A 288,358-nucleotide genomic window follows, 5' to 3' on the forward strand; every position below is an offset into this window, starting at 1 on the left:
CAGTACACACTACATATCTCCTCATAATAAGCAACAAGTACTTTAAAAACTTATGTTTTTTGTTATACACTCGATAAGTTTATCATTATTATCAGCGACTGTTGTGCAACCACTCAACACAGTCCGTCATCAATGTAATTTACGTCAATGATGACCTGAACTGGCTGGCAGGTACGTCCAGTCACTCTCAGGTGTTCCTGTCTTGGACTGTGTGTGTGTGTGTGTGTGTGTGTGTGTGTGTGTGTGTGTGTGTGTGTGTGTGTGTGTGTGTGTGTGTGTGTGTGTGTGTGTGTGTTTACTAGTTGTGTGTTTACTAGTTGTGTTTTTACGGGGGTTGAGCTTTGCTCTTTCGGCCCGCCTCTCAACTGTCAATCAACTGTTTACTACCTTTTTTTTTTTTTTTTTTTTTTTTTTCCCCACACCACACACACACACACACCCCAGGAAGCAGCCCGTGACAGCTGACTAACTCCCAGGTACCTATTTACTGCTAGGTAACAGGGGCACTTAGGGTGAAAGAAACTTTGCCCATTTGTTTCTGCCTCGTGCGGGAATCGAACCCGCGCCACAGAATTACGAGTCCTGCGCGCTATCCACCAGGCTACGAGGCCTCTCTCAATGTGTGTGTGTGTGTGTGTGTGTGTGTGTGTGTGTGTGTGTGTGTGTGTGTGTGTGTGTATATATATGTGTGTGTGTGTGTGTGTGTGTGTGTGTGTGTGTGTGTGTGTGTGTGTGTGTGTGTGTGTGTGTGTGTGTGTAATCACCTAGTTGTACTTACCTAGTTGTGTTTGCGGGGGTTGAGCTCTGGCTCTTTGGTCCCGCCTCTCAACCGTCAATCAACAGGTGTACAGATTCCTGAGCCTATCGGGCTCTGTCATATCTACATTTGAAACTGTGTATGGAGTCAGCCTCCACCACATCACTTCCTAATGCATTCCATTTGTCAACCACTCTGACACTAAAAAAGTTCTTTCTAATATCTCTGTGGCTCATTTGGGCACTCAGTTTCCACTTGTGTCCCCTTGTGCGTGTTCCCCTTGTGTTAAATAGACTGTCTTTATCTATCCTATCAATTCCCTTCAGAATCTTGAATGTGGTGATCATGTCCCCCCTAACTCTTCTGTCTTCCAGCGAAGTGAGGTTTAATTCCCGTAGTCTCTCCTCGTGGCTCATACCTCTCAGCTCGGGTACTAGTCTGGTGGCAAACCTTTGAACCTTTTCCAGTTTAGTCTTATCCTTGACTAGATATGGACTCCATGCTGGGGCTGCATACTCCAGGATTGGCCTGACATATGTGGTATACAAAGTGTGTGTGTGTGTGTGTGTGTGTGTGTGTGTGTGTGTGTGTGTGTGTGTGTGTGTGTGTGTGTGTGTGTGTGTGTGTGTGTGCGCCTGGCCCCATCACCGCTGACGGGCGCCAAGTCCGCTCACATCTGGTTTTCTTGTGACATCTCTGTGGCTCATCTGTGTTTACAGTTCTCTATTGTGTCCTCTCATTCTACTGTTCCTTAGTTTGATCATTGCTTCTATATCGACTTTGTCAATGCCCATTTATATATTGTACATCGTTATCATTTCTGCCCAATTCGGTCTTTCCTCTATTGTAGTGGGGTCAGTTCCCCTCAGTCTTTCTTCATTGTTCTGTTTCCCCTTAGCTCAAGAACACGCCTTATAGCATGTTTTCCGGGCACTTTTTTCTATTTTGCTTTGTTTCTTTAGGTAAGGGGTTCCATGCTGAGGCAGCATCCCGCTAAACACACACCGAAACTACGACGTTGGTACAACGTTCGAATAAGTTTTAACACCTCCTAACCAGTTACAACAACCAATATAGCAAGTTGTAACAACGTTCTAATACGTCATGAACACGTTAAGCCAAGATGTAACAACTTTATTACAAGTTGTAACAAGCGGAAAATAGAGACAGTTTCGGTTTGTGTTTCCAGGGCATGCTCAATAACAGATCACACAAAGGGTCTGTAAAGCGCTCGGAATGGATTTTTGTCCAAGTTGCTGAAGGATAACCGGACGTTAGCCAGTATGGAACATGCTGCCCTCGTTATCCTGCTGATGTGTGCCTCTGGTGTTAGATTTCCAGTGACGGTCTCACTCCATGCAGGTCGGCGTTCAATCCCCGACCGTCCAAGTTGTTGGAGCACCATTCCATTCCCCCCCCGTCCCATCCCAAATCCTTATCCTCACCCCTTCCTAGTGCTATATAGTCGTAATGGCTTGGCGCTTTCCCCTAATAGTTCTCTCTCTCTCTCTCCTAAGTCTCTCTCTTTGGCAGAAGTTGAAAGTTATCTTCCCATCACCCTGGTCTGTATATTTACAATTTTCTTGTTCCAACCCCTATCCCTTAACCTTGCATTTGTCAAGGTTTAAGTCTATAGTGACCATTTCTCAGACCATCTCTGGAGATTGTCTAGATTAGATTGTCAATCTCTGGAGAGTGTCTAGATTGATTTTCTTCATTAGTCTCGCATCCTCAGTAAACATGGATAAGAAACAGCTTACTGTCAGATGATTTATATATAGTAGGAATAGAATGCGCCCTACTACCGTCCCCTGAGGTACTCCACTCGCTACCTTTCTTCAGTGTGATAACTCTTAAATATGACTCTCTGGCTTCCTCCTGATAGGTACTCTTTCACCAATTTATTTCCTTTTTTTGCGATGCAGGAGTCAGCTTCTCGAGTTTATATATACGAGTTTCTTACGAGGAACTGTGTCAGAAAAATACAGTGTGCCCGGCCCTCGCTGTCTTGTTCGTTGTCAGCTCGTAGAGAGAACTCCAATAAGTTGGTCAAACAAGATTTTCCTTTGCTGAATCCATGTTGGTGTTTGGAAAGAAAATTTATATGTGGTAAATGATCGACGAGCCTTCTTTGGATTAGTTTCTAATACCTTATTGGGAAGATTTGTTAGTGTTACCGGTGTGTGTGTGTGTGTGTGTGTGTATGTGTGTGTGTGTGTGTGTGTGTGTGTGTGTGTGTCTGTGTGTGTGTGTGTGTGTGTGTGTGTGTGTGGACAACTAACTACCATGGTGGTTCTAAAGCTTTCATCGTAAACCAACTTATAACCAAGCATTTGAATGCTGTTTACGAAGATTTTATTTAATTATTTTCGTTAATGTCAATATTTTTTATACGATATTATTATTATTATTATTATTATTATTATTATTATTATTATTATTATTATAACGGCCTGATACTCGGGACAGACAGTCGACTTAAATACGAAAATATATTTAGATTCATTAATCAGAGTCGACAGTCACACCTGTATGTACCTAAGACAGTCTGGCCTTACTAGCAAGATCTTAATAACATTGCAACCTCAGATTTCCAGCAAACACGCACAATATAATATCCTTGTGCACTGTCTTCGACGTCACAACAGTTTGGCTTTCAGAAATTCTGTAGCTGTACTTCCTCAGTCACACGCTAATCACCCCCCATTCATTTGTTAATCACTGTAGTTTAGTGTACAAACGTTCTTTATATTCCAATGGGTCAAATAACTCCCGGATATAATTATACTGTAGATTGCTGCTTGACTGCTGCTTTGGTGACCTACAGGACGGGCTTATACCTCCCTCAATGATCCACCTGACCTGCTTGCTCAGCCCGCCAAACACACACCGAAACTTCGACGTTGGTACAACGTTCGAATATGATTTAACCCCTCCTAACCAGTTATAACAACCAATATAGCAAGTTGTAACAACGTTCAAATACGTCATAAACACGTTAAGCCAAGATGTAACAACTTTATTACAAGTTGTAACAAGCGGAAAATAGAGACAGTTTCGGTTTGTGTTTCCAGGGAGGCAACTTGAGTACGATTGGCTGCAAGTTTAAGCTTCTTTCTTTTGTTTTTAATATTTTTGCCTGGGCCTTCCTCCATGACACCTGTAATTCCGGATATTCATGTCAAGAGATGTGTATAATATTGTTAATGTCTCTCTTTATATCCAGAGGCGCGAGACTCACTTCTAGCTCTCAGTGGGGTGAGATGCGTCCTCACCTGGAGGTGTATTGTATTTAGCAGTTTCTCATCTTATATGTAATTTACTCATGTTATAACTAAACTTTAGCGTAAATGTAATATTGCCTTAGAGCGACTAGTTTGATGTATTGAGCTTGTTCAATTTGCTTCAGAATATATGAGCAGTACTTATGCTTTTTTCTGTCTTTCTTCCATGCCTTGCCACCACCAACCAACCAACCAACCAACTGTCCTACCACCTCTACCATCATCACTACCAACACCATCACCACCACCACCACTACTACTACCATTACCACCACTACCACAACCGCCGCTCAGCGAGGCGAGGTGTGTACGGGCCTGCATCTGTGTCCCCAGCTATCATCAATACTCTACCAGCTACCAAGATAAAGCGGGCAGCCCGTCCTTAGCTGGACCCTCCTTCAGCCCCTACCCTCCCCTCCTGTCTCCGCCCCCCACCTCTCTCTCTCTCTCTGTGTCTCTCTGTCTCTGTCTCTCTGTCTCTCTGTCTCTCTGTCTCTGTCTCTGTCTCTCTGTCTCTGTCTCTCTGTCTCTGTCTCTGTCTCTCTGTCTCTGTCTCTGTCTCTGTCTCTGTCTCTGTCTCTCTGTCTCTCTGTCTCTGTCTCTGTCTGTCTCTCTCTCTCTCTCTCTCTCTCTCTCTCTCTCTCTCTCTCTCTCTCTCTCTCTCTCTCTCTCTCTCTCTCTTAATATACCTAAAACTGACAGATTTACCTCCTCTCCTGTCAACTTATACCGTTTTATTTGTTCATTATTCATATAAATAATGTTCATCACTGTGTCCTCATCCCTCTTTGATTATTTCTTACTCTTCCTCTCCATTTTTCCTCCTTTATTGTGCTTTTCCATTCTTCCTAATTTATATCATATACATAACACAGCTATCACTGGCAATGAACCAATCAGAATGGTGACTGAGAAAAAGCGGGTTATGATTGGCTTGCTGCTATCTGGCTGTTGTTTACCTCTCAGTGCGGAGTCCAATGTAGAGTTTCAAAGTGTCTAGCTTAGCCTCTTGAGTCCTTATTGGTGACGGTGGGGGGTCCGTGGGGGGTCCTCGCGCAGGGGGCGAGGACTCCCCCGTCCTGACCAGACACCGGTGTCGCCGCTGAGGACTACGAGGGGGGCAATTGCTTCTATTTGTTGATAAAAGGTGTTTGTGGCGTCAATATTGTAGTGATGAGAATGCTTGAGAAATCTTTAAAATAGCTGCTGAATGGAAGTGCTTTTTATCTTGTGGTTTCTATATATCACGACTACCTTGGTGTAAGTTTGTCTCCATCATATTGGTTCCTACACAGGCTTCAAGTTGCTCTCAGGTAACCTACTATGGCAAACTGTCTAATTAAAGCTTAAACACTTAAATAAACTGTGGCTATTTACATTTACAACCTTACGAATAAATGGCCATAATTACTGGCCAAGGGAAAAAGAGGTATTTATGGCAAGGTGGTATGAGAGTAATGAAGGGTATCAGCAGACAGGTGTAGTGAATGTTTAGCGAGGCCCCGACACCATACACACGGGTGTAGTGTATGTGTAGTGGGGCTTATACCATACACACAGATGCTGAGGTCTGTGCCACACACAGGTAAGGTGTGGCAGGCCTGTGCCACACACAGGTAAGGTGTGGCAAGTCTCTACCACATACAGGTAAGGTGTGGCAGGCCTGCGTCACACACAGGTAAGGTGTGGCAGGTCTGCGTCACACACAGGTAAGGTGTGGCAGGTCTGCGTCACACACAGGTAAGGTGTGGCAGGATCTGCGTCACACACACAGGTAAGGTGTGGCAGACCTCTACCACACACAGGTGTGGCAAGTCTGCGTCACACACAGGTAAGGTGTGGCAGACCTCTACCACACACAGGTGTGGCAAGTCTGCGTCACACACAGGTAAGGTGTGGCAAGCCTCTACCACACACAGGTAAGGTGTGGCAGACCTCTACCACACACAGGTGTGGCAGACCTCTACCACACACAGGTGTGGCAGACCTCTACCACACACAGGTGTGGCAGGTCTGTGCCACACACAGGTAAGGTGTGGCAGACCAAACAGGTCCTATAATCACTTATCATTTAGTTGAGAACTTTTATCGCAATAAATACAGACCATTTTCATGACGGAATCACAGAGACATTAATGACTCGTCCACAAAATAGGACAAGAACATAACAAACTCATTAAAGCGAATTTTTGCTGAGAATATCTTGAGTGTGAGGGAAGGCTACTGAGTCTTCAGTTATATCGAAATCATTTGTGGTTCATTAGAACCTCAAATAGGCATAATCGTTTTCGCTGTCATTTCCAGAATTTGTATACAATGGCAATAGAGCACTGGAAACCTTCGATGTGGTCAAAGCAAAGTAAGAATACTTGCCAAACAGAAATGTTTAGCTTGAGAAGCGTAGTGTGTTGTGTTGGGCGTGCAGATAGACAGATATACTGAGGTGGTTGGGCTATGTTGCACGAGGGAGGAAGGGAGTTATCAGGGGGAAAAACGCCAAGCCATTGGGACTATAGAGCACTGGAAAAAGGGGTTCAGGATAAGGATTTGGGATGGGACGGGCCCTGGGATGGGAAAGGAATGGTGCACAACCACTTGTGGACGGTCGGGGATTGAACGCCGACCGACATGATGCGAGACCGTCGCTCTACCGTCCTGCCCCAAGTGAATGGGCCATGTTGAAGGAATGGATGATGATTGACAGGTGTCAAGTGTGTATTTAAGTGTCAAAGTAGCATGGGAGATGGACCTTGAAGGTGTGAACACACAGTACTCGCCCAGTTGTGCTTAGGAGAAGGTTGAGCTCTAGCTCTTTGGTCCCACACACAGCGTGTGTGAGAGGGAGCGAGGAGCGAGTGTAGACAACACTCACACGAGTACTCTTACATTAAAAAAAATCCGTAGGAGCCGAGATGAGGATTCGAACCTATGTGCAGGGTGTTCCCAGCCACACGCCCCAGATAACCACTGGTTCATATATAAAACCTTTTTATATGAACTATATAAATTATATAAATACAAAACCTTTTTGGGTTTATGCAAATTCAATAGTACAGATTTCTACTTTCTAATTAAGTTGCTCATTGATATATGTACTATGGTCCTGATGGTTACTATAACCACTACTACAACAGGAGAAGGACGGGCTGTGTTTGTACAATACAATATATAAATGTACTATGCTATATTAATAAATGTGTACAGTACTATATGTTTGTACATTTATAGTCGGGTTAGTTTACACAACATTACCGTAGATGATTTACCTGAGAGCAAGCCATAACAATAAGATAACGTGCAGTATCTGTAGATATATAAACTCTATACTTAATATCTACATTTAGAAGCTACATTTCTCGGTGATTTTAAGTTCATTACAAAAATAAAGTATAGCTTAGCATTAGAGCCGTGACAACAAACCACCACATTTAACATTACAAAAGTAGAATGATAATATAATTAATTAAGGATTAATATTATCTATATAATCATTCAATAAATTTATAAATTTTCACACAATTAGCTTTCTCAATTAACAGATCCTAGGGCTATCCCGGATCCAAATCCCTCCGAAGACACAGTTCATGCAACTGATTTGGCTTCAATAGAACTCAAAATAGCTGTCAGGAAGCCATTTCTTCGTGACAGTACAGCGAAACAAAGCAAGATAATTTTTATGATGAGAAAGAAATGCCTAATGATAAGGCGGCCTTGCAAGCAGCCAGGGGTCAGATTCACGAAGCAGTTACGCAAGCACTTACGAACCTGTACATCTTTTCTCAATCTTTGGCGGCTTTGTTTAAAATTATTAAACAATTAATGAGCTCCGAAGCACCAGGAGGCTGTTTATAACAATAACAACAGTTGATTGGCAAGTTTTCACGCTTGTAAACTGTTTAATAAATGTAACCAAAGCCGTCAAAGATTGAGGAAAGATGTACACGTTCGTAAGTACTTGCGTAACTGCTTCGTGAATCTGCCCCCAGAATACGCGAATCCAAGATGGCGTCTCAGGGATTGTAATTTTATAATACATAGGTTATTAAACATATATTTCTTTTATATATTTTCGTGCCAATATATCAACACTATATTTTGATAAATAGTTAAGGAAATAAAACAGTACCCACTGCGTTTTCAGTTTACTAAAACAATTACAGTAGTGGAGGGCATGAAATGCGCACGTCCACTGCGCAGGAAAAGTTGAGGTGTTTACAGGCGGGCGGTGACCGGCCAGTGCCACACCTGCCACCGTAGGAGCATGTCTCTCGCATCCGTGCTCGCCAGTCCCACCTAGAAAGGTAATATTTGCATCATAACAGGCCTGTCATTAATGTGTAGTTGAGGTGATAAAGACAACACTATTCGTGGGTAAGCAACTCAAACTGGCATGTTGACCAGACCACACACTAGAAGGTGAAGGGACGACGACGTTTCGGTCCGTCCTGGACCATTCTCAAGTCGAGAATGGTCCAAGACGGACCGAAACGTCGTCGTCCCTTCACCTTCCAGTGTGTGGTCTGGTCAACATAATTTAGCCACGTTATTGTGACTCATCGCCTGCACAAACTGGCATAATTGCTTTAAGTATAATATATGTATAAAGGACTATTGTCAGTTTTGTAACTTCAATAAACCCGTCAGATGTGAATAATAATTTCTAATGTTGTGAATGACTATTGTTACATTACAACAATGACTGACCTCTGTACGGCTTCGCTATTACGATAATAACGAACGCTATATTAACAAATATTTTAGTTTGAACAATTGGTGCGTAGAGCACGGCCAGAGAGACGGTTATGAATTGTCTCTTAAAGTTGTTATCCATCTGAGTAATGTTGTTAAATACAAATTATTAAAAAATACTAAGTTTGTCTGTCTCGCGTGATTGGTTGGCACTTTTAACCCCCAACCAATCATAAAAGTTCCTGGAAAAATTATGCGTGAAAGGGTGGGGCCAAGTTCAAGTATGTTTATTGACACAATAAAAAAAATACATCTCAAAGGGATAGAATAGCTTAGGCTATCTCTACACGGGGCTGATGTATGGACTCTCATAAGACCAGAAACAAGCGAAGAAACGCTATGCGCGCTAGTGGCTTTACGAGAATGTAAAATCATCATCATTGCTCTGTACTCTCTGAACAACCCGTCCTCTTAAAAATAACGTCACTTTTGGCTCGTATGCGCGCTATGGCCAAATTTGGACGTAATTTGAAATGAAATCGACTCACAAAAGTGACGTTCTGTTCCGTTTTCTATTTGAGTCGTCCGGCGTACGCGCAGAGGTTATAAGAGGACACTTTAAATTAACGTTTTTCATAACGTTTTGAAACTTTATGAGAATTTCCTGCCCACCTAACCTATCAGAAGACCCTTAACTTACTGTTGTTGAAAAAAAAAATCCCAAATTCATTTTCATATTTTTTTCAATTTCAAATTACGTCCAAATTCGGCCATACGGACAAACGGCCAAAAGCGACGTTCTTTTTAAGAGGACAGGTTGAGAGAACCCCTAATGTACCTTCGTGTTTATAAATAAAATAAAGAAGGGTAATTTACAATAATTGAAACTAATTCTGCAAGTAGTTGCTGATCTCCATGACAATGAACATATTCCCAATTACTCTCCTCATTGGTGGCACAAACTGCCCTCGAGGGGTTTGTACCCCTTGAGGTAATCGCTTCAAAACCATTACATATTTGGTGCTATTATCTATTCTCTATCCATGGTTAGGTTAGGTTATTAAAACTGTTATTCTCAGTTATGTGAGATACGAAATTCAAACTATTTGAGCATCTCCTAGAATTTAATAAAGAAAACGTTGGTTTCAAACCGTATCAAAGAGTTTACCATAGTTTTTTTTTATTTTAAACCGTCGATATGCAATGCAATAAAGTTGTAACTTGAATGTGCTATGTTAAGGACAAAGGTTCACTTGCCACTTTTCCACGTAGACAATTACTGAGACCGTAACATGCTTTCAGACCATCACAAATATCTAAATAAGTATCCAGGTGGTGTGAGAGTGAGGTTCGTGTCACGATGTAATCACTTTACCCTGAGGCGGGAGGCCACATGCATAGTGTTTTGATGTATAAACATGCTTTGTGTGTGCGTTCACTGGAAGAGCAGTCGCTGTTATAGACAGAAGAGGGGATACAGGTCGGTTCAGTGTTAGTCTGGTTATTGCTATGATATGTTTGATCACACTGATGCGAGTTATAAACAATTATTATTTGGGATAAGTTGAACTATAATGACAAAGTGATTTATACTTTTGTTTTCGCTAGTGTATTAAAATTGTAATTATTTTAAATGTAAATTGACTATATTGTATGTACCGACGAGCAATGTTTTATGATAATTTGTGTTAGTTAAGTATAATTTGCGTGTCTACACGGGTGTAGGCTGGTGACATAGTGATCCGGTACATAGCCTACAGTCTACACGGGTGTAGGCTGGAGACATAGTGATCCGGTACATAGCCTACAGTCTACACGGGTGTAGGCTGGTGACATAGTGATCCGGTACATAGCCTACAGTCTACACGGGTGTAGGCTGGTGACATAGTGATCCGGTACATAGCCTACAGTCTACACGGGTGTAGGCTGGAGACATAGTGATCCGGTACATAGCCTACAGTCTACACGGGTGTAGGCTGGAGACATAGTGATCCGGTACATAGCCTACAGTCTACACGGGTGTAGGCTGGGTGACATAGTGATCCGGTACATAGCCTACAGTCTACACGGGTGTAGGCTGGTGACATAGTGATCCGGTACATAGCCTACAGTCTACACGGGTGTAGGCTGGTGACATAGTGATCCGGTACATAGCCTACAGTCTACACGGGTGTAGGCTGGTGACATAGTGATCCGGTACATAGCCTACAGTCTACACGGGTGTAGGCTGGTGACATAGTGATCCGGTACATAGCCTACAGTCTACACGGGTGTAGGCTGGTGACATAGTGATCCGGTACATAAGCCTACAGTCTACACGGGTGTAGGCTGGTGACATAGTGATCCGGTACATAGCCTACAGTCTACACGGGTGTAGGCTGGTGACATAGTGATCCGGTACATAGCCTACAGTCTACACGGGTGTAGGCTGGTGACATAGTGATCCGGTACATAGCCTACAGTCTACACGGGTGTAGGCTGGTGACATAGTGATCCGGTACATAGCCTACAGTCTACACGGGTGTAGGCTGGTGACATAGTGATCCGGTACATAGCCTACAGTCTACACGGGTGTAGGCTGGAGACATAGTGATCCGGTACATAGCCTACAGTCTACACGGGTGTAGGCTGGAGACATAGTGATCCGGTACATAGCCTACAGTCTACACGGGTGTAGGCTGGAGACATAGTGATCCGGTACATAGCCTACAGTCTACACGGGTGTAGGCTGGAGACATAGTGATCCGGTACATAGCCTACAGTCTACACGGGTGTAGGCTGGTGACATAGTGATCCGGTACATAGCCTACAGTCTACACGGGTGTAGGCTGGAGACATAGTGATCCGGTACATAGCCTACAGTCTACACGGGTGTAGGCTGGGACATAGTGATCCGGTACATAGCCTACAGTCTACACGGGTGTAGGCTGGTGACATAGTGATCCGGTACATAGCCTACAGTCTACACGGGTGTAGGCTGGTGACATAGTGATCCGGTACATAGCCTACAGTCTACACGGGTGTAGGCTGGTGACATAGTGATCCGGTACATAGCCTACAGTCTACACGGGTGTAGGCTGGTGACATAGTGATCCGGTACATAGCCTACAGTCTACACGGGTGTAGGCTGGTGACATAGTGATCCGGTACATAGCCTACAGTCTACACGGGTGTAGGCTGGTGACATAGTGATCCGGTACATAGCCTACAGTCTACACGGGTGTAGGCTGGTGACATAGTGATCCGGTACATAGCCTACAGTCTACACGGGTGTAGGCTGGTGACATAGTGATCCGGTACATAGCCTACAGTCTACACGGGTGTAGGCTGGTGACATAGTGATCCGGTACATAGCCTACAGTCTACACGGGTGTAGGCTGGTGACATAGTGATCCGGTACATAGCCTACAGTCTACACGGGTGTAGGCTGGTGACATAGTGATCCGGTACATAGCCTACAGTCTACACGGGTGTAGGCTGGTGACATAGTGATCCGGTACATAGCCTACAGTCTACACGGGTGTAGGCTGGTGACATAGTGATCCGGTACATAGCCTACAGTCTACACGGGTGTAGGCTGGTGACATAGTGATCCGGTACATAGCCTACAGTCTACACGGGTGTAGGCTGGTGACATAGTGATCCGGTACATAGCCTACAGTCTACACGGGTGTAGGCTGGTGACATAGTGATCCGGTACATAGCCTACAGTCTACACGGGTGTAGGCTGGTGACATAGTGATCCGGTACATAGCCTACAGTCTACACGGGTGTAGGCTGGTGACATAGTGATCCGGTACATAGCCTACAGTCTACACGGGTGTAGGCTGGTGACATAGTGATCCGGTACATAGCCTACAGTCTACACGGGTGTAGGCTGGTGACATAGTGATCCGGTACATAGCCTACAGTCTACACGGGTGTAGGCTGGTGACATAGTGATCCGGTACATAGCCTACAGTCTACACGGGTGTAGGCTGGTGACATAGTGATCCGGTACATAGCCTACAGTCTACACGGGTGTAGGCTGGTGACATAGTGATCCGGTACATAGCCTACAGTCTACACGGGTGTAGGCTGGTGACATAGTGATCCGGTACATAGCCTACAGTCTACACGGGTGTAGGCTGGTGACATAGTGATCCGGTACATAGCCTACAGTCTACACGGGTGTAGGCTGGTGACATAGTGATCCGGTACATAGCCTACAGTCTACACGGGTGTAGGCTGGTGACATAGTGATCCGGTACATAGCCTACAGTCTACACGGGTGTAGGCTGGTGACATAGTGATCCGGTACATAGCCTACAGTCTACACGGGTGTAGGCTGGTGACATAGTGATCCGGTACATAGCCTACAGTCTACACGGGTGTAGGCTGGTGACATAGTGATCCGGTACATAGCCTACAGTCTACACGGGTGTAGGCTGGTGACATAGTGATCCGGTACATAGCCTACAGTCTACACGGGTGTAGGCTGGTGACATAGTGATCCGGTACATAGCCTACAGTCTACACGGGTGTAGGCTGGTGACATAGTGATCCGGTACATAGCCTACAGTCTACACGGGTGTAGGCTGGTGACATAGTGATCCGGTACATAGCCTACAGTCTACACGGGTGTAGGCTGGTGACATAGTGATCCGGTACATAGCCTACAGTCTACACGGGTGTAGGCTGGTGACATAGGATCCCGGTACATAGCCTACAGTCTACACGGGTGTAGGCTGGTGACATAGTGATCCGGTACATAGCCTACAGTCTACACGGGTGTAGGCTGGTGACATAGTGATCCGGTACATAGCCTACAGTCTACACGGGTGTAGGCTGGTGACATAGTGATCCGGTACATAGCCTACAGTCTACACGGGTGTAGGCTGGTGACATAGTGATCCGGTACATAGCCTACAGTCTACACGGGTGTAGGCTGGTGACATAGTGATCCGGTACATAGCCTACAGTCTACACGGGTGTAGGCTGGTGACATAGTGATCCGGTACATAGCCTACAGTCTACACGGGTGTAGGCTGGTGACATAGTGATCCGGTACATAGCCTACAGTCTACACGGGTGTAGGCTGGTGACATAGTGATCCGGTACATAGCCTACAGTCTACACGGGTGTAGGCTGGTGACATAGTGATCCGGTACATAGCCTACAGTCTACACGGGTGTAGGCTGGTGACATAGTGATCCGGTACATAGCCTACAGTCTACACGGGTGTAGGCTGGTGACATAGTGATCCGGTACATAGCCTACAGTCTACACGGGTGTAGGCTGGTGGACATAGTGATCCGGTACATAGCCTACAGTCTACACGGGTGTAGGCTGGTGACATAGTGATCCGGTACATAGCCTACAGTCTACACGGGTGTAGGCTGGTGACATAGTGATCCGGTACATAGCCTACAGTCTACACGGGTGTAGGCTGGTGACATAGTGATCCGGTACATAGCCTACAGTCTACACGGGTGTAGGCTGGTGGACATAGTGATCCGGTACATAGCCTACAGTCTACACGGGTGTAGGCTGGTGACATAGTGATCCGGTACATAGCCTACAGTCTACACGGGTGTAGGCTGGAGACATAGTGATCCGGTACATAGCCTACAGTCTACACGGGTGTAGGCTGGTGACATAGTGATCCGGTACATAGCCTACAGTCTACACGGGTGTAGGCTGGTGACATAGTGATCCGGTACATAGCCTACAGTCTACACGGGTGTAGGCTGGTGACATAGTGATCCGGTACATAGCCTACAGTCTACACGGGTGTAGGCTGGAGGACATAGTGATCCGGTACATAGCCTACAGTCTACACGGGTGTAGGCTGGAGACATAGTGATCCGGTACATAGCCTACAGTCTACACGGGTGTAGGCTGGTGACATAGTGATCCGGTACATAGCCTACAGTCTACACGGGTGTAGGCTGGAGACAGTGATCCGGTACATAGCCTACAGTCTACACGGGTGTAGGCTGGAGACATAGTGATCCGGTACATAGCCTACAGTCTACACGGGTGTAGGCTGGTGACATAGTGATCCGGTACATAGCCTACAGTCTACACGGGTGTAGGCTGGTGACATAGTGATCCGGTACATAGCCTACAGTCTACACGGGTGTAGGCTGGGTGACATAGTGATCCGGTACATAGCCTACAGTCTACACGGGTGTAGGCTGGTGACATAGTGATCCGGTACATAGCCTACAGTCTACACGGGTGTAGGCTGGTGACATAGTGATCCGGTACATAGCCTACAGTCTACACGGGTGTAGGCTGGTGACATAGTGATCCGGTACATAGCCTACAGGTCTACACGGGTGTAGGCTGGTGACATAGTGATCCGGTACATAGCCTACAGTCTACACGGGTGTAGGCTGGAGACATAGTGATCCGGTACATAGCCTACAGTCTACACGGGTGTAGGCTGGAGACATAGTGATCCGGTACATAGCCTACAGTCTACACGGGTGTAGGCTGGAGACATAGTGATCCCGGTACATAGCCTACAGTCTACACGGGTGTAGGCTGGAGACATAGTGATCCGGTACATAGCCTACAGTCTACACGGGTGTAGGCTGGTGGACATAGTGATCCGGTACATAGCCTACAGTCTACACGGGTGTAGGCTGGTGACATAGTGATCCGGTACATAGCCTACAGTCTACACGGGTGTAGGCTGGTGACATAGTGATCCGGTACATAGCCTACAGTCTACACGGGTGTAGGCTGGTGACATAGTGATCCGGTACATAGCCTACAGTCTACACGGGTGTAGGCTGGTGACATAGTGATCCGGTACATAGCCTACAGTCTACACGGGTGTAGGCTGGTGACATAGTGATCCGGTACATAGCCTACAGTCTACACGGGTGTAGGCTGGTGACATAGTGATCCGGTACATAGCCTACAGTCTACACGGGTGTAGGCTGGTGACATAGTGATCCGGTACATAGCCTACAGTCTACACGGGTGTAGGCTGGTGACATAGTGATCCGGTACATAGCCTACAGTCTACACGGGTGTAGGCTGGTGACATAGTGATCCGGTACATAGCCTACAGTCTACACGGGTGTAGGCTGGTGACATAGTGATCCGGTACATAGCCTACAGTCTACACGGGTGTAGGCTGGTGACATAGTGATCCGGTACATAGCCTACAGTCTACACGGGTGTAGGCTGGTGACATAGTGATCCGGTACATAGCCTACAGTCTACACGGGTGTAGGCTGGTGACATAGTGATCCGGTACATAGCCTACAGTCTACACGGGTGTAGGCTGGTGACATAGTGATCCGGTACATAGCCTACAGTCTACACGGGTGTAGGCTGGTGACATAGTGATCCGGTACATAGCCTACAGTCTACACGGGTGTAGGCTGGTGACATAGTGATCCGGTACATAGCCTACAGTCTACACGGGTGTAGGCTGGTGACATAGTGATCCGGTACATAGCCTACAGTCTACACGGGTGTAGGCTGGTGACATAGTGATCCGGTACATAGCCTACAGTCTACACGGGTGTAGGCTGGTGACATAGTGATCCGGTACATAGCCTACAGTCTACACGGGTGTAGGCTGGTGACATAGTGATCCGGTACATAGCCTACAGTCTACACGGGTGTAGGCTGGTGACATAGTGATCCGGTACATAGCCTACAGTCTACACGGGTGTAGGCTGGTGACATAGTGATCCGGTACATAGCCTACAGTCTACACGGGTGTAGGCTGGTGACATAGTGATCCGGTACATAGCCTACAGTCTACACGGGTGTAGGCTGGTGACATAGTGATCCGGTACATAGCCTACAGTCTACACGGGTGTAGGCTGGTGACATAGTGATCCGGTACATAGCCTACAGTCTACACGGGTGTAGGCTGGTGACATAGTGATCCGGTACATAGCCTACAGTCTACACGGGTGTAGGCTGGTGACATAGTGATCCGGTACATAGCCTACAGTCTACACGGGTGTAGGCTGGTGACATAGTGATCCGGTACATAGCCTACAGTCTACACGGGTGTAGGCTGGTGACATAGTGATCCGGTACATAGCCTACAGTCTACACGGGTGTAGGCTGGTGACATAGTGATCCGGTACATAGCCTACAGTCTACACGGGTGTAGGCTGGTGACATAGTGATCCGGTACATAGCCTACAGTCTACACGGGTGTAGGCTGGTGACATAGTGATCCGGTACATAGCCTACAGTCTACACGGGTGTAGGCTGGTGACATAGTGATCCGGTACATAGCCTACAGTCTACACGGGTGTAGGCTGGTGACATAGTGATCCGGTACATAGCCTACAGTCTACACGGGTGTAGGCTGGTGACATAGTGATCCGGTACATAGCCTACAGTCTACACGGGTGTAGGCTGGTGACATAGTGATCCGGTACATAGCCTACAGTCTACACGGGTGTAGGCTGGTGACATAGTGATCCGGTACATAGCCTACAGTCTACACGGGTGTAGGCTGGTGACATAGTGATCCGGTACATAGCCTACAGTCTACACGGGTGTAGGCTGGTGACATAGTGATCCGGTACATAGCCTACAGTCTACACGGGTGTAGGCTGGTGACATAGTGATCCGGTACATAGCCTACAGTCTACACGGGTGTAGGCTGGTGACATAGTGATCCGGTACATAGCCTACAGTCTACACGGGTGTAGGCTGGTGACATAGTGATCCGGTACATAGCCTACAGTCTACACGGGTGTAGGCTGGTGACATAGTGATCCGGTACATAGCCTACAGTCTACACGGGTGTAGGCTGGTGACATAGTGATCCGGTACATAGCCTACAGTCTACACGGGTGTAGGCTGGTGACATAGTGATCCGGTACATAGCCTACAGTCTACACGGGTGTAGGCTGGTGACATAGTGATCCGGTACATAGCCTACAGTCTACACGGGTGTAGGCTGGTGACATAGTGATCCGGTACATAGCCTACAGTCTACACGGGTGTAGGCTGGTGACATAGTGATCCGGTACATAGCCTACAGTCTACACGGGTGTAGGCTGGTGACATAGTGATCCGGTACATAGCCTACAGTCTACACGGGTGTAGGCTGGTGACATAGTGATCCGGTACATAGCCTACAGTCTACACGGGTGTAGGCTGGTGACATAGTGATCCGGTACATAGCCTACAGTCTACACGGGTGTAGGCTGGTGACATAGTGATCCGGTACATAGCCTACAGTCTACACGGGTGTAGGCTGGTGACATAGTGATCCGGTACATAGCCTACAGTCTACACGGGTGTAGGCTGGTGACATAGTGATCCGGTACATAGCCTACAGTCTACACGGGTGTAGGCTGGTGACATAGTGATCCGGTACATAGCCTACAGTCTACACGGGTGTAGGCTGGTGACATAGTGATCCGGTACATAGCCTACAGTCTACACGGGTGTAGGCTGGTGACATAGTGATCCGGTACATAGCCTACAGTCTACACGGGTGTAGGCTGGTGACATAGTGATCCGGTACATAGCCTACAGTCTACACGGGTGTAGGCTGGTGACATAGTGATCCGGTACATAGCCTACAGTCTACACGGGTGTAGGCTGGTGACATAGTGATCCGGTACATAGCCTACAGTCTACACGGGTGTAGGCTGGTGACATAGTGATCCGGTACATAGCCTACAGTCTACACGGGTGTAGGCTGGTGACATAGTGATCCGGTACATAGCCTACAGTCTACACGGGTGTAGGCTGGTGACATAGTGATCCGGTACATAGCCTACAGTCTACACGGGTGTAGGCTGGTGACATAGTGATCCGGTACATAGCCTACAGTCTACACGGGTGTAGGCTGGTGACATAGTGATCCGGTACATAGCCTACAGTCTACACGGGTGTAGGCTGGTGACATAGTGATCCGGTACATAGCCTACAGTCTACACGGGTGTAGGCTGGTGACATAGTGATCCGGTACATAGCCTACAGTCTACACGGTTGTAGGCTGGTGACATAGTGATCCGGTACATAGCCTACAGTCTACACGGGTGTAGGCTGGTGACATAGTGATCCGGTACATAGCCTACAGTCTACACGGTTGGTAGGCTGGTGACATAGTGATCCGGTACTAGCCTACAGTCTACACGGGTGTAGGCTGGTGACATAGTGATCCGGTACATAGCCTACAGTCTACACGGGTGTAGGCTGGGTGACATAGTGATCCGGTACATAGCCCTACAGTCTACACGGGTGTAGGCTGGTGACATAGTGATCCGGTACATAGCCTACAGTCTACACGGGTGTAGGCTGGTGACATAGTGATCCGGTACATAGCCTACAGTCTACACGGGTGTAGGCTGGTGACATAGTGATCCGGTACATAGCCTACAGTCTACACGGGTGTAGGCTGGTGACATAGTGATCCGGTACATAGCCTACAGTCTACACGGGTGTAGGCTGGTGACATAGTGATCCGGTACATAGCCTACAGTCTACACGGGTGTAGGCTGGTGACATAGTGATCCGGTACATAGCCTACAGTCTACACGGGTGTAGGCTGGTGACATAGTGATCCGGTACATAGCCTACAGTCTACACGGGTGTAGGCTGGTGACATAGTGATCCGGTACATAGCCTACAGTCTACACGGGTGTAGGCTGGTGACATAGTGATCCGGTACATAGCCTACAGTCTACACGGGTGTAGGCTGGAGACATAGTGATCCGGTACATAGCCTACAGTCTACACGGGTGTAGGCTGGTGACATAGTGATCCGGTACATAGCCTACAGTCTACACGGGTGTAGGCTGGTGACATAGTGATCCGGTACATAGCCTACAGTCTACACGGGTGTAGGCTGGAGACATAGTGATCCGGTACATAGCCTACAGTCTACACGGGTGTAGGCTGGTGACATAGTGATCCGGTACATAGCCTACAGTCTACACGGGTGTAGGCTGGTGACATAGTGATCCGGTACATAGCCTACAGTCTACACGGGTGTAGGCTGGTGACATAGTGATCCGGTACATAGCCTACAGTCTACACGGGTGTAGGCTGGTGACATAGTGATCCGGTACATAGCCTACAGTCTACACGGGTGTAGGCTGGTGACATAGTGATCCGGTACATAGCCTACAGTCTACACGGGTGTAGGCTGGTGACATAGTGATCCGGTACATAGCCTACAGTCTACACGGGTGTAGGCTGGTGACATAGTGATCCGGTACATAGCCTACATTTATATTTTACTTTCCCCATGAATGGGATTTATAAGAGTTGGGTCCTGTAGGTCTACGTCGTTGGCTCACATCTGAAATGAACATCTTTCCTTTCATTTGATGCACCTATTTACAAGAGAGTAAACATGTACAATGGAAATAGAGAAGGGGAATCTCGATATCCCAGTTACACGAGAGCTGTTATGGTTAACATATATAATAATAAAAGAACCTGAACTTGGCACAAGAAAATAGCTCTGACCCTCTTATGTAGCGCTGTTGTTAAAGATTCGCTACTTGGAACAAGCAGTTCTAAGTAGCACGGGCTATGGTGAGCCCGTAGGTACTTTATATAGTGCTGGTTTTACATACAGTTGCAAACTTTTACATAGATCTTATGGACGATATTGCATAATGGGTTATTAATGTGATTTTTTTAACGTCTGCTTTATAATAATGGATAATATTTCAAATGGATTTTTACAATCGTTAGTTGATGATCGACAATATTTCTTTGGTTTGATGGTAGACTTACTGTAACCTTATCCAACTCTGAAGGGCAATAAATGCCGGGCCAACCGGCATATTTAACCGAGTTCTTAACATAGTACCAGGCTGTGACTCGTACGTCAGGCTGCCAGCAGCCGCGTCCAACAGCCTGGTTGATCAGTCCGGCAGCCAGGAGGCCTGGTCGACGACCGGGCCGCGGGGACGCTAAGCCCCGGAAGCACCTCAAGGTAACCTCAAGGTAAGGTAGTTCATAATAAGAGTACACCTTAAGCGGGTACATGCACTTATGTGAAATATAGAATAAGATGTTCAAACTATATCAAGCAAAGTTAAGGACATTTCTATAATGTTATCAAATACCAATTCATAAAAAAAAAAAATCATACTTATTTTTATTATTTTTTCAACTTGACCAGCGAGTTTGGCAGTCGTATACGGCCTCGCCAGACGTCAGCCAGGCTGACCGCACCGGACCCAGGGTTTAGTGCCAGCCAGGCTGACGCAATAGACCCAGGGTTTAGTGCCAGCCAGGCTGACGCAATAGACCCAGGGTTTAGTGCCAGCCAGGCTGACGCAATAGACCCAGGGTTTAGTGCCAGCCAGGCTGACGCAATAGACCCAGGGTTTAGTGCCAGCTTCATAAAATCTATTACAATGGTGGCGAACCTGCGGCCTTTTATAGTACTCAACGTGGCCTTCAAAAACCATTTAATGAAACTTGATCGATAAATTTGTTTTTGACACATCTGAATGTATTCACAGCATGATGCAATGTTTATTGCTCATAATACAGTGAGCGGCCTTATACAATCTTCGCTAAGTACAATGTGGTTTTCGAAAGACTTCCCGCCTCCCTCATCTAGACCGTGTGTATGTGACCGTTCCCGTACCCACAACACAGCTTTATAAAGAAATGGCGATCTGCGAGGGGGTTTCCTTAAGGCGTCAATATATGGGTTTCTGTGAGATTGGGACATCGTGGAGGGAGGCCGGGCCCTCCCTGCCTAACCCAAGTTTACGTTTGTGAAGTTCCTGTATGTACATATTGAGAAGGAATGAATTATCAAGAGGAAATGCGGGGTCAGAGCAGATATACAGCGCTGAGCTACAGAATATTCGAGGTTTTGAATATTATTCAGGATGCCAGTACGAGAGCAGGAGGACATAAGAGATGTTAAAGGAGGCTTATTTACTGAGGATTGTTTAGAGAAACGAACGACTCTTAAGAAACAATTGGGAAAACAAAGTTTCCGATCATCCCGAAAATCTGGACATTCTAAGAGGTTCGCGATGCGTATCAAGAGTTCATTTTATAACTAAACAATTTAGTACAAAAGCGAACTTGATGATACTAGAAATCGGAATCCAGAAGCATTGAAACTTTAAAGAGAGAAGGAAAGTAGCCTAAGCTAACCTAATGAAGAGCTGAAAAGTGTTTGGTAGGCTTGAAGTGTTCCTAGGCTACCCCCCCCCCCCTGAATTAGTTTCGCCAATATTAGTAAGGCTACATTGACGGGGGGGAGGGGTTTGTTTCTGTTTTCTCGTCATTCAATATATTACGTTCTCAGATTTCCGATTTTATTCTTCTGTTCTGTACACAGTAATGACAAAAACATGACCCGTGCAACAGTTATGATTAGGGCAGAGCGTTAGGTACAGGACGACACTTCCGATGGACAGTTGCACATTGCATAGTGCCTTCACACAGCTGCATGCGGCCTCCCTCATAGTGCCTTCACACAGCTGCATGCGGCCTCCCTCATAGTGCCTTCACACAGCTGCATGCGGCCTCCCTCATAGTGCCTTCACACAGCTGCATGCGGCCTCCCTAATGTTGTGCAACGTTAACTTAAATATGAGAGTCGAGCAACATGAGTACATCAATATTAAAACTATTGGCATAGGGTCTGAAAGCTGAGTGGACAGCGCTTGGGATTCGAAGTCCCAGTTATAACCTAGCCTGTAGATCGAATCTAGAACCTAAGGTTCTAGGTTCGATCCCCGGTGGAGGCGGAAACAAATGGGCAGAGTTTCTTTCACCCTGATGCCCTGTTCACCTAGCAGTAAATAGGTACCTGGGAATTACAGCTGCCACGGGCTCCTTCCTGGGGGTGTGTAATAAAAAAGGAGGCCTGGTCGAGGATCGAGCCGCGGGGACGCTAAGCCCCGAAATCATCTTAAGATAACCTTTAAGATGGGTTAGCAATCTCGGTTCATGCTGAGACAAGCATCACTCGGGCCCTGTGAATGACGTTACACGCCTCTGACCACAAAGTTGTCTTTTCGAATCATACTTTTGAAATTATTAATTATTAAACTATCACAGTATTGAGATCACAAAACTACCACACAATTAACAAGAGAAATTGGAGGAAAAAAATCCAAAATATCACAATTTAAATAGCGATTTCCATATTCTACTGTATTCTGTAGAATACAGTAGAATATGGTACTGTATATTCAGGTACTGTATCCACATTCTGTTTGTGGTCAGTTTGACCTTACCTGTGTTTCATCATGAGGAAACATGCAATAATCACATTGTACAAAAAAAAAACTGATATATAAGGAACCAAGTTCAAGTATGTTTTATTGAGGCAAGAAAAATAAATACATCTCAAAGGGAGAGAGTAGCTTAGGCTATTTCTACCACCTCCCAGAATATAAGGAACCTTTTCTACGTTGTTGTTCAATGAGTCTTCTGTTCTGTCGTCAGAAGCTTGAGGGGTAGCCTGGATTAATCAGCCTCTGATGACACGGTCCATGTATCACGGACTCCACATAACAGAATACAGATTACTTTTCATTAAACCTTTACTCGGTACTGGTAATTGCGAAATAATAAATATCCAGCTCCAGATATCCCTGTTTTTTCGCTCTATTTTAGTCTATCCTGTAGACCCGGTGCTCTATTATACCAACTTCTCATCCCAGAGTAGTTGAACACATAGTTACTATGGATGATAGTACCCATAGCTTACTACTATATATAATATAGTAGTAAGCTATGGGTACTACTGTCTATAGTAAGCTATGGGTACTACCATCTATAGTAAGCTATGGGTACTACAAATATTGGAGACTAGAAGGCCTTATACTCATTCTTTAATTTTATTCTAGTAAAGTAATGCTGACATTATTTATTTAACTACAATTTTACACTGAAATAGAAATATGTGCTAAGTAAACATGTTATACATCCTAACCCAAATATACCCCGATAGGCCTTCATGCTGGATGTGGTTCAGTATGGCTCTCACAGAAGGGAGAGTAGTGTTATAATGGAATATGTATGGTAATATTAATGCCAGGGGGTGTGGTGGTGGAGTGTACTGTGTAATATATAGCCCAAGGAGTCTAGCATGCAGGTGTACTTTGGAAATAAAGTTCAGAGGGTATACTGTGCAATCATGGTGCAGGGAGTGTACCGTGAAACATTCACGTCTTGGCACCAGTGCCAGAGAGAGACCCCAGTACCTCTACGGAAGCCTCGACTCACTGTTGACCCTCCTAGGTATTGGAGTGAGTAGTAGAGTTCTTGTTGCACACACGTGTCCCACAGCTTGTTCAGGCTGCTAGTATCTGGCTTGTCGATCCCAAGTTGCAGCCGAGAACTGAAAGCCTGTGCCAGCACACTAACCAATCTTGGGGGTACTCTGATCATCCACCCAGTGACAGCCTTAATAATACTTACCTTAATAATACTCGAATTAGTGATCTTAATAATACTAGAATTAGTGACCTTAATATTAGAATTAGCCTTGTGTTCGACCACGGACTTGCAAGCGAGGCTGCGTACCCCCCTACTGGTCTTCCAGTATCTAAAGTGTCGAGTGGTTAACAAGTTTGTTCGGTAAACTTAACACTAATACATTCGAAGTTTTTTCAAGTAGGGTCATATAAATCTAACCAGAACCTAGAGGCATGCAACAGTACCTCTTGAATGGTGTACGTTACCTCACTTAACACTGCAAATGATCACCCAGTTACTAAATATTGCTTCCTAATCATTGCAGCAATTGCAAGGGACATGCATGGAGCTCTAATTAGATGCTTGTGTCATGCGATATCAATCGATAAATAGCGATGCTAATTGAACATCTACATAGAAGAATTGGCAATCTATGTGTGTGGTATATGGAATTACGTGTGACAACTGAAGTCAGGTATAGCGCACACCTCCAATCAAGCGAGTCGCTTCTACCTGTGATCGTTCTTCTAATCCCCCGCGAGATGCAGGTGTTTCGCTGGAAGAGCACCACTGGGTAATCTCCAGAGATTTACTTCCCGAGAGGTAAATCTCGCGAGGTTTGGGAGTACAGGAACTCCCAGAACCTCATCCAGTTATAATTAAACTTGGAATCACGAAGGTTGAAACAGAGTAAAGTACTATACTTACCAGGTTCGTTTACAATCCTCAATGCTCATTTTTTTTTTCAGCCACCGCAGGTGGTGTGGCCCTGAAGGATACCTTCACACCGCACATAGTGTCACTTGGAAAGGTGTCACTCAAGACGCTCTCTAGACATCGATTTGCAATCGCCTTGAGTGCCAACTCGACTCACTGAAGTCGTGTAGACACGTCAGTTTCCACAGTACCAGTAATTCCATGTGTTTGAGGCATAGTCTGACAGGATGTGGGAATGATTTAGCCCTACTGGCCCCCGTCAGGTACTTAGACCTACCTGCAGGCTACGAGCAATCGGGTTCTTGACGTCTTCCACACCAAAAGTCGTCAGATGACTGCCCACAATAATGTATTAAGAACTTGTTGGAATCTTGGATTCTTCTGGGAATGCCAGACCTTCAGATCACTACCCAGAGACACTAAGGCAAGAGCAAATCATTCTTAAAGGAAAGTTAACAACAATTTGCTGAAGGATAATCTCGATACATTGTAATCTGAAAAATCAAATGGTCAGTAGCATCAATAGATCATGGTTTACACAAATAAAATAGTCTTTGCTAGTCTGGTGACTGGAGCCTCGTTTCGTCAACTATTACATGAAAATCATAAAAGTCTTTGTACAACTCAAATTCACACAGTTTCTCTCTGGCCATTACGATTCCAATTTGGTACCTTAAGGCATGTATATTATACGAGCAAAAAATATATAACAGCACAAGAAACTTACCAAAATAGAAATAAATGTTAGTGTATCCTAATGCCAATTTCAACTGTCAATATTTCTCTACTACAAAGTAATTCTTACCCCTTCATTGCACCATCCACCAATATCCACCCTTTAGTCTTGTCTTAAATTATTAAATATATAATATGTACAATGGCTTGAACACTAAAGCCATAAAAATATGAACTTTTAACGTTCTGGGCAAATATTTCCTCAAAGATGGCTCCGTGTTGTTGTAACAAGTTTAGTCTATACCCAAAGCTTGTGAGATAGTTAGAACCCGCTTCTCAAGCTGAACTCGACGCATCTTTAATTATTTCTCAAAGTAATGTGATCTTTTTCATGAGAGTACATAATGACAATCGTACCACAAACTGCCTTGAATTCTTAATGTTTGACCGGCATTCATCCCGCAATTCCGGCGTGTTTCCTCTTGAGAGCTCGGTACATCTCTAGCCTCGGGTAAATCTCTTACGTCCTCTTAATTGTTGACATACTCTTTGACACCACTTGGATTCCTGGATCCTGCGGACTTCCCTCACACAGACCATAACCTGCTAATGAAGCGTAAGTAGCCTTAGGTCACTAATACGTTACCTGGGCTATAGACCTTACTCACGGACGCCGCCACCTTCTTGTGGTCCAATGTAAATTCCTGCAAATACCTTGGCACAACAACACTGTCTTTAACCTATTGCATAAATAGGCCAGTCCTCACTAGACTGTCTGCCGTAATGATTCTCACTGTCGCTAGGCTAGCACTTTTGCCCTGAACTAACGCTGTGCTCCACTTGCCGCCTCGTGCAGTACCTTTCCTGTCTTCAAGAGTCGTCTTCTAACCTTGTATTTGTTTTGTACATGGTCCAGAAAATACAAAATTCTTTGTTTTAGGAAGGCTGTGACTTGCAGCACTTTGGAGAGATTCAAGTTTTAAGTTTTGAAAGGGATGCCCAGAGAACATTTTCTCAAGCATCACTGATTGAGAAGATTTTGGCGCCTGGAGACAAAGACAAAGGTGCCGGAGACCAGGATGAGAAGGAAGTTGATTGGTTGCAGGTTGCTTGAAGCAACCAATCAACAAGTAACCCAGGGTTACGTCCTCAGTGAGAGCGATCTTCGTGGCCTCTGTGGCCTAGGCCTCTCTGTACTCTGAGAGTTAGTGACTGTGCTCTTGGATTTTTGTTATTAAATTGAACATTGTGAGGCAAACCAAGACTTTGAGAAATACTAAGGGCCTTAGTGTGAAGGCGAGAAACCAACAGAGTGTGAAACTGCTGGTTACAGACTTTCGTCAGTTGAACTCCCACCGTCGTTTTATCGTGTCGTAGCTCAGTCGATTAAGGCAGCGTCTGGGATGCTCTCGGACGCAGGTTCGAATCCTCGTCACGGCTCTTGTAGATTTGTTCATTTAACTCACCGCTTTTTCAGAACGCTATAGGAGACGGGTCCTCCAAGGAGACAAGATCAAGGCTTGGTCTGGGGCTCGTGTGTTTCAATCGGGGAACGTGCAACAGCTGGTCCCATTTAAACTATGACTTCACTAAAAAGTCCGACGAAAGAGTCTTATGAGACTAGCTCCTGGGCTCCCACTCACTGCTGGATATCGCCATAATCATACGGTTCAGCCTTTCTGTCATGGCATAACGCTGACGAGATCTGCCCAATAGGTGTGGAGCGCCAAACAACAGGTACAGAATCTTCGGAGTGAACAGTTAGTTCATCTTAGCCAATCCATTGCCCTTGCAAGACGGCTTGACCTTGCATAGTGCCGATTGGTTCCCAGTCGGCATCTTGGTCCGTTACCATGACAACGTCTTGTCCTCGGCTTCTAAAACTGTCCACGTCCCACCTCGGTGAGAACCTGTTCCCTGTAAGTTCCTCATACCTAAAATCTCTCCCCAAAAATTACAAAAAAAACACATTCGTACTAAGTTCGGCTAGGCTTGGCAAAAACGATTACATGAAAGAAAACGATGTTTACTGAACGAGAACTTTCATGCAGGAAGAGTCGCATGCTAGGCTAGGACAGGAGTCATGACGGTGGATAACGTGCCAGGTCGGCTGACATGAAGCGTGGAAATGGTGTTGAATCCACAAGATGGCGGCTTTACAAAGGCCTGGCGGTCGGAGGGCAACCCGTTCTCGCAAATTTAATAAGTCAATATTGACTTATTAAATATGTGCATAGGTGACATACTTAACATAATAGATACCCTTAAAAAGATTCATAGAAAACACCGACCTTACCTAACCTACTTAGTATATTAAGATAAGCATCTTATTGCTTCGTAATTACAATTATTACCTAACCTATAATAGGTATAGGTTAAGTAATAATTGTAATTACGAAGCAATAAGATGCTTATCTTAAGATACTAACAAGGTTAGGTAAGGTCGGTGTTTTCTATGAATCTTTTTAAGGGTATCTATTATGTTTAGTATATCACCTATGCACGTAGTTAATAAGTCAATATTGACTTTACGAATTTGCGAGAACGGGTTGCGGAGGGGTGGGGGTTGTCCGAATTTCGGTGATTCGTACACAACGTTGCAGTTAGGATTCTCGACACTACTGGTACCCACAACTTACGATGTTACTCACTCTCCCGTACACGGTCTAAACAGTTATCTTGATCCACATCATCACAGGAAAGGATTCTACGGATTCCTTTTAATTAAAGTGGTGGGTGTTGACGCACTGTGTAGCTGCCTCTCTGACGTCGTTGTTGACGTCCAAGAGCCTGACCACATTCTTGCCTTGGCGTACCAGTCAAAATGGCTGCCTGATCATCTCTTCAAATACTATGGTGTTCCTCGTCCAGGATTATCCACGAATTGACCAATATTATCCAGAGTGTGGCCACTCGTCCACACTCTGGAGTATCTGTTACCTAGCAGTAAAATAGGTACCTGGGTGTTAGTCAGCTGTCACGGGATGCTTCCTGGGGGTGGAGGCCTGGTCGAGGACCGGGCCGGGGGAAACTAAAAAGCCCCGAAATCATCTCAAGATAACCTCAAGATAAGATCTGTCCAACCCATTCTGACAGTATATCGTATTTTGATGTATAGTTTACCTAAGGCCAAAAAACTGATGCGCTAAACATCATAGTGGCTGGCGTGAAATAGACGTGTAGTCCCGTTTTCTGTTCGTGGGTCCTCGGTTAGGTGAGGTTCGAGCAATTTAGTACAACAGTTTAATGACGTTTGGAACGCTCGGGAGAAAGCGCTAGGCCGTCAGCTGTGAAAAAAAAACACTCTTAGAGGGGTCACTTCACTAGACTATCACGAAACAACCCTGGAAACACAAACCGAAACTGTCCCTATTTTCCGCTTGTTACAACTTGTAATAAAGTTGTTACATCTTGGCTTAACGTGTTTATGACGTATTAGAACGTTGTTACAACGTGCTATATTGGTTGTAATAACTGGTTAGGTGGTGGTAAAATTTCTTCGAACGTTGTAGCAACGTTGTAGTTTCGGTGTGTGTTTGGCGGGAACAAACTGTACGACAACTCGTCTTAGTGTACGTATACTGTACCAGTATAGTGCAGGACGTGTAGTGTAGTGCACTTTGCAAATATGGTGCTGGGAATACAGTGTGTCATATGTAAGTATAGTGCAGGGGGGGGGGGGGGAAACACGTGTGTGAAGTGAACAAGTGTAGCGCAGTGGGAGGGAGGGTTAGCGTGTGCCCTGTGCAGGTATGGTGTAGAAGTGAGAGGAGAGGTGGTCTGGGTACCTCACGCACTCTACCCCCACACACACACACACAAAGCATGGGGTCCCCCAGGCAAGCACGGCATCGCCCAGGCAAGCACGGGATCCCCCAGGCAAGCATAGGGTCCCCCAGGCAAGCACGGGGTCCCACATGCAAGCATAGGGTCCCCCAGGCAAGCACGGGGTCCCACATGCAAGCACGGGGTCCCCCAGGCAAGCACGGCATCGCCCAGGCAAGCACGGGATCCCCCAGGCAAGCATAGGGTCCCCCAGGCAAGCACGGGGTCCCACATGCAAGCACGGGGTCCCCCAGGCAAGCACGGCATCGCCCAGGCAAGCACGGGATCCCCCAGGCAAGCATAGGGTCCCCCAGGCAAGCATAGGGTCCCTCAGGCAAGCACGGCATCGACCAGGCAAGGATAGGGTTCTCCCAGGCAAGCATAGGGTCCCTCAGGCAAGCACGGCATCGCCCAGGCAAGGATAGGGTTCTCCCAGGCAAGCACGGGGTCCCCCAGGCAAGCACGGGGTCCCCCAGGCAAGCACGGGGTCCCCCAGGCAAGCACGGGGTCCCCCAGGCAAGCACGGGGTCCCCCAGGCAAGCACGGGGTCCCCCAGGCAAGCACGGGGTCCCCCAGGCAAGCACGGGGTCCCCCAGGCAAGCACGGGGTCCCCCAGGCAAGCACGGGGTCCCCCAGGCAAGCACGGGGTCCCCCAGGCAAGCACGGGGTCCCCCAGGCAAGCACGGGGTCCCCCAGGCAAGCACGGGGTCCCCCAGGCAAGCACGGGGTCCCCCAGGCAAGCACGGGGTCCCCCAGGCAAGCACGGGGTCCCCCAGGCAAGCACGGGGTCCCCCAGGCAAGCACGGGGACCCCCAGGCAAGCACGGGGTCCCCCAGGCAAGCACGGGGTCCCCCAGGCAAGCACGGGGTCCCCCAGGCAAGCACGGGGTCCCCCAGGCAAGCACGGGGTCCCCCAGGCAAGCACGGGGTCCCCCAGGCAAGCACGGGGTCCCCCAGGCAAGCACGGGGTCCCACATGCAAGCACGGGTTTCTACAGATCTATCAAACACGCGATTTCGTAATTAGAAAAAGCCTCGAATCAATCGCCTTTAATATTGCATGTTTTGCTACATGGTGCCAATGGTAAACCATGGTGTCATGGTGCCACTGGATCCCACACCTGTCACTGGATCCCACACCTACCAATGGACCACACACCTTACACCAGCCTACACATCTGACACAGGACAACAATTGATACTGAAATTGGATTCACACACGACTTGCTAATGGTCCAGGACCGACCGACATAGGTGTCGTTCTTTCATTTTTTGTTGTGTTGTTGGGTCATCAGATTTTCAGCCACGTTATTGTGACTCTTCGTCCGCATCTGACACTGGAAGAGACACCTGGCACAGGGCAACAGTTGATAGTGGATGACACACCTGGTAATTAAATATAAACTGGGCCCGTGACCACACAACTGGCAAGGGATCAAATCCATGGACCTTTGCCACATGTATTAGGCTACAACTGGATGTGAACTACAAACCTGGCACAATGCCACAATCGCCAGTGGAATACCTCCTCTAACACTAAACTACAACTTCCATTGAATTACACACCTGTTAATTGCCCCACAACTGGCACTAGACCACACACCTGAGACTGCAATACATACGGGACTGTGGCAAACAGCACAAAGTCTTGACTTTGTGGTGTTGGGTCTGAACCTGGTCCATCACTGAGGGGTCTGAACCTGGTCCATCACTGGGGGTCTGAACCTGGTCCATCACTGAGGGGTCTGAACCTGGTCCATCACTGGGGGTCTGAACCTGGTCCATCACTGAGGGGTCTGAACCTGGTCCATCACTGAGGGGTCTGAACCTGGTCCATCACTGAGGGGTCTGAACCTGGTCCATCACTGGGGGTCTGAACCTGGTCCGTCACTGAGGGGTCTGAACCTGGTCCATCACTGAGGGGTCTGAACCTGGTCCATCACTGGGGGTCTGAACCTGGTCCATCACTGGGGGTCTGAACCTGGTCCGTCACTGGGGGTCTGAACCTGGTCCGTCACTGAGGGGTCTGAACCTGGTCCGTCACTGAGGGGTCTGAACCTGGTCCATCACTGAGGGGTCTGAACCTGGTCCGTCACTGGGGGTCTGAACCTGGTCCATCACTGAGGGGTCTGAACCTGGTCCATCACTGAGGGGTCTGAACCTGGTCCGTCACTGGGGGTCTGAACCTGGTCCATCACTGAGGGGTCTGAACCTGGTCCATTACTGGGGGTCTGAACCTGGTCCATCACTGGGGGTCTGAACCTGGTCATCACTGGGGGTCTGAACCTGGTCCATCACTGAGGGGTCTGAACCTGGTCCATCATTGAGGGGTCTGAACCTGGTCCATCACTGAGGGGTCTGAACCTGGTCCGTCACTGAGGGGTCTGAACCTGGTCCGTCACTGAGGGGTCTGAACCTCGTCCATCACTGAGGGTCTGAACCTGGTCCATCACTGAGGGGTCTGAACCTGGTCCATCACTGAGGGGTCTGAACCTGGTCCATCACTGAGGGGTCTGAACCTGGTCCATCACTGAGGGGTCTGAACCTGGTCCGTCACTGAGGGGTCTGAACCTGGTCCATCACTGAGGGTCTGAACCTGGTCCATCACTGAGGGGTCTGAACCTGGTCCATCACTGAGGGGTCTGAACCTGGTCCGTCACTGAGGGGTCTGAACCTGGTCCGTCACTGGGGGTCTGAACCTGGTCCATCACTGAGGGGTCTGAACCTGGTCCGTCACTGGGGGTCTGAACCTGGTCCATCACTGAGGGGTCTGAACCTGGTCCGTCACTGGGGGTCTGAACCTGGTCCATCACTGAGGGGTCTGAACCTGGTCCGTCACTGGGGGTCTGAACCTGGTCCGTCACTGAGGGGTCTGAACCTGGTCCGTCACTGGGGGTCTGAACCTGGTCCATCACTGAGGGGTCTGAACCTGGTCCGTCACTGAGGGGTCTGAACCTGGTCCATCACTGAGGGGTCTGAACCTGGTCCGTCACTGAGGGGTCTGAACCTGGTCCGTCACTGAGGGGTCTGAACCTAGTCCGTCACTGAGGGGTCTGAACCTGGTCCGTCACTGAGGGGTCTGAACCTGGTCCATCACTGAGGGGTCTGAACCTGGTCCATCACTGAGGGGTGTGAACCTGGTCCACCACTGAGGGGTGTAGCTGAAAAAAGAGAAACTTTCGAGGCTCTTGTGAGGATTGTCAATACACTACGAACTACAGAGAACTATCCATGACTTTAAGGCAGTCCTTGAATACATACCTGGGGTATGGGGCGGGCTCATTGGGAGTGAGTTTCAGCAGTGGGAGATGCTGAAATCTTGGTGAGAATAAGCCGGAGGCCGTAGGCGTCCGGACAGCTGCTCTAGTGTCTGGCGTTATGTCCTCCCACCAAAGATCACACGTATAATGCTTTTTTTCATTTCCAAAATGATGTGCCTGAAATGTGCAATCAAATGGTTTGTTTTTATATATAATATCACACCAAAATGGCTTTCATTTTGGGTGTTTGAAGATGTCTTTAATTGTAAAGTTGCTGTGCAAGATGCAGTGTTAAAGTGCTTCCCAATCGTTATAATGTTGATGTTCTTGCAATTAATGTGTCATTGTACACGATGACAGTTTTATTACATAAATGATTGTGTTGACTAGTGTGGGAGATGTGAGCTAATGTGATTACTGACTTTAATTTGCACTGGAAGAGGTTCGGGCCAGCCACATAGAGGAACAAAAGGCATCCCTGCTGTCGTTCAGGGCTACAATAGAGCAGACTATGGCTACAATAGAGCAGACTATGGCTACAATAGAGCAGACTATGGCTACAATAGAGCAGACTATGGCTACAATAGAGCAGACTATGGCTACAATAGAGCAGACTATGGCTACAATAGAGCAGACTATGGCTACAATAGAGCAGACTATGGCTACAATAGAGCAGACTATGGCTACAATAGAGCAGACTATGGCTACAATAGAGCAGACTATGGCTACAATAGAGCAGACTATGGCTACAATAGAGCAGACTATGGCTACAATAGAGCAGACTGGCTACAATAGAGGTCTAGCAACACACGTCGCCAACTAGGAGTTAAAACCAGACACTATATACTTGCAGTGAACGGTAAAGAGCACTGTATATCACTGCTTTAAACTCGCCTTCCGTCCACTGTGTTCTCTCGAGCGTTCACAAATGTCACTAAACCCTTGTACTTAGTTGCCCTAACCTAACCTAACCCATGACCATAGAAAACGAGACATCACGTCACTGTTGCGAGCCTCTATGATACTTTTAGTGCATCTGTTCTTTGTCCTTAAGAAGGGGGTTTGATACGTCAAAAAAGCGATGTACTACTCAACAGGACGGGTTGCTCCATCACCGTCTTGAATGTAATGGGAAGGGTCAATTTCGGATACAGGTCAGGTCGTACACAAACCGGTTCGCCAACGGGTTTTTAAAACCTACATAACCCATACCCAAGCAACCCCAAACTAAACTAACCGAACCTAACCTTCAACCCATCCCAGCCTATCCTAACGATACATGCGGTTTTGACAATCGGGGAAAACTATTTTGTGTAAGATTCGACCTAACTTCTTAATTTCATAAGACGGGGATGATTGTAGTGAGTACTATCTTGAGGTTATCTTGAGATGATTTCGGGGCTTTAGTGTCCCCGCGGCCCGGTCCTCGACCAGGCCTCCACCCCCAGGAAGCAGCCCGTGACAGCTGACTAACTCCCAGGTACCTATTTACTGCTAGGTAACAGGGGCATTCAGGGTGAAAGAAACTTTGCCCATTTGTTTCTGCCTCGTGCGGGAATCGAACCCGCGCCACAGAATTACGAGTCCTGCGCGCTATCCACCAGGCTACCAGGCCCCTACTACTACTAATACTTTTTTTTGTTTCCTTTTTTTCATGTTCACTAAAGCAGGAATAATTTTCCATTTAAATATCTTTCTAGTTTCAATCTTTGTTTTTCAACGCCAAAAACTGAATTAACATTACATATCAATATTTTGTTTTATTTATCGTGTATTTTTAAGGACCCAGAGTGCAGGTCCGGACCCAGAGTGCAGGTCCGGACCCAGAGTGCAGGTCCGGACCCAGAGTGCAGGTCCGGACCCAGAGTGCAGGTCCGGACCCAGAGTGCAGGTCCGGACCCAGAGTGCAGGACTGGAAGGCATGTTTGCAATAGCAGTCACGGAAGTTTGCAACGCAGTCCAAACTGTGATATACGTATTGATATCTATGAAAGATGATGTATGTACGTGTTTGAGGTTGGGGGGCCAGGCGCTTAGGGCTAACCTCACCAAACTTTGCAAGATCTTTGACTAGGGACGTCTGTGAAGGAGAGGGACGTCTGTGAAGGAGAGGGACGCCTGTGAAGCAGAGTGGCGTCTGTTAAGGAAAGGGACGCCTGTGAAGCAGAGTGGCGTCTGTTAAGGAAAGGGACGTCTGTGAAGGAAAGGGACGTCTGTGAAGGAAAGGGACGTCTGTTAAGGAAAGGGACGTCTGTTAAGGAAAGGGACGTCTGTGAAGGGAGAGTTATATTGATGACATACAGGTGTGTGCGTCGCGTCCCTCTCCTACACAGTCATATGACAACAGAGGGACAGTCACACACACACACACAGCAGCAGGTCTCTTAGTGTTAATTCTTGGAAAGTTTGTCCAGATTGCCAGAAGCAGCGATCGCTCGAACACAGTAGCGCCCGGGGTCACGCCACACGGCTCCCCAAGTTAATACACTAATTCCTTACACACCTCGGAGGCGCAAGTGACGAATTATGACTATAATATGCGTGTATATGTGTGGTTCTGCCCATGGTACTATTGTGGGTTTACAGATTATATAATATAAATATGGGTATGTCTGTGTGCGACATATATTGGCATCACCCCCGTCACCGCCTTGAATGGGGGAGACCAAGCGATGGCTCCGGACACACCAGATACGCACCCAAGACCGCCCGAGCTTTCCACAAGAATTGGCATTTCGTATTGATATTAGAGGCCCGGGGACGACCGTATAGCCTCGGGGGACATGTGGTGGTTATCTTGAGGTTATCTTGAGTTGATTTCGGGGCTTTATAGTGTCCCCGCGGCCCGGTCCTTGACCAGGCCTCCACCCCCAGGAAGCAGCCCGTGACAGCTGACTAACACCCAGGTACCTATTTACTGCTAGATAACAGGGGTATTCAGGGTGAAAGAAACTTTGCCCATTTGTTTCTGCCTCGTGCGGGAATCGAACCCGCGCCACAGAATTAAGAGTCCTGCGCGCTATCCACCAGGCTACGAGGCCCCCTGTTAACGCATACTCACAAGGACTGTATACAAGGTTGAGCTTCACCTCTGACAAGTGAAGGCGCAGACAAGCGCCCTCATCACTCGGCCCAAAAAACAATGGCTGTGTGGTCTGGCGGTGAATGTGTGGCCGGGCAGGAGGTAGATGAGCATGCAGGAAGTAGATGAGCGTGCTGGAGGTAGATTCCTGTGTTACAGTTAAGGCAGACGGCGATCTATGAGAAAGTGAAGCCAATGAGGTTGTAGCGTGAGGCTGGTGGTGTGGGGTGAGTGCTCACCTATCGCTCTCAACGTGGAAGTGAAGATGGTGGTGGGTGGTGATGGCACTGCGGTAGTGGTATGGTTGAGTGGTGGATGATGCGTGGTGGATGATGCGTGGTGCTGGGTGTGGTGGTGGTGGTGCTGGGTGTGGTGGTGGTGGTGGTGGGTGTAGCGTGAGGCTGGTGGGTGTAGCGTGGTGCTGGGTGTGGTGGTGGTGGTGCTGGGTGTAGCGTGAGGCTGGTGGGTGTAGCGTGGTGCTGGGTGTGGTGGTGGTGGTGCTGGGTGTGGTGGTGGTGGTGCTGGGTGTGGTGGTGGTGGTGGTGGGTGTAGCGTGAGGCTGGTGGGTGTAGCGTGGTGCTGGGTGTGGTGGTGGTGGTGCTGGGTGTGGTGGTGGTGGTGCTGGGTGTGGTGGTGGTGGGTGTAGCGTGAGGCTGGTGGGTGTAGCGTGGTGCTGGGGTGTCATTAGCCTACGGTGCTCCCCCCGGGTCTACACTTGATGGATTGCTCTACGGTGGCTCTATACTTATGCATACTGTGCATGACTGTACAAGTGTAAGGTTTAATGTGCAGGGCTCAATAATGTGCAGGATGTGTAGGGCTCAATAATGTGCAGGATGTGTAGGGCTCAATAATATACAGGATGTGTAGGGTTCAATAATGTACAGAATGTGTAGGGCTCAATAATGTACAGAATGTGTAGGGCTCAATAATGTACAGGATGTGTAGGGCTCAATAATGTACAGGATGTGTAGGACTCAATAATGTACAGGATGTGTAGGGCTCAATAATGTACAGGATGTGTAGGGCTCAATAATGTACAGGATGTGTAGGGCTCAATAATGTGCAGGATGTGAAGGGCTCAATGTACAGGATGTGTAGGGCTCAATAATGTGCAGGATGTGTAGGACTCAATAATGTACAGGATGTGTAGGGCTCAATAATGTACAGAATGTGTAGGACTCAATAATGTACAGGATGTGTAGGGCTCAATAATGTACAGGATGTGTAGGGCTCAATAATGTACAGGATGTGTAGGGCTCAATAATGTGCAGGATGTGTAGGGCTCAATAATGTGCAGGATGTGTAGGGCTCAATGTACAGGATGTGTAGGGCTCAATAATGTGCAGGATGTGTAGGGCTCAATAATATACAGGATGTGTAGGGCTCAATAATGTACAGGATGTGTAGGGCTCAATAATGTACAGGATGTGTAGGGCTCAATAATGTACAGGATGTGTAGGGCTCAATAATGTACAGGATGTGTAGGGCTCAATAATGTACAGGATGTGTAGGGCTCAATAATGTACAGGATGTGTAGGGCTCAATAATGTACAGGATGTGTAGGGCTCAATAATGTACAGGATGTGTAGGGCTCAATAATGTGCAGGATGTGTAGGACTCAATAATGTGTTGGGCTCAATAATGTGCAGGATGTGTAGGACTCAATAATGTACAGGATGTGTAGGGCTCAATAATGTACAGGATGTGTAGGGCTCAATAATACACAGGATGTGTAGGGCTCAATAATGTACAGGATGTGTAGGACTCAATAATGTGTAGGGCTCAATAATGTGTAGGGCTCAATAATGTACAGGATGTGTAGGGCTCAATAATGTACAGGATGTGTAGGGCTCAATAATACACAGGATGTGTAGGGCTCAATAATGTACAGGATGTGTAAGGTACAGAGTGATGCTCTGAGGTACAGCGGGGCTCTGAAGTCCTCCTGGAGCATGAATACACAGTTGGAGCATAAAACTACAGAGGTACATTGAGGTGCAGGGATACGGTACATTGGGATACAGTGGTACAGGTGAGTCGTGAATGTGCAGGTGGTACATAGGTGTACAAATGATTCGTAAGGGTGCACGCGGAGCATGTGGGTGCACATGGAGCATGGGGTGAAGGTGGAACATGGAGGTGCAAGTGGAGCATGGTGGTGTAAGTGGAGCATGGCGGTGCAAGTGGAGTATGGCGGTGCAAGTGGAGCATGGTGGTACAAGTGGAGCATGGTGGTACAAGTGGAGCATGGTGGTACAAGTGGAGCATGGTGGTAAAAGTGGAGCATGGTGGTGCAAGTGGAGCATGGTGGTACAAGTGGAGCATGGTGGTACAAGTGGAGCATGGTGGTAAAAGTGGAGCATGGCGGTGCAAGTGGAGCATGAAGGGGTGGTGGAGCATGGCGGCACTAGTTGGGTATGTTGGATAAAAGAGGAGCATGGCTATACTATTGGAGCACATCGGTGCAAGTGGAGCATGAAGGTGCATGTGGAACATGCTGTTTACATGTGGAGCATGGTGATACATGTGGAGCATGGTGATACATGTAGAGCATGGTGATTCATATGAAGCATGGTGATACATGTGGAGCATGCTGTTTACATGTGGAGCATGCTGTTTACATGTGGAGCCTGGTGATACATGTGGAGCATGGTGATACATGTGGAGCATGATGATACATATGGAGCATGATGATACATATGGAGCATGATACGTGAGGAGCCTGGTGATACGTGAGGAGCCTGGTGATACATGTGGAGCATGGTGATACATACGGAGCATGGTGATACATGTGGAGCATGGTGATACATGTGGAGCATGGTGATAAATGTGGAGCATGGTGATACGTACGGAGCATGGTGATACATGTGGAGCATGGTGATACATGTGGAGCATGGTGATACATACGGAGCATGGTGATACATGTGGAGCATGGTGATACATGTGGAGCATGGTGATACATGTGGAGCATGGTGATACATGTGGAGCATGGTGATACATGTGGAGCATGGTGATACATATGGAGCATGGTGATACATGTGGAGCATGGTGATACATGAGGAGCATGATGATACATGTGGAGCATGGTGATACTTGTGGAGAATGGTGATACATGTGGAGCATGGAGATACATGTGGAGCATGGTGATACATGTGGAGCATGCTGTTTACATGTGGGGCATGGTGATACATGTGGAGCATGCTGTTTACATGTGGAGCATGGTGATACATGTGGTGCATGGTGATACATGTGGAACATGGTGAGGCATGGTGATACGTGGGGAGCATGGTGATACGTGAGGAGCATGGTGATACGTTAGGAGCATGGTGATACGTGAGGAGCATGGTGATACATGAGGAGCATGGTGATACGTGAGGAGCATGGTGATACATGAGGAGCATGATGATACATGTGGAGCATGATGATTCATGTGGAGCATGGTGATACGTGAGGAGCATGGTGATACATGTGGAGCCTGGTGATACATTTGGAGCATGGTAATACATGTGGAGCCTGGTGATACATGTGGAGCCTGGTGATACATGTGAGGCATGGTGATACATGTGGAGCATGGTGATACATGTGGAGCCTGGTGATACATGTGAGGCATGGTGATACATGTGGAGCATGATGATACATGAGGAGCATGGTGATACATGAGGAGCATGATGATACATGAGGGGCCTGGTGATACATGAGGAGCATGGTGATACATTTGGAGCCTGGTGATACATGTTGAGCCTGGTAATACATGTGGAGCATGGTGATACATTTGGAGCATGGTGATACGTGAGGAGCATGGTGATACATGAGAAGCATGGTGATACATGTGGAGCATGGTGATACGTGAGGAGCATGGTGATACATGAGGAGCATGGTGATACATGTGGAGCATGGTGATACATTTGGAGCCTGGTAATACATGTGGAGCCTGGTGATACATGTGGAGCATGGTGATACATGTGGAGCATGGTGATACATGTGGAGCATGGTGATACATGAGGAGCATGGTGATACGTGAGGAGCATGGTGATACATGAGGAGCATGGTGATACATGAGGAGCATGGTAATACATGTGGAGCATGGTGATACGTGAGGAGCATGGTGATACATGAGGGGCCTGGTGATACATGAGGAGCCTGGTAATACATGTGGAGCATGGTGATACATGTGGAGCATGGTGATACATGAGGAGCATGGTGATACGTGAGGAGCATGGTGATACATGAGGAGCATGGTGATACATGAGGAGCATGGTGATACGTGAGGAGCATGGTGATACATGAGGGGCCTGGTGATACATGAGGAGCCTGGTAATACATGTGGAGCATGGTGATACGTGAGGAGCATGGTGATACATGAGGGGCCTGGTGATACATGAGGAGCCTGGTAATACATGTGGAGCATGGTGATACATGTGGAGCATGGTGATACATGAGGAGCATGGTGATACGTGAGGAGCATGGTGATACATGAGGAGCATGGTGATACATGAGGAGCATGGTAATACATGTGGAGCATGGTGATACGTGAGGAGCATGGTGATACATGAGGGGCCTGGTGATACATGAGGAGCCTGGTAATACATGTGGAGCATGGTGATACATGTGGAGCATGATGATACATGTGGAGCATGGTGATACATGAGGAGCATGGTGATACATGTGGAGCATGATGATACATGTGGAGCATGGTGATACATGTGGAGCATGGTGATACATGTGGAGCATGGTGATACATGTGGAGCATGGTGATACATGTGGAGCATGATGATACATGTGAGGAGCATGGTAATACATGTGGAGCATGGCTGGCTGAGTGACACTACACAAGACAATCAACAGCCATATTTTCTTCCCTCTTGTTTAACTCTCTCTACTCTGATGCCTCTCTCCCCCCCCCCCCCCATCCTCCCCTCAAGCCTCGTGTCCATTTTCTCCTACTTGTTTTTAAAGTAAGAAGTTTACACTTGTAATATTCAAGGCTATTAACGTAATCGTCATTTTCTGAGTCAATTACAATTTTAAGAAAGCCTCTTTTTATATATATAAATTAAAGCACCATTCGAATCATAGCACTTGTTGATATAACAGTTGCGTTACTGAAATGCCTAGTAACTGCCACTTACTTGAATAGTGTTGAGTTAAAGTGGTGTTAGTGTTAAGAGGAGCAGCGTGAGCGAGGTTGGTTAATAATGAGACTGTGTGCTTGCAGCGCGGCTTCCCTCCTCGCCCTCCATCTTCACCTCTGACGAGTACCGGGCCTGGATGAGCCGGGCGCCCTCCACCAGCGCCATCTACGAGCGGATACGACAGTCACACGAGACCCTCCGCTCCCAGCGCGGCGGACTGCGGTTCACGTACAGCGCCGAGAACCTCACTGAGAAGACCAGAGAGGTAAGCGGTAGGCCATGCTGGTGGGGTGATGGGGGGAGGGAGGTGGTGGGGGTTGGTGATGGGGGGGGGTGATAGTGGTGGTGAGCAGTAATGCCGACCGCTGGGTCATGCTTGCACTCTATAGAGTGTATATACCTTGGGCCAGATTCACGAAAGCACTTACGCAAACACTTACGAACGTGTACATCTTTCCTCAATCTTTGACGGCTTTGGTTACATTTATTAAACAGTTTACAAGCATGAAAACTTCCCATTCAACTGTTGTTATTGTTATAAACAGCCTCCTGGTGCTTCGGAGCTCAGTAACTGTTTAATAATTGTAAACAAAGCCGCCAAAGATTGAGAAAAGATGTACACGTTCGTAAGTGTTTGCGTAAGTGCTTTCGTGAATCTGGCCCCTTGTCTTTTTACTGTAATGTATTTGGTAATACTGATGAACATGTTAAATAAAACCTTGTTATGATTCACTTCGGTTTAACAGTAAGCCACTTAACACACTCTAAACTAAAGGTGCGGGTTGTAGAAACACACTCCATATACAATTTTAAAAGGTGCATATTGGCGAGTTCATCTAGGTGAGTGCCTCTAGATGAGGGCATCTGGAAGAGTGTGTCTAGGTGCCTAGATCTAGGTGAGTGTACCGAGGCCCCGGATGAGCCAGGGAGATACACCCACTTCTCTGGCTGGCTTCATACAATGTTTCAAATGTGGATACGATTAGGGTTCAATTAAGCCAATAGATAGATATTATATGAGCGTTTAGGACGGGAGCTGCAGCCCAAGTCCCGCAAACGGAGCTAGGTCAGTGCACACACACACACGCACGCAAACGCACGCATTTATGCACGCATATACACACGTAAGTACAAACTCACGCACCCATTCATTCGCGTAAACACAGGTGGGACCAAAGAGCCAGAGCTCAACCACCCCAAGCACAACTAGGTGCGTACAGTTTTGTGTAATCATCTGTACTCACGTTACAGACGAGCTGTAAACTTGTACTAACTAATGAACACGTAACTGCTACATAAAGCAAGTCTTATAGATTGATGCTAATGAATGTTTATGTCTATAATGCCCCGAAACCCTTCTGTGTCTATATTTTCTAGATCTAGCAGCGTGGCTTCAAGCTCCCTGGGGCCAGATTCACGAAACAGTTACGCAAGCACTTACGAACCTGTACATCTTTCCTCAATGTTTGGCGGCTTTGTTTACAATTATTAAGCCGTTAATGAGCTCCGAAGCACCAGGAGGCTGTTTATAACAATAACAACAGTTGGTTGGGAAGTTTTCATGCTTGTAAACTGTTTAATAAATGTAACCAAAGCCGTCAAAGATTGAGGAAAGATGTACACGTTCGTAAGTACTTGCGTAACTGCTTCGTGAATCCTGGCCCCTGGCAATCTCGGGAATAATCACAGAGCAGAAGGCAAGTGAAACACAATACAAAATCAACATATCAGATCACTAGGTCAAGTAGTAAAGTTGTTACTTTACTAGGCTACGCACTTCATCCACTTTAGGGGGATTAAGTGCGTCGATCTCAATATTCAGTGTTACTTTTAATGTCGAATCACTCATAAACAAACATGTTAACTGGACGCCTGAATAAATTTCATTGACAACTTCAGTACTGAAAGAAGAACCGAAATAGTATATATACGTTTGCAATACAAGGAGTTAGATATGTTGTGTACATACAAAGTTGGGATCAAATTTATGAAGATCGGACAGTCTGGCGCCGCCTCACCTAAGAGCTGCCACGCACCTCACTCCGCTCTCAAGAGGTGTGTTCGTCACTCAAGATATCGTAAGGAGCCATTTTTTCTCAAGACTAAGTGAGAACGAGAGGGACAGAGGAGCTGGGATCATTGGCTGATGGTGTCTGGCGCGCTTTCCCCTCCTTAGAAGGCGAGAGGCGATCCGGTTAACTTATAGAATAAAACTCACAATCTTTCCAAAGATTTTGATGTATGTATCAATGTCCTGCTTAACCCCTCGACTGCGCCGGCCAACCAATGTTGTTTGAGAGTCGTCCGTTTTTGTTTTTAATTAGGCTATATTTTAATATTTTTAATGCTTTCATTACTCTTTGTGTTTTGAAATGAAAATAGTTTAGTTTGGAAACATTTTGACATTAACTTTACCAGAACATTTATAAAAACAACAAAAATATGTCCATAACAATTTCACTTTGAAGCTTTTTTGCCAAAAACAGATGTGCAGTGCAGGGGTTTAAAGAGTAAACAATACTTATATGGTTCAGTTACATATCAAATAGAGGGTATAATGTCGAGCTTAATGACCGACTGTAGCGTGTGTTGAGACTGTAGTACCGGTGATCCATTTTCTAACTTGTAGGTCAACAAGAACTTGTTATTGGACCTTAGAAGATTGAAGACGGGGGTGACTGTGTGAGAGAACTGTAGGCTCAGTCTGTGGAGGCGTCCTGTTATGCCGCGTATAACAGGACCATGGAACCTCGTGGGCTCTTGTTTTCCAAAGTGGGAAGGTGTCTGGGTTATTTTGTGTTAGCAGTAAAGTGAACAACTTTACATTGGTCGACCACATGGCCGAGGGAAGTCTCTTGTGAACTAAGTCACTTCTGGTAACGTTTTTAGACCTGCTATATTCAGACTCTCTAATACTCTATCTGCCGCTCAACAAATTCTTTCAAAGTGTGGTAACTACCGGATTATCAGTGAATGAATTCACACCTTGACCAGGCGTGAGCACCTGGTACACCTTGAGCATGCGTGAGCACCTGGTACACCTTGACCAGGCGTGTGCACCTGGTACACCTTGAGCAGGCGTGAGCATCTGGTACACCTTGACCAGGCGTGAGCACCTGGTACACCTTGAGCAGGCGTGAGCACCTGGTACACCTTGAGCAGGCGTGAGCACCTGGTACACCTTGACCAGGCGTGAGCACCTGGTACACCTTGAGCAGGCGTGAGCACCTGGTACACCTTGACCAGGCGTGAGCACCTGGTACACCTTGAGCAGGCGTGAGCACCTGGTACCCCTTGACCAGGCGTGAGCACCTGGTACACCTTGAGCAGGCGTGAGCACCTGGTACACCTTGAGCAGGCGTGAGCACCTGGTACCCCTTGACCAGGCGTGAGCACCTGGTACCCCTTGACCAGGCGTGAGCACCTGGTACACCTTGAGCAGGCGTGAGCACCTGGTACACCTTGAGCAGGCACACCAGAAGATCGTTGTATCACCTGGTACACTAGGCTCTGAGATGAAACATTTTTTTATTATTATTGTTACTATTTTTCTACCACAGACTTGGCCACACATTTACAATGCTGACCAGCATATATACATTTTCTTCTGTCCTCCGTGAAGAGCGTTAGATATCTGTTAAGCATATAGTTCAGTGATTGAACAATCAACCACAGAGGGTGACTGCAGTGCTTTTAAAATGCTAATCTAACTTCCATATACAGACTTACGTCTGTCCTACATAGTGTTCGAGGTGTCTTTTTACATAGTGTCGATAATGTGCGTTTACAAAGATGAAGGGCAGCAGTCTTAATACTAGATATCATCAATAGCGCCATATTCACAAAGTGCATTCTGCATCACTAGATCAGAAGCCCTCCTCTTTGGCCTCTCTTGTCAAGGGGTTTCTTCAGTTAGCACTTGACCAGGTCGAACTTGACGACACACTCCGTGCCAGTGATGTTGCCAGTCATGCTGTACTCTATAGCCAAAACATTCTTCATGTGATGGTTAAATTGTCGTCAAACTGTTCATCATACGATGAACAGTTTGATTAAAACCCCCGACTGTTCCTCGCGGGAACATACACCATTGGCATACACCAATCGTATTGGTGTATGCCTTTCCACTGGAGACTTTCAGCGCCGTGGAGAAGGGAGGGGACCTGCTGCATGGGTAACAGCTTCTTCCCCGAATCAACCTACCCTGGCTTTGTACCCTGGTGAGACCACTCCAGACCAGGCCGACGCCAGTACGCAAGTCTATAGTCTCATGAGACTGATGGATGCCTACTACTACTACTACTGTTCCTCGCGGTCATTGTCCTTCGACTGAATCTTTAGTGAATCAGATATCTTTGATATCGTTCGCCTTGTGCGCCTTTGTTATCGTATTGGTATCCTCAGTGGTATTTCGCGCCTTTTCCATATCCTGCAACTTTGGTGATGCTTCAGAGTCTCCTCTGCTTGACGCCTTTTTTTATTTTTTTGATAATTACTTAGATACAGACATTTTTTATTTTTTTGATAATTACTTAGATACAGACATTTTTTATATTTTTGATAATTACTTAGATACAGACATTTTTTATTTTTTTGATAATTACTTAGATACAGACATTCATCGTGTAATAGTTAAGGTTAATAGTCAGTATGCAATAGTCAATTCTAGTCAAACATCATTATGCTTTATAGAGCATAATTACAGGAAAGCAAAAGGTTTGGGTGCTAGAAAACATGGAAATGCTCATTCATTCTCACAATTAGGTCAATAATATAACTCAGTTTGGTTAACTATATAGCACAATTGTCAATGACACAATTGGGATACCTATATAGCACAACTGGGTCAAATATATAATAAAAATAGGTCAATTCGAGAAGAGGAATGAGTGGGCGTGCAGCAGGAAGCGTGACGCAAGCACGCACTCTGCTTCAAGGCATTCTTGTCAGTTGAAGCAGGAATCAGACTGGTGTATTCCTAACAGCTTTGCAACAATTTTGTAAATCCATTAATTTTGCTCCCGAGACAATCTCGCCAGGCTGTAGGAGCTGAGGAACCAGCGATGAACACGAGTCAAGTGTTCTCTGGCTCTTCACTTGTCGAATACACCAAATGTATAACAACATTCGAACTGCACAAGTTCGCCGAGTATCGTAAATTTGGCTCATTTTCGTAAACAACATCTTTCCACTGTCAGTACCACTTTTAATATGTTGACATTATTTTCTCAAGTGTGATTTGTTTCGTCTTGTTTGAATTAATTCGTGTCAACAACCTTTTCCTTTACGTCACATGAGCAATGAAATCTAGTCTGCAAGGCTATCCTGGAACCTGGAGCTAGCGATACCAAAGGCTATCCTGGAGCTAGCGATACCAAAGGCTATCCTGGAGCTAGCGACACCAAAGGCTATCCTGGAGTTAGCGATACCAAAGGCTATCCTGGAGCTAGCGACACCAAAGGCTATCCTGGAGCTAGCGTTACCAAAGGCTATCCTGGAGCTAGCGATACCAAAGGCTATCCTGGAGCTAGCGACACCAAAGGCTATCCTGGAGCTAGCGATACCAAAGGCTATCCTGGAGCTGGCGACACCAAAGGCTAATGTTAATGAGGACGGGCTGCAGCTTTCTTGGAAAATAAGTCTTCCAACAGACGGCGGCAGCAGCAATCGTTGTTATTGTTTACAAGAACGAATCCAAAGCCGGATTCACTGCCTCGAAGAGTCATCACTTGATGACTTTTCAGCTGTTATTGATGCCATGGCGTGCCACCCCCATCCCTCTCCCCTGCCTCGGGAGGGCGGGGGGAATTGGCCTCGCAGTGCCACATGTCCCCTGCCAATGTATATATATTTTATATATAATTTATTTGAAAATGTTAGACCACAGAAAGAAGGATTAAGACAGGGATTTCCTTAAGGAAGTTCCCGTCTTAATCCTTCCTTCGTGGTCTGATATTGTCACATTGTTCATCACGTGTTAATTTCCTCGTGATTTACATACACACACATTATATATATATATATATATATATATATATATATATATATATATATATATATATATATATATATATATATATATATATATATATATATATATATATGTCGTACCTAATAGCCAGAACGCACTTATCAGCCTACTATGCAAGGCCCGATTTGCCTAATAAGCCAAGTTTTCATGAATTAATGTTTTTTCGACTACCTAACCTACCTAACCTAACCTAACCTAACTTTTTCTGCTACCTAACCGAACCTAACCTATGAAGATAGGTTAGGTTAGGTTAGGTAGGGTTGGTTAGGTTCGGTCATATATCTACGTTAATTTTAACTCCATTAAAAAAAAATTGACCTCATACATAATGAAATGGGTAGCTTTATCATTTCATAAGAAAAAAATTAGAGAAAATATATTAATTCATGAAAACTTGGCTTATTAGGCAAATTGGGCCTTGCATAGTAGGCTGATAAGTGCGTTCTGGCTACTAGGTACGACATATATATATATATATATATATATATATATATATATATATATATATATATATATGACAATGTCAGACCACGGAGGAAAAATGAAACAGGAAATTTCCTTAAGTACTTTCGTATATTAAATACATCTTCAGAAGGTCCTTCTGAAGATGTATTTAATATACGAAAGTACTTAAGGAAATTTCCTGTTTCATTTTTCCTCCGTGGTCTGACATTGTCACATTCTTAATCACGTGTTTATTTTCGTGATATACACACACACATTATATATATATATATATATATATATATATATATATATATATATATATATATATATATATATATATATATATATATATATATATATATATATATATATATATATATTACATTACATTATATATATATATATACACATTATATATATATATATATATATATATATATATATATATATATATATATACATTACATTATATATATATATATACACATTATATATATATATATATATATATATATATATATATATATATATATGTGTGTGTGTATATCACGAAAATAAACACGTGATTAAGAATGTGACAATGTCAGACCACGGAGGAAAAATGAAACAGGAAATTTCCTTAAGTACTTTCGTATATTAAATACATCTTCAGAAGGACCTTCTGAAGATGTATTTAATATACGAAAGTACTTAAGGAAATTTCCTGTTTCATTTTTCCTCCGTGGTCTGACATTGTCACATTCTTAATCACGTGTTTATTTTCGTGATATACACACACACACACATATATATATATATATATATATATATATATATATATATATATATATATATATATATATATATATATATATATATATATGCAACAATGATCACAAAAACACTGATCCAAGTATGCAGAATAACCACATATGAAAAATAGAAAATGCTTAACGCGTTTTCGGCTAATTCGCCTTCATCAGAGCAAAGTAGAATGAGGATAAGATTGCTGATCAGACCTTTATATCCGCCTGGGCAGATCACCTAACCACCAAAAATAAGTGGAGGAAAGGAATTATAAGAAAGAAGGTAATTGCAGAAGGCCTATTGGCCCATACAAGGCAGCTCCTATTAATATCTCCAAGTGCCATACGTGTTTAAATGATTGCTATATTTAAACACGTATAACTCTTTCCTCACGTTTAAAACAGCATTCATACGCTATTCGTACAGCCCAGCAATCCAGTGCATTGTATTTACATTCCAGTTTATGTAATCATTCTATCGACTTCACAGGGGCAAAATGTATTGTTAAAAGTAAGGATTTTGTTGAACGAAACGTGATCGAGTCTGCTCTGATCAAACATTGTAACAACAGCCTTAATGTGAGCCCCGGTATGTACAAGTTGGATCCCTATTTAAGCCTCAATATAGCACGTCAAAACAATATAGCAATCATTTAAACACGTATGGCACTTGGAGATATTAATAGGAGCTGCCTTGTATGGGCCAATAGGCCTTCTGCAATTACCTTCTTTCTTATAATTCCTTTCCTCCACTTATTTTTGGTGGTTAGGTGATTTGCCCAGGCGGATATAAAGGTCTGATCAGCAATCTTATCCTCATTCTACTTTGCTCTGATGAAGGCGAATTAGCCGAAAACGCGTTAAGCATTTTCTATTTTTCATATGTGGTTATTCTACATATATATATATATATAATATATGTACATGATCAAGCATAAAATTAACTATTACACGAGATTAAACATTCAATGTTGACTGTGTTTAAAGCACAAACGATACGCCCAATACCCTGCTCCAGTGCCCAGTTACACTTTAGGTACTCGACAACACCTCCCCCCCCCCTAGTGCCCCCAGCAAACCCTCCTTGTACCCAGTACTACCCCTTCCCCCCCCCCTGTACCCATCAACACTCCCCAGTACCCAACCGCTGCTTCCTGTAACCAGTAAAACGCACTTTGTATTTGGTGACCCTTTCCCCTCGACCTCCTTCGACCCGTGTACCTAGTAACACCCCCTCTGTACTTAGCAATACCCCCTCTGCACCTAGCAACCCCCCCCCCCCCCCCTCTGAACCTAGCAACACCCCCTCTGCACCTAGTAACACCCGTCTGTACTTAGCAACACCCGTCTGTACCTAGCAACACCCTCTGTACCTATCAATTACTCTTGTCCCTAACAACCCCCCCCCCCCCCCGTGTAATCAGCAACACCTTCTGTACCCAGAAACATCCCCCGTGTGGTAACTGTATTTGGTCGTACTCCGGGTTGTTATAAATCCTTTTGTTTGTATGTGGTCATGTTAAACTTATCACATGAGCATCCCTCTGTAGCCAGCAAGGGCTCCATATACCCAGCAACACTGTCCTATACCCAGCCACACTTGCTCGTACCCAGCACCTCTTCCCAGCCACATCCACCGTGTCCCTAGCGACACGCCCTGTGCCCCAACACACCCCAGTAAGCCGCGGCTGTGTTGCAGGAGGCGCCGTACTACATGCAGCGGCTGCACCTGGGCGTGGGCGGCGTGGGCAGCGCGTCCCGGCAGCTGGGTAGGCTGGAGACGCCGTCCCGACGGGTGAGGGCGGCGCTGGAGGAGGCGCGGGGGGTGCCGCATCCGTCACCCACCCGCGGCAGACCCGCCCTCAGACTCATCGACATCAATCCTGCAGGTCAGCCCTTGGCTCCCTTCCTCTCCTCCTCCTCCTCCTCCTCCCCCAACACCATCCCCCCCACCGAGTCATTACTTTAATGTTACTTGCTTTACCCGGGAGGCGCTCGAGAGTTTTCCGACGGGCTGCTCTCCGCTCAGGCGGCCTAACTTGCTTTGCAAAATTGTTCCAAACACATTTTATAAATTTGAGAGACCGAACTTGCTATTATTTTTTTGGGGGGGGTGTTGGTCATTGGGAGCTGCCTCACAGAGGATATTTTGTAATCTACATTTGTTATTTTTCGTTGGGGGGGGGGGAATGTTTATGGTTTTGTGAAAGATGCCCTGACGAGGAAATAAACGTAACTTTTATCAAACTTATTATGAAGGCCCTAGAAATGTCTCGCTTGATCCAAATTTGTTTAAGGTTTATGATTTAATAGCTGCTTGTGTTCCTGGCCGGAGGCTGTAGTGCCGGCCTTCACAACAACTTGTAAACAAAGGCCACCTGTGTATATGACAACTGTACGAACCTCCGGCTCAAGTAGCTCACTCTTGCCTTCTCTAAATTAGCTGTAATTTAAACTTTTTATTTCGTCGGGGGGATGGGGGATTCCTCTTAACATTGAACCTATGACTATAATGCGGTTATAATTATAGGATATATGGGGATATTAACATCACTGGAAATAGAATAAATAGGATAAAAAGCCACACTTGTGTCTTAGTGAAATTTATGTAAGGAATTTACACCATGTAAGGAATTTGGTGTAAATTCCTTACATAAATTTCACATATACACAAGTGTGGGTTTTTTTTATCCTATGTTATTATGTCTGTGAGAAAACATTACGATTGATAACAAGTGGAAATATTAACCTAAATCATCAATCTTCAACCAGCCTCTCTGAAACGGTACTAATGGGTCCTTTGGACTAATGAGGCCTTAGAACTAATGGAGCCTTGGGGACTAATGGAGCCTTGTGAGTGACGGGACCCTTGGGACTAATAGGAGCTTGAAACAGAGAGCCGGTCACACAATCGCTGTAATAATAACCTACATAACAGTGTTCACACCGCAGAATGTGGCCGCATTACTCGTGCTGTCTAATGGCAAGCACGGCTCATACTCTGCTTTCCTGAAGTCAAGCCGCTTCTGTACCAGCCTGGGGCCAGATTCAGGAAAGCACTTACGCAAGCATTTACGAACGTGTACATCTTTCCTCAATCTTTGACGGCTTTGGTTACGTTTATTAAATAGTTTACAAGCATGAAAACTTGCCAATCAACTGTTGTTATTGTTATAAACAGCCTCCTGGTGCTTCGGAGCTCATTAACTGTTTAATAATTGTAAACAAAGCCGCCGAAGATTGAGAAAAGATGTACAGGTTCGTAAGTGCTTTCGTGAATCTGGCCCCTGCTTCCCGCGCCTGCGGCAGTCATTCACCGCGGTACCCTCAACACGCCTCCACCCACTACACGCCTCCACCCACCACACGCCTCCTCTACACTGGTACAATGGGACAAGATCAGCTGGAACACAAAAAGGAGCAACGGTTGCGAACTCAACGAGCCACAATGTAGGACTGAGCACGGGAGATGTTTTCTTTTTCACCACACAGGGTCATAAACCCCTGTTCCATGGGGGTTTATGTTTTATACTAACAAAAGTGGTATAAAACATACCATAACATACTTAAGAGTGGTGACACCACCGCCTCCACCTGACCAGCACCCGCAGTGCACTGACGTGAGGAGAGACCCGGAGAGCTGACCAACTCTCACGTCACCCAGGGAGGCTCTGACGCCAGCACCTTCCCAGACATAAAACGAGTCTACAAAAGACCTTCCCAGACATAAAACGAGTCTACTAAAGACCTTCCCAGACATAAAACTAGTCTACAAAAGACCTTCCCAGACATAAAACGAGTCTACTAAAGACCTTCCCAGACATAAAACTAGTCTACAAAAGACCTTCCCAGACATAAAACTAGTCTACAAAAGACCTTCCCAGACATAAAAACTAGTCTACAAAAGACCTTCCCAGACATAAAACGAGTCTACAAAAGACCTTCCCAGACTTAAAACGAGTCTACAAAAGACCTTCCCAGACATAAAACTAGTCTACAAAAGACCTTCCCAGACATAAAACTAGTCTACAAAAGACCTTCCCAGACTTAAAACGAGTCTACAAAAGACCTTCCCAGACTTAAAACGAGTCTACAAAAGACCTTCCCAGACTTAAAACGAGTCTACAAAAGACCTTCCCAGACTTAAAACTAGTCTACAAAAGACCTTCCCAGACTTAAAACTAGTCTACAAAAGACCTTCCCAGACATAAAAACTAGTCTACAAAAGACCTTCCCAGACATAAAACTAGTCTACAAAAGACCTTCCCAGACTTAAAACGAGTCTACAAAAGACCTTCCCAGACTTAAAACGAGTCTACAAAAGACCTTCCCAGACTTAAAACTAGTCTACAAAAGACCTTCCCAGACTTAAAACTAGTCTACAAAAGACCTTCCCAGACATAAAAACTAGTCTACAAAAGACCTTCCCAGACATAAAACTAGTCTACAAAAGACCTTCCCAGACTTAAAACGAGTCTACAAAAGACCTTCCCAGACTTAAAACGAGTCTACTAAAGACCTTCCCAGACTTAAAACGAGTCTACAAAAGACCTTCCCAGACTTAAAACGAGTCTACTAAAGACCTTCCCAGGCATAAAACGAGTCTACTAAAGACCTTCCCAGACATAAAACTAGTCTACAAAAGACCTTCCCAGACATAAAAACGAGTCTACAAAATTAAATGGCCCCTTTATGTCGAATATGATTACGAATTTGTATCAAATAACTTGTATACGTGACGGAGGGAAATGATGCTAAACTGAACACAAAGTCATTAGCAGAAAAATAACTATTAACATAAACATTGACAAACGATCTATTGGGATCACGTTGGTTTACCTGAATTGTACCTCAGGGCCGCCATCTCTTTAGTGCCCTTGGCGGGGGACAGGAAGCCGGCTCTCTTAGGTGTATACACTATCACTTGATAGCCTGGATCTCTGCCAGCTCTACACCGACGCCGATGTATGTGGTGATGGGCCTTCTTCACATACGTCTTCAACGCCGGTTCTTCTTCACGCACGTCTTCAACGCCGGTTCTTCTTCACGCACGTCTTCAACGCCGGTTCTTCTTCACGCACGTCTTCAACGCCGGTTCTTCTTCACATACGTCTTCAACGCCGGTTCTTCTTCACGCACGTCTTCAACGCCGGTTCTTCTTCACATACGTCTTCAACGCCGGTTCTTCTTCACGCACGTCTTCAACGCCGGTTCTTCTTCACATACGTCTTCAACGCCGGTTCTTCTTCACGCACGTCTTCAACGCCGGTTCTTCTTCACGCACGTCTTCAACGCCGGTTCTTCTTCACGCACGTCTTCAACGCCGGTTCTTCTTCACGCACGTCTTCAACGCCGGTTCTTCTTCACATACGTCTTCAACGCCGGTTCTTCTTCACGCACGTCTTCAACGCCGGTTCTTCTTCACGCACGTCTTCAACGCCGGTTCTTCTTCACGCACGTCTTCAACGCCGGTTCTTCTTCACGCACGTCTTCAACGCCGGCTCTTCTTCACATACGCCTTCAACGCCGGCTCTTCTTTACATACGTATCAAGATGTTCAGTGCCAAATATAGGCTCTAGGCTTTGTGAGGCTCTAGGATACTGCCGTGTATCCTAGAGTCTCAGAAACAAACCTTCTGACGCCAGGCAGACTGTGCCAGGCAGACTGTGCCAGGCAGACTGTGCCAGGCAGAGCCCTTCTTCTCAACTTTGATTCTCAATCGTCTTACAAAACTCAACTAATCAGCTGAGAGCTGATTAGGTGTATCTTAACTCTCTTACGTATCCTCAAGCCAACTTCTAATACCAGCTACGAACGTACCCCCCTCTTCCCCCCCCCCCTAATAATCTAATGCAAGTGATATATGAACTTCGATATATATATATATATATATATATATATATATATATATATATATATATATATATATATATATATATGCAATTGACGATCACAAAACACTGATCATTTTATGCGGAAAATCCACAGAGAAATATGAAATGAGGTGAACGTTTCGGCTTTGTTAAAGCCTTTGTCAACACCAGACTGACTAAGGAGAAGGGAGAAGGGGGGAAGATATATAGGCCGACACCTGACCACCCCATCCCAAGGGTTGGTCAGGTGTAAATAACCAAAACAGGTATAGCTTAGCTTAGAATGGTCAAAGAGGATTAAGCGGTCATTCTAAGCTAAGCTATACCTGTTTTGGTTATTTACACCTGACCAACCCTTGGGATGGGGTGGTCAGGTGTCGGCCTATATATCTTCCCCCCTTCTCCCTTCTCCTTAGTCAGTCTGGTGTTGACAAAGGCTTTAACAAAGCCGAAACGTTCACCTCATTTCATATTTCTCTGTGGATTTTCCGCATATATATATATATATATATATATATATATATATATATAGGCTTCGAACCTAAGCCCAGGATGTTCCCAGACGCGGCTTTAGTCTGGGACTAGTGCAGTTGACTTAGAGTTCGTCTGGGAACACCCAGCGCACAGGTTCGAACCCCCCAGCAAGCCCCTTGTGGATTTGTTCATTTAATATATCACGGTTATTGGGATTTATATGCGTAAAGCAGTAAATAGGTACCTTGGAGTTAGTCAGCTGTCACGGGCTATTTCCTGGGGGTGGAGGCCTGGTCGAGGACCGGGTCGCGGGGACACTAAAACCCCGAAATCATCTCAAGATAACCTCAAGATAGGTTACAAAAAAACACTCATAAATGAAAGCAATTATATTTTAGTAACAAGAGCTTGGCTGTCACTCGTCCTCAGACAGTGTTGGTCCGCAGGTGAAGACTACACTTCCCTGGCTGGTCGCTGCTAATAACAATAACAGTAATGTGTGTACAGTCGTAAGTGTAGCCCCGGCTACACTTACCACCCTTAAAGTTACTTCAGTGTAGTATGAGTATTTTGAGTCTTGATTAAGCTTTTCCAGTGTTTGTGTCACGCTGCTCAGAGAATGACAGGCCACACTGGCCTGGGTGTTGAGTGAGCTATTCCAGCCAGATGCACAGGTAGAAGTTACACCCCAGGCTGTGTAGGCGTGTTACACCCGGCTGTGTGGGCGTGTTACACCCGGCTGTGTGGGCGTGTTACACCCAGCTGTGTGGACGTGTTACACCCGGCTGTGTGGGCGTGTTACACCCGGCTGTGTGGGCGTGTTACACCCGGCTGTGTGGGCGTGTTACACCCGGCTGTGTGGGCGTGTTACACCCAGCTGTGTGGGCGTGTTACACCCAGCTGTGTGTTCGTGTTACACCCAGCTGTGTGGGCGTGTTACACCCGGCTGTGTGGGCGTGTTACACCCGGCTGTGTAGGCGTGTTACACCCGGCTGTGTGGACGTGTTACACCCGGCTGTGTGGGCGTGTTACACCCAGCTGTGTGGGCGTGTTACACCCAGCTGTGTGGGCGTGTTACACCCAGCTGTGTGGGCGTGTTACACCCAGCTGTGTGGGCGTGTTACACCCGGCTGTGTGGGCGTGTTACACCCAGCTGTGTGGACGTGTTACACCTGGCTGTGTGGACGTGTTACACCCGGCTGTGTGGGCGTGTTACACCCGGCTGTGTGGGCGTGTTACACCCGGCTGTGTGGGCGTGTTACACCCAGCTGTGTGGACGTGTTACACCCGGCTGTGTTGGCGTGTTACACCCGGCTGTGTGGGCGTGTTACACCCGGCTGTGTGGGCGTGTTACACCCAGCTGTGTGGACGTGTTACACCCGGCTGTGTGGGCGTGTTACACCCAGCTGTGTGGACGTGTTACACCCGGCTGTGTAGGCACGTTACACCCAGCTGTGTGGACGTGTTACACCCAGCTGTGTGGGCGTGTTACACCCAGCTGTGTGGGCGTGTTACACCCAGCTGTGTGGACGTGTTACACCCGGCTGTGTGGGCGTGTTACACCCGGCTGTGTGGACGTGTTACACCCCAGCTGTGTGGGCGTGTTACACCCAGCTGTGTGGGCGTGTTACACCCCAGCTGTGTGGGCGTGTTACACCCGGCTGTGTGGGCGTGTTACACCCGGCTGTGTGGACGTGTTACACCCAGCTGTGTGGGCGTGTTACACCCGGCTGTGTGGGCGTGTTACACCCAGCTGTGTGGGCGTGTTACACCCGGCTGTGTGGGCGTGTTACACCCAGCTGTGTGGGCGTGTTACACCCGGCTGTGTGGGCGTGTTACACCCAGCTGTGTGGGCGTGTTACACCCCAGCTGTGTGGGCGTGTTACACCCGGCTGTGTGGGCGTGTTACACCCGGCTGTGTGGACGTGTTACACCCAGCTGTGTGGGCGTGTTACACCCGGCTGTGTGGGCGTGTTACACCCAGCTGTGTGGGCGTGTTACACCCGGCTGTGTGGACGTGTTACACCCCAGCTGTGTGGACGTGTTACACCCAGCTGTGTGGGCGTGTTACACCCAGCTGTGTGGACGTGTTACACCCGGCTGTGTGGGCGTGTTACACCCAGCTGTGTGGACGTGTTACACCCGGCTGTGTGGGCGTGTTACACCCAGCTGTGTGGACGTGTTACACCCAGCTGTGTGGGCGTGTTACACCCGGCTGTGTGGACGTGTTACACCCAGCTGTGTGGGCGTGTTACACCCGGCTGTGTGGGCGTGTTACACCCGGCTGTGTGGGCGTGTTACACCCGGCTGTGTGGGCGTGTTACACCCAGCTGTGTGGACGTGTTACACCCAGCTGTGTGGGCGTGTTACACCCGGCTGTGTGGACGTGTTACACCCCAGCTGTGTGGGCGTGTTACACCCGGCTGTGTGGACGTGTTACACCCAGCTGTGTGGGCGTGTTACACCCGGCTGTGTGGGCGTGTTACACCCGGCTGTGTGGGCGTGTTACACCCAGCTGTGTGGACGTGTTACACCCAGCTGTGTGGGCGTGTTACACCCGGCTGTGTGGACGTGTTACACCCGGCTGTGTGGGCGTGTTACACCCAGCTGTGTGGGCGTGTTACACCCGGCTGTGTGGGCGTGTTACACCCGGCTGTGTGGGCGTGTTACACCCGGCTGTGTGGACGTGTTACACCCAGCTGTGTGGGCGTGTTACACCCAGCTGTGTGGGCGTGTTACACCCGGCTGTGTGGACGTGTTACACCCAGCTGTGTGGGCGTGTTACACCCGGCTGTGTGGGCGTGTTACACCCAGCTGTGTGGGCGTGTTACACCCAGCTGTGTGGACGTGTTACACCCAGCTGTGTGGACGTGTTACACCCAGCTGTGTGGACGTGTTACACCCGGCTGTGTGGACGTGTTACACCCGGCTGTGTGGACGTGTTACACCCGGCTGTGTGGGCGTGTTACACCCGGCTGTGTGGGTTGGGTTACACCCGGCTGTGTGGGCGTGTTACACCCGGCTGTGTGGGCGTGTTACACCCGGCTGTGTGGGCGTGTTACACCCTGCTGTGTGGGCGTGTTACACCCGGCTGTGTGGACGTGTTACACCCAGCTGTGTGGGCGTGTTACACCCGGCTGTGTGGGCGTGTTACACCCGGCTGTGTGGGCGTGTTACACCCAGCTGTGTGGGCGTGTTACACCCGGCTGTGTGGGCGTGTTACACCCGGCTGTGTGGACGTGTTACACCCGGCTGTGTGGGCGTGTTACACCCGGCTGTGTGGGCGTGTTACACCCAGCTGTGTGGGCGTGTTACACCCGGCTGTGTGGGCGTGTTACACCCGGCTGTGTGGACGTGTTACACCCGGCTGTGTGGGCGTGTTACACCCGGCTGTGTGGACGTGTTACACCCGGCTGTGTGGGCGTGTTACACCCGGCTGTGTGGGCGTGTTACACCCCAGCTGTGTGGGCGTGTTACACCCAGCTGTGTAGGCGTGTTACACCCCAGCTGTGTGGGCGTGTTACACCCCACTGTGTGGGCGTGTTACACCCGGCTGTGTGGGCGTGTTACACCCGGCTGTGTGGGTTGGGTTATGTGTTTTCAAGCACATTACCGTGTCTTCTCTATATAATGTTTGCCAAATGCACACGTATTGTAATTTTTGTTGATGCTTTGTGGATGAGAGCTGTTAGGGGCGTAGGTGCCAGTGACCATATTATCAGAAGGTAACACTCAGTCATCATTAAGAGAGTACTGTTTAGCGTAAGTTTTCGCTCTAATTCATGTTTGACCATAGAGGTAAATGTAAGTAAACTTTTAAGTGTATACACGAGGTATGGCGAGAGGTTTACTGTGAGGTAATATCATCTCTCCTTTTCAGAGTTCCTGAAGTACAAAGTAGGCGTGGGGAACATGGGCGGCGTGAGCGAGGGCGTGTCGGGGATGCTATGGGTGCACCTGTTGGCCGGCCGAGGCCTCAAGGCCGCCGGCCGCTCCGAGTTCCGGGACCTGTACTGCGTGCTGGAGTGCGACCGCGTGCACAAGGCCCGCACCGTCGTCAGAACCGGAGACCTCAACTTCGACTGGGACGAGACCTTCGATCTCGACCTTATAAATAACAAAGAATTAGACTTTTTAATATATTCGTGGGATCCACAATTTAGGCATAAACTATGTTATAAAGGTTCGGTACATCTAGTGAGTTTACTTAAGGAATCTCCGCTGCATCAGCTAGCACTAAAGATAGAGCCTCGGGGCACGTTATACCTCAAGCTACGCTACACTCCGCCTCGACAGGCCTTCCTACGGACACCCGGGGTGCGCAAGAACTCCCTTTTTGGGCTGGACCTGGACTCTGTGTCGAACCGTGAGAGTGGCGGCGGGACGGTGCCTCTAATTATCGCGCGCTGTGTGGCTGAAGTGGAGCGCCGTGGCCTAGACATCATAGGCCTCTACCGCCTCTGTGGCTCGGCCACCAAAAAACGCCTCCTCAGGGATGCTTTTGAGAGGAATCCCAGGCTAGTCGACCTCTCCTCTGACAACGTTCCTGACATTAATGTCATCACAGGTTAGTGAGAGCTTTGTGCACTAATGCCAAAAAAAATATTGCTCAAATTGTATTGTTACTGCTGACCAAAGCAATTATATATCTATATTGTATAAAACGCAGAGTTCAATAGTTTACGCAAGTCGTGGCACTCGTAGACTAGAGAATTCGTAGAATTCACTACGTAGACTCGTAGAATTCACTTAAACTACGGTAAACAAGCTACAATTAATTATATTTTCAACATGTGCTTCACAGCTGTAGTGTACCTTATTCCTCTCCTCAGCTGTACTCTTTACTTGTGCCTCACAGCTGTATTGTACATTGTACCTGCCTCTATCATACACCCCCTCACGTGTACCTGTACGTGTTGTACCTACCCCCCCTCGTAGCCTCGTAGGGGGCCTCGTAGCCTCGTAGGGGGCCTCGTAGCCTGGTGGATAGCGCGCAGGACTCGTAATTCTGTGGTGCGGGTTCGATTCCCGCACGAGGCAGAAACAAATTGGCAAAGTTTCTTTCACCCTGAATGCCCCTGTTACCTAGCAGTAAATAGGTACCTGGGTGTTAGTCAGCTGTCACGGGCTGCTTCCTGGGGTTGGAGGCCTGGTCAAGGACCGGGCCGCGGGGACACTAAAGCCCCGAAATCAACTCAAGATAACCCCCCTTCCCCCTACGATACTCCTCATACGTAGTGTGCTGTAAGTAAGCATGGACATGCTATACACTCATGCCCCGTGACGCACGTGTGGGTCACGAGGACTGATGAGGACTGATGAGTGTGACTTTCCCCCTGCTACAGGCATCTTGAAGGACTACCTCCGAGAGCTGCCGGAGCCGCTCTTCACAAAGTGTCTGTACCAGATGCTGGTGGACGCGCTCACCGTCATGCTGCCTGACGACCCTCAGGGCAACGCTAAGCTTATGTTCTCCATTCTCGACTGTCTCCCCAAGGTCAACAGGGTAAGTGGCTGTCTCCCCAAGGTCAACAGGGTAAGTGACTGTCTCCCCAAGGTCAACAGGGTAAGTGGCTGTCTCCCCAAGGTCAACAGGGTAAGTGGCTGTCTCCCCAAGGTCAACAGGGTAAGTGGCTGTCTCCCCAAGGTCAACAGGGTAAGTGGCTGTCTCCCCAAGGTCAACAGGGTAAGTGACTGTCTCCCCAAGGTCAACAGGGTAAGTGACTGTCTCCCCAAGGTCAACAGGGTAAGTGGCTGTCTCCCCTAAGTCTACAGGGTAAGTGACTGTCTCCCCTAAGTCTACAGGGTAAGTGGCTGTCTCCCCCAAGGTCTACAGGGTAAGTGACTGTCTCCCCAAGGTCAACAGGGTAAGTGGCTGTCTCCCCAAGGTCAACAGGGTAAGAGACTGTCTCCCCAAAGGTCAACAGGGTAAGTGACTGCCTCCCCAAAAGGTCAACAGGGTAAGTGACTGTCTCCCCAAGGTCAACAGGGTAAGTGACTGTCTCCCCCAAGGTCAACAGGGTAAGTGACTGTCTCCCCAAAGGTCAACAGGGTAAGTGGCTGTCTCCCCAAGGTCAACAGGGTAAGTGACTGTCTCCCCCAAGGTCAACAGGGTAAGTGGCTGTCTCCCCAAGGTCAACAGGGTAAGTGGCTGTCTCCCAAAGGTCAACAGGGTAAGTGGCTGTCTCCCAAAGGTCAACAGGGTAAGTGACTGTCTCCCCAAAGGTCAACAGGGTAAGTGACTGTCTCCCCAAAGGTCAACAGGGTAAGTGACTGTCTCTCCAAAGGTCAACAGGGTAAGTGGCTGTCTCCCCAAGGTCAACAGGGTAAGTGACTGTCTCCCCAAAGGTCAACAGGGTAAGTGACTGTCTCCCCAAAGGTCAACAGGTTAAGTGGCTGTCTCTCAAAGGTCAACAGGGTAAGTGACTGTCGTCGACGATCTCCCCAAGGTAGCAGTAGGATCTAATATTAATTTGCCTATCGTAACCGACGATAGTAACCGACTATCGTACCCCAAGGTAACTATCAAGGTAGTAAGGTAACTACCACCAGCATGCACTACTTACAGTGAACAAACTGTTGGGGGGGGGGTATAATTGTTTAAAATTTCTGATGTTAGATCATTTTGAATGGAATACACATTTCTTGATAAATATTTGGGATGGTTATATCTAAATCATATTACGTTAATATATATATATATATATATATATATATATATATATATATATATATATATATATATATATATATATATATATATATATATATATTAGTATATTTTGGTAGCAGTCTTTCCTGTAGACATATATTATTAAATATGACCGAAAAAGTAAGATTAATAATTCTAACACGAATTTTCTCAATCTTTCGTACATTACGCTTCACTGTTGGAGGTAAATCAAAAATCACTTCTCCAAAATTCATTTTTATTTCTAGTCTGACGCGACACAGGCGCGTTTCGTAAAACTTATTACATTTTCAAAGACTTCACAAATACACAACTGATTAGAACTTACGTATCTCTGCTATTATATCTACATTTGAGTGAGGTGGGAGGGATGATGTGGCATATAGTGACGTGGCATTAACACAAGACAGAACATGAGGGGATATTAATAGGGTATTAAAAGTATCAACACAAGACAGAACAGAAACAATGGGTATTGAATAGAAGTGTTTGTAGAAAGCCTATTGGTCCATATTTCTTGATGCTTCTATATTGGAGCGGAGTCTTGAGGTGGGTAGAATATAGTTGTGCAATAATTGGCTGTTGATTGCTGGTGTTGACTTCTTGATGTGTAGTGCCTCGCAAACGTCAAGCCGCCTGCTATCGCTGTATCTATCGATGATTTCTGTGTTGTTTACTAGGATTTCTCTGGCGATGGTTTGGTTATGGGAAGAGATTATATGTTCCTTAATGGAGCCCTGTTGCTTATGCATCGTTAAACGCCTGGAAAGAGATGTTGTTGTCTTGCCTATATACTGGGTTTTTTGGAGCTTACAATCCCCAAGTGGGCATTTGAAGGCATAGACGACGTTAGTCTCTTTTAAAGCGTTCTGTTTTGTGTCTGGAGAGTTTCTCATGAGTAGGCTGGCCGTTTTTCTGGTTTTATAGTAAATCGTCAGTTGTATCCTCTGATTTTTGTCTGTAGGGATAACGTTTCTATTAACAATATCTTTCAGGACCCTTTCCTCCGTTTTATGAGCTGTGGAAAAGAAGTTCCTGTAAAATAGTCTAATAGGGGGTATAGGTGTTGTGTTAGTTGTCTCTTCAGAGGTTGCATGGCTTTTCACTTTCCTTCTTATGATGTCTTCGATGAAACCATTGGAGAAGCCGTTATTGACTAGAACCTGCCTTACCCTACAGAGTTCTTCGTCGACTTGCTTCCATTCTGAGCTGTGGCTGAGAGCACGGTCGACGTATGCGTTAACAACACTCCTCTTGTACCTGTCAGGGCAGTCGCTGTTGGCATTTAGGCACATTCCTATGTTTGTTTCCTTAGTGTAGACTGCAGTGTGGAAACCTCCGCTCTTTTCCATGACTGTTACATCTAGAAAAGGCAGCTTCCCATCCTTTTCCGTCTCGTAAGTGAAACGCAGCACGGAACTCTGCTCAAATGCCTCCTTCAGCTCCTGCAGATGTCTGACATCAGGTACCTGTGTAAAAATGTCGTCAACATACCTGCAGTATATGGCCGGTTTCAAGTTCATGTCGACTAAGACTTTTTGCTCGATGGTACCCATGTAGAAGTTTGCAAACAGGACACCTAGGGGAGAACCCATGGCGACCCCATCTACTTGCTTATACATGTGCCCATCCGGGCTCAAGAAGGGTGCCTCTTTAGTACAAGCTTGGAGTAGTTTCCTCAGAATACTTTCTGGCATGTCAAGAGGCTTCTCCAATGGTTTCATCGAAGACATCATAAGAAGGAAAGTGAAAAGCCATGCAACCTCTGAAGAGACAACTAACACAACACCTATACCCCCTATTAGACTATTTTACAGGAACTTCTTTTCCACAGCTCATAAAACGGAGGAAAGGGTCCTGAAAGATATTGTTAATAGAAACGTTATCCCTACAGACAAAAATCAGAGGATACAACTGACGATTTACTATAAAACCAGAAAAACGGCCAGCCTACTCATGAGAAACTCTCCAGACACAAAACAGAACGCTTTAAAAGAGACTAACGTCGTCTATGCCTTCAAATGCCCACTTGGGGACTGTAAGCTCCAAAAAACCCAGTATATAGGCAAGACAACAACATCTCTTTCCAGGCGTTTAACGATGCATAAGCAACAGGGCTCCATTAAGGAACATATAATCTCTTCCCATAACCAAACCATCGCCAGAGAAATCCTAGTAAACAACACAGAAATCATCGATAGATACAGCGATAGCAGGCGGCTTGACGTTTGCGAGGCACTTCACATCAAGAAGTCAACACCAGCAATCAACAGCCAATTATTGCACAACTATATTCTACCCACCTCAAGACTCCGCTCCAATATAGAAGCATCAAGAAATATGGACCAATAGGCTTTCTACAAACACTTCTATTCAATACCCATTGTTTCTGTTCTGTCTTGTGTTGATACTTTTAATACCCTATTAATATCCCCTCATGTTCTGTCTTGTGTTAATGCCACGTCACTATATGCCACATCATCCCTCCCACCTCACTCAAATGTAGATATAATAGCAGAGATACGTAAGTTCTAATCAGTTGTGTATTTGTGAAGTCTTTGAAAATGTAATAAGTTTTACGAAACGCGCCTGTGTCGCGTCAGACTAGAAATAAAAATGAATTTTGGAGAAGTGATTTTTTATTTACCTCCAACAGTGAAGCGTAATGTACGAAAGATTGAGAAAATTCGTGTTAGAATTATTAATCTTACTTTTTCGGTCATATTTAATATATATATATATATATATATATATATATATATATATATATATATATATAATATATATACTGTATAATTCTAGACACAATGGGCGTAAATTCAACGTTATTAACGTTTATTAAAGGTTGATTGAACGTTACTCCAACGTTGAACGTTACATTTGTATATTGTGGCTAACTGGTTGAGTGTCTTGCGTAGGTGTCTTAAAAGCGATGGAATCAGTAGTAAGGAATGAGTACGTAACGCTTCCTCCTCCTCCTCAGATGACGTTGTTCCTGCTGATGGACCACCTGCGGCTGGTGGCCAGTCAGTCGGAGCGCAACAAGATGACCACCCAGAACTTGGCCATCTGCTTCGGGCCGGTGCTGATGCTTCAGAGCGAGGGGGAGGACCCCATGGACTTCCATCAGCCTATTAGTATTCTCAAGTTCCTCCTCGACCTCTGGCCGTCTAAGTCAGGTAATGTATCGTCATCAACACAGTTTGTAGCGGGAGTTTTTTCGGTACTAGGTTCGACTTCTCCGCTATTTGACAGACTACTGTTTTAGGAGGACAATTATTTAAATTTTATTTGACCATAATGACAATATCCCAAACATTAAATTTCCAGAGCTAAGTAATTTAGCTTCCCCAGTTCCTAAGACAGAACGTTGAAGGACTAGCAGAAGCTCACCTTACAAGTACAAGGGCCGTGACGAGGATTCGAACCTACATCCGAGAGCATCTCAGACGCTGCCTTAATCGACTGAGCTACGACATGGTCAATACTTCACTTCATGGTCAATTCACGTCAATACTACAATACTCATACTTCACCTTACAACTACTCCGTCCAGTAAACAATTACTTTCACTTTTCCAAATCTGACGGAGGTAGAGTCCTCAAAAGACATTTACACCAACAAGTCTTAACTCTAGGTGTCTATGTTAAGTCCGTGTCTATATGTTTATTTACAAAACTCATACTGTTTACTAAATATTACAAATAAAATAAGCAATATATTAACATTTCATTTTACTTTTAATAATTGTCTTGGGGTATTTGAACAAATATAAAAAAAATAAATTGTCATTTTACTGTTTACATTTTTTGCATCATATATTCACTTGCTTCAATATGGTACTACATGGTTTCCTCGGCTTGGTGCCTTCTTATGATAATTACCTACTTAAGTCAAAATAATGCCATTAATCTGGAATGAATTTGACGAGTGTGTGGGTAGTCTTAATTTAGATTTAGAAGAGTGTAGATGTTGTGTGAATTTTTGCAGGTTCTGTTACACTGTTTGTTCCAGACAGCTCGGGAAGCGGAAGCAGCGAATGCTCGGAGTGCGCGGCCTTCACATCTGGACTCGGGGAGGCGGAAGGTCGGGGGCCCCGGCAGCCGCATGACCACGCCCAGGACCACGCCCAGGACCACGCCCACCACCCAGTCCCCGGGCTCAGAGAGCGACTCCTCCCCGAATCCTCCTGTTAACCTCCGCTCCAAGCTAGTCTTGGGCGCCATGGCTACCACCACCGCCAGTGGGGAAGCTGGAGGCGGAGCAGCTAGCGGACCCTCCGCTCCGGGCTCCACCTCCACCACCTCCACCCCCACTTCTTCCATCACATCCCCGCCATCCACCACCGCCGCCCCCACCAACTCCCTGCCAGCCGGGGTGTCGGAGGCGGCGTCAACCCTCACTGCCACCCGCGGCCTCGACCCAGAGACAGAGACCGAGGAGGACAAGGACGAGGCCGGCACGGCATCCAGCTGAGGTCCTCAGTCTCCTAGCTAAGGCCTGGACGACAACCTCCTGGTCAGGAAACTAAAGTCCTGATGTCACTTCCTGAGATTGACGCCAGCCGAGGCACTGATGTCGTAGGTTTATATGTTGATATTGCTGTTAACCTGATGTCGTTCCTCAAGGGGCCGTGAACACCGTCCAGGGCCCTGCTGATGCTGGCTGCGGGCAAGTTGACATAGATAAGGCCCTGATATCTTTGCATAAGGCCTAATAGCACAAGTTGCAACCCGGAGGACATCAGCTGAAGCCCTCAACTCACCCTTGTTGTGGGCATGACATCACCAGCCCCTATACCTCTAGTGGCCGGATGCTGTTATGAACGCGTCAGGAAGTCCCCTGGGAAGCGAGGTTTCCCCTCACTTGAACCCCTGGAGGTGATGCAGGAGACCACGTGACTTGCCCCTGTGCACCTGGAGGTGAGGCAAGAGACCACGTGACGTGCCCTTGCACCCCTGGAGGTGAGGCAGGAGACCATGTGACGTGCCCCCTGTACCCCTCAGACTGTGGCTCAGTGCCGCCCTCGGCCCCAGCCTCAGGGTCGAGACCATTGCGGGACTTATGCAACTCGTGTTACAAATCACTGCCACGAACCTTTAGTTATTATATTATCTCTCTGTGGAGATGTCGAATTTTATCAGTAGGTAACTGCCAAGAGCTTGTAGCAAGTGGGAGTGTGGCAGCTTGTCGACCGTCTGGGCACCGCTGCCCTCTAGTCAGTGGGAGTGTGGCAGCTTGTCGACCTGTCTGGGCACCGCTGCCCTTTAGTCAGTGGGAGTGTGGCATCGTGTCGACTGTCTGGGCACCGCTGCCCTTTAGTCAGTGGGAGTGTGGCATCGTGTCGACTGTCTGGGCACAGCTGCCCTTTAGTCAGTGGGAGTGTGGCATCGTGTCGATCGTCTGGGCACCGCTGCCCCTAGTCAGTGGGAGTGTGGCATCGTGTCGACCGTCTGGGCACCGCTGCCCTCTAGTCAGTAGGAGTGTGGCATCGTGTCGACTGTCTGGGCACCGCTGCCCTCTAGTCAGTAGGGAGTGTGGCATTGTGTCGACCGTCTGGGCACCGCTGCCCATGCTACCCTCTAGTGGTGATGAGAGTATCGGCATGGCGGTGCTAACTACTTGCCAGATGGCTTCCATTTCCCTCACGCCCAACATTAGTATTTCATGCAGACTGTGAAGTCGATTGCCAGGCGTCGGTTACGCTACCAAAACGCTGTAGTCGTGCTGAGAGCTTGTCTCCACTGCTGTGATTCTTCCCGGTGACACTTATGGTTAGCCATGGTGATCATGGTTGTTGCTGGTTACTGGTGGTTGATACTGACACTGGTAGTCGCTACTGGTATTGGTGTTTGACACTGGTAATTGTGCTCATGTCTGGTACTTGAGCTAATGACTAGCGAAGGTTATATCTGGTGCTGGAGGACGACCTTGCTTCTGGTGTCTGGTACTGTAAGTCGTCCCTGGTCTTGATATCTGGTACTGTGGGCATTCTGATCTTAGTATCCGGAACTTTGGGGGTCCTCCCTGCTCCTAGTATCTGGTAGTTTGGGTCGTCCCCTGGTTCTGGTATCTTGTATCAGAGATTCTCCATATAGTGTTGATATCTAGCACTGGCGGTCGTCCCTGATACTTGTGTAAGGTACTGGGCGTCATCCCTGGTATCTGGTACTTGTGGTTATTACTGTTATTGGTGTCTTGCATTTAAAGCCCATCCTGGTTCAGGTGCCAAGTACTGGGAGGGGGGGGACACAAGTAGTTAAAGTGCTTAGTACTTGTGCATGGCAAGTCAGTCTTAGAGCTGGCTCCTACCTCACAAGATCGTCCCTGGCACCATTACAGGTACCTAGTACCGGAGGCCACCTCTTGCACTCGGAGGTCGTCCCTGGAGGCAGATACTACTAGTAGTAGTAGTAGAAGCAGAGTCTGGCACTGGTATGGCCGAATCAGTGGCACTGTTTCGCCAGAGCTACTGCCTGCCGGTGCGCGGGGGTGAAACCCCGACTGACTCGGTCGTCTCCTCAGACTGCATGCTGTGTGAGCGTTGGTGCTTTGTCTCTTCAACTGCCTTTCAGACGTGTGTGTGTGTGTGTGTGTGTGTGTGTGTGTGTGTGTGTGTGTGTGTGTGTGTGTGTGTGTGTGTGTGTGTGTGTGTGTGTGTGTGTGTGTGTGTGTTTTTCTGTCTCGCGAGGAAATAGTTGGATAATTCTGGGGGGGCAGGACGGTGCCATAGTCTCGAGAGAATGCTTGACGTTAACAGGGTCTTTAAAATTCTCTTGCTGTGCTGTCATTGTAACGATAAAGTAGTCTTTCAAGAAGCATTTCACCATTTTGTATTCCAGAAATTTAATACAGACATACAAGCTATTCTGAAACATATGCCTTCAATTTTTAAGCGTGTGTATGAGATAAGATACATATGTGATTTTATATATTATATAAGTATGTATATATATATATATATATATATATATATATATATATATATATATATATATATGTATATATATGTATATATATGTATATATATATATATATATAGTATAGTATATATATAATGTATATGTATGTATATATATATATATATATATATATATATATATATATATATATATATATATATATATATATATATATATATATATATATATTATATATATATATATATATATATATGTATAATGTATATGTATACAATATATGCGTGTGTATGTGAACACATATGGAACTAAATATAATTACATTGATTGCAAGTATTAAAAACACTGGAAATGAAAGTGTAGTTAAAGTACTAAGCTGGTTGCGATAGCAGGTGGCATGATGGTTATCGTCTTTGTCTTTTACATTAGAAGTGTCTGATAACACGCCGCAGGATATCAATACATCCTTCACACCATCTCTCTCTGGCGCTCTGTCTGTGTCTCTGTCTCTCTCTCTGTCTCTCTGTGTCTGTCTCTCTGTCTCTCTCTGTCTGTCTCTCTCTGTCTGTCTCTCTGTCTCTCTCTCTCTCTCCCTCTCCCTCTCCCTCTCTCTCTCTCTCTCTCTCTCTCTCTCTCTCTCTCTCTCTCTCTCTCTCTCTCTCTCTCTCATACGGCTGCTCTTGTATACTGCCATAGACGCATTCCTACACATGGTTACTGTGATATGATACACTAACGTAAACACGATCACCCCATGCGCTCACTGATTTATGTGCACACCCATCCCCCCACCAAGGTATACACGTGTACATTTCATTATCAGCACAAGCTCATGCTACTGTCAATACACACATACCTGATGCCTAACAAAACCCCACAAACAATATTGATTCCTGACTGTCGTCGCTAACGTTTAGACTGGCCATGATGAGATTCAATATATTGTTCAAATTTCAGTATTACGTGTACGGTAGAGCCCAGATTGTGGGAGCATGTTAGACCGTCGTAGGGTATGCCACGCTTGCCTCAAGCTAGCCACCACATCTCGACCAACAATCAACGCTTAACTTTGAAAAGCTTTAGGAAGAAAAACACAACACAATTGGCATCAAAAGTTACGCTAATGATCAAGAGGAATGAATACATTACGGTGGTGCGCATTCAGCTTAGATTCACAAAGCAGTTACACAAGTACTTACGAACCTGTACATATTTCCTCAATCTTTGACGGGACGGCTTTGTTTACATTAAACAGTTTACAAGCATGACAACTTGCCAATCAACTGTTGTTATTGTTATTAACAGCCTCCTGGTGCTTCGGAGCTCATTAACTGTTTAATAATTGTAAAAAAGGCCGCCAAAGATTGAGAAAAGATGTACAGGTTCGTAAGTGCTTCGTGAATCTGGCCCGGGCCTCGAGTCATCACGCACTTGCGTCCACTTATTGTACCAGTATATCTTTCTTCAGTCACGGCAGCTTTTTTTGTTTTGTTTTTTAAGATTATTCAACAGCTTAAGAGTTACGGCACTACGAGGTTTTGTATAACAATAATTACCTTGCACACCCAACCTACACGTCTGACTCCCAACCCACACATCTGCAAACAAAGAAAATTACGACGTTTCGGTCCGTCCTGGACCATTATCATGTATAATAACCTTGGGATGTCCTAGCTCGTAAACTGTTTAATACATACACAGTAAGCCCCTCCCCCCCCCCCCCAAGATCGAGGAAACATGTACAGGTTTCGTTAGTGAGAACGTAGAAGCCTAATGAATCCTTGCCTCAGCTCAATTGCGCGCTTCTTTTGAGAAATTTCAACCCGCCACAATTGTAGTGTCTGGTGTCAACATTTTCTCATTAACCCGCCAGGTCATCCCTCTCCCCACACGCCTCACCAGTCACTGACATTCAACCGGTTTTTCTCTCTCACTCCTCGAGTGTTGGTAGTCACATGTGATATTCCTACACGAAGCTGATCAAATCTTAACCCATGGCAAACGCTCAAGTGCTACGTCATGTATGACGCATTTAGTAAACATTCTTACGAGAGCGATTGCAAGTGGCGGGCACAGCTGAGACCATGTCAACACACTCCTCAAGCAACGCACCCTGACAGTGGTCAAGCTCCTTCCTCCATCTCCCTTGTTCTCTTCCCTTCATTCTTAATACCTATTAATATACAGAATTTGCTCTTTCAATATTCTGTCGTCTTATCGACGTTTCATGGCTAGTACCTTCTTACATTCTCTGGCTGTTCCTAGTGCTACTTTCTCCTTCAATATTTCACTGTTTTTCCCCTGGAAATAATGAGCTTCCTATGGTTTCCTCTACAGCTCCTCCTGTTGATACAAACTATGTAGAGTAATGAGCATTGCAAGGGCATTAACGAATGTGCCTCTGTGCTTATCCTTTATCACATAACTTTTGCTGCGATTTATCAGCCTAAATTAATATTAGAATAAGGCATCTCTGCTCTCCTTGTGAGTAGGAATGGACCTCGGTTAAGCTAGGTTCAATCTTGCCGTTCAAAACGCATTTGTTTTTAGCAATAAGGAGTAATTGGAGCCATGTTGGAAGAACGCACAAGATTACTGCACGGCAAGAACGGAACTCCGCAACTCGACTTGAGACAACCTTAAAAGGGAATTCTATGAGTTCTTCGTCAAGCGGACGTCGTCCCATTAAGAATACACAAACTCTTGACAGTCAACCGACACGATTAACTCCACTTTGATCTGGCTTTGTTATTTAAATAAGCACATTAAAATTTGCATTGGTGCCTAAGTGAAGCTTCTCATAGCGATGAAAAGTTTTGTGGTCAGGATAACTAAGATTGAATCAAGACGAGTGGCGGAGTCTGGTGGCCAGCACGTGTCCCCTCCCCGGCCTATCACTGACCAGTGTCTGTAGTCCTCGCACCCGTGGTAGTCTTGCATGTCTGGTACATGGGTCTCTCTTGTGGCGACGGCCATACTCACACGCATCGCAGGGACGACTGTCGATCTTCATATGAATGATTGTTGGTGTTTTTTAGAGTATAAACTGCTTAATATTATTAAACATATTGTAATAAATTGATCTGTGTCATCCTATGTATGAAATTTAGAGTCGCAGGTGATGGCCAGTTCTTAGTTGTTTGGTGAAATATGCGTAGAACTGAGAGGTGAATGTGAGAGGTGCGACAGGGTGGCCGAAACCGTCTAGATGCTTCAGAACGCACTTACTTGCCTGTTTGTGGTGTAAGGAAGTTATTGTTAATTCATATTGTGTATTCATCCATAGTGTAATACTAGAAGATGAGCAACTTGTTGTTAGCGGTGTGGCTAAGTTGTGAGATGACGAGACTTGGTTTTAGGTGTGAAATTGATGCTGTCAGATGTAAGCTGATGTTTGTGGCAACCGATGTAAGGCTGTCCTCGCCACCCACCTTACTTGCATGTAGGATGGAATGGCATCAGGGGGACGCTGAGTGAGGTTGGATGAGTGTGGTGTGAGTGAGGTTGTCCCTGCCCTATGCCTTAGAGAAAATGATATGGAGCGATGCTCCTTTCCCAGTGAGCTCCTTGCCCCTGCTGTTTATGGGCTGACATGGATTCTCGCAAATTTGCAAATGTGTTGCTTTCCCTGGAGGGTGAAACATGCTTGAATGTTTACTAATTTGTAAAGCTATATTTTTCCTCGGTTTCACTTCATTGAGACCATGGAGAGACGAGGTAAAGCTCACCATAATAAAAGATATCATTGCCATAAGGTATAAATCTGAGAACTACAAGAGGAACTACATTTAAGCAGTTAGTGTCCCTCCAGCGGTGAGGACGCCCCTCCTCCCCCCCTCTCCGTCGGTGCCCTTGCGTGTATAGTTCCCTTCTTGGCCTCCTGCAGCAGGAAGACTCCACTAGTGACGCCGGGGCGTAGAGGCGGGTCTTGTTCTGTTGTCTGTACATACGCACGACTCTTCACCATCTTGCGGCTAATTCTATGTATATGAAAGTGTTTAAAAGAATGGAGCTGTTGTTTATATTTACAAAGGTAAGATTTTTGTTATTATGGAATGTGTGTACTAGAGGTCTAACAAGGAAATCAGGGCTATAGTAATCATGATAGTTGCTTTTCATGTTAGTGTATTTAATGGCTACGATGACATGATTGTGCTTTGTACATATCAGTGTATTAATTTAATGGTCTGGGAGCGAAGTGGACCAAGTGCCCCCATTTTCCACAATTTACTTTGTACTCTCCCGGACTCTTGCTTTGGTCCACTCCTGCTCCCTCTCCACCTTGGTTGGTCGAACTACTGTGGATAAGAAGGCTTTCCATGTGACACGGAAGTGTATGACAGTTCTTCTGTTTTATATTTTTCGAGAGGACCCCCCCCCCCCAACACACACATCCCCAGGTTCTTAATAACCCCCTCGCCCCCCCCCCCTCCCCCAGTCTGGTCCTGATGTGCCAAACTACTCCCTTCCCCCCCTTCCAGAAGTGGTTTGTGGAGCGGTGTGGGTGGGTGTGAAGAGCAAGCTACTCTCTCTCTCATTCTCTCTCTCTCTCTCTCTCTCATTCTCTCTCTCTCTCTCATTCTCTCTCTCTCATTCTCTCTCTCTCTCTCTCATTCTCTCTCTCATTCTCTCTCTCATTCTCTCTCTCTCATTCTCTCTCTCTCATTCTCTCTCTCTCTCTCTCTCTCTCTCTCTCTCTCTCTCTCTCTCTCTCTCTCTCTCTCTCTCTCTCTCTCTCTCTCTCTCTCTCTCTCTCTCTCTCTCTCTCTCTCTCTCTCTTTTGTCACTAGGACATACCTGAGACCAGTGGTGTGGTGGTCGTCGCAAGATGATGGCTTCCTGCTGCCACTGTGGTGTGCCACACTACTAGTCTCTCGCCACATCAGTCGATAATGCGCTGAAACTCCTCATTTCTCCCCTATTAAATATCCTGAACTGAGCACTAAACTGAAGACCGCTGTACCGGCGACGTAAGACCTGCTTGCCTAGTGTGATGGCCTCTAGCACACTGCGTGTCACACTTACTGCGGGAATGTCCAAGATATCAGGAACCTCTGGTTTCAACTCTTTTTTTTTTTTTACCATGTCGTAGCTCAGTCGACTAAGGCAGCGTCTGGGATGATCTCGGACGTAGGTTCGAATCCTCGTCACGGCCCTTGTGGATTTGTTCATATGAGGAACCCTTTTTCGGTATTTGGCTTGCAATGGTCAGTAAGATAAGGGGATTATTGGTAAAAAAATATTTGTGTGCGCTTTTATTTTAGTAATACAAGTCTACTTCAGAGCATCACTATATTTTTTTATCAATTTTTTGTTAACGAATTCTTGTTTAACAATGGCAGTGAATCACATGCAGCTTGAAGCGATGAAGATTGATGTTTACTTTAGTATTAATATCGACGTGAATCTAATTTAGTGTCATCGAGAGCTGTCACATCGTGGCTCTGCTCCCTCTACTAGCTGTTTTCGACACAGCTGAATAGTAGCAGGTACAGTTGGTGAAGGCAGGTACAGTGGGGGGAGGACAGGTACAGTGGACGAGGATACGTTCAGTGGACGAGGACAGATACAATAGGCGATGATAGGTACAGTGGAGGAGGACAAGTACAGTGGTTTAGAACGGATACAGTTGGTGAGACGAGATATAGTGGGTGAGGACAGGGAAAGTGCATGAGAGCAATACAGTTGTTGAGGATAGGTACAAAAAGTGACACCCGGTTCCCTGTCAGACTTGAAATACAGGAGGCGAGGCCTGGTACAGCGGATGAGAGGAATATACCTAGAGAGAGAAGAGTAATGCTGGTGTCTTCATGTACCCTGGACCACAACAGCCCCGACCACTCCTATGACAATAGTCCCACACTTCCAGCCTCGGCAGGTCAATACTCAGCCCCTCAAGACCTCAGTGGACCCACCGGCCCTGAGGTCTGGCATGAACATTGTTCCACACCCCACAGTTCCTTCCCACAGGTGTACAGTGTACGGAGAAATGCTCATCTTTCCACCGACAATGTCTGTATGTTGGTATGTTGGTTATATGTGGATATACTTTTCTTACGTTTGTAATATCCCCTCTTTCATCTGTCTGTTACCCTGAGTCCTTACCCTAGCCCTAAAAACTGTTACACTCCTGTTTGTACATTTCCCTACATATCACGTTTCTTTCTCCTTGGAGTAGGGAAGGGCTAGTTATGTTGCGTTGGCCCCAGAGGCACCCGGCGTCCTCCGAGGCGTCCCCCACACCACCCCTCACCCGGACCAGGCCACACCTCACCCAGGCTCAAACAACACCTACATCGTCTCTTGTTCCTGCTTCACATTACGACAATACAAAACAAGTTATATATTTACTGGAGGACAAATAATATTGATGATATACAAAAATGGGTGTTGACGACTAGGCACTTCCAGTTGTTGAGGGGCACTAGCCGTGTGGTGTGGCGGTGGTCGGGGGAGGCGGAGCGCGGCCACGCCTGCGGGGGACGGCCAGGCCGCTGAAGGTGGAGCAACGCGGACTGCCACGTTGTGTCCTTCTCAAATAAAACAGTTTCCATGTTGAATGTGTTTGATATCAGCCTCTCGTCTTTTAAGATTCAAACGATATTATTATTATTTTTTTAACATTGGCTAATTGATTGATTGATAAAGATTAAGCCACCCAAAAGGTGGCACGGGCATGAATAGCCCGTAAGTGGTGGTGGCCCTTTTGAGCCATTGCCAGTATCAATAGATGATACTATTGGAGATCTGTGGAGGTGCGGCTGCACCCTGCGTGATGGGAGATGTCTCCCGTCTTAACATTGGCATAATGTTACTACAAATTGATGACAATAGCTCATAAAACCTTATTATTTTCGTCACTAACCGCTATATCGGGCAGCAAGCACTAACATAAATATCACATATAAGGTGTAACGTACGATTATGTTACGTTGTTGGGTAGATGAGATACGCAGTGTTTAGTGAGTTTCATATTTATTTAGTAGTCGTGGATACAGCAGTGTCGTAGACGTTGAGACGGAGCTTGGAGCAGAGCAGAGAGCTGAGTGTGGCCGGAGTCGCGGAGCTCTATGTGGGAGAGCGTTGTAGCTCGATGCGGTCCTAGTCTGCTGCCTGTTCTGTGTCGAAGCTGTAGCGTCTTGGAGACGATTAGAACTGCCTACGCCGAGTGCTACATTCTTGACTAGAAATTGTACTGTTGGCTATTCTCATATCGCTTCCTTATATTTGGTGGCTACCACTCACCTTTCTCTACTAGGATAGGAGGATGTGAGAACTGTTACCTGTAATTAGGGAAAGGATTATAGCTTGTGTAGTTAGTGCTAATTAGTTACGCCATTGAGATAATGAGCTAATGGAGCGAGTATAAGGATTACTCGCTACAGGACTCCCCCTGCCAGGGAATGAAAGAAACAGCAATACAACAACAAATATGAGGTTACTGTTCCCTGGGTCGCTGTGGAACATGTAGTCCGGTACCACAAGATGCAGGCAGTGTGTGGACAAGCTCGGTGTAGCAGGAGAGAAGATTGTGCTTGAGTGTTGCGTCCTTGGGTCGCTGGTGGAGCATTTAGGTCCGGGGCGGATGGGCTCGGTCACCAGGACAATAGGAGGTAATGTAGGCACGCAGTTAGGACAACGGGGGAATCACTGCTAGAACTGAATTGTCCTGGAGGCGACAAAGAGTCGGAAATGCAAGCTGTAAGTCCTGTACTGTGCAAGGTGCTTGAGTCGGCAGAGTATCAGAATGCAGTGAACGTGTAGATGAATCTGATGACAGAGCAGCTGTCGTGGGCGTCCCTGTAGGACAAGCAGTGCCCTGGCAGCGACGGAGAGTCGGCAGGACAAGCTGTAGATCCAACATGATGTAATCATTTATTAGGCTGTCAGATGAGTAACAATCGTGGAGCAGGAAGCCGTAGCAGAGGAAAATGCAGCGATGAAAATCATAGCTGTGGCTAGGGTGTTGGCAGCGTTCCATGACAGGTGGCAGCGGTCCACAGCAAGCAGCAGCAGTAGAGGTCCAGTGAGAGTTGGTCCAGCTGAGTTGTTGTAGTCCATCGTGACTGGGTATCGTCGAAACTCCCTGGGGTCACCAATGTAACGTACGATTATGTTACGTTGTTGGGTTGATTAGATACACAGTGTTTAGTTAGTTTCATATTTATTTAGTAGTCGTGGATACAGCAGTGTCGTAGACGTTGAGACGGAGCTTGGAGCAGAGCAGAGAGCTGAGTGTGGCCGGAGTCGCGGAGCTCTATGTGGGAGAGCGTTGTAGCTCTATGTGGGAGAGCGTTGTAGCTCGATGCGGTCCTAGTCTGCTGCCTGTTCTGTGTCGAAGCAGTAGCGTCTTGGAGACGATTAGAACTGCCTACGCCAAGTGCTACATTCTTGACTAGAAATTGTACTGTTGTCTATTCTCATATCGCTTCCTTATATTTGGTGGCTACCACTCACCTTTTTCTACTAGGATAGGAGGATGTGAGAACTGTTACCTATAAATAGGGATAGGATTATAGCTTGTGTAGTTAGTGCTAATTAGTTACGCCATTGAGATAATGAGATGAGCGAGTATAAGGATTACTCGCTATTGTAACTATAAGTTGTGAAGGATAGATGAAATTGTTTATGTAATAATCTAAGATGAGGTCTGATAAAGACCTTTTGTGCCCTCTGTAATGCTTTTGCGCTACCGCTCACAGGATGAGTATGGGGTGCACAATAAACTAGCCGCCTTCGGCGGCAACAATAAAAAAAAATCAAGGACTTACCTGGCACAGGAGCGGGGCAAGTAGCACGGGCTATGGTGAGCCCGTAGTGGACTTACCCTGGCACAGGAGCGGGGCAAGTAGCACGGGCTATGGTGAGCCCGTAGTGGACTTACCTGGCACAGGAGCGGGGCAAGTAGCACGGGCTATGGTGAGCCCGTAGTGGACTTACCTGGCACAGGAGCGGGGCAAGTAGCACGGGCTATGGTGAGCCCGTAGTGGACTTACCCGGCACAGGAGCGGGGCAAGTAGCACGGGCTATGGTGAGCCCGTAGTGGACTTACCTGGCACAGGAGCGGGGCAAGTAGCACGGGCTATGGTGAGCCCGTAGTGGACTTACCTGGCACAGGAGCGGGGCAAGTAGCACGGGCTATGGTGAGCCCGTAGTGGACTTACCTGGCACAGGAGCGGGGCAAGTAGCACGGGCTATGGTGAGCCCGTAGTGGACTTACCTGGCACAGGAGCGGGGCAAGTAGCACGGGCTATGGTGAGCCCGTAGTGGACTTACCCTGGCACAGGAGCGGGGCAAGTAGCACGGGCTATGGTGAGCCCGTAGTGGACTTACCTGGCACAGGAGCGGGGCAAGTAGCACGGGCTATGGTGAGCCCGTAGTGGACTTACCTGGCACAGGAGCGGGGCAAGTAGCACGGGCTATGGTGAGCCCGTAGTGGACTTACCTGGCACAGGAGCGGGGCAAGTAGCACGGGCTATGGTGAGCCCGTAGTGGACTTACCTGGCACAGGAGCGGGGCAAGTAGCACGGGCTATGGTGAGCCCGTAGTGGACTTACCTGGCACAGGAGCGGGGCAAGTAGCACGGGCTATGGTGAGCCCGTAGTGGACTTACCTGGCACAGGAGCGGGGCAAGTAGCACGGGCTATGGTGAGCCCGTAGTGGACTTACCTGGCACAGGAGCGGGGCAAGTAGCACGGGCTATGGTGAGCCCGTAGTGGACTTACCTGGCACAGGAGCGGGGCAAGTAGCACGGGCTATGGTGAGCCCGTAGTGGACTTACCTGGCACAGGAGCGGGGCAAGTAGCACGGGCTATGGTGAGCCCGTAGTGGACTTACCTGGCACAGGAGCGGGGCAAGTAGCACGGGCTATGGTGAGCCCGTAGTGGACTTACCTGGCACAGGAGCGGGGCAAGTAGCACGGGCTATGGTGAGCCCGTAGTGGACTTACCTGGCACAGGAGCGGGGCAAGTAGCACGGGCTATGGTGAGCCCGTAGTGGACTTACCTGGCACAGGAGCGGGGCAAGTAGCACGGGCTATGATGAGCCCGTAGTGGACTTACCTGGCACAGGAGCGGGGCAAGTAGCACGGGCTATGGTGAGCCCGTAGTGGACTTACCTGGCACAGGAGCGGAGCTGTCCCAGTTGACTATTCTCATATCGCTTGGTAATATTCGGTGACTACACCTCAGCTTCCTCCACTAGGATAGGAGGATGGAAGAACTGTTACCTGTAATTAGGGGAGAGATTATAGCTTCTGCAATTAGCGTTGATTAGTTACGCCATTAAGATGAGATAATGGAGCGAGTATAAGGTTTACTCGCTACAAACTGTTCACCCAGCAGAGAATTGGTTGTTAAACGATTTGGCGCGTCGTATTCCGGGGGAAAAAATTAGGAGTAAGGATATGCCCGAAACGCTATGCATGCTATAGTGGTTTTACAAGAATTTAAGAACTTTTCTTATATACAAATACAAAAATAAAAAATAAATCCGCTGACGAATCTTCTTGTGTGCGATGAAACTTGTATCTGGCATAATTAAAATATTAACTTAAATAATTCGTTTGTTAGACAATATATGATATTCAGATCTATAAATTACCTAAGAAAGGCCTATAATGCATATAAATATTAATTTACACAATCCTGGTGCTATACACTAGGAATTTCAATATGGCGTTCAAATAATTTTAGGCAGGGGGTCCCTGGGTGTGTTGGTCGCTACGGGTCCTCGAGGACCACCCCGCCAGTCGTCAGGAAGCAGCGACGGCGTGAGTATGTCGCTCCCGTGTAGGTAAGGCTGATAATTTATTTTATTTTTTTTTTTGCTAATATACCTGAGCAGTTGAGAGGTACACATGAATATATAGTACACCTCCACCTACAATGCTTAATGCATTATGCATTTGTTCGCTATTATAACATTGAGTTTTTGAAATGTCTCCGAGGGTCATTGTTTCCATATTGTTTTTTTCATCCGGGTTCTGTAGTATTCAAATGTTTATATGCCACTAATGCTAAATAGTCCGTCCCCTCTCGGATATTGTGGAAGATTTTGAGGATCATGATTTGCCAACATTATATGGGTAGGGTATTATGTAGAATACACTTCACCACAGTGTTAAACCACCCCGTCGTCAGACTAGGCTCGTTAACGCGGCGGTCGACCCCCGCCTCCACCTCCCAAGACGCATTTATTATCGACTTAAATGTACTGTGCATTAAAAATAGTTTGATCGTGTATAAATTAATTTTATATTCTATGTTTAATTAGGCGTATAGTAGGTTCGGTATTTAGGTTTTGTTGGCAATTATTTGCACTTGAAGTATGTGGAGGGTGAAGCATTTACAGTAGCCTGTCCTCAGGCCAGGCTCGCCTACGCGGCCGCCCAACCCAAAGTCGCATTCGTAAATTTTATTGCACTGCGTATTCAGAATTATTCTCGAGTATAAGGCAATATTATTTCATCAAGTTAATAGTTTAAAAACTAAGTTTAGTGACAAGCCACAGTCCTGTGTACAAATAGATGAACAACTTCCCAACAGGAAGGAGCAGGGACACGTCCCCTCCATGAGGAACTGAATTTACCTGAGAGCCACTACCACTAGTGGCCTCGATGAGGACAGTTAGCCGGTGGCTTGTCAAAGGTCCCCCCATTTCCCCTAAAGATCTTTTCACACTGTATTTTAAAACTCGGCAAAGTTTTGGCGTTTACGGCGTCGACGGGTAGGCGGTTCCCTGTGGCACCCCACTTTGCATATTGGTGGCGGGTTGGATGAGATATTTGCTTTCTAGGCTTGTGATGACACAACTGGTTGGGCTCCAGGGGTGTGACTTGTTGGACTTTGGGTTGTTCATAGTCGGGCTTTGGTTCGTGCATGGTTGTGCTCCAGAGGTTGTTTATTCGGTTCGTTCATGCTAGGCTTGCGGTTGCACAACTGGTCGGGGTCCGGTTACACAACTGGTAGGGCTTCGGTTACACAACTGGTCGGGCTCCGGTTAAATAACTGGTCGGGCTCCGGTTAAATAACTGGTCGGGCTCCGGTTACATAACTGGTCGGGCTCCGGGGGTGTCACTTGGACTTCAGGTTGTGCATGGTTGGGCTTCGGTTCATGCATGGTTGTGATCCAGATGTTTCTTTGATGTTGTTTGTTTTGAATTGTTTGTTTGGTTCGTTCATGCTAGGTTTGCGGTTTGCGGAAGTGTTTGTTTGGTCGAGCTAGAAATATAGTTTGGTTGAGCTCTGGGGCTATTTGTTTAGCTTAGTGTGGGTTGGATGAGATGTATACTTGCTAGGCTTGCGGTTACACAACTGGTCAGGCTCCGGTTACACAACTGGTCGGGCTCTGGTTACACAACTGGTCGGGCTCCGGTTACATAACTGGTCGGGCTCCGGGGGTGTCATTTGGGCTTCGGGTTGTGCATGACCGGGCTTCGAGTTGTGCATGGTTGTGCTCCAGGGGTTGTTTGTGTATTAGTGCTCCAGGTTTGTTTGCTAGGGCTCTATGGTTATATGTTTGCTAGAAATCCGGGTTTCTTTTTTTCATACATAGATCAAGTTTTTGTTTGCTATGGCTCCATAGTTGGTTTCTAGGGCAAGTGGAGGGTTTTAGGTAGGGCTAAGGAGATTTTTGTTTGGTCGAGCTAGGAATGGAGTTTGATTGGGCTCTGGGGCTCTTTGTTTAGCTTGGTGGGGGTTGGAAGAGATGTATATTTGCTAGGCTTGCGGTTTCACAACTGGTCGGGGTCTGGTTACACAATTGGTCGGGCTCCGGTTACACAACTGGTCGGGCTCCGGTTACACAACTGGTCGGGCTCCGGTTATATAACTGGTCGGGCTCCGGTTACATAACTGGTCGGGCTCCGGTTACATAACTGGTCGGGCTCCGGGGGTGTCACTTGGGCTTCGGGTTGTGCATGGTCGGACTTCGGTTCGTGCATGGTTGTGCTTCAGGGATTGTGTGCTAGTGCCTCCTGTTTCTTTGCTAGATCATCATGGTTGTTTCTTTGCTATGGCTGAGTGCATCTTTGTTTTCTAGGGTTTCATTGTTATATTTTTGCAAAAGTTCCAGGAGTCTTTTTTTTGTATAGGGCTCAATTGTTTGTTTGCTTTGACTCCAAAGTTAGTTGTTAAGGCAAGGTGGGGGGGGGCAGTTGTTAGATAGGGCTAAGGAAGGTTTTTTTGGTAGAGCAAGGGAGGGAGTTTGGTTGGGCTCTGGGGGCTGTTTGTTTGGCTTGGTGAGGGTTGGATGAGATGTTTGCTTGCTAGGCTTGCAGTTACACAACTGGTCGGGGTCTTATTACACAGCTGGTGGGGCTTCGGTTACACAACTGCTCGGGCTCCGGTTACATAACTGATCAGACTTCAGAGGTGTCACTTGGGCTTCGGGTTGTGCATGGTCGGGCTTCGGTTAAATTACTGGTCGGGCTTTGGTTTGTACATGGTTGTGCTCCAGAGGTTGTTTATTCGGTTCGTTCATGCTAGGCTTGCGGTTACACAACTGGTCGGGGTCCGGTTACACAACTGGTAGGGCTTCGGTTACACAACTGGTCGGGCTCTGGTTAAATAACTGGTCGGGCTCCGGTTAAATAACTGGTCGGGCTCCGGTTACATAACTGGTCGGGCTCCGGGGGTGTCACTTGGGCTTCAGGTTGTGCATGGTTGGGCTTCGGTTCATGCATGGTTGTGATCCAGATGTTTCTTTGATGTTGTTTGTTTTGAATTGTTTGTTTGGTTCGTTCATGCTAGGTTTGCGGTTTGCGGAAGTGTTTGTTTGGTCGAGCTAGAAATATAGTTTGGTTGAGTTCTGGGGCTATTTGTTTAGCTTAGTGAGGGTTGGATGAGATGTATACTTGCTAGGCTTGCGGTTACACAACTGGTCAGGCTCCGGTTACACAACTGGTCGGGCTCTGGTTACACAACTGGTCGGGCTCCGGTTACATAACTGGTCGGGCTCCAGGGGTGTCATTTGGGCTTCGGGTTGTGCATGACCGGGCTTCGAGTTGTGCATGGTTGTGCTCCAGGGGTTGTTTGTGTATTAGTGCTCCAGGTTTGTTTGCTAGGGCTCTATGGTTATATGTTTGCTAGAAATCCGGGTTTCTTTTTTTCATACATAGATCAAGTTTTTGTTTGCTATGGCTCCATAGTTGGTTTCTAGGGCAAGTGGAGGGTTTTAGGTAGGGCTAAGGAGATTTTTGTTTGGTCGAGCTAGGAATGGAGTTTGATTGGGCTCTGGGGCTCTTTGTTTAGCTTGGTGGGGGTTGGAAGAGATGTATATTTGCTAGGCTTGCGGTTTCACAACTGGTCGGGGTCTGGTTACACAATTGGTCGGGCTCCGGTTACACAACTGGTCGGGCTCCGGTTATATAACTGGTCGGGCTCCGGTTACATAACTGGTCGGGCTCCGGTTACATAACTGGTCGGGCTCCGGGGGTGTCACTTGGGCTTCGGGTTGTGCATGGTCGGACTTCGGTTCGTGCATGGTTGTGCTTCAGGGATTGTGTGCTAGTGCCTCCTGTTTCTTTGCTAGATCATCATGGTTGTTTCTTTGCTATGGCTGAGTGCATCTTTGTTTTCTAGGGTTTCATTGTTATATTTTTGCAAGAGTTCCAGGAGTCTTTTTTTTGTATAGGGCTCAATTGTTTGTTTGCTTTGACTCCAAAGTTAGTTGTTAAGGCAAGGTGGGGGGGGGGGGCGCTTGTTAGATAGGGCTAAGGAAGGGTTTTTGGTAGAGCAAGGGAGGGAGTTTGGTTGGGCTCTGGGGCTGTTTGTTTGGCTTGGTGAGGGTTGGATGAGATGTTTGCTTGCAAGGCTTGCAGTTACACAACTAGTCGGGGTCTGGTTACACAACTGGTGGGGCTTCGGTTACACAATACAATACAATACAATACAATTTTATTTAGGTAAGGTACATACATACAATAAATATTTACAAGGATTGTTTAACTTATAGGTATAGCTAGTACATACAATGCCTAAAGCCACTATTACGCAAAGCGTTTCGGGCATGATAAACTTAAATGACAAGCTTAATACTAATTGAGCATAATGAGTAGAATGAAAACAAGAAATGAAAACATAGATGAAAAAGCAGCACAAATACAATTATGTCGACAAACAGCGCTCTTTAAAGAAAAAAACAGACATTGGTTGACAATAGAAGGGTAAGGTAGGTTACAGGGAATTTATTAGGTATAGCTTCGCTTTTAACTTAAACTGGTTGAGAGAGGTACAGTCTTTAACATGGTTGGGAAGGTCATTCCACATTCTGGGCCCCTTGATTTGTAGAGCATTTCTAGTTTGATTAAGTCGTACTCTAGGAATATCAAAACTGTATTTATTTCTGGTGTGATGCTCATGGGTTCTGATACAACCTTCTATGAAGCTTTTGAGATCAGGATTGGCATTATAGTTTAGCGTTTTATATATGTATAATACACATGAGAGAATGTGCAGTGACTTAATGTCTAACATATTCAGAGATTTAAGTAGGGGTACCGAGTGGTGTCTGGGGCCAGAATTGGATATTGTCCTAATAGCAGCTTTGTGTTGAGTAATTAGAGGACGTAAGTGATTTTGGGTAGTAGAGCCCCAAGCACAAATACCATAGTTGAGATATGGATAGATAAGGGAGTAATATTAATAGAGAGTCACCAGGGCAGGGCGTGGTACATAATATCTGATCTTAGAAAGAATGCCCACAGTTTTTGAAACTTTTTTTGATATGTTTAGAATGTGTCCCTGGAAATTAAGCTTGTGGTCAATGAGAATGCCAAGGAATTTGCCATCTAATTTGTTACAAATTTGGGTATTGTTTATTTTGAGATTTATTTGATTAGAGGATTTATTGCCAAACAGAATATAAAAGGTTTTGTCAATGTTAAGGGTGAGTTTGTTGGCAGTTAGCCACAGATGGACTTTATTTAGCTCAGTATTTACTGTGGCATTTAGAGCAAGGGGACAACTGCTCGGGCTCCGGTTACATAACTGATCAGACTTCGGAGGTGTCACTTGGGCTTCAGGTTGTGCATGGTCGGTCTTCGGTTAAATTACTGGTCGGGCTTTGGTTTGTACATGGCTGTGCTCCAGAGGTTGTTTATTCGGTTCGTTCATGCTAGGCTTGCGGTTACACAACTGGTCAGGGTCCGGTTACACAACTGGTAGGACTTTGGTTACACAACTGGTCGGGCTCCGGTTAAATAACTGGTCGGGCTCCGGTTAAATAACTGGTCGGGCTCCGGTTACACAACTGGTCGGGCTCCGGTTAAATAACTGGTCGGGCTCCGGTTACACAACTGGTCGGGCTCCGGGGGTGTCACTTGGGCTTCAGGTTGTGCATGGCTGGGCTTCGGTTCATGCATGGTTGTGATCCAGATGTTGTTTCTTTGATGTTGTTCTGAATTGTTTGGTTCGTTCATGCTAGGCTTGCGGTTTGCGGAAGTGTTTGTTTGGTCGAGCAAGAAATGTAGTTTGGTTGAGCTCTGGGGCTATTTGTTTAGCTTGGTGAGAGTTGGAGGAGATGTTTGTGTGCTAGGCTTGCAGCTACACAACTGGTTGGGGTCAGGTTACATAACTGGTCGTTACATAAATCTCTCTGTCTCTCTCTGTCTGTCTCTGTCTCTGTCTCTCTCTGTCTGTCTGTCTCTGTCTGTCTGTCTCTGTCTCTCTCTCTCTCTCTCTCTCTCTCTCTCTCTCTCTCTCTCTCTCTCTCTCTCTCTCTCTCTCTCTCTCTCTCTCTCTCTCTCTCTCTCTCTCTCTCTCTCTCTTTCTCTCTCTCTTTCTCTCTCTCTTTGTCTCGTTCGCTCTCCATCACTGCCTACAGAATTCCCAGAGGAATTGACAGGGTAGATAAACAGTTTAACATGGGTGGTACGCAAACAAGGGAACACAGGTGGAAACTGAGTACCCAAATGAGCCACATGGACGTTAGAAAGAACGTTTTCAATGTCAGAGTAGTTAACATATGGAATGCATTAGGCAGTGATGTAGTGGAGGGCTGACTCCATACACAGTTTCAAATGTAGATATGATAGAGCTTAGGAATCTGTACACCAGTTGATTGACAGTTGAGAGGCGGGCTCAAAGAGTCTGAGCTCAACCCCCGCAAGGACAACTGGGAGAAACTAGGCGAGTACAATAGAAGGAGCGGTGGGGGCAAGCGTCAGACAGACATACCTTGGGGGTCAGTGTCTGGGAGGAGGGACAGGGGCGGGGGATGGCGGCCCTCACTCGACCCTCGGATCCCAGTTAATTAGCCGCATCTCACCACACTGCTGCCCACTGACACTCACATGGCTCACTCTCTACACATCAATTGGTAAAAGTCGCTCATTTGTTGCATTATCTTTAGTTACTGTCGGCTTTACGTGTTCTAAATAAGAACGGGTGTCGGCTTCTCAATCCCCATAGCGAAGGTCATTATTTTTTCTTTTTTTTTTTTTTTTTGTGATGACAGTTATAATACACTTGTGATGATTATGTCACAGTGGTTGTGTAGAGGGCCCAGACAGGGTGCCAGGGGTGGCACTGCTTGTCATCGTATCTTTGAAGAGTAGTTTGTTAAGTCTGGTTTTAAGGTAACGCCGAGTCCACTGTCTGGACGAGTCGCCCCACTAGTTTCATTGTTTATATCTTATTAGATTTGGTATTATCCAAAGAATAATTTTCAAAAGCAATCCTGTGACTTTACACACTTTGTGTGTTTGTATATATATAATATATATATATATATATATATATATATATATATATATATATATATATATATATATATATATATAAATTTTATTTTGTTAGGTAAGGATAAGTATATCTTAAGAGTTGCGATCATATAAAACGACACAACTTTTGACCCCTTTTGAGTCCATTTTTCAGGGATTTCCCAAAAGAGCGATGGGTTTTAACTAATAATTCATTGTGTCAGGGGACAGGCAGCCAGGATATACATTCGGTACGTTAGGCTTATATTGAGGTCCACTCCCGCAGGGTTGAATTACTGACCCTCCCCAAGATGCAACTCCACAACAAACTGACTAACTCCTGGTTACCTATTTACTGCTGGGTGGACATGGGCATGAGGTGATAGGAAACGCGCCCAACCATTTCTGTGCTGCCGGGATTCAAACCCGGAATTCTCCATTGTGAGTCGAGAACAAACCCGACTGTACTGCCAAGACCCTCTAATATAATGTGTGTGTTAATTTAAGTATTAGCTGAAAATTTACTCTACGAACCCTTCAAAATGCTCAAATATCCCATGTATTGGAATGTATAAAAACTATTGTAACACAAACTATTGGGATAGCTAAAAAATCTTGCACTTAAATTATAACTCGTATCTATTGACTAGTTGTTATACGTTGGAAATGTGGGCAGTTAAAATGAAACCTAGTAGAGTACTTATCAATCTGTTGCAGAGTTTTCTTAAAAATTTTAATTTTAGTCAGGATAGGCCTATAAAACACAAACTCTCACAGGACACATTCTAATGAAATTAATTAGAAATCCCAGAGTAGAATGTGAACTCGATGATGATATACATAACATAACATATTAAAGTGATTAATTAGTAGGTAGTTGCAGCACAGGAATACAGTAGATTGTTCACTACAATGAAAATACAATTTCTACGATTCAGTGACTCCTCATTCCCACAATTTTATTTCCCCTCTTCTTTGTGGGATTGTGGTTGAATCTTGAGGCATGTTGGTAACCAATGACATAGCAGTAGACACTGTTACCAGGATAAGGAAAGAACCTGTGGAAAGTCAGGGAAAGTTTGAGCAAAGGTTGCAGTATTTTCATATTGTTTGTTAGTGTTGGTTTGTTTAGTTATTTTTATTTTTTTTATTTACATACCACAGCTCTTACAAGCTTGTAAAGCCATTAACAGGCATAGTGGTTCGAGCAGGTCCTTAATCTTTATTTTCCCTGGAATACGAAACGCCAAATCGTTTAACAACCAGGTACCTATTCACTTCTGGGTGAACAGAGGCATACAGTTAAGGATTGGAATCTAGTCAATCCTCCCTGGCCATGATACGAACCCTGGTCAAATTGCTTGCAGAATGCAGGGAAAAAGTGTGTTACCACTGCTCCAAAGGGACTGCTTAGTGATGCTTCAACTTTGTGGTTCCCCTTCATAGTAGGTTGGTCTTTGATCCCTATGCTTCCCTCGCCTCTGAGAGATCTAGATTCTAGTCCTGTGTTGGTAGCGGACATACAGTATTTGACATTATTCTGCATGAAATACTACTTTAAATTTTAAGCAATTTAAATACTGTATAAATCACCTTTTTGTTGTTTTTCCATCTGAAGAACACTTCGGTTGTGTCGTCAAGAGTGGCATGAAGTTGACGAGTAATGGCTACATCAGTACCCCAGAAAGATGATGTGGAGAGATGGACGGTGGAGCAAGTTGCTGCCTGGCTTCAGCAGGTAGGGAGAGTGTAGTGTCAATCTAGGGAATTAGTGCCTTAGATGCTAAATTTTCTTGACAGTAATATATTAGGGTGTAATATGACTGAGAACTCAAACACTTAAAATTTCCCTTATAGTTAAGTAAGTGGCATCATGCAATTTTGTGGAAGTATTCTTCATACATTATTATAATCTCTTTAGACACAAGGTGCCTAAGGAGATAATGAAGGTAATGAGCACTGCCTCTTGAGTACCGCATCTGAACTCTTAATCGACCCGTGTATAGTTTCTGAGCCTGACAAAACCAACTAAGTTCTGTCATATTTACACTTAAAGTTGTGTATGGTATCTACATCCACCATTTTACTACTTAATGCATTCCAATTGTGACTATTATGATACTGGAAAATATTCTTTCTAATGTCTCTCTGGCTCATTTGGGTACTTAATTTCCATTCATGTCCCCTTGTTCATGTACTTCCCTTGCTAAATAGTCTATCCTTTTCTGCCCTGTTTATTCTCCTGAGTATTTTGTATGTAGTAATCATGTCTTCCCTATGTCTTTCTTTCAGTGAAGTGATATCTAACACCTACTGTATAATCTTTTCTCATAGCTCATACCTCATGGCTCTGGTACTAGTCTGGTGGCATATCTCTGATCTTTCTCCAGCTTCGTTTTGTGTTTAACGAGATAAGGACAATACGTTGGTGCTGCATATTTCAGGATCAGTCTGACATAAGCGATATAAAAAGATTCTAAATTACTTTTGTTTAGATTACTAAAGGCACCTCCTGTATTAATGAACCTTCTGTATGCAGCTGATGAAATCCATTTGATGTGATACCTTATGTCTGGTCTCCCCATACCCAACTTCATTACTTTTCATTTGCTAGAGTTGAACTCTAGTAGCCACCAGAAGGACCATATTTTAATTTTTTTCAGGGGCCCAGATTCACGAAACAGTTACCCAAGTACTGTACTTACAAACGTGTACATCTTTCCTCAATTTTTTATGCCTTTGGTTACATTTACTAAACAGTTTACAAGCATGAAAACTTCCCAATCAACTGTTATTGTTATAAACAGGGTCCTGGTGCTTCGGAGCTCATTAACTGTTTATTAATTGTAAACAAAGCCGCCAAAGATTGAGAAAAGATGTACAGGTTCGTAAGTGCTTGCGTAACTGCTTCGTTAATCTGGCCCCAGGACCTCTTGTAGTTTTGTGCATTCTTCCATCTTCATAATTTTTGTTTCAATAGCAAATATTGAGAGGAAAGAATCAATTCTCTTTGGTAGGTCTTTCCATGGTGGCTCTTCGCCGCTCCCTTCATGCCACAGGCTCTGCCTTATTGGATTCTTTGTGGGTGAACACTTGGTGAACACCTCGATTCTCTGTTCCAAGGCCCATATCTGTCAGATTATCTGCAGTGTCATTGTCTATTCCGCCTCTGGTTTTTGTCGATGGTTGAAAGTGCCATACCCCAGAATAACCTGTACTAGACAGTCAAGTTCATCGGTTCTTAAAGAAGTACACTGGTGACCACTTGATGAGGTTTGTTCCTATATACTAGTATGTGTACTTACAGACAGCTTAAGTATTCTCATTTCAAACCCAGTGTAATAAGGACAGGCACAACTGAAAAAAATACTCACCACAGATAATTATAGTTGCTACCACACTGAGGAGTGAATGTTGATAGAGCTTGGCTGTGTTTGGTCTCACCCATGAAAAGGGTAGACCATTGCTTAAAGAGATTTACATCTCTCCTCAAATTATATTTTTTCAGGTGGAGTTAGCAGATTGCTGTGAAGTTTCTCTCAGAAAAGGAATTGATGGACACACACTACTGGTAAGCCTGTGGTTTGACTGTACTACATGTTTGTATCTATTAATATATTCTTTAATGTAATCTTTAATATAATCTTCTATGATTATATATAGCAGCAACTTTTCCTGCATTGTCTTTCCCTTTGGCAGAGTTTGGCTCCAGGAATTGTACCATTTTTCTAAGTTCTGCCCTTTCCATTACTCTTGCGATGGCTTCCTCTTCAGCCTTTTCAGGGTTAAGTTATGTGGAGCCATCCTTCCCCATTGCTCAATATGTTCATAGATGCCATCTCTGGGCTGAGACATTATGACCAGTGCTCACCAGGCTGCCCCAGGGGCAATGGCTGGGTCTGTTCCTATAGGTGCACAGCATGGTTCATGAATTTGTGGCTGTGTGACATGTCCTGAGGAGGATTTGGCTTACTCTGGGCTCAGTGTTCCAACTTCACTCCAATTGCTCCCTGGTGGCAGGGAGCCATCAGAGGGAGTTAGCCAAGGGCCAGGCCGTCTGGTGGCGAGGATTGGTAGTAACGAGTTGTTTGCTGGTTTGAGTGAATCCCTTATTTTGTGTGAATGGTTTGGTGGTTTCAAGACTTCATTTTCTACGAACAAGGAACAAAACAAGATTTAGTTTTTGTAGTTGTCTGTAAAGCTTTACTGACATTCTGGAGGCTTTTTCCACTTTTTTTTTTTTTTTTTTTTTTTTTTTTTTTTTTTTTTTTTTTTTTTTATTATTATTTTCTACCACAGACGTGGCCACACATTTACAATGCTAACCAGCATATATACATTTTCTTCTGTCCTCCATGGACAGGGTTAGAGAAGTGTTAAACATACAGTTCAAGGGTTTATTGAACACTCAACCACAGAAGGTGATTCGGTGCTTTTAAAATGCTAAGCTAACCGGGGCAGATTGTCACCTGCTCCCTGAACCTTTATGAGGGTCCCAGGATTTAACTCTGGTACCTGGTAGGCCAAACAGAACTGCCATAGTTGATGGGACCTTTCAATGTGTTGTTGCTTGAATGAATTATATAGGGTTAGACCATTTCATTTCATCAAAGATTTTGTTCGATCCATTAGCCCTCAGGCAGCCCCTTTTCCCCTATATACCTGTTGTGTACCTGTCAATGATTCCGAGGATCAACGTTCCCACAACCCATTCTCTAACCAGGCCTTCCGGTTAGTTGTGTGGTCAATCAAGCTGTTCGATGTGGCTACTCACTGCCTGTCATACAGTATGAGTCACAGCCTGGTCAGGTATCCTTTGAAAGTGTTTGTCAAGTTCTCTTTTGAACACTGTAAGAGGTCGACCAGTTATGCCCCATATGTGTAGAATTATGTGTAGAGTGTTTAAAATTCTTGGGCCTTGGATGTTGATTTGAGTTCTCTCTCAGCATGCATATTGCACCTATGCTTTTCAATGGGGTTATTTTGCAAATCCTGCCATGCCTTCTGATCTCATGTGGTGGTATTTCTGCATGCAGATTTGGAAACAGTCTTTTCTAGTAGTTTCCATGTGTAAATTAATATGTATCTCCCTCCTGTGCTCTAGGGAATACAGATTTAAAATTTTAAAGCTGTCCCAATAATTTAGATGTTTTATTAAGTGGATTCTGGCAGTAAAATATTTTTGGGTGCTTTGCAGGTCGGTAATTTCTCCAGTTTTGAATGGGGCATTTAGTGTGCAACAATATTCCATTCTAGAGAGCACTAGTGTCTTAAAAAGTATCATCATTAGTGTGGCATCATCTGTTTGAAAGGTTCTTGTTATCCAACCTGTCATTTTTCTTGCAGTTGTGACAGCTACTTCGTTGTGTTGTTTAAAATTAAGGTCTTTCGACGTGATTCATGATTATTACTGAAGCTTATACATTGCTTTTTCTTTCAATAGTGTGGTTTGACTGCATTTTATATATGGTTTCTGTTCTGATATTTTTATTTGCTTGGAAAGTGTGCATCTCCCATGTGGCAAATTTAATTATTATATTCTTTCATTAGTGGTACACATGCATTGTAGTAAATTTCCTCTGATCATTCATGGGTCTGCATATCTCATGTTGTTAATTATTGTTATAAGAATATTGTTATAAGAATATTGTTATAGTGCTGGCTTACCCCCTCTGATTACCTTCTGTGGTAGAAGGTAGCACAGCAATACAATAATGTTTCAGTATTAATCTCCCTTTTTCTCTTTTTCAGCAATTAACTGAAGAAGCTTTAGTGCTATGGGGTAGAGATGTTTCTATAAAGAATCGCAAGTAAGTAATGAATTTTAATTCATGTGAATGTCTTATATATAGTAGAAAATTGTATGTGCTACAGTATACAGTACTGTAATTCTCTCCTCTACTCCTTGACCAGTTTGGCCAAGGTGTACTGTATTATTACTACAGCTGCATGTTTTGTCGACCCATTCACAAATGTAGGCTGATAACTCACATATCCCATCTTCCTTGTATATTTTAGTACTGAATAATAAATCAAATGTTGAATGTAATGAAATTCCCTTTTCTGGATGGCCATCAGTATCACCCTGGACATAAGGGCTGGTACCACCAAGTCTTGTCTGAATACACCAGATCTGTGAGGCCCATTCTTGCATACCAGAAGAAAGGATCAGAATCTGACTCACTCTATGAGGTGAGGGGAGCTTGGAAATCTGAAATTGATCCAAAATAGGAAAAACTCAATCAGAAATATACAGTAGGTACAGAAAATAATTGGCTGCTTGAGGGGAAATTCTGAGCCCCAAATGAAATATGGCTAATGATTGTTGCCGTAGGGTAAATACTCTAACCATGGTGTGCCTGATCTCCACCAGTTGGCAACCTAGGTTGCCTCACTCTCAGCCAGCCTGTGATCTCATTCATTAACCAGCCAAACCCCACAACAAAGAAGGGAACAGGGTGGGGCCGGGGAACTATTGAGGGCCTACTGTAAAATGGTATTTCGTTACATTCAATGCCTTATTTCTATGAGGGACTCATTGGCAACTCCCTGAGCTTACAACAGTGCCTCGGGAGAGGAGTTCAGCTCCCTCTGTACTGAAAGGGATAAACAGCTAATCCAATGGAAAAAATGGTAGAAGAGGAAGACCCAGGGCAAAGAGGCAGCCACTGTTAGTTGGTTGGCCTCAGGTTTGGCCAAGGTGACATTATCCCTTTGGTGGGTATCCTGGTTGTTCTTAATCCCAAAGTGGGACTGGGTGGACCTACAGTACATCCACAATTTCTTGGGTCTGAATAACTTCATTTCCTATATGACCATCTTAGCCCAGATTTGCCTTCTATTACAGGCATGGGTGACATCCCCAAGTCCTCAAGGATACCTATTGGCATGCCCCTATACATCTGGGGGTTCAGAGACTGGTTAGGTTTTGTTGTGGGGGCATCAAGCCTACTACTTCACAGTTCTTCCCTTTGACTTGAACTTTGCCCTCCGTATATTTACCAGGCTAGTGCGGGTTGTTGTGTCCCGCCTGCATCTGTTAGAGGTTTGTGTATTGGCCCTTCCTTGACAACTGGCTGGTGTGGGCTCCCAGTCAATCCCAGTCAAGCTGACTAGAGATCTGGTTCTTTGCCTGTTTGCCAGGTTCACATTCCAGGTGAAATGGAGGTGGTTCCAGTTGGTTCTGGTCCAGGTTAGGACTTGGCTGGGCCTTGTTTGGGACTCTTGGTAGGTATCTCTCTTTCCTGCTAGTGTTCCACCTGTGGCTTCATTGGTGTCTGGTGTTGGACCATCCCAGGGTGACTCGTCGGTTGATTGGGAGGTTGTGCAGGAATCTTACCTTTGTATTGCCATTCCTCTGGGCAAAGTTGTACTGGTTTCTCCAGTTCTGCCACTCGCGATACCTACAGGTTTGGACCCCATCCGTTCTTTGCCAGCTCTTGCTTTTCCTGGCCCCCTTCTGACTTTTCGAGGTTGTTTCATGGTACTGTTCTCCCCCATCACTGTGTAGTTTGGGGATACCTCATCTCAGGGGTTGGGGTTTCATGACCAGTGATCACCAGGTCATGCAGTGGCTGAGCCTGATCCTAAGGAGGATTTGACTTCCTCTGGGCTTGGTGCTCCCCAGTGGTTCATTGCCTGAATCAAGGGAAGGGGGATTGCTTCAGTCTCTTTCCCTGTAGAGATGGAAGCCTTGAGTAGCTCAGCTTCTGGGTTCTCATGGTTTTGTCCTCTGTGTGATTCATGTGTGGGGTATGTCAAATGTTCTCACATTCGGGTTCTCACCTCTGTCCCACTTCCACAGAATGAACCATCAATGATATCCTTCTGTTGGCTCTGAGAGATGTTTGGTTGTCCCAAGGTGGACCTGTCGCAGTGGATGCTTTTTGACTGGACTGGTCGAAGAGGAGATTCATTTACTTGTTTTCCCCAGTTCAATTGTTTCTCTGCATGTTGTCCAGTCTGGAAACGTCCTCGGGGAAGGTGATCCTTCTGGCTTCTTGTTGGCCAGCCCAGCTTTTGCTTCTGGTGCTGCTGACCCGATTCTCTGCCTCTTTCAGCAGATCAGCCCAGTGATGTATCTTGTAAAGTGTCACTTGACTTTTCGGAAGCTTCTTCCAGTGGGGTGGCAGATTGCCACCTGCTCCCTGTTCCTCTATGAGTGGGGCCATATTCTGGCTATTGTCGCAGGTAGAATAAAAAGAACTTTCAGGATTGGTGCGACCCTTTATTATGTAGGAGTCTCGGCACGATAGCTTCTGGGAGCTACCAGAGCTCCTAAAGGAAGAGATGTTTCATTACATTCAATGATGGCTACATTTATTTTTTGGTGGAATGATGCACTGGCTTGACCCTGGCACTGCTTAATAGGAGATGCACTTGGTTAATGGCAGTAGAGAACCGAATATTTCTGTGTCCTTATAATCCAAGAATTCAATAAAAGGGACTCTGGATAAAGGTGGTTCCACTGTATTGAGGTAGCAAAATTAACATTTAGAATCGTACTGGTCACTAGCTAGCAGAGATGTTTACACAACCCGTCATATATTAAATGTGCCCTTCAGTGTTAGTACCACAAGGTGAAGGAAGTTAATGAGGACCACACAGAAAGAGGCATTTCACTATACTCGATGCTCTTTTTTTTTCTATGACAAATCATAGGGAGCAGTCCATGCCCGGTTTTATAAAATGTTGGGGATACTTTTTCTAGATTTTTTGATGCAGTAGCCTGATTTCACTTAATTTTGGTTACTGTGACAGATATGGTGAAAGGATGTATAGCTTTTTAAGTCTCTTTAACCTTCTTTCCTTACATATTACTTTCCTATTTTCCTCCAGGCTGTTGCCTTTCCATCCCATGAAAATGGGAAATTGGGTAATGATGATGACTGTTTCAACCCAAGTGGTATGTAAAGATTCTTATACTGTACCAATATTTGTATTCCTCAGCTCTTTCATTTCTGTATTGAGTATTGAACTTTCTTTCAAATACTTCTTCATATATGTTTTCATCTCATTTAGTGTTCATCCTAATTCTAGTCATTTTGTTCAAACCATCTGTGTATGTAGAATTTCTATAAATTTGTTACGTTACTGAAATTTAGGACATGCAGGATGGTTATGAGGATGTCATAGAGTGCTGCATCTAAGACCACTGCACCAATACTAGCTTAAAAGGAGAACTGGAAGACGGGACTGTTCTACCGGTGTTGTAGAAGGCTGTCATTACCCTATTTTGCATTTTACCTATGGGGCTACATAGCCTTCCCAGCTTGGTGCCTTCTTTGATAGTTACTTGTATTTTACCTGACTACTCCCCCCCCCCCCTCCTTCCCCTAGCATTTGGGTGCTATAGAATAGGTCATCCAGAGTCGGAATACAAATCTCAAGTACAGTACCATACTGCTAGGATTTCAAACTGGGGTCTGAAGATATCGGTCACTAGCACTAAGTCTTAATTCTTATTGTCTGGCTTTTGTGAACTTGAGTCATGTTGTAACTGTTGATGTTTGTTTCTAATACTGGAATGTTGCCCCTTGTTTGCTGTGTTGTTTGGTTAGTTGGGTGTTCATTTCATGGGTCTAATACTCTCAATCCTACTACTCTATAGAAAGAGGAAGAGGCTTCCTGGATTCTGTCTATATATAATTCCATAGCTTTCTCCAAGTTTACCATGATTCTGACTGACTTTTTAGTAAATTTTTTAATAGCATTCCTTGAACATTTTACAAGAATTTTATTATATATTTAGTTATTTATTTAATTCTTAAGAATAAGTTTGCGGTATTTGATTTTGTTATCATACTATTGTATTGTACTGTATTTGCCGTTGTAGGATTTGCAACCTACTTTTGTGAATCTTTACCAAGTTTTTGTCTGTTTGCTTATGCAAAGTATTTGTTTAATTCCAGGCAAATTATGAAGCTAGTCACACAGATAAAGGACCATCAGCTAGTCAATACTAGTAGACATGTGAGGTAAGATTATGTTAAATATTTTATTGGTGGGTGAAAGTAGCACAAGTACCATACATATTCCATCGTATTTTTGTGCAAATTCATATAAACTTTCTTATAAATGTACCTGTTTTATATGAAGGATATGTGTGGGGTGGGCTGGAGGAAGATTCTATGGACAGATGTACACGATGATGACGATAGGTGGAGTGAATATACTAGGAGTCTCGACAATTACAGAAGGTGAAGAAAAAATAACCTGTGCTTGAATGAGCGATAGGCATGGAAGATGACCCGTGGAATACAGGAAAAATTAGATTGGTAGGAAATTAGAGAATCGGTCAATAGACCAAAGATAACAATGTCTCCTGGTATAAATGGAATAACGGGGGAAATGTTAAAGTTGTCAGTATAGGTTGATAGTTTACTCTGATGTGTATCATGTGGCACAACAGGAGGGAGAGGTGCCAGTTGATTGATGAAGGATGTTGTGGTCCCTATGTATAAGAGAAAGGGAATTAGGGATGACTGGATGACTGTGAGAACAATAGGGAGATTTGTTTGGTGTGATAATTACTTTTCATTAGTTTGGGGTGTCGGGAACGTGGTGCTGGTGTCGGGGACGTGGTGCTGGTGTCGGGGACGTGGTGCTGGTGTCGGGGACGTGGTGCTGGTGTCGGGGACGTGGTGCTGGTGTTGGCACAGGGATATGGTGGTGGTGTCCAGGTCATGATATTAGTGTCAGAGCCATGGTGTTGATGACATGGTGTTGGTGGGTGTGTCGGGGACGTGGTGTTGGTGGGTGTGTCGGGGACGTGGTGTTGGTGGGTGTGTCGGGGACGTGGTGTTTGTGGGTGTGTCGGGGACGTGGTGTTGGTGGGTGTGTCGGGGACGTGGTGTTGGTGGGTGTGTCGGGGACGTGGTGTTGGTGGGTGTGTCGGGGACGTGGTGTTGGTGGGTGTGTCGGGGACGTGGTGTTGGTGGGTGTGTCAGCGACGTGGTGTTGGTGGGTGTGTCGGGGACGTGGTGTTGGTGGGTGTGTCGGGGACGTGGTGTTAGGGGGGGTGTCGGGGTCGTGGTGTTTGGGGGGGGTGTCGGGGCCGTGGTGTTTGGGGGGGTGTCGGGGCCGTGGTGTTGGAGGGGGTGTCGGGGCCGTGGTGTTGGCGGGGGTGTCGGCGCTGTGGTGTTTAAAGGCTATTACAGCTTTAAGATATGTGCTTTCGCGTTGATATTTGGCATTATAATTCTGCTTATTGTTTAAAGCTTTTCCCCAATCCAATTATACAATACAACATTTTAATACACTAAATAAATGTATATTCATTGTCATGCAGCCTATTACACATGTAGTATATTGTCATACAGGCTTAATGGGTTTTCCCCATCATTATCTTATCAGCCCATTATAAGAAATAACTAATTTCTTAAATTATGTAATGAAGAATATGGCAAAAATCTTATTTAATCAGTTTAAACAAATTAGTTTTGTGTAATGAGACTATTTGAAGTGGGCACTTGGTAAGAATTTTTTCCGAGCTTGTGTCATACAGGATGTGCTTCCTGAGTGTGTGATAGGGTCGTGTAATGTCCCGCGCCACCGCCTACGTTTGTCTCACTCGTGTGTGTGTGGGAAGAGATTATTCTGGATACTCCTAAACTCATTGGATATATTTTTTATTGTGAAATAGTTATATTTTGCGGAAAACTGTTACAGCTAAGTATTAGTTATACAAAGAGCATTTGAAGAGAGAGAGAGACTGGATAAGAATCCTAATTATGGCACACCAACCATTTAATAAAAATGTTAACAATTTCTCTAGAGAAATGCAATCCCTGAAATTAGACAATGGTGAGGAGGAGGATGATGATGACTCTTTATATAGCAATAATGATTCCATAATTTTTAATCAACTGATAAATTCAAAAAGGCTGCTCGAGTAAGTATAGTTCTTTACCTATTTTTAGTTCACCATATAATGTAAAAAATGCTTTTCAACCTATGTATAAGAGAACATCTTTCTAGATGGAGCTCCTTGTGGCTCCCTGAAGCTTTCTTCCTGAGATTGCTTCATATTAAAAGGTCACGTCAACTGCAGATAGTTCTGTTTGGCCTACCAGGGACCAGAACTAGAACCTGCCCCCCCCCCCCCACAGGAGCAGCGGACAGCACGATGGACTTGTGATCCTGTGGTCCCGGGTTCGATCCCAGGCACCGGCGAGAAACATTGGGCACAGTTTCTTTCACCCTATGCCCCTGTTACCTAGCAGTAAAATAGGTACCTGAGTGCTAGTCAGCTGTCACGGGCTGCTTCCTGGGGGTGGAGGCCTGGTCAAGGACCGGGCCGCGGGGACACTAAAAATCCCCGAAATCATCTCAAGTTAACCTCAAGATAGATAAACCCCCCCCCCCCTCTCCCTCACAGAGGTGCAGAGAGCAGGTGACAACCTGCCACCTCACAAGAAAAAGCCTCTAGCAAGTCAGTGCAGCTTTACAGACAACTGGAGGGTTCACAGAAAACGAAACCTTGAAAATGGTTAAACTACCACCACACAAGAGTCACGGAACATGGGACTCACTCAAACGAGCTCAAAACTTGTTAGTACTGATTACCACCATCAGGCGACCCAGCCCCAGCTTCCAGCTAGATCTCCTAAGTCAATTTTGTTTTTGGTGTTGCCACAACAACTTGTAGTGCTTCCAGTCACGTTATCTCCTAGGCGAGCCCCCAAAACTTCAATCTAAGTGCTGGCCATCCTTGGACTTGCTTGTCCTTTGGGGGCCATTTGCTTTATTTTTTACTACTGTATTTTAGTGTCGCTTTATGTGCATGTTTTAATTCCAGCTTGTTGTGTGGGCTTGGTTCTTTTGGTTTTTTTGAGCTGCATGTACTTGGGGGTTCTCTTCCCTGTGTGCTTGCTAATGCTGCCATTGCACAGCCAGAGGTTTCCTTCTCTGGTGTGTTCGGGTGTTTGTCCCTGTGATGCCGGCCCACTGGAGTGGGGGCCCTTTGCCTTGGGCCTTGGTTGGACCTTGGCCCTTGGTTGGGGACTTTCTTTGATTGTGTTGTCCGGGCAACAAAAGTCATTACAGAGCCAAGTCATCTCTCATATAAGGAACACTTGAAGGCCACAGGGCTAAGAACACCGCAAACCAGGCATGCCAGGGCGGATCTCATTGAAACTTTTAAAATACTGTACAAGTTAGAGGATGTTGATCCAGACATTTTCTTCAGAAGGTCAGATGAAAAACAAACAAGGAGCAACGGTTTCAAGCTCAACAAGCCACAGTGTAAGACTGAGAACAGGAGATGCTTTTTCACCCACAGCATTATTAGCACCGAAGCCGTAATTGCCAAAACTGTGTTGGGTTTTAAAATATACCTGGAAAAGATCATCAAGGTAAATTAGGGGGGACCTTCGACAAGCTGCCAGCTTCCTGTCCTCATCGGGGCCACTGGAGTTAGTGGGCTTCAGAAAAATCAGGTAAAGGTAGTCCCCACTATAAAGATTGTACATATGTAACGTTAATGAAAGTGTTTGTGGAATATGGATACATTTTTATGGGACTCAAAAAGACTGCTTATTAGGTTTAATGCTGATTGTAATATTTGGTTAATAATGTTTCCAATTAAAGTTGATGTCTAGAGTTTCTTCATTAGGATAAAAGCATTGATGGATTTGAAATTTTGTGTAATCACACAAGCTTAAATACTGTGTGATCTATTCAGATCTATTCATGTAGTAAAGATGATATTTTATGTTTTAAAAACAAATTAAGAATAGTTTGATATTATATACTGTATATATAAACTTATATCTAGTATGAACTACTGTATATAATATATAAACTAACTCATCATTTATATCTTAACCCATAGACAGCGGCTATAGAGGGTCATACTTGCCTATGCACAAAAAAAATCATTATAGAATTATTAATTTGTATGCAAAATGTAAGAACAACACAAAAATAAGTGAATATTTATCATTTCACTTAGTGGGGGGAGCTCTGCAAGGGTTCGTCTGACACTTGTCAACGCCTGGTGCGCGACTTTGCTGACGCTTCCTGTTTTATCCTTGATTGTTTCATCCCTTGTTTTTCTTTATATACATCTACAGAGAGCTATTTCAGGTATATCCATATTTGCATCATACAGTACATGTAAAACCCAGACAATAATTGTTTAAATCGTCAATAGATGATATCCACAGGCTAAGGGTTTATTGCCTCTGGCAAGTAAGATGTTAAAGTGTTATGACACTACAATAACACTACAATGTGCCTCTTATCTCAACAGTGACATTCAAGGCCCTCGAAGCTCTTCTGGCATTGTGCCTCCAAGATGGAAAAAACCACAGCATAATCAGCAAGATGATGCAAAAGATGACGACAATACTGTAGACTTTTTTGATGAAGATGATTTTTCTGATGACTACGATAGCGAAAATGAACGTGAATCGTCCAGTATACCACCACCAGAGGTGAGGTGCTGTATTTTGCTTTATAACTTACTGTAATTATAAAAAAAAAAAATGGTTTCATTATAATTTTACTGTTGGTAAGGAGTGGTTTGAAACTTGCAAAACAAAGAACCTTATTCAGTTTCATGCATGTTATTTTTCCTGTATTTGATTGAAATGCACTTGCTACATGACTCACAATTGATGAAAATTTAGCTTTTCTCAAAAAAGAGCATCTTCTTGAGATCTTGAGGTTATCTTGAGATGATTTCGGGGCTTTTTTTAGTGTCCCCGCGGCCCAGTCCTTGACCAGGCCTCCACCCCCAGGAAGCAGCCTGTGACAGCTGACTAACACCCAGGTACCTATTTTACTGCTAGGTAACAGGGGCATAGGGTGAAAGAAACTCTGCCCATTGTTTCTCGCCGGCGCCTGGGATCGAACCCAGGACCACCGGATCACAAGTCCAGCGTGCTGTCCGCTCGGCCGACCGGCTCCCTCCCGTAACATCCTTCACATCCAGTGTTCAGAGAGCAGTTCACAAAATGACTCGCTTGTAAACTTATTATGCAGCTAATGGGTAATGAAACTATCACTAAAAAATACTGCACACTTAACTTGACTGTTTTTAATTAATATATTTATTTCTTGTCCTTTTCAGACAACTCCTGGCCATGTTAAAGGTAATTTTTGTTTGCTTTGTTATTACTGTACAGTGCATGAACAGGAGAATGTAAATATATTTAGAAATGTGAGTATAGGAATAATTTTTATGAAAGTGGGCAATCAAGTCTGTAAACATTCCTGGGCTCAGGACAGAGGATTGTTTACAAAGGAAGTCGACAGCTTCCATGGCGCTGCTACCTGGTGTGGTTAGCTGTTACTAGGTTGTGCATGTGCTTAACTACTAGATGGATCGTTTGCTAAGGTGTTTGTTGCATTGTTTGTTTGCTCTCTGTGAGCCTTGTATTTCTCAGTTTTGTTTTGCATCCTTTCTAAGGGGTTTAGTTCCTCATTGAGAGTGATTATTAATCCCCTGCTCCCTATGCCTCTTGTAAGAAGGCCAGGTTTTTCTGGTCTCAAGAAGGCATTTGAGGACTCGCAAGTGTTGATGTGACTTATAGGTGTGGAATTATCTTAGTGTAGCTAACTACAGGGAGCTACTGTGGCCCTCCAAAAAGGAGAGTTTTAATTTCATTCATTTTTTTTTTTTCAAAATATTTTTGGTAAGAAGTGTACATTGAGAAGGCAAAGTTTGAGATACATGGAGCATAGAGAACTTTGAACAAGGACACTGTAAAGGAATATAATATACAAAGATGACATAGTTATGATATAAAAAATTACTGAAGAGTTTCATTAATGACAAATTTATATAGATCTTACGATTGGGGGGTACAAGAATAGTCTTGTAGTCACTTGACATATAGTAATTTTATTTTTAAGTGTACCATCTCAATTACTGACTGAAACCTCCTCCTTTTTAGGTGATGAAGAATATGGACTTTATATGACGCCTAGAACTGTAACTACCACCCCAACCTATCCAAGTCAACCATCAAGAGGTCTTCCTAACTTTCCTGCAAGAGTTCCAGTAATTAGTGCCCATAATCTTTCACAATTGCCTTTTCCTGCAAATCGTCTGCCAGCACCACAGCCCAGTAATATTCGCCCATCTCTTCCTCCAACCAATTTGCCTCAAAATCAAGATACTCGAAACAGAGCTTTCTCACTACCTGTAGTAAGCAGGGGTGCCGCACCTGCAAACCGGGGAACAGGAGCTCACCATGGAGGGTTTTCTGGTGCATTAAGAGGACATGGACCTTCAGACCAGACTCCACATGGACACCCACCACCAGACGTCTCTGGACGTGGACCTGCTCCAGTCCCTGGAGGCCTTGATAATAATCTTCGACACCAAATTGGTCTTCAAACTGCTAACCCTCCATTCCTGAAGGTAAGGTATAAAAAGAGCAAGTTATTACTTTTATTTACCCTTTGTATGTGCTAGGTAATAGTGATCGACACAAAAAAAAAATGGACTAACCACATGATAAGTTACCTCGGCAGAGAATAATTTACAATAATGTAGGTGGAAATTGTTAACCCAACTCGCCTATGAAAAGAAAGTGATGACATTTCAGTCTGTCCTGGACCCTTATTGACATAACTTGATAAGGGTTCAGGATGGACCAAAACATTGCCACTTTCTTTTGGGAGCCTTTTGGGAAGCCCCTTGCTGGCATCCTGAAATTATCTTGAGATTGCTCCTATCTGCTGGCTCGTATCAGTCGTGGGACTTCTGGTTTGCCTATTGGGGACCAGAGCCAGACCTGGTCCCTTCACAAAAGCAGAGAGAGCAGGTAACATTCCACCACCCCACTAGGAATGCATTCAGAAAGTCAGCCTCCCCCCCCCCCCTTCTTGAGGCTTACTAGACAGCTGCCATTTTATGGGTATGGTTTTCCCATTTTTGGGTTAGTGCAGTGCTGGTGGTTTGAAAACCCTGGAGTTGTTCCACCTCCTCTTCCACACTCTGCTGTATTTCAAAATTGTGGGTGGCAGGGGGATTGTTTACTGTTACCAGGCAGTACCACCACCTCTTCCACTCCTCCCCCTCCCCCCCTCTTCTTGGGGTGTGGTTTTTGCCTTGCATCTGATCTGCACCTTCCTGCTCCCAGCTCTGTTGTCTCTACAGGTTTCAGAGTTGGGATGGAGTTTTTCATTGGGTGTGTAGCTTGGCCAGCTCCAGGGGTGGCATCATCCTTTCAAAAACAGTAGAAGCAGTTGAACAATCTATTTATGCTGGGGGTGTAGAGCCTTTGCCTTCTCAGCTACTACTTTCCTCTGCTTCTCCCTCCCCCTTCCTGTCAACCACTTGGGCTGGACGGTAGAGCGACGGTAGAGCGACGGTCTTGCTTTATGCAGGTCGGCGTTCAATCCTGACCATCTGAGTGGTTGGGCACCATTCCTTCCCCCCGTTCCATCCCAAATCCTTATCCTGACCCCTTCCAAGTGATATATATATATATAGTCTAATGGCTTGGCACTTTCCCCTGATAATTCCTTCCTCCTTCCCCCCTTCCCTCTCCATAGGATGTTGCCTTCTATCTTTGGCATTGAGTGTGGCGAATGACTCTGCTCTGAGACTGCCTTGACTTGCTTCTGGGGCTGGGGGATGGGGGTGTGGTGGGAGTCCATGGTGGGCCCATGAGTGAGTTTCACCTCTTTCGGAGCTCTGTTCTGCAGTAGGGAGTTTGTTGCTCCTGGGAACCGGTTTTCTTATCTCCTTCTTTGAGGTGTGCATTAGGCGTCTCAGTGGCTTCTCTGGAGTTCAATTCTATGTGATGTTTGACACTTCTGTCTCATTCATGGGGTGTTTCCATCATACCGCAGTGTTCCATTGTAAGGGGAGCCTCTTTTCATTCATTGTTGGTGGCACCACTGTTGCTTGCATTCAGCATCAATGCTTCTTTGATGTCATTTTGCATGTTGTTATTGGCATTTTTTAACCTCTGGCCTGATCATGCTTCTCCTGAGCTATTCTGGTCACTAGACCCTGCGCACATGCAGCTCCAAGCGCACAATATGCCAGATTTATGCTACACCACAGTGTACGAGGTGAGCTGGGAACCATTATAGCAGGCAAGGTTACTTTGACTGCATCTTTGTAAGAACTGAGAGCTTGGACTCCCTGGAGGGGATGAGCCCTTTTCCCCAAACAAGAAGGCAGGTGGGGGGCTAACGAGCCTGCACTAGTTACAAGAGATTCAATCATTTGTTTACATAGTTGGGGGAGTTTATTAAGCAGGTTGCGAGTCTTCAGTTATTTTTTAACCCAGCAGTGGTTTTTGAATTGACAACTTTCTGGATGCCTTTCTTGTGGTGGTGGCAAAATGTCGCTACTTTCTGTGCCTCTGTGAAGGGTCCAGGTTCTGGCGCTGGTCCTTGGTAGGCCTAAGAACAACCTGGCTGATGCAACCTGGGTAGATGGGAACCATCCCAGAGTATAGTTTCTGGGAGGCACAAGAGACTTACCCCAAAAAAGTAGTGACAGAAACTAACAAAATTTACAAGAGAGATTTTTGTTGAACCTCTAACTTCAAGAATAAGAGGTCATAAATTCAAATTAAGGAAACTAAGGTGCAAAAATATATACCAAAGTTCTAAGTTACTCAGGGCCTACCACAAAAAGGTGTTTCAATACATGCAGTGTCTGATTTATTATTGTAGCTCTTGGAAACTTGACTAATCATAAATACAATATACCATTTTTATTCAACAAAATGCATTATTATTGAGCATTTTCTCTTACTAACTACAAAAATAATAGGCCTGCAAGGTAAAATAGTCATAATGTAAGTTACATACCATTACAGCCTAAAGCACAGAATCCTCTTCAAGCGTCATCATCTGGAGGACCACCACTTAGATTACCTCATTTTCCTCCTGGACCTCACAGCAGCAACAGTCCACACAGGTTAGTCATTATGAAGCAAATGTTACAAATTAGCAAATATAGTTCATGCCAATGGCAAAATCATTTTTTCTAGGGAGCCCCTCGCTTGCTCCCTGACATTATCTTGCTGAAATTGCTCCTTACTAAACATCATATTAGTTGCGGAAGTTCTGTTTGGCATACCGGAGACCAGAGCCAGAACCTGTTTTCCCCCTCCCCCGTCCCTCATAGAGGCGCAAGGAGCGAGTGATAATTTGCCACAACTGGGAAACGCATTCAGAAAGTCGGCTTTCTGAATGCTGACTTTCTGTAAAACAAAGTTTTACAAACAACTGGCCAGGTTAGCCTGTCAACACTGGTTTTAATATCCACTTGAAATTTTTTTGTTAAGACCATGTCTGATAGCAGCACCAATTGGCAATTGGTGGATAGTGGATTTATATGTTTGCAAAGACAAAAAACATACACTATCCGTTAAAAAATAAGCTACAAGTGATTGAATTTTGTGAAAATGGCCGTTTTGATGCAAGTATTGCAAAGGAGTTTTGATAAAGGAGTGAGTACTGTCTGTGATATAAGGGAACACAAAGCTCATGTACAATGATTTTAGTGTTGTGTTAGGTTTATTAAATGATCACTATTGAAGCCTTTCATCGAGCAATCTGACAAACGTCAATAAGGGGAGCGAAATATTTGTGATAAGAGTTGTAATTTCTCTTATCTTTAATGAATTACAGTATTTAAGTACTGTATGTACTCTATATGAAGCTCTTACCCTAACCAAATATATTAATGCTTATTGCATGTGGAAATACAAATTCTGTTGATGGTACACAAAATTATGAGTGTAAATTATGAGTATTGGACTTTTCCGGTAAAAATTCTTGCTAATCCGGATGTCTGGCTAACTCATAGGGAGTGAGTCCACTATAATCCTGATTAGCGAGCATGGACAGTATACTTTGCAGGCTTAGAAACATTATTTTTGACAAAATCCACTAGGGCAATGAGGTGGGCGCGAACCTACGACCCTTGCATTGCCAGCTGAATACTCTACCACTAGACCACTGCTGACTTGCATTTCTTATTTTTATTACAGTACAGTATTTTTATTAGTAATGTGCATCAATCTTAATTTTCGGGAATTATGTGCTCAAACATCCGGTTATTCAGGACACATTCTATAGTAAATAAATAAAAATAAGTGGTAAACAATGTAAACGATCAAAGAAACATGCAAGGAGAACACTGAAGTCGTGTATCTCATACCACAGTGTCAGCAAGGTCAGGTGTCGACAGATGCCGGCCACGAACACCATCATGCCACCTTTCACAGTTTACGTAGCCAGTAAAACAATACAAATTTATATTTTCCAGTTTTGTTACATCTTGCATACAAATTAATAAGTCTATAAGGAAAGCAAATTTTTTTTTTAGCTGCTTGTTGAGGGTTAAGACTAGTAATTAGAATATATTCAAATATATTTACATTATTAATGAAATATAATGGGTTTTCTTTCCCAACAGCAGACCCGAGAGTCCAAGTGAGAGTGGCGGACAAGGGGTAAGAAGTGGCTACACCTTACACCATGTCCCTTTATCTGCTAATAAACCTCTTGATGGAAATAATTCTGCCAGACCACCCCCTATTATTCCTAAGGTATTACTGCTCAAGTTCAGTTTAATATCAGTATGAGTTTTTTGTGCATTTATAATTGTATATATGTGACAGAGTTTGGAAATAATCTCGGATGAATTTTGCAATATTCTGATGGATGGTGCATGCGAGCCATTCTGTTGTTGCAATAAAATAGTAGTTAATTCTTTGAGTACTGGAAGTTCAGTATAGCTCAATACAGCATAAGTAAACTAGTAGCTTTTGTATACTTGCCTGAGGAACTAATAAAGTGAGACTAGTTGCTTAGTCTGTGAAATGTAATGAACCCTTCACAGCTTAGAAGAGGGCTCACAAGCCTAATAGCCAGTTTTACTCTTTGATTTTGTCAGACTTCTCACACACACCATTATTATTGGTGTGTGAGAAGTCATTATTATTGGTTTAATTAAACAATTTAATTAAAATCTGATTCGAGGAAAATTGATGTACCAAAAGTAATGTCACACATTATTCTTCCAGCCAAAGACGCTGCAGAACCCTGGAGTAACACCAAATCGGCAACCCATTTCATTTCCCAGACCCCTCAACAGCACCAGCCCTCAAAGGTTAGTTGTAAATCTTTATATGGCTAGAAAACATTGTGGGATGAGGCTGTGTGTGTGTATATACTTATATATATATACATATTTATGTATTTAATTATTTAATTACTGTAGTACACGCACATGGGGAAATATTTGCAATCTGCACCTTCAGAAAGAACAGGCCATAGATTCAAGTTAGGGAACAAAGGTGCCCATTCACCTTGAGCTTGCACTCTGGTGAAGTTCATGCCCTTGAAAAGTGTATCAGGCTTTTCTTGCCTCCACTGAGATCCAGATTCAGGTTTCTTGCAAGTCAGTGTTGGTTTCAGGCTTGATGCTCTTCTCAAGGCTCGGCTTCTCTTGAGTGCAAGCAAATGGGACCTACTAAGGGCTCACCAGAAAAGGGCATTTAATTACACTTAATGCTTGGTTTAAATAGTTTGAGAAATGTGCATGATTAAAAGTAGCTTCATAAAATTAGATTAAGTTGTCCTGATGTTTCAGTAGTCGGCCTGTGAGCCCAACTGAGAGTGGAGGACAGGGAGGAAAAAGTGGCTTTACCTTACACCCTCCATTGAAGCTCAGCAAATCTGACGAGGGAAATAATCCTCCAAGACCGCCAGTCCCAACACCCAAGGAGCTGAAGCCCAAGTTCAGCCAACCATCACAATCAGCTTCATATGCTCCAGTTAGTGTATTTTTAAATTTTGTCTGATGTGGTTTTTATGGCCATCGAGAAAATATTAAATGGAAATGTAATACCAGATATTAGTTGGACACGTTTTTTTTTACCTGATGCCTCTTTTTGAAATAGGTAGCCAGGAGTTAGGCAATTGTTGCTGGTTGCATCCTGGGTAAGGTCATTAGTAATTGACCTAGAGAGACCTCGGTAAGTATAAGTACCGTACAGCGTTCCAAATAGCCAGGAGTTAGGCAATTGTTGCTGGTTGCATCCTGGGTAAGGTCATTAGTAATTGACCTAGAGAGACCTCGGTAAGTATAAGTACCGTACAGCGTTCCAATCCCAAACAACGGGAATGTGACCACTGATAATGTAGAATAGAAAAAAAAAATATCTGCTGTTTGGGCACTGTTAATTGTTGAGCGAACAGTTGGTATGTGGTTATACATGTTCAGCTGGCATATGGTTATGCATGTCTAGCTGGTATGTGATTATACATCTTCCAGTTGGTATATGGCCATATGTGTCCAGTTGACATATTCACACAGCTTCAGAGACAATCATAAATGATCTTTTTTAATGGAAACATAAATTATAGTAAAACACAAAACTACTTTAATATACAAAGAGATTCCAAATATATATATGATCATCATTTACCCTTCCAGATGATCTTGATTGTTATGTGATTTCAGATCTCGGATAGATTTATTGTGTGAATTTCACATGACCATTTTAACTGTTTCATTCTCGACTGAATAATTGAGCTGAATCACTTCATTAAATAACAAATCTGACCCTTTCTTTCCAGGAGAAAACGGACCATGAATATGAGATTGTTGATGTTCCGCCTAGATCATTTACAGTAAGTCTGACCATTTCTGGGGGGAGCCCCGTCGGCTCCCCGGAGCTATCCCAGGCTGATATGCTAATGTCAGACTTTGGCATCAGTCATGTGTATGGAGTTCTTAGGCCTACCGGGGACCACAGCCAGAACCGGGCCCCCTCAGAGAGGCAAGGGGAGCAATGGCCTATAGAAGCCCCCGTGTTAGTGGAAGCATTCTATGTCTGCCATCGACCGGAACAGGCACCCAGAAAGGTAAGCGCCCCAAAACAAACCCCTATTCTGGTTAAAATTGCTACCTAAAACCGAACTAGTGGATAGAACTCCCCAACCGAAAACAAGCAAACTAGTGTGACGTCACACACTGCCGCGACGCTGTCTGCGCAGCTCCCCCCTCCCCGGGAGGGGGAAGGGGGAGCCCCAGACCCCCCGCGCCGGCTACCCACACCTCAGTTCTTGAGGCTGATGCTATAGGCGATGGTCGTGTGCTCTGGCTCCGGTGTCGCTACTGCACTGTGCTTTGCGTGTGGTGTTAGTTTTGTGGGTGCGAGAGCCAGGAGTTATCATCAGTACTCGGGCTGCATGCGCCTAGGGCTGCCTTCCCTAGGTGCCCTGTAAGTACTGCCCTTGGGGCTTGGGGCCACCTTCCACAGGCTCCTCGGGGTCTGCCTCTGCTGGTCCGTTTTACCTTTCGGTTTTTCGGCCGCCTGTTGGGCTCTTGGGTGTTCTTTTCTCCCTTGTTACCGGCAGGTAAGAGGCAGTTTGCACTGGTAGGGGCGCAGGGTGCTGCTCAGCTTGTATTTCCCGACATCGCGGCCGGCTCTGTTCCTTGGGGTTCGCTGTCCTCTTGCGGGGTTTTGTTTTTCTTTTTGTTTTTGCCTGGTGGGGGGTTCTGTCATTTTATTCAGTTTGTTTTTGCCCTTCCACTGTTCTCATCGGTGGCGCCCCCTGCTAGGTCCCCGTGAGTGTACACGTCCCTGGGGTTCAGCTTTAGAAGTTTGCTTGGTAGTTTTGGGCGCCGGTTTGCAGCACCCTGCCTGGGACTACCTGAGCGCGAGTCCTCTTAAAGTAAACGCTCAGGACCCTGGGAATCCCCTAGGGGGCGCGTGGGTCCGATGGATGTGACCCCGGAGTCCCCACTCGCTGTGTGCGAGTTTGAGGGTTGCTCGGTCCCCTTGTCTCAGGGTGACCCTCATTGTTTTTGCCTCTGCCACGCTGCCTGTTGGGTCGGTGATACTTTCGACCCTGAGTCCTGTGAGTGTTGCTGCTTGCTTGTGACTCAATTTACCCAATCCTCTGATTCTATTCGGGTACAGGCGGCACGTGCGTTGCAGTCTAGGTTTCGTCTGTTGCAACGCGCTCGGTTGGTTGCTTCCCCGGATGCCCCGGGGCTGCCCCGCTTTGCTTTTCGAGACCCGGACTTGGGGGTGGGGGTCGCTTCGATCCTGGTTCAGTCCGCACCTCCTCGTCCTTCCCCTTCTGTTCGTTCTGGTCCCCCGCCCCTGCTTCCGGCCCCGAAGCGTCTGAGGGTTTCGGGGTCGGAGCAGGGGTTACTTGATCTCGAGACTCGGGCAGCTTCGGGGGTTGCCCCTTCCGGGGGGGCGGCAGAGGCATTCGAGTCTTGTCTCCCGGCCGAAGCTTCAGGGTCTGACCAGTGGGCCCCTCGCCTCCAGCTTTTCCGGCTGCTCCGTCCTTGTCTTGTGGGGTCGGGGCTTGGGGAGAGGACTCGGCCTCGGGTCCTGTGGTGACGGACCTCGAGGCTGGGGAGGGGCTGACTTGGGGGCCTTGGGCCCCGCTGGACCCCGCCGGGGTTTTTCTTCCCACTGAGCGGGGCTTATTGTTACAAGGAGTGGGGTTTTCTTTCCCCCCCTCTGCGTACGAGTTGGATTTGGTGTAGGCCCCTCCCCGGGTATGGTTCCGTGTTCCACTGGGTACGTCGGTTCCGTCCTTCCGGAGGTTTTCGGCTTATCGCATCCAACCTGGTGTGGTGCGAGCGGCCTTTGCAGCTTACCTCCTGCGTGACCCGGATTATGCCTCGGAAATGGATCCGTCCACGTCAAGGTTGGGACTTCGTTCCCTTTCTGGCTCCGTTACGAGGTTCCGGAGTCGTCCTGGCTAGCAGACTGCCCCTTGTTTGGTCTGGATTCCTGGCATTCCTTCTGTCGTTCCCGCACGCTGGAGTGGCGGGAAGCTTCCACGGTGCTTCAGGTTTTCCTGGGGGGTGAACTTGAGTACCTGAATGAGTGCTTGTTTGCCCCTGCCCTTCCCCGCGATGTGGGCGTTATTCAGCTCCATGTGCAGGTTCCCTCCCTTTCGGCGGCGCTCGTGGCGGAGGACTTGCGCGCTCGGGGCCTTTTGTGTTCGGCCTTGCGGTTCTTTTCCCTCCTGGAGCTGTCTTCGGATTGGCTCGTGGAGGATGTGGGGACGCTTGGGTCCGTCCCGGGGTCCGGCACCTTGTCCTCGGCTGCGCGTGCGTCGGCTGCCTCGTTGAAGCTGTTCACGCCGATTTTGCGGGATGCGGTTTCCCTGTTCTATGCTTCCCGTCTCGCGTGTCGGCAGGCGGTGCTGGGTTCCTCCATGGGATCTGCTTGGGCTCTGGCTCTTAGGCGTTCTTCACCTTTTTGTCCTCTCCTGTTTGGGGAGTCGGCCGTGGCGCAGTTTATTCAGGCTGCGTCGGCGGCTTGTCCGATGTTGGACTTGTTGGTTTTCCGGGGGTCCCGGGGTGGGTCTTCCCGGAAAGGTCGTGCCAGGGCTCGGGGTTCCTCTCGTCGTGGTAGGCCTCTGGTGTCAGGTTTGGGGTTGGCTCCTCCTGCGGACCCTCCCTCGTCTGGTCGGCGCGGTGTTCGCGCTGTGCGGGGTTCTGGGTCTCGTAGGGGTCGCCGGCCCTTTCGCGGTTTGCCCCTTTGACGGGGCGATGGGGGGGCGGCTTGCGCTGTTCGCCCGCGCCTGGTCCCACGATTCGTGGGCCTTTCGGGTCGTGTCTCGCGGCCTGCGGTGGCGTTGGGTGGCCCTTCCCCTCTTTGGTGGGTCGGGGCTGGCAGGGCAGGCTTCTTCCCCTGCGCTCTGTCGAGTCGTCTTGGAGTGGGTACGCTTGGGCGTCGTCGTAATGACGTCGTCCCTCAGATGGGTTTCCCGTCTGTTTCCGGTTCCGAAACGGGACTGCGCGGACCTGCGGTTCATTCTGGATTTGTCCCGTCTGAACCCCTGGGTTCATTGCCCCTCCTTTCGGATGACTACGCTGTCTCAGGTTCGGCTCCTCTTGGAGCCGGGAGCTTGGATGGTGTCCCTGGACCTCCGGGACGCTTATTGGCATGTCCCGATTCATCCGCGGTTCAGGGACTGGCTCGGTTTTGTAGTGGGGCGTCTGTGTTACCGCTTTCGTTGTCTCCCGTTCGGGTTGAACCTGGCACCTCGCGTGTTCACACGCCTTACACGGGTTGTGGTGGCTCGTTTGCGTCTCCTAGGTGTTCGAGTGTTGGCCTACCTCGACGACTGGCTGGTTTGGGCTCCCAGCCAGTCAGCTTGCTTGCTAGCCAGGGATTTGGTTCTTTCCCAGCTCGCCGGGTTCGGGTTCTTGGTGAACTGGAGGAAGTCCCATCTGGTTCCCTCTCAGGTTCGGACATGGCTGGGTCTCGTGTGGGACTCTCGAACCGCCTCCTTGTCTCTCCCTCCGGAGTCTCTCCTGCGGCTGCGGTCCCGCCTTCGTCTGTTTCTGGAGGGGCCCTCGGGTCACCCGGCGGTTGCTCGAGGGGCTGTGCGGGAGCCTGAACTTCGCGATGGTGGTCTACCCGCCGGGTCGGGTTTGGCTTCGACGGCTGTTCTGGTTCCTTCGGGGTTCCCCCTTCCGCCTCTCTCGCGATTGCAGAGTTCGACCCCCGGGGGACTTGCGTCGGTTGCTGCGTCACCGGTTTCCTCTTCGGGTTTTTCGGGGTTCAGTGCCTTGGCGCCTACCCGAGCCCTCGCTCGATGTGTACACGGATGCGTCGTCTCGGCTGGGGTTTTGTGACCAGTGCTCACCAGGCCGGCCAGGGGCGTTGGGATCCGTCCTTCCGTCGAGCTCACAGTACGGTGCGGGAGTTTGCGGCAGTGTGGTTTGCTCTGGGGAGGATTCGGGTGGCCCGCGGATCGACGATTCGGCTCCATTCGGACTGCTCTCCGGTGGTTCATTGCCTGAACCGCGGGGGTTTGATGCGGTCCTTATCTCTTTGGGGTTGGTCGCTTCGGGTGACTCGTCTGCTGAGTTCTCGGGGTTTGGCTCTCCTGGCGGTTCACGTACGGGGCGTGTCCAACGTCTTGGCCGACGCCCTGTCTCGCTTCGTTCCTCTCTCCACGGAGTGGACGGTCGACGACGAGTCCTTCCTTTGCCAGACGTTCGGGCGCCCCGAGGTGGACCTCTTCGCGTCGGCGTGGTCGCGGCGTCTTCCCGTTTATGCGGCGCCCTTCCCCGATTGCGAGGCCGTCGGGGTCGATGCCTTTCGGCTCGACTGGACAAGGTGGGGGTTCCTGTATCTCTTTCCCCCGGTTCGGCTGTTGCTCCAGGTCCTGACTCGCTTAGAGACTTACCGGGGGAGAGTTGTCCTTCTGGCCCCTTGGTGGCCGGCCCAGCCTTGGTTTCAGGCGCTGGTTGCTCGGTGTCCGAACCCGAGGATTTTTCCCGCGGCTCCGCCTCTTTCAGCAGATCGGGCCGGTACGTCACGTAGCTGGTTCGATCTTCTCCTCGAGTCTTCGCGTATGGTTTTTTTGACTCGAGTCTATCATCATCTCTATGGTGATCAGGTGGCCTCCTTGTTGGTGTCCCACCTGAGGGCTTCTTCTCGGCGGCAGTATGCAGTTTTCCTGGCGGTCCTTCCGTTTCTTTTTGCGTCTTCGTCGTGTTAGCTCCTTGTCTGTTCGGGTGGTCTTGTCCTTCCTCTCGTGGTTGTTTCAGGACCGTCATCTTATGCCTAACACTGTCGCTTCGTATCGTGCGGCGCTGGCGGAGCCGCTTCAGCTTGCTTTCGGTATCGATGTTACGTCTGCGCCGTTTCGCAAGCTGTCTCGTGCATTGTTTCACCTCCGGCCTGCTCATGCGTCGCCTGAGCCGTCCTGGTCTTTGGACAGAGTGCTCGCTTTCCTTTCATCTCCTCGTTTCGTTGTGGCCCCTTCGGTCCAGGATTGTTTTTCCAAGGCACTTTTCTTGTTGGCTTTGGCCTCTGGGGGTCGGGTAGGGGAGCTTCATGCTCTCCTCCGGCGCAGGGGTTTCTGCTCTTTTGGTCGTGGTGATAGTTTTGTTCGTTTGCAGCCGTCTCCTTCTTTTCTGGCGAAGAATGAGACTGCTGCGTTCCGGAGGGGTCCATGGGTGGTTGATGCTTGGTTGGTCTGGCCGGGGGTGCATCATGTTTTGTGATCGGCGGTTGCAGCCAGTTGTCTCGGCTTCGAGTTGAGGGGTGAGCGACGACCGCCTCCCGGGTAAGTCCCTCTTTTTCTGTCTGTGGGTAGTTAGCTCCGGGGAGCCGACGGGGCTCCCCCCAGAAAACCAGCGTTGAATGTAATGAAACGCCATTTTCTGGGTGAGTCCCGGAGGCTCCCCGGCATCCCTCCCTCCCTCCGGTCGGCGGTTTTTCGCGTTTTTGACATCCAGCCTCAAGAACTGAGGTGTGGGTAGCCGGCGCGGGGGGTCTGGGGCTCCCCCTTCCCCCTCCCGGGGAGGGGGGAGCTGCGCAGACAGCGTCGCGGCAGTGTGTGACGTCACACTAGTTTGCTTGTTTTCGGTTGGGGAGTTCTATCCACTAGTTCGGTTTTAGGTAGCAATTTTAACCAGAATAGGGGTTTGTTTTGGGGCGCTTACCTTTCTGGGTGCCTGTTCCGGTCGATGGCAGACATAGAATGCTTCCACTAACACGGGGGCTTCTATAGGCCATTGCTCCCCTTGCCTCTCTGAGGGGGCCCGGTTCTGGCCGTGGTCCCCGGTAGGCCTAAGAACTCCATACACATGACTGATGCCAAAGTCTGACATTAGCATATCAGCCTGGGATAGCTCCGGGGAGCCTCCGGGACTCACCCAGAAAATGGCGTTTCATTACATTCAACGCTGGTTTTTTCGTATGAATTGCTTCAACCTAGTCTTGGAAAAGGTAAGTTTATTAATGAGTGAATGTTTAAAGTTATTTTGTATGCATGACCATTTTGGCCCTAAAATTCAACGAGATCATTTAATTTAAAATATTTTTTGCATGCTCTCCAAGTCAGCAATTTCTCCAGATTTGAATGGGGCTGATAGCTTGTAATAATATTCCACCCTAGAGAGCACTAGTGTCTTAAAAAGCATCATCATTAGTGTGGCATCTCTTGTTTAAAAGGTTCTTGTTATCCAACCTCACATTTTTCTTGCCGTTCTGGCAGCTACTTTGTTGTGTTCTTTAACCCCTGCACTGCGCAAAGCGCCTTTAGGCGCTCTGAGAGTTGTGCTATTTTTTTTTTTAATTAGGCTATATTTTAATGTTTTTTAATGTTTTCATTACTCTGTGTTTTTAAATGAAAATAGTAGAGTTTGGAAGCATTTTGACATTAAATTTACCTGAATATTTATGTAAACAACTAGAATATGTCCTTGACAATTGCCCCAAGAAGTTTTTGCCGAAACCAGGTGCGCAGTGCAGGGGTTAAAAGCAGTGTCTTCTGACATGATTACTCCTGTATCGTCTGACCCTACATTGCTTTTTTTCTTTCAATAGTGTAGTTTTCTGTGTTTTATATGTGGTTTCTCTGTTGACATTTTCGTTTTTAAATAATGCAGTAACTGGAACTTGATTATCATCCAGTTTGAGGTTAGGATCCATCGGCGAAGTGTCTTGTTTGTGATGTGACTTGTATCCCTTAGAACAGCCATATTTGAGGATTGCATGCCTCCTAAGGTGAATCTTTTCTATTCTTATTCTGCTTGGCTCTTTACTTACATCTTAATGTTATGGTCTATAAAAGAACAGACATTGTTCATCTGTATAGTGATTTCATTGTACTGTATATAGACTTTACATTTTGTGCCGCGAGACTAATGTGCATGTTTAATTCTTTTTGCAGGGAACGGAGAACATTCATCCCAGTTCCTCAGGTATGTTACATACAGTATACAGTAATGTTTCTGTGGGGAGCCCTGTCGGCTCCCTGAAGATAGATATATATATATATGAATATAGCTTCACATATGCACTGTGTGTGTACTCACCTAGTTGTGTTTGCGGGGGTTGAGCTCTGGCTCTTTGGTCCTGCCTCTCAACCATCAATCAACAGGTGTACAGATTCCTGAGCCTATCGGGCTCTGTCATATCTACACTTGAAACTGTGTATGGAGTCAGCCTCCACCACATCACTTCCTAATGCATTCCATTTGTCAACCAATCTGACACTAAAAAAGTTCCTTCTAATATCTGTGTGTGTGTCTCTCTCTCTCTCTCTCTCTCTCTATATATATATATATATATATATATATATATATATATATATATATATATATATAGAGAGAGAGAGGGAGAGAGAGAGAGAGAGAGAGAGAGAGAGAGAGAGAGAGAGAGAGAGAGGGAGAGAGAGAGAGAGAGAGGGAGAGAGAGAGAGAGAGAGAGAGAGAGAGACACACACACAGATATTAGAAGGAACTTTTTTAGTGTCAGATTGGTTGACAAATGGAATGCATTAGGAAGTGATGTGGTGGAGGCTGACTCCATACACAGTTTCAAGTGTAGATATGACAGAGCCCGATAGGCTCAGGAATCTGTACACCTGTTGATTGATGGTTGAGAGGCAGGACCAAAGAGCCAGAGCTCAACCCCCGCAAACACAACTAGGTGAGTACAACTAGGTGAGTACACACACAGTGCATATGTGAAGCATATGTGAAGCTATATATATATATATATATATATATATATATATATATATATATATATATATATATATATATATATATATATATATATATATATATATATATATATATATATATATATTATATATTATATATTATATATTATATATATATTATATATATATTATATATATATTATATATATATTATATATATATATATATATATATATATATATATATATTATATATATATTATATATATATTATATATATAATATATATATATATATATATATATATATATATATATATATATATATATATATATAATGCATTATATAATAATGTATATAATGCATTATATAATAATATATATAATGCATTATATAATAATGCATGCATGCATGCATTATGTTGCCCGGCAACCAGTTCTGTATACTTTCAACCGTATCTCCAGGACAATATTTACCCAGTTCTTTTCTGAATCTAAGCTTAGCAAGTTTGTATCCTTTTGGTGCTACATAGTTTTCCGGGTTTGATGCCTACTTTTGATAATTATTCACTCTGTTGTGTGGTGGTAACTTTTCCCATCCTGTTAATATCCTCTTGTTATATACTTTTGTCCATGTACTCCCTTACTATTTGCCTTACCAGACAGTGTCAATTAAATTTCTTAATCCTTCTTTGTAAGGGAAGTTTCTAAAGTACATTGTTAACTTTGTCATCATTATGATGACATTTTCTATGTCATCATCATTTGATGGAAATTATGTTAATTCTATAGTATGGTGATCAAAACTGAGCTCTATGATGTAAACGAGACCTAACAAGGGCAAGTAAGAAAATAAACTTAGATGTTGTATTACTAATGCTTCCAACTCTCGTATGACTCCTAGTGTTATTCTGAACGTTTATACTGGAGATTGATTTATTGTGTTTCAAGGGTGTCATTGACCTTTGGTGTAAGTGCCAGTGGAATTGCTAATGACTCAAATGCCTTTGTTGGGGACCTAGTCCATTAAATGAAATGCAGTGTTCCTTTTCTATTTCAGGTCTGTTGTCCCCAGATAAAACTCCACCGGCTCTACCTCCAAGGAATACTGGTATGTATAACATACATTTTGTTGCATAGAAGTATTTCCTGGAAGTTATCGCTTAATATCCATCTAGTGCTTGAAGTGAGTCGAGATGCTCGAGAGTCGACAATGTCTGAATACTGTGTTTCACTATAAAAAATGTGGAACAGTTTGATTGAAAAGCTGTGCATGTTAGTGGCTTTGCAAAAATGTACTACCTACCTGTTGACTGCCTGTTGTTGGTTCTAGGGATCAATATCCCCATGGCCTGGGGCCAGATTCACGAAGCAGTTACGCAAGAACTTACGAACCTGTACACCTTTCCTCAATCTTTGGCGGCTTTTACAATTATTAAACAATTAATGAGCTCCAAAGCACCAGGAGGCTGTTTATAACAATAACAGTTGATTGGAAGGTTTTGATGGTTGTAAACCAAGTTAATAAATGTAACCAAAGCTGTCAAAGATTGAGGAAAGATGTACACGTTTGTAAGTACTTGCGTAACTACTTCATGAATCTGACCCCCGGGCTCTGACCAGAACTCCTGGTTAGTGTTCTAGCCAACCTGCTGCCCGAAACGCTTTGCGTAATAGTGGCTTTAGGCATTGTATGTACTAGCTCTATCTATAAAGCCAACAAACTTTGTAAAATCTCTTTATGTATGTACCTTACCTAAATAAAATTATTATTATTATTATTATTATATAACCAAGCTGTTGGATGCAGCTGCTCGCAACCTGGTTGATCAGGTCTCCTTAGGTGGAACATGGTGCTTAAGTTCTCTTTTGAGCACCATGAGAGCTTGGCTAGTCATGCCCCTTATGTGTAGAGTGCCATCCATCTATCAAATGTCTGTGTATGTATATCTGTCTGTCTCAGTTTTTTGTCTCTGTCTCTTTCATTGTCTCAGTCTGTGTCTGCCTAATGTGTGGGTGGTCACCAGTGAGAGGAGCTTAGTGGTGTGAAATACTAATAAAAGAATAGTTACCCCTTTTTCTGATAGAGGACTGTAGCTTGAGAAATCTTTGAAGCTTTGGAAGAATCATCTGTTTATGCAAATATGGGCAAATTATTGACAGCTGGAAATTTCTGTTAATTTACCCAAGGTCAGTGAATAATTGTGTACATTACAATAAGAAAATTTTTTTTTTTTTAAATACTTAGCTGTGTAACTGGTGGGTAGTGCCAGAAATCGTCATGGGGGTCCGAGTATGACCCTGCACACTGTTCCCTTTTGAATTCTGGTGACCTTAATCAGCCTATTCCATCCCGTACCCCAGCCCATTCCCTCTGCCTAAGTTGGGTAAGTCTATCCCACAAACATGTTGCCTCCAATTTTGGACAAAGAGACATTCTCTCTTATAGTATGTGTGTGTGTATATATATATATAATGTTTACAGTAATTTTGGAAGCCGATTTTTCTTTAATTCATATTGAATTAAACAGAATTGTTACAATTGCTGATTTTCTTATGGCTATTTTACATTCTACATAAATACCTTCTTCCAGCATGAGGGTGACGAAACACTGAAATCACTTGAGCTTTCCATTTTATTTCTTTGACCATTCGTCGACAGTGTGGCATCTTCGGGAACATATTCCTGACTCTAAGTTCACAGATATACTAAGTTTACATGCACAAACAATATATATTTGTAAGTATGGGCTCAGCTTGTCCTATAATTAAGTAGTCCTTAATCGTAGGGAGCAATGAAAAATAGTGGAGGTGACTGCGGCCTAGCTTCAGATAATAGTCTCCGTGGTGTAGTGGTAAGACACTCGCCTGGCGTTCCGCGAGCGCTATGTCATGGGTTCGTATCCTGGCCGGGGAGGATTTACTGGGCGCAATTCCTTAACTGTAGCCTCTGTTTAACGCAACAGTAAAATGTGTACTTGGATGAAAAAACGATTCTTCGCGGCAGGGGATCGTATTCCAGGGACCATAGGATTAAGGACTTGCCCGAAACGCTACGCGTACTAGTGGCTGTACAAGAATGTAACAACTCTTGTATATATCTCAAAAAAAAAAAAAAAAAAAAAATAGTTATGTTATCTTTCCTTTGGATCAAAGGAGGGACATCAAACTATTGTATAATTGACATTGAATTAATTTAAATGTTGATTACTTGTATCGGTTCTCAAATAAATATGGCCTCAAGCATTCATGGCCTCCTTCGATCACTGGTGCATGATCAAAGGTGTCCTCGCCTCCTTCAATCCGTGGTGTCCTTAATGATGTCCAGATAATTCAAGATATAGTTGGACACAACAATTCAGGACTTGTCCTTAATGATGTCCAGATAATTAAAGATATAGTTGGACACAACAATTCAAGACTTGTCCTTAATGATGTCCAGATAATTCAAGATATAGTTGGACACAACAATTCAGGACTTGTCTTTAATGATGTCCAGATAATTCAAGATATAGTTGTACACAACAATTCAGGACTTGTCCTTAATGATGTCCAGATAATTAAAGATATAGTTGGACACAACAATTCAGGACTTGTCCTTAATGATGTTCAGATAATTAAAGATATAGTTGGACACAACAATTCAAGACTTGTCCTTAATGATGTCCAGATAATTCAGGATGGTATTGTAGTGTCGAGAGTGGCGTTGCTTAATTCCTCCTTCATGTAAATAAAGTATAAAGCATGTTGACCAGACCACACACTAGAAGGTGAAGGGACGACAACTTTTTGGTCCGTCCTGGACAATCGACTTGAGAATGGTCCAGGACGGACAGAAACGTCGTCGTCCCTTCACCTTCTAGTGTGTGGTCTGGTCAACATACTTCAGCCACGTTATTGTGACTCATCGCCTGCACAAGTATAAGGCATCTTCTCTAGAGTATTTATTCATAGTGTGTCCAATATAGCGTACATTTTGGAGCACAGGGGTCTCTCCAGAATTGCACTTGTATTGATATATTGTACTACATTTGTACACTTCAGTTTGTCAGAGGAAGAAATTATGTTGTTCTGAACGATGGAGGCTGTATGAGGGCTATAATAAATGATAGGAGGAATACTTGTGTTTTCACTGCGTGGTTTATTATTCCTTTCAATTATACCCCAAATTGCCTTGTCATTCTTTTTATTAGCCTGGGTAAACGTTGTTTTATAATATACAGTACTGCAGTGTTTTCGGGGGGGGGGCAATTATTCCCAGTCATAGTATGACTTAGCTTCATACTAATGATCATTAGTATGGGGGGGCAAGGATGGTTGTAGTTGAGACTTTGAGGTGAGGATGGATGCAGTAGAGGCCCCAGGGGTGAGGATGGATGCTGTAGAGGCCCCGGGGGTGAGGATGGATGCAGTAGAGACACCGGGAGGGGTGAGGATGGATGCAGTAGAGACACCGGGGGTGAGGATGGATGCAGTAGACACCAGGGGGTGAGGATGGATGCAGTAGAGACACCGGGGGTGAGGATGGTTGCAGTAAAGACACCGGGGGTGAGGATGGATGCAGTAGAGACACTGGGAGTGAGGATGGTTGCAGTAGAGACACCGGGGGGTGAGGATGGATGCAGTAGACACACCGGGGGTGAGGATGGATGCAGTAGAGACACCGGGGGTGAGGATGGTTGCAGTAAAGACACCGGGGGTGAGGATGGATGCAGTAGAGACACCGGGGGTGAGGATGGATGCAGTAGAGACACCGGGGGGTGAGGATGGATGCAGTAGAGGCCCCGGGGGTGAGGATGGATGCAGTAGAGGCCCCGGGGGTGAGGATGGATGCAGTAGAGACACCGGGGGTGAGGATGGATGCAGTAGAGACACCGGGAGTGAGGATGGATGCAGTAGAGGCCCCGGGGGTGAGGATGGATGCAGTAGAGACACCGGGAGTGAGGATGGATGCAGTAGAGACACCGGGGGTGAGGATGGATGCAGTAGACACACCGGGGGGTGAGGATGGATGCAGTAGAGACACCGGGGGTGAGGATGGATGCAGTAGACACCGGGGGTGAGGATGGATGCAGTAGAGACACCGGGAGTGAGGATGGATGCAGTAGAGACACCGGGGGTGAGGATGGATGCAGTAGACACACCGGGGGGTGAGGATGGATGCAGTAGAGACACCGGGGGTGAGGATGGATGCAGTAGAGACACCGGGGGTGAGGATGGATGCAGTAGAGACACCGGGGGTGAGGATGGTTGCAGTAGAGACACCGGGGGTGAGGATGGATGCAGTAGAGACACCGGGGGGTGAGGATGGATGCAGTAGAGACACCGGGGGTGAGGATGGATGCAGTAGAGACACCGGGGGGTGAGGATGGATGCAGTAGACACACCAGGGGGTGAGGATGGTTGCAGTAAAGACACCGGGGGGTGAGGATGGATGCAGTAGACACACCGGGAGTGAGGATGGATGCAGTAGAGACACCGGGGGTGAGGATGGATGCAGTAGAGACACCGGGGGTGAGGATGGTTGCAGTAGAGACACCGGGGGGTGAGGATGGATGCAGTAGAGACACCGGGGGGGTGAGGATGGATGCAGTAGAGACACCGGGGGGTGAGGATGGATGCAGTAGAGACACCGGGGGTGAGGATGGATGCAGTAGACACACCGGGGGGTGAGGATGGATGCAGTAGACACACCGGGGGGTGAGGATGGATGCAGTAGAGGTCCCGGGGTGGGGGAGGGAGGGTGAGGATGAGGATGGATGCAGGAGAGGAGTGAGGGACGGCGGGCCAGGAGGGCTGGAGCAAGGGGCCCGCCTCGGGCCAGGACCGGCCACCAAGAGCTGCTCCTCCAACTGGTGCTACTCACTCACTCGCTCGCGCGCCGCCGTCACTCCGCCGCGCCCGAAACTCTTCCCCCAACTTACTAATGTAGAAAACTTGACTTATTATGCTTATAATACCAAATTGTGGCTTGATACCGGTGATATTTCAGTGCTTGATATGACTTGGCCCTAAAGACTTGCTTGATATGACTTGGCCATTTTTAGTGATAATTTCGTATTTGTGGACTTGTGTGGTGATAAAAAAGGATATTTGTTGTTGGTAATTGTACAAGGTGATTCCCGGCGTGATATGTGGGTACCTATATATACCCACATATCATCTCTACACTCAGTATTAACAAGTACCAAGTGCAGTGTTTACAGACCGTAGGGATGTGTGTGTGTGTGGACCGCTGACTACAAATGCGAAAGTTTTCCATAGTGAGACATTCAGAGCAGGTTACTGAATGTGTGTTATTGGTGAATTTGTGATACAATTGTGTTTTAGTGCGGGCGAGGAGTCACAGTAACGTGGCTGAAGTATGTTGACCAGACCACACGCTAGAAAGTGAAATGACGACTACGTTTCGGTCCGTCATGGACCATTCTCAAACCGACTTGAGAATGGTCCAGGACGGACCAAAACTTCGTCGTCCCTTCACTTTCTAGTGTGTGGTCTGGTCAATTATTTAGTAATACTGGCAGCATGAAGTGATTAGTACATGGAAAGAAAATATATTTTGGTGCGAATTTGACTGTGAATTGTACTTGAATATTAAAGTGCATTTAGTCACTATAAGGAATCCCCCTCCCGCTGTTCACTATTTGATATTGGCGAAGTGTTGTGCTTCTGTGTACGCCAGCGGCTGGGTACTAACTGTACGGTGTACACTGTTGGTCTTAATACTGTGATCCATTATTTGTTGATGATCACTGCAGATGTACAGTGTCTCATACTTGCTGGTGTGTTTATATTGGCTCAGGTTCATTGTGGTTAACTGTGACCTCGTGCGTACTACACTGACAGTCCTGGTGTTAACTGTGACCTCGTGCGTACTACACTGACAGTCTTGGTTGACCAGACCACACACTAGAAGTTGAAGGGACGACGACGTTTCGGTCCGTCCTGGACCATTCTCAAGTCGATTGTGACAGCGACAGTCTTGGTGTTAACTGTGACCTCGTGCGGGCATGAGAGTCGCCCCCATTCCCTATGTCGTCATCCCTAAGGAGTCTGACGGCTGAGTGGACACCGCTCGGGATTCGTAGTCCTAAGGTTCTGGGTTCGATCCCGGGCGGAGGCGGAAAGAAATGAGCAGAGTTTTTTACCATGATGCTCCCCTGTTCACCTAGCAGTAAATTGGTACCTGGGAGTTAGACAGCTGCTACGGGCTGTTTCCTGGGGATATGTAACAAAAAGGAGACCTGGTCGAGGACCGGGCCGCGGGGACGCTAAGCCCCGAAATCATCTCAAGATAACTCTTGTCCTCCCTCCCCTCACTCACGCACACCCACACCTCCATTCATCTTGTTGTTCTCCTGGCAATGTTAGAGGTTACGCTGCCACCTAGTTGCCCCAGACCTAGCCTGGTGGTGGTGTGGTAGTGGTGGTGTCTGGAGGTGTGGTAGTGGTGTCTGGTGGTGGTGTGGTAGTGGTGGTGGTGTCTGGAGGAGGTGTGGTAGTGGTGGTGGTGTCTGGAGGTGGTGGTGGTGTGGTGGTAGTAGTGTCTGGAGGTGGTGTGGTAGTGGTGGTGGTGTCTGGAGGAGGTGTGGTAGTGGTGGTGGTGTCTGGAGGAGGTGTGGTAGTGGTGGTGGTGTCTGGAGGAGGTGTGGTAGTGGTGGTGGTGTCTGGAGGTGGTGTGGTAGTGGTGGTGGTGTCTGGAGGTGGTGTGGTGGTGGTGTCTGGAGGTGGTGTGGTGGTGGTGTCTGGAGGTGGTGTGGTAGTGGTGTCTGGTGGTGGTGTGGTAGTGGTGGTGGTGTCTGGAGGTGGTGTGGTAGTGGTGGTGGTGTCTGGAGGTGGTGTGGTAGTAGTGGTGGTGTCTGGAGGTGTCTGGTGGTGGTGTGGTAGTGGTGGTGGTGGTGTCTGGAGGTGGTGGTGGTGTCTGGAGGAGGTGTGGTAGTGGTGGTGGTGTCTGGAGGAGGTGTGGTAGTGGTGGTGGTGTCTGGAGGTGGTGGAGGTGTGGTGGTGGTGTCTGGAGGAGGTGTGGTAGTGGTGGTGGTGTCTGGAGGTGGTGGTGGTGTCTGGAGGTGGTGGTGGTGGTGGTGGTGTCTGGAGGTGGTGTGGTAGTGGTGGTGGTGTCTGGAGGAGGTGTGGTAGTGGTGGTGGTGTCTGGAGGAGGTGTGGTAGTGGTGGTGGTGTCTGGAGGTGGTGTGGTAGTGGTGGTGGTGTCTGGAGGTGGTGTGGTAGTGGTGGTGGTGTCTGGAGGTGGTGTGGTAGTGGTGGTGGTGTCTGGAGGTGGTGTGGTAGTAGTGGTGGTGGTGTCTGGAGGTGGTGTGGTAGTGGTGGTGGTGGTGTCTGGAGGTGGTGGTGGTGGTGTAAGAGGTAATCAGTTGTCTGGAAGGCGGGGGCGGTCATTACCCTTCAGGTATACACTTTGTGTGGCCTTCGCCGGAAATAGTTGGCGTCGGGAGATGTGCGCGCGCGCCTCGCTAGGCTGTGAGGGAGTGGGCCACTGGGGATATGAACCAAGCAACCCGGCCTCGACTCAAGTTCATTCCATCCAGTGGTCGACCCCAAAGACGATTTCATCAATTTTAACATGCTGTTCATTCAAAACAGAAATTGTATCAAATATAAATTAATATTATTATATATATTAGCATGTTGTGCATATTTAGGCATAGGTTAGATTAGGTGTTTAGGTTCTGTTGGTGATTATTTTGTCTTTGTAGTACTGTGGGTGAAGCATTTACAGCGTTGTGGTTCGAACAAAATTCGTCAGTGAAGCACTTGTTCCGGAAGTGTTCGGACGTCATCAGTTGAGTCGTGTGTAAACCGTCTTTCATTCATAAACAGGGGGTTTGGCGGGTGCATGGAATGGACTTTTAATCTTTGTTTGGAGGACGGGCTTAACCAATTGGAACACGCGCTATAAAAGTTGCCAACTTGTCCTCCAAAACAAAGGCCCCAAATACTTGTTAATCCAGCCGCCAAACCGCTGTTTATGAATGAAAACGTTTTACACACGACTCACAACGCTCGAAAATTTTCGAACAATAATGCTCTTACCACCACTGTTCGAATTGCATCTATGTAAATGCTCCACCCACGTACTGCCAAATACAAATACAGTAAATGCCAACAGAATCAAAATACCTAACCCAATTTAGACCGAACTATACACTAAATTTTAATTCCTAATAATATCAATATATATGAGGAAATTCCAATTTTGAATATACTGTATTACATCAAAATTGAGGAGCCAGTCTTTGTGTCCGGGAGTGGCGGGGGGGGGGGGGGGGCAGTGTGGATGAGCCGAGCCTGAGGACAGGTTGAACTTGATTCAGATACATTCAGTATTCCTGCACGGGCCCTAAGCCTCTGCTGGCCCACTAACTGTTACTCGTTTTTCGAGAAACGTTTTTTCCATGCATATTGCTCGTGCCTGGAAGATCGAGCTGTTAGCTCTAGGGCCCCGCCTTTCTAACCGTCTGTTGTCATTCATGTGATTTTGCGCGCGCGTTAGTAGGGGGAAGACGGTCTTGGAGGGGTGGGGGGTAGGCGGCGTTGCAGTTCAAGTTCAAGATCAGGGTCTGGTGGAGTGCTGTTGCCCCCCACCAGTTGCAACATCAGCCTACGCCCTCTACCTCAGAGCGTGCGTCGTTACTTCATCGCTAATATATGTAATCATTGCATCCTAAAATGTTCTATAAAGGCCAAGAAGAGCGATGGGATCCGTAGATGTATTCTCGCAGCCAGAGATGGGGTCGATAAAGGTGCTCATTTTCTTAAGCCCATAATATGCCTCGGTAACCTGTTCCACTACTACTCACAGGATGGGTATGGGGTCCTCTGCCACTCACAGGATGGGTATGGGGTCCACTACCACTCACACAGGAGGGGTATGGGGTCCACTACCACTCACAGGATGGGTATGGGGGTCCACTACCACTCACAGGAGGGGTATGGGGGTCCACTACCACTCACAGGCTGGGTATAGAGTGCATAATATATGAATTTAACCAAAGAAAGAGATCACCAATTCAACATTTAAACAAATTGACCGCCATTAGGACCGAGTGAGTGTGTGTATTTCTACAGAATTCGATTTAATATTTTAAGTTGCCTAATCATATACATCTTATTTTTTAACGTGGTCAAGCTAAACACATTATATTTAAATCTACAGTGTATTTGTGTTATCTTTTAACAAAATACAGTAAATGATTGCAATTGGCATTCATTGCAAAATAGTGTTTGCGTCCATTTTGCAACAGGGGATCAATGAAGGTTCGTATATCCGATTTATATATGCGATTTAATAGTTTGAAAACACCCCGCCGTATCTACGTTGTGACCTTAACATTGCTGTTGAAGGCGATGAGTCACAATAACGTGGCTAAACTATATTGACCAGACCACACACTAGATGGTGAAGGACTACGACGACGTTTCGGTCCGTCCTGGACCATTCTCAAGTCTACAATCGACTTGAGAATGGTCCAGGACGGACCGAAACGTCGTCATCCCTTCACCTTCTAGTGTGTGGTTTGGTCAATTGCTAGTGAAGACTGCGTGGGTTGGTTACGGGTCACTGTAAGCTGATCTGAATGAAGCCTACTCGGTGTTCTCCAGTTTGTGGTGTAAAGGGGGAGGGGAAGGGGGGTATTTTCCTATTGAATGTAGGCAGGTGAGGATGGGTTAGTGTCTGGGTCAGTGGGGGGGGGGGGGGGGTAGGGGTCAGTGGTTGGGCAGGGTGGGAGGACTAGCAGACAGTTAGTCTGCCTGAGTCATCGTGGCTGGCGGCCTGCTCTCACACAACCAGTACCCCTTGGCTTGAATTTTTTTTGTGCACAGGTGGTTACAGGAAGCTTGAGACTTCGAAGCTCCGGATTATCCCGGGCGTAGGTTCGAATCCTCATCACTGCGGCCCTTGTGGATTTGTTCATTTGATATGTCACGCTATTGTGATTAGTGTGTGTAATGATGGTAGGTTTGTCGCTTTGCCTCATGATGGGCTCACTAGTGAGGGACTTCTACTACTCGTGACTTACGTGTTAATACACTGGAGGCCAGATAGGTTTCCGCTGGGAATGTTTTACCGGAGACTTGATTACGGAGTTGGTTGTGCATTTCAGGTTGAATGACTGAAACCTCGACTTCTTGGTAGCCTCGAGTTACCGGTTCCTTGTCGAGGGAGTGTGAGAGAAGAACAACTGTGGACATGTTAATTTTCAGATTAGCGTGATAATCAGCAGTAGCGTGCTTGTATACATGTACAGTAGGGACAACACGAAGGTAACTTGTAGGTGGGTGGACACGACCTGGAGCGGTGATGCCAAGAATCGCCTCCCACTTGTTGCCCCGGGGAAGAGTTGCGTGACCTTGACCAGGTGGACCGAGAGACGAAGACCGACCTGGGGAGCAGCATAACTTATTGAATGCTGTTAGTAAGGTTGGCGCCATGGTGTGCCTGCCTGAATCTCGAGGATTGAGCATCAGCTTGTTCGCGGCGCCCTTGCTGCTGGTGCGCGGGCTGGGGCGCCGCGCCGCACGCTGGCTCGTCATAAACCACCAACGACAGTTGCAGAAATTGTCGGTACGGCGACGCCATCGCCAGTCACTGAGCCAGAATGTGCGGCCATGCAGCGAGCCACTCGTCTCCAGGACACCCCACGATCACGACTGTAAAATTCGACCTTGGAGCGAGCCAGTCACATGCGCGCAACTCGGTCATTCATCTGCTCCCGGTACGTCGCCAGCCGCAACAAATGGAGGCAACTTTCCCGCAGGTCGGGAGCTTGACGTCCACATCTACGGAATACACGTACCTGTGGAACCCCTTGTTGCTTGTAGCCACGTCCCCCAGGACCCGTGTGGCTCACCTTGCCAAGACTGCGGGCGGTCGCAGCCCCAGTCGAGAGCCAGCTTCCTTCGTCTGCCGCTGGTGTTCGACAGGTGTAGCAGCCAGGGGTGCCAGGATGCTGTTGCTCTCCTCTCACACACCTGCTCAGGTTGGACATTGTTCTACTGCACTTGTATTTAGTCTCGATAAGTATGGGATATGGGGACCCTTTCCTGACATCTGTAGAAATATATGTAGCGTTCCCTTGTACTTTTACAACCTGCATGTGTTATATCCTAGGTATTAGCTAAGGTTGTGGCGGAGATCGTGAGCAATGGTTGTCACCTGGGCAGTTGGGTCTTGGTGTCTACACCATTCATCCATTGCTTCCTTTCATTTTCTCTCCTACCATTGCCTGAAAATAATTTATATACATTGTTTTAAATATTTGAAATGATTAAAATGTTGTCATTATTATTATCATCAATTTGTCAACAAGCACAACCATGTGTGGGTGTGTCCTGTCCAGGGATTGAGCTGGTTTTGGATTGAGAATCGAGAACGTAGACCACTGTGCCTTCGGGACTATGTAGGCACGGCGGCAGGAAGCTGGAAGGCACTAACTGTACCAGCTTTTATAAGGTGGGCGGGCAGGTTTGTGTTGAGTAAAGCGTGCACGGTCAGTGACCCAGGCCATGCCCCCTGCCCTGCCCTGCCCTGCCCTGCCCTGCCCTGCCCTGCCCTGCCCTGCCCTGCCCTGCCCTGCCCTGCCCTGCCCTGCCCTGCCCTGCCCTGCCCCGCCCCGCCCCGCCCCGCCCCGCCCCGCCCTGCCCTACCCTGCCCTGCCCTGCCCCACCCTGCCCCACCCTGCCCCGCCCCGCCCTGCCCCGCCCCGCCCCACCCTGCCCCGCCCCGCCCCGCCCTGCCCCGCCCCGCCATACCCTGCCCTGCCCCGCCCCGCCCGGCCCCGCCCCGCCCGGCCCCGCCCCGCCCGGCCCCGCCCCGCCATACCCCGCCCCGCCATACCCCGCCCCGCCATACCCCGCCCCGCCCCACCACGTGTCTTCGGCAGCGAGAAATGCATAGCGAGTGAGGGAACGGGGAACATGGAAGGGGGGAGGGAGGAGACACGTGGGGGCGCCACGCGGGAACTGAATGGTGATGTGTTGAAAACGTGGCTGTGGAGGTGGTGGTGGGGGAGGTGGACTGATGAACCAGGAGTGACGAACCGCTCGGGTCAAGAGAGTGCTCCTCTTCCATTCGTGTGGCCGGACCTCTGGTATTTCCGGACTCAATCCTTTCCCTCTCCTTTTCGCTCACCTGTTAATAATCCTTCCACTTCCTGCACCCTCCCTCCCTCTCTCCCCTCCCCCCCCCCCTCTCTCTCTCTCTCTCTTTCTCTCTCTCTCTCTCTTCTCTCTCTCTCTCTCTCTCTCTCTCTCTCTCTCTCTCTCTCTCTCTCTCTCTCTCTCTCTCTCTCTCTCTCTCTCTCTCTCTCTCTCTCTCTCTCTCTCTCTCTCTCTCTCTCACTCTCACTCACACCTAGTTGTGCTTGCGGGGGTTGAGCTCTGGCTCTTTGTTCCCGTCTATCAACTGGTGTACAAATTCCTGAGCCTACTGGGTTCTTATCATATTTACATTTGAAACTGTGTATGGAGTCAGCCTCCACCACATCACTGCCTAATGCATTCCATCTGTTAATTACTGACACTGAAAAAGTTCTCTCTGACGTCCCTGTGGCTCATTTGAGTACTCAGTTTGAGAACATGTCCATTCATGGTTTCAAATGTAGCTGCGATAGAACTCGAGCTCAGAAATCTGTACACCAGTAAATTGACGGTTGAGAGGCGGGACCAAAGAGCCAGAGCTTAACCCCAACAAGCACAACTACGGTGAGTCCACCCCGCCTCCCAGCCCCTGATACGCCAAAAGCCGTACTCCCAAACGATAGTACCGTCATTACCTATGTGGTCAAAAGCACCAAATATGTAGTAATGTAGTCCGCCAGTAAGCCACTGTTGGGGACGGACTGACTGGCCGCGTGTTGAGGCGCAAGAGATGTTTTCCCGTCTTGATAACTTGTGTCACCAAGCCTTGACCTTTGCTGTATGTTAGGTGTCCATAACATGGCGAGCACCACGGTGTTTGTATGAGAGATGAACATTGGTTTTCACCTTAGCTAAACCCTCGGCTAATTGGCGTATTAATTGAATGAATGCTAGGGGTGAGAGGAGGAGGGGGGAAGGGTCAGACCCGCCGGCCGTTGTGGAAATAGTGTTCAGAATACGGGTGTTGCCAACATCAGATTATGCTTAGATATATAGATATATAGATATATCTTTCTTAGATATATAGAACAACAACTGAGGGTATCTGAATCACTATTGTTGGGGGGTCAAAGTTAATTGCTCGTATGCCCCTGATGAAATGTTAGCTTGACCTGTCTTATATTAGTGGGTTTTTAGGGCTGTTGAATAGGTTAGCCTTGTACGTGGATTTCGCATGAATGAGTCAGAGAGGAATTCTTGGCGGTTGGGTTTAGATGAGTTGGGGTGGGGGGGGAGTACTCGTGGATATAATGTTTATACGGGTTTTTCTTGTTTAATCCCAGGTATTAAACATAATCAAGAGCTTATTTTGTAAAAACCTACGTCTAGCAACCTTAAATCGCATTGCAGAATGGTACTATTACGTTGATGATTGGTTGACTTGAATGTTACTTGTTCTTGAGGTGGGCGTTTATCGCCTGAAACAAAGATACGACGATACGCAAGATAATTGCATTCATTAACAAAACCCATCACGACTCGTACTCCTTAATTAAGTAGTAATTATAACAACAAGCGCAATATATATATATATATATATATATATATATATATATATATATATATATATATATATATATATATATATATATATATATATATATATATATATAATGTGTGTGTATTTAACATTAGCGGCCATTTGGACAAAGCCAGGGAGATTACGGACGGCTTCCTGTGTGCGTGTGCGCGTGCGCTTGCCTGCACATCCTGCCTGGCCCCACCCCTGGAGCTCTCACCTTCACCTGGGGGGTTGTCCCCCACCACCTGGGGTTGTATCCCCCCACCCCCACCACCTGGGGTAGTCTCCCCCCCCCCCCCCTTCACCTGGGAATAATGCTTGCCCTAGGTATTTCCGCGAGGGCGGCGTCATTATTGAGGCATCCCGCTGTCCACCATGACGGGACGACGGGCTCCCAACACCCCCTCCCCCCTCCCCGGGGGTCACCGTCACCGGGGTTCGAACCCTCATCACGGCCCTTGTGATTTGTTTACCGTCTATTTTGTTTAACTTTGATTATAGCCGGGTTTTTTTATGTGCTTGTCGTTTGAATGTCTTCGCCTTATGAGGTATGATGATTATTGTTTACAGTGACCTCGGCTACTCTGTTATTTTGGGAGCGTCTTAAAGTTGGTTATTTTGATTATTTTTTTTAAATGATTAAACTCTAGGTGATTAAAAAGTACGGATTGAGAACCACGCCTCTTACACTCAAGCAAATCCGCCAACAAAAACATTCCAAATCCGCCAACAAAAACATTCCAAATCCGCCAACAAAAACATTCGAAATCCGCCAACAAAAACATTCCAAATCTGCCAACAAAAACATTCCAAATCCGCCAACAAAAACATTCGAAATTCGCCAACAAAAACATTCGAAATCCGCCAACAAAAACATTCGAAATCCGCCAACAAAAACATTCCAAATCCGCCAACAAAAACATTCGAAATTCGCCAACAAAAACATTCGAAATCCGCCAACAAAAACATTCGAAATCCGCCAACAAAAACATTCGAAATCCGCCAACAAAAACATTCGAAATCCGCCAACAAAAACATTCGAAATCCGCCAACAAAAACATTCGAAATCCGCCAACAAAAACATTCGAAATCCGCCAACAAAAACATTCGAAATCCGCCAACAAAAACATTCGAAATCCGCCAACAAAAACATTCGAAATCCGCCAACAAAAACATTCCAAATCCGCCAACAAAAACATTCCAAACCCGCCAACAAAAACATTCCAAATCCGCCAACAAAAAAAAAACAAATCCGCCAACCCCCAAAAAATCCAAATCGGGCAATTTGGAAATTTTCTAAGCACCCCCCCCCCCCCTTTCCTTGTTCATCTGAGCAACTCCCACACCTAAAGAACAGCTGTTTTGCATATGGTGGGATTCACCCAGCTCATATAATTTTGTGCTGCTGATCTGGGCAGTCATTAAAGAGGGAAGACAGCGTCGCTTATGTAGATTGGTACTAATAAAATGACAATGTACTGTGCAATAAGTATTACATTTTCACAAGATTCTGTTTTGTTTTGCAGCAGATGGTCGGGACACGTCATCCCGTCAGGCACAAGGAATTGGAGCCCAACAGCCGCCGCCGCCTATAGGGTACAACCCACCAAAATGGCACTCTGGAAGTAGTCAAGTACTACCTAAAAGTACTCCAAAACATCCATCAGTTCTCCCCAGACATCTTAATCAACCATCTTCCTTAAATGTTTCTCACAATAGACAACATGAATCGAATCCCGATGGAAACGCACACACCCCAACCCGACCACCCATACTGTCTGGTTCGCCCAATCTCAACACCAGCCGACCACCTGCACCCATTCCTTCGCTCCCCATTTCTGGTCCTCCCATTCCGCCCACCAGTGGGCCACCACTGCCTTCAAACAATCCTCCTCCTATCCAGTACCCAGATCAGTATCCAGGACAACATCAGACAAATTCTCTTGATTACCTGCAACTTGATCAGGTACCACAGGAAATGGCCCCAGCAGTACCAGGAGTTTCACCACTACCTTCCGTTGGAATGACAAGTACAGAACGTGTTAACCTGGGAGATGGAGAGAGTATTGAACTAATCCCGCTTTATCGCAGACTTATGGAACAACCATATTTTCATGTAATATCTCGAGCCAAATCCAAGAATATTCTTGAAAATGGTAAGAATTTGACTTCAGTTACTTACAAAAAATATTAAATTCTTTATAGAGTTTGCATGTGTATTTCAGTAAAATTATTTCCTTACAAGGTCACTTAAGTGTACACAGGGCTTCCGGCTGTCCCTCCCACATTCTCAGTCTCTCTTCTTTAGTCTCACCCTCCACCTCTCTCCCTCCTTTCAAGCTGGCAACATTGAACCACTGCCAAGTTACAGCCCCGCTCCGGTGACAAGTCAGTCCACTTTGGGCTCACCATAGCCCGTGCTACTTGCAACTTTTTCTTCTGAGTAGCTGTATCTAAAACAACAATAACATAGCACCACTTCATTATAAGGGTGACTATCATCCGGTTATATGATTATCACCCGAGTTGTTATTCCCCTTCTCCCCCTCCCCCCCCCCTCCATCAACCCTATTTCCCTGCTCTCTCCCATCCAATCTCGAACAGACATTTCCATTTATATACTGTATATAGATTCAGATTCAGATGTTTATTCAGGTAAGGTATATACATACAAGTGATGTTACATTAATGGATTGATATATAGATAGAGCTAGTACATACAATGCCTAAAGCCACTATTACGCAATGCGTTTCGGGCAAGAAAAACATTAATATCTAGAACTTAATACTAATTGAGCATAAAGAATAAAAGATGTTGAGAACAAATACAAATAAAGATAAAAAAAAGGGGGAACATGACTGAAAAAGCAGCACAAATACAATAGGTTGACAAACAGTGTTGATTAAAAAAAAAAAAAAATAACAGACATGGGTTGACAATAGAGGAGTGAGGTAGATTACAGGGAATTTATTAGGTAGTGTTTAGTTTTTATCTTAAACTGGTTGAGAGAGGTACAGTCTTTAACATGGTTGGGAAGGTCATTCCACATTCTGGGCCCCTTGATTTGCAGAGCATTTCTAGTTTGATTAAGACGTACTCTAGGAATATCAAAACTGTATTTATTTCTGGTGTGGTGCTCATGGGTTCTGTTACAACCTTCTATGAAGCTTTTAAGATCAGGATTGGCATTATAGTTTAGCGTTTTATATATGTATAATACACATGAGAGAATGTGCAGTGACTTAATATCTAACATATTAAGAGATTTGAGTAGGGGTACCGAGTGATGTCTGGGGCCAGAGTTGGATATTGTTCTAATAGCGGCTTTGTGTTGGGTAATTAGAGGACGTAAGTGATTTTGGGTAGTAGAACCCCAAGCACAAATACCATAGTTGAGATAAGGATAGATAAGGGAGTAATAGAGAGTCACCAGAGCAGGGCGTGGTACATAATATCTGATCTTAGAAAGAATGCCCACAGTTTTTGAAAATTTTTTTGATATATTTAGAATGTGTCCCTGGAAATTCAGCTTGTGGTCAATGAGAATGCCAAGGAATTTGCCATCTAATTTGTTACAAATTTGGGTATTGTTTATTTTGAGATTTATAAGACTAGAGGATTTATTGCCAAACAGAATATAGAAGGTTTTGTCAATGTTAAGGGTGAGTTTGTTGGCAGTTAGCCAAAGATGGACTTTATTTAGCTCAGTATTTACTGTGGCATTTAGAGCAAGAGGGTCAGGACTGGAGTAAATGAAGGTTGTGTCGTCAGCAAATAGAATTGGTTTGAGGTGTTGGGAGGCATTTGGAAGGTCATTAATGTAGATGAGAAAGAGGAGAGGGCCAAGTATGCTGCCCTGAGGAACACCAATGTTGATGGGTAGGGTGGGAGAAATTGTATTATTCACAGAAACATATTGGAGCCTGTCAGTAAGGTAGGACTCGAGGTATTGTAGGGAGTGTCCTCTGACTCCATAATGATGTAATTTAAGAAGAAGGTTTTGGTGGTTGACAGTATCAAAAGCTTTACGCAGGTCCACAAATAACCCAACAGGGAGCTCCTTTTTATCAAGAGCTGTATGAATCGAGTTAAGCATACTAATAAGTGCATCGTTAGTGCTTTTTTTGGGTCTGAAGCCATATAGAAGGGGTGCCCAAGTTCGCCTGGGTCTCTTCCTAACTCTTAAACCATATCTTCCGCCTTTGTCCATTTCCTTGCCTTGTCCTACCCGTCTTCTCCTCCTCCTCCTCCTCCTGCTCCTCCTCCTCCTCCTCCTCGATGCCTTTTTCCCTTCCCTCAGAAAATATATTACAGTACTATTATCGTAAAAAACTCTATGGGAACCACACTAACTATTTCATACTTCATGAAAATCACATAAGGGTCTTTATAAACTATAATATTTCTTAAAGCATTTAACATAGGCTAGTAGGGCTTGGCCTATGCTAGTCTCATACCCAACACCATTTTCCCTGCAACACTGAGTGAGGCTAGCCCCAACCATCTGGCATCAACTATGGTCATTTTAATTTTCTGTATATATACACACACAAAATGTCTATATATATAATTTTCTCTTCTATATCTATACTATATAAGAGTGTCTGTGTCTGTTGGTCTGTATGTCCAAAGTTGGAAGCCAGATGCTTGGAGATAACTTACACAACTTTGCAGGGGGAATGGTCTGGAGCACTCAATGGACATAGGTTGGTCGATAATCAGCCTAAGTAAAATATTTTATGAAATACAGTATTAGCATTTATATAGACCTTGATGCAATTTTCATGGATTCAGGTGTGAAATATTTGGTGTGTTCACCACTGAATTTTCAGTGCTTTTCAATAATAAGTTGTCTGAGAGACCTATAGAGTTTCAGTGCTTCTTAATACAGTAGGTGCTCAGTAATCTGCAGTATGGTAACAAGAAAATTTTGAGTAATCTGCAAGGTTTCATGTTCAATTTTTTACTTGTTTGTTTAAGTTCTTTTAACCGAAATTGGTTTTCAGTTATAAGGGTGTCCATGGTGTGCTGTATAAACAGTGTGTGTATGTACCCTAGCTCATCCCAATCACAACCAAGTAGAACACCAAAACCCAGGGACTATGCAGAGACATCAGTGACTCCAGACATTGAGGCTACTTTTGGCCTTTGGAGAGGAAAATGGAGACGGTGGTTATGCTTCCCAGTCTCCTTTATCACAAGTGTTATCTGGCTAGAGTATTTGAGTGGACCAAGACCCACTCACAGAGACCCCATGAGCCTTACCCCAAAGTAGTATGCAGGTGATTTGATTTTATAACCGACTGATATTAACTGCAAAATATTTTATTTTCTAGCTGATGATGGAATGTTCCTGATTCGTCCATCAACTCGCTCCATGGATCCACTCACCCTCTGCCTTAGACATGGAGGCCGCACTTACAATATCAATATTAGACATCGTCGTGATGGACTGTTTGCCTTAGGCTCAGAAAAGAGTAAAGAAATGGTATGTTCAAACAGTTTTCCTCTTTTTTTTTTTCCTGTTACATTCATGAGGCAATAGTGAATGGTCATAAAAGGAAGAAGCCATCTGTATGAATTTGTGTGAATGTGTTTATGTAAATACTGTATATGTGTTGTATGAGGGGAGGGCATCTTTCGGGCTGCGCTTCCTGAGGCTTTGAGGCGATAGGTTTCTTTTATCCCCCTTTCATTGGGATGTGCCTGGTGGTTTGTCATCTAGGATTCAGAGGCTTCATTTGCTAACACATACTTTCTTCCTGCTAGCGAGAATCAGGAGGAAATGTTAACTCCATCCTGGGGCTGTCTTCCTCTACATGAAAGACAGTTCCAGGAATTTGGGGATGCCAGGCAAAAGACCGTGGTTGCCCTTTAACCCACGTTAGAGTCTGATGTCTGGCTTGGGGGGTTTGTTGCTCCATACAAATGTATTTTCTTACTCCCTTTCTCAGTATGATCTGGTTTCCTGCTCCACTTCCTTGTAGGTGCATTTCCATTTCAGTGACTTGGATAGGCCCCTATTTTACAGGTTTCCATCATCTTGTCTTGCTCTAAAGTCAGCCCTTTTAGGTTTTTAAAGATTTGGAACTGGAGCTACCTGTTGTAGGTTCCAAGAATCAATGTCTCCATGGCCCAGTCTCTGTTAGGCTTCCTGGTTGGTGATCTGGTCAACCAGGCTGTTAGATGCCGCTGCTCATAGTCTGACATGAATTACAGCCCGGTAATAAAGATATCTTTTGAACACTTTTGAGAGGTTGGCTAGTTATGCCCCTTATGTTCAAAGGGAGAGAGTTGAAAAGTGTTGGTCCCTTAATGTTGATTGAATTGTGGGCAGTTTGTGGTGTCATTCATCTAGGTAGCCTGTGGTTTGCCCTCAGGCTCATTTTGTTAGGAGGCTTGCAGCTTTGACCTCTGTGTGATTTTTGTTTTGTCTTGGGCTGATATCCTGCCACTGGGGTTTTGGAGGTCTCCTGGGGGTCTTTATAGGTCATTACTTGCTTGGTGTTCTTGGTCCCTCTTCGATCTTGCATTTTCCTGAGTAGGGTTTCCCGCCTGGTCTCTCTCCTTCAGGGATTTGATCTTTGCTCTCCTTTGCTCTCTCCCTTATGTATCTCGTTTTTTCTTCTCTATGGTTAGCTTTGTACAGGGAGACATTGTTCCCTGTAAATGCCTCTTTCTGTGGGGGACCTTGGCGGCTTCCTGGACCCTTCCCCCCCCCCCACTACCAAGTACATTACTTGGTTTTTCTTATGCTCTGAACTGATGAATGTTGACATGAAGAACCAGCTGCTCCCATGGTGCTACCAACATTGTACTGTAGTAGTCAATTGTTACTACTGGGGTGTATGACATAACTACTGGGTGGATCATTTGCGGAGTCGTCTGCTGCCTGGTATGTTTACATTCTGTGAACCTTGCAGTTGTATATTAGTTCACTTCTTTTCTGAAGATTTGTTTCTTTTGTGAGGTGATCCTGACTCCTTGCACCTCAATGAAGAAGGGGCCATCTTTTGGCCTGTGGTCTGATAGACTATCAAGGACTCGCATGTGTTAACGTGACTTACAAGGTATTTTAATATACTGTATAGTATTCCTGGTTACCTGGTTGATACCTGGTTGATGGGGTTCTGGGAGTTCTTCTACTCCCCAAGCCCGGCCCGAGGCCAGGCTTGACTTGTGAGAGTTTGGTCCACCAGGCTGTTGCTTGCAGCGGCCCGCAGGCCCACATACCCACCACAGCCTTTGGTGGCGATTCATTGGCAATTTTTTTTAAGTCAATCTAGGAAGAGTTAAAAATACTCAGGATTTGTACTGAGGCCTAAGGTTTTTTGTAAGTGTAAATAGCACATGGGAATCTGTATTCCCATGTGAGTGAGTGTATGTTTATTGTGTTTTGAGATCTGAACAGACTGGATGTTGTCTAAAAGATATTGCAATAATTCTGGGAGCAGCTTTTGCAGGTTGATGATGAGTTTGAGGAAGGTTGTGATGGTTGATTTCCAAGCACAGGTACTGTTAGATAGATAGGTACAAATGAGTAAGTAATATATCCTGAGAGGAGCAGATTTGGGGGGACATTGTCATATTTTAAGGTACATACAGTATGTCACCAGTTGTGGAGAACTTTTGGCTTTGTGTTTATGAGAGTGATACTTCAAATACAAAATTTAACCGAAAGAGTATGCTTTATTACACATTATTTTTATTGACTCTGTGTTTTGACTTTACAGGCGTTCACATCAGTAGATGACATAATTACTGCTCACAAACGTGAACCCATCAAGCTACAAAATGGAGAGCGTGCATTGCTGACCGGATCACCGCCTAAACCTGACCGCATTTATGTTCAGATACGAAGCTCAAGATAATGAGAGTTACCTGGCAGAATAGTGTGATTGATTTAGAGAATATAGGAGAACTTTAACATTTTACTATAACAAAGCTCTAAAAGTGGACATAAAACTGCATCTTTATTTGGCTAAGATTTGTATACGTTACTTACTGTTGTGTTCACACCAGACAATAATATTGATAAACATGGGTTTTCTTAGCCAAGATAAAATGTAATCTATAATCATGTGTAAAACCAATCAAAACAAAAGTCCAAAACAGGAAATTATAAAGGATACAGCTTTTAAAACTATATACCTGAATAGTCTTTTATTTTTACATATGTTGCATAATTTTTACATACATTCCAGGAGCTGCCTCGTATGGGCCAATAGGCCTTCTGTAGTTACCTTTATTCATATGTTCTTATGTTGCAAAATTATGTTACAACTTGTCTTAAAAAATTGGTAGCATACATTAATTGGACATTGGTAGCATCTGAATTTACTTGAGGACCAATAGCTCAAGTGGCCTCAAAGGGAACAGGAAGTCAGTAGCTTGTCATAGGTTTCCCCATTATTCCAGAGGATTTTTTCCGGCTCGGTATTAAGCTGAAATACTGTCTTAGCATTTACAGATTCGGTACATAAGCAGTTCAATGGGTTTATAACACTATGGGTAAAAAAACATCTCCTGTTTTCTGTCCTACATTGTTGCTTGAGCTCGAAACTGTTGCCCTTTGTATACGTTACATTGAAAGTTTTAAAGAAGTTCCATTTTTATAGGTTGAGAGTCCAGCTCTATCATATCTGGTTTGCAGTGTTGTTAGTCCTGTGGCCCTCCTTCATTCCTGGTAAGGGACATGGTTTAGGGGTGATTTTTGGTGCGGTGTTTTGAACTTTCTCCAAGGCAGATGTGTCCTTTTAAAGGTGAGATCTCCATGCTTGGATACAGTAGTCAAAATGGGGGTGCTCCAGAGGTTTGTACAGTTGACAAATCACTTTCTTTTCCTTGAAGTCAAAAGTTCATATTATTGATCCAATTTATATATATACACATACATACACATACACACATACTACACCTACCTACCTACCTACTTCTCATACAACTTTCAATGACTGGTGGGTCATAATTCTTGGCATGAATATAGCAATATAAGGGAACAGAAAGCTTGGTTAATTAAGATGTGGTTTCTAATCTATGATCACCATTTTTAGACTCAATCTTCCCACTTATTGTTTCATTTAATTAGATTTTTTGTTGTTTTAAACGATGTTGTAAAGATATAGTTCTACATTTTGTTTTTGTTATAATAATCATGTTATACAATCGTGTTATGTTATATAATCAGTTGTGCTGTAATTAGCAAGAATAAGGCCAAGAAATGTATGCATGATATTTTGTAGAGTTTTTTGCTGTACGTTGTGAAATTATGTACTGCATATATACTCGTAATAAGACTGTAAACTAGAACATATCCTTGCTTTCAGAAATAGTATGTTGCATAGTACGTGCAATAATCATTATTTCAACTTTTAATTTAAATGTTCTCTACAGTCAACAGTATGAAATGTCAGCGTGTAGTTTTCTACTAGGCAAAATATTGCATTGGTGTTATTTCATTAACTTCAGTGTTATGGCCATTACTGTGTTTATTCTGCAATTTATAGAACTTATTTAGCTCCTTGTTATTTAGTATGCAGTTTTCTTGACATGTATTTTACTTGTGTGCACATACACACACACACATGAGAGAGACGTGCCAAGTTTTGTAAGAGATAAGATAACGGCACAAAATTCATAACGAAACCGAGTACTGTACCAGCAAAACTCGACACTTATACTTTGTTCAAATCATCACACTTACACCTCGCAACTATTTCTACAATGTTTTTTTACACAATTAAGGTATGTCTTGTGATTTTTAATGATGTAACATGTTGTGTACAAGATACATATATGTATATATATATATTAATTATTTTTAAGCATATTGGAGTCAATTTGCAAGCTTGGAAAAAGTTTTTATCTTGTATATAAATATTTTTCTTTGCTTGTTCAAGACTCATTCACCATTATCTGTCCTATAACAATTAATGGTAATTATGAAAAGAGCATTTTCCTAATTAGAAATGTATATATATTTTTATTGAACAATATAGATCAACAAGAAAGCAACGCAAATCAATATAGGAAAAAATTAGCTGAAAAGAATTCTGTTTGCTATTTATGACTAAAATAGAAAGAAACTAAATCCCTCATAAGTATGCTTGTTGCGTTTACTACAGTATACTGTATTTTATCAATTTTAAATATGCGTGATCTGATTTCAAGTTTGTTGAGCTGTTTGTTTTATAGTATATAAGGATATTTGGGGGGGGGAAGTCTGTATTTTTGTCCTATCTAAAATACATTTGTTATGCTGTTTTGTGGTACTGTATCTCTGGAAAGAGCACACCCTGTTGTTATATGAAATTACTGTAATATGTTTAGAGAAAAAACAAAAAAAGAACATACCCCCCTCCACCAAAAAAATCTTGAATGATCATAATTGTTTTGTATTTATAATAATAATACAGTAATGTATTTCTTGGAAACCACACCCAGCATTGTTTTAGATTCCATGGACTATATCTCAATTAGAAAAGTTACTTTTATTCCATATAATTGTTTTTTTAACTGCACAGTAGGAAAGACCAGGGTATCCTCTTATTAGACATATTTTAAAAAATGTACTTTTCAAAATTTAGTTTCATTGCTGATATTTGTCCCACTGTGGGGAAGGATGAAGGGAAAAATTAAGTGTGGTAGCCACAAGAGTAACCATGCATCAGATGAACAGGCGATGAGTCACAATAACGTGGCTGAAGTATGTTGACCAGACCACACACTAGAAGGTGAAGGGACAACGACGTTTCGGTCCGTCCTGGACCATTCTCAAGTTGATTGTGAGAATGGTCCAGGACGTACCGAAACGTCGTCGTCCCTTCACCTTCTAGTGTGTGGTCTGGTCAACATGCGTCAGATGAGATCTCCAGACATAATGGATTGTTGCTTCTCATCTGGGTTCAGTCCCTGGGCAGGACAGAAGTGGTTGGTCATGCTTGCTTTCACCTGATGTTCGTGTTCACCTAATAATAAATCTTTACCCACGAGTTAGGAACCTTGTAGGTTGCATCCTGGGGAATGTCAATAGTTGGCCTAGGATAGAACCTTGATTTTAACTGAGGAACAGACTTCCTCTCCTCATCAATGGAAATATTACTCAACAACAGCCATACATTTGTGAGTTGACAAACATATATTAGATAAGTAACTCTTGTCAGAATAGTGCCAAAATCTACAGTGCCAAAATTTGAATCAAGGTTCATTCAACTGTCAACAATCTTTATTCATATGAGAGATGCTGACGTGCATGTGAAAGTTCATACATTGTTTATATGCACTCTCCTTCCTCTCACCCACATGCTCACCACCTATACATTCTGTGGATTTCGGTCTTTATTCAACACAGTAATTCCTTTGAAAAACTTTATTGTAATTGTATGTCTAAAAATATACAGCAGAATGTGGAAAACATATCCATCCTTGCATAGTATTAAGGATCTGTGATTGTCAATCGTAATAGTTATAAAACTTGGAAGTGGCCAAGGCATAGTGCATTGGCTTTAGGATTAGGCCAGGAGGTACAATACTCAAATATATTATCTTTGTATTTCTTAATTTTTGTATGTTCTGTATTTTATAAATGCTGGTTTTTGTGGAAAGGATTTTAAACAATGACAAATTTCATGGAACACTATACCTGAGGAAAGGGGTTTGGCATCATTTGCAAACTTTAATGTGTTTGTAATAACCCAATTGTATGTAAAGGCCAAGAGCCACACTCATGATGACCTGTCTTCCTTATATATTTTGTCATATTTAATATTAAATTCAATAATTGTTAATTAACGTAATCAGTCAATACATTCCATTAATTACAACTGTTATTAAAGAAATTCTTCCGTATGTTTGTTCTGCTTCTTAGGCCTCCTTAACTTGAATCTTGTGTAATCTGGCCCTGCTGGTGTCAAGATCTTTTCTTAACCCACTTTCTCTGCACCTGATAATATTTTGTATAATGTCATCTTTCAACCCATTTATCTACAAATTTTGCTAGGCTTTAGTTCTTCAGTTGTGATGGTGGTACAGTGTGTGGAGACTGTGGGTAGTGGTGGTTATTGGTACCGTGAGTAGTATTGCAACACTTGCACAGTACAGCAATACTTGCATTGTAGTGCAATGCTGTCATGAATTGGGAAGAGGGGGTGGATGTCTGGAAGGATGGGGTAGAGAAGGGGTTTCTGATAATATCCTGTTTCACTAAAAACTTTTAGTTAACTTTAACTTTGTACTTACCTGCAAATTAGTATAGGAGTGAGGCATGTCCCCTGAAATTTTAATCCCAGGCTTACCCACTCTGGTAACTGGTTTCATAATAGTTACATTAGTATGAGTGTGCTAGACTGTTAGTAACTAGGGGAAGGAAAATGGAGGAGAGAAAGAATACTCATTCTAAAGATGGATAAAGACGAGACATTAATGAGAAGGACGAGGGTATACATATACGCATTTAAAAGAGAACACGGGAGGGAACACTACCAGCATCCATTGATTTATAGACAAAATGAAGTGTTGTCAATGATGATTTGCTCAGTTCATCAGTGAAAGCCTTTCACTTACATAAAAAGATATGCAAAGTAAACTTTGCTTTTATAGTAAAGCAAAGAGAATAACACAGACATTTGACTTATTTTTCTTTATCAATCTACACTTTGACTCTGAGACAATACATTGGAGTCCCCTGGGATCATCTTTCCATTTCGGTATTCCATACTAATCAGTTGCGTTCCTGAACTGATTGTGCCTCTGTAACCCTTTCCACTATCAGCCACGGGATGGGCATAGGGTGCATAATAAATTTAATTCCTTCAGACTTGCTGTCGCCCCAAAATTCCGGAACTTTGCAAGTAAGTAATTATCAAAAGAAGGCACCAAACCGGGGAACTTTGCAAGACTTTTCTGCATATAATTTTTATATAAAAGCCATTTATGGCATTACAACTAGCCTAATATGGCAACATTTGCCTAAAGCTGCGCACTTGCCTATTATAGCAACATTTGCCTGGTTTCAATAGAATTTTGTATGGTTTTTAGATGATTTACCAAATTTGTACCAGAACTTTTAAGTCTCCGAGCGTGATATCGCACGTCTATTTTTGTCTTCACTCAGAATTTTTTTGCCGATTTTTTGTTTTGTCTTCACTGGTGGACTTGTTTTGTATAGAACAAACGATTAATACATTCAGTAGCAGCGGCGACTCTGTGGTGTCTGTGAACTGAGTGTCAGGTCAACCCTCCAGGTAAGTGGGCCCTGGTATCTAGGAGTTAAATAACCCAGCTGGTAGACACACACCCAGCTGATTCACACATATAACCAGCTGGTAAAAAAAACAGACAGACAGCTAGCTGGTCTACACAGGACACTCCAACCCCCCCCCCCCCCCTAACTAATCACGGCATACAGCCATGTGATGGTGGCGGGCACCAAGGCAGCAGCAGTAGTGAAAGGAGGCTGCCAAGAGCAGGAACGGGCCAAGGAAGGCCAAGACGGTGGCTACGTAGAAGAAGACGAGGAGAGGCAGACTCAGGAGGGCCACGAGGCCAGTGGTGTAGGTGGCCAGGCCGTCGTTACAAGGGATGTGACCAGAACAAACATTATGGCGGGCCTCCACCACCCACTCGCATCCTGCAAATACCACATATGTCACATCACTGATCAAACACATTACATCAACGTCATCAAACTACACATATAGCATCAGCAGAGCATAATATTTAATATATATAATATAGTAAAGTTATGTTCTCTGTTCATGAAGAATATGCTCCGTTTAACACAAAGATTCACTTGCCAGTTTACAAGTAGACTATTATTAGAGCCATAATATGCTTTCAGACAATCAAAAATATCTGGATAACTCTCCAGGTGGGTTTAGAGTCTCTATTGGATTTGCTCTAGAGGCATATCAGCGAATGACACGTAAAGGTAGTGAAACATGCAGTTTTCTGACCGTAGAGTGCTTCCATTACCTCATCTCAAAATTAATACTTTCCAAGAATCAAATAATAAAACAGCCAAGCATATTTGTTCCCCAATTCTTAATAGAATTCTTTGATATTATTTACCAACTATAAAGATTGTGTGTTCTGGGACAACGTGAATAATCGCATGGAGTGTGGAACTGAAAACACTATTTTACAATAGGGAGAGTGAGCTAGTGAGGTGGAAGTGCTGTTTACTGCTTGAGGTGGGAGTACAGAAGCCTCCAGTGAGGTGAGGTCACACCTTTACACAATCCGTATCTCTCTTTCTTGCTTGTTCCCTCATCCCCAAACACACTGAGAGTTGTCTCACGGATCCACAATAGCCACACCTAATTACTATCATTCTAAGATGTGATATCATTCAATTTGAATCAATTAATATTGAGGTAATTGTAAACTAAAGAGGCTTTTGCATAGGGGAGCGAGTCGTGAGTCGTTGAACGACGACTACCTGCAGTACTCACCTACAGTGAGTGAGGCGAGGAGGAGGACGCTGAGGACCAGCACGGGGAGGGCGAGGGTGATGACGGGGTTGACCCAGCTGGCGGCCAGATAGTTGTGACCACCCTGGTGGAAGGTCACCATCACCACCCACACCACCGCCACCGTCCCTGACACACACACACACACAGTGATCACCACAGTCACTAATACTCACTTTGATTTAGTGCATACATTTGTAATTTTTTTAAGACATACGAACTGTATGGTATACTGCACAAGTGTGTGGTATACTCGTAGACCATATACGTATGTGTGGTATACTCGCACCACCACACACGTATGTGATATACTCACACCCCGACACAAGTCCAAGATATACTCAGCACCACCACAAAAGCGATGAAAGACAATCATATATTAATAATATACAGGCTTTTGAGTATAACTATAACTTTCGAGTATATGCTAGTACAATACTAAAATTATACTTAATCTCTATGGGAAGCAAAACCACAATGTCAGACTTCAAAAGCGTTGCAGAGTCGCAATAGTAGCTGACCCTTCTTAAAGGGAACAATGGGGCTGAAGTCCCAATTAGCCTATGATAGTGCCATACCACCCAAGGGTCATCCTGAGAAGTTAAGCGAGGCTAGCCCCAAGCATCTACCTTCCAACACTGGATAGACAGACACTTAGATATGTAATTGTTTACATATAGATAACAAAAAAGTTGCAATAGGTCCAATAACATACCGAAGGCGATGTGCCACAGAGGCATCCAGTCTTGGTGGTGGCAGGAGTGATAGTAACTGGCTCCCACTGCTATACTGGTCACCGCCAGCACCACCACAACCACCACACTCACCTTTCCTCTACACCCACTCTCTGCCGGCATGGAACTTCTTTAGAAAGACACAAATACAGTAAAGAAAAGAGACACATAGAGATAGAAACAGAGAGACGCAGGAAGAGTTACAGACAGAGAAAGGAGATGTTAACATGATGCCGTATACGACGAAGTTCCCTTTTATTATAACAATAAAATAAATATAAATAAGTTTTACAATGATAAACACAATGAAAGATGTTAAGAAGAAGGCAGAAGGCGGTCTTGTGCCGTGTCACACTGCTGCCTCACACACCAGGGGGCACGTCTTGGGTGACACACTGCTGCCTCACACACCAGGGGGGACGTCTCGGGTGTCACACTGCTGCCTCACACACCAGGGGCACGTCTTGGGTGTCACACTGCTGCCTCACACACCAGGGGCACGTCTTGGGTGACACACTGCTGCCTCACACACCAGGGGGGACGTCTCGGGTGTCACACTGCTGCCTCACACACCAGGGGGCACGTCTCGGGTGTCACACTGCTGCCTCACACACCAGGGGCACGTCTTGGGTGACACACTGCTGCCTCACACACCAGGGGGGACGTCTCGGGTGTCACACTGCTGCCTCACACACCAGGGGGCACGTCTCGGGTGTCACACTGCTGCCTCACACACCAGGGGGCACGTCTTGGGTGTCACACTGCTGCCTCACACACCAGGGGGGACGTCTTGGGTGTCACACTGCTGCCTCACACACCAGGGGGCACGTCTTGGGTGTCACACTGCTGCTTCACACACCAGGGGGCATGTCTTGGGTGTCACACTGCTGCCTCACACACCAGGGGGCATGTCTTGGGTATCACACTGCTGCCTCACACACCAGGGGGCACGTCTTGGGTGTCACACTGCTGCCTCACACACCAGGGGGCACGTTTTGGGTGTCACACTGCTGCCTCACACACCAGGGGGCACGTCTTGGGTGTCACACTGCTGCCTCACACACCAGGGGGCATGTCTTGGGTGACACACTGCTGCCTCACACACCAGGGGGCACGTCTTGGGTGTCACACTGCTGCCTCACACACCAGGGGGCACGTCTTGGGTGACACACTGCTGCCTCACACACCAGGGGGCACGTCTTGGGTGACACACTGCTGCCTCACACACCAGGGGGCATGTCTTGGGTGACACACTGCCGCCTCACACACCAGGGGCACGTCTTGGGTGTCACACTGCTGCCTCACACACCAGGGGGCACGTCTTGGGTGACACACTGCTGCCTCACACACCAGAGGGCACGTCTTGGGTGACACACTGCTGCCTCACACACCAGGGGCACGTCTTGGGTGTCACACTGCTGCCTCACACACCAGGGGCACGTTTTGGGTGTCACACTGCTGCCTCACACACCAGGGGCACGTCTTGGGTGTCACACTGCTGCCTCACACACCAGGGGGCACGTCTTGGGTGACACACTGCTGCCTGACACACCAGGGGCACGTCTTGGGTGACACACTGCTGCCTCACACACCAGGGGGGCACGTCTTGGGTGTCACACTGCTGCCTCACACACCAGGGGGGCACGTCTTGGGTGACACTGCTGCCTCACACACCAGGGGCACGTCTTGGGTGTCACACTGCTGCCTCACACACCAGGGGGCACGTCTTGGGTGACACACTGCTGCCTCACACACCAGGGGGGCACGTCTTGGGTGTCACACTGCTGCCTGACACACCAGGGGCACGTCTTGGGTGACACACTGCTGCCTCACACACCAGGGGGGCACGTCTTGGGTGTCACACTGCTGCCTCACACACCAGGGGGGCACGTCTTGGGTGACACTGCTGCCTCACACACCAGGGGCACGTCTTGGGTGTCACACTGCTGCCTCACACACCAGGGGGCATGTCTTGGGTGACACACTGCTGCCTCACACACCAGGGGGGCACGTCTTGGGTGTCACACTGCTGCCTCACACACCAGGGGGCACGTCTTGGGTGTCACACTGCTGCCTCACACACCAGGGGGCACGTCTTGGGTGTCACACTGCTGCCTCACACACCAGGGGGCATGTCTTGGGTGTCACACTGCTGCCTCACACACCAGGGGGCACGTCTTGGGTGACACACTGCTGCCTGACACACCAGGGGGCACGTCTTGGGTGACACAAAGCTGCCTCACACACCAGGGGCACGTCTTGGGTGTCACACTGCTGCCTCACACACCAGGGGGCACGTCTTGGGTGACACACTGCTGCCTCACACACCAGGGGGCATGTCTTTGGTGTCACACTGCTGCCTCACACACCAGGGGCACGTCTCGGGTGACACACTGCTGCCTCACACACCAGGGGCACGTCTCGGGTGACACACTGCTGCTTCACACACCAGGGGCACGTCTTGGGTGTCACACTGCTGCCTCACACACCAGGGGGCACGTCTCGGGTGTCACACTGCTGCCTCACACACCAGGGGCACGTCTTGGGTGACACACTGCTGCCTCACACACCAGGGGGGCACGTCTTGGGTGTCACACTGCTGCCTCACACACCAGGGGGGCACGTCTTGGGTGACACTGCTGCCTCACACACCAGGGGCACGTCTTGGGTGTCACACTGCTGCCTCACACACCAGGGGGCACGTCTTGGGTGACACACTGCTGCCTCACACACCAGGGGGGCACGTCTTGGGTGTCACACTGCTGCCTCACACACCAGGGGGCACGTCTTGGGTGTCACACTGCTGCCTCACACACCAGGGGGCACGTCTTGGGTGTCACACTGCTGCCTCACACACCAGGGGGCACGTCTTGGGTGTCACACTGCTGCCTCACACACCAGGGGGCACGTCTTGGGTGACACACTGCTGCTTCACACACCAGGGGGCACGTCTTGGGTGTCACACTGCTGCCTCACACACCAGGGGGCATGTCTTGGGTGTCACACTGCTGCCTCACACACCAGGGGGCACGTCTTGGGTGTCACACTGCTGCCTCACACACCAGGGGGCACGTCTCGGGTGTCACACTGCTGCCTCACACACCAGGGGCACGTCTCGGGTGACACACTGCTGCCTCACACACCAGGGGGGCACGTCTTGGGTGTCACACTGCTGCCTCACACACCAGGGGGGCACGTCTTGGGTGACACTGCTGCCTCACACACCAGGGGCACGTCTTGGGTGTCACACTGCTGCCTCACACACCAGGGGGCACGTCTCGGGTGACACACTGCTGCCTCACACACCAGGGGGCACGTCTTGGGTGACACACTGCTGCTTCACACACCAGGGGGCACGTCTTGGGTGACACACTGCTGCCTCACACACCAGGGGGCACGTCTTGGGTGTCACACTGCTGCCTCACACACCAGGGGCACGTCTTGGGTGACACACTGCTGCCTCACACACCAGGGGCACGTCTTGGGTGACACACTGCTGCCTCACACACCAGGGGGCATGTCTTGGGTGACACTGCTGCCTCACACACCAGGGGGTACGTCTTGGGTGTCACACTGCTGCCTGACACACCAGGGGGCACGTCTTGGGTGACACACAGCTGCCTCACACACCAGGGGCACGTCTTGGGTGTCACACTGCTGCCTCACACACCAGGGGGCACGTCTTGAGTGACACACTGCTGCCTCACACACCAGGGGGCATGTCTTTGGTGTCACACTGCTGCCTCACACACCAGGGGCACGTCTCGGGTGACACACTGCTGCCTCACACACCAGGGGCACGTCTTGGGTGACACACTGCTGCTTCACACACCAGGGGGCACGTCTCGGGTGTCACACTGCTGCCTCACACACCAGGGGGCACGTCTTGGGTGTCACACTGCTGCCTCACACACCAGGGGGCACGTCTCGGGTGACACACTGCTGCCTCACACACCAGGGGGCACGTCTTGGGTGACACACTGCTGCCTCACACACCCGGGGGCTCGTCTTGGGTGTCACACTGCTGCCTCACACACCAGGGGGCATGTCTTGGGTGACACACTGCTGCCTCACACACCAGGGGCACGTCTTGGGTGTCACACCGCTGCCTCACACACCAGGGGGCATGTCTTGGGTGACACACTGCTGCCTCACACACCAGGGGGCACGTCTTGGGTGTCACACTGCTGCCTCACACACCAGGGGGCATGTCTTGGGTGACACACTGCTGCCTCACACACCAGGGGCACGTCTTGGGTGACACACTGCTGCCTCACACACCAGGGGGCACGTCTTGTGTGACACACTGCTGCCTCACACACCAGGGGCACGTCTTGGGTGACACACGAGGGCTCATATCTATAGCCTCGCCACATCATTAGTTTATATCAGTTCTACCTTTAAGGGACTTAGTATAGTATATATATTTATATCACAAAATCCTAATTTTGGGATATATATTTTCCTTGTATATGACTTACTGCTCTGATAGTGAACGTCACTTTGATTTTACAATATATCACCTCTCAAATAGTAAGCTAAATGTCACTCAAGTTATGCATGAAATGTAAGTTTGATCTAGATTACCCCACACCTGTTCAATCTAGCAACTAATGTATTGATTTGTGTAAGTTCTTTCTAATAAAGTTTCTGTTGTTGTGATACCCTTATGTCATTAATGTCCTCTACTTTATATATATATATTTTCACACTTATAAGTGTACAAACATTTATGTATAAAGTTTTGTGGTTTGATTACTGACTTGTGTGGAGGGAGGCAGCTGCAGGGGGCAGCAGTAGCGAGCGGCCTGCGCAGGTCCTCGCGCACATCACCTGTGGAACAACACCGCTGCACCATGACATGTCTTGCTGGAAGACGGAAGAGCTCGGGGAGACATGATCACCACATACAAAATTCTCAGGGGAATTGACAGGGTGGACAAGGATGGACTATTTAACACGGATGTTAAGTACAACTTCCCCATGTACTTACCTATATTTGTAGGTAAAGTACAACTAGGCAAACCCCAAAATCACCATTTACGGGTAAATACGAGGATGCTTGCATCTTCTGGCTTCTCTAATAACTTTTAAATACAACTTGTGGTCTACAGTAATATCTGGATCGAACATTTCCATAGCCTGAATGAACAGTTTTGTTTTTAATTTAGAGAAAACTATTTACAAACGCAACAAGCCAGCATTTCGGGTATGAAATGAGGTTAATTCTAGTACTACCTATTCATGACAAAGCTAAGTCCGTAATATACATTCCAAACCCCAATTACTAAAATGGTAACTGTCAGTGAACGTGTATGTTGGTGTAACCAAGAGGAAGAGGGTGTAAGGGGACGTCACTGAACGTGTATGTTGGTGTGACCAAGAGGAAGAGGGTGTAGGGGACGTCACTGAACGTGTATGTTGGTGTGACCAAGAGGAAGAGGGTGTAGGAGACGTCACTGAACGTGTATGTTGGTGTAACCAAGAGGAAGAGGGTGTAGGAGACGTCACTGAACGTGTATGTTGGTGTAACCAAGAGGAAGAGGGTGTAGGGGACGTCACTGAACGTGTATGTTGGTGTAACCAAGAGGAAGAGGGTGTAGGGGACGTCACTGGACGTGTATGTTGGTGTAACCAAGAGGAAGAGGGTGTAGGAGACGTCACTGAACGTGTATGTTGGTGTAACCAAGAGGAAGAGGGTGTAGGGGACGACACTGAACGTGTATGTTGGTGTAACCAAGAGGAAGGTGTAGGGGACGTCACTGAACGTGTGTGCTGGTGTAACCAAGAGGAAGAGGGTGTAGGGGACGACACTGAACGTGTATGCTGGTGTAACCAAGAGGAAGAAGGTGTAGGGGACGTCACTGAACGTGTATGCTGGTGTAACCAAGAGGAAGGTGTAGGGGACGTCACTGAACGTGTGTGCTGGTGTAACCAAGAGGAAGAAGGTGTAGGAGACGTCACTGAACGTGGGTGTCTGTGTTACCACGAGGAAGAGGGTGTAGGAGACGTCACTGAACGTGGGTGTCTGTGTAACCAAGAGGAAGAGGGTGTACGGGGACGTCACTGAACGTGGGTGTCTGTGTTACCACGAGGAAGAGGGTATAGGAGACGTCACTGAACGTAGGTGTCTGTGTTACCACGAGGAAGAGGGTGTAGGGGACGTCACTGAACGTGGGTGTCTGTGTTACCACGAGGAAGAGGGTGTAGGGGACGTCACTGAACGTGGGTGTCTGTGTTACCACGAGGAAGAGGGTGTAGAGGCCGTCAAATACGACGACGAAGACGAGGCTGACGGAGAGGATGGAGGAGGAGCAGCTGACGTCCCAGGTGGCCAGGACGGGGCGCTGTCCACGGCAGGACGAGACTATGATGGCCACGGCGACGTTGCCTGTCGCACAAACAACAATTTTGTGTTATTTGAACCTTACTATATACATAATTCTTTATGTTTATACACTAAAAATTAAGTGAAATTATTTTTTAGGTAGAAATCCATAGTATCTCTTACTTTTAGCAAAAAATACACAAAACTATAAAATATGATATTAAATTGTGTAAGAAGATGTCGTAAAGGGAGGATCAGGGCTTTGATAAGCACAGCTTTAAGGTCCCGCAGGAGCCACACCTGGCATGTGTAGGTCCCGCAGGAGCCACACCTGGCATGTGTAGGTCCCGCAGGAGCCACACCTGGCATGTGTAGGTCCCGCAGGAGCCACACCTGGCATGTGTAGGTCCCGCAGGAGCCACACCTGGCATGTGTAGGTCCCGCAGGAGCCACACCTGGCATGTGTAGGTCACGCAGGAGCCACACCTGGCATGTGTAGGTCCCGCAGGAGCCACACCTGGCATGTGTAGGTCCCGCAGGAGCCACACCTGGCATGTGTAGGTCCCGCAGGAGCCACACCTGGCATGTGTAGGTCCCGCAGGAGCCACACCTGGCATGTGTAGGTCCCGCAGGAGCCACACCTGGCATGTGTAGGTCCCGCAGGAGCCACACCTGGCATGTGTAGGTCCCGCAGGAGCCACACCTGGCATGTGTAGGTCCCGCAGGAGCCACACCTGGCATGTGTAGGTCCCGCAGGAGCCACACCTCACACACACGAAGATCCTGCAGGAGCCACACCTCACACACACGAAGATCCTGCAGGAGCCACACCTCACACACACGAAGATCCTACAGGAGCCACACCTCACACACACGAAGATCCTGCAGGAGCCACACCTCACACACACGAAGATCCTGCAGGAGCCACACCTCACACACACGAAGATCCTGCAGGAGCCAGAACTTACCAATGAAGAGCCAGGCGACGTTTATGAAGACAAGCAGGACCATGAGGTGCTTGGGGCCATTGATGACGTTGGTGGTAGAGGGAGCCCCGCGCCACGCCCACACGCCCATCAGAGCACCCAGCGTGCTCAGCCCTGCAATACAAACACTCTTGCAACATCATACCGTGACAACAATGATCCGATATCGTAGCATGAATCGTCACGAGTCCAGGGTATGGATAACGTAACTCATCAGAGGAGTCCAAGAAGAGTACTCAGGACTCACCAAGGCCCAGGAGCCAGTAGTCGAGAAAGGAGTGGTTATGACAGCTGCTGTTGGCGACGGCTCCTGTGAGCGTGGACACCACCGCAAGAGTCGCCAGGAGACCCACTAGCGCCTTCCTCGCCACGTCCAGCGCTCCGTCTCCTGACGCACACACCACTAGTTAGTTACTCTCTGACACCCTCGCTTCCAGTTAGTGCCTCTCTGACACCCTCGCCCCCTAGTTAGTGCCTCTCTGACACCCTCGCCCCCTAGTTAGTGCCTCTCTGACACCCTCGCCCCCTAGTTAATGCCTCTCTGACACCCTCGCCCCTAGTTAGTGCCTCTTGACACCCTCGCCCCCTAGTTAGTGCCTCTCTGACACCCTCGCTTCCAGTTAGTGCCTCTCTGACACCCTCGCCCCTAGTTAGTGCCTCTCTGACACCCTCGCCCCCTAGTTAGTGCCTCTCTGACACCCTCGCCCCTAGTTAGTGCCTCTCTGACACCCTCGCCCCCTAGTTAGTGCCTCTAGTGGAAAGGTTATAGCTGTATAAACAACGTAGGGCGCGAATGGTAAGATAAATATTAGTCTAATATATGCGTCGAGTGTGTGCCGGGTGTTACAGTGAACTCTATCACTTCCTAAGCTGCTCAATGTGATTACATTTCGACCAAGAAAAAGCTTATTGTTTCGAGGGAATTAAATAATTTCCCTATAATTTTATCAATATTGTTGCATTTTTTGTTTTACTGTTCAATGTAAATTAGACTTTTTGAAAGAATTTTGTAATGATTTAAGAATAAAAATAAAAAATAGGGATAACTGCAAAAGACGTATTGGACCATGCGTGGACCTATTGAATCCTTTTTATACCCAATCACTCATATATTTATCCCGATTATGTTTGAAACAATGCAGTAACCCCCACCTCTAATACCTGACAATGAACAGAAGCGAACGTGTTGGGCGAACGTCCTCTCGTGTCGTGAACGCCAGTCTTGTTTGCTAAATATGTTATCGATACAGAACATGCGGCTACTATGCATATTATCAATGTTAATATTTCGGTTGTTCACCCTATGCTTTGTTGATGGACACGAAAATGTGGGTCAGGGATGTGTGGGGTTGGCGTTAGATGCAAAGATGTGGGTCAGGGATGTGTTGATTGGTGCTAGATAAAAATATGTGAGGTCAGTGATGTTTTGGTTAGTGCTGGACACAAAGATGTGATTAACCTGTGGATCAAAAGATGTGTGGGTTGTCAATGGCAAGCCTTACACATACCTGCAATCCTTAAATAGCATACGTTATACATCCATTATTTCTGACGACTGTGGATGTTGAAACAACAAAACCGGGTCAAAATAATATATAATTATTATTATTACCATAACAATGACTCGTATAGGTAGGTCTATAAGCCTTTGCTGTTTCCTTCATTCCTATCATCAGAATATTATAGTCCCATTGGTTCATGACAAATTATTCAATAATAGTGATAATGAAAGTGACGCAGTACTTGCCCTGAATCTTCATAGCTGTTGGAGCGTTTACTGCAGGGAACGTTGACTGGCCTGGCGCAGGATGGAAGGATGGATAGTCTTAGTGGAGTTGGGAAGAGTCAAACCGGAGTGAATAGGCTCTGTGGTCCAGCAGTACCACAGGGCATATACATCAATGGTGGAATAAACTTAGTTTCTCTCCTATTCTTTGACCAGAAGAGTATCCACAACTAGCTGCTATCCGTCGGAGCACTCAGTCCATTCACCTCTAGTACGTAGTGTGTCACTGGGCAAATTACAAAATAAACAGTATTAGGTCCCTTGCTGGAATAAATGTATCGATAGAAGCCACTAAGCAGTCTACGAAGATCACATAACATTGTGTAGCCACAACTGTCCAGGGGCCAGATTCACGAAGCAATTACGCAAGTACTTACGAACGTGTACATCTTTCCTCAATCTTTGATGGCTTTGGTTACATTTATTTAACAATTTACCAGCATGAAAACTTGCCAATCAGCTGTTGTTATTGGTATAAATAGCCTCCTGGCGATTCGGAGCTCATTAACTGTTTAATAATTGTAAACAAAGGCGCCAAAGATTGAGAAAAGATGTTCAGATTCGTAAGTGTTTGCGTAACTTCATGAATCTAGCCCCAGGAGCTGAAGCCCCAACAGAACCTCCGCCACAAAGACCAAGATGAAACTGTTCAGTAGAGCAAGGTGCCTCGGCAGCATCTGCGAGTGGCCACTGACCTTTAAGCTGACCAGTGGTGACTTATAGTCACTAAAGAAATACACTGTAGGGTAGCAAAGCCAAAGACCGCTGGTTGATGGCGCAGTAGGGATATACCCTGGTTAAATCGGTGCTTATTTCAAACGGAAAACTGCCTTAATGAATCAGAAAGATCAAATAGATTCTTAAGAGAGCAAAATAATATGGAGACTTTGTGACTTTATATGTTAAACATATATAAGTTATTGTGGACCGAGAAGCCGCTGGACATATCTCACCAGGGCACGTGGGCATGATGGTGTAGCGAGTAGATTATCCCAATAATATACTCGCTCCAAATGCATTGTTAATATTCCTGTCAACCTTTGGAGATGAATGAGGTGAGGCGTTGCCTGGGCAACACGGTGAGGTGTTATCCGAGCAACGCCTCACCTCATTCATCTCCAAAGGTTGACAGGAATATTAACAATGCATTTGGAGCGAGTATATTATTGGGATAATCTACTCGCTACAGAACCGTTACAATGGTATGTCCGACGAAGCATATGATATTGACTGGTTTTCGGTCATCCTCGGAATATTATGTAGCACTTGCATAATACGTCACCATTCGTCATTCTCTTTTAATGTAAGACAACAGAAAATTCAGATTGTGAAATCAACAGTTAAGGTATTCGTTGCACAATATTATCAAAACGATTTAGAAAATGGAATATTAGACAAGAATGAAAGATTTCGTACCAGTTTGGGTTGAAAATTTGTCTTCGTTCCAAGCTGCGAAGGAAGGTTTCTATAACAGCCTTAATACACTGCCTGCATCAGTACACTGCCTACTGAATCAGTACACAGCTTTCCGCCTCAGTATACTGCCTCAACGCATGAGGGACGCGACGTGTGTATGAACACAGATGCTGGTGAAGATGTTGGGAGTGTAGATGCCACGGAACACTGGTGACACCCAACTGTGGCGGCTGTGGTGTGTGGAGGCTCCGAGTGTACATACCTCTCACGCTAGTGTGTTGCCTCCACACTCTTCACCACCACCACAACCCTCACCCTACACCCCGCCCCTCAAAACCCCAGCCCTCCACCCCCACCCTCTCTTGTTGGACACGTATGTCTCTGTATCTCAGCATGTACCATGTATATTTTCAAGTTTATGTATCACCTATATTCATCATATATCTCATCACGCATATATCATTCACCAGCATGAGGCTACCGAATTGGCAGGGACATGCAGACAGAAGAGGCTGCTAAAGGAAGACGACAGTTGGTGAACTATCAACTGAGTCGACGACTCTGAGCTGTTCAACTCAGGTTTCATTTTAAAGAACGAGATACTCTTTAAAATATCGAGTTCAAAGCGAGACGAACTGCAAGACAGAACAGCGAAATCGCTGTACATGAAAGTGTGGCCGTTATCCTCGATGTGATCTATAATAGCAGAGGAAGAACATTGCCTAAGAGGCAGACAAGTACGGTAAGAGTTAATTTAGTTCAATTATTATGCACCCCATACCCATCTTGTGGGTGGTAGTGGAAATGGTTACAGGGGCACATAATGGGCTCAGGGACTGAACCCCACAATTCATTTAGCTAAGCAAATTACAATTTTGATGAGCTAGTTACAAAATTCATTATACGTCGTCGTATCATCATTGGGTTCGAGATCGACCACGGTAAGAGATACCCATTTGTTCACAAGTACGGTGTAAAAAGTTTCGGGATATATTTCCCATATGACGAACGCTGCAGTTCGAACATTTAGACAGATAAACAACACTAGATCTGAGTTCAATGGGTAGTGGATCTCCGCGTTTTAAGTAGCTTCCAATGGTGGTGTTAGTAAACACCAACTGAAACTAGTTTGTGGATAAGTATGTTAATGAACTTTCTTAAGTTCCTTCCTAATATAATAGCTTACAGAGCCTAGCTATGGAAATCTGATATAATGTACGTCTTTCAAGGACTGGAAACCTCGCTAGTAGGTTTAAATATGGTATTTAAGAATCTCCTCAGAATTGCATAAAATATTTTGCTAGGAAATGTATTTAAAACAAACACGTCTTGCAAAAACTTAATTGTAATACAGTTTGAACAAAGATTAAAGGCTCTATTAAAATTTTGATAGTATTCAGAGCATATAGTTTTGGACAAAAACAAAAGTAATGCAAATCCTCACCCAATACACACCCTCACACTCCCACCTTAAACATCCCCACCCTTCACACCCGGAACCTACGCTCTGATCCCTCCCTGCATACACCCACCACCTCCACATCCTCACCTTGTACACTACACCACCCTCCCCACCCCCCCCCTCACAGTTCCCAATATTGGCTCAGAGATAAAACTTCAATATTTATCTTGCATGTTCCATATTCTATTGTTTATATAGATGGGGTTAATAGCGTTATCAGATGAGACGAGGTGGGGCGTGCAGCGGACAGGTGTGGCACTCTCGCACAGGCTGTGGTGGTAGAAGACGACTCGCCTGTCTCCCGGGCACCTGTCTGTCTGGCCACCTGTCTCCCGGGCACCTGTCTGTCTGGCCACCTGTCTCCCGGGCACCTGTCTGTCTGGCACCGTTGCTTGGGCACCTGTCTACCTGGAATCTGTTTCCCTGGCATCTTTCTCACTGGGCGCCTCTCCACCTTCCCTCAGGTATCAACTACACAGATTACATTTCTTAAACTAAGTGATAAACGCAATCGATTCACAACCGAGAAGTTATAGGTTCGCTTCCCGCTTAACAACAAAGAGGGTTGCATCCCGGAACGGCCACTAGCTGGCTCAGGGCAGGGTGTCGAACCCTTGTCGCCTTGCATGTAGTCCCGTCCCTTGGAATTTCAAACCCCACTAATTTATTTATTTATTTATTTATGCATATACAAGAATGTACATAAGGAATGTGAGGATACAAATATGGTAATTACAGTCTTGTAAAGCCACTAGCACGCGCAGCGTTTCGGGCAGGTCCTTAATCTAAGAAAATTTTAAGGAGGTAAATACTTGCAAAATTTATAGACAAAAAAATGATAACAGATTACATGAAATGAAAAAAAAAGAAGATGAGAGAAAATTGTAGGTACAGTATATTAAAGCACATAGGTAGCTAAGATTGATTGCAATGACAGCTTAAAATGGTAGTTGACAACAAATTGGTAGGCACAATACAGCAGAAACAATATAAGATTGATTGCAATGACAGCTTGAATGGTAGTTGACAAAAATTGGTAGTCACAATACAGCATATGGCTAGCACATAAAAGAAGACAGCAATGAACACAATGATAAGGTTGTTTGATATTACATAAAAATTAGGAGATTGGGTACCACTAGGTACAGAGCAAATTTAAAGCTCAGTGTAGGAAACTAAGAAGATGAAGTTAGGTACTTTTTGGTTTTGCTTTTAAATAAGGCAAAAGTTTTACAGTTTTTCAATTCACTAGGGAGTGAGTTCCATAGACTAGGTCCCTTAATTTGCATAGAGTGTTTACACAGATTAAGTTTGACCCTGGGGATATCAAAGAGATATTTATTTCTGGTGTGGTGATAATGGGTCCTATTACATCTGTCCAGGGAGAGTTTCAGAGCATGGTTTGCATTTAAGAACAGGGTTTTGTAAATGTAGTTGACACAAGAGAATGTGTGGAGGGAGTTAATATTTAGCAAGTTTAGGGATTTAAACAAGGGAGCTGAGTGTTGTCTGAAAGCAGAGTTAGTTATAATTCTGATAGCAGATTTTTGCTGTGTGATGATGGGCTTAAGGTGGTTTGCAGTGGTAGACCCCCCTAATAATAACTAAGTAAATTTATAATGGTTATCATTGCCGCTAAATAAAGCGGCAGATAATATTCTACAAATATTTTTTTAGGATTTGTTTCAGTCTCGGCCTACTTGATGCGGGTTTTGAGATTTTCAAAGATTTGGAAAATTTAGCTTTGTAAAGTTATGGCTACAATGTCCTCCTTTCTTTGTTGACGGAATTTTAGAAAATTATTTGTTTTCTTAGTAGCATTACGGTGAGGACCGTAATGCATTACGTGTGAGGGCCAGAGAGATTATTATTATTAACATCTTCATTTACAAAAAATAATTACAATTTTGCCTAATCTGGGGAATTCAATTAGGTCTTATTAGAGTGAGGATAATACTGGTATTCGTTGTCACACAGGACAGAGGATCATACGACTTCTTTAATCACGATCGTTGTACGTCTGTATACACATTCATCATGCATACTCTTTCAAGGTTTGTGTATGCATGTAACGCAGAGAGAGAGCGTCCAGCCGTGGCGTGACGACCAGGCGCTGCGTCGGGGGTCGTCGCTGCGTCGGAGTCGTCGCTGCGTCGGGGTCGTCGCTGCGTCGGGGTCGTCGCTGCGTCGGGGTCGTCGCTGCGTCGGGGTCGTCGCTGCGTCGGGGTCGTCGCTTGACTCCACCGCCGGCTGTAACACGGACTCTCAGACACAATGCCAGCTGCTGGCAGAGTAAAACGTAAGTTGTTGTTTCCCTCATGTTTGGCGCCAGTGAGCTAAGTACAGTTGACAGAACTGTGAGAAAACATTTCTGTACTCTGCAGGGACATCTCAGGGTTTAGATTAAAGGCTATTGATGACCAGACCACACACTAGAAGGTGAAGGGACGACGACGTTTCGGTCCGTCCTGGACCATTCTCAAGTCAATTGTGAGTGGTCCAGGACGGACCGAAACGTCGTCGTCCCTTCACCTTCTAGTGTGTGGTCTGGTCATCATACTTTAGCCACGTTATTGTGACTCATCGCCTGCATTAAAGGCTATGCGTGTTAGTGGCTTTGCAAGAATGTAAAAATACCAATCTTATGTTATCTCACAAACCAGTTGTACCTTCTTATAAATAAAATTATTATTAGTATTATTATCTTATGGAGTGGGAATTGTTACGATGGTTTCTGTGATATGCCTCTTCCCAACTCAATGTCATTGGCCCCGCCTTTTTGTACATTTAAGAACCCCCAGAGATTCATTCAGTTCAAACTAGGATACAGCAGAATGCGTAATTCGGTATTTACTTTTATTTTTGTTATGATTTCTTGGCTGTAGCCTAACTGTTGTCTGTTTTTCAAATATGGCGGAAAGCAAGTGTCGTAGCTTGGACAAGATTGGTCTGAAAGACCTCACTGTAACTCGAGACGTCTAGAGGAACGGATTCATGGGGTTGAGGCATGAGGTTTCAAGCGTCTTCATGAGACATGAGGCTTCGTGCATCTTCATGAGGCATGAGGCTTCGTGCATCTTCATGAGGCATGAGGCTTCGTGCATCTTCATGAGGCTTCATGCATCTTCATGAGGCATGAAACCCTGCAGTACTGTTAACGTAGTCATGCAGTACTGTTGTTCTCATTGTTCTTGTGTTGTCACCTGTCATCTTTATTTCAACTAAGATATCTGTTCTCTCTCCCTGCAGCGTTGGAGAGTGTCGATCCCAGCCCGATTCCCGCCTACAGAGGTGAGTCTCACCTCAAGTATCGTGTCCATTGACCGTTGTTGTGTTAATGAGTCTAATGATCAGATTATCGACCCTAGTTATTAATGCATATGCCCCTAATTATCAATAGCCTAATTATTTTTCACGTTGGCGCATACTCAAAGAGGAAAGGACTAGCATCTCATGACTCGACATCACCTAAACGGACAGTAAATAAAAACTTACTCGAAATTAATGGGATAGTCAAGACCACTTGGCCATCCCTCAGTAAGTGCTTAGTACGCTGGTTGATTCACCTGTTGTGTCCGGTTGTAGGATGGGGCGCTCGGGTGTGGCTGCTGACCATTACTGGAGGGGTCCTCGCTCCACTCTCCGTTGCTGCTGCTCTTTTTCCCCTCAGTCGCTGCTCCTGCTGCAACAGCCTCGACCTGTGGCTGATGGGTCTCGGTGAGTCTCCCTTCTGCTGTAGTAAGTTCTGCAATATGTTCAACGTGAACTTAATAGTTTACTATGTTCTTAAATACACGTTAGAGTGGACACAGCGTGAACAAAACACATGGTATGTTTTGAAGAGTAACGTCGACACCCGCCGTGACAATTCTTATCGTGGAAACATGCGGTGTAGACACATGTGAAGCTGACACATGTTTACGTGTGTCACTGTGTCTTGAGCGTGGCACGCGTGTGTCTTGAGTGCAGGTGCAACACTCATGGTCCTCACAGTGTAGACGAGAGTGTACTTCGTTCGTAGGTGTGAGCGCCCTGGGAGCCATGCTGGGAGTGTTGGCGTGGAGAGCGAAGCTGGCCCATGGAAAGTCCATCGACGGACCCTTCATCTTGGCCGGCCTCCTCATCGTCTTGAACTTCATGTGGCTTGTCTTAGGTACGTCCCGGACTTCCTTGCACGTGACCCAGGTGTGTTACTTGGTGCTGCGTGTGAACGAGGTGTTAACATGATCGTAAGTTACCCAAGTATGTTACCATGGATGAATATATATATAATCACTCGGATATACTATATACTGTGGTCCATTATATATTTTGTATATCTTTTTCATTAATAAAGAGAATAGAGAGCGTTGCAGAAGTGTAGGAGTGAGTCAAGTGTCAACACTGTGGGAGTGACAGCTGTGCTCGCTCTCATCCTGTACTGTTGCATGGCATAGCAATGCTATACAACATTATTATAATATGAAGACAAAGCACGACCCGTCGTCTTGAATCTATCTATATAAATATATTCTGCACATTACGATGAGCACATTTATGATCTCGGCAAGATAGGAAACAAAGGAACTTGATGCAATCATTTGATCACATTGAATGTATAGTATAGAGGGCGTTGGTGTGGGCGCAGGGAACGTGATGGTGAGCGTAGAGTACACCGCCTGCGGGGACGACACCCACGACGGGTTCAGGGACTCCTGCAGCAGCAGCTACCCACTCCTACACTTCTCTCTGGCCGTTGTCGTCATCTTCGACGTGAGCTACGCCCTCCTCCTTTTGGTAAGATCTAGCCCGGGGGAGCTTTGGGTCTTCATACACATTTGACTACACTTTCTCCCGTTGTTGCCGGCCCATACTCTTCATAGTATGTGGGGAGTGTGTGGGGAATATATATAGGGAGTGTGAATGGAATATATGGAGGAGTGTGTGTGTATGGAACGATTCATAAGACAATAAAGTTACAATGAGAATGTTCTGTCTAGGTTCACTTGCCAGTTTACAAGCAGACTATTATTGGGTCCGTCATATATGCTTTCAGACCATCACAAATATCTAGATAGCTTTCAGGTGGTATGAGAGTGGGTTTGGTGTCTCGTAGTAATTACTTAACCTATAAGGATGAGCTCGGTTATCAACAACCAGCTTACAATTAGGAACATCCTACCATCTACAAGACCAGGACCAAACTACCAGTTTACGCAAACTGGTAGTTTGCGTAAACTGCTTCCCCCCCTCCCCTTCCCCCCAGTTGACCAATGAGAATGCATGCCAAGGTTACCCAAACCCTTCAACACGATAAATACCTCATCTCTCTTTATACCTCTATGGGAACATATACAGCAATCTCTGCCCATATATATATTTACTTTCCCACCACTTCCGACTTCCGAAGATAGTAATGTTCGTTGTAGTGAAACACATCCTTAAGTAAAATGTGTTCGTTAGCCAAACGTGTCGGGACCATTACGTGTTAAATGATTTTTGGGGCACTAATGTTGTCAACTTGACTCACAAGTGATGAACGTAAGATATATGAAGAGAATTCGTGCTAAAATCATTGATCTAGACTGTATTGTTATGTTCAATAATTAATATATATAATATATATATAATATATATAATGTATATGTGGTGTGGGCAGGTGGTGTTGCTGAGCTGTTGCAGCCGTAGAGGGAAGAGGATGCAGTTGAGTGTCAACAACGACTACTTTACCTTCCCCTACTGTTCCTGCTGCCTCCCTGGAGACACCAACCGTCAGTACCCGCCCCTACCATGCCTCAACACCCGCCCCTACCATGCCTCAACACCCGCCCCTACCATGCCTCAACACCCGCCCCTACCATGCCTCAACACCCGCCCCTACCATGCCTCAACACCCGCCCCCTACCATGCCTCAACACCCGCCCCCTACCATGCCTCAACACCCGCCCCCTACCATGCCTCAACACCCGCCCCTACCATGCCTCAACACCCGCCCCTACCATGCCTCAACACCCGCCCCCTACCATGCCTCAACACCCGCCCCCTACCATGCCTCAACACCCGCCCCCTACCATGCCTCAACACCCGCCCCCTACCATGCCTCAACACCCGCCCCCTACCATGCCTCAACACCCGCCCCCTACCATGCCTCAACACCCGCCCCCTACCATGCCTCAACACCCGCCCCCTACCATGCCTCAACACCCGCCCCCTACCATGCCTCAACACCCGCCCCCTACCATGCCTCAACACCCGCCCCCTACCATGCCTCAACACCCGCCCCCTACCATGCCTCAACACCCGCCCCCTACCATGCCTCAACACCCGCCCCCTACCATGCCTCAACACCCTCCCCCTAATCTTCCCTCTCTTGCCTTTTACCTCGTCCAGCTTGCGTGTGTCTCCCCCCTTGTTGCTGTTGTTATAGATTCAGCTACTAGGAACAACTTCCTAGTAGCACGGGCTATGGTGAGCCCGTAGTGGACTTACCTGGCACAGGATCGGTGCGTGTGGTCTCCCCTTCGCTCGCTCACGTGTGTATATCTCGCCTCACCATCCCCGTATGTCTCTTCTCTCACCTTCCACACTCTCTGTCGACCCTCACAACACATGGCTACCTGAGTTTATCTCGAACAAATGGAAAGTAATGGAATTAGGTTTTGGGAACAGAATACCGGTCACAAGGTACCAAATGGAGGAATAAAGTCCTTCAAAATACTAAGAGACAGAGAAATACCAAGGGGGTTAATATAACTCCGTCTTCCAAAGCCATTACAGCCTAAAGCATACTGCTGCTCTAATTTGTGCAACTTTTATGGAATGATGGATTCTGAATACATTGGTTATTCCCCGACTGTCCAAGAAGTTGGGCACCATTCCTTCCCTCCTTCCTATCCTTAATTCTTGTCCTCATATCCCTTCCAAGTGCTATATAGTCGTAAGGGCTTTGTTCTTTCTCCTGATAACTACGCTACCTTAATATAATGACTCTAGACCCAATTGTGTATATAATACTTTCCTCTAGCTGTCTCAGTTACCATTTTTAGCATATTCCACTGATTCAATATTTTCTCACTAAAAATACTGTATCATATAGCATTGTACCGTATACTGTACCGGCCCTTGGCAGGCATGAGCTGGCAGGAGTGGGTAGGAGCGGTGACTGCGGTAGCGTACCTGGGGCTGGCTGTGGCTTGTATAGTGGTCGGGGCCTCCGTCGTCCGCTCCTGTCACCTCACCGACCACATTGCTCTTTGGCTCATCATTCAAGGCCAGTACCATCTCCCAGTCTTGAGTGTGAGTGGACAATGTGTAGTTGTAATACACCAGGAGGCAGTGCTGAGTGTGGGTGTACTGTGTGTGGTGACGATACACAAGTGTATGGCAGTTGTAATACACCAGGAGGCAGTGCTGAGTGTGGGTGTACTGTGTGTGGTGACGATACACAAGTGTATGGCAGTGAATACAGTGGTGACCATGAGTGTATACCGGCAGGTGTGGTGACCATGAGTGTATACCGGCAGGTGTGGTGACGGTGGTGGTGGAAGTGGTAGGGGCGTGGTACCTGGTGTGCTCCAGGTGGACTAGCGTCTACTGGCCCCCCGGGTCCTTCCTGGTGTTCTCCCCGCTGGTCGCCGCCCTCCTCCTTCACTTCGTCATCAATATCCTGGGTCAGTGACCGCTCTCTTCTATACAATACCTCGCCTCTGCTCTTGAAAATGTTGACAGAATCAACACCACATTAACGCCCAAGACTGATGCCTACCATATACGTGTGTGTTGCAGGGACGGTGAGGGTAGTTGAGATCCTCGGCAGCCAGTGCACCGGCGAGGTGTGCAGTGAGGCCCTCAGGATCTTCTACATCGTCGTCATCGCCTTCTACGACCTCCCGTTTCTTGTGCTGCTCTACATGGCCACCATCTTCGTTGCCCTGATGCTCGTCCTTCTGTTCATCACAAGCTGTTGCTATTGCTGCAAGAAGCTAAAGACTGACACCGAGAGTCGGGACCCCAGAGCTGGAGACAAGCAGGAGTAGCGGAAGGATGGCGATGTAGGTGACCTCGGTGAAGGTTATGCTGATGTGGATGCTGCTGGTGCGAATTATGCTGATGTAGGATAACCTGGTGTGGATGATGCTGTTGTGGGTGTCCATAATATACAGCAGCTCCAGCTATACTGCTGATCTTATCCAGCTGGAGCTGATCTTATCCAGCTGGAGCTGATCTTATCCAGCTGGAGCTGATCTTATCCAGCTGGAGCTGATCTTATCCAGCTGGAGCTGATCTTATCCAGCTGTGTGCGATGCTGGAAACTACAGCAGGTCCAGCTACTAAGCTTGGTTACTCTTGTGTTTTCATTTAAGCATGTATTTCATTATCATGAAAATTGCAATTCTTTTTTATTATTATTATTAATTGGTGTAACTTTGATTATTATTGTTTCAGATATGTATATGACATGCGTCAAGTAAAACTAGACGTAGCAGTTAAGCCTTTCCTTTCATCCAGATCGTTGCATTGGTAAAAAAATATAAAACATTTAATGAAAAGGAAATTATAATGTTAAACAGCAGCCTCTTATAACTTAAGAACTTTAGCACTGCGAATTAGCAGCTTCTCGGTGTGAGTTACATTTCACAATTCTTAAATCTCCTAAATACGTTGTACTCTTTTTTTTTTTTTCCTTCCGGGTCAAGATCATTCATTACATTAAAGTTTAATGTCTTTATTAATTTGTGGGATTACTACATATATTTATATTTTTTCTTTACTGTGTTAGCAAAGTTATCAGTTATTAACTGACCAGATGAACGTATTTTAAGTCGCACTCTTGGAAAATATATATACCTGTAGGTATGAATTGAAGCGAGTGGCAGGCGGCTTTAACTTGGGTCGTTACAACATTATGATTTAAGCCAGCCCCTTCCCCTCCCACACCCAGCAACCCCTCCCACACCCGGCAACCCTCTCCCACACCCGGCAACCCCTCCCACACCCGGCAACCCTCTCCCACACCCGGCAACCCCTCCCACACCCGGCAACCCCTCCCACACCCGGCAACCCCTCCCACACCCGGCAACCCCTCCCACACATAGCGACATCCCCTCCCACACCCAGTGACCCCCTCCCACACCCGGCAACCCTCTCCCACACCCAGTGACCCCCTCCCACACATAGCGACATCCCCTCCCACACCCAGTGACCCCCTCCCACACCCAGCAACCCTCTCCCACACCCGGCAACCCTCTCCTACACCCGGCAACCCCTCCCACACCCGGCAACCCCTCCCACACCCAGCAACCCCCTCCCACACCCAGCAGCCCCCTCCCACACCCAGCAGCCCCCTCCCACACCCAGCAACCCTCTCCCACACCCAGCAACCCTCTCCCACACCCGGCAACCCTCTCCCACACCCGGCAACCCTCTCCCACACCCGGCAACCCTCTCCCACACCCGGCAACCCTCTCCCACACCCGGCAACCCTCTCCCACACCCGGCAACCCTCTCCCACACCCGGCAACCCTCTCCCACACCCGGCAACCCTCTCCCACACCCGGCAACCCTCTCCCACACCCGGCTACCCTCTCCCACACCCAGCAACCCCTCCCACATCCAGCATAACCCCTCCCACACCCAGCATAACCCCTCCCACACCCAGCAACCTCTCCCACACCCGGCAACCCTTTCCCACACCCAGCAACCCTCTCCCACACCCAGCAACCCCTCCCACACCCAGTGACCCTCTCCATTAACACCCCCCAACATCAAGTGACTCCTCCAATCCACCGGTACAAATCCAGTGACCCAATTGCAACCACATTAGAGATAATGTGGGACAATTTATGAATTAAATACTTAATTTATCCTCAAGATATTCCACATTTTCAGAAATTCTATTGCAATCCATTAATAAAGGTTCTCATTAATCCCTTATGATATCCACAAACCTATTTGCCACTAATGACATCTGAAATTACATCAATACATGTTCCCAATTAGAAGTTCCAGGGGCCAACCAGTTTCGATCCGTCCTGGAAAAGTGACTCCAGGACGGATCGAAACGTCGTCATCTCCTCATCTTCTGGTGTGTGGTTTTAGTCTTGAAAGGAGATCACATTCACTCCAAAAAAGTCTACCACTTACGAGCCATTCATGCCCCATGCCACCTCAGGTGGTTCAATCTTCATCAGTCAATCACAGAAAGGCTTCACGACCAAAGAACACAATCACTTCAAACATCAACAATATATACCAGCCATATGCATACTCATGTCCGTATCACCTCTTGAGTGGTTCAATCTTCATCAATCAATCAATTAATCAGTCACAGAAAGCCAAGTCTAACGCTAAAAGGGACAAACACTTGGGATATACCACGGACCTTCTCCAACACCAGCACAAATGGGGGGGAGCTTTGACAAGCCGACGGCTTCCACTAGAGTGATTGTAGCCCTCAGGTTAATTCACATAAATGGTTTCCCATCCCCCCAATCAGGGCCGTGCATGTCTCCCCCCCCCCCTCCCGGATTACCGGTACCACCCTCCCTAAACGACCGGCGACCCCTCCCACCAGAACCCCCTCCCAAAGGCCAATTCCCCACCCAATGGGCCGGGGTGCGCATGGCACTGGCGCCGCGGTCGTGAACATCAGCTGGTGGTACTGAGTGGCCCCCAGTGGCACTGTGTGAACCCCCGGTGGCACTGGGTGAACCCTCGGTGGCACTGCGTGACCCCCGGTGGCACTGTGTGACCCGGTGGCTCTGTGACCCACCGGTGGCACTGTGTGACCCCCAGTAGCACTGTGTGACCCCCCGGTGGCACTGTGTGAACCCCCGGTGGTACTGTGTGACCCCCCAGTAGCACTGCGTGTGACCCTCGGTGGCACTGTGTGAACCCCCGTTGGTACTGTGTGACCCTCGGTGGCACTGTGTGACCCTCGGTGGCACTGTGTGAACCCCTGGTGGCACTGTTTGACCCCCAGTGGCACTGTGTAGCAGGCCCCTTGCTGGCCCGGACGACACCGCTCACCATGAGCTGTGGGAGTGATGCTGGGGTGGTGTGAGGCTGCTGCAGGCTCAGGTATAGCCTCCCTCTCCAAGCCCCAGCACTACCTCTCGGTAATTATTTTCCTGTGAATTCGCGTTGTCTAGCACAGGAAGCCTGCCAGGGTTATCGAGGTCACCCTAGGCCAGCTACTGACCTTTCCCGGGATGCCACCCTACAATATTTGCCAAACTCTCATTACCTATTTACTTACTAGGTGAAAAGATGTACTGTATTAGGTGAAAGGAAACATGATCAACCGTTTCTGGACCCACCGTGGGATTGAACCCGGGTCCCCTGATTGTGGGTCGAGGATTCAAATTAACTAGTATATAATATTGGATGTTATTAACTGTTTTGAGTTCTTATAATTTGTAATTAGACCTGCAGGGACTTGAGATGTATCATATTGCTCTCAGTGTTGTGTGCACAGGTACGTTAATATTATTATAATTATTATTATTATTATTATTATTATTATTATTATTAATATCAATAGGCTGGAAGAAGGGATCCATAGCCTTTGGAAAAAAACACGAATCATTATAGAGGATGTTTAGGTCATGCCTCGCCCCCACTATATATATACCTGTATATATATATATATATATAGTATATGCAATTGACGATCACAAAACACTGATCATTTTATGCGGAAAATCCACAGAGAAATATGAAATGAGGTGAACGTTTCGGCTTTGTTAAAGCCTTTGTCAACACCAGACTGAATGGTGATGGTGTTCCTCTCCCTTAAGTGGGTACCCTATTGTATTTACGATTGATTCCTCTCCCTTAAGTGTTGTATGTACAAAATAAAGGGGATATTTATAGGGTATTAGATGTCGGGCACATAATAGACCACGAAACAATAGTCTGGTGTTGACAAAGGCTTTAACAAAGCCGAAACGTTCACCTCATTTCATATTTCTCTGTGGATTTTCCGCATATATAGTATATAAATATGACAGTGTATATAAATATATATTATGATAATAAAACAGGTAATAATAAAATACAGTAATTATATATATATATATATATATATATATATATATATATATATATATATATATATATATATATATATATATATATATATATATATATATATATATATATATATATATATATATATATATATATATATATATATATATATATATATATATATATATATATATATATATATATATATATATATATATATATATATATATATATATATATATATATATATATATATATATATATATATATATATATATATATATATATATATTTTATTATTAAATATGACCGAAAAAGTAAGATTAATAATTCTAACATGAATTTTCTCTATCTTTCTTACGTTTCTTTTCACTGTTGATGGTAATTCAAAGATCAATTCTCCAAAATTCATTTTTATTTCTAGTCTTATTATTTATTTCTAATTATATATATATATATATATATATATATATATATATATATATATATATATATATATATATATATATATTATATATATATATATATATATATATATATATATATATATATATATATATATATATATATATATATATATATATATATATATATATATAATTATGTATGCCATTGTGGCCCAATCAGAAAAAGGCATTTCATTACATTCAACAATGGTTTTCTGAAGGGTACTCATTGTGGAGTGCAAGGGGTTCCCTGCAGAAAACCACGAAGCTATCTTCCAAAGATTGCTACATAGTAAAAGGTCACATCAGTCGCAGAAAATTCTGTTTAGCCTGCCGGGAACCAGAGCTAGAACCTGGCACCCCCTCATGAGAGGTGCAGGGAGCAGGTGACAATCTGCCATCTCACCAGAAAAAGTCTGTAGAAAGGGCAGCTTTACAGACACTGTTGTTGGTTCACAAAAACAAACTCTCAGAAACTGGCAAACAACACCTCAACACAATTCACATGGAATAAGGGATTGACCCCCAGTAGGCCAAACAGAACTTACCATGACTAATGTGACCTTTTAGTATGAAGCAATCTCAGGAAGATAACTTTGGGTAGCTACCTGAACTCCATCAGAGATTGGGGTTTCATTACATTTAATGCTGGGTTTTTACTCATTATCAGGACTCCATTTGACATGACTTGTTCAGGTGTTCACTATTTCCTAGTCCTCCGTTATTGCATGATAAGACTGGTATGATTTATAGCAATTCAATTATGCAGTATTATAATTCTTAATAGTAGTATTTTCCAGCTGATACCACCACAATGGATACAGATGAAGATATCAGTGCATTGGAAGAAGAGGAAGAGGAGGTTGCACTTCTGTGCCATTCAAATCTATCCTGTGAACTGGAGCTGTCACATCCATGCTCTTCCCCAGAACCATCTTGTTCTTCTCCGTGCAACTCTGAACCATCATGCCGTCCCACACAGAGCTCAACTACATCACTGGAAGATCTTCTTTCTTCAGACATTGACGGTACTTCTTCATTTAAAATTTTGTCCATTCTTGGCATCAAAATAACTGTAATCCTATTTTATTTTTACCCTGTTAAATTTCAGAATGAAAGAACATTTTTTGCATTAGTGTTTTGTCTTCAGTGGTTGGGTAAGGCATTGTTTACACTTGTGTCTGTTGGTTGCTTGATTTAACCGCAAAACAGATGAATGGATTTGGAAGAAGTGCATTGAGAAAACAATGTTGAGTATGATGCACACAGGATTAAAGTGTTAGGAAGATTTACTGTTATATTCAAGGTTTTAGGTGTGTATTAATCGAAATCAAAATTATCTGTCTATGCAAGCAGGTAACCTGACACTTAGGCTCTTACATGCATATGTTAGTACTGTGTTGAAACAACTGTGTACAGCTCTTGGTCAAAGCATGATAGTCTAAATCCTTTTCAGTTCAGTACTGCATTGTGCAACTGTAAATACTTTGTTATGCAGCTTTTTGATTACTTTCTGCCTATGCTTTTTGCCAGTTAGTAAGACATATTTCTGGAACAAGAAGTAAATATCTTTGAAGGAAAGCTTGATAGACTTTGAAATGTATCAGATGTTTAGCAAAGACCGTGTTATCCTGAGGGTTGAATATCGCTATAGCCTGGTTGATTAGGCAGTCTTGAAAAGGAGTCTTGGGGTTTTGCAGCAAGAGTAGAAAAAATTCATGAGTTGACCACAAGTAAGGCAATTCCTGGGGAAAATTCCTTGTGGCTCCCTGAAGCTTCTTGGAGCCTAACTAACAGTCCCTAATTACTGAATCTATCAGTTGTTGAGTTCAGTTCAGCTTACCAAGGACCAGAACCTGGTCCCCGTCACAGAGGCACAGGAAGCAGGTTACACTCTGCACCTCACTTGGGAAGGCACCCAGAAAGTCAGTCAACCAATATAAACCACTGCCAGATTCAAAGAGACCAAAGCCTCACAACCCACTTACCAAACTCTCCTAAAAATGTATACAAATAAAAAAATTCTCAAAACAAGCATGTGCAAGTTTGTCCCACTCTTCCCACTCGTTTGGGGGGAAGTTGGGGGGGGGGGCTGGAGCTGTACATTGGCTCAAGCCCTCAGTTCCTCCACTTATGCAGTGCCCTCCAGACATGTGCAGTATGGCCCCAGGGTCATCAGTAGCTGTAGCTTTCCGCTAAGGGCTTCTCAGGATTTTTTCCTGTATGCTTTGTTTTGTACACTGTAGTGTAGTGTGGGCTTGATGTGATCTAGTAGTTGGGTGCCATCTCATCTCAGGAAGACACTGAGGCTCACCCAGAAATTGGCATTTCATTACATTCAACATTGGTTTTTTAAATTCTTTTATTTAATTTAAAATTTATTAAAAGCTTAGGTGTCTGAATATGTGTTTATCAGAAAGTGTAAATTGTGCAAGTAAAGTTGAGAGTAGAGTGAGTTCAAAGTGGATGGGGCAGATCCTTGGTTAGGAGGATAAGGATTATAAGTTAGGATTATAAGATAGGCTGGGATGTAGGTACAGGCCTAACTATTCTGCCCAAAACACTATGTGTGTTAGTAGATTTGTAAGAACACCAATGTTATCTACTCTCACAACCCAATGTATCTTCTATATAAATAAATAAAATAAATGTAGGAGTGACCCAGGTGGCATTTTTTGTTGCTTTAACATCTGACATCATCCACTGGTGATGCTCGACAATTAACCTCACCCATAGCACTACTGTTCAACAAATCTATAGAGTATCACACCTTCCCTGATATCCTCAAAAAAGCAAGAGTAACGCCAGTCCATAAAGGAGGCAATCCGGCGGACATAAACAATTATAGACCAATATCAAATCTACCCATTCTATCAAAAATATTTGAAAAAATTATTTACAAACAGCTCTATTCCTACCTCGTAAAATTCGACATACTCAGCCCCTGCCAGTTTGGCTTCCGGTCCCAAAAGAGCACCAATGATGCAATCATTAGTCTCCTTGACATTATCTACTCAGCCCTTGACAAAAATGAGTTTCCGATTGGACTCTTCATTGACCTAAGAAAAGCCTTTGATACTGTTAATCACAACTACCTCTTACTTAAACTCCAGCATTATGGAATCCGAGGCCTTGCCCTTGACTACATCCGATCCTATCTTAGTGACAGACACCAATATGTAACCATCAATGATACAACTTCTTCCACTCTACCAATTACCGTTGGAGTGCCACAGGGCAGCATCTTAGGACCTCTTCTATTTCTTATATATATAAACGATCTGCCTAATGTCTCTAATATTCTCAAACCTATATTGTTTGCTGACGATACTACCCTTATCTACTCAAACCTCAACCCACATACACTAAATAATGTTGTGAATAATGAATTAAAAAAAGTCCACTTATGGATGTCAACGAACAAACTAACATTAAACATCGAAAAGACTTACTACATCTTATTTGGAAGCAAATCATCAAATGCAATTCAGCTACAGATAGACAACATTAACATCAGTAATAAAAATGATGGCAAGTTTCTTGGCCTATTCCTAGACAAGAGACTCAACTTCAGCACCCACATTCAACACATAACTAAGAAAGTCTCTAAGACAGTTGGTATACTCTCCAAAATCAGATATTATGTTCCTAACTCTGCTCTCCTCTCACTATATTATGCACTAATCTACCCCTATCTTAATTATGGTATCTGTGCATGGGGGTCTACCACTGCAAACCACCTTAAGCCCATCATCACACAGCAAAAATCTGCTATCAGAATAATAACTAACTCTGCTTTCAGACAACACTCAGCTCCCTTGTTTAAATCCCTAAACTTGCTAAATATTAACTCCCTCCACACATTCTCTTGTGTCAACTATATTTACAAAACCCTGTTCTTAAATGCAAACCATGCTCTGAAACTCTCCCTGGACAGATGTAATAGGACCCATTATCACCACACCAGAAATAAATATCTCTTTGATATCCCCAGGGTCAAACTTAATCTGTGTAAACACTCTATGCAAATTAAGGGACCTAGTCTATGGAACTCACTCCCTAGTGAATTGAAAATCTGTAAAACTTTTGCCTTATTTAAAAGCAAAACCAAAAAGTACCTAACTTCATCTATTTAGTTTCCTACACTGAGCTTTAAATTTGCTCTGTACCTAGTGTTACCCAATCTCCTAATTTTTATGTAATATCAAACAACCTTATAATTGTGTTCATTGCTGTCTTCTTTTATGTGCTAGCCATATGCTGTATTGTGACTACCAATTTTTGTCAACTACCATCCAAGCTGTCATTGCAATCAATCTTATATTGTTTCTGCTGTATTGTGCCTACCAATTTGTTGTCAACTACCATTTTAAGCTGTCATTGCAATCAATCATAGCTACCTATGTGCTTTAATATACTGTACCTATAATTTTCTCTCATCTTTTTTTTTCATTCCATGTAATCTGTTATCATTTTTTTGTCTATAAATTTTGCAAGTATTTACTTCCTTAAAATTTTCTTAGATTAAGGACCTGCCCGAAACGCTGCGCGTGCTAGTGGCTTTACAAGACTGTAATTACCATATTTGTATCCTCACATTCCTTATGTACATTCTTGTATATGCATAAATAAATAAATAAATAAATAAATAAATAAATAAATAAAGCAATCGAAAAGGCCCATTGGGGAGTGTGGCAGCCTGGGACAAAGAACACTTGCATGGCATGAGTATGGCAAATGTAAGAGTTTGTGCAGTAAAAATGGTTACTGTGAAGTATGTGTAGTTTTATGAGAGAAGAATAAGGTTTGATAATGTTTTATAATAAGTTATATGTGCCTTTGGAAAAGAGGTCACCCATGTTTTCAAGCATTGTTAAACCTGGGAGACATGTATGGAAGACAATGGTAAGTGCAGTCATGTTTAATTGCAAAACTTGAGAGAATTTCTGAAGTGAATGAAATGGCGACAGTTAGATTTTCAGCGCTAACTGTTGTGAATAGTGAATTGGGACCGAGATGATTTGATAAAAACATAAGTTATATCTTAGTATAATGGAATAGGTAGTAAAGAGGAGTCAAGAAGCCAAAGGTGAATTAGCCTGCTAAGTGCATCTGGAAAATTGCATGGCAAATATACATCTAATAGATAGGATTTGTAAACTAAATGTGATTGTAAGAGTAGAGAAAGAAGCTTATGAGAGGAGTGTATTGGAATGCCTAATGCTTAGTAGTTTAGGGTGCAGGAGAGAAGCTGGTAACTGCATAACAATATTTTTAGACTTTTCAGTCATCAAATCCTGATTTTAAACACTTGACAAGGGAGGGCATAAGCAGCCTCGAATGACAAAACAATATGTACACGACCCAGATGTATCCTCTGCTAAAGTTCAAGACCGTCTCTTTTCCCCTCTTTTCCCTTCAAGAAGCCCCACAGTGGAGACTAAATGTCATGCACTGCCTGGAAGTGAGGTGACTCAAGAAGAGTCTTCTCGTAGAGAACCTGCATTTACTCATAACAGAGACTTCTCTTGAAGTATTGTATATAAAAATGCAAGCCAACCCTGGGGAGGGGGTGCCCTGTCCACGGTTGGAATGAAATAGAGTACTAGGGCATGTATAAATTGGGTGCTAGGGCATGCACATAAAGCATAAACAAAACAAACATTGCCCCTATCCCTGATGGAATGTAATGATCCAAGGAAAGCCAACACTGCTTAGCTGAAAGTTATAAGCCAATGATAGAATCAGGAGAGATTAACAGTGTTGGATAAGTCACAACAGTCAGAAGAGTAAGGGGGGACAGACTGGCCGAGACTCCAGGTTACCTGATCCACCACCTGGTGGCAGTTGAGCCAATTGCAGGTAAGGTATTTACCCTGCAGCAGTGATTGTTTGCTTTATTTACCAAGGAGTTCCTAATTTCCTTTAAGTAGTTGCTTATTTTGTTGTGCCTATACTTTCTGGGGGTTTTGCCAGTTTTGTGGGTGATATGTGAACCCCCTGCTTTCCTCGCCTCATAGACAGCCAGACTATGGCCCTGACTCCTGGTAGGTTACACTTGGGTCTCGGAGGTCTGGTGCATTAAGTAAAGGTTAGGTAGTACCAGCGCTAAGCTCTGGGAGCTACCAAAAGGGTCCCTCTCAAAAAATAACTTTTTCATAAATGTTTTGAGATATGAGATATATACAAGAGTTGTTACATTCTTGTAGAGCCACTAGTATGCGTAGCGTTTCGGGCAAGTCCTTAATCCTATGGTCCCTGGAATACGATCCCCTGCCGCGAAGAATCGTTTTTTCATCCAAGTACACATTTTTACTGTTGCGTTAAACAGAGGCTACAGTTAAGGAATTGCGCCCAGTAAATCCTCCCCGGCCAGGATACGAACCCATGACATAGCGCTCGCGGAACGCCAGGCGAGTGTCTTACTATTACACCACGGAGACTGCAATGTGCATGTGTTGAACAATGGTTGGGAGAAATAGATACTGAAAAAGTGTGTGTAATATATAGAGGGGGGGGGGCATGGGACAGATATACGAGGCTTTAGATAGTAGAGTAGGATGAAGTGAAGCATTACAGTAGTTTGCCTGATGCTGGTAGTATACATATCAGCTGCTGTATCTAGTGGCCCAGGCAGGGCATGAAATCCTGTGGCTTTTCATGATCCCTGCTATTCTGATTGATGAGTTTATCTGCAATATGCAAACTCATGAACTTATCCTTTATAAACTTTATGAGATAAACTTTGAGTTTATCTGCTATATATAAACTCATCCGAGTTACACTGATGAGTTTATCCATGTGTAACACCCAACCACTGTTGATGTAGATGATGACTTGTGCCTCTCATTCTTTCCTGCTTCTTCCTATCTAATTTGCTCCTTTTGTGTACCTGTTGAGTCACTCCGCAGTCTTCTACCCACAATTTTATTTCTTATTTTATGCAAGAGGTGACTGTTTCCCTAATGTAATTGCCAAGCAAGCATGTAGAATTCTTTGGCAAATATTTCAGGTGTTGCTTCAAAAGTCTTCAACACTTGAAGGCATCTGAAATGTCTGGAGATTCTACATGAGACCATCTCCTCAAGAAAGGTGAGCTCCCAGAGGAAATAAGGCATCAAAGATATAGTGACTGATTTTCTAATACAACTTCATTTTTCAATACCAACTTCATTTTATAAATTAGTAATTTTTTACAACTTTAATTATAGACTTGCTGTACATTGTTTCATTCCTCGTTCATATTTCGCTCCCACAAATCAGGATAAAGTAGAATAATATTCTTGTATGATTATTTCTTCACATTTGTAGCAATAATCTTACCATTCATAACTCTTCCCAGGAGTCTGATTTTTATATCACCTTTCTTCTGTGCACTACTTGCTCCTTTATGTTTTTAACGTGTCTGCATCGTACCAGTCCCATCCATTGAAATTTGTTTGCTTCTTCCAGTGCTCAACCATCTATTTCTTTTATGTTTCATGACATTTTATATGCTTTAGTAAATCTGATCAAATATAACATTTCACATTTTTGCCTTTTAAAGACCATTGGCATGCTCTTTTACTGGCATTAAAGTTTAATTTTCTTCTGTTTCACACAACAGTACAGTATACAGATCTCATTCACAATAATCTGTAATTTTTCTTCACTGCCATTAAACAGGCTCCTGACATACCCAAAATCCCACATTTATCTCTCCTTGTTCTTCTAAGGGGCATACACAATCTCCAAACTCACCCTGTGAATTCAGATATTTATATTCACCCTTCTTTTCAAATTACAAACCTTTAATTGCATGTTCCATGCCATCTTTTGCAGTGCACATCCATATCACTTGATACACTTTGTGCTTTTCACATCATTCCATATGCATGTACCAGTACCACTCCATCATTATTCATGTACCTAACAGGCCTAATTTAAACATTTTCAAAGCACTCATTACTTGCTTAGTATTGCACTTATCACACATTCCTCTCATGCTGCATATGATTGTACATACCTGCACGGCTTCATGTAGACAGCTGGCTGCACACTGCTATCTTGAGGGCTCACTCCTAAATTGCATAGGTAGTTGACGTGTCTTGCCACAGTTAGGGCTCTTAATCAGATTTCCAATAGATTAACCCTTTATTTGAAGCTACTGTACAAACCAGGAACTCCTCATCTGAATTAAAAGCCAGTCTACAATTGGTGTGAGCCTCTACAACATTAGTGAATTCTGCCATGGGACATATGACATTTCTCAGGATGTATGCATTAAAGTAGAGAGAGAATTCTGAGTTGCTTTATAAACTCCTATCATTGAGCAGCTTACTATAGCAGAATACATTGCATATCTGCACTATTTGGCTTAGCTGCCACTTAGTTGTAAACAAATTTATAAAAGCTATTTACTCTCTGTGGTTACTGGAGGTTTATGTTCATTTGCCTGGATAAACTGGATCAAAGTATACTTTTATTATGTCAAATTATAATTATATCAAATTATACTAAGGAGCCTCCCCCAGTGGCTCCCAGAAGCTATCTTGATGAGATTGCTACATCTTAAGGAGTCACATCAGTTGTGAAAGTTATGCTTGGAATACTAGGGACCAGACTCAGAACCTGGCCCTACCTCACAGAGGTAAAAGGAGTAGGTGACAATCTGCCATCCACACTAGAAGACGCCTCCAGAAAGTCAGCAAAGCTTTACAGACTACTGGAGTGTTCGCAGAAAATGAGGCCTCGAAACCGCCACACACATCCTTAAACAATTCACTTGAAACATGGTAATCACTCAAACTATCAAATATTGTTAGTGCTAATTACCACCATAATGCCTCCCGACCTCAGCGTTCATCAACTCTCCACCTCAGTTTTTTTGCTGATACCGTACCTACTGGTACAGCTTGAAGTGTTACCAATACGTCAGACTGTGAGAAAGTCTCGCTGCTTCAAGCTAAGTGCCAGCCGTCCTTGGACTCTGTTGTCTTGTAAGGACCATTTTGTTCCGACATGTTGTATGGGTTTCACTCTTTTGGCATTTCGGGTTACATGCACTCAGTGTTTTCTTCTGAGTGTGTGACTGCTAATGCTGCCCTTGCATAGTTAGGGTTCCCTTCTTTGGTTTGTTCAGGAATTTGCCCTTGAGAGGCCTGAGCACTGAGGTAGGGAACATTGCCTCAGGCAATTCAAGGATCCATAATTCCTTTGTTTGATCCCCTGGCTGGGGAATTCTTTGTGTTGAGTACACTGGGGTTTGCATACTTATTTACTTATACATACATAAAGCAGTCTCCGTGGTGTAGTGGTAAGACACTCGCCTGGCGTTCCGCGAGCGCTATGTCATGGGTTCGTATCCTGGCCGGGGAGGATTTACTGGGCGCAATTCCTTAACTGTAGCCTCTGTTTAACGCAACAGTAAAATGTGTACTTGGATGAAAAAACGATTCTTCGCGGCAGGGGATCGTATTCCAGGGACCTGCCCGAAACGCTACGCGTACTAGTGGCTGTACAAGAATGTAACAACTCTTGTATATATCTCAAAAAAAAAAAAAAAAAAAAAAAAAAAAAAAAAAAAAAAAAAAAAAATTATACAGCACACCACACCATGGTTGTCACTCATTTTGGCTGCAATTGGCACCTGATGTGTGTACTTAGCTACCATCCTTCAGGCTCTTGGAATCCCCCTGTGGGTCTCTGGCATGGTCTGTATGGCTCAGCCCATCAAGCCCTCTCTTGCACTCGGCAAGATTTCGTGGCATTTCTTTTGTCACTTCCTCTTCCTTTGTTGTTGTTTTTCTATTTCTGAGAGTGTGGTGCTGTCTCGGCTTTTTCTTGATCAGCATCTCATGCTGAATACTGTTGCCTTGTATCATGCGGTGCTGGCAGAGCCACTGCAGCTTACATTTGGGGTTGATACTATCTCGGCTCCATTTATCAAGCTGTTTTGTGCCTTGTTTCACCTCCGGCTTGCTCATGCACCATCTGAGCCTGCTTGGTCTCTGAACTGCATTCTTACATTTCTCTCTTCCTCTCGGTTTATGGTGTCTCCCTTCTGTCTGGGATTGTTTCTCTTGCTTTTGGTTGTCAGGTTTGGAGCTTCTTGCTCTCCTCTGTAGACGGGGTTCTTGTTCTTTTGGCCCTGGTGGGCGTTTTGTTCACATGCAGCCGGCTCCTGCTCTTCTGGCGAAGAACGAGTTGGCTGGCTTCTGGAGTGATCCTTTGGTCATTGATGTCTTGTTGGTTTGGCCAGGAATACATCATGTGCTGTGCCTAGGGGTGGTGCTGGTGCTACCTTCATGCCATCAATCCAGTAAATGCCTTGTGATTGATCCTCTTTCTTTGGCCCCTTGTCAGTATTAAGTCTAACGAGCCTGCAGTTTACTCTCGTGCCCTGATGTTAGGAGGTATGCCGTTCTGTCGGCAGTGTTTGCAAACGTGACCTGGGCAGATGGTTTTGAACTGGGTTCTGGTGACCCGGTATCTTGTTAATGTTCCCAGGCCTCGATACCCTTGTGTGGCTTTGGGTCGTATCTTTCCGCTGGGTGTCTCCTCTTCATCTTGAATCCTGCAGTGCTTCCTCCTCCCTGGTCGAGTTCCTGTGTGTTTTCCTGCTCTGTGGGTAGTTAGCTTCAGGGAGCCACAAAGAAAACCCAAGAAAACCAGCATTGAATGTAATGAAATGCCAATTTCTGGGTGAGCCCCAGTTGCTCCCTGGTTCCCTCCCTCCCTTCCTACATCTGTCCTACAACTGAGGGTAGAGACATCAGCTAGCAGTGTGCTGCTTCTCTCCTCTACCTAAATGAGCAGGGGAGGTGAGGCGAGCAAGCTTGTGCTAGTTTCAAGATAATTTGATAATTTGTTTACATAGCTGGGGGAGCTCTTTAGCAAGGTTTGAGGCTTCAGTCTCTTTTCTAACAGTGGATTATTTTGACTTGTTGACTTTCTGGTTGTCTTGTCTGGTGAGGTGGTGAAAATAAAATGTCACCACTCCCTGTGCCTCTGTGAGGGGGGTAAGGGGGGCAGGTTCTAGCACTGCTTCCCAGTAGGCCTATAGAACCTTACCACTGATGTGACCTAGTAGATGGTACCACCTCCCAGCGCTTTAGGAAGCCACGGGCTCACCCAGGCAATTGGTGCTTCATTACATTCAACGCTGGTTTTTTCTTTTTACGGTTAAAAAAAAATTAATTTCTGCATATGTGAAGATTTAATATATACTGTATACTGTATTTATAAAACACATTGTTGCACTGTTGTATTAATCTTAACCCCAGTTGTGGACATAATGAAAGCATATGATATTTGCTACCTGTTGTCTTTTATGGGTTCTATAACTGTAATTACATAATTGCAATTGCCATATTAATTTAGTTTACTATATCAGGCTCATACAGTAATTACAATCAGGCTACAATTACTGAATGTAATTGTAGTTAAGTTGTAAGTTATGCCTGAAACTCTTTGCGTATTAGTGGCTGTATTAAATATACATTCAGCATTCTATCATATTTCAGATGATCCTGTAACCTCACTAGCTTCACGGGTATCATCATATACTCTCCCGATAAACAGGAGAGAACACAAGACTGTGGTCAGATATGTTATCCAGTCAGCACGTACACAAATTACTAAGGAAGAAAAGTTTGTGGTAAGAATTTTTTATTAGATGTTGGTAGTAGGGATATTTTATGGCCTTGTTCTGCCTATTTCCGAGTGTAATTTTTTTTTTTTTTTTTTTTTTTTTTTTTTTATAGATATATACAAGAGTTGTTACATTCTTGTACAGCCACTAGTACGCGTAGCGTTTCGGGCAGGTCCCTGGAATACGATCCCCGCCGCGAAGAATCGTTTTTTCATCCAAGTACACATTTTACTGTTGCGTTAAACAGAGGTTACAGTTAAGGAATTGCGCCCAGTAAATCCTCCCCGGCCAGGATACGAACCCATGACATAGCGCTCGCGGAACGCCAGGCGAGTGTCTTACCACTACACCACGGAGACTGTAATTACCTAAGCTACGCTCATGGTGTCCCATCTTGCCAGTATTCTTTGCCATGTGACGCTCTGAAATTACTTATAGTTTTGGCCTCCACCACTACCTCTCTTAACTTGTTCCAAGCATCTATCACTCTGTTTTGCAAAAGGGAACTTTCTAAATTTTTTGTGGGGCAGTTTAGTTTCCTTGTTTTGAATGTATGACCTCTTGTTCTTGAAGTTACAGTTTTCAAGATTTCTTCTTTGTTACGTTTGTTGATTCATTTTACTGTTTAGTATGTAGTGGTCATATCACCTCCTTTTCTTCTATTTTCCGCATTGGTATTTTTAGTATCTCTTGCTTTTCCTCTCGGCTCTTGTTTCTCAGTTCTGGACACTATTTAGTTGTATGTCTTTGCAATTTTTCCAGTTTATTGATGTGCTTCTTGAGATATTGGCACCATACCATCACTGTATATTCCAGTTTTAGTCTTTCAAAGGTCATGAACAATTTCTTTAACCCTTGCAGTGCGCACCTGTTTTTAGCAAAACCTTCATAGTGCAATTGTTAAGGACATATTGTTGTTGTTTTTATAACTGTTCAGGTAAAGTTAGTGTCAAAATGTTTCCAAACTCAACCATTTTCATTTCAAAACACAGAGAGTGATGAAAACATTAAAAAACATTAAAATATAGCTTAATTAAAAAATAAAAATAGCACAACTCTCAGAACGAGATTTCTCGGTTGGCGCAGCACAGTGGTTAATGTTTCACTGCTACCATTTTTGTAGATTGGAACTGTTTCTCTTTTTCAATATATCTACCATGATTCCTGTATACACATATGACTGAAAAATCAATTTAAGTGGAATGCTCAGCTCAAATGCACATTCTTTCAGAACCCAAGATGAAACTCTATCTGGGCCATCTATCTTGTTTCTGCATATCTCCTTGAGCATGTTTTCCCACTTCATTTCAAGATGAAGTGGCCTATTACTTGTGGCCTATATACTATGTTATTCTCTGAAATTCATATTGTCTATAAAACAATGCCATGGTTTTCATGTCACTGTTTAAGACCCATACAGCCCAGGTGAATGGACTCATATTGTCTAATTATCTGAAAACATAATTTTGCACTCATTCCTTATCAGCCTCTGGATTTTATCCTTTACCTGCAATTTTCTTTCAATGAATTTATAGAATAGGGCTGGTTCTGTTTTACATTTGACATCTAGTTCACTGAATTCCATGCATTAATATTTAATTACTATCTCCCATAGGTGTACACAGTTGAGGCCCAGAGATTTCTGCAGTACTCAGAAGGGGAGGAAAATATATCATACAAACCATTATTGAAGAAATTTGCTACCTTTGAACGACGATATTCAGAGTTCCTCACTGTGTATAGTGCATTGATGACCTCTCACAGATCACTAATGGAGGATTTTGATGGCTTTCCCAAGAAAGTTATTATAGGTGAGTAATGCATGAAGCTTTTCTTTTAGTTAATGTTAGTGAACTTCTAGGAGCTGTATTCATAACAACAATCTTACTACATAATAATTTTCGTTCCTAATCTGATGGTGGCTCTTGGTGCATTTTCAATGAAGTGAGTCATAAAATCACTTTAAAATGAGATTTTAAAGTTGGAAAGTCTAGCATACGTTCTTTACACAATGTTCTTTATGTGGTCCTCAGTTGACCCCTAGATCTTTTTACCAGAATTCTTTAAAGCTTTTCACATACTGTAATTTGTAAGTTGTGTGCAGCCTAATTTCTTCTATTCCATATTCCATAAAATGGCATTTATTCACATTAAATTCCATTTACCAAGTGTTGCACCATACACTTACTGTGTCCAGGTGTTCTTAAAGGGCATGATAATGGTCTAAGGCCTCTTATCTTCCCCAGTAGCTTGGCATCATCAGCAAACATATTCATTTAATTCTATATTCTTTCTGATAGATCATTTGTATTCTATAGACAATGAACAATATTGGTACAAGAACTGATCCCTGTGGTACTCCATTAGTAACATTTCTCCAGTCTGATACATTGCTTCTGATTACTGGCTTAATATTTCTGTCAGAAAATTTTACATCCATGTCAGCAGTGTTCCTGTCACTCCATTATGTTCTAAATTCCAGAATAACCTCTTATGTGGAACTCGGTCAAAAGCTTCTTTAGGTCCCAATAAATGCAGTCAACCCAACTATCTCTTTCTTGTAAAATGTCTGTGGCTCTATCATAGAAGTTAAGTTGATTTGTTACACAGGATCTCCCTGATAAAAAATCATACTATTATAATATAATTTCTCTCCAGGTGTTCTACCAATTTGGTTTTAATTTTTGTTGCTAATGCTTTGATTACTATGCTTGTTAACATTACAGGCCTATAATTAAGAGGGGTCTTACCTGCTACCATTTTTGTAAATTGGAACTGTGTTAGCTTTTTTCCATATACTGTACACAAAGATGACTGAAAGATAAATTTAAGTGGAGTGCTGAGCTCAGATGCACATTCTCTCAGAATCGAAGGTAAAATGACATCTGTGCCAATTGCTTTGATTCTACATAGCTCCTTGAGCATTTTTCCACTGCATCTTGAGACATCTCTGTGTACTCTGTTATTCTCTAAGATTTGTAATGTACAGTATTGTCCGGTTCTCGTAAAATTTAATTTTGCACAAACACACTTTGGGACTATTCATTTAGTGTTTCACTCATTTCCTTTTCATTCTCTGTTAATCTGTTACCCCATTTTGAACCTTGGAATTTTATCCTTTACCTGCAATTTGCTTTTAATGGATTTAGAGATTAGGCCTGGTTCTGTTTTACATTTGTCCACTAGCCCTTTCTCAAGATTTCTTGCTGCCCCTTTTCTCACTGCTGTGTAGTTGTTTCTTACTTCTTTGTACTGCTCGTATGCTTGAGGGTTTGGCCTCTTCCTATACTGATTCCATTTTTTTTGTTTTTTGTTTCCTGGCCTTCTAACAATTTCAGTTGATGTCCTGTTTTCTAGCTCTGCATTCCTTGTTTTGGTATACATTTTTTTTTTGTATCATATATTTCACAAAACTTGGCATACATCCTGTTTTCTATTTTTGCAAACAGTATGGTAGATGAATGGATAATTTTAAATGAGAGGGCAATTTATTCTACAATCATCAGTAGCTTCAAGATATCAAATGACTGGAGATTATAGGGAAGATAGAACACCACTAGCCTATCATCCTGTAACTACGCTTTGGTTATTACATGATATGAAGAGAATTGTTAAGGTATGTGAATGTAATGTAAAATAGCGCTCAGTCATGGGTGAAAATGTAAGTCCTCTACAGTAAATAATGTAAATTTTATGATACATGCATTCAAATATATATATATTATGTACTTGCCTTTCAGGAAACTTTAGCATGGATGTGATTACCGAACGTTGCAAAGGATTGGCACGTTTTATGAATTTTGTCCAGGACGAGGGTGTGCTGAGTCGTACAGCTGTCTTTTCCAAGTTTTTGTACCATCCTGAGGTAATGATGAGCAATAACCTTCTCCTCCAGTCCCAGTTTGAAGAAGCATGTCCTATTCTAGAAAATACATACATTCTTCTCAGTAGCCTTCACTGGGACACTGGACTTACCCTTCGAACTCTCTGTCAGTTGATTGTTAGTCTACATGCTGTGAGCAATTTTGAAAGGTCCTACATGTTTGCCCAGGTTGCTCTTCATAAATTTAAGTCGCCTAGTAACAAGAAGATTGGAAAAGGTCTTTATCTTCCACTTCTTATCTTTTGTGATAACCTTTGGCATGTATTGGGGAAGGATGGAAATTATATTAAGAGCAAAATTCAACTCGTACGAAAACAAAAGAGGCAGGACGAGTGTATACCAAACTTGCTTGATGTGCTTCGGGATGAAATTGCTCTACGGACTCTGCACTGAACTTCTGGCCTATTTGTTCCTATTTGGTAGTTTTATATGATGACCAGAGTTCAGCAATGAAGCCCCATGTTAAATGACAGACTAAGAATTAAATCAGATTTTTTTTAAATTTAATTTCAACATTTAAAACTACAAATATTCTTAATTTATTTTCATTAGCTTACCATTCATTCATGGTGCTATTGGCTTTCCGCTGTGGAATACAGTGCGTCATATTTCAAGAGTAAATGACACAGTAGTAGTAGTAGGCATCCATCAGTCTCGGTAGACAATGGAGTTGTGCTCTGGTTGTCGGTCAGATGTGGCCTCTCCAGGGCGCAAAGCCAGGGTAGATTGATGCAGAGGATTATTAAATTGTTACATGGAGGATTATAAAAATATTATAATATATAAACAATAACACAGCATTGTTTATATATTATAATATTTTTCCTGCTATAGATTGCAGAGCAAGGTCCTAATCACATTAGGAAATACAGTACGTGTTATCTATTGCTTATTCATATGTAGTTTTTTCTTTTGAGTAAATGGTCTTTGTGTACTCATTCACTGTCCACTGGTTAAGTTTTGACTTGGCACCAGTGTGATGGATAACTTAATACTGCAGGCCCTTGCTAGTCACATGAGGTACGTGTGTGGGAGACACTTGTGAATGCTTATACAGTACTAATTGACCACTGGGTAAAAGGGGAATAGCTTTCCTGTTGCATAAAGTAATGATAATGTATTTTTAAAAGTATTAATGATATAAAAATGGAAGAAAATAGTGATGAATATGTGTGTGGAAATGTTAGTGTGAGAATATGTGTATGAGACTCTGTATAAGGAGTGTATGTATGTGTGTGGGTATGTTTACACATTGGGCAAACTATACTGATAAACAATTGAATAGTATGCTACTAGAACAGATGATTTACAGATTGTGTGATCACTGGGTCACTTGGTGATGACTGCAGCTGTTTTTTTATATAGTGTTCATCTGATAAAATGATAGTTGCTGGAAAATGACTCCCTCAATGGCTTTCCAAACTTATTCTCTGATACACCTAGCCACTGAGACCCATTCATCACCTACCGGAAGGCAGGACCATAATTTGGCTCATTCTGCGAAGCGAGAGGTGCAAGACGATCAGAGATAAACTAAAAGCCAGCATAAAATCTGCAAGAAAGCATAGGTGCAAAAAAAAAAAAGCCAAGTGACTCCCTTGAAGGAAATTAGTTACTCATGGGTAGACAAAGAAAACAATTATTGCTGCAGGGTAAACAAAGCAAACCAGTGTTGCTGCAGGGTAAACAAAGCAAACCATTGTTGCTGCAGGGTAAACACCCAAAGGTTGAAGTGCCTGATTATCCCCCAGATGGCAGTCCAGGTCACTCATGATCCAAGCCAGCCCTCTCTTCCACTCGTGTGCTTGGTGCGTCCTGTTCTGCACCTGCTGTCTCTTATGGGACCCACCTGCAGCCCTTCACTTTCACCCAAGTGATGTTGGCTTTCCCTGATATATAGGGAAAAAAAAACAATATATATAATATATAATTTATTTATTTTCCCAGGTATATTTGTGTTCCCAGAGACCAGTGTGGGAAGCTAAGGCTCGGTTGCAGCAATATATCAAGTTAAGACTGACTAATCTTAACTAAACTGACTAACTTGACTGACTAAAGACCAGACTAATTTGTTATATAATGAATAAAATGATGCATGAAAATATTTTTCATCAAAACTGAAAAGGAATGATAGCTACAAACAGCATAGACAAAATCTATGAATAACAAGGGCCTGCTATATGGATTGAATACAAGCATAAAATATTTAATAGGTGTTACTTCACGATGCTGTTTACCTTATTGAAGGAAGCTAAAAAAATATTAGTTTATTATGCTGCTACTCTTGAAAGTCTGAATTATCAGTACTGTATTTGTCAACCAAAATAGCATTTAGTGAGTAACATACTGAAGGAAGGAAGGAATAATCAAGGGAAAGTGCCAAACCATTACGACTATATAGCACTTGGAAGGGGTCAGGATAAGGATTTGGGATGAGACGGGAGGGGGGGGGGTAGGAATGGTGCCCAACCATTTGAACGGTCGGGGATTGAACACTGACCTGCATGAAGTGAGACCGTCGCTCTACCGTCCAGCCCAAGTGATTGGAGTAAACTAAATTTGTATATAGGAGCTTGAATTTTAGCACTCGTGTTTCATTGAGGCTGTCACATTTGCTTTAAAAATTTATACAGATCTGATTTGAATAATGAACAAATCAGTATTTTATAATAATTAAAACTGATGGTTTAGCAAATTAATAGTAATTTGTTAGTAGTAGTTGATATTTTTTAGCAAATAATTAGTATAAGTTTGTTTTAAATCAATTTAAATTTTGTTGCTAACAAAAGTTCTGCTAACAAAATATAAGAGACTGCAGTGACATCTCAATATTTCATATCTCAATATATATATTTCATTTCTATAAAATCCTGACAAAGTCTTCCCACTACCTACCATATTTTTCCTTTGCATTCAGAGTTCTAAACAAAATGAAGATAGTGGAGATGGCACTGTGAAATCTGAATCATCAGTTCATCATGTAAAATAATTTTCATCAAATTATGCATATTTTTATTTTTATTAATCCTGTGTTATGATATATAATAGTTGTCAAAATAATGCATTTATATTTTAGAAATGTTTCACTGAGCTTGTACTGCATTATAAATTGCACAAAAAGGGTTTGAGGTGTTTTCTGGTGTGTTCATAGCCTGCTGAGTGCACTTGTGTGTACTCAGCAGGCTATGCTGAGCCCATATGTGCACACTATGCCCATATGTGCACTCGGTGTGTGCCTTCTTGCTACTGAGGCCTTTTCGCTGAGTTTTTGTTGGATATATAATTATCTGCGATTTAAAACCATGTTATCTGGCAAGAGAGGTAAGAATGGAGTAGGAATAGGAAGTGAAATTTTTAGACCATGAATTAAAAAGTCAGCATTATTAGAGAAACTAGATTGAGGTGTGACAGGTAAAGAATTGGCAGAGGATTATAGCATTGGCACTAGTACTGTTTTGGAGGTTAAGAAGTGAAGGAAATCATGGAATTCGTCCTTAAGAGGAAAAGCAGTGATGATAGAAGTAGCGACAGAAAAACTGCAGTCAGGTAAATATGACCAAATGGATGATACTGCTTATGTGTGGTTTACACAATATTCTATGCATTTACAGTATGATGCGAAAGGCTTGGTATTGCATTATATGTAATATATAGTGTTATAACTGTATTCTGCTACCACTGGGGTTAAGAAAGCCAGCCTGTGCTCCAAAAAGGTATGTAAACAAATTTCTTTTCTCTTTTTTTTTTTTTTTTTTTACATTTTACATTATAAATATAATATTTATGCCCCACCATGATCATTGTTTACTGTATATATATATATATATTATTTGTATCGTATCCATAAACATGTCTTGTATCACTTGTTTTAAGAAAAATCCAGAACATTTGTTGGTAAATAGCAAATTTCCAGAAAGCTATGTTCATGCAAATCCAAATTGGGTCCAAAAGGATATAACGCAGATTTTGGAGTGTGCCTGTATAGATGTTTGTCAACCTTTGATGTGAAATGTTGCTGTTATTGTTATCAACTCCAAAATGACTCGGATAAATAGACCTGTTGTTTAACCCCCTTTGCCATCTTTTGATATTTAATTTTTAGTAGTTAAAATTGTTTTCCTTTTAAAGAAAAAGTTTCTTACCAAGTTAGTCACAGCATATGTTTGTCACATGATGCATGTCCAATGTTGATAGTTTTGTTGGTAATATTATCAGGTAGAAAATATACTTGCTTCTAAACTGGTGAACTTCCAACAACATTCAACAGAAGTTATTTCCATGCTGTATGAATCTCGGTAAATGGGATTTATGAATCTTGGTAGGCGTGAGTTATGAATCTCAGTAGACATGATTAATGAATCTCGGTAAACCTGATTGCATTTCGGTAAATAGGATTTATGAAACTTGGTAAACAGTATTTACGAATCTCAGTCGGCCTGTATCTGAAGCATTCTGTGCTCTTCATAAGTATCCCCATTACAACAGAATGACTATATACAATTAGTTTTTTCATCATTTATACTGTACATGACATTAAGATTACATGTTCTGTGATGTTGGCAGCGGGCTAGTGCCTGTTGAGTGTTGTTGGCAGCCAGTCCATACATGTTGAGCATTGTTGGCACCCAGTCTATACATGATGAGCATTTTTAGCAGCCAGCCAGACATTGGTAATGCCTACTGAGGATGCCACTGGCTGAGGACTTGTCATGGGTCTGCTAGTGCAGTTTCTGCGTTATGTAGTTTCTAAGTCCATCGACAACAATGTTTATTTGTTAATTGTATACCTTAGTTATTAAGCTAAAATTGTTAAGTATTGCCATGTTTAAAGTAGGAATTGATTTGGGTAGTCAGTATTGTTGAGTTGATATTTGTATCATCACAAGATGGGTTTTTATTTTTTTAAAGCAATGCATTCCAATGCCAATCTACTTTGTTCTTGTTGTGTATTAATATATACATAATTGTGAGTTTTGTAATCCAGTATACACCACAAGAGTCACAGTACACCCGTGATTATTACCAACAAGTAAACGGTGTAACCACTGTTTTTTTACGTTGTAACAACCATTATGATTATTATGTTGTGTATTTGCGGGGATATACTTGCCGTGTCTCCTCTTGTTTGTCTAACAGCAGCTCAGCATTAACAACATTTTCAAAGCTGTTTAGATGAAATTGATTTGCAAATCATTGTTAGAAATTATATTATAGTAGTCTGCTGTTGGATCATATTTATTTGATATGTAGTCTATAATATAAAAATGTAGACCTATGCAATATAGTATAGAATGATGATAGTAACTTGTATGTATACAGTTAGTGATAAATTAATGGTTACACACATCAATGTAGCAATAACATTAATTCAGGCTTGGCTAATTTTTTATTTATATATAATTAGCCTTGAAATTATAAGTTATGAGTAATTTGAAAGCATTGAATGTTGCAATAGTATATATTATTGTACAGTACTGTACCTGAATTTTCAGCAGAATTGAGTGCTTCTTTATCATATTTTTTCAAGAATGTCTTCTTTTGTATAATATTATAGTCAAAGTTAGACCAAAGATATTGTTGATCTCTATGCTAGCACAGCCCCTAAAGTGGTGGGTAGAGGGGAAAGCAACAATGATTGTGAAGTTTAGGTAATGTTAATGTTTAATCACGTTTCCTTAAAGTCGTCACACCTCTGGTAATATTTCTACAAGCTATTTGACCTTGCTCTATTGTTCTTCATACTGTATTTGAGCTTAAAATTATCTCTACTAAAGCTAACCAATAGGAGGAGAGTCGTACATGTTGAATGTTTATTTTGCCGGTGCTTGTAAAAGTACAATCTTTTACTAAAGCTGAATGTATTGAGAGAACCTGGAGTGTTCAAGAGGATATTCATTATAAAAGGCATTTTTTGTAGACAATTGAAATTTGAAGTCTTTATTCATAAATTTGTTTACATTTGTACAAATTCAAAATGTTTAATTCATAAAATCGTTGCACATTTATAATCGACTTGGTTTACAAAAATTTAAATACATTGTTCATTTATACAATAAAAAGGTAATATTAATAGCCTAACACTGATTATAATTATATACTCGTACAAGTATTTAGTGATTTCAAGATGTACTTTTCTGCTAAGCTATTCATAAGAAAGTTTAACATTTTGGAACATTGTCAAATCTTTGGAGGCATGAAGGAAGAGAGAACAGAACTACTCTCGAATAGAAGTACGGTACGGAATAGCTTCCACCAACTTCACTGTCATTAAGTAACTATTCTTGTATATTAATTTAAAGGTCAAAGGTATCTAGTTTGTTAGCTATTAGTAAATGACTAAAATATTTGAGTATACATTATAATGTGTTTAGAGCAATAGCCTTAATACAGACTACGAGTCAATACGTGGCTGAAGATATGATGTCCAAACTATACATCAGAAAGTGAAGAAACATTGTTGTTTCTTCAGTTTCTGATGAATGTATGGACATTAATTGCCTATAGTTATCAGAGGAGGACAGATGTTCAATATTTCTTTGGAAGGGGAACAAGTACAGAAGGGGTTTATTACAGATAATATGAAAGAAAGAATCGTGTGTGTGTGTGTGTGTATGGTACCACTGGATTGAGAAGACTTGTTTCTTACTATAAATATAATAAAAAATAAGTATAATTTTAGTGCTCTGATGGATGCTCTAGAATTATCATTTGTGTTGGCTTGGTAGTAGAACTACAGCATCTGCCTTGTAGACTGAAGTAGGTCTTGCGAGACTGGCAACTAAAGAATTTTGACCCAGTTGACTTCATAGGCTGGAAAGTAGGTTTTGTTACCCATTTCAGGTATTCTCAGGCTGCCCTTGTAGTACCTCACGGCTCGACCCATCACATATTTGTAGCCTGCACACTGAAGACCCTGGAACACCTACATGAAAAATGAATATATTAAAATATATTTTTTTAATTACCGGTACCACAATTTCCATTTTTATGAAATTGAGTGCCTTCCCAACAGAAAATATATAAGTTATTGGAAAAGGAAATGATGAGTAAAGATATTCAAAATGACATCCATATATCAGTGCCATGTCCTCAACATTATATACAGTACTGTAAAATATCTACTGCACACCTCACCATTCATATAACTAGATGCACAGTGTAGGGGAATCAAATATTCTGTCCAGGAAATTGCCCCCTATACATTGTCCCGGCTTTGGTACAATACTTTTAAGTTTTGTCATGGGCCTTTGACTTGCACTGTTTCTGGGAGGAGCCCCTTAGTGCCTCCCTGAGACCATCTCACTTAAATGACTCCCTACTACTGGGCGACATCGCCAGAAGTTCTGTTTGGCCTACCGGGATCAGATCCAGAATTTGGTGCCCCCTCTTCCCCACTCCTCAGAAGCACAGAATGCAGGGAACTCCTTGCCACCCTCACCATGAAAACATCCAAAAAGTCTGCAAAGTTTTATAGACAACTAGAAGTTGTATACATGTCTATTCGAAGGCTTCAAATAGGTTCTGTCAAACCCAAATGCTTGAAGTAAGCAAGCAAGTAATTATCAAAGGCACTAAGCCGGGAAAATGCTTGAATAGCAGTGAGCGAGTTCCGTCTTTCAGGTGTTCTTGGTTGTACTTGTTCTCCACTGAAGGATTGTCTGTGTGCCCTGGTGCTCCCCAAAGACGTGGGCAATTGGCAGCTGCCTCTGCCGTGTGGAGCCCTTATTGCAGATGATCAAAAGGCTCGTATGCACTATGTGATGGTCATGCATGTTTGGGCTTTCTTGACTCATTTTCTCCCCACCAGATTTATCAGTTTGTCGTTGTACTCTGGATTGACCATCGGAGCTAGCAGTAGACTGAGGCTCCGACTTTCTGAATGCTTTTCCAGTGAAGGGTGATAACAGTCCCTTTTTCTTTGAGGCTCTGGTACCTGTTAGGTCTAACAGGACTCTTGCGAGTTTTGTGACTCAGTAGTGAGATACAAGACCCAGTGGCTTCCTTAAGCTATCAGAAAGAGGTACAGTAATAATTACATACAAGACAATGTTTTCCCCACTTTGTGGCAAATCCAGCTATATCAATGTGCGTGCATTCCCATAGTCCTCTGCTTCTTATATAATTTAGTACTGTATAAACATGTTTGCCATGAAATTTCCGTTTTCTCTAATAGCCACATAGCCTATTTGGGAGAACGGCCTTGTATTGTATCTTCGTGGTAAGACCATTGTATTGTTGACACGACGAGTGTAATCGACGTAGTTTTTTTTTTATTTAGTGCTGGTCTAACGCATCCTTGTGTGACATTTGAATTGAAATTTGGGTGAAATTCCCAAGAAGAGAGTGTCCGCCTGACTCGGGTGGATTCTCCTTCCACACCATAACCCCTCGCCTCCTCCCCACCTCCCCAATCGTCTCCCTCAAGTCAGCAACTACTCTTCATAAGGTAAACATTAAAACAGTATAACAAAACATTTATAATTACATGTGCGGTATTATATTTACATAAAAAAATGTCATACAAGTATGGATGTTTTTGGGAGTGGAACGGATTAAATTTATTTCCTTTATTTTAAATGGGGAAATTTGTTTCTTAAGACGAGTTTTCCAGATAACGAGCTCGGTGCCAGAACGGATTAAACTCGTTAATAGAGGTTCCACTTAGGTCATTTTGGACTTTAGCCTTGGAAAGAGAGAATGCTGCACTAGTCATTTAAATACAGTGCCTGACCTCTTCATGTATGGCACATATCCTAATACTGATTCTCAGGCATCTTTCAACTTGCTGTCTTTCCTGCTTCTTATCCTGGAGTTGTCTCAACGTCTTCATCACCGAGACCTCAATTTAAGCACCTCATCTTCATAAATAATTGAGGGGACCATTGACAAGCCATCAGTTTCCCCATGTCCCCACAAAGACCACTGAAGATGGTGGTCCTAAGGCAAATTCTCTCACCCCTCTGGTTGGGAGAATTTGCCTTAGAAATCCTGTTCCCTACCTTCTCTGAGCTTTAATTCCACTCTTGTCTTCCCCTCTACTTATTGGCACTTTTACTCCTTTAATAGCTACAGCTGATGTCCACCCCTCTCCCTGCCAGCCTCGACATTTGTCTCTAGACTGCCAATGTCCTTGTTCCGTTGTCTGGCAACACTCATACCAGAGCAGCCCCGCTTACCCTAGTGCTCCCTGCCTTCACCTTCTCCCTTGAATAAATCTTCATTACCGTGCATCCATACCTGCCCTTCCTGGGTCATTCTTCATCGCTTGATTTATTTACAACATCTGACTTTGATTTTACAGATCTAGACCTTATTTGGCTCTAGTTTTTTCCTGCTTGCTCCTTTCCTTAAACCTGTTCTCCATCTGTTTCCATTTTTTTCCAAATATGTATCCTTCAGTGAAAAATATATATGGATCTTTTGTGTGTATTGTCTGAAGTAGAGTGTTGTAGTGTTGTGAGCGCGACAACCAGCACATACTTACCTGGAAGAGCTTGGCAAAGTACTGATGTCGAGTTTCGCCACTCTTCTGGTTGACAGTGACGGGGATGTGGAGCCTTACGCCAATCTGAGGAGAGGAAACCGTGGTCTTTATCTTGGGCAGCTGTGTATGGAACTCATTAACCCTGTATTAAAGCCTCTTAACCCTCATTAAACCTGGAAGAAGTATTGAAGCCTCTTCAATACTTCTTATTACTGTACAGTACTTACAACAAGACTTTATCACAAGTGTTGTCAATTGTCATCATCATCACAACACAAGATACTGACAGGAATCTAGGTGAACAAAGATAGCATCTTTAAAGCGAGATAAAGTCGGACGACCATACATAGTTGGAAGCTGAAAATGCAAACAAGTTGAACAAATGTAAAGAAGTACTCTTTCCCTGTATTTCCTATAGGAAAAATACAACCTAGAGAGAATACAGAGATCAACCTATGGTGAAATACTCTCCCTCCACCCCCCCCCCTATAGGTTAATCAAATAAATGGAATAATCAATTATAAATGGAATGCACTGAAAGAAGTTGTGGAAGCCGCCTCCACTGACAACTTTTAAACCAAATTCAACAAAGAATTTGAACGTCAGAATAGCTAAATTATAACACAACACGTAAGTAATAAAGTACACTCTGTTAAGCAAGTACTGATAGGAAAGTTACACAGCCATGATATCTGATCAACGGAGTTTAAGTAAATATATTTTGGCCATTATCCATGCAAAATTTTACTAGTTGACCTCACCAGCAATTTGGCCCAGGTTCAATCCAGGTCATGGAGGATTGACTAAGCACTAATCCTGAACTGTACGCCCCTGTTCACCCAGTGGCGATAGGGTACCTGGTCGTTAAACGATTGGCAGGTCGTATTCCAAGGAAACTAGTGGATAAGGATTACCATGAACTATGGAATGGTAAAGTTCTCAGCCTGCTATACAGGAGTCGGTAGTCGCCTGTTCATGTACCCATTTGTGTAGAACAAAACGAGCCATCCTGCTATGTGATTTTTTATGATAATCCTTGTTCTCAGAGATAGGAAGTCTGTACAGTACTTAGGCTTATGGAGGTCCCCACTCTTCCCAGGACCCCTACAGACTCTCCCGAGGATGCAACCCCACAATAAGTAGTCACCCACAAAAGTAACGGCCTAAGGTTTATTTATTTATTTATTTATTTATGCATATACAAGAATGTACACAAGGAATGTGAGGATACAAATATGGTAATTACAGTCTTGTAAAGCCACTAGCACGCGCAGCGTTTCGGGCAGGTCCTTAATCTAAGAAAATGTTAAGGAGGTAAATACTTGCAAAATTTATAGACAAAAAAATGATAACAGATTACATGGAATGAAAAAAAAAAAGATGAGAGAAAATTATAGGTACAGTATATTAAAGCACATAGGTAGCTATGATTGATTGCAATGACAGCTTAAAATGGTAGTTGACAACAAATTGGTAGGCACAATACAGCAGAAACAATATAAGATTGATTGCAATGACAGCTTGAATGGTAGTTGACAAAAATTGGTAGTCACAATACAGCATATGGCTAGCACATAAAAGAAGACAGCAATGAACACAATGATAAGGTTGTTTGATATTACATAAAAATTAGGAGATTGGGTACCACTAGGTACAGAGCAAATTTAAAGCTCAGTGTAGGAAACTAAATAGATGAAGTTAGGTACTTTTTGGTTTTGCTTTTAAATAAGGCAAAAGTTTTAGTTTTTCAATTCACTAGGGAGTGAGTTCCATAGACTAGGTCCCTTAATTTGCATAGAGTGTTTACACAGATTAAGTTTGACCCTGGGGATATCAAAGAGATATTTATTTCTGGTGTGGTGATAATGGGTCCTATTACATCTGTCCAGGGAGAGTTTCAGAGCATGGTTTGCATTTAAGAACAGGGTTTTGTAAATGTAGTTGACACAAGAGAATGTGTGGAGGGAGTTAATATTTAGCAAGTTTAGAGATTTAAACAAGGGAGCTGAGTGTTGTCTGAAAGCAGAGTTAGTTATTATTCTGATAGCAGATTTTTGCTGTGTGATGATGGGCTTAAGGTGGTTTGCAGTGGTAGACCCCCATGCACAGATACCATAATTAAGATAGGGGTAGATTAGTGCATAATATAGTGAGAGGAGAGCAGAGTTAGGAACATAATATCTGATTTTGGAGAGTATACCAACTGTCTTAGAGACTTTCTTAGTTATGTGTTGAATGTGGGTGCTGAAGTTGAGTCTCTTGTCTAGGAATAGGCCAAGAAACTTGCCATCATTTTTATTACTGATGTTAATGTTGTCTATCTGTAGCTGAATTGCATTTGATGATTTGCTTCCAAATAAGATGTAGTAAGTCTTTTCGATGTTTAATGTTAGTTTGTTCGTTGACATCCATAAGTGGACTTTTTTTAATTCATTATTCACAACATTATTTAGTGTATGTGGGTTGAGGTTCGAGTAGATAAGGGTAGTATCGTCAGCAAACAATATAGGTTTGAGAATATTAGAGACATTAGGCAGATCGTTTATATATATATAAGAAATAGAAGAGGTCCTAAGATGCTGCCCTGAGGCACTCCAACGGTAATTGGTAGAGTGGAAGAAGTTGTATCATTGATGGTTACATATTGGTGTCTGTCACTAAGATAGGATCGGATGTAGTCAAGGGCAAGGCCTCGGATTCCATAATGCTGGAGTTTAAGTAAGAGGTAGTTGTGATTAACAGTATCAAAGGCTTTTCTTAGGTCAATGAAGAGTCCAATCGGAAACTCATTTTTGTCAAGGGCTGAGTAGATAATGTCAAGGAGACTAATGATTGCATCATTGGTACTCTTTAAGTGCAGGTTAAGTGCAGGTTAGGTTAAGTGCAGAACACACACACAGAGGGAGGAGATTGGACTTTGAGAGATATTCCCTACTCTTGTTCATGGGGAGAACGTGCCAAGATGGGACTGACCTGCCTCACGTCCAAATTCTGGAAATTGGCGATGACCTGCTTTAGAAGAATCCACTCGCGACCTTCCATGTCACTCTTGAGGAACTTTATCTGGCGACCGGTGTGGCTGAGGGCAGTGGTGATGTACTCGAGGGAGCGGCGGCGCTCAACACTGCCTCCCTCCTCGGGTTTGTCGTAGGGGAACTCTGCGATGTTCCAGGCGTGCTCTCGCCAGAACTCTGACCGCTGCACATGCTCTGCCTCCGTCACCTGACATGCACACAATATCAGGGGAAACGCATTGGGCCGTGTCAAATGACACGCTGGAATGACCTCCAAAATAAAATTAAAACCTACTTCTCAACCAGTTAAAAAAAATAAAAAAAGGCCAAGAAGGACCTAATTAATAGTCACCACTATTATTTACATTCCAGCATCCTACACGTCAGCCTGTGTTTTGTTGTTATTGTGAATATTAAATAATAGTCACCGTTGCTAAAACATGATTTCCTAAATATTAACATTTGTAAATCATTTAAATCCCTAACAATTCAATTAATGTTAGCTTCTCTTCGTATTAAATTTTACCCACATTAAACTGTTCTGCTGGTTTAGACCCCTTTTTAACATTCATAATGAATTATAAATGATCAAATTATGTTATGCCCTGGTACATTAGTAGCTTTACACGATATACATTAAGTTATCTCAAGGCCACCATCCATCTAATGACCTCAACGGGAACAGGAAGCTGGCGGCTTGTCAAAAGGTTCCCCCTTGCACTCCCCTCTCAAAATGTGTCAGGCAACGGACTTCACTCTCAACTGAATTAATCAAACCCATCCACGGCCGTTAGTCAACATACTATCTGCCTCTCACCCTTTCGTGGTCGAAGGCATGAACCTCACAGCTAAACATCTGCATGTCACGCTCGAACTGGTTGTCGGCGTCCTTAGCGAAGCTGTACACGAGGCACGGGTCCAGCGTCATCTCGTACTCCTCGTTAAAGCAGATGTACTTAGTCTTCCGGACTTCATCCGTACACTCCTTCTCGCTCTGTTGAAGTCAACACTCCCGTCACTCTGGCCTCAACAAATTAGTTCTACTCTGTTACTAATACAACATAACTGACTCTGTTGAAGTCAGTAGTCAACGTGTCAACGATATTACGAATATTCACCATTGGACTTGTTAGTTCCAAGATAACATACGTATTAGGCTAGGTATTCTTTATAGATTTGGTAAAGTATAGGTTATGGGAGCTTCACATGGGATATGTAAAGTTAAGTCTTAATTTATAGGTTAGTAAGTAATTATCAAAAGAAGGCACCAAACCGGGAAGGCTATGTAATTTATAGGTTAGATGAGGGCACAATATTTATATTTTGGGTTAGGGGAGCCTTTATTTATATACAATTAATACGTTACAATGGGAACTGAAAGCGCGTAGAATGAATGTAAAGAACTTAGAAAGAGAGAAAATGGGGGTAGGACGTAGGGACTGACTGACCTGGGATGCGATTGGGATCTTCTCTCCGCCAAACTCTACCCAGGAGTAGCAGTGGTCGTCATCAGGGTTGGTGAGGTACTGGAAGAAGCTCTCTACTCCCCGGTACTCCAACATAGGCAGGCGAGGGTTCGCGCACACCTGTGGGAGCATGAGGTACTCACATCGAGTCTGTCCTACTGATATGGTCACGATGGTGCTCTGATAGTCTGCTATGATTGATTGGGTAAAGTCATTTGTAGTGTTGAGGCAGTGATGATGCCAGGATTCTGTTGTATGCATGTATGGTGGTGAGGGGGGGGGGGAATAGGAAAGAATGAAACTATAGGGAAAAAGCGCCATTGATTGATTGATGAAGATTAAGCCACCCAAAAGGTGGCACGGGCATGAATAGCCCGTAGGTGGTGGCCCTTTTGAGCCATTACCAGTATCAAGAGCTGATACTGGAGATCTGTGGAGGTGCGCCTGCACCCTGCGTGACGGGAGATGTCTCCCGTCAAAAAAAGCGCCAATCCATAACAACTATATAGCACTTTGAAAGGATCGGGATAAGGAGTTGGGATGGGACGGGGGGGGGTGCAAGGACTGGTGCCCAACCACTAGGACGGTTGGGGATTTAACCACAGTCTACATGAAGAGGCCATAGCTCTACCGTCCTAATGGGCTATTCATGCCCATGCCACCTCTTGGGTGGCTTAATCTTCATAAATCAATCTCTACCGTCTAGACCAAGTGGTTGGGTCCGTCCAACCCCTCCTCCTCGCCATCAGCACCTCCCCGCCCCACCCCCTCCCCGCCACCAGCACCTCCCCGCCCCACCCCCTCCCCGCCACCAGCACCTCCCCGCCCCACCCCCTCCCCGCCACCAGCACCTCCCCGCCCCCCATCCCCAGCCTCCAGATGGCACACACCTCCTTAAGTTTGTCCTCGAACTTGGTAACGGGGTAGACTTGGGTCGTGGTCTGCCACAGGAAGAGGAAGGCGAGAGCAGCTGCCGTCGACGCGGCTGCCATCACCGCCACGATCGTCCATCTGGGCACTGTCCGGTGCTGCCGCCCGCCAGATACCTGCCATAGCAGTCAAATTCTTAATGATTATGTATTGCTATAAAAAAAATTGTGTACACTTGTGAATGTAGTGTACTGACCGGCCCTTGTGTTTACATTGACAGTTTTAGCTCCCACGTACAAAAGTAAAAGTTTCTAAAGCAATAAGCATGCTGTCGAAAATCTGATACTGGGTACCTCGCTCTGCCCTGGTAACACTAATATTAAGTCTTCTTGCATAGTCTCCTCGGCTTGGTGGCTTCTTTTGTTAATTACTTATTAACTCTTCTATATCGTGCATTGTTAACTTATGTTGATATTATCAAGTTATTTTTCCCAGGGTAAAACTTTCACTTTGTTAATTACCCTCATTATACTTTCAAATTTAATGAATTTATTAGTAAACTTTTATCATCATAGCGTGTTTGAATCACTGAGACGAAACTAGACTAATTTCACAAGATTTAGCAAAACAAGTTCACTTGCTCAGCTAAATGAACTGTAAGGTTCAGTTTTTGAACGTATGACAGTGTACTTCTGTAACCACTACAATTTGACCATTATCTTATAATTTTTTAATTAAACAAAATTAATTGTAATTATTAGTCATTATACCTTTTTTTAAATTATAGTTGTATCATTGTTACTTCTGGCTGTTAGTGCAAGTTTTTGTTGCTTTAAGATTCAGCAGCTACTCTACGAAAAGTTCCAAGCAGCACGGTCTATGGTGAGCCCGTCGTACTCACCTGGCACAGGAGATGTGCCGGGGGTGAGTGCAAGATGTTACATCTCGGGAGAGTATGCTAGACCTTTCAACTTTATCTTTCGCGCAGGTAGAGTTGTAACTTACCTTGTGTGAATGGACGGTCCAGACCATGGCCGAGAGTGTAATGCGGCTTGTGTGCTAATCGCTTGTCCCCGTGTGTGTGCTGGGCCAGAGTGGAACCCTGCGTGTGTGTGTGGGAGGTGGCTCCTGGTCACATCAAAGCCGCTCTAATGATGTTCCTGGTGACGGAATTATGCTACGGATTACGGAACTTAGTTGTCACCTGTCAAACACCTGTTTGGAACTACCACTGTTGCGTCTACAGCACACTGTTACCGTCAACTATATAATGTTACCGTGTAGGAAGTGTGGTTTGATATTTAATAATGTGGAGTTTTCCCGGTGCGGCCCACGTCAGCAGGGAGCGGCCCAGGGCGGCGCTGACTCGGCTGGGCGGTGTCTTCACCTATATGTACTTCCCTATTAGTGACTACGGAGACGTTATTGTGCTCGTCTGGCATTCATATTCCGTGTCGCATCTGACATTAACGTTGAGAACAGCTGTGGCTTCCACTGCTCTCACTGCTTAACAGCGTACGAGTTTTCCCTGTCACTTTTTAGACTTGTTTGCCTCTCCAACTTCTACTTTTGTCCTCTCGGTTTTCTTTGTATCAAGTTAAAGAAGGCATTTGCTGAAACTGGACACTACTAGGACTGCGACCGGACAAAATCTTACCTGGAACAGAACGGAACAGAAGCCCCCACGAAGGTCGCTTTCTACGGTGTATACAAGTCACTGGAAACTGGGAAAATTTTCTGAAAGTCGGAAGAGAGCCAATGTGTTTCCAATTTAGAAAAAAAACGGAGACATGAGGCCATGACTTTCGTCACAGGTTGGGGGGACAGGAAGCTTGCACTTAAGCTTATCAAGGGTTTCCCTAGGCCAATTGTAAACTTCATGTAGGATGCAACCCACAACAGCTAGTTGCCTTACCCCTGGGTACATTTTAATGCCCGGAGAACAAAAGCATCGGGTGAAATATGGCATGAAGGGGAAGGTAAGGGAACTACCAGAAAGCACCAAGCCATTACGACCACATAGCACTTGGAAGGGATCAGGATAAGGGATGGGACGGGGGAAGGAAATGGTGCCTAGCCACTTTGGAATTGAACGCAAACCTGCAAGAAGCGAGACCGTCGCTCTACCGGCCAGCCCAAGTTATCAGATGAAAGTAAAGCAATTATCAAAAAGGTACCAAGCTGGAAGGATTATAAAACAGGCATCAGGGAAAAAAAGGGTGCCCAATCGTCTCGATCCTGCAGCGAGAATCGAACTCGGGATCCTTGGTTATGTACAGACGATATAGACCCCCCCCCCCTCGAACTACAGAACCTTTTCCTCTCACTCATACTGCGTGTGTGATCGGGATTTTGGTATTATTTGGAGTCTGGTGGCAAACCTCTAAACCTTCTCCAATTTAGTCTTGTGCTTGACGAGACTACCTCAGAATTTCTTCAAAAGCTTTCTAAAGAGGTTTAGAAAAAAACGCTCTCCTCCCGCATTCGAGCTCTTTGACCCAGCCCGCATTCAGAGCTCCATGCTCTATGCACTCACCCCGCCCCCATCCGAGCTCTGTACCCCCGGCCTCACTCGAGCTCCCGTGCTCCAGGCTTCGTCTCGGCTATCACAATACATGTCTCCAACAAACCGACAGTTGTAACAGACTAAATAAATATAATACAAATCACAACTCTGTGTCCTATCACCCAAATATGTATATGCAAACCTACGTTATATTCCGTTCATCCTGGGTCCTGGGAGAGGTGGGCTGTGGTGTCCTTGGAGTCCTCCTCCTCGTCCGGAGGAGTCCTTGTTGCTTGGCAGCGCAGGGAACACTGACGACTGGAATGTTGAACTCTGCATTCGGGCGGATATAGTGGTAGGTCTTGCTTCTGACATCTTTTTCAGCCCTCCCTGCCTTGTTGGGCAGTCCTAGGAGACGGCGGTGTGGGCTCCACCGCCGTTAATGTACAGCATGAGAAGATGGTCACCACTGGCGTCAACAGATGTCCATTAAGGTCACCAGACGTCAATTACCAGACAGTCATTCAATTGACGTCTGGCGACCCCAGTGGTGAGCCTCTTCTCACCTCTAGTGTTACTCCACTAATTTCATATAATTTATTAGAGAAAATTAAAATTTATATTTAACATACCAGTTTATATTTAAACCTGTTTTTCGGTGATTAATACTAAAGTAAGGAAGAAAATGAACTATATATTTCGACAACCAGGTACGAAGCCCTGTCCTAGTCCGGTTTGCAGTTAGTAAATATTACGATTTACCGCCATCTATTGGTGTGATAATATATATATAGTAGCTTCGTCTACCTGCTGGAAAAAATATTTAGAATTCACTTCCAGGGAAGTACATGTGCAAAGGAATACTTGTTGTTCTTCATTACTTCAGTCTCTTGTTTTAGAACGCTGTTCGGCGGAGGAGTATTGACGGGAAATATTCTCTCCACTCCAACCACTTGGACTGGACGGTAGAGCGACGGTCTCGCTTCATGCAGGTCGGCGTTCAATCCCCAACCGTCCAAGTGGTTGGGCACCATTTCTTCCCTCCGTCCCATCCCAAATCCTTATCCTGATCCCTTCCAAGCGTCATATAGTCATAATGGCTTGGCGCATTCTCTTCTGACAGTTCCCTTCTCTTCCCCCTTCAAAAACTGAGGCTACAGGTGTGTCGGTATAGACGCAATCTGCAGCACCAAGACCCCACAGACAATACTTCATACAACCTCTTACCTTAATTAGACGACCATTCGTTACAGCGGCTTTCATAGCAAGTGTTGCGGTTTCACAGAACTACGGAAGGAGGAAGGAAGGAAGCTATCAGGAGAAGCACTAAGCCATTACGACTATATAGCACAGGGAAGGGATCAGGATAAGGATTTGGGACTGGACGTTAACGGTCAGAACTACGGAAGAACTTTCAGAGTTCTGTGAAAATCAAAATCAGAACTTTCACATTCTCTGATTTTGACTGTTTGTGTTCGGGAGAAAAGGCCAAACAGGTGCCAGAAAATAAACAATGCGAGGCACTAAGCTGCGTCCTCATTTAAACGCCACTTTTCCCTTGGTATTATTTCTCCTGCGTTCTCTCCTTTCTTTATTTCAAATGAAATCAAAAACTTTATTCACAAATGGTAGTACATTTATAATTGGGAAAGTGTACATGAAAAGTACAGTACACTAAGTACATAAGAGAGTCACAATAATAGCCCCAAAGTCGTTGGCATCATCACAATCAGAATCTTAATTGTTAACTTCTTTTCCAGACTTTTTCAGTGTTGGCAAGACAAAACAGGTGTATAGGAACCTAAATATAACATTACATTTTAGGCATAAAGTGACACTTTGCTAAGAATGCTAAAGATGATATACTGTCAAGACACAATACGTATCACAGTATTAAGCTGATACAATTAGCTGTAGAACTAATATAAAACTAATCATGTCATGACGTTGTATATATTTGAGCACTCTCAGCTCTACATCAACAGATTCTGGGTCTATCCTGGCTCCACACACACACACACACACACACACACACACACACACACACACACACACACACACACACACACACACACACACACACACACACACACACATACACCAGCCAGCCAATGCTCAACCCCTTCAAACACAAATAGATGAGTACACACAGCTTATAAAACATTGATCGAATTTAATTGGACTCAAAATGCTTGCTAGTAATCGATCTGTGACGTAAGTTCCTTAATAATTCCAAATATTCAGGTGGGGGCCGTCTTCCTGTTGACGAGACCTGTACACTGGAAAATACTGTGCAGTGTTCACAGTGCAGTGTTCACAGTATTTTCTTTAATCTTCATTATTCATTATAGTCCTAGACCCAAAGGTTCCACCGTCTACTGCAGCAAGAGCAGTAATTTATACTAGAAACATAACCACACATTCGTTAACTGAGATATTTATATTCATTTATCTAATAATGCCAAAAGTTGAAGAACGTCCTAACACAATGGCCACCTCAACACTGTAAACAGTAAGCTACATACACGTGTATAAAAATTATACAAACAAGCAATATGCACAAATCCCGTAATATCAGAGCCGACAGCTGAAGAGTCTTGAATAACCCGAAATTCTTGATAAATGTTATGTGAAGGTGTGAATATTGGGAGTGGAGGCTCAGAGGAGGTGGCAGGCCGTGGTGGTGAGGGCGTCGGTGGGAACACAGCCGTCGTAGGTGATGGAGACGGTGGTGGACTGGTCGGTGGTGGTGGTGAGTCTGTCTACTGTCAAGGACTTGAAGGACTTGATGGTGATGAGTTGGTTGTGAAGGAGGCGCGGCCGACGGCCCTCCCCGCCCCCACAGTCACAAGAGGGCATCACCATCTCCACCACGTCGAAGCTCGTCGTCTCTCCACTGGCCACAGATGATGCTCTGCCAGGGGGGTGAGAAATAGCTTAGTTTAACTAGTACATTATACATTCCATAATAGCATTACAAAATATATTCTAGCGACTGATTATTTCTTGCCTGAAGATGAATACTAAATTGAAGTGCACCTTGTTGAAATAAAGTTGAGGTGTTCTCATCTCACGAAGGCTTGAATCATCTATTGGTCACGCAATACAATTTTGACAGGAATTCATTACGCATGTTGGTCGTCGGCTCACGCCTGTTTACGTGTTGTTGGAGTTCGTAACGACTGAACGTTCTATTGTGCTCGGGAGGGAACTTACGTGAAACATTTTCATGTAACATTTTCATTTTCATGTAACATTTTCATGTAAACATTTTCATGTATTTTCATGTATTTTCGTGTAATATTTTCACCGTGACGGTTAATATATTGATTTAAATTTTTTAAACCCGTTGAAAACTATACAAAATGCAAATAAAAGGTTAATAGGATGCAGACTAGGAACAATTATGAGGTATTAAACTTGAAACACTGCCACCAAGACTTTGTGCAAAAATGAGTGATGGTATACTCACTGTGAGTGATGGTACTCACTTGAGTGATGGCACTCAGTGACTGATGGTCACTGGTACTCACTATGAATGCTAGCCACGTACTCATTGTGAGTGCAGGTACTCACCGTGAGTGCTAGTGGCACTGTGAGTGTTGATACTCATTGAAAGTGCTCTTTGTCTTTACTCATTGTGAGCTGGTTACTGGTACTCACTGTGAGTGCTGGTGGGGAGGAGGGCTGGCCACTGGTAATTGAAATAAGTTTATTGAGGTAAAACACACACAAAGGAATGAGGTAGCTCAAGCTATTCTCACCCCGTTCAGTACATCGTGTTAATACATACATAGACACACATCACAAACAATAAACATATTACCAAACATTCTGAGAAGGTCACTGGTACTCACCGCGAGTGCTGGTCGCTGGCGGGAGGCTGAATAAGGTGAGTAAGGTGTGCATTCATTGGGGCGCAGGCCGTCACGCCCACCACAGTGGTGGTGCAGGTCGGGTAGACCGTGACGGCGTGGTAGACGGTGGTCACTACCGTGCTGACCACGCTCTCAATGGTCAATACCTTCGTCTCCTGAGTGATGACCTCGTCCGTCGTGGCTTCCAGCCATAGGGATCTCTTGGGCTCCGCCAAGCTCACTCTCACCAACAGGAGGAGCATGAGGGTGACTGTAGCGGGGCGGCGGCTGGACATCTTGCTGAAAACCAAGGGGAAACAGCGTGAATAATTGGACAATCAACAGTACTTCCTGTTCGCTGGTTGTATGTAGTCAAGCCACAATTAACACACAGGATACGTTATAGCTAATTTCGCAACCGTGTGTGATTCAAGTTCAAGTTCAAGTATGTTTATTGAGATAAGCAATAAATACATCTCAAAGGGATAGAGTAGCTTAGGCTATTTCTACCCCCCTCACCCTTGTGTGATGTGTGTGCTTAAATGACTTTATACTAGGCGTGTTAAAAAGTATATAGACAAATGAAAATCAATGCTCTACTATTCGAATCTAAGCGTAACCTAGCCTAACATAAACCTAATATAGGTTATTCTGACTGGAATACTGTCGGTTATAAATTGTTTTGAATTCTGCTTTTGCACTGCTTTAAAGGTGCAGTGCAAAACACCAGTGCAACACACCAGTGCAATATCTGTAATTATATGTTTTACATGTAGCCATCAGTGATGATTCTTCATTATCCCGTATTATTCGGGATAATGAATCACTGTTAGCCATCTTCACTACACACTGCCTTCCTCACTGTTAACCACTTTTAGAGCACAACTTCACTAACATACACTGAGAGTGTACTACAGTTCTGGATTATATCCTGAACCAAAGTAGACGTGTTGGTGATGGTCAGCCAGTTATTGTGACCTGAATAAAGGTTGATAGACCCAACACCACATCCAGACAGGGCATACTTTGTACATAAAACTGTGGCCACTTTGTACATAAAACTGTGACCACTTTGTACATAAAACTGTGACCACTTTGTACATAAAACTGTGACCACTTTGTACATAAAACTGACCACTTTGTACATAAAACTGTGGCCACTTTGTACATAAAACCGTGGCCACTTTGTACATAAAACTGTGACCACTTTGTACATAAAACTGTGGCCACTTTGTACATAAAACTGTGGCCATTTTGTACATAAAACCGTGGCCACTTTGTACATAAAACTGTGACCACTTTGTACATAAAACTGTGGTCATTTTGTACATTAAACTGTGGCCACTTTGTACATAAAACTGTGGCCACTTTGTACATAAAACTGTGACCACTTTGTACATAAAACTGTGACCACTTTGTACATAAAACTGTGACCACTTTGTACATAAAACTGTGACCACTTTGTACATTAAACTGTGGCCACTTTGTACATAAAACTGTGGCCACTTTGTACATAAAACTGTGGCCACTTTGTACATAAAACTGTGGCCACTTTGTACATAAAACTGTGACCACTTTGTACATTAAACTGTGGCCACTTTGTACATAAAACTGTGACCACTTTGTACATTAAACTGTGACCACTTTGTACATAAAACTGTGGCCACTTTGTACATAAAACTGTGGCCACTTTGTACATAAAACTGTGACCACTTTGTACATTAAACTGTGGCCACTTTGTACATAAAACTGTGGCCACTTTGTACATAAAACTGTGGCCACTTTGTACATAAAACTGTGGCCACTTTGTACATAAAACTGTGACCACTTTGTACATAAAACTGTGGCCATCTTGTACATAAAACTGTGGCCATCTTGTACATAAAACTGTGGCCATCTTGTACATAAAACTGTGGCCATCTTGTACATTAAACTGTGGGCAGACATTAACCTGTCCTCAGGGAGGAAATCCGCTTACGGTAATAGATTCAGAACGACTACATAAGTAGTGTCATTATGTACTCTCTACACATGGTTTGGTTATGTTAAGGTTGGGATTCATTATGTTTGGTTGCGTTAATATGATGTAATATTGGCCAAAATCTGAAATACGCAAATTTGAAAACTATTTAAGTGTACCATTGAATTTAGTTTACAGAAAATCAAATTCTTTAGATTTAAAAAAAAAAAAACTTTTCAGCATACACTTTGTTTTAAACCAACTATTTATAATACAATAACGTTATAACTTGAGAATAATCTCTGTTTAGGACAAAGGTTCATTTGTCAGGTTACAAGGTAGACTATTACTGGAACCGTAAAATGCTTTTAGACCATAACAACTATCTAGATAACTATCCAGAGGGGTTTGTCGCTTGACTTCCTCTGAAGACGGGCCAGAAGAGCCAGGTGCCCACACACCATCTTGAGCATACCTGTGGGGGCCGCTACCTAGTTTAGTTAATTTATTATGCACCCCATACCCATCCTGTGGGGGGGGGGGTAGCGGAAAGGGTTACATAGGCATGTAATGGGCTCAGGGACTGAAACCCAAAATTTATTTAACTAAGCAAGTTACAAAATTCAATTCACATCAACAATGGGCTCGAGACCGACCACAAGCACAGCTTCTAAATTAAGTATGTGGAGAGCCAGTGCCACACAGCCATGGGATACCACAGAGACATTCAAAGGAAAGAAAACTCCAATTTTATTACCAATAATATGAAAGGGGATTTTAAAAAATCATCCACAGTAAACAAAACTTAAATGCTTCATGAGCAGGATGTGCGTGGTAATTTGCTTTCTTGTTGAAGGTGTTTACGGGAGCATTGCCTTGTGGCGTCACGCCGGAGGGCGCTAGAGGATCCTTGTGTGTTTTTTCTAACACGGGAACACAGTGATTATCAGATGAAGACGGCATTCGTTCACGTCCTGTGCTCGAATCGGACTTCTATAAATGCTTCATCCAGATACTGTTAATGCAAATAATTACCAACACGCAAGAGTGGTCACTGCTTGAGGAAGACACACGCAAGATTGGTCACTGCCAGAGGAAGACATACGCAAGATTGGTCACTGCCAGAGGAAGACATACGCAAGATTGGTCACTGCCAGAGGAAGACTTACGCAAGATTGGTCACTGCCAGAGGAAGACACACGCAAGAGTGGTCACTGCCAGAGGAAGACATACGCAAGATTGGTCACTGCCAGAGGAAGACATACGCAAGAATGGTCACTGCCAGAGGAAGACATACGCAAGATTGGTCACTGCCAGAGGAAGACATACGCAAGATTGGTCACTGCCAGAGGAAGACATACGCAAGATTGGTCACTGCCAGAGGAAGACATACGCAAGATTGGTCACTGCCAGAGGAAGACATACGCAAGAGTGGTCACTGCTAGAGGAAGACACACGCAAGATTGGTCACTGCCAGAGGAAGACACACCCAAGAGTGGTCACTGCTAGAGGAAGACATACGCAAGAGTGGTCACTGCTAGAGGAAGACACACGCAAGAGTGGTCACTGCTAGAGGAAGACACACGCAAGAGTGGTCACTGCCAGAGGAAGACACACGCAAGAGTGGTCACTGCTAGAGGAAGACACACGCAAGAGTGGTCACTGCTAGAGGAAGATACACGCAAGAGTGGTCACTGCTAGAGGAAGATACACGCAAGAGTGGTCACTGCTAGAGGAAGATATACGCAAGAATGGTTACTGCCAGAGGAAGATACACGCAAGAGTGGTCACTGCTGGAGGAAGATACACGCAAGAGTGGTCACTGCTAGAGGAAGACACACGCAAGAGTGGTCACTGCTGGAGGAAGATACACGCAAGAGTGGTCACTGCCAGAGGAAGACACACGCAAGAGTGGTCACTGCTAGAGGAAGACACACGCAAGAGTGGTCACTGCCAGAGGAAGACACATGCAAGAGTGGTCACTGCTAGAGGAAGACACACGCAAGAGTAATCACTGCCAGAGGAAGCTACACGCCGCTTGAGGTACTAATAGTGGAGCCAGCCTGCCAGGCGTCGGGGCCGCGCTCACTTTCCCAGGGTAAACAACCTTCCAGGGACCACATATGTTAAGGCTCACGTGCGTAGAGATTAATTGTGTAAAGTCTACATGCGAAGAACACACGCGAATTAAGTACATATGTGTATAGTACCTATGCGTAAAAAAAAACACTTATGCAAAGCACATGTGTGTAAAACCACGTGTGTAGAACATACATGTGTAATGTTTACATGAGAGAGTCTCCTACTATTGTAGTAAGTTTTATTCATCTTCTGCATACGTGTATTCTTAAATATATATATTCACACATAATACGTACATACATATATTATGATTACCATATTTCTTTACCTGTGTCTGCGTTGTGTCACATGATTTAAACTTGCTACCTCGTGAGCTTAGTATTTAAGCTCATCTTATTCAGGACTAAAAAGGTACATACCTACAGCCACTGCTGGTAAACGCATGGAGGAGAGTGCATGTGCACGCCCGTCTTCCCAGCACGTGCTGGGAAGACGGGACACCACGAGCGTAGCTCTCATCCTGTAACTACACTTAGGTAATTACACACACACACTTCCCGTCATTATTCCCGGTGACCCGACGCTGTAGTCATGATGGTGGGCTGGTAATTCAACCCCCTGTCATCACTTCCACGGTTTAAGGGTGACTACTTATGGGTGGAGGTCTGCTGCTTGTACTCGATCGTGGGTAGAATTCTGCTACTCGTGGGTGGAGCCCAACTGCCTGTACTCGTGGGTGGAGCCCAACTGCCTGTACTCGTGGGTGGAGCCCAACTGTCTGTACTCGTGGGTGGAGCCCAACTGCCTGTACTCGTGGGTGGAGCCCAACTGTCTGTACTCGTGGGTGGAGCCCAACTGCCTGTACTCGTGGGTGGAGCCCAACTGCCTGTACTCGTGGGTGGAGCCCAACTGCCTGTACTCGTGGGTGGAGCCCAACTGTCTGTACTCGTGGGTGGAGCCCAACTGCCTGTACTCGTGGGTGGAGCCCAACTGCCTGTACTCGTGGGTGGAACCCAACTGCCTGTACTCGTGGGTGGAGCCCAACTGCCTGTACTCGTGGGTGGAGCCCAACTGCCTGTACTCGTGGGTGGAGCCCAACTGTCTGTACTCGTGGGTGGAGCCCAACTGTCTGTACTCGTGGGTGGAGCCCAACTGCCTGTACTCGTGGGTGGAGCCCAGCTGCCTGTACTGTACAGTTGACTTGCGGGAGCCGGTCGGCCGAGCGGACAGCACGCTGGACTTGTGATTCTGAGGTCCCGGGTTCGATCCCGGGCGCCGGCGAGAAACAATGGGCAGAGTTTCTTTCAGCCTATGCCTCTGTTACCTAGCAGTAAAATAGGTACCTGGGTGTTAGTCGGCTGTCACGGGCTGCTTCCTGGGGGTGGAGGCCTGGTCGAGGACCGGGCCGTGGGGGACACTAAAGCCCCGAAATCATCTCAAGATAACCTCAAGATAACCACAAGGCCTAAAGCAGTCAGGTAATTATTCTAGGGTTGAACTAAGAGACTTGGAGACGGCCCTGCACCTCACTAGACGGTCAGCCAGTCTGACATTCGTTTCGCAACTATGCAGCCTATCAGTCAAAGGGACGGTCAGGCAGCCGGTCAGTGAAAAACGGAATTTCAACGCAGAAGTGGGAAGTAATCCTAGCCTGGCCGTAGTCATTACGCTATGCTTCCCACCACAAAAACCCCATGTCCCAATTACTGTAATCTCAAGTGGGGGGGAGGGGGGGGGGCATACCACACACAGCTGCTACGGTCTCGCCTGCAGATATAGAGTCCACACCTGACTGGAGTGCAGTGTGTCAAGAGTGACCACAAAGCCGCAGGGGGAGACGTCCGGTAGTGGCCTCAGGCGCCCATGCGGCCACCACCACCACCCAGGTGATAATAGCTCAGTGTTTTTATGGGTTACGTGTTGAATGTTTACCAGATGCAGCCACAACTGTTAGTTAGAACACATGTTAATCCCAGCCAAACTCCAGGGGTTTGGCCTAATTTTGTCCTGTTTGACCAATATAGATGAACTCACGGTCCTTGCAAGTAGCCAAATAAACACTGTTCTCGTGCTCTTCGCCTCTATATTTTTTTATCGCCTTGTTATTCCTTCAGTTTGACTTTGACAATGGTCGTGTAAAGTGCTTGAAAGTGCTCCGGCAGTTCTCCTATTTTGATTTGATTTGTCTGCATTTAAACTGCAAATGAACCACATTTACATGAGTTACGAGGAAAGGCTGCGTGAAATGCACCTCGTCGCTGGAAGACAGAACTCGAGAAGACATGATCATTATCTACAAAATTCTCAGAGGAATTTACAGGGTAGATAAAGATAAACTGTTTAACACGGGTGATACGCGAACAAGGGGGACACAGGTGGAGACTGAGTGCCCAAATGATCCACAGGGACGTTAGAAAAAACTTTTTCAGCGTCAGAGTAGTTAACAGATGGAATGCATTAGGCAGTGACGTGGTGGAGGCTGACTCCATACACAGTTTCAAAAGTAGGTATGATAGAGCCCAGTAGGCTCAGGAATCTGTACATCAGTTGACTGATAGTTGAGAGGTGGGACCAAAGAGCCAGAGCTCAACCCCCACAAGCACAACTAGGTGAGTACCACCCCTAGCAGAAGAGCTAGCTCATCACACCTAGCACGACGCCGAGCTTAGCACACCGAGCACAACACCCAGCTCACCACACCTAGCACGAAACTGAGCTTAGCACACCTAGCACAATACCCAGCTTAGCACAACATTCAGCTCACCACACCTAGCACGAAACTGAGCTTAGCACACCTAGCACAACTCAACACAAACCTTGAGAGAGGAGCGACCACTGAGGCAGACACCAGCAGGACCGGGAACTCACCTTATTGAGAACTCGCTGCTTCCGGAGTCAAGTGGAAAATGGCTAGCTTTGCCAGCCAGCGGGTCTTATATAGGCTACCTCTTGAATCCCTCCTCTGATTTATGACCCCCCCCCCCTCTCCCCCTACCTCCGTGTCTCATTGCAGTGTTTCTTTCCTGTCCATGTTGTGGTGGCGGGGGGTGTAACAGAGCATTACTGAGAGTACAAGTTACGCACTGATCACAGGAATCGTTACCGCAACTCTCACTGACTATTACGTTCTTCCTGTGCAAAATGCTACACACACGCATCTCCATCCTGTTTTCTTGCCAGACTGAGAGGGAAGTTGGGGGCTTTCCCCTGCTACTTAAGGGGTCCCAAATGTGGTCCTCCCTAGGGAAGGTGCTCCGGATGTTTCTCGGGCCAAGAGCAAGGACATGCCATTACTGTCACACATCCAGGGCCAGAGTCACGAAAGCATTTACGCAAGCACTTACGAACCTGTGCATCTTTTCTCAATCTTTGGCGGCTTTGTTTACAATTATTAAACAGTTAATGAGCTCCGAAGCACCAGGAGGCTGTTTATAACAATAACAACAGTTGATTGGCAAGTTTTCATGCTTGTAAACTGTTTAATAAATGTAACCAAAGCCGTCAAAGATTGAGGGAAGATGTACACGTTCGTAAGTACTTTCGTGAATCTGGCCCTCAGTTACTAACGAGTCAACGGTGGTCTGACTGATCAAGTGACGGAGTATTTCTCTCTCGTTAATACCATGGTTCATAAGAGGCATGATAGTGCACGAGTGAATGCATGATGAGGGTGAACTGTATGAGTGCATGATGAGGTTAAGTATGAGTGCATGATGAGGGTGAACTGTATGAATGCATGATGAGGTGAACTGTATGAGTGCATGATGAGGGTGAACTGTATGAGTGCATGATGAGGGTGAACTGTATGAGTGCATAATGAGGGTGAACTGTATGAGTGCATGATGAGGTGAACTGTATGAGTGCATGATGAGGTGAACTGTATGAGTGCATGATGGAGGGTGAACTGTATGAGTGCATGATGAGGGTGAACTGTATGAGTGCATGATGAGGGTGAACTGTATGAGTGCATGATGAGGGTGAACTGTATGAATACATGATGAGGTGAACTGTATGAGTGCATGATGAGGGTGAACTATATGAGTGCATGATGAGGTGAACTATACGAGTGCATGATGAGGGGTGAACTGTACGAATGCATGATGAGGTGAACTGTACGAATGCATGATGGTGCATGTCAGTATGGTGGTGGTGAGGGCTGGTGTCTGGGCCCCGTACCTCGCTGTGCTAGTCTCCCTGACACCCTGGCCATGCGAGCCGCTCCAAGCCTACTTATGCGCTCCTGGGCTACCACTTGCCGTCTCCTGGGTTACTACTACTAGTCTTCTGGGCTGCTACTACTACTGTACTTGATATTTCCTGGGCTACCGCTTGCTGTCAGCAGGTCTTCAGGGTAAAATGATTAGATCGATACACCAACAACTCCTTTCAGGCCACCTGCATAGTTATCTAGACATGACCTGAAAGCATATTACGATTCCAATAATAGTCTACTTGTATACTGGAAAATGAGCCTGTGTCCTAAACAGAGATTATTCTCTAGTTATAACTGTATTGCATTATAAATCCAGGGTTTAAATTATAAAAAGTATATGGTAAACTCGGTTTTTGTGAAAAGACCCGAGATATGTTTTCTTTTTATTTAATTAAATCATGTAATTAGTCTCGAATTCTAGGGGAACACTCAAACAGTTTTTAACCCTTATTCCCAATCGAGAATCCTGGGTTTGATCACCAGGTGGAACAGAAACGGGTGGGCACGTTTCCCTTCTAATGCCACTGTTCACCTAGCAGTAAATAGGTACCCGGGAATTAGGCAACTCTCCTGGGGTTGCATCCTAGGGGAGGCTCAGTAGATCAACCTTGTGGAATCTCAATACAAACTAAAAGTATATATGCACACAGGCTTTCTATCCCTGACAAAACAAATTAATAACACACACCCCCGGTTAAAGTGCCCTCAGGCTCACAATAAAATTGTGTTAAATTACAGTTCGTACGCAAAATATTTTAATAAATAACATTTGCATTATTATTACTAATTCATACTTACAAGATATTAAGTCTGTTTAAATATATATTAGTTTGCCATGTCACCAATGCCATCATAGGTATTGTACGGGTCAGGGGCCAGATTCACGAAAGCACTTACGCAAACACTTACGAACCTGTACATCTTTTCTCAATCTTTGAGGGCTTTGTTTCCAATTATTAAACAGTTAATGAGCTCCGAAGCACCAGGAGGCTGTTTATAACAATAACAGCAGTTGATTGGCAAGTTTTCATGCTTGTACACTGTTTAATAAATGTAACTAAAGCCGTCAAAGATTGAGGAAAGATGTACACGTTCGTAAGTGTTTGCGCAAGTGCTTTCGTGAATCTGGCCCCAGGTCACCAAATGAGGCCAGTGTGTTGTGACGGCCGGCAGTACCTGCACTGCTTAACATGAAGTGTGGTCTAGCTCTTTATGTCCCACCTGACTACTAGCTTTGTTGTACCTTATCTGCAATAATTTAACTGATGTTTTATGCAGTATACAGTATATATATATATATATATAATAATATATTGCAAGTCTTTGTTAATACTTTAAAAAAAAAAATGGCCCAGTATTCATCAAATGACAAATTTGATGCAGCACTTTTACTATTAACCTGCAGCTCATAAGAAGGAAGAACAGTCCAAGCAATATGATCAACTCGTAGGGAAGCCTGTTTTGAGTAGGCCACCCACAGAGAAGCCATAACTCAACAGCGAACCTGGGAAAGTGAGGTTCGATCTTGGGGCCAACCATTTTTGTCATATACATCAGTGACATGAGGATATTTACAAACCACATCATCAAATTTGTAGATGACTAAAATCTATGGTAAAGTAGAAAGTGACAATTATATTGAGCCTCACAGAGAGATCTACAAAAGCTCCACAAATGGTTGGAAGACTGTCATATGCTTTTTAATACTAAAAAATGCAATTATTTGCATGTATGGCATAATGCACATCACAACTATCAAATCAACAACATAACCATGCAAGAGATTGATAATCTCTTGCATGGATCTCTTGCAGAATCCACCAGATACTGAAAGCTGTACAAGTGGGAGCTGCAGTAAAAATAAACCAACCAAACCCTAGAAATTGGCAAACAAAGCCTTTGACCTCAAGGAAAAGAAGATAGTTACTCAACTGTACAAATCTCTGGTGCACCCCATTCGAACTATTGCATCGAAGCATGAAGACCTCATCTTCAGAAGGATAAAGCAGCACTGAAGAAAGTTCAAGACAGAGATAAGATTAATCCCAGAACTATGTCAATTCTCATATCAGGAATGGTTGAGGGCCACAGGGCTAACAACACTGCAAACCAGACATGACAGGGCTGATTCTCATCAAAATGTTTAAAATACTGAATAATTTGGAGCATAGTGATCCAGACTACTTTATTAAAAACTTGAACTGGATGGTAATGCAAAAATCTCGCCTCTTGCAGATCAGCATTCAATACCCAACTATCCAAGTGGTTTGGGCACCACTCCTTTCCTGTCCTATCCTAAATCCTTATCCTCACATTGCTATAGTATAGTTGTAATGGCTTTGTGCTCTCCTAATACTTACCATACCATACCTTACTTCCTTGAAAGGTCAGACCCAACACAAACAAGAAGCAACGGCTTCAAGCTAAACAAGCCACAATGCATGACAGAAAATAGTAATGTTTCTACACCCATAGGTTATAACCCTATAGAACCGGTTTTGAGAGCTTTGAGGGTTCAAAGCTCTCCTCTGTGGCGGGAGAGCTTTGAACCTGACCCAATGTCAGGTTCTTTACCATCCACATCATATACTCTGGATCAAAATATTTCCTTACTTCAGGATAAATCAATATCGTCTAAAAATTAAAAATGTATATTTTATCTATCACATAAACAATTAACATTTTACATAGAATAAGGCTTTCCTTGATTTTTTAATAAAGGCAATCTACCTCCTTTAGACTACCTTGATGTACTGTAAATATAAAACTAACAAATCAATTTCAATGTTTATTACATTCATAAATAGTAATCACGTAGCAACACTGTATTACGCTCAGCGGCCACTTCTGGAATCAACATTACAATAGCTTTAGGGCAAAAATCTTTCTTGACATATGACTAAGGAAAAACGTAATATTTTTTTTTAAATAAAGTACAGTAATTTTTAAAACCATGTAATATAGTAAAATGTGAAAATTACCATTTTATAAAAATAAAATAAAAATATTCAGACTTATCATTCAGCCTAGATATGCAAACAATAGCTGTGATGGTGTTAATAAAGTTTTGTGCATATTGTTCCACCATATATATATACCATTTATCCCCCTCGGTAGTTTCAAAGCGTTATATGATAAAGAGTGCTCGGAAGACGGGACACCACGAGCGTAGCTCTGATCCTGTAACTATGCTTAGGTAATTACCATGGCTGAAGATCATTTATTCATATGTTATCAGGGTTGATAAAAACAAAACTATTTGAAGGAGATAATGAAGGCACGCTAGTTAAAACAAAACATGTTAACCGGGATAAAACTGGCCAACAAAAGAATGTACTGCATACAAATATTTTTTCCTATAAATCAAACGTTCAGTTTTACAGACAAAATGAGAACATCAAAAACAAAAATATTCTGAAATCCAAAGCAGTATTGCAATTTGTATTATACTAGAAATCTTCTGATTTTTAATGTGTGTCGAGTTTTTAACAAACTAGAGGCAACCCAATTTTCTCCTGCCTGGCCATCTTTATTATATCTATCCCACAAGTCATATTGATCCTCAGTGTCACCATCAAGGTAACCACTTGCACCAAATACTCTATTGAAAATTTTATTAAAACATTGTACACACATCGTCACAAAAACCTCTTTGGAATAAAGTATGTCGACGAGTTAATATTTTTCCAAAAACATTGTTCACGCACGACAAAAACTGGCACCGACTAAAATGAAGAGTTAAGGATGTCATCTTCCAGTACTGTACCCGGGGAAAGCAACTAACATGACCAAACTGTCTACAGCAGCATCATCATCCTACAGGCACAGCAGAACATCCTTTTGCACAACACACCAATATTAATCCACTTTGGACACCCTTTCTCCTAGGCAAGGGGCAGCTTCCTTAGGTCTAATTCCACTTAATTTATTCACATACAGTAATATATTGTTCATTTCTTTACCATCCAAACTTGTTTACAAAGACCTAACATCTTGGGTATCTGTAAACTTATAGTATAAACTATACATTTTCATTCTGCTAACTTATCATTCCACATCGTTTAACTTCTTGGATCACTTGCATAAGAAAACCACCATTGATATATCTACCTCGAAGCTTATACTGTGTTCATGTTTTTACTATTTTCAAGACAGATTATGAAAATCTCGTCTAGTTTTTTTTAAATTTAAGATTATATATTTAGATTCACCACTTTTATATCCTAGTAGAGGAACTGTACCTTCAAATCTTAAAAGCTATTTCTCCACTTTTTTTGCCAAAGAAATTCCTGAAGTAATATACTTCAATTCTTATTCCATTTCATTGAAACAAAATTTGTATAAAACTTTAAGAAAGCCTTTAACCTGAAAAATAATAAGTGTTATTGTAACTTATGATAAGTAATAGCAACCAAATATAGTACAAATATGTTTATTGTTTGTGATGTGTGTCTATGTATGTATTAACACGATGTACTGAACGGGGTGAGAATAGCTTGAGCTACCTCACCCCTTTGTGTGTATTTTACCTCAATAAAGTTATTTCAATTTCAATATAGTACAGTGTATTTGTATTTATTAAAATATATATATACTTCAGTACATGACTAATTATCAAAAGATGGCACCAAGTTGGGAAGACTATCGAGTGCCCTCCATGTCGTGGGATATGCAAACGGTTCTAAATTTCCCTCAAGATGCCAATAATAGAGTAAAAAGAAATGTGTATGCTTTTGGTTGAAATTAATAGGGTCTCAAGGGGAAAGTGTTTGATTACTCATTACCCGTTATTTGCCTCGTACACGACAAATCGGTTGTATTTTGTCAAAAGTTTCAATGAAGTTTTAAACATACAAGAGAAAATGTGCTGTGAGAACACAAACTGATTCAGATGTGAACTGGATATGGTTAGAAAGAATTCTACCAAAGCACCATACTTCTCCCAAATCTTAGCTAATAATGATGACAATGAAAACAATGACAGTGATGAGGATAATGACAATGAAAATAATGACAATGATGAGGAGAGACAATGGCAAGAAAATAATGAAGACTGATAAAACATGCAGTAACAATAACATCCATCATTAAATAATACCTGTTTAGCCAGCTTCTCATTGTTTAAGTCGATGGGAACCTTGGCTTGTGGATGGTGTGTCAGATGAGCAAGCTTTGGACTTTTTATCAGCTTTACCCGTAACCTGAAAAAAAACAGCGTTGACTGTAATGAAATGTCTCTTTCTGGGTGGGCTTTGGTGGCTCCCTGTAGCTAGCCACACTGAGATAGCTCCATACACACACATACGTTACATCAGCTCTAGGAGTTTTCAATAGTCTTCTGCAGACCAGAGCCAAAATCTGATCCTCTTAAAGAGGCACAGGGAGCAGGAGATTCCTAAGATCACCCTCTTAGAACACAGAAAGGAAGTAAAGCAAAACAGAAACTGCAATGTTCACAGAGAAAAATGGCTACAGATGATTACCCACTAGTTAGGTCAAACTCCCATGGTTACAGCAAGACACCACCAACTGACAGCACAATTGGGAGCTGCCAGCTTCCCATGTTAACAATCCTCAGTCTGGAGCCTAAGAAAAATCAACAGACGCACTTGAAACAGGGAAGAGGACAAGCAACTTTCCTGCTTTACTTGGGGTGGCTCTGCAGAGTATGGGGAAGAGAGGAAGGGAATTTTCCTTCCCTAGATTCAGACTTCCTGCAAACCCCTGTAGTGGCTTGTGCTTGCAGGCTCTCATTCAGGGCCCTTTTTCTGGGGATGGTTTTCCTGGCTGAACCACAAGCAAAGCAGAGGGAGGGAGACCCAGCAGAAAGCATTCAAGATAAATGAGTAAGGACCCCACTACATAGTCTATGACCTCAATGCTTGGATAACAAAACAAGGGAATGCACAGCAGACCACAGCTCGCCGAGCCGTCCGTCAATAAAAATTGCAGAAGTCTACAGCTACAAGGGCAGAGATTTGCCACTGCTACAAGAATAGAGGCCAACACCCACTGCCATAAAGACATAAGCTTACAACAACCTCAAGGACACAGATGGCAGCCCTACATCCAACAGATGGAACAGTTGCCACAGAACCAATGACTTCCAAAAAAAAACAGAATTGCAAACTGTAAAACTGCAATAAGAATAGTCTGGCCCATAGTCAGCTGGGGAAACTCACACAGCCACTTGAACGCATGAGCCCATGCACGCAGCAAGCAAGCCCCATGCACCACCTGGAGGTGAGAGGACTAACTCAAAAGGAGCCAACTTGCTGGATAGGAACACTAACTCCCCAGAGCAGAGAAAATGCAAGCCAACTACTAGTGAAGATAACCCTGGCACACAGCCAATGCAAAATAGTATACAGGAAAAAATGCAATGTGCATGGAACTAAACACAATAGTGAAATATAAAGGGAACAAAAATACAGAAATGGCCTTTATTGGAACTATTGTTCCAAGGACTGCCAACATCATTTTATTGAAAGAAAAGCAGTTCTGATGATACCAAAGAGAGATATGTACCCTTGGCTAGCACCTAGCGAGTGAGGTGGGTAACTGGCCAGGATCCTAGGTAACTTAGGGGAGCCGGTCGGCCGAGTGGACAGCACACTGGACTTGTGATCCTGTGGTCCTGGGTTCGATCCCAGGCGCCGGCGAGAAACAATGGGCAGAGTTTCTTTCACCCTCTGCCCCTGTTACCTAGCAGTAAAATAGGTACCTGGGTGTAAGTCAGCTGTCATGGGCTGCTTCCTGGGGGTGGAGGCCTGGTCGAGGACCGGGCCGCGGGGACACTAAAGCCCCGAAATCATCTCAAGATAACCTCAAGATAACTTGGGCTGCCATGTGGTAGCAGTTAGGTGCAGAAAGTTTTGTATTGTTCGCCCATAGCAACAATTGCTTGCCTCGTCTGCCTCAAAAGTTCACCTTTCTATGATTCTTTCTTGATTTGGGTTAATCTTTGATTTGAAAGCTCCCCTTGTCTAATAGAGAGCAAATTTGTGTCCTGGCTCTAAGTTAGTCTAAATCGGCCTCATGCATTTCTCAAGTCTTGGTATCACCAGAGCACAAGCTTTGGGAAGCTAATGAGCAGGCTTTTCCCTATTTTAAATACATGGTAAACATTAAGTAATATAAAATCAAGTAATCTATATCTGCTCCTCAGACTTGTTCAAGAAATACAGTCTTTAGAAACAATGTACACACAAAATGTTAGACAGTACCTCAAAGTGAATCAAGACACCCCAATGGTCTGATGGAAAGCTCTGCGTTCCTGAAGTTTTTTCCAAACCCAGAAGACCAAAGTGTCGAGGAGTTATAATTGGGGGATCAGATGGTCGAAGGTACACTCTATCAAATCTCGTTTTAGGCTTATAGCGACCTGGAAACTGAAAAAATGCAACAAAATAAAATGATGTTACATAATACTCCATATTCTGTTGCCAATAAAAGAACCATATCTTAGTAATACAGAAATCTCAACTCAACATTTGGAACTTGCTCGCCCTGAAGAATCTAAGCACATGTAGCTAAGGTAGGCATAAATCAACGGCACACTTGCCTGCTTGTTGGTATTTCGCTCGGTATCCCACGTCCATTTACATTCAGGTCTTCTTCCGCACGCCTCCCACAAGTCAAAACAATTTGACGGGAGGCCAGCACTAATGACCTGCATATATTTTTATACTCTATATTAATATCACTGATTGATTCAGATATGGTTTGTAAATTTGTAGTCATTTACCTATTTGCAAAATTGGCCATCTTTCATGTCAAAGTAACTAGACTCATTCAAAATACATAACAGGACAATAAATACAATCATACCTCTTTGTCACGTAAATTCAAATCGCCTCCAAAGATTACATTTGAATTTGGAGAACAAGACTTCATTTTGTCAAATCCAATTTTGAGCTGCTCTGTACGTTCCTTGCTATAGTCTGCTGTGCTTTCTAGGTGGGAGTTCATCAAGTTTAATTTTACGTCACCTATGTGTGCCTGAAGAAAAACATTTGCTCTAAGTTTTATCATCATGAATATTACTCGGCTAATACGGTTGAAAAATGCTCAAATTGTTATTATTAGTACTGTAGAAATAGTATGAAGTTTGGGTACTTAGCTCAGCGGTGGGACATGCAGTACAATGTAATCCAGTTGTTAGATTTTTTGGTAGCTGCCTACCTATTGTTATTTATTGTTGGCTATGGTTGACTAGGGAGCCGGTCGGCCGAGCGGACAGCACACTGGACTTGTGATCCTGTGGTCCTGGGTTCGATCCCAGGTGCCGGCGAGAAACAATGGGCAGAGTTTCTTTCACCCTATGCCCCTGTTACCTAGCAGTAAAATAGGTACCTGGGTGTTAGTCAGCTGTCACGGGCTGCTTCTTGGGGGTGGAGGCCTGGTCGAGGACCGGGCCGCGGGGACACTAAAGCCCTGAAATCATCTCAAGATAACCTCAAGAAGATGGTGAATGACTCATGGCCTGGTCATGGTCTGACCAGGCCTCCTGGTTGGTGGTCTGGTCAACCAGGCTGTTGGATGCAGCTGCTTGCAGCCTAATGTATGAAACATAGCCTAGTTGATCAGGAATCCTCTAGAGGTGTTCATCATGTTCTCTATTGAACACCATGAAAGATCAAGTAGTTATGCTCCTTATGTGTAGAGTGTTGAAAGGTCTCGGGCCTCTTGATGTTCACAGAATGTTCTCCCTACTGCACCTCTGTTTTTCAGTGGGGCAATTTGCACTTTCTGCCATACCTCATGCTCATATTAGAGTTATTTCCATGTGTAAATTTGAAACCAGTCCCTTTAATATTTTCCAAGTGTAAATTATTATGCATCTCTTCCGTGCACTCCAGAGAAAACTGAATTAACATTTTTAAGTGGTTTCAATTATTTAGATGCTTTATTGAGTGGATTCAGGCAGTAAAAGACCTTTGCACATTTTCTAGGTCAGCAATTTCTCCAGCTTTAAATAGGGCTGTTAGTATGCAACAATATTCCACCCTAGAGAGCACTTGTCTTATAAAGTAACATCGTTGGTCTGGCATACTGTGCGTCATCGGATAGGCAAATTGCCGATACTTTATGAACATGAACATATATAAATCACTATATACTATACAATTTCTACCCTAAATGAGAAAGTTAGATAACTAATTAAATTGAAATTGGGTATTGTTTTGTCTACAACCATTTAACAAAGCAAGAATTGATGTCAATCCATCTTGGACAATTATCAAATTAAAAATTAGTCTTACATTTCCATGTAGTATAATGCTTAAAATGCAATGCTTAAACAAATAATTAAGCCAAGACAAAATATACCATAAAATTACATTATTTTTAAACAAATGTATATTGTAGAAAAAAATTCAGCAGAGTTCTTCACCAACCTCGACACACAGCAAATTTCTACCCATACAAGTATTTGTGAAGGGAATTAGGTTGTGGCCATCAAAGTAAACTGTAGTGCGACGGAGAAGTATGGCTGTAAAGTATTCTTTTGTATCTCCCACAACAAAGACAAACTGCGGGAGAAGGTCTTCCAAGTAGCTGTACGTCTTCGGCACTAGTTCTTGTATGAAAACTATATCTGCACTTTCCCTGAGAACAAACATACTGCATCAACAAACAACTTCCTCATTTAAAAGTCAAGCAAAATATCATATTACATCTTGGGTAAAAGTAGAGGCATTTACAGCATATCATGGGTTAAACAACATCTACATCATGGGTAGAGTATATCATGGGTAAAGTATATTACGGGTTAGACATTGTCTACATCATGGGTAAAGTATAACTATCTACATCACGAGTAAAACTAGACACTATACATGTCATAGGTAAAAGTGAAAATATCTACATCATTTCTAGGTAAACAATGATCATCTACTTCATTGACAAGTATACAATCATATACATCACTTGTAATAATACATATGTATTTTTACAAACAAATTAATAATACATATGTATTTTTACAAACAGTATTTTTATGGTTAGGAAGTGGCCGGATTAGTACTGTACTTAGAAATGGACTAGAAAAAGGCCCGTAAACTGCACGGGTAATATTGATGCATTTCTGTCGAGCGCAAGGAAGAAATTATGAAAATTGACTTTCTTTTTGACAAGTGTTAATTAGCATTCAAGAAGCATGAAAAATCTCTGTACAAAATTTCTGCCCATCATGGTTTAGCTGTAGTGGCCTGGAGAAGTTGTGCTTTTTTTCTTGTAAAATATTTTGTCATATTTAGGTACTGTATTTTTTGTTAAAGTTTTTACGTACTTAATTAATATTTGAACTTGAACTACAGATCATTTGGGTAATGACAAAAATTAACAACATGTAGCAGCAAAATAACATTAACTTTTGGCTCTTCTGTGTATATATTTTATATACAATATTAGTACTTTATAATATAATTTGAATAATATTATCCTGAATTTTTGTTTGAATACGTTTTCAAGCACTGTACAATAGTTCACACTTTGATTAGGTGTATAATGGATGATAACACTGCCACCACCTGGCATTTGGCATGATAACAGCTTGGATGAACAATCCTCAAACACTTGCATGCTCCACCGAACAATTTGTACTGAATACAATCTGTGCTGTTCAACCAGGTTTTTTTTTAGACTAGGGTTTGTTAGGGGCGAGGATGCATTGTGTATTAATGTCATATACTGTACTGTATACAGTATATATACAGTATATGACAGTGACATGTTTTATTTCGAAAATAGAAAATGGTTGAATCATTTAATCATAATTTTAGAAATTACTGCTACTGTACCCAAAAATACATACTTCTCAATAATCCTGGCTATAGTTTTGGTTCTTTTTTTCAAGTGTTTATCATCCAGGCCATCAACATTCCAGGTAATAAAGCGGAAATTCTTTGGAGCTTCCTCGGAAAGTGTTCCCCCAGCAAGAACAGATACCAAATTTGAGCTGCAATATAAAAAACAAAAAATCATATAACGAATATGAAAAGGTACTTTTCTGACGATGGCACTAAGGCAAACCCTCAATGATTGTCCCATTTAACAGGTTCACAAAGCCATTCTCCAATTTACTCTTACCTATATGGTACTCAAATCTAAAAGTGAATCGTTACAATGCATCCAGCTCAAATGGACATGTCCTGTACTCTGTTTTGGCATCAAGACCGTTGTGATCCGTTGCGGTAGAAAGTAACGGAGCACCTCTGGTGGAGCAAGGCTCTGACAATTGTTGTATCAGAGAACAGTATAAAAAAACTAATTTATTAAACAAAATAAAATTTGTTATTAAAAATTCAACTGATTTTGGAACAAAAAAATGGTCGATAACTTGTACTGATAAAAATAATTGAAAAGTTTGGATGCAATGAATTTTTTGGGGAATGGGGGGGGAGAGGGGGAGGGGGGGGGGGGGCTGCAGAATGGTCAGGAGCAAACGGGTCTATTTGAGTGCAGACACCCCTCTATACAAATATATATACAGTATGTATGTTAAATTGTATACAACTGAAGGGAAATATCAGGGGAAAGTGCCAAGCCATTATGACTATAAAGCACTGGAAAGGGGTGAGGATAAGGATTTGGGATGAGACGAGGGGAAGGAATGGTGCCCAACCAATTGGACGGTCGGGGATTGAACGCTGACCTGCATGAAGCGAGACCGTCACTCTACCGTCCAGCCCAAGTGGTTGGTCAACTGAAATTGTCAGAAAAAAATCATCAACATATTTTCACACTTACTCAAACGTGACGACAACCTCAGGCTCATCTCCGTCATTCAGGACCTTTATGCCACCTGTTCGAGCCTCAAAAAATGCATTCACCGACCGCTGTAATTGAACACGAAAACTCTAAATGAGTTTAAAATTCTTGTTCATAATGACGATAAAAATAAGCAAATCAAAGTTTCCACCCAATAATATGTTTAGGTTAGGTATCTGAAGCCTTACATGACAAAGTAATTTTTGTGAAATACCCACACTACAGTTCAGTGGTGTACTGCATATTTGTACAGAATGGTGTTTTCGTTCCAATCTCACTTGATATTCACGATTCATTGGAATAAACAAAAAAAAATTACGGGTGACAAAATAATAATAATAATATTAATAATAATAAAATGACATTAAGAAAGACACACAGTTCAACCTTAACAGAATGTGATTCCAAGTGCTTTTGTGATTTTACTTCTTTAGCTCTCTTTCAAAAAATTTTATGATGAATGATGTTGGAGCTATTGGTCTTAAATTTTTTACATCTGCTTTACTACCACCTTTGTTAAGCAGCACAATCTCCGCTGTTTTAAATGTGTCAGTGATAGCCCTAATACCTAGGCTTAGTCGCAAAGATTTTTAAGGCCTGTTAGCAAAGACTTTTCTAATTAGAATTCATTGGAGTAGTATGTCAGTGATAACACTAATACCTAGGCTTAGTCGCAAAGATTTTCAGGGCCTGTTAGCCAAGACTTTTCTAATTAGAATTCATTGGAGTAGCCTTCAAAATTTGATTTACCACGAATGATTTAAAATGTAGGCCTATCATTTCTAAAATAATTGCGATTCATTAAGCAGTAAAACATACTGTATTTAGTAGGGAAAACACAATTGATTGCAACAATTTTTGGTTTAAATTAGTATAAATGGTTAGTAGTTAATATTTACTTAAGTGTTGTAGTTATAAAAATTATCAGGGCAAGTTATTATATTTGTCTTTTCATAAAATACATTTGATATGAGTTACAGACACACAACACATTGCTAGGATGATGGAATCTGGCCACCAAGGATATTTTCATTTCCAGGTTAAGTTGAAGAGAAAATTTGACTTGTGTACAGTTTACATAAAAGTAAGTGCGTTCCGATACACCCACAGGATATGGGGGGTGCATAATAAATGAACAAACTAAAATCTTCAGTGGTGTCTTGGCCCAAAGGGGTGTTTTTAGGAAGATCAGCAATTGTAAATAGTTTGTTGAATTATGACATAACCACCAAAAGGGAGAACAGAAGAAAAAGATTACCAAGCATGCAAGTACCCATTGGATGAATCCAGCTTTTGTTACACTGGAACAGTGTTGGTTATAGGTGCTTCAATACAAAGGAATACTGTACTACATTCATATATTTTACTATTATCAATTTATCATGCCTCTAATAGTATATATTAATAAAAAATGCATTTTTCCATGAGGGTGTTACTGTACTAGTACCAGTGCTACAAAAATGTACAGAACAGGTTGTGCACGCTGTATATGTCCCAATCATGTACATTTCTGATCTGTTAGCAGTGTGACCTCATTACTCAAGGACTCTCATTAATTCTTCTTTGGATATTTCATTTTAAGTTGAAAAGACATTACCATCAGTAACAGGTGAGGGAAGGAGATCAGTCAATATGGAAGAAAAAGTTAAATTGATTGAGAAAAGTAACCAAGTCAAGCAGAGGAGCTGGTGGTGTCATACTAAGTACAGAAGGCATGCAGCTTACCAGACACTAAAGAGCAGGCAAATGCAGAAAATATGTCACATTACTGTGACTGAAACAAATAACTCAACCCACACATATAAAATGTAATGAAAGTAGCAACATTTTGGTCTATCCTGGATCCTTATAAGGTAGTGACAAGGAAGAGTAGGAGTCATTGTATGGCACAAGGAGAGGCGAGGGGAAAGGAGATGAGGGTTAAGTGAAGAAGCATGAAAACCCTCACTACCATAAAAATTAAATGAAACTATAAAAGGCCTAATGGCAGCTAAACAAAGGTGTAGAGAAGGGAAGTAAAATACAAAAAGAAAATTTGTGAAATAAAACAAGACAACAAAAACTCTTCCTCGACACGACTTGATGAAGGTCTAGGCCAGGTCTAAAGGTCACAATTTTCATTTCATTTCATATGTGGGAGTTGGGCAATTAGTAGCCAAATATTGTTATGAAATTTAAGGAAAAATATACAAAAATTCTCTATTCCTCTCTTTTGTGATACGTTCAATAAATAAAATGTCACCTCCAATTACAATACCTCAAGATTCCAGTCACGGTCCTGAAGATAAAACTGAGCACATGCTTCATCAGTGTTGGTTATACTCGCAAACTGCTCTACAAGTGCCTGAGGGGAAGAAAATATAAAGCATTCAATATAGTGAAATATGCAGAATAAGTCACAATAATGTAGCTGAAACATGTAACCCAACCCACACACACAAAATGAAATGGTGTCACTTTTATTTCATTTCACATGTGTGGGTTGGGTTATTTGTAATGAAATGTCCATTTCTGCAAGGCCCATAATGGCTCCTCAAGCTTAATCTTCAGTACCACCAAGTCTTAGCTCAACATACCAGGTCTGTTAAGAACCAGCTTTGTCTGTTAAGAACCAGGTCTGTTAAGAACCAACAAGGAGAGTGGTAGTTTGCCCAAATGTCAACAAATGCTGCACATACCCCTGGTTCAACAAGGGTCCAGTCTGTCTGCCACCTCATTCACGTGCTGTGGAAAGGGCAGTAGCGGAATAGTATATAAAAAATATGCAATATAGCAATAACCTTACATTGTTTGAATCAGGAAAACAGTTTCTGCCATATATACTGTCCTAAAAAAGATATCCCTACTTTGCATCAAAAAGATAAACTTGTGGGCTGTAAATGTTAACCACTTGTTTGACAGTCTGTACAGTTTTTTTTTTTTTTTTTTTTTTTTTTTTTTTTAGATATATACAAGAGTTGTTACATTCTTGTACAGCCACTAGTACGCGTAGCGTTTCGGGCAGGATCCCCCGCCACGAAGAATCGTTTTTTCATCCAAGTACACATTTTACTGTTGCGTTAAACAGAGACTACAGTTAAGGATTTGCGCCCAGTAAATCCTCCCCGGCCAGGATACGAACCCATGACATAGCGCTCGCGGAACGCCAGGCGAGTGTCTTACCACTACACCACGGAGACTAAAAGTCTCATCCTATTAGGGGGAGGGGGGGTTGTACATGCTTTCCCTCACAGGATGAGTGATGCTGCCCAATAAACTCGCCCTTCGGGGCAAGTTCAAGTACGTTTATCGAGACAAACTATATCTCAAAGGGATAGAGTAGCTTAGGCTACTTCTACCCTCAACCTTCGGGGCAAAGTTTTAATGACCCACGCGTATATATACGTATGTGTATGTATGTATGTATGTATGTATGTATGTATGTATGTATGTATGTATGTATGTATGTATGTATGTATGTATGTATGTTATATATATATATATATATATATATATATATATATATATATATATATATATATATATATATATATATATATATATATATATATATATATATATATATATATATATATATATATATATATATATATATATATATATATATATATATATATATATATATTAGTATATTTTGGTAGCAGTCTTTCCTGTAGACATATATTATTAAATATGACCAAAAAAGTAAGATTAATAATTCTAACACGAATTTTCTCAATCTTTCATACATTTCTTTTCACTGTTGGAGGTAAATCAAAAATCAATTCTCCAAAATTCATTTTTATTTCTAGTCTGACGCGACACGAGCGCGTTTCGTAAAACTTATTACATTTTCAAAGACTTTAGTTTACAAATACACAACTGAATAGAACTTACGCATCTCCGATTTTATATCTACATTTTAGTGAGGTGGATGGGGTGAGGTGGCATTAATAGGGTATTAATTTCATCAACACAAGACAGAACAAGGCTAATTAATACCCTATTAATGCCACCTCACCCCATCCACCTCACTAAAATGTAGATATAAAATCGGAGATGCGTAAGTTCTATTCAGTTGTGTATTTGTAAACTAAAGTTTTGAAAATGTAATAAGTTTTACGAAACGCGCTCGTGTCGCGTCAGACTAGAAATAAAAATGAATTTTGGAGAATTGATTTTTGATTTACCTCCAACAGTGAAAAGAAATGTACGAAAGATTGAGAAAATTCGTGTTAGAATTATTAATCTTACTTTTTCGGTCATATTTCATAATATATATATATATATATATATATATATATATATATATATATATATATATATATATATGTACATGTATGTATGAGGGTGTGTACATGTGTATACAACATTGATAATTTTGTAACTAGCGTCAAACATTGTTATTTGCTTAGCTAAACGAACTAGAGGGTTCAGTTCCTGAACCGATTATGTGCCTCTGTAATCCTTTACACCACCGCCCACGGGATGGGTATAGGGTGCATAATAAAGTAAGAAAATCTAAACCACGTGAGCTGCTCCCTAGACCTCGACCACATCAACCTGCGATACACAAGGCGTTTCTCACCTGACACGTGGCTACATCTGGAATATTTGTTTCCTCCTCGTCGTCTAGAGAAATAACGTCCTCCTCCCGTTCAGTCATCTTCGTCCTCTTCAGGAGGGCTCAGGTATATTGTTCACGATACAGGTATCTCTCCCTCCCTGACACGACTGCTCCAGCTGCCCTGTTGAGACCCGTGATCTGTTGACATCCACTACCAGCCTAAATTATATCGCATCACTCCAAAGTTCTAAACTATCATTAACTATTTAATCATTATATATTAATTGGAAGTAAATAAACCAATCAAACAGAGATAAAATAAATAATGACCAACTTAAAAACAGGCCAGAAAGTTATTTCTTTGGCATATTATATGTACATTGACAACGAATTGAGCTTCGGTTGCAAGAGCAGCTGCAACATGACAGTGAAGCCATCGTGGGGATTGCATAACTGCTCGGGGGGCATTATGGGGTGTGTGTGCAAGCAATGATATTGACTTTGACCCTTTTCCATCCCCCATTTTCCCACCTATCACCCCCCCCCCTTCCCCCTCTTCCATTTCCCACCACTAAATATGAGCCCTCCTTTGTTCATCAGATGAAATCTATCTAGTGACGTTGAATCCTTGTGTAAGCGAACCTTTCCACGAAAATCAACTGTCAAAAATATGCAAAATTATATTGAAAACGAATCAATAAATAAAAAGAAGATAGAAAATATATACGTGACAATTGGAGGCAAATGAGTCATTAATGGTGACATGCTAAGACAAGTTCCTCGGATTTGTACGTTCCGTAGAGAAATAGATAAATATATTTATCTGTACTTACCTGAGGGCCATATCTTTGAAGTGGCCTCGATGAGACTAGGAAGCCGGCGGCTTGTCAAAGGTCCTCCACCCGCAGTTGTTTTGATGATTTTGTCGACTGGATTTTGGAATTCAGCAGTCACGGATTCAGCGGGTAGGCGGTTCCATGGGTTTATAGCCCTATGGATGAAAAAAAGCCTCTCTACCTTTCTGTCCTGCATTGTGGCTTGTTGAGCGTGAACGTGTTGCTCCTTGTTCGTATTACATCTGACCTTGACCAGACTACACACTAGAAGGTGAAGGGACGACGACGTTTCGGTCCGTCCTGGACCATTCTCAAGTCGATTCTCAATCTCAATCCACTTGAGAATGGTCCAGGACGGACCGAAACGTCGTCGTCCTTCTAGTGTGTGGTCTAGTCAACTTACTTTAGCCACGTTATTGTGACTCATCGCCTGCATACATCCGACCTTTTGAAGAAGTGATTTGGATCAATAGCTTAAAATTGTTCAGTTTTTTAAAAGTTTCGATGAATTCAGCCCTGTCGTGTCTGGTTTGTAGTGTTGTTAACCCTGTAGCCCTCAACCGTTCCTGGTATGAGAGTCGACTTTATTTATTTACTTATTTATATACAAGAAGGTACATTGGGTTGTACCCCCCCCCTCTCCCCGATGGTTCAGTCCCTGAGCCCATTATGTGCCTCTGTAACCCTTTCCACTTCCACCCACAAGATGGGTATGAGGTGCATAATAAATGAACTAAACTAAAAAAAAAAAAAAAACTTGAAGTTTCTCCAATGTAAATGTCTGAAGATGATGTCTCCAAGCCTGCATACAATAATACAAGTGTGGTATCACCAGAGTTGCATATAGCAGTTGTATATATATATATATATATATATATATATATATATATATATATATATATATATATATATATATATAATATATATATATATATATATATATATATATATATATATATATATATATATATATATATTATATGTATATAACTATGTATATAACTAGTCTTTCCTTCGAGGTGTTAATTTCCGCGAAATTGGTTGAGCGAAGCGATATAACTTTTTTATTACATTTAATATTAATAATAAATGCTTTGCAACTGAAGCTGCTGGATTTTTTTTGCAGCGTCGCGCTTGCTATTAAGTTGCATCTGTAGTTCCTAGAATTTGCACACTGCGAGTTGCAGCCTGTGGTGTGCATGTGTGCAGGGATACATGTGTGCAGGGATACATGTGTGCAGGGATACATGTGTGCAGGGATACATGTGTGCAGGGATACATGTTAAGTGACCTTAATAACCACAACTGTATATCTATTCTACGTAAGTAGGGGCACATGCACACTACCACTACCACCACCACTACCACTACCACTACCACCACTATCACCACCACCACCGTCTCCACACACATGCTAAAGGCGCCAAGCCAGATAAGAAGATCTGAGACCATGTTAAAGAAAGGATGTTGTACAGACACTGAGGCTTCTCTCACACACACACACACACACACACACACACACACACACACACACACACACACACACACACACACACACACACACACACACACACACACACACACACTGCACCCCTCTTCCACTCACCCCCAAACCCCACCCAACCCTCACCCCTCCTATGCACCTCCAGCCCACATTTAACCCCCTCACCTTGTGACCCCCTAACACCTTCCCCCATCTCCCTCTTCCCCTCTTCTACCCCAAAACCCCCACCTACCCCCGATTCCCCCCTAACTAATATACCCTCTCTTCCACTCCCAGCACCCATGCTCCATTCTCATCTCAACTCTCCGCCCTCAGTAGCCCTCTTCCCCCCAACCTCTCAACCTCTATCTGACTCTCAGTCTCACTCTATTTCTCAACCCCCCTATGCTATTCAGACCCCTAACTTTCAGACCTATTATGCCCTTCCTACCCCCCTAGATGCCCAGACCCCATTCGCCTACCAGGCACTCCCAGGCACCCCCCTAGCACCCCCCCACTCACCCCCACAGCCCCCACTTGCCCCCCAGACACCCCCCAGTTCCCCCCAGACCCCTGGTGAAAGGGGGAACTCTGACACCCGAGTTTCCAAGAAGAGTCTCAAGGTTTGGTACACCAATGCTGATGGGGTAGCCAATAAAGCAGAAGAGATAAAAGAAAGAGTTAGTGAGGCAGACCCAGACATAGTGGCAATAGTGGAAACTAAAATAAATGGCATGATCTCGGATGCAATCTTTCCAGAGGGGTACCAGGTGATAAGAAAAGAAAGGACACAGAGACAGGGAGGAGGAGTGGCACTACTAATAAAGCGGAAATGGAAGTTTGATGAGCTGGAAAATCCGGGTACCAATGAAAGCACAAGCTTCATACATGGAACTCTGACAGTGGATGGGAAGAAGATTGTAATCTTGATACTCTACAATCCCCCACCAAACAGTAGAAGGCCCAGGCAGGAGTACGAGGACAGCAACAAGACATGTATGGATGAACTGCAGAGGGCAGCAACTTTAGCGCATAGAATGAGAGCGAAGCTGCTGGTCATGGGGGACCTAAATCACGGAGAGATAGATTGGGAAACGAGGAATCCCCATGGCGGGGAGGAGACCTGGGGAGCGAAGCTGGTAGACGTTATTGACAGGAATTTCCTAACACAGCATGTGAAAGAAGATACTAGGGAAAGAGGAGGGGATACGCCCAGCCTATTAGATCTCATTATCACTCAGAATGTAGAAGACATCGAGCAGTTGGAACATGAAATACCACTAGGAGCTAGTGACCATTGTGTCCTAGCCTTTGACTACATGATGGAGCTTAAAATTGTGACCAAAGGACAAGAGGTCCGGGAAAGGAGACTTGATTACAGAAAAGGGGACTACAGAAGGATAAGGGACTACCTGGGAGAAGTGCAGTGGGAGGAAGAACTTAGAGGAAAAACAGTGCAAGGTATGATGAACCAAGTCATATTGAAATGCAAGGAGGCTGAAGATAGATTTATTCCAACAATAAAGGAAAAAAGCAGGAGGGAATATAATAACCCATGGTTTAATAGACAGTGTCAGGAAGCAAAGGTGAGAAGCAGGAGGGAGTGGAGGAAGTACAGAAGGCAAAGGACAGAGGACAACAGGATTAGATGTAACAGAGCTAGGAATGATTACATTAACATAAGACGAGTGTCGGAAAGAAATTATGAGAACGATATTGCAGTCAAAGCGAAAAAGCAACCAAAATTACTACATAGCCATATAAGAAGGAAGATGTCGGTAAATGACCAAGTGACAAGACTGAGGAAAACAGAAGGGGCATATACAGAAAGCGACAAGGAAATCTGCGAGGTACTGAATGCAAAATTCCATGGAGTGTTCACTACCGAGCCTGAGCAGCTCCCATTGTTAGAAGAGATTACCCAAGATGAAAGACTATCAGATATAGAGGTGACAGCAGAGGATGTAATGAAACAGTTGACAACACTGGATGCAAATAAAGCTGTTGGACCAGACAAAGTATCACCGTGGATACTTAAAGAGGCAGCGCAGGCTCTCAGCGTGCCTCTGGCAATGATCTTCAATGAGTCACTTATGTCGGGAGAATTGCCCAGTTGCTGGAAGGAGGCAAATGTCGTACCGATTTTCAAAAAGGGGGATAGGGAGGAGGCACTTAACTACAGACCCGTATCACTGACAAGCATCCCCTGCAAAATACTTGAAAGACTAATTAGGCTAAGACTTGTTGAGCACCTGGAGAGCATTGGGTTTGTAAACAAGCACCAACATGGGTTCTGGACAGGGAAATCATGCCTAACAAACCTTTTAGAATTCTATGATAAAGTAACAAGGATAAGGCAGGACAGAGAAGGCTGGGCAGACTGCATATTTCTTGACTGCCAAAAGGCCTTTGATACGGTACCGCACATGAGACTGCTATACAAACTTGAGAGGCAGGCAGGAGTAAGCGGAAAGGCCCTAGTATGGGTGAAGAACTACCTAACAGGAAGGAGCCAGAGGGTAATGGTAAGGGGCGAAAAGTCGGACTGGCGAACAGTAACAAGTGGAGTACCTCAAGGATCGGTGCTGGGACCAATCCTCTTTCTAATTTACGTAAATGATATGTTTACAGGAGTGGAATCATACATGTCGATGTTTGCAGATGACGCAAAATTAATGAGAAGAGTTGTGACAGACGAGGATTGTAGGATCCTCCAAGAGGACTTAAACAGGCTGCAGAGATGGTCAGAGAAATGGCTACTGGAGTTTAACACCAGTAAATGTAAAGTTATGGAAATGGGATCAGGTGACAGGAGACCAAAGGGACAGTACACAATGAAGGGGAACAGCCTACCTGTAACGATTCGAGAAAGAGACCTGGGAGTGGATGTGACACCTAATCTAACTCCTGAGGCACATATAAATAGGATAACGACAGCAGCGTACTCTACACTGGCGAAAATTAGAACTTCATTCAGAAACCTAAATGAGGAAGCTTTTAGGGCGCTTTACACTGCCTACGTGAGACCCGTCTTAGAGTATGCCGCCCCATCATGGAGCCCCCACCTGAAGAAACACATAAAGAAACTGGAGAAGGTTCAGAGGTTTGCGACGAGGCTTGTCCCAGAGCTACGAGGGATGGGATATGAAGAGCGGCTGAAGGAACTGAACCTTACGACACTAGAGAAAAGAAGGGAGAGAGGAGATATGATAGGGACATATAAAATACTCAGGGGAATTGACAAAGTGGAAATAGATCAAATGTTCACACGTAATAATAACAGAACGAGGGGACATGGGTGGAAACTGGAAACTCAGATGAGTCACAGAGATGTTAGGAAGTTTTCTTTTAGCGTGAGAGTAGTAGAAAAATGGAATGCACTTGGGGAACAGGTTGTGGAAGCAAATACTATTCATACTTTTAAAACTAGGTATGATAGGGAAATGGGACAGGAGTCATTGCTGTAAACAACCGATAGCTAGAAAGGCGGGATCCAAGAGTCAATGCTCGATCCTGCAAGCACATATAGGTGAGTACATATAGGTGAGTACACACACACACACACACACACACACACACACACACACACACACACACACACACACACACACACACACACACACACACACACACACACGCATACACACACACACACACACACACCACACACACACACACACACACACACACACACACACACACACACACACACACACACACACACACACACACACACACACACCACACACACACACACACACACACACACACACACACACACACACACACACACACACACAAAATCTACATATAACATCCAGTTATAGCCTTGCTGGGGGTTCCCCCCTTGACAACGTTCTCCTCCTTCTCCTGATTCACAACAAAGCTACACAGGAACAACCAGGGCCACATCTCTCTCTCTCTCTCTCTCTCTCTCTCTCTCTCTCTCTCTCTCTCTCTCTCTCTCTCTCTCTCTCTCTCTCTCTCTCTCTCTCTCTCTCTCTCCCTCTCTCAGTCTCTCTGTCTCACTCTCTCTCTCTCTCTCTCTCTCTCTCTCTCTCTCTCTCTCTCTCTCTCTCTCTCTCTCTCTCTCTCTCTCTCTCCCTCTCTCTGTCTCTCTGTCTCACTCTCTCTCTCTCTCTCTCTCTCTCTCTCTCTCTCTCTCTCTCTCTCTCTCTCTCTCTCTCTCAGATAATTACTCAACCGCGCTGCTCAACGTTGCCACCCATAAACGTTCCTAAAATGATGAAACCTCGTGTATTGCGAAAGTAAAGAAAACGGGGTCAAGTTATTTGGATACAATGACAGCATTACCCTCGGGCAGAAACACAATGACAGCATTACAATGCTGCAAGGGACAGTGACATCATTACAATGCTGCAAGGGACAGTGACATCATTACACTGCTACAAGGGACAATGCCAATATTTTGTGTAGATACATCACATTATTGAAACTTCACTGAGCATTTAAGTATTTTTCCGTTTTTCCCCTAATTTTCCAGGACGCTTGATGTTAAACCCGAGTCAAGTCTGGACTCGGATTAGTCTAGCAGAAAGTGCGTTCGGCCTTCGACCTTTCTAATAACCATGTCAAGGGAATCGAAACCGGTTCCTTTCTCCCACGGACACCTTTTTTTTTTCACCGCCTTTGATGGGAATCCCAATGGTTAAGAAGGCGGGAATCCCAGTGGGTACCCCAGACGGTTATAGCGGCGAGGGGCGGCCAGCGACCCCTTACAGACTCCAGACAAGTCCAGCATCCTGAGGGATAGTAGCTTGGAACACCAGTCCTGGATCAAGTTATAGCCCCGCTCCTGTGCCAGGCAAGTCCACAATGGGCTCATCATAGCCCGTGCTACTTAGAAGTTTTTGTTTCAAGTAGCGAATCTTAAACAAACAAGTCCTAGATCAAGTCCAAGCAACAAGTCCTAGCTTAAGCTTAAACGTCCAAGTCTACCTTAACGTCCAAGTAACCTTAAACGTCCTAGTCCAAGCTTAAACAAGTCCTAGATCTGTCGCTCCGGGTGGGAGAGGCTATGCGTATCGTCACTCTGTAATGCAAGGGAATTTGTACCTTGTTTTTTCTTTCTAGGAAGTACTAAAAATGTTGGGTTTATCAATGACGATTTGATGTTGGGATTATAAGGCCTATATTTATATAAACTGCCATTGTCAACAATAGCAGTTTAACAGTTGAGCAGCGGAGTTGCAGAATCTGTGATGAGAGTGAGGGACACCGCCTTGACCACTTCCTGAGAGAATGTGAACATCTAAGAGTCATTAGAAATATGTGTAGCATAATAAACTCCACATTGTTTGAGTTAGGAAAATGCCATTTGTCAAATATTGATACTGTTTTTAAAAGATTTCCCCATTTTGCACCCGCAAGATAACGTAAGATTTTAAGGGTTGACGAATGGTAATTTTCTAGTTTGAGGAGCTGTTCACTTGAGACAGTTAAGCAAGTCCCAGCTGTGTCTGGGTACACGTGACAGGATGAACAACCCAGCGGGTTTTTTCCCTATTGGGGAGTGTTGTACATGCTGCTATGGCGGTGTGTCCACTCACAGGATGTGTGGCGCTGCCCAATACTGTCACTATGGCGGTGTGTTCACTCACAGGATGAGTGGCGCTGCCCAATACTGTCACTATGGCGGTGTGTTCACTCACAGGATGAGTGGCGCTGCCCAATACTGTCACTATGGCGGTGTGTCCACTCACAGGATGTGTGGCGCTGCCCAATACTGTCACTATGGCGGTGTGTTCACTCACAGGATGAGTGGCGCTGCCCAATACTGTCACTATGGCGGTGTGTTCACTCACAGGATGAGTGGCGCTGCCCAATACTGACACTATGGCGGTGTGTTCACTCACAGGATGAGTGGCGCTGCCCAATACTGTCACTATGGCGGTGTGTTCACTCACAGGATGAGTGGCGCTGCCCAATACTGTCACTATGGCGGTGTGTCCACTCACAGGATGTGTGGCGCTGCCCAATACTGTCACTATGGCGGTGTGTCCACTCACAGGATGTGTGGCGCTGCCCAATACTGTCACTATGGCGGTGTGTCCACTCACAGGATGAGTGGCGCTGCCCAATACTGTCACTATGGAGGTGTGTTCACTCACAGGATGAGTGGCGCTGCCCAATACTGTCACTATGGCGGTGTGTCCACTTACAGGATGAGTGGCGCTGCCCAATAAATATAAATAAAATAAATAAATATGTTTATTCAGGTAAGGTACATACATACAAGTGATGTTACATTAATGGATTGATATATAGATAGAGCTAGTACATACAATGCCTAAAGCCACTATTACGCAATGCGTTTCGGGCAAGAAAAACATTAATATCTAGAACTTAATACTAATTGAGCATAAAGAATAAAAGATGTTGAGAACAAATACAAATAAAGATAAAAAAAAGGGGGAACATGACTGAAAAAGCAGCACAAATACAATAGGTTGACAAACAGTGTTGATTAAAAAAAAAATAATAATAATAAAATAAAATAACAGACATGGGTTGACAATAAAGGAGTGAGGTGGGTTACAGGGAATTTATTAGGTAGTGTTTAGTTTTTATCTTAAACTGGTTGAGAGAGGTACAGTCTTTAACATGGTTGGGAAGGTCATTCCACATTCTGGGTCCCTTGATTTGTAGAGCATTTCTAGTTTGATTAAGTCGTACTCTAGGAATATCAAAACTGTATTTATTTCTGGTGTGGTGCTCATGGGTTCTGTTACAACCTTCTATGAAGCTTTTGAGGTCAGGATTGGCATTACAGTTCAGCGTTTTATATATGTATAATACACATGAGAGAATGTGCATTGACTTAATATCTAACATATTCAGAGATTTGAGTAAGGGTACCGAGTGATGTCTGGGGCCAGAGTTGGATATTGTCCTAATAGCAGCTTTGTGTTGGGTAATGAGAGGACGTAAATGATTTTGGGTAGTAGAACCCCAAGCACAAATACCATAGTTGAGGTATGGATAGATGAGGGAGTAATAGAGAGTAACCAGGGCAGGGCGGGGTACATAATATCTGATCTTAGAAAGAATGCCAACAGTTTTTGAAACTTTTTTTGATATATTTAGAATGTGACCCTGGAAATTCAGCTTGTGGTCGATGAGAACGCCAAGGAATTTGCCATCTAATTTGTTACAAATTTGGGTATTGTTTATTTTGAGATTTATCTGATTAGAGGATTTATTGCCAAACAGAATATAAAACGTTTTGTCAATGTTAAGGGTGAGTTTGTTGGCAGTTAGCCAAAGATGGACTTTCTCTAGCTCAGTATTTACTGTGGCATTTAGAGCAAGGGGGTCAGGACTGGAGTAAATGAAGGTTGTGTCGTCAGCAAATAGAATTGGTTTGAGGTGTTGGGAGGCATTTGGAAGGTCATTAATGTAGATGAGAAAGAGGAGAGGGCCAAGTATGCTGCCCTGAGGAACACCAATGTTGATGGGTAGGGTGGGAGAAATTGTATTATTCACAGAAACATACTGGAGCCTGTCAGTAAGATAAGATTTGAGGTATTGCAGGGAGTGTCCTCTGACTCCATAATGATGTAATTTAAGAAGAAGGTTTTGATGGTTGACAGTGTCAAAAGCCTTACGCAGGTCCACAAATAACCCAACAGGAAACTCCTTTTTATCAAGAGCTGCGCGAATTAAGTTAATCATACTAATAAGTGCATCGTTAGTGCTTTTTTTGGGTCTGAAGCCATATTGACAAGAGCTAAGTATATTGTGTTTGGCTAGAAAAGAGTAAAGCTGCTTGTAGATTAGCTTTTCGAATATTTTTGACAAGTTAGGCAGGATTGATATAGGTCTGTAGTTGTTAACATCAGTGAGATCACCACATTTGTAGACAGGGGTTACTCTTGCTTTTTTTAGAATGTCAGGAAAGGTTTGGAGTTCAAGTGACTTGTTGAAGAGCAATGCAATAGCAGGGGCTAGAGATCTGGAGGCTTTTTTGTAAATTAAAGTTGGTATCTCCTCGAGGGCACTAGACTTGGTTTTAAGGGAAAGTATTATTTCATTGACATCAGTGGAACTAGTAGGCTTTAGGTACAGAGACTGTGGATAGTTACCTGTAAGATAGTCCTTAACATCAGTACAGGAAGATGGAATATCATTTGCAAGGGATGACCCAATGGAAGAGAAGAACCTATTGAACTCAATAGCAGAATCAGAGGCTGAAAGCTGACCAACGTTATTGGAAAGGAGTGTTGGTTTGTTATTTAAAATCTTCTTTGATCCCAATATTTGTGAAATTGTGCTCCAAGTTTTTTTAATGTTGCTCTTTATTTGGGTAAATTTATCTTCATAGTATTTAGTTTTGGCTCGTCTAATTATTTTAGATAGCAATAACGAGTAATTCTTTGAGAATTCTTTGGAGACTGTTCCTAGCCTATACTTCTTCTCAAGGTCGTGTTTTTTGTTAATGGATTTAAGTATTCCCTTTGTAAGCCAAGGATTGTTAAGTCTTTTGCTTGTGACTTGTTTTGTAAGCATAGGACAGTGGGTGTTATAAAGGCTAAGAGTTGTTTGTAGAAAAGATTTCACTGCTAGGTTGATGTCCCCTATGTTACCTAACTCTGACTCCCAGTTGACATTATCAGCAGCAGTTATAAAATTGTTTATAGCAGTTTCATTGTGCAGCCTAAAGCTTAACTCCCTTGTCTCTAGAGGTGGTTTGCTAATGTTACTATGGTTTACTAATGTTACTGCTAATGTGACATAATACTGTCACTATGGCGGTGTGTTCACTCACAGGATGAGTGGCGCTGCCCAATACTGTCACTATGGCAGTGTGTTCACTCACAGGATGAGTGGCGCTGCACAATACTGTCACTATGGCGGTGTGTCCACTCACAGGATGAGTGACGCTGCCCAATACTGTCACTATGGCGGTGTGTCCACTCACAGGATGAGTGGCGCTGCCCAATATTGTCACTATGGCGGTGTGTCCACTCACAGGATGAGTGGCGCTGCCCAATACTGTCACTATGGCGGTGTGTCCACTCACAGGATGAGTGGCGCTGCCCAATACTGTCACTATGGCGGTGTGTCCATTCACAGGATGAGTGGCGCTGCCCAATACTGTCACTATGGCGGTGTGTCCACTCACAGGATGAGTGGCGCTGCCCAATACTGTCACTATGGCGGTGTGTCCACTCACAGGATGAGTAGCGCTGCCCAATATTGTCACTATGGCGGTGTGTCCACTCACAGGATGAGTGACGCTGCCCAATACTGTCACTATGGCGGTGTGTCCACTCACAGGATGAGTGGCGCTGCCCAATACTGTCACTATGGCGGTGTGTCCACTAACAGGATGAGTGGCGCTGCCCAATACTGTCACTATGGCGGTGTGTCCACTCACAGGATGAGTAGCGCTGCCCAATATTGTCACTATGGAGGTGTGTCCACTCACAGGATGAGTGGCGCTGCCCAATACTGTCACTATGGCGGTGTGTCCACTCACAGGATGAGTGACGCTGCCCAATACTGTCACTATGGCGGTGTGTCCACTCACAGGATGAGTGGCGCTGCCCAATACTGTCACTATGGCGGTGTGTCCACTCACAGGATGAGTGACGCTGCCCAATACTGTCACTATGGCGGTGTGTCCACTCACAGGATGAGTGGCGCTGCCCAATACTGTCACTATGGCGGTGTGTCCACTCACAGGATGAGTGGCGCTGCCCAATACTGTCACTATGGCGGTGTGTCCACTCACAGGATGAGTGGCGCTGCCAAATAAACTCGCCCCTCGGGGCAAAATTAAAAATTAAAATTAATTTGTAGTTGAATAAAAGATTAAGACCGCTGATGATCCCATAATTCGAAACGACGCACACACACACACACACACACACACACACACACACACACACACACACACACACACACACACACACACACACACACACACACACACACAGACACTCTCTCTCTCTCTCTCTCTCTCTCTCTCTCTCTCTCTCTCTCTCTCTCTCTCTATGAGAAGCCTCGGTGTCTGTACAACTCCCTTTCTTTAACATGGTCTCAGATCTTCTTATCTGGCTTGGCGCCTTTAGCATGTGTGTGGAGACGGTGGTGGTGGTGGTGATAGTGGTGGTAGTGATAGTAGTAGAGTAGTAGTTAGTGTTAACTAAGGTGTACATTTAACATCGCTGGGGTTCACAATAGCTGGGGGGAAGGGGGGGGGGGTGGTAATATGGATTATCAATCTCCGGATGTCATGAAGAAAAGGGTGGTGATACCCCTCCTCCCCTCCCATCCCTAGTATTGCTTAACTGCTGTTACTGTTGCAAGGCTGGTGCCAGGGGATGGGGGGGGAGGGGTCATTTGGGGAAGGGAGAGGCGGGGAAATTCCCTCGTGAGTCCTCCGCACCGTGATTGTCTCTCTTCCTGTCGTTGGTGATTATGACTTAACTCACACCCTGGCCGGTTCATTCACCGCTGGTTCATCCACCGCTGGTTCATCCACCGCTGGTTCATCCACCGCTGGTTCATCCATAGCTGGTTCATCGGCGGATGAACCAGCGGTGAATGGTGTTGGGGCAGTACCACAGGATACTGCCTCAACACACACACACAGCAGCACTAGGCAGTGATGTGGTGGAGGCTGACTCTATACAAAGTTTCAAATGTAGATTTGATGGCGCTCGAGGAGCTCAGGAATCTGTACACCAGTTGATTGACGGTTGAGAGGCGGGACCAAAGAGCCAAACCTCAACCCCCTTCGACGCAAGGCTGAGAAAGACATAGTGGCAACACAACAAGACTGAGATCATACACAACACAGGACCACTGGAGAATTAGACCACAAAAAACGGACATTTGTAAATAAGACGACCGCAAGAATCACCATCAAATACAGAGACACACACAGCACATACAGGAGTACACACAGCACACTGAAAATTATATGAAAAACAGGAAATGAAAAGAGGAGGAAACAGCACTAGGAAAGAAGGAAGGAGAGAGAGAAGGAGAGAGAGGAAGAGAGAAAAAAGGCAGCAGCATCATGCGTGACACTAATTCCTGCCACGTCTCACCAGCCAAAGCAACAATTATATTAAAGCAGCGACAAACAGGAGACAGAGAGAGTGACAGAATGCAACAAGAACTGTACCACGAAGACAGACCTACAACCACCCGTCACCCCTGCGCTGCTCTGGGGCCAGATTCACCAAGTAGTTACGCAAGCACTTACGAACCTGTACATCTTTTCTCAATCTTTGGCGGCTTTGTTTACAATTATTAAACAGTTAATGAGCTCCGAAGCACCAGGAGGCTGTTTATAACAATAACAACAGTTGATTGGCAAGTTTCCATGCTTGTAAACTGTTTAATAAATGTAACCAAAGCCGTCAAAGATTGAGGAAAGATGTACACGTTCGTAAGTACTTGCGTAACTGCTTTCTGAATCTGGGCCCCTGGTTCATGACTTTGACTTTCAAACATGTCCTTTTTGATGCTTAACGAAGGCGTTTGTGTTGAGAGGCAGATTACGCGGCCCGCGAACTATTCACCCGCCACGGCCAACCGGTTCTTTATATAAAAACTAATCAGTAATATAGGATTACAGAAAGGAAAACGTGTCTAATCCTTTTCTTGTTGATATTTTTTACGGTAAAAAAAATTATGTAAAAAAATAGGTTGCGTAATAAGTGTAATATTTATCTAATTATCATAGAAATTAGATAAATATTACACTTATTACTAAATAAGTGTTAAATATCATAGAAATTAGGTAATATGAATAATTGTAACCTGACCACAAATTCTGAAAGCTACAAACAGCTATTCAGAAGCTGAGAATTCTGGCCTGGGAATATGCAACCCGTCCTCAAGCTGTGCTCGTCCAAGCTATACCCGTCCTCAAGCTGTGCTCGTCCAAGCTATACCCGTCCTCAAGCTGTGCTCGTCCAAGCTATACCCGTCCTCAAGCTGTGCTCGTCCAAGCTATACCCGTCCTCAAGCTGTGCTCGTCCAAGCTATACCCGTCCTCAAGCTGTGCTCGTCCAAGCTATACCCGTCCTCAAGCTGTGCTCGTCCAAGCTATACCCGTCCTCAAGCTGTGCTCGTCCAAGCTATACCCGTCCTCAAGCTGTGCTCGTCCAAGCTATACCCGTCCTCAAGCTGTGCTCGTCCAAGCTATACCCGTCCTCAAGCTGTGCTCGTCCAAGCTATACCCGTCCTCAAGCTGTGCTCGTCCAAGCTATACCCGTCCTCAAGCTGTGCTCGTCCAAGCTATACCCGTCCTCAAGCTGTGCTCGTCCAAGCTATACCCGTCCTCAAGCTGTGCTCGTCCAAGCTATACCCGTCCTCAAGCTGTGCTCGTCCAAGCTATACCCGTCCTCAAGCTGTGCTCGTCCAAGCTATACCCGTCCTCAAGCTGTGCTCGTCCAAGCTATACCCGTCCTCAAGCTGTGCTCGTCCAAGCTATACCCGTCCTCAAGCTGTGCTCGTCCAAGCTATACCCGTCCTCAAGCTGTGCTCGTCCAAGCTATACCCGTCCTCAAGCTGTGCTCGTCCAAGCTATACCCGTCCTCAAGCTGTGCTCGTCCAAGCTATACCCGTCCTCAAGCTGTGCTCGTCCAAGCTATACCCGTCCTCAAGCTGTGCTCGTCCAAGCTATACCCGTCCTCAAGCTGTGCTCGTCCAAGCTATACCCGTCCTCAAGCTGTGCTCGTCCAAGCTATACCCGTCCTCAAGCTGTGCTCGTCCAAGCTATACCCGTCCTCAAGCTGTGCTCGTCCAAGCTATACCCGTCCTCAAGCTGTGCTCGTCCAAGCTATACCCGTCCTCAAGCTGTGCTCGTCCAAGCTATACCCGTCCTCAAGCTGTGCTCGTCCAAGCTATACCCGTCCTCAAGCTGTGCTCGTCCAAGCTATACCCGTCCTCAAGCTGTGCTCGTCCAAGCTATACCCGTCCTCAAGCTGTGCTCGTCCAAGCTATACCCGTCCTCAAGCTGTGCTCGTCCAAGCTATACCCGTCCTCAAGCTGTGCTCGTCCAAGCTATACCCGTCCTCAAGCTGTGCTCGTCCAAGCTATACCCGTCCTCAAGCTGTGCTCGTCCAAGCTATACCCGTCCTCAAGCTGTGCTCGTCCAAGCTATACCCGTCCTCAAGCTGTGCTCGTCCAAGCTATACCCGTCCTCAAGCTGTGCTCGTCCAAGCTATACCCGTCCTCAAGCTGTGCTCGTCCAAGCTATACCCGTCCTCAAGCTGTGCTCGTCCAAGCTATACCCGTCCTCAAGCTGTGCTCGTCCAAGCTATACCCGTCCTCAAGCTGTGCTCGTCCAAGCTATACCCGTCCTCAAGCTGTGCTCGTCCAAGCTATACCCGTCCTCAAGCTGTGCTCGTCCAAGCTATACCCGTCCTCAAGCTGTGCTCGTCCAAGCTATACCCGTCCTCAAGCTGTGCTCGTCCAAGCTATACCCGTCCTCAAGCTGTGCTCGTCCAAGCTATACCCGTCCTCAAGCTGTGCTCGTCCAAGCTATACCCGTCCTCAAGCTGTGCTCGTCCAAGCTATACCCGTCCTCAAGCTGTGCTCGTCCAAGCTATACCCGTCCTCAAGCTGTGCTCGTCCAAGCTATACCCGTCCTCAAGCTGTGCTCGTCCAAGCTATACCCGTCCTCAAGCTGTGCTCGTCCAAGCTATACCCGTCCTCAAGCTGTGCTCGTCCAGGGGACCCCAAGATGCAGCCCTCTCGGTCGGTCAACATTGGTCTACCCATTGGACCCCAAGACGGACGGACCCCAGTGGACCCCAGGACGGACGGACCCCAATGGACCCCAGGTCGTTCTGCAGACGACCCCAGACGACCCAGTAATGATGGAAGAGGAGCAACAACGACTCCAGTCTGTCCCACCAACATCGGTCTACCCAGGATGGACCCCAGGACGGACAGACCCCAATGGACCCCTGGTCGCTTGTCTAAGACCCATGGGAGGAGGAAGAGAGAAGAAAGAAGAGAGAAGAAAGAAGAGAGAAGAAAGAAGAGAGAAGAAAGAAGAGAGAAGAAAGAAGAGAGAAGAAAGAAGAGAGAAGAAGGAAGAGAGAAGAAAGAAGAAAGAAGAAGAAGAAGAAGATAAGACAAGCTGAGTGAGACATGATACCTAGTGTCCCTTGCTGGTATCAGCATCATTGCATGGAGCGTAATTGCAAGACAGGATCGTTTGCCTTGACTGGCCGCCCCGCCTACAAGCATGTTGCTCTGTTGAGTGATTCTTCCTGTGTCATGCGGACTTGATGTGGCTGTCAGAAGTAGCTCTCTGAAGGAGGCGTGCTGGAGCAACAGGGAGGAAGAAGAGTAGGATGGGATTTCTACTGTTGGCAACTATATGAAGGTCTCGAAACTTGTAGTCCCTATAGCTGTGAAGAACCCCAATATACGTCTCTCATGGGGACTGACGTAGGGCCAATTACAGATCAGCTGGGACAACCGAATTCCACGGTCCTGTGCTCAGTTCAAGTAGTAACGGCTTTCGGGTTGACCAAGTGTTGTTGTGCGTTAACGACGGAGAAGCGACGGAGGCAGTTGTGTTGAAGAAATGTGGTACAGGACTATCTACAAGACCAAGCAGTGACGTCGCCCAGCCAGAGACAATGGACGTCTGTCTACATATTTCATTTTTTTAGAGTAGGATGATGTATATTTGTTTAGCTAGGATGTATTTTTTTTTTTCGTTAATAAAGTTGTCGCACACAGCTAGCTTGCTTTAGCAGTGTTGCAAAAACTTTATTTCGGGGAGAAGGGGAGATGTAACACTGTAAAAGTGTTTGGTTTAGGTTAATACATACATAGAGTACATGAGTCACAGACAAGGATCGGAGAGGCGCCAGTTGTCTGCCTGAGATCTCACACCTCTAACCGTTAATGACCCCAAGTGACCTGAGGTCAGATCATGATAATTTCACCTTGCTTCCGCTAAGCGTATAATTGGAGCCGGGTAGCCTTCAAACATGCCGACGTTTAAGGAGTGGCTTGGTAGTGCCGGAGGCTATCTACTTGTGGGCGGAGTTAGCTACTAGGTTCCCCAATATAAACTCGGAGAGCTATCCAGCAAAGAGCATTAAGAGACAGAACAGCAGACGAGAGCAGAGACGACGTCCCTACCAGGGAGGCTGTCGGCCGGCAGGGGCGAGACAGTCTCTGTCAACTACAGACCCCCCCCCTCTCTATTCAACTTAGACTCAGTCCTCGGTGAGTGAACATTAAGGTGACTTGTCGTGTTTTACAAGTGTTGTGTGACGATCAGGGGCAGTCAAGTTGTAGGGTTCTCGAATTCTTGGATGATGACTCACTTTGCATATTAAACTGGAACATTTTAATTGAATTACTAAATTATGATACTTCATGTGAAATATAATTATGAATTTATTATTTAAATTGTGTTTAACTTTGTTCCCTAGAGATTTTGAGTTGAGGTGAGAAAGCCTCTGTAGTTACTGGTTTCATGGTTTAGAATGAGTACATGTTTGGAGTTGATACATGGTACAGAGGGAACATACTAATAATGAACTCATGATAACATCCTTTGAGAATTTTGTGATACAGGCAAGTTCCATTCCTTGTCTTGTGTGTAATGATCATGAATGGATGGTGGCAGCATTTCGTCTTCTACTATCTACTCTTCTACTTCTACTATCTACTCTTCTACTTCTACTATCTACTCTTCTACTACTACCTATCTACACCTCTCCCTCCACCCCCTCTCTAAACTCTCACTTTCAACTAATGACCCTCCTCGCTCCTCCCACCTCTCTCCCTCTCACCCCCAAGCCCTCACTAATTACTTCACTATTCATTTCTTTCCTTTCGTTTTCTCTTATACGTTTGTGGCAATGATTATGTATTCTAGAGTTCTCTCTAGAGTTTCGGGTAACTGATCAAGTGACGGCGCCTTGTAAGCTTAGAACCTAGGTAGTCGAATACCTAGGTTACAAGGTGTTGAACGAGAGAGGTTGCCTTAGGAACTCTGGGAGTGCTCTAGAATAGTTAGCTAACTGGGGACGGGATAACGGACTAGAGAGAGCTGTTTCCCCCGGCCTCGTTAGTTAACTGGGGGGTGGAATAATGGTCAAGTTAGAGCTATTTCCCCCACCCCCCGTTACACTATACCCGTCCTCAAGCTGTGCTCGTCCAAGCTATACCCGTCCTCAAGCTGTGCTCGTCCAAGCTATACCCGTCCTCAAGCTGTGCTCGTCCAAGCTATACCCGTCCTCAAGCTGTGCTCGTCCAAGCTATACCCGTCCTCAAGCTGTGCTCGTCCAAGCTATACCCGTCCTCAAGCTGTGCTCGTCCAAGCTATACCCGTCCTCAAGCTGTGCTCGTCCAAGCTATACCCGTCCTCAAGCTGTGCTCGTCCAAGCTATACCCGTCCTCAAGCTGTGCTCGTCCAAGCTATACCCGTCCTCAAGCTGTGCTCGTCCAAGCTATACCCGTCCTCAAGCTGTGCTCGTCCAAGCTATACCCGTCCTCAAGCTGTGCTCGTCCAAGCTATACCCGTCCTCAAGCTGTGCTCGTCCAAGCTATACCCGTCCTCAAGCTGTGCTCGTCCAAGCTATACCCGTCCTCAAGCTGTGCTCGTCCAAGCTATACCCGTCCTCAAGCTGTGCTCGTCCAAGCTATACCCGTCCTCAAGCTGTGCTCGTCCAAGCTATACCCGTCCTCAAGCTGTGCTCGTCCAAGCTATACCCGTCCTCAAGCTGTGCTCGTCCAATCTATACCCGTCCTCAAGCTGTGCTCGTCCAAGCTATACCCGTCCTCAAGCTGTGCTCGTCCAAGCTATACCCGTCCTCATGCTGTGCTCGTCCAAGCTATACCCGTCCTCAAGCTGTGCTCGTCCAAGCTATACCCGTCCTCAAGCTGTGCTCGTCCAAGCTATACCCGTCCTCATGCTGTGCTCGTCCAAGCTATACCCGTCCTCAAGCTGTGCTCGTCCAAGCTATACCCGTCCTCATCAACAAAGGTCAAAAGTTATTCCATCTAGCCGCCAAACCTACTGTTTACACAGCCCGTCCTCGTAAACACAGGCCAAAGTCCATTCCATGCACCCGCCAAACCCCCCCTGCTTATGCAGGCGATGAGTCACAATAACGTGGCTGAAGTATGGTGACCAGATCACACACTAGAAGGTGAAGGGACGACGACGTTTCTGTCCGTCCTGGACCATTCTCAAGTCGATCCCTACTTATGAATGAAAAGCGGTTTTCACACACAACCCATCCTCGACTCAAGTCCATTACATCCAGCGGTCGACCCCCAGCCCGTCCTCCAAAGACCCAAAAGTGATTCCATGCACCAGCCAAACCCCCTGTTTATTACTTGCCCCCCCCCCCCCTCCTAGGAAACCAGGTAGGCCTCTCCCTCAGCACCTAGGAGACCAGATAGGCCTCTCCCTCAGCACCTAGGAGACCAGATAGACCTCTCCCTCAGCATCTAGGAGACCAGATAGACCTCTCCCTCAGCACCTAGGAGACCAGATAGACATCTCCCTCAGCACCTAGGAGACCAGATAGACATCTTTCTCAGCATCCTAGGAGACCAGGTAGGCCTCTCCCTCAGCACCTAGGAGACCAGATAGGCCTCTCCCTCAGCACCTAGGAGACCAGATAGACATCTTTCTCAGCATCCTAGGAGAAGGGAAACCTCTAAGTCTGCTAACAGGACTGACGAGTCGTCTACACCTGCACCAACCAGTGTAAACAAAATATCATATAGCAGTAATTATTATAATTATTAAACTAACCTCATCGAAGACTTGAGTTACGCATAAAGAAAAGAAAACGGAAGCAATAACTTTGCGAAGAAAATGGACATTCCGCATAGCCTATTCCGCGTCAACAACCATATAACTATATTTTGGAGGGTTTGTTCTCTGCCTCAGACGTGGCCAGTGATTTATCCATTGATCCACCACCCAGAGCACAACCACCACCCACACAACCACCACCCAGAGCACAACCACCACCCAGAGCACCACCACCACCACCCACTGCTCTAGTGGCTTCCTTCTGAACCATTCTCCGAGTATTAAGACGATTAAATATCACTACCCAGAACTGTACTATTGTCTAAGAAAAATATATAAGGCCAGATAAGATGAAAATAAGAATAGAGGTCATGAAATGAGTTATGCTTCAGCAGAATCTAACACAAGACGCCGGACAAAAAGGTTTGGAACCCTCCCAAGAAGCTGGGAACATGAGGGTGTGTGAAGGCATTTGTGATCCTCACTTTTCTTTATTGTTGAAGGAATATATATTTTGGTCCATGTCTCTATGATTTTTGCGGATGATTGCTAAGTTATATATACTTAAAGTGTTGAGTAATAAATTATTAACCTAACCCCATACACTCACACACACACACACACACACACACACACACACACACACACACACACACACACACACACACACACACACACACACACACACACACACACAAGCGGGTGTAAAAGAAACTACCACAACTTTACACAGAGCGTAAAGCGTAAACTGTCACAGCTTCACAAATCAAATCAAAATGTTTATTTAGGTAAGGTACATACATACAAGAGATTTTACAAAGAGTGATGGATTTATAGATAGGGCTAGTACATACAATGCCTAAAGCCACTATTACGCAAAGCGTTTCGGGCATGAAACAACTTTACTGCCAGCTAAAATCAGCATGATAGGCTGACCTGGACCGACAATCGCGCACCAATAAGACTCCCTCGTCCGTTATTGGTGCATAAAACCACCACCACCAGCTTAGACAATCACCAGCCAATAGACACAATCAATACAGGATTATCCCCAGTATTGATTGTGTATTGATTGATCGCTATCCTCACCACTGTAGGTGAGGATAGCGACCCCTGCATCCCTTCACCCTAAGCCAACACCTAATCCTGAAACATATGAATTAAGTCCACTTAAATCACGAGAAGGAGAATTATATTCACGATAACAATGCCGAAGCTGCATGATGGGATCGAATACTGTGTCCTAGGGGTGGGGGGGGGGCTGAAGGATGCAAGTTCGATCCCATCTAAGTGACTTCATCGATGTAAACAAGCACACGTTTCACATCAACCAATCAGAGCTCATTATTCCTGGAACAGCAGCAGCAGCTGTGGTTTACATCCCCCCTCCCCCCACCATTTGAGCTCAGCCACCACGCCCTCAATAGGTTCTAGGAAGTTAAGTGTTGTAAACTCCGGTGAGTTTGGGTTTACCGTGATTCACTGCACAAGTTTTGCACATTTTGCGTCTACATTAAACCTTTATTTAACTGGTGTTAAACATATGTAGAGTTTTGTCCTCATAGGCAGACTGTTAATTTAACAGATTATTGATTCAACAGACTGTTGATTTAACAGATTATTGATTCAACAAATTATTGATTCAACATATTATTGATTCAACAAATTATTGATTCAACAAATTATTGATTCAACAGACTGTTGATTCAACAGATTATTGATTCAACAAATTATTGATTCAACAAATTATTGATTCAACAGACTGTTGATTTAACACATTATTGATTCAACACACTGCTAATGTAACTGTGTTTTCACTATAAATATATTAAACTCGATTTTACCATTCAACAGCCGAAATTTGTTTTAAAATTTCACTTTATATAACAAAAGTTTATATATTTATTGACATTCTGTAACATCACAATAATTAAAAAGAAAAAATTTGCATTGTAAGTTCAAAAAGTCCATTGACATTTAAAGTGTTATGGTTGTTGTTAAAGATTCGCTACCTGGAACAAAAAGTTCCAAGTAGCACGGGCTATGGTGAGCCCCGTAGTGCCTTTTAAAGTGTTAATAAACGATAAGATTGAAGGGAGTAAGAAGTGAAACAATAGATGGTGTGATCTACTAGATCTATTAGATAAATCTTCAACTAACCATCTCAATTCTTGGCCAAATAAACATTAATATGGACAACAGGCAAGGCAATATATATATATATATATATATATATATATATATATATATATATATATATATATATATATATATATATATATATATATATAGGGACCCACAATATAAACACAAATAAGAAAAAGAATTCCATTTATATCGTTTTCTTAATTAATCTCTTGTTCAGCTGACGGGTTTCCCATTCACATAAATAATTTAAAAATTAGTGAAATGTTTATAGTTGTGGCTACATGAATTTGTGATAATTAAAAACATTGCATGGGGAGGGGGAGGGGAGTTTTTGTGGTCGTGTCTGCAGGAGTCTGCTGGGGTAGTGAAGGTTCTTCCTGTAGGTGAGGACCACAGCTGCTGCTGAGGTGTGTGTCCTCCAGACATGTCCTCACGCCACCTCACGACACTTCATACCACCTCACAACACCTCATACCACCTCACAACACCTCATACCACCTCACAACACCTCATACCACCTCACAACACCTCATACCACCTCACAACACCTCATACCACCTCACAACACCTCATACCACCTCACAACACCTCATACCACCTCACGACACCTCATACAACCTCACAACACCTCATACCACCTCACAACACCTCATACCACCTCACGACACCTCATACCACCTCACAACACCTCATACCACCTCACAACACCTCATACCACCTCACAACACCTCATACCACCTCACAACATCTCATACCACCTCACAACACCTCATACCACCTCACGACACCTCATACCACCTCACAACACCTCATACCACCTCACAACACCTCATACCACCTCACAACACCTCATACCACCTCACAACACCTCATACCACCTCACAACACCTCATACCACCTCACAACACCTCATACCACCTCACAACACCTCATACCACCTCACGACACCTCATACAACCTCACAACACCTCATACCACCTCACGACACCTCATACAACCTCACAACACCTCATACCACCTCACGACACCTCATACCACCTCACAACACCTCATACCACCTCACAACACCTCATACCACCTCACAACACCTCATACCACCTCATACCACCTCACAACACCTCACGACACCTATTACCACCTCACAACACCTCATACCACCTCACAACACCTCACAACACCTCATACCACCTCACAACACCTCATACCACCTCACAACACCTCATACCACCTCACAACACCTCACGACACCTCATACAACCTCACAACACCTCATACCACCTCACAACACCTCATACCACCTCACAACACCTCATACCACCTCACGACACCTCATACCACCTCACAACACCTCATACCACCTCACAACACCTCATACCACCTCACAACACCTCATACCATCTCACAACCGGAACAGATTCTTAATAAAATAAGTAACAAAGACCCGCAAGACAACAAGGATAAACACAAGATATTCCGGACATTATATATATATGCAAACAAGCCTGAATGGTCCCCAGGACTATATGCGACTGAAAACTCACACCCCAGAAGTGACTCGAACCCATACTCCCAGGAGCAACGCAACTGGTAACTACAGGGCGCCTTAATCCGCTTGACTGAGTTTTCAGTCGTCATATATATATATATATATATATATATATATATATATATATATATATATATATATATATATATATATATATATATATACAAGAACATATCGATGCCAACACAGAAGACAATGTCCAACATAACAGGCCAATTACACTGGATTAATCTTTGTGTTTAGATAGGAGATGCCTCGTATGGGCCAATAAGCCTTCTGCAGCCCCTATGTTTATCCCTTATGTATCCCCCCATGTTTTCACCTTCATTGTATTATCACCTGACCTAATGCGGGTATAAAATCAACTAGTATTGTAAGATCTGTTCACTTGAGAATGAACCATGGCGGTTCGAAACGTCGTGCAAATTATACAAATAAGTGTAATACACTCTATAGTAAATCACTTCTTTTCTTCACCTTAAAAGTACGAAAATGAGTTTTGGAGAACTCCTATTTCAATTAAGCCCTGATGCTAAGAAAATAGTTAGAGGGATAGAAGCCCTAAACCAGAAAATAATAAATACAGAATATGCGGTCATATTCAATGAAACATGTTTGAAAGAAAACCTGCTGCCAGTATACACCAATATATATATATATATATATATATATATATATATATATATATATATATATATATATATATTATTAAATATGACCGAAAAAGTAAGATTAATAATTCTAACACGAATTTTCTCAATCTTTCGTACATTATGCTTCACTGTTGGAGGTAAATCAAAAATCACTTCTCCAAAATTCATTTTTACTTCTAGTCTGACGCGACACGGGCGCGTTTCGTAAAACTTATTACATTTTCAAAGACTTCACAAATACACAACTGATTAGAACTTGCGTTTCCCTGATTTTATATCTACATTTGAGTGAGGTGGGAAGGGTTGTAACACTGTAAAAGTGTTTGGGTTAGTTTATTTAAAATATATAGAGTACATGAGTCACAGACAAGGATCTGAGAGGCGCCAGTTGTCTGCCTGAGATCTCACACCTCAAAGCGTTAATGACCCCAAGTGACCTGAGGTCAGATCATGCGAATTTCACCTTGCTTCTGATAATCTCTTAGTTGTAGTCTGGTAGCCTTCAAACATGCCGACGTTTAAGGAGTGGCTTGGTAGTGCCGGAGGCTATCTATTTGTGGGCGGAGTTAGCTACTAGGTTCCCCAATATAAACTCGGAGAGCTATCGAGCGAAAAGCATTAAGAGACAGAACAGCAGACGAGAGCAGAGACGACGTCCCTAGCAGGGAGGCTGTCGGCCGGCAGGGGCGAGACAGTCTCTGTCAAGCTACAGACCCCCCCCCCCCTCTCTATTCAACTTAGACTCAGTCCTCGGTGAGTGAACATTAAGGTGACTTGTCGTGTTTACATATGTTGTGTGATGATCAGGGGCAGTCAAGTTGTAGGGTTCTCGAATTCTTGGATGATGACTCACTTTGAATATTAATCGTTAACATTTTAATGGGATTGCTTAAGTTATGATACTTATCATGAAATATAATTATGAATTTATTATTTAAATTGTGTTTAACTTTGTTCCCTAGAGCTTTGAGTTGAGGTGAGAAAGCCTCTGTGGTTACTGTTTTCATGGTTTAGAATGAGTACATGGTACAGAGGGAACTACTAATAATGAACTCATGATAACATTTTTGGTGAATATTGTGATACAGACAAGTTCCATTCCTTGTCTTGTATGTAATGATCATGAATGGATGGTGGCAGCATTTCGTCTTCTACTATCTACTTTCTACTTCTACTAGCTACTCTTCTACTTCTACCTATCTACACCTCTCCCTCCACCCCTCTCTGAACTCTCACTTTCAACTAATGACCCTCCTCGCTCCTCCCACCTCTCTCCCTCTCACCCCAAACCCTCACTAATTACTTCACTATTCATTTCTTTCCTTTCGTTTTCTCTTATACGTTTGTGGCAATGATTCTGTATTCTAGAGTTCTCTCTAGAGTTTCGGGTAGCTGATCCAGTTACGGCGCCTTGTAGTCTTAGCACCTAGGTAGTCGAATACCTAGGTTACAAGGTGTTGAACGAGAGAGGCTGCCTTAGGAACTCTGGGAGTGCTCTAGAATAGTTAGCTAACTGGGGACGGGATAACGGACTAGAGAGAGCTGTTTCCCCCGGCCTCGTTAGTTAACTGGGGGGTGGAATAATGGACAAGATAGAGCTATTTCCCCCACCCCCCGTTACAGGGTGATGTGGCATTACATTTGAGTGAGGTGGGAAGGATGATGTGGCATTAACACAAGACAGAACACTAGAGGATATTAATAGGGTATTAAAAGTATCAACACAAGACAGAACAGAAACAATGGGTATTGAATAGAAGTGTTTGTAGAAAGCCTATTGGTCCATATTTCTTGATGCTTCTATATTGGAGCGGAGTCTTGAGGTGGGTAGAATATAGTTGTGCAATAATTGGCTGTTGATTGCTGGTGTTGACTTCTTGATGTGTAGTGCCTCGCAAACGTCAAGCCGCCTGCTATCGCTGTATCTATCGATGATTTCTGTGTTGTTTACTAGGATTTCTCTGGCGATGGTTTGGTTATGGGAAGAGATTATATGTTCCTTAATGGAGCCCTGTTGTTTATGCATCGTTAAACGCCTAGAAAGAGATGTTGTTGTCTTGCCTATATACTGGTTTTTTTGGAGCTTACAGTCCCCAAGTGGGCATTTGAAGGCATAGACGACGTTAGTCTCTTTTAAAGCGTTCTGTTTCGTGTCTGGAGAGTTTCTCATGAGTAGGCTGGCCGTTTTTCTGGTTTTATAGTAAATCGTCAGTTGTATCCTCTGATTTTTGTCTGTAGGGATAACGTTTCTATTAACAATATCTTTCAGGACCCTTTCCTCTGTTTTATGAGCTGTGGAAAAGAAAGTGTTCTGTCTTGTGTTAATGCCACATCATCCTTCCCACCTCACTCAAATGTAATGCCACATCACCCTTCCCACCTCACTCAAATGTAGATATAAAATCAGGGAAACGCAAGTTCTAATCAGTTGTGTATTTGTGAAGTCTTTGAAAATGTAATAAGTTTTACGAAACGCGCCCGTGTCGCGTCAGACTAGAAGTAAAAATGAATTTTGGAGAAGTGATTTTTGATTTACCTCCAACAGTGAAGCATAATGTACGAAAGATTGAGAAAATTCGTGTTAGAATTATTAATCTTACTTTTTCGGTCATATTTAATAATATATGTCTACAGGAAAGACTGCTACCAAAATATACTAATGTTAAAGTGCACGACCCAGCAGCAAGGAATCAAGCCTTCACGATAAAATATCGCCAGGATCTGATTCGTGATCAGATATACAAGGCAGAGAATGAAATCAAAGACAACAAAACGCAACTACTTCATGCTACAAACGAGTGGAGAAATAGCAACATCGACCATAGTATCCGTACCCGCATTGAACAACACCTCGACATCCTCACAGACCAACATCACCTCAGCACTGAAACAAGGATTATCAAGAAACTAACAACATTATATGGAGGACCTATGGCAATTCCACGACCAAGAGATGGCTTCCTGAACCTTGCAGGAATTAACCTCACTGAGGACCAAGTCACTCTCCTAAATCTGGGCATAAACTGTCATGTTATGTCCAGACCGAGTGAAATGGCCCGGAAAGTGGAGTTGGAAATTCTGTTGGACGACATATTCGACCTCGAGACACAAAAGAAGGTCACTACCAAAGATACCTTACAAGCAGAACTTATTGCAGAAGGAGGAAAGAATCGAGGCAACTACAGAAGCACCATACTGTCCCCCGAGCTTAGAGCGGCAGCTAAAAGCCTTCGTGAGAACAAGGAGATAGTTGTCAGGAGAGGTGACAAGTCGCCAATATATGTCATTCTTAAAAAAGACGAATATCTGGCGAAAATGAACATCATACTCTCTGACCAAACTAAGTTCCAAAGGGTAACGAAGGACACTACAGCCGAATTAAAAGCAAAGGTCAACAAACTGATCGAAACTGTGAACGCCAAGAAATCCGGACTCCACCTGCCAAAGATCATTGGGGAATATAAACCTGGATATGCGTATGGAAATGTCAAGACGCACAAGCCTGGAAACCCACTTCGGCCAATCATTAGCCAGATACCCACACCCACGTACAGATTGGCGAAGCGACTCAACGGCCTGCTGACTCCTTATGTTCCTTGCGCCTTCAGCCTGAAGTCTCCAAAGGAATTTGTGGACTTACTGCGGGGCGCACGGGCCACAGGGATAAGAGCCTCGTTGGACGTAGAATCGCTGTTTACCAACGTACCTGTGGACGAGACAATCGGAATGATAGCCGACAGAGTGTATCGTGATCCAGCCTGTACTCCTCTTGACATGCCAGAAAGTATTCTGAGGAAACTACTCCAAGCTTGTACTAAAGAGGCACCCTTCTTGAGCCCGGATGGGCACATGTATAAGCAAGTAGATGGGGTCGCCATGGGTTCTCCCCTAGGTGTCCTGTTTGCAAACTTCTACATGGGTACCATCGAGCAAAAAGTCTTAGTCGACATGAACTTGAAACCGGCCATATACTGCAGGTATGTTGACGACATTTTTACACAGGTACCTGATGTCAGACATCTGCAGGAGCTGAAGGAGGCATTTGAGCAGAGTTCCGTGCTGCGTTTCACTTACGAGACGGAAAAGGATGGGAAGCTGCCTTTTCTAGATGTAACAGTCATGGAAAAGGGCGGAGGTTTCCACACTGCAGTCTACACAAAGGAAACAAACATAGGAATGTGCCTAAATGCCAACAGCGACTGCCCTGACAGGTACAAGAGGAGTGTTGTTAACGCATACGTCGACCGTGCTCTCAGCCACAGCTCAGAATGGAAGCAAGTCGACGAAGAACTCTGTAGGGTAAGGCAGGTTCTAGTCAATAACGGCTTCTCCAATGGTTTCATCGAAGACATCATAAGAAGGAAAGTGAAAAGCCATGCAGCCTCCGAAGAGACAACTAACACAACACCTATACCCCCTATTAGACTATGTTACAGGAACTTCTTTTCCACAGCTCATAAAACAGAGGAAAGGGTCCTGAAAGATATTGTTAATAGAAACGTTATCCCTACAGACAAAAATCAGAGGATACAACTGACGATTTACTATAAAACCAGAAAAACGGCCAGCCTACTCATGAGAAACTCTCCAGACACGAAACAGAACGCTTTAAAAGAGACTAACGTCGTCTATGCCTTCAAATGCCCACTTGGGGACTGTAAGCTCCAAAAAACCCAGTATATAGGCAAGACAACAACATCTCTTTCTAGGCGTTTAACGATGCATAAACAACAGGGCTCCATTAAGGAACATATAATCTCTTCCCATAACCAAACCATCGCCAGAGAAATCCTAGTAAACAACACAGAAATCATCGATAGATACAGCGATAGCAGGCGGCTTGACGTTTGCGAGGCACTACACATCAAGAAGTCAACACCAGCAATCAACAGCCAATTATTGCACAACTATATTCTACCCACCTCAAGACTCCGCTCCAATATAGAAGCATCAAGAAATATGGACCAATAGGCTTTCTACAAACACTTCTATTCAATACCCATTGTTTCTGTTCTGTCTTGTGTTGATACTTTTAATACCCTATTAATATCCTCTAGTGTTCTGTCTTGTGTTAATGCCACATCATCCTTCCCACCTCACTCAAATGTAATGCCACATCACCCTTCCCACCTCACTCAAATGTAGATATAAAATCAGGGAAACGCAAGTTCTAATCAGTTGTGTATTTGTGAAGTCTTTGAAAATGTAATAAGTTTTACGAAACGCGCCCGTGTCGCGTCAGACTAGAAGTAAAAATGAATTTTGGAGAAGTGATTTTTGATTTACCTCCAACAGTGAAGCATAATGTACGAAAGATTGAGAAAATTCGTGTTAGAATTATTAATCTTACTTTTTCGGTCATATTTAATAATATATGTCTACAGGAAAGACTGCTACCAAAATATACTAATATATATATATATATATATATATATATATATATATATATATATATATATATATATATATATATATATATATATATATATATAATTTAAATTAACTAAGCATTCAATCTGTTCACTTAAACATTGTAATTTCCACTGATTAAAATCAAAACATATATATTTGTGTCCTGCTGTAGTCACACATATATATACAGTCTGCTCACAGCTGAATGGACCCCGAGTTCGATTCCTGGAAAGGATGACACGTTTTGTCAACATTTTCTTACACCTGATGGAACTGTTCACCCAACAGCAGATAGGTACCCGAGTCTTAAGTTACTATTGTGGGTAGCCTCCCTTGGGGGGGGGGGAGGTTAATTGTCGACCCAGGCCTTTGAGGACCTTAATAGGCCTAAGTTATCAAAGTATGATAACCAGAATAAATAAAAACAATTCAGGACATATGTGCATAATGTTTTATGTAATAAGAAAAAGACAAGGAAAACAAAACATTATGTTTTACACACAGAAATTACACTAACGTGATGCATCAGGCGAACAAAACCCTGTCGTAGCTCAGTGGATTAAGGCAGTGTCTGGGATGCTCCCGGACGCAGGTTCGTATCCTCATTCACGGCCCTTGTGGATTTATTCATTAAAACATTATGCTGTTACGACCCCTGGGGGGGGGGGGCAGTATCCTACTATTTACTTCTTAAGTTATATTTAAGTTAAGTGTTCGTACCACGAGCCACTCTTCGGTTCTAAAGTGTGATTTGGTGTGTGTTCCCTTGATCAGAGACTTAGGGACCAGATTCACGAAAGCACTTAAGCAAACACTTACGAACCTGTACATCTTTTCTCAATCTTTGGCGGTTTTGTTTGCAATTATTAAACAGTTAATGAGCTCCGAAGCACCAGGAGGCTGTTTATAACAATAACAACAGTTGATTGGCAAGTTTTCATGCTTGTAAACTGTTTAATAAATGTAACCAAAGCCGTCAAAGATTGAGGAAAGATGTACACGTTCGTAAGTACTTGCGTAAGTTCTTTCGTGAATCTGGCCCCTTGAGTTCCACGTAAGTAGAGCCAGGTACGAGAGGTAACGTTAGATCGAGGTGGTATAGTATTTATGTTGTACTTGGGGGTGTTCGGGTTAGTAATATATTATATTTAGGTAAAACTTTAGCTGGAATTTCCATCGCCCATCTGGTTAAGTCATCTGCATTATTTATTTATTTATTTATTTATTTATATACAAGAAGGTACATTGGGTTTGTGAGAATACATAGCATAGTATTTACAATCTTGTAAAGCCTCTAGTACGCGCAGCGTTTCGGACAGGTCCTTAATCTAACACATAATTTTAAGTAGGTAAATTCTAGCAGAATTAATAAAATGATAACAGATACATTGCAAGAAAAAAATGAGATGAGAGATTAGTAAGTATATTAAGGCACATTGGTATGAGATGAGAGATTAGTAAGTATATTAAAGCTCTGATTGATTACATTGACAGCTTGATTGGTAATTTAAACAAGATTAATAGGCACCATACAGCAGATTGATAGCGTTAGCATAGTTCAGCCAGCAGTCCTAAACAATTAAAGCCAGCAATTAAACAGCAGCCCTTTCATAATTCATGATTAACTTGGGAAATGTTTCCTTGGGGGCCCTCGGGCCTACCCTAACCCTATTAGGTGGAACACCCTTACCTTGACTCTTACCCTAACTCCGCCCTCACGTGTCGCATATGCTTGGTCCATTTGATATGATCGTTCGAATATCATCATGAAGTTCCCACTGGTACCGTGTCAGTTGATAATCGTTTGTCTAGTGTCAACCGATCATGTTGGGCACGTAACCCACAGGAATCAAGGTACAAGTTGAACAATGCTAGCTCCAAGCATCTGCTGGTCTCCATTCTTGAACAGACAGACATACATTCAAATTTATATATGAACAATTAAGCATTACAAATAGACTTTTGTCATTGCTAAATTATAATACCCAAACAATTCCAACCAACAACGCCTAAGTTAACGGAAAATCAGTATAAACTTAACACAAATAGGAAGGGTTTGATTGATGAAGATTCAGCCACCCAAGAGATGGCACGGGCATGAATAACCCGTAAAAATAGGAAGGGGGCGCTATGTTGATATACACAGCCACTCTCCTGGTCAACAAAGGTGTCCAGCAGCTGGACACCCTCATAAAGACTGTGAAGCAGTATCCTCCCCCGCGATAACAGCTTGATAATTAAAGGCAACCTCAGAATACTGAAAAGAATTACTGAAGAAAAATAAATTGTACCACTTACGGGCTATTCATGCCCGTGCCACCTCTTGGGTGGCTTAATCTTTATCAATCAATATGTTAATATTATACAGAAGCCATCACCTGGCGAACACATAAACAGAACTATGCTAAAGCCATGTACAGGACTGGGGAGGTAAGACCGGCCTTCAGGAACTTCAACAAGCGATCGTTCAGAGACGTTAACCGCATACCTAAGATCAATATTAGAAGCGAGCTCAGCATATCATGACGGTGAAAGGTTAAAAAAGGCCAAACCTCGACGCTGGCGAATATCATAATAGACCTGGTTACGACATACAAGGTCGACATACTATTAGCAACGAGTGATAGCAAGACCCCAAACTGACAAGGCCTAAGTCAGCACCAACTGAACCTGACAGATGTCAGCAGATCTTCAGTATAAAGAGAATATATATATATATATATATATATATATATATATATATATATATATATATATATATATATATATATATATATATATATTGTGACGATAATCTCCTTCAAGAGATTGAGCCTGCTCTTCCCTCCAAAATTACGTCTTCACAATTATATAAAAAGACTATGGAAGAAATGTCCAACAACAACGACAACAACACCAGCACCAGCAAGGCTTGCCAGGGTGAGCAGAAACGTATGCAACCAGCCACCTGTTCGAACTCCAACCACCAAACTACCCGTTGATCGCTACGGCTCCGCTGATTGGTCGCCGGTCTGGCTGCACCTGCACTCGCCCCCCAATACTACCTGATGTCTGGGGTCGCCCCAACATCAGTCTTCAGAATGTTCCGTGCTTTCGTAGCCAGCACTCCTCCCAGCTAGACGTTAGCGTGTACTGAGAGAGGTGGTGGCTTTAAGCCAATATTCCAGCACCTCCCACTTACCTTTTGTATTGCACTTCTTGTTATTTTGCCTTAACGTAACTTTCATTGTGTCATTTCAGTATTCTTATTATTTTGATTCATTGATTTTATTATACATATTTGTTTGTGCATTATTTTCATGTTTTGATTTATTTAACGTAATTAAAATTTCATTGTTAAAGTTTTACTTGTGTTTTGTGTGTCTTCTCCTTACCTTACCACAGACGAAGTTCCAGTTTTTCTATTTTTTTTATAACTATGTGACGAGGCCATACCCCTAGCCTTAAACAGCCGAACACCAACGCGTTACCGTCACAAGTTATATGGGGGCCTGTCCGGGAGCTTCACTCAGGTACTGGTGCCAAGTGGTAATTTATGGTAAGCGTATTTAACTCTGTTAACGTAGCTTTACTATTTTTCATTCAATTTCATTTTTTATAAGGTGCGGTGTATTGTGCATTACGAGAGTAACATATAGTGAAGGTGAGACAACTTTGGATTACGTGGTGACTGTAGGCCGCAGTCATACTCTTAATTGGTCATCTCTCCCTCCTTGTTATTACTCGTATTTACCATCTATGTCCCTTGAATATTTCTCATTCTGACAGATCATCATATTGGTACCCTGGTACTGTGGTCTGCCCCGGGTCAAGAGTACCCAATCTTCTGCAATCTGACTGTAGGAGGACAAAGAGGGCCATAGTTCCTCTAGCTCGAACTTTAGTTGCTGAATTGGGACCTCAGCAGCAGTTCTCGTCACCAGTTGACACCTCGCACCCCTACACGTCAGTCAGAGATGATGATACATACAACGGTAGGGAATTAGCTTATTTTTTCAGAGCACAAAAATTCGCTAATTCTGTAAGTATCATATTAAATTCAGTAGGAAAAACTTGCTTTATGTCCTATAGAGACTTGGCAAGGTATGCCTACATCCTTGGACTACCAATTTTACTTTTGAAGCATTTAACTGTTTCAGTTGTTTTCGAAACTTTTGTTTCATTTGTTAGTAGGATTTTCTTGCCCTTATTCTCTTACATGAGTACCGGGTACAAGATTTCCTGCGCCCTTGATTTAATTTAATCATTTAATATCTTTCACTTAACGTTAATTGTTAAAGATCACACAGGATAGGTACCAGTTGCCACGTTGTCCTGTTTCTGACATTTCATTATTGAACATTCGTGTACCTTTATTTGCTAATTTCACCATGTTTCGTCTCCAAACTTTCCGTGCAAATCCAGCAGGTGAAATAGGGACTTTGAGTCGTGCCAAGAGGACTGAACTACAAACTCTTGCACATGAGTATCAACTAGAAGTTCCCTACCAAGCCAACAAAAATGACCTACACAACCTGTTGCTGGATTACTATTTAGAGCAAGGTAAGATAGACTCTGAAACTCATGAAACTTACTATATTGCAGATAAAACTGACTTGGCAACGATGAAACTTAAACTAGAGCTGGCCAAGATTGAACGTGAGCAGCAAAGGGAAGCCCTCGAACAACAAGAACGAGCTGCTGCCATACGAAGAGAAGAACAAGAACGAGAAATCACCCTCAGAGAACGTGAAGCTGCTTTGAGAAGAGAAGAACACGAACGTGGACTCGCCCTCCAGGAACGTGAGGTTGCACTACTCCAGGAGCGGGAACGAGTACAGCTTGAAACACTCCAGGAGCGGGAACGAGTACAGCTTGAAACCAAACGACGCGAGTTGGAGATGCAACGCGAACATGACAAGCAACAAGCAACTCTGGCTCTAGAGTGTCGTCAACGTGAAATCGCCCTGGAAACTTCACACTTCACTCAACGCCAGCAAGCTACTGCAAATCTTCCCGTCAGTTTTAATATATCACATGCAAGTAAGTTAATGCCATCCTTTGTAGAAGCAGAAGTTGATGTGTTCTTTACCACCTTTGAAACCCTTGCTAATCAACTCAGTTGGCCTGTCGACCAATGGGCCACACTTCTCAGAGTCCATCTTACAGGTAGAGCTGCAGTCACACTCAGTACTTTGGCGTCTGAGAATGACTACTACACTCTGAAACAAGCAGTGTTGGACGCCTACCTCCTCTCTACTGAGAGTTATAGAAGGAAATTCCGTGACCACCTGAAGGCAAGTACCACTACCTTCCTCGAGTTTGCTAACACGAAACGGAGGTATTTCATGAAATGGCTGGAAGCAGCACGTGTCTCTACTTTTACAGAACTCGTCAACCTGATGCTTGTTGAAGAATTCTTGAGACGTGTGCCGCCTCCTGTCCGCCTCTACTTAGCAGATAAAGAAGAAACCGACTACCTGAAGTGTGCTAAGTCGGCTGACACTTACAGCCTCATCCACCGGCTGACACCTGAACCATCCTCCAGTAAGAAGTCGTGGTACAGTTACGAGAAGGTGAGCCCCGATCAAGCTGGTTCACAACTGTACTGCAAGTATTGTAGACTCTATGGACATACCATAGACAAGTGTGGTAAGTCTCAATACAAGGGAACCACTGACCAACAACGACCCAAACCAACTCCTCCTAAGTCCGGTAAGCCTGTGATGAATGTTGGTGTTGATGTTAATGATCTTTCTCTTTTCAGTAACCACCTGTATACTGGAACTGTCTCTGCCAACGGTTCAAATCCGGAGGGACGTTTCAAATTGAAGATCTTGAGGGACACAGCGGCTCTACAATCGATCATCTTGAAGTCGGCTGTGCCCAACATAGTCTACACCGGGGAAACAGTCTTCATCACTGACCTCACTGCTACCACTCCATACCCTCTCGCCAGAGTCCACCTGGATTGTCCCTACGTGAACGGGGAAGTCCAAGTCGCCGTCAGGGAAAAGCCTTTTCCCATGCCTGGAGTGCAACTTCTCCTAGGCAACGACTTGGCAGAAGACCTGCAACCAACCAACCTGATCGTCATGGACAAACCCCAGGTGTGTAACTCTGTGCCAAGTAACCCTATTCTTGAGTATGTTCCAGCAGAGGTTCAAGAGAGTGATGATGTTTCTCCTCCGGTTCTCGTGACCACCCGTGCACAAGCCGCACGTCCACAGCCAGCTGACTCTACTGCTACCGCTGTCCCTCAAGACCCTCAGAAACTACCCCCGCATCTGACCAAGTTGGAGTTCCGTAAGTTGCAGAGGGAAGATCTTACTTTAACACCATTGTTTTTCCAGGCTGAGACTCAACCCGACAGTATTCCTGGGTTCTTCCTAGAGAACGACTTGCTCTACCGCCGATATAGACCCAGTAAACTGAAGGAGGAGGACGATTGGGCCAACATCGAACAACTTGTGATTCCCACCAGCCTGCGGCCCACTATTCTACACCTGGCCCATGGAGCATTCTCCCACTACGGTTTCAACAAGACTTACCATGGGATTCGTCAAGACTACTACTGGCCAGGTATGGTAAATAACGTCAAACAGTACGTAAAACAGTGTCATACATGTCAGATGGCAGGCAAACCGAACGTCTCCATTCCCAGAGCACCACTGATTCCCATACAGGTGCCTGCGGAACCTTTCCACAGACTCATAATAGACTGTGTTGGTCCTTTACCTCGGACCAGTTCAGGTAACGCCTACATCCTAACCATCCTGTGTCCTACCACCAGATTTCCCATAGCAGTTCCAGTGAAGAACATCACGGCTGCTACGGTTATCAAACATCTACTGAAGATCTTCACTCAATACGGATTTCCCAGGGAGATTCAAAGTGACTGTGGCACCAACTTCACCAGTGATCTCTTCAAAAGGACACTGGAGGAGTTCAACATCAAACAGGTATTGTCCAGCCCCTATCATCCTGCTTCACAGGGTTCTCTTGAACGTAGTCATCAGACCATCAAAGCACTCTTGAAAAAGTTTTGTAGTGAAACCTCAAAGGATTGGGATAAGCAGATTGACCTAATAATGTGTATTTTCAGAAGTCTCCCCAATGAGTCCCTAGGAGTATCTCCTTATGAGATGCTCTACGGCCGTAAGTGCCGTACTCCCCTTAAGGCTTTCAAAGACTCTCTCAGAGATGCCACCTTCAGTGAGCATCAGAATGTGCCCCAGTTTCTTCAAAACCTTCAGCACATTCTAGAGAGAGTCCACCGCTTTGCCCATGATAATCTATTGAAAGCCCAGGTGAGAATGAAGACTCATTACGACCAGACCAGCAAAGTAAGAAAATTAAAGCCGGGAGACTTCGTCCTTGCTTATTTCCCTATCCCAGGTTCACCTTTACAAAACAGATTTTCAGGACCCTACTGCATCAAAGAGTGCAGGAATAATAATAATTATGTGATAGAGACTCCAGATAGGCGGCGGAAGACCCAGCTGTGCCACGTCAACCTCCTGAAGCAATATAATGGTACTCCTCCCACTGTCTTGACTAATTATTCCACATTCACAGAACCCTACATCCACAGTGAGACCTTCCCAGCTTCTCCTCCCGAAAGCACTGACAAGGAGTCAGCGCTTTCTAATTCCGAAATCCTTAATGATCTTCCCAAATACTTTCAGGATAATCATAGTGCACCTCTCGTCAAGATCTTCAGAGAACATCAAGAGTTGTTCAGAGATGATCCCCAAGAGTGTAATGTTACCCAGCACGACATCCAACTGCTCCCCGACACCCGGCCGATTCGTCAACCCTTCTACCGAATCAGCCCGAGCAAGAAGGAAGTCATGCGTGCTGAGGTGCAATACCTCTTGGATCATGGACTGGCTACACCTTGTGAGTCCCCCTGGGCCTCACCTTGTATCTTGGTGCCCAAACCCCAAGGTAAGGTGCGGTTGTGCACTGACTATCGAAAACTGAACTCTGTCACTGTCAAGGATGCTTACCCCTTGCCAAGGATAGATGACATCCTTGATGCCATTGGTAGTGCCCAGTACTTGTCCCAAGTGGACTTGCTTAAGGGGTACTATCAAGTGTGTCTAACGGAGCGCGCTAAAGAGATATCTGCCTTCATCACTCCTTTTGGACTTTTCAGATATGAACGCCTTCCTTTCGGACTATGTAATGCCCCGGCCACCTTTCAAAGAGCTGTCAACCGTGTCATCCAGGGCTTGGATAACACATACGCCTACCTGGACGATATCGTCGTAGCCTCCAACTCCTGGAGTGAACATCTGCTCCAGCTGCGACGTCTGTTCTCCAAGCTCCTGACAGCCGGTCTCACCATCAACCTGGGCAAGTCCACTTTCGCGAAAGGTAAAGTGCGTTATCTGGGTCATGTTATTGGGAGTGGCAGCATAGCTCCGTTAGACTCACACACTCAAGCCATCCTACAGTATCCACAGCCTACCACCAGGAAGCAGCTCCTGCGCTTCCTTGGTCTTGCCTCTTACTACCGTAGGTTTGTGAGGAATTTCAGTACAGTCGCCACACCTCTAATTCTATTAACCAGTCCCAAGCAACGGTATAATTGGACCATGCAGCAAACCGTTGCTTTCGAACAACTCAAATTCCTCCTCTGTTCTAACCCCATTCTCGCCTCTCTAGATATCACCAAGCCTTTCGTCCTTCATGTCGACGCCAGTGGTACCGGCGTTGGTGGTGTCCTGATGCAACTACGAGGCGAGGAGGTTCTACCTGTCAGCTACTACAGCTACAAACTGAAACCACACCAGAGGAACTACAGCACTATTGAAAAGGAGCTACTATCCATCGTCCTGAACCTCCAACACTTCGCTCCGTACCTACAAGGCGCCAGGTCTACCACCATCTTCTCAGACCACAACCCTCTCCGCTTCCTACATCAAGCCCAATTCACCAACCAGCGTCTTCTACGATGGGCTCTGTATTTACAAGACTTCAACCTGGAGATCCGCTATATCAAGGGTTCTGACAACACCATAGCCGATGCCCTCTCCAGAGTTTATGAAGTAGAAGCGACTCCATCCATTACTCCACCACATAACGACGTACTTCTTCCAGAACCGCAGGCTTCGGGGGAGAGTTGTGACGATAATCTCCTTCAAGAGATTGAGCCTGCTCTTCCCTCCAAAATTACGTCTTCACAATTATATAAAAAGACTATGGAAGAAATGTCCAACAACAACGACAACAACACCAGCACCAGCAAGGCTTGCCAGGGTGAGCAGAAACGTATGCAACCAGCCACCTGTTCGAACTCCAACCACCAAACTACCCGTTGATCGCTACGGCTCCGCTGATTGGTCGCCGGTCTGGCTGCACCTGCACTCGCCCCCCAATACTACCTGATGTCTGGGGTCGCCCCAACATCAGTCTTCAGAATGTTCCGTGCTTTCGTAGCCAGCACTCCTCCCAGCTAGACGTTAGCGTGTACTGAGAGAGGTGGTGGCTTTAAGCCAATATTCCAGCACCTCCCACTTACCTTTTGTATTGCACTTCTTGTTATTTTGCCTTAACGTAACTTTCATTGTGTCATTTCAGTATTCTTATTATTTTGATTCATTGATTTTATTATACATATTTGTTTGTGCATTATTTTCATGTTTTGATTTATTTAACGTAATTAAAATTTCATTGTTAAAGTTTTACTTGTGTTTTGTGTGTCTTCTCCTTACCTTACCACAGACGAAGTTCCAGTTTTTCTATTTTTTTTATAACTATGTGACGAGGCCATACCCCTAGCCTTAAACAGCCGAACACCAACGCGTTACCGTCACATATATATATATATATATATATATATATTATATATGCAAGTCACTTGCATGAGTAGCCCATAGAACAGCTCAGATGATGAGCAACAAGTCACGTTTTTTTCAAGATATATATTTTGATTCTCAAGATTGATGTAAAAAACTCTGTAGAATCCCATTATCTTTCTCTGTTTACTTTTCACACATGTTACGTCTCGAAAGAACTCATTCAATCAGGACATTACTGATTGGTAAGGTGTATAGGGTCTATGCAAACTCTGCGAGGTCAATCACCAAGTGCTCTGTAGCACCAAGTTCAAGTTCAAGTATGTTTATTGAGATAAGCAATAAATACATCTCAAAGGGATAGAGTAGCTTAGGTTATTTCTACCCCCGTCTTCGGGCTGGATAATAAGAGGTGGTGGAGCTAATGAATTAATCCACTCCAATAGATGAGAAGAAATGAACAATGTATTTCTGTGTATAATGAGTGAGGATATATGAGAACTATATTTCATCGCATGTTAATTTCTTCATTATTTGCACACACACATTACATCATAAATGCACAAATAATTAATCGTTAACTTTCGTAACATTAGTAGCCCAACTTGTTTTAAAAGTAGCCTAAAGAGTCGCACGTAGCAAAATTTGAAATTTCGTACCGCCAGGCTTTCAAAAGTTACCCAGTTCGTCCAATATAGCAAAACTGCAACCAATTCATCTATGCTGTGACCAGCTGTGCTACAACGAATAACAGGGATGAGTTGAACTTATTGATGCTTTACACCACTCGTTTAATGATTAATATCCAGGGCCCAGGAGCTGAACCTTACTCCCGCAAGCATATATATGTTAGTATACACATGCATGCCCTCCCCCCAACACACACACATACATTCTCAACTCTCAGGGGAATTGACAGGGTAGACACGAATGGATTATTTAACACGGGTGGTACACGCACAAGGGGACACAGGTAGAAGCTGAGTAACCAGATGAGCCACAGAGACGTTAGAAGGAACTTTTTCAGTGTCAGAGTAGATAACAAATGGAATGCATTAGGCAGTGATGTGGTGGAAGCTGACTCCATACACAGTTTCAAGTGTAGATATGATAGAGCCCAGTAGGCTCAGGAACTTGTACACCAGATGATTGACGGTTGAGAGGCGGGACCAAAGAGTCAAAGCTCAACCCCCGCAAGCACAACTAGGTGAGTACACACACACACCAACAAACACACTCACACACACCAGCAAACACACTCACCAGCAAACACACACAGGTGGAAGCTGAGTACCCAAATGAGCCACAGAGACGTTAGAAAGAACTTTTTCAGTGTCAGAGTAGTTAGCAAATGGAATGCATTAGGAAGTGATGTGGTGGAGGCTGACTCCATTCACAGTTTCAAATGTAGATATGATAGAGCCCAATAGGCTCAGGAATCTGTACACCAGTTGATTGACGGTTGAGAGGCGGGACCAAAGAGCCAGAGCTCAACCCCCGCAAGCACAATTGGGTGAGTACAATTAGGTGAGTACACACACCCACACCAGCAAACACACGCACACACCAGCAAACACACACACACCCACACCAGCAAACACACGCACACACACCAGCAAACACTCATACACCAGCAAACACACACACACCAGCAAACACATACACACCAGCAAACACACTCACACACACCAGCAAACACACCAACAAACACACGCACACACACCAGCAAACACTCATACACCAGCAAACACTCATACACCAGCAAACACACACACACATACACCAGCAAACACACACACACACACCAGCAAACACACGCACGCACACCAGCAAACACACCAACAAACACACGCACACACACCAGCAAACACACCAACAAACACACGCACACACACCAGCAAACACTCATACACCAGCAAACACACACACACATACACCAGCAAACACACACACACACACCAGCAAACACACGCACGCACACCAGCAAACACACCAACAAACACACGCACACACACCAGCAAACACACCAACAAACACACGCACACACACCAGCAAACACACTCACACACACCAGCAAACACTCATACACCAGCAAACACTCATACACCAGCAAACACACACACACATACACCAGCAAACACACACACACACACCAGCAAACACACGCACGCACACCAGCAAACACACCAACAAACACACACACACACACACACACCAGCAAACACACGCACGCACACCAGCAAACACACCAACAAACACACGCACACACACCAGCAAACACACACACACACACCAGCAAACACACACACGCACACACACCAGCAAACACACTCACACAGACCAGCAAACACACTTACACACACCAGCAAACACACTCACACACACCAGCAAACACACTCACACACACCAGCAAACACTCACACACACTGATTGCGTACTGTGTTAGACAGGAAAGAATATTACAGCAGTATGACCTAAGCCAAGCAGAGCGAGACGCCAGGGGGAGTCCCCGCTAGCGGAGTGAATGTTGGAGCCATGAGGCTGCCCTTCCCTCCCTCTCTCTCCCTCCCTCCCTCCATCAACATGTCTTCATAAACTTTATCTAGATACATCAAGAGGTGTATTTATTTAACCTCACTCACCATTTTGATCAAAATTACTGCGCCTTACAGCCTCACTTCCGACCTCTTTGATCACTGTTCTATTTTAGTGTACTCACGGACCAAGTTGCCGACTAGATAATAAAAAGCTATACACAGTTGCTGAGAATTGCTATAATCTGCCAAGGGACTCCACTGCAATTCAGAGGCGCTCGGAAAAACACTTTTGAGGTGTCTCCCGCGAGGTGACGTAGAGTAAATGGCATCGTTTGTATTTCTATCACCATTATCAATACTCAAGATAAATAAAAACAGAGACCTTGGTGAACGCAAGCTGTTGCCACTTCGGGGATAATTTCCCAACGTCGGTAACGCCAAGTTAACGCTATATTAGCATTTGATTTAGTCTCAAATAGCGTCTTTCCGCTACAAAATATTACGCAGCTGGCAATGGCCATGTGAAAAAGTCACAATTTGATTTGCTGGCTTTGAAAAATGTATATATAAATGAGTGACTGTGGAACTTGGCCGTTTTCCAGGGGATTTACCTCTGGTCGCGCGCAGGATCGAGCGAGTTTCATTATTTTGTGTCAGTAGTGTTAAGTTTGCAAACCCTACGAACAGCCGTTTAGATATGGCATAGCCATCGGTAAGGCCGCCCAAATACCACAGTTCAATGACATTCAAGGCCACGGGGAGGAAGCGTATTGAATAAGCTTGCCGTCAGCGAGGGGGTGGTGGTAGTGGTACCCCCGGACCACCATGAAACCCACGTGTTGTTGATGTCCCTTGACGCCTCGCGACGGACTACTCCGGCTTTGACACGGAATAAATTCACTCTAGTCGAGTGATTTGTGGAGTGCACCAAGCTTACACTTGTGGTATACTGAGTGGATGGTGAGGATGGTGCAGGTGGCCTCACCGTGCTGGAGGACAGTGTGGGCGGCAGTGAAAGTTTATATCATGATGAGTGTATACAACAATTCCTGATATGTGTACCGTAATTATTCCAACACTGGTACTGTGGAGGCTAAAGTTAATATATGCATTACACGCTGATCAAAGTCAATGTTCAGTCAGATAAAACATGCCCCAAGTATATTTTAAATGTACGTATTATTATACACAGTACACAGTGCTTTAATTTTGTGATGTTTAATATGCAAAATTTGGGGACATTTGCTTTTGAATTATGTATGTAGGCTTCTTGCTTAGACCGTGTTGACCAGATGTGTGGCAGCATACGACTGGTGATTATATATTCTTGCCGAGGCTAATTGACAAGTCTGTATTGGCGGTCACGCCTACTGGTTACCATGGCAACCGGAAACTCTTCGCCAGAGCTTGACCTGTACTGGGAAGTGCATGACTCCCGCACGCCCAGGGCCGAGGTCATTCGTCATCCCAACACGTCCAGGGTCGAGGTCACGTCTGGTGAAGTGACATCGTCAGCTGGGTCATCGTCGCAGCCTACTGCCAGTACGTGGTCCTCGCCTTGGTCCGGACACTCGTCTAGTCGACGTCAGTCTTCCTGTTTATATTTCTCCGACACGTCTAGTCCGCCTCCCAGGGTGCCCAATAACTCTCCCGCGGAGGGAGGCGCCTCTCCCACGGAGGGAGAGGTGCCTCTCGCCTCCCTCATCTTCCTAGGTGATGACGACGTGTTTACGGACTATTCTGGGGTCACGCCCTTTCCCACAAGCGTCACGTGGGCTCCCGGCGCCATGTCCTCACCCACTGGCGCCACTTGGGCTGCCGGTGTCACGTCCCCACTCACTGGCGTCAAGCCATCACCCTCCAGCGTCACGTGGACTTCTAACATCATGACCTCGCCCACTGGCGTCACGCTCACTCCCGTCGGCGTCACACCCACTCTTGTTGGCGTCACGCCCTCACCCGCTAACGTCACAAGAGCGTCCACACTACCCGGAGCTCCCAGTTCGGACTCGGGTTGCCAGCAACAGAACGAGAGTCCAAATAGCCCAAAGACAGGTCCCCGGAATGGCGCCAAGGGCAAGGAGGGACATGGAAATGTGGTCAGAAAATCGTGTGGGAGCGGTGTCAGATGCTCGTCTCCCACTCCCTCACACACGTCCTCCCACACTCCCACTCCCCCACACACGTCCTCCCACACTCCCACTCCCCCACACACGTCCTCCCACACTCCCACTCCCCCATACACGTCCTCCCACACTGCCACTCCCCCACACACGTCCTCCCACACTACCACTCCCCCACACACGTCCTCCCACGCTGCCACTCCCCAACACACGTCCTCCCACACCACCACTCCCCCACACACGTCCCCCCACACTACCACTCCGAAAACCTCCTCACCAAACCCTGTAGCTGGTGGAATCAACCGAATCACACAGGCGTCAAACGACGCTAAAACCCGCGTCCAGTCAAGAGGCAACGAGAGTAAAAGTGATCCATCAAGACTCTCGCCAGCGGCCGGCCAGGGCGACCTTGCCTACCGAGGTCGCCACACTCAGCCCTACTCCCTAAGGACCTGTTCGCCAGTCTGTGCTCAAAATTTCGCCAAACTTTCGAAAGAACTTGGCGAAACGAAAGATCAGCTGTTTGCCTTGTCTGTACAAGTAAGTAGCAAGCGTTTAAAAATATTCATTCTTTCTCATTTTCTATGACATGGTTGCCGTAGGCATTGCGCGCTTATTTGGGCATCAACGTGTTATATTGTTGACTGGGAAGACGTCCATAGCTGTCATGAATGTTGTGGGTCGAGTGACGAGGGTGGGGCGCACTGCGTCACTGGCCTCCGAAGCTGCTTCCTGCAGGGTGACCTCCGGGAGGGTGGCCTCCGGAAAGTGGCCTCGCGGAGGGTAATCTCTAGTGCGAAAGTTTCCAGAGATTAAAGTAAAAAAAAAACAGTATAACTAGACAGCACTGCAAAGGTATAACGAGCAAAGGTATAACGAACAAACGACCAGGGATGTGAGGCCGAGGAGAAAGGAACGGTACCCATCCACTTGGACTGTCGGGAATTGAACGCCGACCCCTGCAAGAAGCCAAAACCGTCGTTTTACCGACCAATCTAAGTGGCTGAACAGGGGGGGGGGGACCGTCAACAGTCTCCAGGAAGTCAATCTCCAACAGGGTTACCTTCAGAAGGATGTCTTCCTGGTCACCATAAAGGAGTAAGATGGTCAGTGGACGAAAAGACCGTGGACAAGACGGCACAAAACAGGGAATTGGAACAATTGGAACAAGGGGGAGGGGGGGCGGAATTCAATTATTAATCAGTTTATAAACTTCGAAGCACTACGAGGTTGTTCATAACAATCATAACCTTGGGGTTTGAAGTTTCGTAAACTGGTTAATAATTGTAAACAAAGCCGCCATGTTTGTTGAGGCTAAGGGTCTCTTTACTACCAGTAAATAGGTATCCGGGAGTTAGGCAACTGTTGTGGGGGTTGCATCCTGGGGAGGGCTAGTAGTTCGACCTTGAGGGGTGGATAGGGGGGACCTCGATAGCCTAACGTATATATATATAATAAATATATATATATATATATATATATATATATATATATATATATATATATATATATATATATTCATGTTCATATTCAAAATATATATAGGGGTACCACCTTTGGTTGATTGTAGGGACCCACAAGCCTCGAAGAAGACGATATATAGCACCCGAGAGAGCCTTGTCGGGCTCTCTCGTGCACTGACACATATTGTCTTCGCCTACCACCCTCTTATATATATATATATATATATATATATAAAGGGAAATTTATTGTACAAGATTACATGATTACAGAATGTGGCCTTAACACATATACAACACAACCAATACAAGTCAAATGAAAAACACGCTAATGGGAAACATTGATAAAATTCACGGACAGATTCGATCATTGTTGCAAGTCAAACACTTTATCTAATTCCTCCGAAGTTAGACTCGTGCCCAAGATGCGACAGGCATATCCCCTCTGAATCGCAACACTGAGGCGCTGGAACAAGAAACTTTTCGCTCTCTGGTCATTTGTAACGTCGATCAATTTGTCCCCCAATTCCTTTAGGAACTTCAATGCACATTTTCCCCACGAACCGATAAGAACAAAGCTGTAGCAGTGTGCCAGACCTCTGTATTTGAGAATTTTCTGCGATTTTCTGAAAGAAGCAGCGCCGCCCCCCTTCACGTGTATCGTGGTGGAGGTGTGTACTGGCCAGTGTGGAAGCGCATGTTTAGTCCCATGCTTACCATCCTTCCAAGGAAGCAAGGTGACCCCATCTGGGCGCTTCTGAGGTTCGTTGGGTCTAAGTGTGGTTCTCTTTGTGCTGGGCAGCAGGCCATGGCGAGGCTCCTCTTGATGATGCCGTTGACTTCTTCATGTCTTGCAATCTTATCCTGTGATTTACGACATATCAGGCCATGACGGCCATGTTGGTCTGCCATCGCAATTCCGCAGATACACCTATGTTCGGTGAGGATGGGGGCAGCAAGGCGAAGGGCAACTCCAATGCGGAGAGCGTCATGATTGAGGCGAGTTCCCAGGGCTGCATTGGGCACAGCAAATAAAAAATCCCCAGCATGAGGTGCTGTTACCGCTTGGAGGCGGGCTTTGTTTTCAGCATCTGCATTTTCAAGCATTGTTGTGGCAGTCTTTTCCATTATGGGGTAATCCCAATGGTCCTGCTCGTGGTCTTTAGGGGCTTGTGGTCGGGGTAGAGGGTGTGCAATAGTTTCCTGGCTCCTTCGATAAACTTTTGATCATGAGTTCCCGCTGTTTTTCTCATTTCGTATGCCTATGGTCCCAAATCTCACTGGTAGTGTTGCTTGGTCCCACCGACTGTCATCTAAATCTAGGTTGAGCGCCTTCCTGAATATTGACTTGAGGAGCTCATCATATTGATGTAGAAGTGGGTTGCCAAAAGTGGGTGCACACCTTAAGAAGTATGTTAGCCTGGGCAAGGTAAGGCACTTTGTGAGAAGGTAGAGGGCATCATGGGAGTTCAAGTCCCCTATTCTCTCTTCCATCCTCTTTAGGTCGTTAATCTTTTCGTCAAGGACTGCAGCAATGGTATTGTGGCCCAGAGGTGCACCAAGTAGTGTGCTGTCGGTGGGTTTAATATTTATAAATATATATATTATATTATAACATATATATATATATATGCTTCCTGTCCTTGTCAAAACGAATTAATTAACCTTCAGCCCCGTTAGTGAGACCTGAGGTGTTTACCTGATCTGTTGGCTAATTAGAACTGAACAACAAGATCTGAACCTGTGTTATTGAGGGAATTGTAACACGCGAGGTCAGACTAGTGACTTTAGGGTAGAGGTCAGAGCTTTGGGGGTCACAACCAAAAGGTCCAGGGTTCAATTCCCGCAGCAGTACAGACACTGTTCAGCATGTTTTCTTTCACATGATGCCTCTGTTCATCTAGCAGTAAACTAGAACCCAGTTTTGGCAACTGTTGTGGCTGGCATTCTGGAGGATGATTAGTATAGTTGGCTATGGAGGGCTTCGCTAAGCCTAACAGGCTTCGTCTCCCTGATAACCGACACAGTTACTAACCAGATATATATATATATATATATATATATATATATATATATATATATATATATATATATATATATATATATATACAGATGATTTAATTGGAGATTAAAAGCACTGAAGAATATTTGTAAAAACAGACGTGAATCTACGCAAAACGAGACGTGAATCTACGCAAAACGAGACGTGAATCTACGCAAAACGAGACGTGAATCTACGCAAAACGAGACGTGAATCTACGCAAAACATACAAATCAACTGTAAACAAAAATCTTACCACACAATTCTCTACCACAGGTAATTAGACAAATAAACAGGCTACGAACTGGAAACAAGCGACAAGCGTACTTGTTGCACGAAATCTGAACATACAAGTCTTTTCTGAGGCTGTGGAGGGGGGAGGGTGGTAGAAATAGCCTAAACTACTCTATCCTTTTGAGATGTATTTCTTTCTTGTCTCAATAAACATACTTGACCTTTCCTGAGGCCTAAACACCACCACTACAGCCGTAGGCCTCACTAACTTGTGTTCTCTATTAATATATTTTTCCAATCGAGTCATAACGTTCTGCTCCTAAGACGAAAGAGTCATGGTAGTTCTAAATTCCCTTCCAATTCCCCAAATTTTCTAGAAAAAGGTATATTCAAGGACGCGTGGTGACCCGACAGGTGCTCAGAAGTTCTGATCTGTGATGTGCTGACCTGACAAGTGCACCCAGTCAGAAGTTGCTGACCTCTGACCCACGGAACCCAAGAGGCCTGCAACCTCTTGGTAAAAAAGGTTAGGTTAGGGCGTGTATCGGGAGGTCGGGAGGGGCGTGTGTCAGGGGGTCGGGAGGCGTCGGCCTGACCACGTTCCAGTGACTTTTAAGATGAGTAGAACACCTTCCTCAAGGCTGCCCTTGACCCCTACAGGAGGGCGGAGAAGGCGACCCTCACCTCACACACACACACACACACACACACACACACACACACACACACACACACACACACACACACACACACACACACACACACACACACACACACCTGAAGGAAATTTATGTAAACAAAATCAATATGACCAGACGATACCACCATGGCTGCTAGTATCTAAAATGTTCAATAAAATACTCGAGGCAAACAATCTCCCAGAATTCTGGACACCGAACAACAGAGCCAATATTTACAAATAGGGGACAGACAAGATGCTCTAAATTACAGACCAATATCACTGACAAGCGTCCTGTGTTGCGTGCAGGAGAAAGGCACTCAGACTGAGCATGATGAAAGACCTGGGCAAGATAAACTTTGTAACGAAAGGCCAACATGAATTCAAAAGGCAAAAGTCGTGCTTGACAAATTTGCTTGAGGTCTATAACAAGGTTACTACAGTAAGACAAGCAACAGGGGAATGGATAGACAGTGTTTTCCGAGATTATCTAAAAGTATTTGATACGATATCAGGATATACGACTGGTGTACACGATGACGAATACAGGCTGGGATAACTGGGAAGATTACTGGGTGAGGGAGTGTACCTGAAGGGCAGATAACAAAGAGCCACAGTCAGAGAGGAGGTTTAGAGCTGGAGGAATGTAACAAGAGGGTTCCCGCAAGGCTCTGTTCTGGGACCGCTACTATTTCTAATTAATTGCTGTGACTGACTCACCCGAGGGAGTGAGCTCCTACGTGTCAATGTTTGCAGACGATGTAAAGCTGATAAAGAATGTAAAAACAAAGGAGGACTGCAGGAAGTTACAGAACGACCTTAACAAAGTCCATGAGTGGGCAAATAAGTGGTTGCTGAAATTCAATCCCAGCAGGTGTAAGATTATGAAGATGGGAAAGGGAGAAAGGAGAACAAAAAGGCATCTACACCATAAGGGGGAAGGCAACCACAGGAATCATAAAGAGAGAAACATTTGGGAGTGGATATAAACACTAACACTGGAGACACACATAAACATTGTAACATCAGCAGCATAGGGGAACACCGGCTAGTAAACAAACCGTCGTTTATAAACCTAAATCAGGATTCCTTCAAGGCCATCTACACAACCTTTCTTAGAATAATATTGGAATTTGCCGAAATAGTACATCACTGGGATAGGCTACAATAAATGTCTGTCTCAACACAGACATTCCCATGACAGTACAGCAAAATGAATGCGGCCATCACCCACACACACACATCAATTAATAATTATAATCAATGATCACTGGCCATCACATCATCAAAGCCATCACTGGCTTTGATGATGCTGTGCCCTGGAGAGGCCACTCCAGACCGACAACCAGAGCGCAACTCCATAGTCTCCTGTGACTGACGGATGCCTACTACCACTACCATTTCCACATCTCATCATTCCCACACCACAAGCCTCTCTTCTGAGACAACACGACAACCTCCTTAAGTACCAGTCTTTCTTCTTGTGGGTTGTAGACTACTATGACTGGGGGTTAGTTCAGGGTTATAACTAGACCAGTCAAACTTGAATCTGAAATTGGCTGTGTTATTTGCTGACAGGATTGTGAATAATTAAAGACGCTGCTAAGGTGATTTATTCTAAGTAAATTGAGCATCTTGATCAAATGTAAAGTTGATTCAATATTTGGCAGCAGCATTTAAGTATAATTAGCAGGCTAGGCTATAGCCTGCTAATATTTTTGGGTCTACTGTATGTACATTTAGTTAAAGAAATTACAAGTACTCAGAGCTGTATTCTGATCATTCTGATATGATCAGATCGTATTCTGATTGTGAGGCTAAGTGTCATACGAGTTTATTAAGGTTTAGACTTTGATGAAGATGTAAATATTATCTAATTCAGTGGTACTTTTGATCTGCTTCAAGTGCATAAAGTGTGACTTTAGTTAGTGACAAATACTTGGAGTGCTTCTCCATTTTACACAGATTTTATTAGGTATATTATTTGCTGGTGACCAGAAGTTCTAGTAAATGTTCTGCCTATGGTTATATTACCCGTTTGTTCCTATATACTGGAGTAGGGATTTTGACTAGCACGGTCGTGAATAACCCGTAGTTCGCAGTGTAGTGTATTTATTTACCTTTTGAATGAATGGTTAAGCTTTGTAAGCTGTGACCCCATGAGTCCCACCACCCATTGTGTGTGTACCCCATGACCCTCCACCACCCATTATGTGTGTGTACCCTGTGACCCTCCATCACCCATTATGTGTGTACCCTGTGACCCTCCACCACCCATTGTGTGTGTGTACCCCATGACCCTCCACCACCCATTATGTGTGTACCCCATGACCCTCCACCACCCATTATGTGTGTACCCTGTGACCCTCCACCACCCATTATGTGTGTGTACCCCATGACCTTCCACCAAGTCCATTGTGGTGTCCGTTTGGCAGCTTCAGACTTGGATTTACCTCTTTTTCTGGTTTTTAACCCACGGGGGTAGTTTTTGCTGGCCCTTGTAGGATTTTTGTGGGTGTAAATGTTGGCGTGTGTGTGAGTGTAACACCTGCCTCAACAACTGCGAGAGCTCACGCATATGTTTTAACACATCATCATCATCATCTGTAATGAAATATATCCAAAGATCAAAACATCTGTTCATGGGGGTAATTTTGGTTACTGGAATGCCACGCTCAAAGAAAGAACTGCTAAATGCTGTAAAAACAAAAAAGGAGATCCAGAATGATTGATATGGTCAATGTGTAGTTTGCAGAAATGTTCCCATCTTAGGGGGGCTGGAGGGATGAAGCCTTGCCATCAACCACTCAGGGGTCCAAATTCACGAAGAAGCAACAACCCAAGCACTTACGAACCTGTACATCTTTTTTCAATCTTTGGCGGCTTTGTTTACAATTATTATAAACAGTTAGTGAGCTCCGAAGCACCAGGAGGCTGTTTATAACAATAACAACAGTTGATTCGGAAGTTTTCATGCTTGTAAACTGTTTAATAAATGTCACCAAAGCCGTCAAAGATTGAGGAATGATTTACACGTTCGTAAGTACTTGCGTAACTGCTTGGTGAATCTGGCCCCAGGAGTATAAGTTGTCTTACAAGACAACAGTTCTAAGCACCGTTAATGTATCTTTCGACCATTGTTTCAAGTCGGCAGGTAATTAGGTAGATGCTAACCTAATTATGACTTCCTCTCAGAAAAATAACCCCAGCCACTTGGGCTGGACGGTAGAGCGACGGTCTCGCTTCATGCAGGTCGGCGTTCAATCCCCGACCGTCCAACCCGCCAAACACGCGACAAAACTACGACGTTGCTACAACGTGCGAACAAGTTTTAACACCTAACACGTTGTAACACTCAATATAACAAGATGTAACAACTTTATTACAAGTTGTAACAAGCGGAAAATAGGAACAGTTTGGTTTCGTGTTTGGAGGGTTAAGTGGTTGGGCACCATTCCTGTCCCCCCCCCCCGTCCCAAATCAAATCCATATCCTAGATTGATTGATTGATGAAGATTAAGCCACCCAAAGGGTGGCACGGGCATGAATAGCCCGTAAGTGGTGGCCCTTTTGAGCCATTTCCAGTATCAATAGATGATACTGGAGATCTGTGGAGGTGCGACTGCACCCTGCGTGACGGGAGATGTCTCCCGTATATCCTAACTCCTTCCTAGTGCTATATATAGTCGTAATGGCTTGGCGCTTTCCCCCTGATAATTCCCATCCCAGGAAAATAATTTACCGTAAATTTGTGTAACCCTAGCCTAGCTACACAGATTTCTTAATAAAGTACAGTATTTCAATTTCTATTTATAATAATTATTCGATTTATAATAAGTCTACGATTAATCATATCAAAGATTAATTAAATTCAAGATTAATCAAATCTAAGATATGAGAATGTCTAGCATTAAATACTCACTCAGTGTCGATACAGTTGTCGACTAGGAGAACTCCCTCAGAGCCTTAAGGAAGGGGAATGTTGTGCTGGGTGACTTCCAACTCCCCTAATGTCCACTCGGGATTAAATAGCAGTACGAGCCTAGTCATATTTTCACTGCTAGACTCGGGATTAAATAGCAGTACGAGCCTAGTCATATTTTCACCGCCAGACTCGGGATTAAATAGCAGTACGAGCCTAGTCATATTTTCACCGCCAGACTCGGGATTAAATAACAGTACAAGCCTAGTCATATTTTCACTGCTAGACTCGGGATTAAATAGCAGTACGAGCCTAGTCATATTTTCACCGCCAGACTCGGGATTAAATAACAGTACGAGCCTAGTCATATTTTCACCGCCAGACTCTGGATTAAATAACAGTACAAGCCTAGTCATATTTTCACTGCTAGACTCGGGATTAAATAGCAGTACGAGTCTAGTCGTATTTTCACTGCTAGACTCGGGATTAAATAGCAGTACGAGTCTAGTCGTATTTTCACTGCTAGACTCGGGATTAAATAGCAGTACGAGCCTAGTCATATTTTCACTGCTAGACTCGGGATTAAATAGCAGTACGAGCCTAGTCGTATTTTCACTGCTAGACTCGGGATTAAATACCAGTACGAGCCTAGTCGTATTTTCACTGCTAGACTCGGGATTAAATACCAGTACGAGCCTAGTCGTATTTTCACTGCTAGACTCGGGATTAAATACCAGTACGAGCCTAGTCGTATTTTCACTACTAAACTCGGGATTAAATAGCAGTACGAGCCTAGTCATGTGCGCATCGACAAGAGTCACAGCAACATACAATTATTAAAAATAAAAACAATTCCCGAATACCCCTCGATAAACGTTCCAATACAGCCAGGTAATATTACTTGCAAAGGTTATCTTCTTGAGGTTATCTTGAGATGATTTCGGGGCTTAGCGTCCCCGCGGCCCTGTCCTCGACCAGGCCTCCTTTTTGTTGGGCTTCCTACGGGTTGCAGGAAGCAGCCTGTAGCAGCTGTCTAACTCCCAGGTACCCATTTGCTGCTAGGTAACAGGGGCATCAGGGGAGAAAGAAACATTTTGCCCATTTGTCTCAAAGCCTCCACCGGGGATCGAACCCGAAACCTCAGGACTACGAATCCGAAGCGCTGTCCACCCAGCTGTCAGGCGCCCTAGTGAGGGGGACTATATCTTTTAGACTTCCGTTACTTCATTAAAATGTCAACAAAAGCACTATGGCAATATAGCCTCTCTGAATACCAACAAAAGACACTGAAAAACCTACATTATTCCAATCTGTTGTATTATTCACACGTTAATTAATCTGGCGTTGGTAAAACGGCTACAGTAGTCGTGGTATTGAGTCGTGGTAGTCGTAGAGGCACTGTGGTATTGGTGATGGTGGTGCAAATGATGGTATCGATTGTGGTGGTGGTGGTGGTGGTGGTGGGAACCACGATAGGGAGGTGACAGCCGTGATGGTGGTGGTGGTGGTGGTGGGAACCACGATAGGGAGGTGACAGCCGTGATGGTGGTGGTGGTGGTGGTGGGAGACATTTCTGGTGTCAGGTGGTGTAGAATCGGGCAGGTCTCAACCCCTCCAATCAGGAAACCCGACATCGTTAATGAACCACTGAATGTATAATTAACATGTCGGTTCAATTAACATGCAATTAGACCAAGCTCATGCATTAATGACTACCTTTTTCTTACATTTGAGGTTATTCATTTATGCTCTAACCCCAAGATGTAAGTAAGGAGAGCAGTCAGTCTCTGAGTCAATTGAGACAATAAAACTTACCCAACCAGATTAACAGTAAATTAAGGCACGAGACAGCAATACAGTTAACTAATCAGTCATTCTGCATGTTTACACACACACACACACGGACCATTTTGCCTCATTTCCAGTGTCTGGCCATCTGCCTGTAGCTACCATTACCTCAGTAATGGTTCACAGTCACAAACTAGTCCAGGAATTAACTAAATAAAAGGTCACAGTCAAGGACGTGTGGGGGCTTTTTCCCGCTGTATCAGTTACTCTCAGTCTGAAGTGGACGTCTCTTCCGGTAAGCAAGATTGCGTAGTCTGTTATTGCGAGCGTGGCCACGGCGTACTACGTCGCACAAGACCACACGTCGTGGGGTAGGCGACAGAAAAACTGGTTCTTTTACTAAGACGACAGGTTGGTTTAACTGGTAAAGGGGGAGCAGGGGGGACCTCTTGCTGAGCCAGTGGGAAGGAAAAGAAGCCTTCGGTAGTGCGCTCATAAGGTTGTTATATGTGTGCTGTGTTTGGTGAACTGAGTAGGATAGGCTAGCGGGAGCTCATGACCAGCCGCTAGTCTCTTCGGGTTTACGGGCTCTCCTTAGCCCGTGCTACATGCACATTTCGTTCTGAGTAGCTAAATCTCTCCGGGTCTTGGACTAGCGGCGGTGGTGGCTGGGAAGTCTACAGGGTTCTATATTACACATAGAAATCACAATAGCCTGATGCATCAAATGAACAATGAGAGACTGCAGGATCCGTGTGAGGGCAGTTGCACTCCCGGTTGCAATTCTTTTGACCATGTCGCGACACAGTCGATTAAGGCGCGTCTGGGATCTTCTCGGACGTAGGTTCGAACCCTCATCACGGCCCTTGTGGATTTGTTCATACAGGTTTCTCCTTGTTTTGATGGCACAACTGGGAGCAACATGTTTTCCTTGTTCATTTTGTCATTCTTAAAAAGGCGCTGTTCAATGCATACAAATGAACGAAGACGGTGACAGTTAGCCTCACATTATAGCGGGATATAAAGGTACTTGATGAGTCACAATAACGTGGCTGAAGAATGTTGACCAGACCACACACTATAGAAGGTGAAGGGACGACGACGTTTCGGTCCGTCCTGGACCATTCTCAAGTCGATTGTGCGACGACGAAACGTCGTCGTCCCTTCACTTTCTAGTGTGTGGTCTGGTCAATAAAGGTACTTGCTCAGCGGTGGAGTGGCCCTTCGTACACGACTTGGACATAAACAAAAGATTGCCACAAAAAAAACCTTTCGCTAACTTCTTTTTAACTCGGCTGTATGTGTGTTTACCTCCTCCGTAATTACTATCCGTTTGCAGTGTTTGGACGACTTTGAACTTTGAGAGATCGACCCCACCTCCCGGACCACACCCAGAGAGGCGGGTGTACACTGGTACGGTCTAATGACCACACCGACCTTCGTGGTGGGTGTGGGGGTTCGACAAGTTCACGGAACACGGCCAGTTTATGTTAGTTATCCCGTAAATTGTCTATTTTCTTCTTTCAAATTTGTCACCTGCTCTCATTAAAGCACGTCGCATTCTGACGTATACTTTGACTAAGGCTAAAAATTGACGTACAAGAGCGGCTCTCGAAATTGGCATTAGGTCCCGTTTTCTGTTCGTGGGTCCTATGGTAGATTAGGTTAGGTTAGTATGACAACAACAGCACACGCCCCCCCACCCGTCACTCTGGCCGTCACAGTGACAGGAACAACAGCACACGCCCCCCACTCGTCACTCTGACCCGTCACAGTGACAAGAACAACAGCACACGCCCCCCCACCCGTCACTCTACCCGTCACAGTGACAGGAACAACAGCACACCCCCCCCCCCCACCTGTCACTCTACCCGTCACAGTGACAGGAACAACAGCACGCCCCCCCCACCCGTCACTGCCCGTCACAGTGACAGGAACAACAGCACACTCCCCAGCCACCCGTCACTCTACCCGTCACAGTGACAGGAAGAACAGCACGCCCCCCCCCCACCCGTCACTCTACCCGTCACAGTGACAGGAACAACAGCACACGCCCCCCCCCCACCCGTCACTCTACCCGTCACAGTGACAGGAACAACAGCACACGCCCCCCCACCCGTCACTCTACCCGTCACAGTGAC

The 288,358-nt window shown here is 44.5% G+C and overlaps 9 protein-coding genes and 1 long non-coding RNA gene across 32 annotated transcripts in view; 5 read left to right on the plus strand and 5 right to left on the minus strand.

Annotated features, from left to right (window-relative positions):
• RhoGAP100F (Rho GTPase activating protein at 100F) overlaps positions 1–67,990 on the plus strand; it is a 424,062-nt gene extending 356,072 nt beyond the window's left edge. For 5 of the 6 annotated variants that reach the window (XM_069337262.1, XM_069337263.1, XM_045754600.2 and 2 more), the window contains 6 exons: positions 40,905–41,086; positions 49,784–49,973; positions 58,313–58,999; positions 59,778–59,938; positions 64,107–64,302; positions 65,142–67,990. In XM_069337262.1, coding sequence (XP_069193363.1) covers positions 40,905–41,086; positions 49,784–49,973; positions 58,313–58,999; positions 59,778–59,938; positions 64,107–64,302; positions 65,142–65,599 — 1,874 coding nt within the window. In that variant the 3' untranslated portion in view covers positions 65,600–67,990. Of the gene's footprint in view, positions 1–40,904; positions 41,087–49,783; positions 49,974–58,312; positions 59,000–59,777; positions 59,939–64,106; positions 64,303–65,137 lie in introns of all 6 variants that reach the window. The other variant, XM_069337266.1, reaches the window with a different exon arrangement.
• Positions 8,172–40,962, minus strand: LOC123765824 (uncharacterized). The gene is made up of 3 exons (XR_006773769.2): positions 40,819–40,962; positions 32,606–32,781; positions 8,172–8,334 (listed from the first exon to the last, which is right to left on the minus strand). It is a non-coding gene; the product is annotated as an uncharacterized lncRNA (long non-coding RNA).
• A 17,086-nt stretch (positions 67,991–85,076) lies between the features above and the next one.
• On the plus strand, positions 85,077–142,708 carry LOC123765825 (uncharacterized). 8 transcript variants are annotated; one of them, XM_069337269.1, is made up of 19 exons: positions 85,077–85,362; positions 87,363–87,482; positions 89,253–89,315; positions 91,496–91,554; positions 94,583–94,649; positions 95,656–95,721; positions 99,999–100,182; positions 100,821–100,842; positions 101,647–102,116; positions 104,539–104,639; positions 106,146–106,278; positions 106,756–106,841; positions 107,325–107,508; positions 108,314–108,367; positions 115,406–115,436; positions 117,241–117,291; positions 132,387–133,016; positions 136,198–136,349; positions 138,595–142,708. In XM_069337269.1, the coding sequence occupies exons 6-19, from the start codon at positions 95,663–95,665 to the stop codon at positions 138,730–138,732; spliced, it is 2,295 nt and encodes a 764-aa protein (XP_069193370.1). In that variant the 5' UTR covers positions 85,077–85,362; positions 87,363–87,482; positions 89,253–89,315; positions 91,496–91,554; positions 94,583–94,649; positions 95,656–95,662; the 3' UTR covers positions 138,733–142,708. The 8 variants fall into 8 exon arrangements, with proteins under 8 accessions (XP_069193370.1, XP_045610560.1, XP_045610562.1 ...); XM_045754604.2 differs by lacking the exon at positions 94,583–94,649 and having other exon boundaries at positions 85,210–85,362; XM_045754606.2 differs by lacking the exon at positions 94,583–94,649 and having other exon boundaries at positions 85,210–85,362; positions 107,328–107,508.
• A 1,049-nt stretch (positions 142,709–143,757) lies between these two features.
• On the minus strand, positions 143,758–156,886 carry LOC123765826 (uncharacterized). 3 transcript variants are annotated; one of them, XM_069337270.1, is made up of 9 exons: positions 156,580–156,882; positions 155,125–155,389; positions 153,625–153,765; positions 153,360–153,491; positions 152,306–152,454; positions 150,827–150,932; positions 146,045–146,176; positions 145,312–145,458; positions 143,758–144,488 (listed from the first exon to the last, which is right to left on the minus strand). In XM_069337270.1, the coding sequence occupies exons 2-9, from the start codon at positions 155,135–155,137 to the stop codon at positions 144,250–144,252; spliced, it is 1,059 nt and encodes a 352-aa protein (XP_069193371.1). In that variant the 5' UTR covers positions 155,138–155,389; positions 156,580–156,882; the 3' UTR covers positions 143,758–144,249. The 3 variants fall into 3 exon arrangements, with proteins under 3 accessions (XP_069193371.1, XP_045610567.2, XP_069193372.1); XM_045754611.2 differs by having other exon boundaries at positions 150,827–150,896; positions 156,580–156,881; XM_069337271.1 differs by lacking the exon at positions 145,312–145,458 and having other exon boundaries at positions 156,580–156,886.
• Positions 156,887–158,245: 1,359 nt separating this feature from the next.
• Positions 158,246–166,505, plus strand: LOC123765827 (uncharacterized). Its single transcript, XM_045754613.2, has 10 exons — positions 158,246–158,505; positions 160,119–160,340; positions 161,291–161,332; positions 161,627–161,758; positions 162,063–162,194; positions 162,669–162,817; positions 163,680–163,791; positions 165,150–165,290; positions 165,544–165,690; positions 165,806–166,505. The coding sequence occupies exons 2-10, from the start codon at positions 160,316–160,318 to the stop codon at positions 166,054–166,056; spliced, it is 1,131 nt and encodes a 376-aa protein (XP_045610569.2). The 5' UTR covers positions 158,246–158,505; positions 160,119–160,315; the 3' UTR covers positions 166,057–166,505.
• A 2,060-nt stretch (positions 166,506–168,565) lies between these two features.
• Snx21 (Sorting nexin 21) lies at positions 168,566–189,870 on the plus strand. 3 transcript variants are annotated; one of them, XM_045754619.2, is made up of 5 exons: positions 168,566–169,137; positions 171,284–171,524; positions 182,001–182,134; positions 183,744–183,939; positions 185,869–189,870. In XM_045754619.2, exons 2-5 carry the CDS (start codon positions 171,311–171,313, stop codon positions 186,402–186,404), a joined length of 1,080 nt encoding a protein of 359 aa, XP_045610575.2. In that variant the 5' UTR covers positions 168,566–169,137; positions 171,284–171,310; the 3' UTR covers positions 186,405–189,870. The 3 variants fall into 3 exon arrangements, with proteins under 3 accessions (XP_045610575.2, XP_045610574.2, XP_045610573.2); XM_045754618.2 differs by having other exon boundaries at positions 168,567–169,137; positions 171,297–171,524; XM_045754617.2 differs by lacking the exon at positions 168,566–169,137 and adding an exon at positions 169,206–169,496 and having other exon boundaries at positions 171,297–171,524.
• A 2,062-nt stretch (positions 189,871–191,932) lies between these two features.
• On the minus strand, positions 191,933–204,813 carry LOC123765830 (uncharacterized). Of its 2 annotated transcripts, none has more exons than XM_045754621.2 (7): positions 203,558–204,813; positions 200,866–201,021; positions 199,958–200,095; positions 199,327–199,503; positions 198,469–198,717; positions 195,496–195,579; positions 191,933–192,933 (listed from the first exon to the last, which is right to left on the minus strand). In XM_045754621.2, exons 2-7 carry the CDS (start codon positions 200,965–200,967, stop codon positions 192,790–192,792), a joined length of 894 nt encoding a protein of 297 aa, XP_045610577.1. In that variant the 5' UTR covers positions 200,968–201,021; positions 203,558–204,813; the 3' UTR covers positions 191,933–192,789. The 2 variants fall into 2 exon arrangements, with proteins under 2 accessions (XP_045610577.1, XP_045610576.1); XM_045754620.2 differs by lacking the exon at positions 203,558–204,813 and adding an exon at positions 201,851–203,423.
• A 152-nt stretch (positions 204,814–204,965) lies between these two features.
• Positions 204,966–214,187, minus strand: LOC123765831 (uncharacterized). Of its 5 annotated transcripts, none has more exons than XM_045754622.2 (3): positions 214,119–214,187; positions 207,209–207,508; positions 204,966–206,265 (listed from the first exon to the last, which is right to left on the minus strand). In XM_045754622.2, exons 2-3 carry the CDS (start codon positions 207,502–207,504, stop codon positions 206,010–206,012), a joined length of 552 nt encoding a protein of 183 aa, XP_045610578.1. In that variant the 5' UTR covers positions 207,505–207,508; positions 214,119–214,187; the 3' UTR covers positions 204,966–206,009. The 5 variants fall into 5 exon arrangements, with proteins under 5 accessions (XP_045610578.1, XP_069193378.1, XP_069193375.1 ...); XM_069337277.1 differs by lacking the exon at positions 214,119–214,187 and adding an exon at positions 213,039–213,179; XM_069337274.1 differs by lacking the exon at positions 214,119–214,187 and adding an exon at positions 211,184–211,380.
• Positions 214,188–218,098: 3,911 nt separating this feature from the next.
• LOC123765828 (tyrosyl-DNA phosphodiesterase 2) lies at positions 218,099–232,017 on the minus strand. Of its 2 annotated transcripts, none has more exons than XM_045754616.2 (10): positions 231,803–232,017; positions 229,493–229,579; positions 227,215–227,303; positions 226,280–226,423; positions 224,862–225,072; positions 223,294–223,464; positions 223,028–223,135; positions 222,690–222,854; positions 220,562–220,664; positions 218,099–218,310 (listed from the first exon to the last, which is right to left on the minus strand). In XM_045754616.2, the coding sequence occupies exons 1-9, from the start codon at positions 231,878–231,880 to the stop codon at positions 220,578–220,580; spliced, it is 1,140 nt and encodes a 379-aa protein (XP_045610572.1). In that variant the 5' UTR covers positions 231,881–232,017; the 3' UTR covers positions 218,099–218,310; positions 220,562–220,577. The 2 variants fall into 2 exon arrangements, with proteins under 2 accessions (XP_045610572.1, XP_045610571.1); XM_045754615.2 differs by having other exon boundaries at positions 218,099–219,828.
• Positions 232,018–274,592: 42,575 nt separating this feature from the next.
• Positions 274,593–288,358, plus strand: part of LOC123765954 (mucin-5AC) — a 104,634-nt gene continuing 90,868 nt past the window's right edge. The window contains exon 1 of the mRNA XM_069337273.1: positions 274,593–276,633. Within this exon, the coding sequence (XP_069193374.1) occupies positions 275,350–276,633 (1,284 nt within the window). The 5' untranslated portion in view covers positions 274,593–275,349. The remainder of the gene's footprint in view (positions 276,634–288,358) is intronic.

This window comes from Procambarus clarkii, chromosome 37 (genome assembly GCF_040958095.1).
Source record: "Procambarus clarkii isolate CNS0578487 chromosome 37, FALCON_Pclarkii_2.0, whole genome shotgun sequence".
Taxonomy (NCBI): Eukaryota; Metazoa; Arthropoda; class Malacostraca; order Decapoda; family Cambaridae; genus Procambarus; species Procambarus clarkii.

Coding starts and splice junctions, on each gene's coding strand:
- Snx21 (XM_045754617.2), top strand. CDS start 169,463: ATGTATCATATTGCTCTCAGTGTTGTGTGCACAG. Junction 182,135..183,743: donor CTAAGGAAGAAAAGTTTGTG/GTAAGAATTTTT, acceptor TATCTCCCATAG/GTGTACACAGTTGAGGCCCA. Junction 183,940..185,868: donor TCCCAAGAAAGTTATTATAG/GTGAGTAATGCA, acceptor CTTGCCTTTCAG/GAAACTTTAGCATGGATGTG.
- LOC123765825 (XM_045754604.2), top strand. CDS start 87,408: ATGGCTACATCAGTACCCCAGAAAGATGATGTGGAGAGATGGACGGTG. Junction 91,555..95,655: donor GTTTCTATAAAGAATCGCAA/GTAAGTAATGAA, acceptor GTTTAATTCCAG/GCAAATTATGAAGCTAGTCA. Junction 100,183..100,820: donor CCAGTATACCACCACCAGAG/GTGAGGTGCTGT, acceptor TGTCCTTTTCAG/ACAACTCCTGGCCATGTTAA.
- LOC123765826 (XM_069337270.1), bottom strand. Junction 146,177..150,826: donor AGCTGCCTCCCTCCACACAA/GTCAGTAATCAA, acceptor CCATGCCGGCAG/AGAGTGGGTGTAGAGGAAAG. Junction 145,459..146,044: donor TCTGTGGCACATCGCCTTCG/GTATGTTATTGG, acceptor TGTGTGTGTCAG/GGACGGTGGCGGTGGTGTGG.
- LOC123765830 (XM_045754620.2), bottom strand. CDS start 201,877: ATGGTCTGGACCGTCCATTCACACAAG. Junction 200,096..200,865: donor TCGAGGACAAACTTAAGGAG/GTGTGTGCCATC, acceptor ATGCTCCCACAG/GTGTGCGCGAACCCTCGCCT. Junction 198,718..199,326: donor ATGCCTTCGACCACGAAAGG/GTGAGAGGCAGA, acceptor TGTGCATGTCAG/GTGACGGAGGCAGAGCATGT.
- LOC123765828 (XM_045754616.2), bottom strand. CDS start 231,880: ATGACTGAACGGGAGGAGGACGTTATTTCTCTAGACGACGAGGAGGAA. Junction 227,304..229,492: donor ACCGTGACTGGAATCTTGAG/GTATTGTAATTG, acceptor GTTCAATTACAG/CGGTCGGTGAATGCATTTTT. Junction 226,424..227,214: donor GAGGTTGTCGTCACGTTTGA/GTAAGTGTGAAA, acceptor TTTATATTGCAG/CTCAAATTTGGTATCTGTTC.
- LOC123765827 (XM_045754613.2), top strand. CDS start 160,316: ATGCCAGCTGCTGGCAGAGTAAAAC. Junction 161,333..161,626: donor CCCGATTCCCGCCTACAGAG/GTGAGTCTCACC, acceptor GTCCGGTTGTAG/GATGGGGCGCTCGGGTGTGG. Junction 162,818..163,679: donor GCTACGCCCTCCTCCTTTTG/GTAAGATCTAGC, acceptor TGGTGTGGGCAG/GTGGTGTTGCTGAGCTGTTG.
- LOC123765831 (XM_069337274.1), bottom strand. CDS start 211,365: ATGTACTTAATTCGCGTGTGTTCTTCGCATGTAGACTTTACACAATTA. Junction 207,509..211,183: donor GCGTGTAGCTTCCTCTGGCA/GTGATTACTCTT, acceptor CTTGGTTTTCAG/CAAGATGTCCAGCCGCCGCC. Junction 206,266..207,208: donor GCCAGCGACCAGCACTCGCG/GTGAGTACCAGT, acceptor CCCCCCTGGCAG/AGCATCATCTGTGGCCAGTG.